Below are 288,358 nucleotides of genomic sequence, written 5' to 3' on the forward strand. Positions count from 1 at the left end.
TATGACAAAACCCACTGAAAAAAATAAATAAATTAATTTTTTAAAAAAAGAATTAAAAAAAAAAAAAAAAGATGCTTTTTCTTAGATCTCTGTCTCCTCCTAAGACTCCCTGGAAAAGACCTTGATGCTGGGAAAGATTGAAGGCAAAAGGAGAAGGGGGCAGCAGAGGGTGAGATGGTTGGGTGGCATCACTTACTCAATGGAAATGAATTTGAGCAAACTCTGGGAGACACTGAAGGACAGGGGGAGCTGGCATGCTGCAGTCCGTGGGGTCGCAAAAAGCTGGACATGACTTAGTGACTGAACAACTCCTCCCAGGAATTTAAGTCACTTTATCTTCTTTGCTGCTGATTGTTCTACAGCCAAACCCATCGAAATTAAGAAATAGCAGTCTTCCATTTTAAAAAATGAACAATTTAGACTGTCCAGCCTATTAAATGACACCTGACAATTACCTAGTGAAGAGTTTTCTGTAATTAGCTTTTATCGGAAGTGTGTGCCTTGCCAGCCTCCTTGGCGATTTTAACAGGCCTCAGGCAGGCACAGTTATCAATTAGCACTTCTCCACCGATGCCTCTTTGAGCATCGGCGTTTGTGTAATCAGGAGCATCTCAGCCTTTAGGTGGCAGACACCATAGACACCCACCCCATGGGTGATCTAACTAAGGAGCAAAATGAAGGCATCTGAGCTTGGGCTGCCATATAAAACCACGCAAGCGGTTACCACTTCCCGTTTCCCGAGAGTCCTGTGCAGGGGTCTCTGTGGAGGTCTCTGTGACTTTAGAAATCTCCACTCTCCTTGCTGCCTGGATTTGGCCGTGCACTGAGAACGTCCGTGCTAAAAGCCTGGTTTTGGAGAAGGCTCTTGGAGGTTTACTCAGAATGATTCTCCATCTTTCCACGCAGCCTCTCTCCTCTCCCTGCAGATATTCAATCCTACCTTTTGCCAGAAGAGAAGTAATGTCAGCCCAACTGGACTTGAATCTGTATCCCGAGGACACGTTTTAACTTTCTAAATGTCTGAGATGTTTCTTCTGTGTTCTGGTCTTTCCTCTATCTGAATTCTCATTTGCAGCGATTCCTCAGAAACGGTCCCTGGCTCTATGTTTCAGCCCACTGCCATTACTAGTACTTGGTTGTATTGCCAGATACCTGATTGTGTCTTCACTGGCCTTCCTGCTGCCAGATCCCTCATAGCTACCCCCTGAGGATGATACTGCTCTTTTTAAAAAAATTCTGTCTGACCTTCAAGTAAATTCATCAGCAGTTTTGCAAAGCCAACAAGATGAAGCTGAATCTGTTTGTTCTGTCTGTAGATTGAGTTGAATACCTTTCCTATTTTCCTGGAGTATTCTGGATGAGACAGCCATCGCAGCAGACAGAACATAACCGCATACAACCCTGCCTGGCTTTTCCAGGTGAAGCTTATATATTCTTACAGAACAAAAGTAGCCCAACGGCCAAGCGACGTGCAAGCGACGTGCATGCGCAGTGCTACAAGTGAGCTCAGCTGTTACACAACCGTGCAAAGTCATTATTTACAGAACATGGGGCAGGAGGGCCTGCCTGGCACCAGCTTGTTAATTCCCTCACGGATATGTAAATAAGCACTGTTATATAGAAAGTGAAAGTGAAGTCGCTCAGTCGTGTCCGACTCTTTGCGACCCCATGGACTGTAGCCTACCAGGCTCCTCCCTCCATGGGATTCTCCAAGGCAAGAATACTGGAGTGGGTTGCCGTTTCCTTCTCCAGGAGACCTTCCTGACTCAGGGATCTAACCTGGGTCTCCCGCATTGCAGGCGGATGCTTTAACCTCTGAGCCAGCAGGGAAGCCCAAGGAGATAATAAATACGGTTAACCCCTTTGACACATGACTGTCTTACTCAGAGTCAGGTTAAACTTTCTTGTGAGAAGTATGAGATATTAAAATATTGGTGGCAGATGGTCATTTTTTAAAGTTCATCTTTTTTACACAAGTTAAAATGTTATATTACCCTTAGAGCCATTACAAATGAGTGGTTCCATTCCCCGTGTTGTGTGGTACATCCTTGTAGCCTGTCTTACACCCGATAGTTGTACCTCTCACTCCCCCACCCCATATGGCCCTTCCGCCTCCCCCACATAACCACTAATTCTCTATATCTGTGAGGCTGCCTCTTTTTTTTTTTTCACTCGTTTGTTGTATTTTTTAGGTTCCACATAGAAGTGATATATGGTATTTGTCTTTCTATGTATGACTGACTTTACTTAGCATAATGCCCTCCAAGTCCATCCATGTTGCTAGAAATGGGAACAGTTAACTCTATTTTATGGCTAAGTAGTATTCCTTTGAAAATATATGACATCTTCTTTATCCATTCATCTGTTTGTGTCCAGCTCTTTGAGAACCCGTGGACTATAGTCTGTGGGTCTCCTCTGTCCATGGGGTTCTTCAGGCAAGAATACTGGAGTGGGTTGCCATTTCCTTCTCAAGGGGATCTTCCCAACCCAGGGATCAAACCAGCACCTCCTGTGTCTCCTACATTGCGTGCGGATCTTTACTGCTGAGCCACAAGGGAAGCCCAGTTCGTGATGCTGAGGTTGCTTTCATACCTTGGCAATTGTAAATAATGCTGCTATCAAGGTTGAGGTGCATGTATCTTTTTGAATTAATGTGTTTTTTTTTTCCTGTGTGTGTGTGTGTGTGTATATATATATATATATATATATCAGATTGTTATTTTTAAGACACTTGTTTGACTAGTTCTTCCAACAACATTTACAGGGAGATAATTTAATGCGTTCTTGTTGTGGAAAAATTATCTGATTCTTAGCATTTTTATAGTTACCACATAAGGAGAGTTTACTAAGTGTATCTGTCAAGAGTATTGAGTTGAGGTCAATCATGATTATGATTTGTGACTTACAGCATAAGTGAGTAATTTTTAGATGATATACAAATTCTAATTATAATGCATTATCAAGGTTAGCATCAGTGACAAGCTATCTAAATTGCATTAGGAAGAAAATCTTGCTTCCTAATAATTTTTCTGATCATACACTCATCCACTGCATACTCATTCACCACATGTTTTCCAAATGCAGCCTTTAAGTATGGCTTTAGACTTTGAACCCCTTACCAACTTACTCATCACCTTACATTCTTTGGCTTCCCTGGTGCCTCAGTGGTGAAGAATTTGCCTGCAGTGTGGGTAGACATGGGTTTGATTCCTGGGTTGGGAGGATCCCATGGAGAAGGGATGGCTTCCCACTCCAGTTTTCTTGCCTGGAAAATCCCATGGGCAGAGGAGCCTTGTAGGCTACAGTCCATGAGGTCGCAAAGAATCAGACATGACTGAGTGACTCACTCTTCATTTTCTTACATTCTTCAAGTAGGAGATACTACTAGTTATCACTCCTATTATTGCTGCTTTGCTATTTGATTTTTTTCCTCCTCCTTTAAAGACATGCTTATGAAGGGCTAGAGGCATTGGTCAGACTTCAGCAGTGACTGAGTTACTTGTTTGTGGGATAAGAGAATACTACCTTTGCTTATTTTCTGGGTTTTGTTAGGTTCCCAGAAGAGAATTGATACAGTAACTAAGGAGACCTATGAGAGTCTAGGAAATTTGTCTTAAATGTCACTCCAAGCCACTGTAGCTTAACTTCCCAGTTACTTTTCCAAGGTAGAATCCTTCCCGTGAGCACACTTTTGTTTAACCATTTCAGCCCAGTCCACATCTTGGTCTGAAGCTTCAAGTACAGTCAGCCTAGTTGTCAGAACCTATCATTCTAGCTGACTGTGGATCTTCACTCTGGTGGCATTCACTGACTCAAGTATACTGTGTTGCAGTTTACCAGTTTCTTTTACGCTAACAATTGAGTGTCTGCAGCATTCAAGCCCTGTCCAGCCAGCAGCAAGAACTCTGTCTTTCTGTGCGTGGGGTTACCAGTCACACCTTCACTCTCCTGCCCTTGCATTTTCTTCTTTGTTTTTAATTTCTTACTGGAGTATGAAAAATGAAAGTTCTAGTTGCTCTGACTAGAAAGTTGTGTCCGACTCTTTGCCACCCCATGAACTGTAGCCTGCCAGGCTCCTCTGTCCGTTGGATTTCTCAGGCGAGAGTACTGAAGTGGGTTGCTATTTCCTATTAATGTCAAAATAAGAAGATAATATGTAGGCCCTGTTACTCTAGCTTTTATAAAACACGAGGTTGTATCAGATGAGTTTGAAAGTCATGTTTTGAGTTGTGATTCTAATGCCTTAATAAATATAGGACAGATGCTGGCTGTCTGAGAACAGCCTATTTCCTTGGAAAAAATCTTTTAAAAATGTTTCTCTCATTGGTGTCAATAGATATATAAGGTTTGTATTGTGATTTGCTTCTTTTTCACAATTGTTTTTTCATTTATATATTTACAGGTATAACTATAATTTTCCATGTTGTATAGAAGTTGATTGTATAAATACAATTTATTTCTTCATTCTGCTGTTATTCATTTGGCCTGGAGTATTTCATTCATTCATTTTTTTTACATTACATTTCATTTAGCTTTGAACACTTGTTCATTTACATTATGATTGCTAATATACTTGCAATATTCTCTTTGGAATCTAATTCCTTTAAGAGGAAACAGAGAGCTGAAAGATAATGATGTTCTTATGCACTGATTTTTATTTCCCTGTGAAATAACTGAAATTTACATATTTGAGGACAGAATTATGCAGATATTTGGGAGAGTTGTGGTAATATGAAAACCCTTTACATGCTGTTCTCGAAGTTGTTATTACCTTTACCAGAGAAAGAAACGTTGTTTAATTAATCACAAAGTATGGTTGAATATTCTTTGGGTTCTCCCTTAAGATAAATACGCAGCTGACATTTTCTCATATGATTCTTTCTGCAGTGAAAGTAAGCTGTTCCATGGACTGGGTGATGGTCTCTGTTAGCCTGTGTGCATACAGAAATTGGTATATATTTGCTGATGAATTATATCTGGGATCGGGTTGACCCATGACTCGGGTACAAACATATGTGTATGATTTTATATACCCTGTCTATGAATGTGGGGTCAGGATAAAGGTAAGAATAATGCTTATCTGTTAAAAAAATAACTTCTAGATATTTTTTTCAGAATTTTCTGCCTGGTGCTAAAATTATTGTCCTTTTTTTTTTTTTTTTTTTTCTTCTTTAAGACCAAATTTTGCTTCCTTTTATAGTAAGGTAGAGGACTATGTAGTTCCTTAGTTACTGAATATTGATCCTCTCTAGCCACAAGATCTTATAGCACAGATTTCCAGACAGGTCAGTGAACTGATTTTAAGTCTTTTGGGGCTATTTTTGTATTTCACTAAAGCTTAAGAGACGGTTTAAACTCCATTCATTGTTCCTAATATGGGAGGTCACTAGCTCTGGGAAGATCTTTCATATTCAACAATAGATAGCCATGCTCTGTGAGGATGTGTGTGTATATGGGGACTAGAATAAAATGTGGAATAAAATCTCTAAATTATTTTGCAAGGCACAAATCTTAAAACTGTGTTGTTATCCTGGGGTATTACCTTTTCATCGATTCCCAGATGTAAACAGCTTACAGTTAATGCTACAGAAGTATTTGGGGCCAATGCCTAATTACAACGGTCACCTATGAAATAGATGTCGTCTTTATCTTACACATGAGGGACCTAGAGCTTTGGGAGGCGTTTTAACAATTTGCCCAGGGACGCAGAGCCTGTCGGTGGCTAGCTGATAATGCCAAACATAGAAGAGTCCCTTTCAAAGCTTATGTTTGAAGCCACTCTGTTATTTGATTTCCACATTGTCTTTTTCAGAAGAACTAGTGAAAACCTTTTTGTTAATGAATGATAGTTTGCTTGCTCCTATGCACTATTCAGACTTTTTCCAGGTGCTTTGAATCTGCTCTCACAGATAACCCTTCCCTCTGGTCCCCGTGGGTTGTCGGATTTTGTGTGGGCCTGAAAGTCAGTAGCCACTGCTGCGATCTTGGATATTTTTCTACGTCCTATTCACGTGTAGGTTTGCCTCCTGTTACTAGAAATGTCTGCTTAACCTTTGTGCTCTTCTAGGTTGTTTCAGAGGAGGCGCTCCTTTTGCAAACAGAGCTATACTTTAACCCTAGGCATACACGTTACGGCCCTCAGAAAACCCCTCTGGAGTGTTCTGCCTCTCGCTGAGTCCAGTGGATCAGATCCTTGGATGTTAGTTTCTCCCTTACTTACCAGACGCTTCTGCAGAGGCATAGGTTGTAGAGGCTATGACAAGACTCACCTATAAGCATAAGGCCAAACACCAAATTAGCACTTAAAATATTCTGAGTATGTTTAAAAATTTTTTTAATGTAATATTAATTTTAGAATAAAAACTTGAAACAAATCTTGTGTACCTAGATTATTCTACAGTAACTGAACTGCAAAGCAAATCATTAGTCACCTTAGTAAATGGAAGAATCAAGCACAATATTATCTTTCTTTTTTTTTTTTTTTAATTTTTATTTTTATTTTTTTATTCTTTGAATCAGCCATGGATTTACATGTATTCCCAATCCCGATCCCCCCTCCCATCTCCCTCTCCACCCGATTCCTCTGGGTCTTCCCAGTGCACCAGGCCGGAGCACTTGTCTCATGCATCCCACCTGGGCTGGTGATCTGTTTCACCATAGATAGTATACATGCTGTTCTTTCGAAACATCCCACCCTCACCTTCTCCCCCAGAGTTCAAAAGTCTGTTCTGTATTTCTGTGTCTCTTTTTCTGTTTTGCATATAGGGTTATCGTTACCATCTTTCTAAATTCCATATATATGTGTTAGTATGCTGTAATGTTCTTTATCTTTCTGGCTTACTTCACTCTGTATAATGGGCTCCAGCTTCATCCATCTCATTAGAACTGGTTCAAATGAATTCTTTTTAATGGCTGAGTAATATTCCAACAATATTATCTTTCAATGTGTTCTTCTTCATAATATTTTTTTCTGATATATTTTATGGTCCAATTCCATGATAGGAGAGTAAATGACTAAAAAGTTTAGAGAAAACCAATTTTTCATTTTAATACTAACCCGTGAACATATATGAAAGGAAAGTCTTGTCAGACTGTATTTGAATGTACTTTGCAATTTTGTGGAACTGAGAGATTGAATCCCAAAAGGATATAGTATATCCTGACACACTTTCACCATGTCTCTGAAATAGTTACATTGAGTGCCATACATCTGAGTGACAAATCTTAGAAACCACCTGTAAACCACAAGGAAAATTATCCTTGTTTTGTTGTTGTCCAGTCGCTCAGCCGTGTCCGACTCTTTGTGACCCCATGGACGGCAGCACACCAGGCTTCCCTGTCCTTCACTATCTCCTGGAGTCCACCCAAACCCATGTCCACTGAGTCGGTGATGCCATCCAACCATTTCATCCTCTGTCACCCTCATCTCCTCCTGCCTTCAATCTTTCCCAGCATCAGGGTCTATTCCAGTGAGTTGGCTCTTTGCATCAGGTGCCAAAGGATCAGAGCTTCAGCTTCAGCATCGTCCTTCCAGTGAATGGTCAGGGTTGATTTCCTTCAGGATTGACTGGTTTCATCTCCTTGCAGTCCAAGGGACTCTACAGAGTCTTCTCCAGCACCACAGTTCAAAAGCATCAATTCTTCAGCACTCAGCCTTCCTTTATGGTCCAACTCTCACATTCATACATGACTACTGGAAAAACCATAGCTTTGACTACATGGATCTTTGTCACCAAAGTGATATCTCTGCTTTTTAAAATGCTGTCTAGGTTTCTCATAACTTTTCTTCCAAGGAGCAAGTGTCTTTTAATTTCATAACTGCAGTCACCATCTGCAGTGATTTTTGGAGCCTGAGAAAAAAATCTGTTAACTATTTTCACTTTTCCCCCTTCTATTTGCCATGAAGTAATGGGACCAGATGCCATGATCTTAATTTTTTGAATGTTGAGTTTTAAGCCAGCTTTTTCACTCTCCACTTCTACCCTCATCTAGAGGCCCTTTAGTTCCTCTTCACTTTCTACCATTAGAGTGATGTCATCTGCATATCTGAGGTTGTTGATATTCCTCCCAGCAATCTTGATTGCAGCTTGTGATTCATTCAGCCTGGCATTTCACATGATGTACTCTGCATATAAGTTAAGAAAAAAGCAGGGTGACAATATACAACCTTGATGTACTCCTTTCCCAATTTTGAACCGGTCCATTGTTCCATGTCTGGTTGTAACTATTGCTTCTTGACTGGCATACAGGTTTCTCAGGAGACCGGTAAGGTGGTCTGAGATTCCCATCTCTTTAAGAAATTTCCAGTTTGCTGAGATCCACACAGTCAAAGGCTTTACTGTAGTCACTGAAGCAGAAGTAGATTTTTTTTTTTTAGAATTCCCTTGCTTTCTCTATGATCCAACAGATGTTATCGATTTGATTTCTGGTTCCTCTGCCTTTTCTAAATCCAGCTTGTACATCTGGAAGTTCTCAGTTCACATACTGTTGATGCCTAGCTTGAAGGATTTTGAGCATTACTTTGCTAGCATGAGAAATGAATGCAATTATACAGTTGTCTGAACATTCTTTGGCATTGCCCTTCTTTGGGATTGAATTGAAAACTGACCTTTTCCAGTCCTGTGGCCACTGATGAGTTTTCCTAATTTGCTGACATACCGAGTGCATCATCTGTTATGATTTTAAATAGCTCAACTGGAATTCCATTACCTCTACTGGCTTTGTTTGCAGTAATGCTTCCTAAGTCCCACTTGACCTCACACTCATGGCTCTAGGTGAGTGACCACACCATCATGGTTATGCAGGTCATGAAGACCTGTTTTATATAGTTCTTCTGTGTATTCTTGCCACCTCTTCTTAATCTCTAATGCTTTTGTTAGGTCCTTGCTGTTTCTGTCCTTTCTTGTGCCCATTTTGCATGAAATGTTCTCTTGGTATCTCCAATTTTCTTGAAGAGATTTCTAGTTTTTCCCATCCTATTGTTGTTTAATATATGGAAATAGCTGACAAGGGCTTCTTGGATGGCTTAGTGGTAAAGAATCTTCTGGCCAAGCAGGAGATGCAGGTTGAATCCCTGGGTTGGGAAGATCCCTTAGAGAAGGAAATGGCAACCCACTCCAGTATTATTTCCTAGGAAATCTCATGGACAGAGGAGTCTCATGGGCTATAGTCCATGCGGTCACAAAGAGTTGAGCATGACTTAGTGGCTAAACAACAATAGCTGACATGAAAAAAGAATTGAGCTTAGAGAAAATGTGCAATATATTTTAACATCATCAGCGTCCCTTTTTTAGAAGTGATGGAGAATTGGTATTTTTTATTGTGGTAATATGTATGTAAGATGAAATTTTAGGGTATAGTGGCATTAAATACAATCACATTGTTGAACACTGTAGATTTTCCCTTTAACTTACCTTCACATGGAAAAACCAAAGCTAAGGGATTTAGTGATATTATGGGAAGTAGCTGACCCCTAAATAGAAAATAAGATTTGATTTTGTATACACACACACACTTTTATTCCTCTATGTTGGCCAATGCTTAGAATAATGTAAAAATGTTTAACCTAATCCCATGGGGCTGTTGCTTCTCCATATGCTACCAGATTAATAGTGATGACTAAAGCATTTCTATTTTGATCACAATTATTATACTGTTTGTGCCTATCATTCTTTAAACAATGAAGACTAGGCTAACAAAGGTATATGATTAGGTTTTTGGTGCATGAATTTTACTGCTGTACACACACACACCACCTTCACCACCAATACACTGGGTCAGATTAAGCTTTTGACAACTTTTATTGTTCTCAGGATCCATTTATCTAAGTCTGTTTTACTGGGGACTTTGATACTCGACTAAGGCAAGCATTACAAATCATCTATTTCCTAGAGGGTACAGACCCTATGCTGCACCCATAAATCACCACATTGAAAATGATCACGATATTAAACAGTGGTGAACAATACTTTGGCCCCTGGTTCAGATTCGGGAAGAGCTGGTACCAAGCATGCCAGCCCTATCCGCTTTTTGTTTGTCTTCTCTGTAGGAAGTCAGTGTGGCCGATGCCAGTTTCTACAGAAAATGAAATAAGATTGGATCCCAGCCCCTTCATTGCTGACTTTAAGGCAACACCAGAAGAGTTAGGATTATTAAATTCTAGTCAGACTGATTCCATACTTTACTTGAAATTGGTACCATGAATTGCATTGGGAAAATCAATGGTTTTACAGAAAACAAAACTGGTGTAAACCTTTCCTTCGATATCTGATCGCTAAAACCCCTAATTCAGTGAAAGTCCTGTTTCAGTGAAGTTATATTTTTTAGACAATTCTGGGATGTGTTATTAATTTAATATTAACTATTAGATAATTCTATTACCCATTTAAAATTTTTAGTTTTATAGAGTAGATTCAGCAATAGGTCTTCAGTGATAATAATAGGATTTAACTGATATAAACTTCCAATAAATATTTTCTAAATCTATTTCTTAAAATAAAAAAATAGAAATATACATGTGAATGTGCCAGAGCCTAAAATTTATCATATTAATTCCCTGGAAGATACTGTAGCTTGTGGGGGCTTTCTTTTTATTAATAAAGTTGAGTCCTAAAAGTATTTTTTTATTAAAGAAGGAAATTAGATTTGTAGTCTAGAATTTAAGTAACCACCTCCTTAACTGAAATTGAAGGTCTTATTTTCCTTTTTTTCTGATATGACTCTTCCACACTTGAAGTAATTGAAGTGGGCAACATGGAATCATCCTGTCACTTTACAGCAATTTACTAAAATAGATGAATGTTTGTCACCACTTATAACGCTGTCTTCTTTTTCCTAAAAGAGAGAGTCTACCAATATAATAACAAAGATCACTCTGATTTCAAGGAGAGTTCTTATATCAGTTATAAGGATTGAAATGTGCCATTTGTTATTCACTTGCACTTTAAAAATTTGTGTTTTTTTCAATCTGAGTTGATTTGCAATGTTGTGTTTCTTTCTCCTGTACCACAATGAGAATCAGTTATCTATATACGTACATCCTCTGTTTTTTAGATTCTTTTCCCACATGGATCATTACAGTATTGAGCATGGTTTCCTGTGTGTCTACTGCTTATTGAATGTACATTTTGGATGTGATATCCTTTTGAAAATAGATTTTGCCAAGGTATTTTTCATTTGGATTTCTTTTAAAGTGCTGCTATCTTATTGCCAACAAAGTGTTGTGTGTAGTTGTTTACATGATGGGAATCTATCTTTGGCATATGTGTGTGTGTGTATTTTGTCTGCATCTTCTGCATTGGCAGGCGGATTCTTTACCACTGAGCCACCTGGGAAGCCACACACACACACACACACACACACACACACCCCTATACACACACACACACACACACACACACACACACACACACACACCTATATGCACACACACATGTATACACACACCCCTATACACACATATGTATACACACACATACACACACACGCCTATACACACACACCCCTGTACACACATATGTATACACACACATATATACACACATATGCACACGCACACACCTGTACACACACACACACACATACACACACATATACACACACACCCCTATACACACACACACACACACACCCCTTTACACACACATATGTATACACACACACACACCCCTATACACACATATGTATACACACACACACACACCCCTATACACACATATGTATACACACACACACACACCCTATACACATATATGTGTACACACACACACACCCCTATACACACACATACACACACACACCCCTATACACACATGTATACACACACACACACACACCCACCCCTATACACACACATATATCTACACACACACAATGAAGAGGTAATCCTTTAGTAAGACTTAAGTGTGTCCGGCAATGTTACAAGCATGTTGCAACAATTTATTTAATCTTAATAGCCCTAAGACTTAAATATTACTATTCTAATTTTACAGATAAGAAAATAGGCATTAAATAATTTGCTTGAATCATGCAACTGGCCTCAAAGTTAGTGATCTGTTACCAATCTTGCAGAAAAAGGTTTCAGCTCTTCAGCCACTGTGTATGATGGTCACTGTGGGCTTGTCACTTGTGTTAAAGTGCATTCCTATCTTGTCTAATTATTGAATTCTTATCATGAAAGGATGTTGAATTTTTTCAAATCTAACCGCTTCTGTCTAGTTTAATATTGGATATTATATGGATATAAGATAGAAGTTTTCCTTCCACCTGGAAACTGATTCAGACCCCTAATTTTTTCAGATAGAAAAACCATGAAAGTTATAAGCATACTCACCAGTTCATTCAGTCCTTTTGTTAATCTTGGTGAAGCCATCCGGCTTCTCATTAGAATACCAGGACATATCTAAATTTTAGGAATTCTATGTAATTTCTAGGATATCTATATTAGTAACATTTGCCATACAGTATAACCTGAGATTTATCACTCATTTGACAACACTTCCCATGTAATTACACATACCAATGAACCTAATCAGGGGCCCTCTGAAGCACCCCAAAGTTAGCTAAAAGTCAAAAGTGCTTCATTAGAATTTGATTTAAGAAGATTTGTCAATAAATGTCAAAGGGGCTTAGAACACTCAGTTAGATAGGGTCGAAGGTCATTGTGAATCTTATTTTATTTGGAAATGAATCTTATTTTATTTGGAAATGACCTATCTATTCAATAAACTTTCAACACTTGGTTTAGCACAACCCTAGAAATTCAAGTTGCCCAAATGTGGAGAGACTATTTTAGACAGGCATTCCTAAAGCATAACAGACATTCCCAAAGCAAAATTATTCTTAACAGAGTTTATTTAAAATCTCTCTTATTTACATTTTCTTTCCTTAGAAGTTTCTTCACTCCAGTTACTTTCCTTGCTGAAAAACTTGTAACAGATGTGTTATATTAAACCTATGCATAATGCTTAATATTAATGACTCTTAGACACGTCTATATTCGTTAGATCAACAAACAAACATTAATACTAGGTATTTAATACTTAATATTTCCCAGTTCACAAGAACCTGAAATTCATTTAGGTTAATTTCTTTTGGCAGGTTGATTCTTTGCCACTGAGCCACCTGGGAAGCCTTTCATTGTCTTAAAATTATACTAAATAATGTCACTTCTAGAAAGGCACGGTTTCCAAGCAATGACTTAAAAACTTGCAGAATTATAAATTAGAAGCAAACACATTTAACATATTCCAAAATTTAGAGACCTTAGATGGTTAACTGATTGTTTTCCTCAATGAGAGTTTACAGAGGGGTTAAGATAACATAAAGGTACTGTCTCCAGAAGAGCATAATTTTAGTAAGTATGTGCACACCTCAGCATGGGTGGGTATAGGGGTAAAACCAACAATGCAAGTGCTGCTATTAAGCAACTGGATTAAGACAAATAAGCCTTGAGAAATATATCAATTTCCAAAGAGTCTGCTATGGTCCCTTGTAAATGAACAACTAGACTGTTGACTTTACTCACATAAAAATTTATTTTTTCATTTCAAAAATTAGCAACTTGAATTTTGAACTTGTTTACTTATTATGATATTTTAGCACCAAACTCTAGCCAGCCTCCTCGAAAACACTTCTTGTTGTAGTTAGGGGAAGTTGTACCCCAGGGGAGGAAATCTCAATGAATCTTCTTTGGGAAGCAGTTTCCTGTAGTCCTTCTCTCTAAGAAATTGAAGAAGTTTCTCATTTTCATCATTTATTGAGCATGCACATGAAGGGCTTAGTTGCTAAGACCTCTGTGTGCATTCTGTCTCTAATTCTGATAACTGTTCTCTGAGGTGGGCACTAGGATCTGAAATTCACAAATGAGATAACTGAGCTCCTGTTGTTCATGTAACTTCCCTTCGGGGCTCTTTCTACAGCTCCGAATTTAAACAAGTGTGTTGAAAGGAACCGATTTGGGGAGGTTTGCTTCCTCATAACTCTTCCTTTCCCTCCTTCATGGCACTTTCTGCCCCTTCTTTTTTCTTCAGTATTCTATTCGCAGTGGCCCTGGTTAATATGAGGCAGGGAGGTCACAGCTTTTCCAACCACTGTTTTCGCATTTCTTTATGATTCCCGTTTGGTCTTCGCTATGTTCAGTCCCTTCCTTCAGTCCCAGGCAGTTTCTTCAGAACCCCTGCTCCGGCCTCTATTGGCAGCTGTCGACTTGAAAAATATTCACAGCCTGAAAGCTGAGTTATGTCCTATTTGATGGGAATTTTTAGGACTTCAAGCCCGGGAGGCAGCATCTCAAGTAACCCTGAGAGAACCGCTCCAAAGAGGCAGGCGGGGAGGGGAAGCCACGTTACGCAGAAGTTTTGCAGCGAAGGGCAGGTAGTCTGCATGCCAGAAGATGGTTGTTAATTAAAGGAGAGCCAGATGCCTCAAGTCAAGGCATTTAGCGCTTTTCCACGTGTGAGAAGAGGCGAGTCTGGGCTCACTGAAACCATCCCTTCGGTGCGCCCCTCCCCTCTCTGGGCCACCAGCCTGTGCTCTCCCGGCCTGAGCACCCTCGGGCCTCACCAGCTCGCCATCAGCGCGGCTCAGCCTCCGTGACACCCTTGGTTTACTGCCGTGGCAGGAAGCACTCTGCCCCTCACAGCCCGGCCGCAGAGCTCCGTACAGAGCGCTTTCCCGGTGCTGGGCTGCTGCTCGCTTTATAGTCGGCGTCCCAGGGCCACAAGCCGCTTCCCAAGCTGGCCCTCGGTGATGGCATCGGGCCCGCTTGCTCCTGCCCGTGACCAGCTCCCCACTTGGCTCCGGAATCTAGAACTAGGACCTCGCCTAGGTGGCTGTGAGCTTCCTCTTTCTCGCAGACCTCCCTGCCCAACCTGGGAATCAGGGACACCACCCCAGTCCCGCACCGTCCCGTTGGGTGCTGGGGCCTCCTTAGGGGTCGTGTTTGGGATCCTCCCTTCCTCCCTCTCTCTTTGCTCTAATCTTCCCATCACCGATGTCAGGACATTTATTCATTTAGGGTGACAATTTGCCTTCTAAACAGGGACACTTCTGAGAGCAAAAGAAGGTGAAAGTAAGGCCCCACAGGGAGAAGAGGCAGGCCGGTGACCTCGCTAGACCCAGAGCCTGAGTTCTGCACACAGCTCGACCGGTCCCCGCGTGATGTTGGGAAAGCTGGCTGACATTTCTACGCCATTTTTCGGTTGTTTAGTCACTCAGTCATGCCTGACTTTTTGCAACCCCGTGGACTGTAGCCCTCCAGGCTCCTCCATCCATGGGGATTCTCCAGGTGAGAACACTGGGGTGGGTTGCCATTTCCTCCTCCAGGGGATATTCTGCCCGACCCAGGGATAGAACCCACACCTCAAGCCCCCTTCTATGCCATCCTTTTCTATAAAATTGGGTTAACGGTAACCTAGAAGACCCAGGTATTGTGAAAAAGAAAGGAGTGAATCCATGTGAAGCACTGAAAACAGTGTCTGCTACCTAGTTATCATTAAATGCATTTAAACTACAATTGGCATTCATTTTTACATCTATGTGTGTGAACTAATTAACCATTTTAAGCCTGCGTGAACTGAGTGTGATAATGAACACGACCGCCCTCCCCACTACAGACACTGAAGCTGCTCGGCAGCATTTTGAGGGGCCTCCGAAGAGCTCTAGTCCTTTCTGTCTCAACACAGAAAGAATTCAGTGAGTGCAAAGTGACAGATAAGTGATTTATTAGAATAGGGCATGTATGAGGTTTAAAGCAGGTGAGTGACAGGGAGCTGCACCCTGAGAACTTTAATGGGCTACAATTTTACCACCAAGGGACAAATGGGGAGGGGAAAAGAGCCTCTTTCTTCCTCCTTCTTGAGTCGATGTCACACTTCCATCATCGGCTCCCCCTCCAGGCTGGGCCAGGGAGTTTTCTTGTCCCTATGTGGTCAGGCTACGACAGTCATGGCACTGTGGAGAAATTATTTCAGGTCTTGGTATAATGAGCCTCTGTCACTTTGAAACGCCACCGTTCTATAAATTATTGTTTTTTTCTGTGTGCAGAGAGCTTGTCCTCGGGATCCTAACTTACCGAGCTCGCTGGGCAGGATGTGGGTCTCAGGCCACCACTGTTTTACTGTTTGAGGGCACGTCTTAGGCTTCTGTTTCACGCTTTTGTTGCCAAGCAAGCCTGCTTGGTTCTGTGGTTAAGCAAACCTACTTTCTTGAGTAATCATTACCTTACGGGTCTCCCTTATTTTTTCTATTTGCAATCCCCTCGGGGAGTTAAGTATTGAATCACCTACCCCATCAACACTACTCCTATAATCTGATTTTGCCTCTTGTTCAGTCACTGTCATGTCCAACTCTGAGATCCCATGGACTGCAGCATGCCAGGCTTCCCTGTCCTTCACTATCTCCCAGAGTTTGCTCAAATTCATGCCCGCTGAGTCGGTGATGTCTCTTCTTACTATGCAAACAACTGTCCTACCGCCAGTCCTCAAACCTTCCCACCCATCTGCCCATGTTTCTGCTGGTGTTTCTGGTTCTAATAATGTATTAAGCAACATCTCACAGCTGGAAGACAGTTAGGACCAGTGTCCTAATCAACACTTACCCTTCAGGAAAGCACAGTGAAATCCAAGGGGCCACAGACCCAGATGTGGTTTGCACACTCTGCAGGCCACCAACAAAATATTGGCAAAATATTGACTCCTCTAAAGTGTGGTGTAAGGCAAAGTCTTGCATCAAGCCTGAGCTAAAAGAGGCTGCTGTTTTCCGGGAAGGGTACCATAAGCGATCTTTACTGAGTGTCTCCTGCTTGTAATGAGAGAAAATAATTTGACCCAGGTCTGAAGCCTCCAAGGTAAATACTATAGATGCCCTCTCGTTGTGTCCATGTGCTTGTTCTCTGCGTCTGTGTCTCTATTACTGTTTTGCAAAGCGATAGCTAGTGAGAACCTACTTATAGCCCAGGGAACTCAGTGCTCTGTGGTGAAGGAAATCCAAAAAGCGGGGGCATATGTATACAAATAGCTGATTCTCTGTGCTGTGCCTAGAACCTAACACAGCATTGTAAGCAACTATCCTCCAACAAAAGTTAATAAAAAAAGAGATTCCCTCTCCACAGGAAGTCCACTTTTTTTTATTGTCTGTCAAAGTTGCCACCCAGTGGGGTGCTCAGAATGTCTTCAGGGTCTTTTGTTCGGTTGCTAAACATTTAACTGTGAGGATGCCTTCCCCTTAGAGTGTGACTGTTACTGTGATGCCATAGTAAAAAAGTGCTGCACATAATTATGCAGCTATTTCTTTGGGAAAATGTATGCATGGACACACAAACATATAGACACACATGCTTTGTGTGTGTTTGTGATCAGTTGTGTCCACCTCTTTGCGACTCCATGGAATGCAACCCACCAGGTTCCTCTGTCCATGGGAGTTTTCAAGCAAGAATACTGGAGTGGGTTTTCATTTCCTCCTCCAGGGGCATCTTCCTGACCCAGGGATCAAGCCCACGTCTCCCGAACCTCCTGCATCGGCAGGCGGATTCTTTACCACTGTGCCACGTGGGAAGCCACACTGCATATGTTTCAGCAAGTCAAATATTCTATCTAAAGTATATACTTATTTTCCAATGGAGATTTTTTAATGCAATGTTTTTTGAATGAATTTAATGAAATGTTTTAATGCAATGGACTTTTCAATGTTAATATGAAATTAAAATTATGTCCATTTTACAGTTGTGAAAACTGAGATTCCCACTATGGGGTCATACAACTAGTAAGCAGTCAAATTTGGATTTGCACCTGGCTTCCCCATGGTACTTAAACTCTATCCATTGTGCTTTATTCCATATATTGCTACATAAAGCAATGACTTTAAAAGTGTTGAACATTAAAGTGGATATCTCAAGTAGAATCTGAACTCACTTAGGAGCTATTTAAGTTTGAGAAAGTTATGTAAGCTGTCTATGCCTCAGTTTTCTCATTTTTAAAATGGGGATAATAGTGTTGCAACATGAAGCTGTTGACGGGATTAAATACGTTAATAAAGTCACAGAAACTAGAAGAGCTTGGCAGAGAGCGGTGAACATTCAATAAATGCCACCTGTTATTATTCTAGAATGTGACTAATGTTAGCCTCCTCCCATGAGAGATCACTGCTCAGTGAGAGCGTTTCATATGTGGATGTCCTGGACTGAAGAAAGGCAGGACCACATAATATACGCACGCGCATAAAAGAGAGTAAGGACAGTCTGCAGCGCTCCAGAGTGGGGCGCTGCACCCAGGCCTAGTATAACGGTCTGACGATGCCTACTACCTCAACATCAAATGGGATAAACAAGGCGAAACCTCTGCCCCGTTGGTGGAGAGTTGCTTTGATTTCTAGACAAAATGGAACCCTTTGGTTGAACTGAAAACAGAAAGCCGTTATTAGTTAGCAATAAAAGGGAAAACAGAAACACTTTGGGTTTCTTTTCTCTGACAGCCACCAAGACCCCAGATGGCCTCCCAAGAAGTTGATCGGACAGAGCCGGGGGCAGCCTGCGCTGGCGATGCCCCAGGAAGCCAGGGGGGCGCCGCGGGGGAGGACAGCTCTGCCTACCGGCCCCTCGGCAGGTCACAGAACCACCCGGAGGTGCTGCAGGTTCTCGGGGTGAGTCAGCCTCAGGTAACACATTTCTGTAAGGTGGAAGGCGACAACTATCACACGGGGAACCTCGGTTATGTCTCTGTGGGGATTTCTGAGCTACTCATCGCTGGATCGACAATGTGCTTTAAGGGAAGACGGGGGCATCCTTTAAACCTGAGGAGTGGAAACGCAGAGGCATAATCTCACAGTGGGAGACATCCTATCACTGCTGGAGAATGGAGGTCACCGTACTGTGGCTCCAAGGCAGGCGGGGAGGCTAGTTTCACAGTCTGTCGCCTCCTTCACGCTGTGGTTTGCCGGGGGGCTCTGTGAGGATGCACACGGTGGGCTGGGCAGAGAGGGCGATGAAGTGTTGCCATCGGATCAGTGGGCATCGCAGGAACAGAAGCCTTCCAGAACAGACCTCGCCCAGTTAATCTGGCTTCAGTTTTGGACCATTTCAAGCTCTGATATCTCCTTTTTGAGGAAAATTAAAGTGATCTCTTCTCCAGATACCATATGATATCACTTACGTGTGGGATCTAAAACATGACACAAATGAGCTTATTTAAGAGACAGCAGCAGACACAGACAGATTTGTGACTGACAGAGGGGCGGGAGCTGGGGAGGGATGAACTGGGAGCTGGGATGAGCAGATGCAAACTATTATGCTAATACATATGTAGGAGGGGTAAACAGGGTCCTACAGCAGAGCACGGGGTCTGTGTTCAATATCCTGTAGTAAACCATGATGGGAAAGAGGAAATAAAATAAACAAGGCGATCTCTGCCCAGTGTGGGCCAGCACGTGACCATTGACGCTTTCTCTTTTTCCCTCCTTTCGCAGGCTGTCCAGATCCTGAATGCAGCAGTAATTCTGGCTCTGGGTGGCATCACTCATTCCTTAAAAAACTCTTTCCCACCCTCCGGTTACTTCTTTTTCTCGATTGTTTACACAGGTTATTCCATATGGGGGGCTATATTTGTGAGTATTCAAATTCCACTGACTGCATATCATTTCTTAGCTACCACTACTAGAAATGTACTTTGACAGCTTTTCCCTCAGATTTTAGGAGTGGCTTGGTAAATGTGAGATTTTTGAGGCAAAGAATAGATCGGAGTTTTGAGAAAGCCATGAACGTGTAGAGAATTTCATTGATCAAAATTAGATTCATAGAAATAATAGTAGATCAAAATGCTAATTTAAACATTAGGAGATATGTCCATATAGACATAGATGTATAAAAGTTTTTTTGGAACACCTAGTCCAATAAATCAAACACATTATCTGAAGCTTGGGTAAGAATATGAGAATGATATTAAATATACATGCATGTGTAAATAAATATTATTTACATTTAATGTAAACACAAGCATAAAGATAATTATATTACATTGAATGTATTGTTGTATGTAAAACCAGGCATACCCATATAACCTGTAAAAGGCCAGATACAAAACAAAATGAAAGTCTTACACATTTATGCAAAATTTAAACTCATTTAAAATTGTACTTGTATAAATAATGAGCAAAATCAAGTGTAATTTTGTGTTCTAGAATGTGAATTTGAGAAGTTTTGTACAACTGCTGCTAGTTATCTGATAATTAAGACTTCATGTTCCTTTCTCTGCTTCACTTCCTATTTTCACACAGTTTCTTGTTTCGGGAATTTTAGCTGTCTTTGCTGGGAAAAAACCCACAAAAACACTGGTAAGTGGCCGTTCGGCCTCTTTCTCTGTGCTCACAGGGGCAGGAACAAGTCATCCGTTAGCAGTGGGAGAGCAGAGGCTGGGGAACCCGGCCGAGACCCTGAGTCTTGGGGTGGAGCCTCTTGGGTTACCTAGGCTACCATCGGGTGTGTGAACCCCTCTCAGTGGCTGCTTGTGTAGATAACTGTGGCCGCAGGAATCAGCGTGAGCTGCCTGTGTGAAGCAACGACTTCTTCTCTTGCAGCTGGAGAGCAGCTTTGGGATGCACATTGCCAGCGCCACCATGGCTGTAGTCGGGACTGTTTTTTTGTCCATGAATTTATTTGCTAACAAGCCATTACTCAAGGGCTGTCAGTCTTCCGAGCCACCTGACTTGTGCATTTACATGGAAGCCTCTTCAACCGTATGTCTTTTAAAATTATGTATAATTATGAAGAATTTCAACAATCCAAAGTATAGAGGAGCTAACTAATGTATCAGGCACCATGCTGCCTGGATGTGAATCTTGGTTCTGCCGCTTAGTAGCTTTGACTTGAAGGAGCAAATAAGATAACCTCTTTGTGTTTCAATTTTACCGTCACTGAAATGAGGATAGTAATAGATTAAATTATTACATGTATTATATGTAAAGATTATATGAATTAATATTTGATGAGCAATTAACACAATGCATACTGTATTAGATTATTATTACATACTGCTGCTACTGCTGGTGGGCTTTCCAGGTGGTACCTGCGGTAAAGAACCCACCAGTCAATTCAGGAGATGTGAGATGCAGGTTTGACCCCTGGGTCGGGAAGCCCCTGGGGGAGGGCATGGCAACTCACTCCAGCCTTCTTGCCTAGAGAATCCCATGAACAGAGGAGCCTGGCGGGCTACCGTTCATAGGGTTGCAAAGATTCAGACAGGACTGAAACGACTTAGCATGCGTGCACACAGTACTACTGACACTGTTACATTCCCCAGAGAGATTACATTTTTAAAGTTTTATTTCACAGTTTTCCTAATGGAACTAACTTGGGAGATTTACAATTTTCTCTGTGGTCTGGAATTTTCAAACAGTGACTCACTGAAGCTTTGAACGGCTTTACTTTTGAATTTATTTGAATGTGGTATTTTAAAAGGGAAATTTTTTCAATAGCCTTTCCAAAGTATTTTTTTGGTTTGTGTTTACGTGTTCTCCCTCTTCTACAGTCAAGTGAGAAATTAATATTTTCCTCCAAATTTTTACTTTCCCATGATTTGTGAACTGTTTTTCACTGACTTAATCTTCCTGTTTGCTGATAATACTCATGGAAGTCTGAGTCCTAACTTTCTCCATTATATTTTTAATAATCTAAGTTTGTATTTGTATGGGTTTGATTTTGTGGGTATGTGTGGATTTTGGAAGTATTTTCTCTCCAGAGGGATTAGCGTTTGTTTCTTCTAGGTGCCTCAGTGACAGTAGAAGGATCACTAGTCCAGTAATTTTGTGTTTCACTTTTCAACTTACTATTTTAGTTTGTAGGAATACTGTAAATGCCTAAACCTCTAGGAAGTACAATTAAAGAACTGATGAAAGGGTCCCTTTTGTCCCTTTTCCTAAGCTGCCCATACATCTCCTGGGTTTACTACTATTCCAGTTGGTAGATGTTAATGGTAATGTCTGCACTTTTTGCCTCTAGAGCTGTTTCACATGGGTTGATACAGAAGTACGATATGTCTCTCTTTCCAGGAAGAAGGTTTACATGCTTTTAGATGGACCTTGTGTCTCATGTAGAGTGTTGGGTGTGGCAGTGTATTAAATCTGACTTGTGATTCACTTTGGCCTGTTTTATGGAGGGTAGGTGTCATAGTCCGGTTTCCTGCTGGCCTCTCCTTTTCCTCTGAACGTTTCCACTGGATTTAATATGCGGCATCACATCCCCCACGGTCTCGTGTCACTGATGCTGGTCCTGGCCTTGCTGGAACTGTGCATAGCCTGCTCTGTTGCAGTCCTGTGGCTCAAAGCAAATTGCTGTCATTTAAGAAAGGTGGGTTTGTTTAAATGACTTACAGTTCACATGATCTGCACCCTCCCTCTAGGGTTTGAGATTGTCCCTGACTTCTGGAACTGGAGAGAAACTGTCATATGATAATGACTTGTGGGGTTCCTGGAGTTATAGCTCGTACAAATGTTAGACTTGGCATGAAGGTTGGAAAAGAATTCTAACCTAAAAATTTAAGAGGAAGCAGTGTATTTCATCTTTCAGAGCATACATTTTTTTAACTTAATTTTTACTTTTTATATAATGTTTAAAGATGACGTTCATTTTATAGTTATTGCAAAATATTGGCTCTATTCCCTGAGCTGTATAATTCATCCTTGAGCCTCTATTACACCCAAGAGTTTGTACGTCCCACCCCCTCACCTCTATCTAAGCTGTCCTTCCCTCCCCACTGACAACCACTAGTTTGTTCTCTACACCTGTGAGTCTGCTTCTTGGTTTCTTATTTTCACGTGTTTGTTGTATTTCCTAGATTCCACGTATGTGATATCATGCAGCATTATCCGTCTCTGTCTGACTTATCTCACTTAGCATGATGTCCTCCAATTCCATCCATGTGGCTGCAAAATGGCAAAATTTTATTCCTTTCTATGGTTGAGTAGTATTCCAGTGAATATATCTATACCGTACATAAGTATCTGTGGGTGTGAATATAGCCATATGAATATCGCTGCATGTTCTTTCTCCATTCATCTGTTGATGGACACTTACGTAGCTTCCACATCTTGGCAATTGTAAATGATGCTGCTGTCAGCATCAGAGTGCATGTACCTCTTTGAATTAGCATTTTGGGTTTGGGGGCTGTATGCGCAGGACTGGAACTGCTGAGTCATGGTGGGTCTGTTTTTATTTCTTTGAGAAACCTCCATACTGTTTTCCACCAGTTTACCTTCCCAGCAACAGTGTAGGGTGTAGGAGGGTTCCCCTTTCTCCACATCCTCATCCACATTTGTTACTTGCAGACTTTTTGATAATAGTCATTCTGACAGGCGTGAGGTGATATCTCATTGTGGTTATGATTTGCATGTCCCTGATGATTAGTGATGTTGAGTATCTTTCCACGTGCCTCTTGGTCATTTGTATTTCCTGTTTGGAAAAACGTCCACATAGTTCTTCTGCCCATTTCTTAGTGTTGTTTTTTTTTTCTTTTGATGTTGAGTTGTATGAGCTATTTATACATGTTGGATATTAATTCCTTATTGGTCATATCATTTCTAAATAGGAGCATATGTGTTTCACATGGATAGAATTAAATTATTACTTTTTAAACTTGTTACTTTCCAGTTATATTTCCAGGAAAAACCACAAATTCTTTCTGGATTTTAGCTATCTTAATTGTAAAATGAAAATGTTCTTGTCCATTTTTTTTCCTAAAACGTTTTATTTTGCGTTGGCATATAGCCAGTTAACAATGTGATAGTCTCAGGTGAATAGTGAAAGGACTCAGCCAACATATACTATTTTTGTTCATTTCTAATGCTTGCTGTAAGGACTATGTATATAATATTTGAACACAGTGATAATCAGTGAATGAGTATTGTTGGCATTGATCATGATGATAATATGAAGGAATGGAAGGAGAGGGCCGTGTTGCTCCTGTTCCTGGAATTTGATGTTGTTTTACTTTCCAGGCAATTTCCTCCTTTCCTGATCCTGAGGAATCAAGAATGCCTCCTAATGAAAGCAAGGAAATTCAGTCTTAAATCTCCAGTGAGTCGTGCTCCATCCAGGAACTCAAGAGAACACGAGCCTGTGAACCATGTCTCTGCTATCGTGGTGCCCGTCGTGAGAAACTTGGACATTCAACTCAGTCCTTTCTGTCCTGACAATAAACTCCCTCAAAAGTCCTGGGAATGGCAGGACAACTGTGCTTCTCTAGGCATCCTTTCTTTTGTAACTGCTATGATGACCACGCTAAAATTGTTCCCAGAAATCAGTTCTCTTTCTTCTTCCTGCCCGCTTCATTGTCTTCTAAGGTTTAAAAAAGGCACGGAGAATACTTCCTATTTCCTATATTCTATATTCCTATATAGAATATTTCCTATATTCTATAGGAATAGAATTCTTCCTATTCCTATATTTCCTATTTTCTAATTCTTTCTAAACTCCAACTTCCAACCACCCAGTGAGAAGGAAAAATGAGTAAGATGTTTTTCCATTACAGAAAAATGCTTCTTGACTTTAGTTGACACCAACATTGCAAAAACTGTCCCAAAAAATCACCAAAATAACATTAAGATAAATTTTTACTATATTTGAGGTAGAAGGGTCAAGTCTTGAAGTCCTTTTTTTTTTTTTCAATGAGCTGCTGAAATTCACACATGTCTGGATACAAAAATGATGCCTTAGATGGGGGTCTTTGAGAGCAAAATCAATATTTGTCCTTCAAAGGACAGTGAGAATCTGTAATGCAGAGAAGAAAGAATTAAGGCTTTAGAATCTTACAAACCTGAGTGCAAATTCTGATGCTGTGTGAACTTAATCTCTCTCATCTATTTTTTTCTCATCTGTAAAATAGGTATTACAGTACCAACTATCTTATTCATTGTTATGCAGATTAAGTAAAAATAAAGCAGATGTGAAAGTAGAATCACAGCTATTTGATAACGATGCTGGTGGTGGGGGTGGTCTTTTTGTGCTGTGAAGGCTGAGGTGGATGGTGGTCAGATAGGCGTCATTAATGATGGCAGAAACCCTCACACTTCCATTGTGGCTCCTCCCATTCCCTCCAGTGACATCCATGACCATCTTCTCAGGTAGCAATTTGGTGTTCTTTTTGATATCTCTGGCTCCAGATTTGTATATCTACTGCTGACGGACTTATATTTCTGCTTTATAAATTAATTTTCCTCCCTTGAGAGGGAACTGAGCCATCCACAGTGTCCATGAAGTCACACCTATAAGGTTCTTTTAGCTCCCTGTTTGCCATATGTGCAAAGATTTTTCTGTAGTCTTCTCTACTAACAAATCTTGCCTCTCCAGATAATACATATATGTAAAATATACATAATTTGTGAAGAAATGCATACATACACATTAAATATAATTTGTTTCTTTTTTCAATCCATTGAACAATTATCCGGAAAGTGCCTACTATGTGTCATGTGCTCTACATACAATAGCCAGTGAGCCACAGTCTCTGTTCTCTAGTTGCTCTTTGTGGGAGATACAGACCCACAGGAACATACCATTATAACGTGGAGCCCTAAGTGCTGTGATAGGAAGAGCGTAGGAATCTTTGGAAGCTCATAGAAAGAGTTTCTAATCCAGGTTAAAGAGATGAAAATGACAATTTTGGGGAGTAGACATTTCTCCTAAACTGAGATTTTTTTTTTTCAGAAACATTAAAAATTTTATTTACTTATTTGGCTGTGCTGGGTATTCGTTTCAACATGTGAAATCTTTAGTTGTGGCATAGGAAGTTTTGGCTCATGGGATCTACTTCCCTGACAAGGGATCAAACCCAGGTCCCCTGAATTGGGAGGGTGGAGTCTTGGCCACTGGACCTCCAGGGAGGTCCCCTAAACTGAGATCCTAAAGACGACTGGGAGTTCGCATGATGAAGGGAAAAAGAAAGAAGCTGGACATATGCAAAAGCCTCTAAGCAGGAGAGAATTGGGGATATTCGGGCAAGAAACCAGAGGCTTTAGTGTGTCTGACTTTGATGCGTGAGGGGCAGATGGCAAGAGCTCAGTTTGGAGAGAGAAGTGTGTGCCTTTCAGGAGACGAGACAGACAGCAAGCAAGGTACCGTGCATGCCCCTGCACACAGCACCATCTGAGGGAAGGCCAGCCCCCCACGCACCTCTCCAGGCGGACCCGTGGGCGCACTGCTGCCTTCACCCCGGGGAAGGAATGAGCTTGCCCCTTCCTCAGGGCGAGTGCAGGCAGGGGCCTTTGTTCTCTCCCCCCTCTGCGGCAGCGGGCCCCAGGAAAGCCTTCCTGAATGAGAAACAGAGCAGCTGAAACCGATGCGTTGCTGTTGAACTGGCTCGCGTGGCCTTGAGAGTGCTGCCTTTCCACTTGCAGTGAGATGAACACAACTTTGTTGGCTTGGAGCAGGCTGTGGTGAAACTGTTCACATCCTGTGTGTGTGTGCTTGGTCACTCACCTGTGTCCACCTCCTGGCGAGCCAGTGGACCGCAGCCCGCCAGGCTCCTCTGTCCGTGGCTTCTCCAGCCAAGAACACTGGAGTGGGTGTCACTCCCTCCTCCAGGGGGTCTTCCTGACCCAGGGGTTGAAGATCCTGCACTGCAGGTGGGTTCCTTCCTGCCCAGGGCCAAGTTCCACCCACCAACCCTAGAAAGCCAGTTGCTACATACTTACCAACACAACAATGAACAAAGACGGACAGGTCATGTGCTTACTTGGAATTTAGGAATATCATTGCAGTTGCAATGCAGAGTGATTTGGAATGAGTAAAGAGAAGAAGGTTGGTGAGGAGTCTGATACAGTGAACCGAACCATTGGTGAATAGACCAGTGGAAGGAAAGGTATTTACAGTAACATTCGTATTATCATTTTTCATTAATTCTACTTTTCCTATTATAAAGTTCTAAAATATTTTACAACTTTGATTTAAAAATCATAGACCGATTTGGTGGGACTTGAAATATTACTGTTATTAATATATTAAATGGTATCATTTATATTTTGCTCTTCAGGTCTTATTTTATTCTTTTTGATTATATAATGTTTTCCTTTATCTTGTTCATCTTTACATCTTGCTCTTACTGATGTCTACAAATGAAAGCAATTTCATTTCTTTCTTAAAGGTCAGTATAGGCCCTGCCTGGTGGCTCAGTGGTAAAGAATCCACCTGCCAGTGTAGGAGACGCTGTTTGGTCCCTGGTCCGGGACGACCCCACATGCCACAGAGCAACTAAGCCCACGTTTCACAACTACTGAGCCTGTGAGCCACAAACAGTGGGGCCACAAGCCACAACTACTGAAGCGCAAGTGCCCACGCTCTGCAACAAGAGACGCCTCTGCAATGACTGATCCACGCCGCAGCTGGAGAATAGTCCTCTCACCGCAGCTGGAGAAACACACTTGCAGTAACAAAGACCCAGCGGAGCCAAAAATAAATAAAAATATAAATTATAAAAAAGATCAATATCTGCACTCACACTTTTTTCTCTCATTGAATTGGCGTGGATAACTTCTGTGACATTGAAAAGAGGAAGAAATTTGCTCTTTGACCTCTATCCTTGTTTGCTCTTGAGCATATGTGCACGTGCGTGTGTGTGTGTCTGTGTGTGTGTGTGTGTGTGTGTCTGTGTGTGTGTGTGTGTGTCTGTGTGTGTCTGTGTCTGTGTGTGTGTGTGTCTGTGTGTGTGTGTGTGTCTGTGTGTGTGTGTGTGTGTCTGTGTGTCTGTGTGTGTCTGTGTGTGTGCGTGTCTGTGTGTGTCTGTGTCTGTGTGTGTGTGTCTGTGTGTGTCTGTGTGTGTGTGTCTGTGTGTGTGTGTGTCTGTGTGTGTGTGTGCATGTCTGTGTGTGTGCATGTCTGTGTGTGTGTCTGTGTCTGTGTGTGTGCGTGTCTGTGTGTGTGTCTGTGTCTGTGTCTGTGTGTCTGTGTGTGTGTGTGTGTGTGTGTGTGTCTGTGTGTCTGTGTGTGTGTGTCAGAGAGAGAGAGAGAGACTGGGATGCCTTTGGGAGTGTCAGAAAACACCCTGAAGCGATGGCAATTCTCAATCCGCAGTAGGTAAGTTCGTGCATATTTAAGTGACCTGAGCATTCAGTTTGAGAAAACCATTGTCCAGATGGGATCTGAAAGCAAATTTCTTTGGAGTTTGGGAAAATAAACCGAGTGTATATCAGAGAGAAGAAATTTTGCTTTGTCAAGGAGGAAGCCGGATGATGAGTGAGTGAAGAGAGTGGACAGACGTGCCTCCAGAAGGAGGAAACACATGCGGTGGGAGGAATGTTAGCACTGTTATCTCCTCCTTCAGGCGGAGGCATGGTTAAAACTCATCTTGATAATTTTGCCCCCACCAAAAAAAGGCACTTTGGTATATGTTTCAATGTTTAGTGTTGTGAAAGATCGAGGAGTGTGTTTACACAAAGACCCAAAGTGAGGGCACAGAAGATGATAAGCGTCTCAACAGTGGGAAGGAGCTGGTGAAAACTGGGGTATGAAACCAGTTGAAACTCACAAGATGCATCTCAGTTACTGGTTTGCATTTTGCAAGTTTCTGTTGAAAATTCTCACAAAATAGCCTTGTGTCCAAACACCAAAGATCATCCTCAATCTCTTTCCTCTCTAAGTCTCAAGTTTAGTTTCTGATTATTCTCTGGAAACATAATGAAGTATTACATACTGCTCCCAGAAAGCACCATAAGGAGACATTTATTTAAGGTCTTTTCTAGCAGATATGGTGTGACTTCGCTAAGGGAGACGTGAGAGAATGAAAAATCCTGAGGCTCTATTTAAACTGAAAATAGAGCTACCTTGTGATCTAGCAGTCCCACTCCTGGGCATATATCTGGAGAAAATAATAATTTGATAAGATACATGCACCCCAGTGTTCATTTCAGCACTATTTACAATCTCCAGAACGTGGAAGCAGCCTAAACATTCATCAACAGATGACGTGATAAAGAAGCTGTGGTACACATATACAATGGAATATTAAGTGAAGTCACTCAGTCGTGTCCGACTCTTTGCGACCCCGTGGACTGTAGCCCACCAGGCACCTCCGTCCATACTGGAGCGGGTTGCCATTTCCTTCTCCAGGGGATCTTCCTGATCCAGGGATCGAACCCAGGTCTCCCACATTGCAGGCAGATGCTTTAACCTCTGAGCCACCGGGGATTCAGCCGTAAAAAAGAATGAAAGAACGCCACCTGCAGCAACATGAATGAATCTAGAGAAAGAGGGAAATCAGAAGCACTCATATTTGCAAACAGTGCTTCAGCCTTAGATTACCTGTGAAGCCCAGTCCTCTGAGGATAACTGGAGGACTTCTGACATAGGAAAGGCTGACCTGGGTCACAAACAGAGAAAACACCAGGAGAGAAGCGTAGTCTCTTCTTGCCCTGCGGTTCTCTCTCAGCTTCGCAATTCCAACTAAACCCTCTCAGTTTGGGGTTCTGTAAATCCTGTCTCAGAAAGAATTATCCTCCAAGAGTCTCAAATCTCCCCAACTCACACTCATCCCAATTCAGTAACCCATTCAATTTTGCTCTTTATGATAACAAGAAAAGCCCCGTTGATCTTAATCAGCCAGGAAACTTATCTTTCTGACCAATGTCTTAAGTATGAAGATAGCTATCCAAGTCATGAGTCACCCATCTTGGCTGACCATCCGAAGACTCTGAGAGGGAGCCCACCAAGGCTCACGGTAACATCGTCCTTCATCCCTGGAGAGCTCTGTTAACGAAGAAATGGAGACGGAAAGCAGGAGCAGGACAGAGCTTGCCCTCCCCACTCCACAAGAGCCCACCAGGTAGGCGCAAGCTGCTATTTTATTTTTTTTTTTTCTATTCCCAGTCACTTAATGAACCAGAGATAGTCACAGTGCTGGGGAGATGCCAGATCGTGAACTTGGGCGTGGACCCACTGGGTTTAATTGAAATACCAAGTATAAAGAAGTTGTTTGCTATACTCTCCCAGTAGTTCTCTCTGGTCGATGGGAGAAGAAGGTTTTTATTTAGCCTGTAAGCTGGGAACAGCTGAAGTTTTCTAACAAAAGAGACTCATATTCTAGGCTTGACGTAGGGGCTTTGTACCCTCTTGCCTGTGTGCCTGACGTGTGTGAATCTCTGTGAATCTCAAGCTGCGAGGTCCTGCCCCACTGTTTAGAGGGAAATGTTCGCAGGTTGAAATCTGGTGGAGATGTGCATAGTTTACTTTCCCTTTGGATACAGAAGATGAGCACATACGATGTGTGTTAGTCACTCAGTCTGTCCGACTCTTTGTGACCCCATGGACTGTAGCCCGCCAGGCTCCTCTGTCCATGGAATTCTCCAGGCAAGAATACTGCAGTGGGTTGCCATGTCCTTCTCCAGGGGATCTTCCCGACCCAAGTATCAAACCCAGGTCTCCTGCATTGCAGGCAGATTCTTTACCATCTGAGCCACCAGGGAAGCCCCAACACATATTAAAACTTTCTTTTTAGAGGTTTTAGGAGAAACTGAAGACAGAGCTTCAGAAATCAGTAACAGATTGAAAGTCATTGCAAAATATTAAGTATACTCCAATGCTTAGGAAGACATAGTATTGCCAGTGAGCCTCCTCTAAGGATGAAAATAGGAACAGAGATCAACACACCTTTCAAAGTCATTCCTTTATGCACATGAAATTGAGTATGTCATTGACAACATCCTTTCAGATACATTTCTATGTTTAAAAGACTGAGAGATGTGATAGTTTTTACTTTTACTCACCAACATAGATTAATGAGAAAGAACCTGGTAATAACTCTGGATTAAGAATAAGAAGGGGCTTCCCTGCTTCCCTGGTGGCTCAGAGGGTAAAACATCCACTTGCAATCAGGAGACCCGGGTTTGATCTCTGGGTCGAGAAGATCACCTGGAGAGGGGAATGACGACCCACTCCGATGTTCTTGCCTAGAGAATTCCATGGACAGAGGAGCCTGGTGGGCTACATTACAGTCCTTGGGGTTGCAAAGAATTGGACATGATTGAGTGATCAAGTACACACAAGCACAAGAATAAGAAGACTTGGTATGGTTTTTGTTCCATCTAACCATGATCAGATAGTGATCCTGGCCACTAACTTGGACCCTCTGAGCCTCCGAGTTTCCTGTACTTTACAGTGAAGATTTTAATTACAGACTTATTTTGAAAAATAAGCGAAATTCCCTTTTCTGTCAGTTGAGATCTTTGCATAGAGACTTAGAGAATTTTCTCACAGCTGCATTTCTGTTCAAACTTCACAGTGCATCTGAAATTGAACTTGCAGAAATATCTCTCCATGAAAGCGTCTTACTGGAAAAGCCTGCCCCACCCGCACCACGCCAAACATGGCTGACTGTTTTGAAGAGAGAGCTGGAATTCCTGGGGGTGAGTGAGCCTCCTCTAACCTCAACTAGAGTAGAGACTGGCTCTAAGAAAGAGTATTTGGTGGCATCAACATAGCTTCCCTACTCAGACTCATGGAGGGAAAAACATAGTAGAAAATTATTGACACTCACCACACACTGTTGGGCAGAGTCCTAACAGTGGCTCAGTTGGCAAAGAATCTGCCTGCAGTGCAGGAGACCCAGGTTCAGTCCCTGGATTGGGAAGATTCCCTGGAGAGGGAAATGGCAACCCACTCCAGTATTCTTACCTGGGAAATCTCACCAGGAGATCCTGGTGGACTGCAGTCCGTGGGGTTACTAGGGTCAGACACAACTTAGCAACTGATCCACCACCTCCAGGCACCCTATTGGGTAGAAATAAGCATTTCCTCATGAAGACTAGGGTTAGACTAGCAAATAGGATCTGCCAACTCTGGTCAGTTGCCGAAGGATCAATATCATCCTGTGAATGATTTATAATCTTTGTCTTCTCATAGATAGAAAGAGCCATTATTGATGTCCACCATGAGTATGTAAATAAAGGCGTAGGAGATGGCTATGCTTGCATGGCCTCATGGCTATTCTTGCATGAGGTCATGCCAGTATAAACGCTTAGAGTGGCCAGATGATACTGGAAAATACTGCACTTGGATCCTTTTGAGGACTGCCTAAGACACCAAAGCAATTTCTCACATTTGGCCTCAATTATAAGGAAATTGATGTAATCTTAGAAAAAAACCTTCTGATTCCACAAAATCTATGCATTTTTCTACAGGTAACACAAATTCTGATTGGTTTGATATACCTTTATTTTGGAATAATTGTGAGCTCCGAGATCAATGATTCAGAGTTTATGGAATACTTTTTTTCATCATTTAAAGCCGGCTACCCATTCTGGGGAGCCCTATTTGTGAGTATATGTCTACAGTTGTCTGAAATAATACTGCACATGGCTTTTCTTTTATCCAGATCAGATCTAACAATTGTTTATTCTAGTGTTGAGAATATATGAGTGTATTCTAATATGTATATGAATATATATAAAATAGATGCATATTTACAGTTTACAAAGCATTTTGAGTTAAATTAGCTAATACATGTTTATGTATTGCTCAAGGGGCATTTAGCTAGTAAGAATCCAACCTAAACTTTCAGAATCCAATTTGAGAAAAATTTTCGTAACACCATTCATCAGTAAAGCTATCTTAGCAAAGATGGGGGGAGAGATTGTTGAAACGAGGAGAACAAGGCTGACATTTGATGAACTTCTACTGAGCCCTAGAAACTCTTTTAGGTACTTTCTCATTGTATCTCTTTTAGTCATTGTACTAGTTAGAAACTAGATGGCCGAATGAGCTCATAAAAATATTTAGTTTTTATTGAAGTATAACTGATGTTTAATAAACAGCACCTATTTAAGGTGTATAATTTGATAAATTTTGACATGACACATGAGACCCTTTCCACATCAATATAATGAAAGTACTCATCACTGCCAAAAATTTCCTGTTCCCCTGGTAACCCCTCCCTCCCTCAACCCCATCCTCCTATCCTTGAGCGATCACTTGTTTTCTGTTGCAATAGATTAGTTTTCATTTTCTGGAGTTTTATACAAATGGAATGATAACACCATCTTCTCTCTAATGCCTGGCTTCTTGCACTCAGCATTCTTGTTTTTGATTAATCCATGTTGTTTTTTGCATCAACATTTTCATTCACGAGGATACATTTTAACCCTAAAAATACTGCATTGGCTTGGCCCTCTGCTAAATACGTAGGTCTCAGGTCACTTGCTCAAAACTCTCCTTAAGCTTTTGTTATATTTAATTTGAAACTTCCTTACTGTCTTTTCATTCCAATCATTTAGTTTATTAGGTCTCTCAACTCACCATACAGTCTGAATCTATGAAATGTTTTGAATGTGTGCTCCTGGTTGATAATTTCACTAAACCCTTCACCACTGGTATTTTCATAATGGCTATATGTCCACAAGATATATGTCAGACTCCGGAGACAGACACATGTTTCTTGCCCAGAGGAACTGACACTGTAACACACAAGATGCTCATACGAGCAAATGATCACAATAAAATGAGAGCAGTGTTATGACAGAGTCATGGCCCAGGGACTGCTGGACTTCATAGCACTTAGCGGTGACCATGGACTCTCGGGGTTAGCATTACCTGGCAGCCTGGCAGAAATGCAGAGTCTCAGACCGCATCTAGGACTTACTGAGTGACAATTTGCATTTTAACAAGATAATTCACATGGACATTTAATTTTGAGAAGTTTTCTATAGGAAATTAGAAAAAATAAAATAATAAAACTAAAAAATAAAATGGATTAAAGGACATCTTTATAGAATGCCCACAACTTTACCTTCTATTTGGAAGGGGAGGATGAAAGGGACACAGAGAAGAACAGAGACCCACTGCGCTTTTTTCCCCTCCTTCCTTTTGAACAGTTTGCTATTTCTGGAATTTTGTCAATCGTGTCTGAAAAGAAACAGTCAGTATATCTGGTGAGTTGCATTCTGTCTTTATCCTTGAGAAGGTAAGAAAAATTTAATCTTAAGAGTTTTGAAGGAGACATGTTGTTATCTCTTATGAGTGAATGTGGATATGTGATTTTCTTCCAATTTACTTTTGTCTTGGATATAGTCACTAAACGTGTAATCATTAAAATACCAATTGTATCACTTAAAAACAATGAATGTATTACGTTGACCTTGTTGAAAAAATACCCTCACACCAGCTATGTCCTCAAACTATAGTCCTGTGATCCAACAAATGATTCATTTCCAATTAAGGAGTCTATCTGATGAGAGACTATGAGTATAGTCTATATAGTCAAAGCTATGGTTTTCCCAGTAGTCGTGTACAGATGTTAGAGTTGGATCCTAAAGAAGGCTGAGCTCTGAAGAACTGATGCTTTTAAACTGTGGTGTTGGAGAAGACTCTTGAGAGTCCGCTGGACAGCTCAGAGATCAAACCAGTCCATCCTAAAGGAAATCAACCCTGAATAATTCATTGGAAGGACTGATGCTGAAGCTGAAGCTCTGGCCACCTGATGCAAAGAGTCCACTCATTAAACAAGACCCTAGTGCTGGGAAGGATTGAAGGCAGGAGGAGAAGGGGACAACAGAGGACAAGATGGTTAGACTCAGTGGACATGAGTCTGAGCACACTCTGGGAGACAGTGAAAGACAGGGGAGCCTGGGGGGCTGCAGTCCATGGGGTCACAAAGAGGTGGGCACAGCTCAGTGACCGAACAGCGGCAACGGCAACGTGAGCATTCACGTGGGTCTTCCTGCTCGCAGTCTCAGAGGGACCGCTGGAGGTCCTTATTACACAAGTACATTTTCTACATGTCCCTTGTAATCTATATTTTGAATAAATGGACTTCCCTGGTGGCTCAGATGGTACAGAGTCTGCCTACAATGCAGGAGACCAGGGTTCAATCCCCGGGTCAGGAATATCTCCTGGAGAAGGAAATGGCAACCCACTCCAGTGTTCTTGCCTGGAAAATCCCATGGACGGGGGAGCCTGGCAGGCTACAGTCCATGGGGTCGCAAAGAGTCGGACACGACTGAACGACTTCACTTTCTTTTCACTTTGCATAAGTGCGGAGTTTATTGGATGTATCCAGCCCTGAAATGCAGGTGGGTTTGCTGAACACTGCGGCAGGTGCGGGACCGAGTCTAAATGTTCCTCTTTGTTGTTAGATCCGAGGATGCCAGGGAGCAAACGCGGTCAGCAGCGTCACCGCGGGAGCAGGCGTCGTCATTCTCATCAGTAACCTTGAGCAGAGCACCACTTACCTCTACAGCTGCGAGGAGGTCTACGTGAACGACTACTGCTCTCTGGCCTGCTTCTCCGCTGTGGGTACTTCTCGTGGGATGGCTGAGATTCTGGTCCTGACCCAAGTGGGACGCCTTCTTTTCCTTTCTGTGAACACCACCCTTCTGTCACCGCATCATATAAGGCAGTGTTCCGGAGGCTCGTGCCCAGGGTCATGCCAGCCTCTTTCCCCCACCTCGACCTGAATCCCGCAAGGGTGGTGCCAGGGACTTTGAGTAACCACCTCCTGGTTTTCGCACGTGTCATTCTGCAGGAACTGGCCATGTGCTGAGTGGGGGTGGGTGATGAGCCGGGGCTGCTGTAAGGGAATGCGCTTTCCTATCCTGTAACTCCACCTGTCCTTTGGGTTGTTGTTGGCTGTTGCTCAACAGGAAGTTGTGGCGATGATCCTGTTTCTCACCGTCCTGGGCTTTGGCAGCGCTGTGTCACACATAGTTTATGGAATTGGTGAAGTAGTTGAAGGAAATCAGGTAGGTGGACCGCCTGATGTTAAATCCTAAATGGTAAAGAACTTGAGCTTTGTTGCTTAAAAGTATGGCCTGGGTTTCCTGCAACATTGTTTCCAGTTTCAACATTCCATTTCTCCAAGTTTCAGTATTTTGGTTTCCAAATCTCATGTTTTGAATGAATTAATTTATTTTAACCTCACTCATTATTAGAGAAACGCAAATCAAAACCACAATGAGGTATCGTCTCCCACCAGTCAGAATGACCATCATCAAAAAATCAACAAACAATAAATGCTGGAGAGGGTGTGAAGAAACGGGAATCAAATCTCATGTTTCGAATCAAATTTTCCACTCACAAACCTCATAGTATTAATATAATTCGTTTGGCTGAAGTTTAGGAAAGTAAGGTCTTCATCATTTTAAGAAATGTAGGTGCTTCAAAGTATAAGCATATGTTGAGCATAAGAGATGAATATACAGGTAGTACATGATAGAAACACTTAAATATCTGGGCTCTTAAAAATTTGTTCCTGCTCTCTTTTTTCTTGGATTTCATCTTCCCACTTGCTCTGAAGTCTGTATTTTGTTTCCTCTCTGAGTCATGACTACCAGCTGTGCTTCCACTTGTCTTACCCATTTTTATACCTGTGACGTATGAAAGAGAGTTAGATGCATATACATTTACTCAGATCTTCCAGGTAAAACACACTCTCTCCATCTTTCCACTTGCCTGAAGCATTCAAGTCTGCCTGCCTTTTCTGATCGCTTTCCTTCAGAAATAAATAAGATAAGAGATGTACTAAATTTCCGATACAGAATCATCTCAACAACTTCTCGTTGACTGACAATTTCTTTTGAACCCACTTGGCCAGCCACGCTGGTTTGCTGGAGATGGAAGTGTTGTTGCTGGTTTTGCTCAGTCGTGTCTGACTCTCTGCGACCCCGTGGACTGCAGCACGCCAGGGTTCCCTGTCCTTCAGCATCTCCTGGAGCTTGCTCAGACTCATGTCCATTGAGTCAGTGATGCCATCCAACCATCTCATCCTCTGTCATCCCCTTCCCCTCCTGCCTTCGATCTTTCCCAGTATCAGGGTCTTTCCAATGAGTCGGCTCTTCACATCAGATGGCTAAAGTATCACAGTGTAATGGCAGGCTGTGAGATACAAAAAGAGATGAGATATGCTTCTTACGTAAGTATTCTAGGGACAGAAAATTCTTGGTGATTGATAATGTTTTTTTTTCCTTCACCTCATCAGATTCCAGAAGATCGTCTTTATGAAGAGGTAAATATATATGCACCGATTTATAGTCAGTTGGAAGAAAGAGAGGAGACAGCTTCTCCTGCTGATTCATAAGACTTGTGTGTCTGGAACATCCTGATTCACAGCAAAGAGCTTAGAAAGCCATGATCTCTGTGTAAGAGGCTACTGGCAAAATTTCAATTCTTTCTATGACTTGACAAGTTTATATCATGGTTTATTCTCCAGACGGCAATATTCTATTTTTGTTGTTTCTGTTCACTTAAACCCATCCCCCCTCCATTTGTAGATAAGATAGACTTCTATATTTCTTGCTTTCTGTTACTGTCTCACACCCATCCCTTCTGGGATATCCACCTGTAATAAGTAAGCATAACTGCAAATAGGGAAAACAAGAGGAATACTGGCTGAGAGCTGAGTTAAGGTTAACAGTTTGATAATATTTGCTCTTAGCCTTTTTCAGAGCTGCAGATGTGAGTGATCTGTGACCCCTTTTGGACTGTAAGAACCATGAGGGCAAAGTCCATTCAGCAAACTCATACTGAGAACCAACTAAGTGAAACTGATCTCACAGTATTTCATCCGTGGTGGGTGCTCAGTGTGGGTGTATGGAGTGTAGGGGTGGAGATTCAGAGAGGGCATACCACCAGGTCGAGTCAGAAGTAGCACAGGAAAGGAGAAATTGTGGAGATGATGACAAGACCAAAAGGACATAAATTAAGAATAGAGTCAGAAAGACTCTGTTAGACAGACGTGTGAATAGAGATTCTTTAGGCATGTATTAAGCATTTTGGTGGATACATATCAAATTAGCAATAGATATTTCCTCATTGGGTTTGGTCTTATATGAACAAAGCAACATAGTGTGGTAGAAGGATTGCTGATCTTATAAAGCGCATTGGAATACCAGGCCTATTGGTTATTTGTTGAGTGAGCTGTGGCAAATCATTTAACGTTTTACTTAATCAGGGTTTTTTCATCTGTGACATTAAGATAGTAGGAATAATTTACCCGTCAGCTCTAAAAGTGTGTGTAGAAACACATGCAAACACAGGGTAAATTAGCATACGTGCTGCCAAAGCAAGCACCACAAGATAAACTAAAAGTGCTCTAAGAAAGAAATGATTGTGAAATCAATTCGTTCATATTCAGCCCTGAATATTCATCCATGTTCACATACAGCAGTCTCCAATCTTAGTAGTCTCTAATGATATAAAATTTAAGTCCATTTTGTCTCGAAGGTCCCACTTCCTGGCCCCACTTCAACTTTCTCTTTAATATGCACTGTGCTTGACCACCTCACGCCAGCATCCTGCGTTGAAATGTCCTTTCTTCCTTTCTGTTTTTGCTTGAATTTCTTCTTTCTGTAAAGCCTATCTTAAATCCCATCTGATTCTTTAAGTTTTTCTAGTTGATTGCCTTTCTCTCTAGCTGATAAGTTTTTCTAATCAAATACACACACACACACACACACACACACACACACACACCTTACACTCTGTATAATTTTCCACAGGCAAATGTTTCATGTCCCCTCAATGATAATATATTTTTTCAGAGACACAAAATCTCATAAAAATCCATATTTTGCCTGAATCAGTAGCACATTCACTGATAGAATATTGCTCAAAATTGTTTGCAGACTGATGAATAAGCAGTAGGGAGTTTTGTTAAGTTACTCACTATGCCTGGTGAGATGTAAACCATAAAGGAAAAATCACTTAAAGAAGAATTTGAAATGAAAGAAGAATCAATTAAGACCTGAGCTAAAATGAAGTCAGTGGAAATGAAGAGAAATGATAGTTTCCAAAAAAATGGAGAAAGAGTTATTGGTCTTCCCACTAATGAGCTGAATTAAAGAATGAAACCAGAGAGGCAACCGGTTGCTTAACATATTATGCGTTTGAATCTAAGATCAAAGAACATCGGGTAAGGTTGAAAGACGTAGGAAGTTAGAAATACAAATTGACATGTGAGGAGTACAGACAGACCCAGATTAAGTTCAGGTTTAGACTGTCATTTTTAGGAGATTGAAGAGAAACACAGTTTAAGATTGCCTGGTAGTATTCAGGGCAGAGTGCTGGTAAGGATGGATTTTGGTGACAGAGGTTTAGTACTGTTGTAAGAGAGATCAGTATTAAATGAAGAAAATCAACACTCTAAGAGAACTATATTGAGATAAAAGTAAAGCCAAGTTAACCTTTACATGCCTGTAACCAGTCGGGACAAACACATCACCAGGAGGTGGGGAAAGGAGAGAAAATACCTAGGATAGAAAATAAGAGAATTAGGCAGAAAAATGCATTGTGAAGCTGCAGCCAACAGGTAGCCCAAAGTAGACAGAGGTTAGACAAAGAATAAGTAACCATCAGAGACAGTATCTGCTGACTTGAGGAAGACAAAAATCAATAGGGATAGATCCAGGTAAGAGGTAGAGATGGGACAGAGAAAATAGTAATAGTGAATGAATGAAAAAGATGCAGAGAAACTCAAAACAGGGCTATGGTGAGGCATTAAATAGTAAAACATTTGCAGAAATATTTAGAGAGAGATAATGGGGGTATGTGTGATGTAAGAATGAGAGATGAGATTGTGAATAGAAGATGGTAAAGAAAGACTAAGCTCTCCAATTGAGTTTGTTTCTTTTGACATTTTTATTTTTAAGAGAAGGAAAAAATAGTTCACACCTTTAGCCTAAATCTTAATAGAAGAGTCCTGTGAAGAGACTGAAGAAATCAGCTGGGGGTATTATTCACAAATTCATTAATGAAATAATTAACTACATTTTATTTATTTGGATTGCCAAAATTAAAAATTGATAAGTAGATGTTAATTTCCCCAGGCCATGAAAGAGATCACATGACCATACAACCAATGGTGAAGTCAGTTTTTATGCTTATCTGAACTTAGGAGCCTAGATTTTCTATTTTCATTTTTTTCTGAAAATAAAATTTTATTTCCCCAAACTTGACAGCAGCTTAAAAATATACTCTTTTACTGCATAGCTTGCCAAACTCATTCACCGTTCTTAATCATTCATAGATATAATCACACACTTTCAAGGAAAAGATGTTGACATCCACACCTGGCCCACCAGGACCTCTAGCAGTGTCTCTGGTCTGTCTTTGTATTGTGTGATATTTTACTCTGCTCTTTCCTCCACTCAGTTAGGATTTTAACCACATACTGACTATGTATTTCTATATATATCACACATTTTTTTTTTGGTCTTAAGATCATTCTGATAGTTGTTCTTTATCTTCCTGCCTTTTATCATGTGCCTACTTTAGGCAGATACTGAGAACGCAACTGGAATGCTCTTCACATATTTAGTGTCTCAATTTATCTTTTTTAAAACGTCAACTTAAAGGTTATTTTCTCCATTGAGATTGTCTAATGCACATGCATTCATCCAACCTACTTCATAATCACTTTACCCCATGATGCAATGTATTATTATGTATTATCAGTGTACTTTTGATCTGCTTGATGTATCCTTAATCACTGGTATTTGTTCAATAAATCAGAATCATTTAACTTGATTTATCTGTGTGTGTGTGTGTGTGTGTGTGTGTGTGTGTGTGTGTGTGTGTATGTACAGTGGGGAGGAGATTGATCAGGGATAATTGGGAATCAAAACATCAGTTCAGTGATGCTAAGGACCAAGAACAGTTTCCAGAGTCCGAATTTTAAATAATGCTTTGTAAAATGGGATAATCTGTAAACAACCCCACAGACAGAAAATGGACTAAAACAACAATCATTGGCCTTCTTGCCAATAAATGGTGGGATCAAGTTGAAAGGAACCTGAACTGTGAGTTGCATTTTACAAGTTAGTCCTGACTCCGATTTGTTTTGCTATGGGTCAGTCTTTTCCCTTTGAGGATCTCAGTTTTTCCACCTGACAATGAGCAGTTTGGACCAAAAAGCCCCAGCTGAACTTCCTGCTTCCATATTCCCTGCTTTTAGACAGTTTGGATGGCTGGTGATCATAATTACTAAGCTTGTGACTCGGACAGCAGCCACAATCAGAGCTGTTTAACACTATTTGATGTATGATCCAGCAAGACATCTGGGACAGCAACATTCATTCTAAGCTCCTGGGACAAAAGCTAATCACAGCTCTCTCTTAAAAAATTGTCTCAGGAAAAAAATTCTCCCCAGGACTTCCCTGGTGGTCCAGAGGTTAAAATACCCCGCTCCCAGGGTAGGGACTGGGTTCGGTCCCTACTAAGACAGCTAGACCCCATAGGCTGCAACTAAAGATCCTGCATGCATGCTGAGACCCAGCGCAGCCAAATAATAAATAAATATTACAAGTTTTTTTCACAAATAATTCTCATTCTGTAAGGCACAGCTCTACTTATGAAACACTGATTAAACAGAGTACCGTGTTCATACTTTCAGCTTGATTCAGACCATCGAGGTAAATTTGTATGTACCAGAGTGCGAGAGGTCGTTGGTAGTCACCACCTGTGAGACATGAGTACATCCCTCCCCTGGAAAAACCTCTGCTCACTCCACAAATCGTCAAGAGGGCTCAGCTTAAATCTCCCAAACAACTTCTGTCTGGGAATCCCTGCACAGAGTTATGTTGAACAACACGGAGGGGCAGAGACTGTTTAGAATGTGAACGCTGCATGAAATATGCTGTCTTATGCTGCGCTAAGTCACCTGTCTTTGAGACCCCGGGGACTGTAGCCCACCAGGCTCCTCTGTCCATGGGACTCTCCAGGCAAGAGTACTGGAGTGGGTTTCCATTTCCTTCTCCAGGGTATCTTTCCAACCCAGGGATCGAACCCAGGTTTCCTGCATTGCAAGTGGATTCTTTACCACGGAGCCACCAAGGAAGCCCATAGACTATTTCTAGGCAAACTGAAAAGCAAGAAATATATAAGATAATATTGTTTTAGTCCTAAAAAGGCAATGTAGTGGATGGGAAAAGGCTGTAGGGAAATACTATCAGATTTGAGAAACCACCAAAAACATCTCTTCTCTTCAGCAGTGAGAAATGTTTTAAAATGTATTATCAAAAAAATAAAAATGAAACATATTATCAGCCTATTAGGAATGAACTGCCAGGAAAACACAGTGCAAAATCCCCCATCGGCAACAAACACAAGGAACAGAGAGATCACCAAGGGCATTTCTTGACTCTAACGCTCAGCTGTGCTAAAAGGCGCCCAGAAAGAACAGCTCACTTCCGGTTCTCATTCACGGGGCCCCGATAACACTGCTTCCGGTAGGATTGCCCAGCTCTTCTGCAAGGTCTTGGTCACGGGTATAGATTTAATCTAGCAATTGGTGTATGTCAGAAAGTTGTTTCTTACAGGGTGTAGTAGTGTTCAATGTTTGTTTGTTTTTTGTTTCCAAGAGACAAGTGCCCCAGCATGCTTCAGTCAAACCCTTTATCATTTGTAAATGCTTGGTATTTTATCTAACAGGATTCTAAAAGTATGGCAACAGACCAGAATAAGGGCTGATTTCCTGCTGGACTCAAGACATTTCACTAGGACACAGAACAGAAGATACAAATAAGCTATGAATCCAGCCTTTCAGGATGTCATATTCAAATATATATAAGGTTTCACCTGGCAAATCGGAGCTGCTATTAGAACATAGGAGAAGAGTACCTCTAGCATGGGAAGGCACCATGGGAAATCAACAATTAAATTAAAAAGTTGAACTGGAATTCTGAATTCTATAGGAGAGTAAGAAGGAGTAAAGCTAAAATTAATTGAAGTTCTGTTATGTCTTGACTTCTGCTAGAAGCATAACTTGTGTTACTTCATTGTAACCCATACTTTTGAGATAAGCAATTACCTGTTTTTTAAAGCTGCAAGATTCTTTGCACAACAAGGATAAAAATACGTGGCCCATGTTTGCTTAGTCAGTAGATCACAGAACTAGGTTTTAGATCCGGGCCAGTTTATCTTTAGTATCCGTGTTATTTCCACCGTACTTCACCGTCTCTCTTAGTTACCGGAGATGTGTAATAAATGAGTCCTGTCTTCCAAATGACTGGGCGTTTGCTCCTGATGTAGAAAACAGGGAGGGCTGGCGTGACATCAGCGTAACGGCGGCATAAGACAGCCCTCCTTGGTCCCCCTTTTAGCAACAGATGCTGGATCCATCCATGAACAAAAATGCCTCTCTGGCAGTTGTGGGATTCAGCGCCACACACCAACGGACCCAGGAGGGGTCTCAGCCCCCACCCACCGTGCACCAGATGCTGGGAAGACGAAGCTTTGGGCCGGTGTGGAACCGGCCGGGGCCTGCTAACCCTCCGCAGCCCCTCTCAGCCCCAGCAGGGGAAAACCAAGAGAGTGCTGCCTGGGGAAGACACCCATGGATGGAAGAGACTTTGCAGAAGTCCAGCCTTCCCAAGTAGAGAGTCCGGCTTGCCACTAGAGAATTTAAAAATGAATTGGTCGCATTGAAGAGGGCAAGAGAAATTTAGCTAGCGGCGCCCCTCCCCGGAAGTGGCCAAGCTTGGGGATGACGTCACCGGGAAGCAGGGGGAGCAGTGAGTGAGCTCCCAGCGACCACCGCTCCGGGGGACGCTGCTGGAGAAAACCTGTTTCTCCCCGCGGCTGCCTGAGTGTGAAGGCGGGGCGTCCCTGGTTGGGAGAAGGAGGAAATCAGGAAAGAGATGAGAATGTCAAAGAGCATTAGAGGGACGTGGTTCGGGCGGGTTGCTTCTAGGACTCCAGCAGGAAGCCCCCGCCCCGGGAGACCCTCCCCTGAGGTTCCCCGCCTGGCCCGCGGGTACCCCCAAGGCGCTCCGTTGCTACCTTCCCCAACTCTGGGGCGCGTTCTTTGCGCACACTTCTGTGTGCAGTAGGAAGGCTGCCCCAGCAACCTCCTCACAAAACAGGCCAGGGTCTGTGGGCGAGGGAGAAGCCCCGAGCTTGAACGCAGCGCCACCGTCTGAAAAACCCGCGAGAGGAGTTCCAGCCAGGTCGGTGCGCGGTGGGACCCACAGCAGACACACACGCTTAAGGATTCAGCCGCGAAGAGTGCGCAGTGCGGATTAGGTGTGTCCACACAGGACTGGAGAGAATCCCAGACAGGAGCAGAACCAGCAAAACCAGCTCCCTCTGAGGACAGGTTCCTCTGGTGGCTCAGAGGGCACAGAATCGGCCGACACGGCGGGAGACGTGGTTTGGTCCCTGGGTCAGGGAGATCCCCTGGAGAAGGGAATGGCTACCCGCTCCAGTCTCCTTGCCTGCAGAATCCCATGGGCAGAGGAGCCTGGCGGGCTACAGTCCATGGGTCACAAGGAGCTGGGCACGACTGAGTGACTAACGCTTTCACTTTCACACTGCTGGTTCAAACGTGAAAACAGCAACACAGGCACCAAGAAGAATTGAGGAAATACGTTACCATCAGAAGATAAGAATTCTCTAGTAGCTGGATTGAAAGGCATGAAATTTTGTGATTTAGCTGATAAAGAATTCAAAATAGCTGTTTTGAGGAAATTCAGTGAGCTGTGAAAAAATATTTTAAAAATTTAATGAAATCAGGAAACAATTTGTGAACAAAGAGACATTGAGTGAAGAGATAGAAATCATAACAAAGATCCTACCAGAAACTGGAACTGAAGATTGCTTTTTCTTCCAGTTTTATTGTGATATAATTGACATAAGCACTGTATAAGATTAAGGTGTACAGCATAATTATTTGACTTGAGTTCATCATGAAATGATTACCTGGATAAGTTTGGTGAATATCCATCATCTTGTATAGATAAAAAATTAAATAGAAAAAAAATTTTTCCTTGTGATGAAAACCCTAAGGATTTTCTCTCTTAACTTAAACTTTCATATATGACAGCAGTATTAATTATATTTACCCTGTTGTGTATTATATCGTTGGTACTTATTTATTTTATAACTGGAACTTTGTGCCTTTTGACTACCTTCATATCTTCTTTCTTTTTTTTTTTTTTAATTTAATTTAATTTTGGCTGCGCTGGGTCTTTGTTGCAGCTCCCAAGCTTCCCACAGTTGTGGCATGTAGGCTCTGGTGCCCTATAGCATGTATGATCTTAGTTTCTCAACTAAGAACCCACATCCCCTGCATTGGAAGGTGAATTCTTAACCACTGGACCAGCTGGGACATCCCTTCTTCTTTCTACTGATTAATTAATATACTCTTTCATCAGGAAGAAGGAAATTTAGAAAGGACCAGGGTGCTAGGGTGGAAGCAGATATCGGTCACCAGAGATGACGCTGCGAAACTAAAACAGGGGTTTTGTATGTGTGGAAGTAAAACTATAAGCTATCAGTTCAATATTGTCTTTCCTCCATGCTTTTGTGAAAGCATTCAACTATGTTTGTGGATCTACAGTGCTATAACTAATGTCTGGCCCAATTTTGCATCTTAGAGAGTGGAGTCAGTCACTAAATATAAAAATTTTATTCGTGGTTACTGTTAAATATTGGTTCTATATAGTCCCAATGGTGGTGTTGAAGATCATCCCATTTCCTGTGTAAGAGAAGGTGACCTCATAGATTATTACAGAAAGAAGATCTTCCATCCAAAACAACATTATCTTTCTTGCCTCACTTCTTTTTCCAGTCATAATGTAGTAAGATACAGAATCTCTTGTAATAAATATGTACTCTTTTTTACGTGGCTTCTTTCAGCGAACAAATTTATTTTGATGGTCATCATGTTTTTGTGTGTACAGAGTAGTTTTTCACTGTACAGATGTACCACAATTTGTGTATCCATTTGGCTACTGAAGGGCATTTGGACTGTCTCCAAGTTTGGGCTATGACATATTATGAACATTCATATTCAAATCTTTTTGTGGACACAAACTTTAATTTCTCTTAGGTAAATTTCCTTCTGGGCTTCCCCAGTAGCTCAGGGGTAAAGAATCACCTGCAATGGAGGATATGCGGGTTCGATCCCTGGATCAGGAAGATCGTCTGGAGAAGGAAATGGCAACCCACTCCAACATTCTTGCTTGGGAAATCCCACTGACAGACAAGACTGGCGGGCTGTGGTCCATAGGGTCACAAAAGAGTTGGACATGACTTAGCAACTAAACAACAACAAATTTCCTTCCACTTAAAGTGAAAAGGCTGAGTTATAGGGAAGATGTTTGACATTTAAGAAACTGCCCAGTGGTTTCCATAGTGACTGTATCATTTATCATTTCCACCAATGGTGTGTGAAAGATCCCATTTCCCAACATCAGTGTCAGCACTTGGTATGGCCAGTCTTTTACATTTTACCATGCTGATAGATGTTAAGTACTACCTCATTGTGATTTTAACTTGTATTTACTCTGTGACGAATGCTTTTGAACTTCTTTTCATGTCATCATTTGGTGATGCCTCCGTTCAAATCTTTTGACTTCTTTTAAAGTGAGTTGTTTTCTGATTACGGAGCTTTGAGAGGTCTTTATGTATTCTGCATACAAGTCCTTTATCTTAAATTTGATTTGAAACTCCAACCTTTGCATCTTTTTATTCTAGAGCAACATCTTCCAAAGAACAGACCCTTTAAAATTAAAGTTCAATTGCATTTTAAAAAGTGAGTCATGCTTGAACTTCTCCCAATTCATCAGAAAAAGCAAGAAAGAGCTTCTTCTTCAGGGAGTAAGAAAACCTCTGCCAGTTTACAGGCTACAGGGGAATCTAGGAACTCAAATTTCTCAGACATATTCATGAAAATATCCCCATTTCAAGTCTCAGGATTCCATTGTTTTATTTTTTATTACAATCCTTGACAGTAAAATAAGAGACTCATTAGAGGTGTGTATCTGATATCCTCTATACTTGTATTATCTTTAAAATTTAAATTTTGAGCTTGATACTAAATTCTTCTCTAGTTTCCTGGAATGTGAGATCACTTTTCTTCCATGAGCGTGAATCATCTTAATCTTATTGATAACTGTCTGCCTCTTCCATCCCCTCCTCCACCACCCCCCAGACAGATAACCCCCTCTTAGAATAACTGGCATGCGTTTGATGAGCAACACTGGGAATTAAGGAGAGAAAGGGAAGGAGATGACAAGATTCATAAACATATAAACTTCAGGGTTAGAATCACGCTTAGATGACTTGGGATTTTCCCCCTATTATACTCTTGAGAGTCCTTGGACTGCAAGAAGATCCAACCAGTCCATGCTAAAGGAAGTCAGTCCTGAATATTCATTGGAAGGACTGATGCTGAAGCTGAAACTCCAATACTTTGGCCACCTGATCAAAGGGCCAACCCATTAGAAAAGACCCTGATGCTTTGAAATATTGAAGGCAAAAGGAGAAGATGGCGGCAGAGGATGAGATGGTTGGATGGCATCATCGACTCAATGGACATGAGTTTGAGCAAATCCAGGAGGTGGTAGAGGACAAGGAAGCCTGATGTGCTAGAGTCCATGGGGTTGCAAAGAGTTGAACACAACTTAGCGACTGAACAACAACTTTCTCCAATACAAAGATTTTGTATAAGTTTGATGTTATTTTCTTTCTAAATTTTTGTATTAATATATCAGTAAGAGTCAGAATCACTTGTCTCCATGTGACCAAGGCTTTGATATGAACAGCCCTAAATGTAATACTTCAGAAAACAGCTTGGGAGCCCAATCAAGATCTAAAAGCAAGGTCTTGCTGTTAATTTGTCCTTAGCTTCGGAATGGAGATTGATGACTATCTTAAGAAAGTACTGGTTGGTTCATGACAGTTTCTTTACTGTTGCCCTCTGGTAGGCTGGTTTGGATGACTCACAGGAAATAATGGCCACACAGACCTGAAGATAATTGTCACATTACTCTTCAGATCTGACCAGACTTTTCAGTGGAAGTGGTTTAGAGACTTATGGCCAAGAGGACCCATTTGGTGCAATTCTGGAATGACGCAAAGGTAGGAAGAACTCATGTTCTATTTCCAGCTTCTAGAAAGAGTTCTACATTGGGTTCTCAGTGAATGATATGCAGGAAGAGCATCTAGTACAGGCTGAGGTGGGAGTGAACTTGGGATGAGTAAGGATTCTTGTGATTGGGCTTTCAAAGGCCAGATTCTAGTCTCTGTGGAAGGTGAATATTCAGGCTGTAGAATGGTGGCCTTCTTAACATCTGTCTCAAAAGGAAAACACTAACTTCCAGAATGCATGGAATAGCAAAGTCACATGGCACTGGTAGGAACACAGGGAAGGGGAAAGATTAAAGGCTATTAATTCAATAAACCTATTTTCAACGGTAATGTAACCCTATTAAAGTGGACTCAGAAGGCCATTTTGGCATGCGTGGCACTTACTGGATTTTCCAGGTGGCTCAGTGGTAAAGAATCCACCTGTGAAAGCAGGAGATGGGGGTTCCACCCCTGGGTCAGAAAGAGCCCCTGGAGGAGATAATGGCAACACACTCTAGTATTCTTGCCTGGGAAATTCCATGGACAGAGGATCCTGGCGGGCTGCAGTCCATGGGGTCTCCAAAGTGTCCGACATGACTGAGTACACACATGCGTGACTGAGAGGATAACTCAGGCACTTTAACTTACCCCCTCACCAAGCTGCTTCATGGTACCCATTCTTTCAAAGGTCATTTTTCAAGTCTAAAATAAAGGAGTAGGAGAGTGAATCCGTTCTTTGTAAAACACTTGCATTTTACAGCACTGAAGATTGTGTCAAGACACCAGAAGGAACAACAATATGATTTTGCTGGATTTTCTCCAGAAATATATCATGCAGGTAAGCTGAATGGACAAGGTGAAGGTCTTCCTGAAGGGGGAGTCCCAAATACTGGGGGTGAGTGAACTTGACCTACAAGCACAATATTTTGGGAGATAGCCATTTCCAGAGAGAAGAAGGGATATCCCTTCTGGTGCCTGAGGTGTGATTAACCTGAGGTCAGGTTAATCACCAAGCCTCACAGTACCTAGAAATAACTTAAAAAAAAAAAATCAGAAGTGCCATCATCTAAAAGGAAAATGAATTTCTCTAGAGAGAGAGGGAGAAGAAAACTATCATGAAACCTCTTTAAACAGCCTTAAACTAGAGGAAAAGTGATAGATTCCCAGGGTGCTTTCCTGGGAACCCTTTAAAATAATCAGGAGATGGGAAACAGCTACGTGTAAAGATCACAGATTTGTCTTCCTACCAACCCTCATGCTTCATACCCTGAGCATCTTCTTTTTCTCTCCCCAGGTGGCTCAGATCTTCACTGGTCTGATGAAAGCATGCCTGTTTGTGACAGGTCTGTGTTTTTTTCATCCTCTGACACTTATGTTCACTGGTGCTATCCCTTTATCATGCTCCCAGGATACCCTGTGTGGGATCCTTATTTTAAGTATGTTGGAATAGCTCCACTTTCTCAATGGTAGAATTTTTCAAATCTTCCCTTCAGCCCTGTCTCTCAGGCACCAATCATGTACAGTTGCTGGCTCCTCGGGTTAAGAGGATTCTTCCGTCTCCGTTTCTTCACACCTAGGGCTCTGTCTGTTGCTGCTGGAAGAAAAATGACACTGGACCCGGTAAGTATTCCCCACTCCTGAAAGCAAAATTAGAAGCGCTCCATCTCAAGGCAGAAGTCATTACGTTTTTTGTTTTTTTTTTAACTGGAGCATAGTTGATTTACACTGCTGTGTTGATTTCAGACATACGGCAAAATATATTCATTCTTTTTTCAGGTTGTTTTTCCATATAGGTTATTACAGAATAATGAGTAGTGTTCCCTGTGCTATCCAGTATGTCCTTGTTGGTTATCTCTTTTATATGTAGTAGTGTGTTTATGTTAATCCCAAGCCCCTAATTTACCCTCCCCACCATATTTCCCCTTTCGTAACCATAAGCTTGTTTTTCAAAATATGTGAGTCTGTTTATTTTGTAAATAAATTATAAAAATTTAATTTAAAAAAATTTAATTTTTTAAATTTAAATCTAATTAAAAAAATTAGATTCCACATGAGTGACATCATATGATGTTTGTCTTTGTCTGACTTACCTCACTTAGTATGAGCCCCTTTTGATTCTCTGAATCATCTGGGCTCCAGGAGGTCACTGAAAATTCTTCCATCAGGAAACTGATGTTGGACCTCCTTTTCCTATTCCTATGGCCTGAGACTCCAGCCCTGGTATTTTTTGTGAATATAAAATCCATTATTTTGGCAATACTCCTTTGTTCTCAGACCTTGGAAAGTAATTTGAGAATGAATCTTCAACCCCCTCAAAGTAAGTAAATGTGTTTTTGTTCTCAAGAAGGAGGAAAGACATGAGACAGAGAAATGTAATGGGCACTTATTGTCTTCCAGATCAAAAGCAGCATGGGCGTGAACATCATTATAGCAGGCCCAGGGACACTCATCCTAACTGCAGAACTGGCTGCCGTGTCCGCCCCTGGAACACAGTGCCTCGTTCTGTTAAGTGTTTCTGAACAGCTTTTATTTTCTGCTTACTTTCCCCCTAAATTTATATTATATTATATACATGTATATTAGCCTGAGGTGATTGTCCTTCAACTGATCCTACCCAGTGATCACAAAGAGATCTGGGACTTTGATCTTCTGGGGAGAATGCTCATCCCCTTTCTGACGGACCTACTAGAATGGTTACCTTGTGTTCTAACAGTCTTCTCTGAACATGTTTATGTTAGGAAATGAGTCCTTAGGATATTTCTTCAAAGACTATAGTTTCACGTTAAGATGGACAGGTACTATTGTGGTTAAATTAGCTCCTTGTTCTTGGTGGGTGGGGGTGGAGGAGAGGGGAGTTGGAACACCAAGCCAAGATGGTTAGAGCTTCTTGTATATATGCATATAAGGCGAGGACAGTGATATAACTTTCACAGACCTGGTTCTTTGCTCTTTGCTCAGTCGCTCAGTTGCTCAGTCCGACTCTTTGCAATCCCATGGACTATAGCCTTCCAGGCTACTCTGTCCATGAGATTTTCCAGACAAGAATATCGGAGTGAGTTACCACCTACTCCAGAGTCTTTGTTCTTTAGATGATGACAAAGTATAAATTCACATAGGAAGGTTATTATTAATATAAGGAAACTAACTTGAAATAGACAATAAACTAACAAGAAATAGAAATAGACAGCTAACAGAACTAGACAACATAGAGAATTTATAAGCCAAGAAAACTATGGAAATATATCTGATTTGATCTCAATTACTCTGAAGATATTAAGTTCAAGAGTAAAATTCCTCTGAACCATCCTAGGATTTTCTTTTAATTCTTTTTTAGTTTGGTATGAGAAAGAACTTATCTATTTCTGTAATGGAGAATGGGTCAGATTGAAGTCAGTATCTAAGGCTGATGGAGGTATTCACCTATCATAACATTTTTCTTTCCCTCCCTTTTTTCTTTTATTTCTTCGTAGAATCTGCTCCTCTTTAGAAGGTATTTGAGATTGTGATAATAGTCCCCTCCCTGCTGGAAGCCTGCATCGCCCACTCTCTCTCTATGTTTGGGTGCAAAGTGACCTGTTTTGTCAGGGAAATTTTTGGGACCTGATTGGGGTTCAAATGAGTTGAGTCTGTGTTTTTGTTTCTCTCACTGTCTATATCTAATGTAGTGTCCTGGATGTGATCCTATGGTATAAAAAGGACACTAGGTAAAAAATTATTTGTAATATGTGGGCTTTAATTAATGGTAATGAATCAGTATTGGTTTCGTACTGATGGTGAGTCTGTGTTTTTGTTTCCTCTCACTGTCTCTATCTTCCACTTCAGACTAATGAGCAGGTTCAGTTCAGTTCAGTTGCTCTGTCGTGTCCGACTCTTTGCGACCCCATGAACCACAGCACGCCAGGCCTCCCTGTCCATCACCAACTCCCGGAGTTTACTCAAACTCATGTCCATTGAGTCAGTGATGCCATCCAACCATCTCATCCTCTGTCGTCCCCTTCTCCTCCCGCCTTCAATCTTTCCCAGCATCAGGGTCTTTTCCAATGAGTCAACTTTTCACATCAGGTGGCCAAAGTATTGGAGTTTCAGCCTCAGCAACAGTCCTTCCAATGAACACCCAGGACTGATCTCCTTCAGGATGGACTGGTTGGATCTCCTTGCAGTCGAATGGACTCTCAAGAGTCTTGTCCAACACCGCAGTTCAAAAGCATCAATTCTTCTGTGCTCAGCTTTCTTCACAGTCCAACTGTCACATCCATACATGACCACTGGAAAAATCATAGCCTTGACTAGACGGACCTTTGTTGGCAAAGTAATGTCTCTGCTTTTTAATATGCTATCTAGGTTGGTCATAACTTTCCTTCCAAGGAGTAAGCGTCTTTTAATATCATGGCTGCAATCACCATCTGCAGTGATTTTGGAGCCCCCAAAAATAAAGTCAGGAAGCAAAGTGAGGAAAAGATTGCTAGGTACGTGAGTTCTTCCTGAAACTGGAGGAGACAGCAGAACACAAAAATAGAACTATGTCCGATGTTTCCAGAGCCTCTTAGCTGCTGTTGTGTATTGGTTTTTGTCTAGCAAGGCGCCTACATCCCTGAAGGAAGGGATATTCATCTCTTAGGTCCCAGAATACAGAAAAGAGGTAGGGGTTCCCAGGATAACTGGGGATCCTTTTGGCTGAGGACATATGTGTCTAATGACATATATTGTTCTCAATTTCCACAGGTGGTGATTATCCAGTCAACGAATGGCAATGTGCTAACAGTAATAGACAATAGACCCTTACGAGCATGTTTATGAGAAGCTGAAGTTTCAGTAGAATAGTCCTTGATTTTTTAAAAAAATATTCCTCATTTTGTATCCCTGTGTGAATAATAATTTGCCCATCTGAAAGTGTCTAGTCTGTGCACGGGAACAGAGTTACACAAACTTGAGTAAAATATGTTTCTCCTTCTATTGACACTGATTGTGATTTTGAATTTCATCCTCCTATCATCCGCAACTGATCCTATGGCTTATTTTAACTTTTAAAGGAATGATGACACACACAGAGAAATGAATAAGTCATGGGTGTAACAGCTGACACATTTCAAAATGCTTGGGAAGTGAACATCCTCGAGAGACCAGCACCTATTTCAATGAATAGAAAATTACCAAATTCCAGAAGATGGTGCTTGCCCCTTCCACTCACTGAGATCTCCCAGGGTAAATGTTATCTTGACTTTTGACACCATTATGAATTTTGTCTGTTTTTAAATTTTGTAAAAGGGAATCTTATGATGTGTATACCTTTGGGTCTGACACCTTTATTTTAATATATTTGTGAATGTCATTCATGCTGTTCAAACAAGCATGAGGTAATGTCTGTTTGTTTATATCACTGAAAAATATTCTTTTGTAAGAATTCAAGTTTACCTATTTAGGTATTGATGAATATTTGAGATGCTTCTATTTGGGACTAGTGTTACCATGGAAATTTTATACATATACTTTGATACATACATGTGTAAAATTTCCCTGGGTGTGTATATAGTAGTGGAATTGCTAATTCATTTTCAAAGTGTTTGTGCATGCCTTCCAGCGGTGCCTAAGAGTTCCATTATTGTATATCCTCACCAAGACTTGGTATTGTGTGATTTCTCATTTTAGTCATTAAACTGTAGTTGTAGAATACTGTATCCTTTTAATAGTATTTACTTTTATAACATCTTTAAGTTCAGTTCAATCACTCAGTCGTGTCTGACTCTTTGCGACCCTGTGGACTGCAGCACACCAGGCCTCCCTGTCCATCACCAACGCCCAGAGTTTATTCAAGCTCGTGTCCATTGAGTTGGTGATGCCATCCATCCATCTCATTCCCTGTCATCACCTTCTCCTCCTGCCTTCAATTTTTCCCAGCATCAGGGGCTTTTAAATGAGTCAGCATCAAGTCTTCACATCAGGTGGCCACAGTACTGGAGTTTCAGCTTCAGCATCAGTCCTTCCAATGAATATTCAGGACTGATCTCCTTTAGGATGGACTGGTTGGATTTCCTTGCAGTCCAATAGACTCTCAAGAGCCTTCTCCAACATTGCATTTCAAAAGCATCAATTCTTCAGCGCTCAGCTTTCTTTATAGTCCAACTCTCATATCCATACATGACCACTGAAAAAACCATAGCCTTGACTAGACAAGACATTTCTTGGCAAAGTAATGTCTCTGCTTTTTAATATGCTGTCTAGGTTGGTCATAACTTTCCTTCCGAGGAGTAAACGTCTTTTAATTTCATGGCTGCAGTCACCATCTGCAGTGATTTTGGAGCCACCCCCCCAAAAAAAAGTCTGCCACTGTTTCCACTGTTTCCCCATCTATTTCCCATGAAGTGATGGGACCAGATGCCATAATTTTAGTTTTCTGAATGTTGAACTTTAAGCCAACTGTTTCACTCTCCTCTTTCACTTTCATCAAGAGGCTCTTTAGTTCTTCTTCACTTTCTGCCATAAGGGTGGTATCATCTGCATATCTGAGGTTATTGATATTTCTCCCGGCAATCTTGATTCCAGCTTGTGCTTCCTCCAGCCCAGTGTTTCTCATGATGTACTCTGCATAGAAGTTAAATTAGCAGGGTGACAACATACAGCCTTGAGGTACTCCTTTTCCTATTTGGGACCAGTCTGTTGTTCCATGTTCAGTTCTAACTGTTGCTTCCTGACCTGCATACAGGTTTCTCAAGAGGCAGGTCAGGTGGTCTGGTATTCCCATCTCTTTTAGAATTTTCCACAGTTTATTGTGATCCACACAGTCGAAGGCTTTGGCGTAGTCAATAAAGCAGAAGTAGATGTTTTTCTGGAACTCTCTTGCTTTTTCAATGATCCAGCAGATGTTGGCAATTTGATCTCTGGTTCCTCTGCCTTTTCTAAAACCAGCTTGAACATCTGGAAGTTCACAGTTCATGTATTGTTGAAGCCTGGCTTGGAGAATTTTGAGCATTACTTTACTAGTGTGTGAGATGAGTGCAATTGTGCAGTAGTTGGAGCATTCTTTGACATTGCTTCTTAGGGATTGGAGTGAAAACTGACCTTTTCCAGTCCTGTGGACACTGCTGAGTTTTCTAGATTTGCTGGCATATTGAGTGCAGCACTTTCACAGCATCATCTTTCAGGCTTTGAAATAGCTCAACTGGAATTCCATCACCTCCACTAGCTTTGTTCGTAGTGATGCTTCCTAAGGCCCACTTGACTTCACATTCCAGAATGTCTGGCTCTAGGTGAGTGATCACAGCATCGTGATTATCTGGGTCATGAAGATCTTTTTTGTACAGTTCTTCTGTGTATTCTTGCCACCTCTTCTTAATCTCTTCTGCTTCTGTTAGGTCCCTACCATTTCTGTCTTTTATTGAGCCCAACTTTGCATGAAATGTTCCCTTGGTATCTCTAATTTTCTTGAAGAGATCTCTAGTCTTTCCCATTCTATTGTTTTCCTCTATTTCTTTGCACTGATTGCTGAGGAAGGCTTTCTTCTCTCTCCTTGCTATTCTTTGGAACTCTGCATTCAAATGGGTATATCTTTACTTTTATCCTTTGCTTTTTTGCTTCCCTTTTTTTCACAGCTATTTTTAAGGCCTCCTCAGACAGCCGTTTTGCTTTTTTGCATTTCTTTTTCTTGGGGATGGACTTGATTCCTGTCTCCTGTACAATGTCACCAACCTCTGTTCATCAGGCACTCTATCAGATCTAGTCCCTTAAATCTATTTCTCACTTCTACTATATAGTCATAAGGGATTTGTATGACCGCAATCAAATCCCTGAATGATCTAGTGGTTTTCTCCACTTTCTTCAATTTAAATCTGAATTTGCCAATAAGGAGCTCATGATCTGAGACACAGTCAGCTCCTTGTCTTGTTTTTGCTGACTGTATAGAACTTCTCCATTTGGCTGCAAAGAATATAATCAGTCTGATTTTGGTGTTGATCATCTGGTGATGTCCATGTGTAGAGTCTTCTCTTGTGTTGTTGGAAGAGGGTGTTTGCTATGACCAGTGCGTTCTCTTGGCAAAACTCTATTAGCCTTTGTCCTGCTTCATTCCATACTCCAAGGCCAAATTTGCCTGTTACTCCAGGTGTTTCTTGACTTCCTACTTTTGCATTCCAGTCCCCTATAATGAAAAGGACATCTTTTTTGGGTGTTAGTTCTAGAAGGTCTGGTAGGTCTTCATAGAACTGTTCAACTTCAGCTTCTTCAGCATTACTGGTTAGGGCATAGATGTGGATTACCATGATATTGAATGGTTTGCCTTGGAAATGAACAGAGATCATTCTGTCGTTTTTGAGATTGCATCCAAGTACTGAATTTCAGACTCTTGTTGACCATGATGGCTACTCCATTTCTTCTAAGGGATTCCTGCCCACAGTAGTAGATATAATGGTCATCTGAGTTAAATTCACCCATTCCAGTCCATCTTAGCTCGCTGATTCCTAGAATGTTGATGTTCACTCTTGCAATCTCCTGTTTGACCACTTCCAACTTGCCCTGATTCATGAACCTAACATTCCAGGTTCCTATGCAATATTGCTCTTTACAGCATCAGACCTGGCTTCTATCACCAGTCACATCCACGACTGGGTGTTGTTTTTGCTTTGGCTGCATCCCTTCATTCTTTCTGGAGTTATTTTTACACTGATCTCCAGTAGCATATTGGGCACCTACCCACCTGGGGGTTTCATCTTTCAGTGTCATATCTTTTTGCCTTTTCATACTGTTCATGGGGTTCTCAAGGCAGGAATACTGAAGAGGTTTGCCATTCCCTTCTCCAGTGGACCACATTCTGTCAGACCTCTCCACCATGACCCGTCCGTCTTGGGTGGCCCCACACGGCATGGCTTAGTTTCACTGAGTTAGACAAGGCTGTGGTCCATGTGGTCAGATTGGCTAGTTGTCTGTGACTGTGGTTTCAGTCTGTCTGCCCTTTGATGCCCTCTCTCAGCACCTCCCGTCTTACTTGGCTTTCTCCTACCTTGGATGTGGGGTGTCTCTTCACGGCTGCTCCAGCAAAGCGCAGCCGCCGCCCCTGACCTTGGACGTGGGGTAGTTCCTCTCAGCCGCCGCCCCTGACCTTGGATGTGGGGTAGCTCCTCTCCAAGTTCATATAACAGAATTGATTTTCTCTCCACAGTGGAATCAGGACAACTTATTTCTACTTTGAGACAGCAGGAGAGCTATGTCTCTGAAGCCTTAAGGCTCTTCTAAAGAGTTCACGTGATTGGGTCAAGCTCATCCAGGAAAATGCCATTTTTGATCAACTCAAAGGCAACTGATGAGTAACCTACTCACAGGAGGGACAGCCCATCCCCTACACAGGTCCAACCGGAACTCAAGAGGAGGGAATCATACAGGGGCATGGGTCACCTGGGGTTATCTTAGAATTCTGCCAACCACGATGCGTAAAGAAAGGCTATTTTTCTCCATCCTTGTTACCTCAAAGGGCATCCCCTCTTGGTCCAGATTGGAGAATACTTCACGGCGCAGAGGTCCCGGAGACTGCCAGATGTTACTCCGTCATCCGATGCGAGGACCCTTCCCTGGGCCTCTGAAGAAAGTCGGGGTTTCAGACTCCTCTGTCAGTGCGGGCACACCTCTCTTACCTCGAGACCTGCTCAGATCCTCCTGACTGCTAAGCAGAAAGAAGGTGAGACAGGGAGGGTTAGGAAATGGGAGCGGAGAGAGCACAGGTGCTAGGATGAGTAGGGGAAGTATTACTTAAAGAATTAGGGGTTCCACAGTGAGAAATGGACATTAAACCCCCAAGACATGTTCATTAACTTCCTTACCCAAAAGCCCAGGTGTAGACCTGGGCTCCCCAAAGTCAAATGGCAAATCAGTAATTGTCCAGTGAGCTCATTTTCTGTTCCTTTTCTACACCCTTCTGTTCATCTTTACTTCCTTTTGGGGCTTCCATGCGCACCTCAACCTTCAACCCCATAGCGTTTCATAGAACAGAGATCGACTAATCATGTCAACTTTGTTAGTGAACTTTTGCATTTTAAGACCCTAGAAGGTAGTGTTTCTCAGCAGTTTCTATTGATTTTGTGATTTTGCTAAGTGAGGCATTTCGTTTTCATAAAGTGGAGCATGTGCACGTGGGGACAGACTCTTTTGTAACGCTCTTGTCACGATATCTGTGCCTGTGTCTCCTTCTGCTCCTAGAGTCATTTCACAGTAGGAAACGTTGCTCCCACTAAGCCCCCTGGGGACAGAGCTGGGGCGTGTGCACCCCAAGGAGCAGTGGCTCTGGGGCATGTGGTGCCTGGTCCTTATCTCGTTCTGGGCCTCCCAGCCTCCCTCCCTCCCCCTCAAACACTCCAGTTCACACGGAGTTTGTGGAGGAGGGACCAGCGTGTTCCTTGGTTTCCGATGATCCCTACCGTCCTGGGTCAGGGGGTTTTCGCAGCGCTGCCGTCACGGCAAGCAGGTCAGTGATTTGGGTGTGCTGCTGCCGTCAGCATGAACACCCTGGTTTGGAAGAAGCGCCCTGTTTTCCAGCGATGCTCTGCTTCACCCGGTGTGTTGGGCATCATCGTCCACGTGTAAGATGGGCCCACCTGGAAGCCCACAGCAGCAGCGGCCGCATCTCATGCCAAAGGCATCACCCGAGGTTCTTCTTCGCTCTAGCCTGATCTAAGGAATACTTGAGAAACTCAACTAAACAGACCTCGAGACTGAATTCAGAGAATAAAGCATTGACTCTAATAATGACGAGACTGTGTAGGTAGGAAAGAGAAGCCCTGAGGTTGTTTGGTTGACTCACCTATGGCATTTCTGTTGATTCCACAGGTTGTGTTCATTCTGCCAGCAAATCCTCACACAGCAGAGACAGCATCTCCTGCACCTTTGACAAGAGGTTTGATGCCACAGATCAACAGAAAAGTGTTCCAGAAAACCTATCCCCACAGCAATGGAAGAACTACACTTGGAGAGTCCCAGGATCTTGTAATCATATATATATATATGAATTGTGTTCTTATTTTCTCCAAGAACTCAACAACTGATTTAACTAGCTCTTTATAAACAATAGGAGACATTAAAAAGATAACCATGCATTTAATGAGTCAATGTCACTCCCTCTTTTCTCAGACATATATGTATATTTTTCTTGTAATATATTTATATCCATTCATCTTGGTTCCTTAGGTTGGCTCCTTGGTTCCTTAGGATCCTTAGGTTGTTTCCCTACATTAGCTTTTTGAATTATGCTTTAATACACATGGAAATGCAGATGTCTCTTTGAGATATTGTGTTCCTTTTCTTTGAACATATATAGATCATTCTTGAACAACACAGGATGCTTTGAACTGTGGTGCTGGAGAAGATTCTTGGGAGTCCCTTGGACAGAAAGGAGATCAAAGCATACAATTCTAAAGGAAATCAACCCTGAATATTCATTGGAAGGACTGATGCTGAAGCTGAAGCTCTAATACTTTGGCCACCTGATGTGAAGAGCCACCTCGCTGGAAAAAACCCTAATACTCGGGGAAATTGAGGGCAGAAGGAGAAGGGGACGACAGAGGATGAGATGTCTGGATGGCATCACCGACTCAGTGGACATGCATTTGAGCAAGCTCCTAGAGACAGTGGAGGACAGAGGGCCTGGCGTGCTGCAGTCCACGGGGTGCAAAGGGTCTGACAGGACTTACCGGCTGAAGAATAGCCATGTGAAAAGGATGAGAAAACTCACACCACTTAGAACAGTGCCTAGCTGGCATTTCACCGCGCTCTCCAGTCGTCCTTCTCTCCCCTTCTTCTATCTTTGCCGCCTTGCTTCCTAGACGGCAAAGCTAGTCCCGTGCTTCCACCACCTGACTCCTTTATTTTCTCCAAAGAACTCAGCCCTCTCCACCACGCCCTACCCAGCCCCACCAGCAGCCCCACTCAAGTGAGTTTCTGGAAAACTCCTGCAAGGCGTAGTAGCAGAGGCAAGCAGTACAGTGACCCCCTTCACACGGACCTTCACATCGCCGACTTTACGAGGTGAGAATGTGTGTTCACACGCCCAATCCTGTTGGTTTACGAGGCTCAGACCTGAATGTAGACCATCACAGGGAGGCTGCCGCAGCCGTTCAGATTGCAGTCCAGCGCTGCTGCCTCATCTGAGACGGGAAGAGAGACCCACACCGCCCTGGATCATTTTTCTCAAGAGGGTAGATGTGGAACTGAATCCAGCAGGGAGCCAGGACCCGTGCCGTCAGGGTCAGGCGTGAACACGCTTGCCGCTCGCCCCGTCTCCTACCGCTGCCCACCCTGCAGCTCTGCCGTCGGCCCTCCTCCCCCGCCTCCGTCAGTGCCTCTTCCCGCCTGTTCGCTCGAGGCCAGCCTCCGTGTGCCACTGTTCTTACTGTACTATTGTAATTTCCAAGGTACTCTATGGTAAGGTTAAAATGTTATTTTTTGTGTTTGTTTTTCATGTATTATTTGTGTGGAAAGTATTATAAATTCATTACCATACAGTACTATAAATCAGGGGCTTCCCTGATAGCTCAGCTGGTAAAGAATCCACCTGCAATGCAGGAGACCCCGGTTCGATGGGTTGGGAAGATCCCCTGGAGAAGGGAAGCGCTACCCACTCCAGTAGAATCCCGTGGACTGTATATGTCGGAAAGTGTGCATCTTAGTTCTTTTCATCTTCTTGTTTAGGCGCTAAGTCATGTCCACCAGGCTCCTCTGTCCATGGATTTCCCAGGCAATAATCCTGGAGTGGGCTGCCATCTCCTTCTCCAGGGGTCTTCCCGACAGAGGGACTGACCTGTGTCTCCTGCTTGGCAGGTGGCTTCTCTACCACTGAGCCACTGAGGAAGCCGCTTTCAAACTTAGATAACAATAAGTGTTCCATCTGCTTTCTGACAGCTGCACGTACACATTTGTGTGCATGCACACGGGCATACACGCACACACACACACACACACACAAATTACCACCACAAACGAGGGTGCAGGTGGAACAATACAGTAATCTAAGCCCCACCCGTTGAGTTTTGCAACCTACAGGGTCCAGGGTACTTTTTACAACTGCCCAGCAGATGGCAGCAAAGGAAGGGCCGTTTTCTCTGATCCGGCCTCGGAAGGCACGGTGAAGCTGGTGACTCATGGTCCATCTGAGGGGAAGGGGATTTAAGTAGGAAGGACGCTCTGCCCAGTTTCATCTGAGGCCCAGAGACAGTAGATAACACAGCGTCATACCAAACACAGGCGGTGGGATGGCTGTGCCCCGGGAACAGGCCATTTTCAGATTAGACTTTTCTGGAGCAGTATTTTATTATCAGTATTTAGAATTGCTTACACATGGATGATGAAGGGTAGATGACAGTTGAGCTACTGTTTAAAAGCTTATCCAGACTGTGTTCTTCCTTATGGCCTGCACCTGGGGAGGCCACTTCCATCACCCCGTTCTTGCCACTGACAATCACTCCCAATTTACAACATGAAATGCATTCACCCAGGAAAAAACTACAAAAGAATAGCCAGGTGGTTTTCTCAACTCGCCCAGAAAATAAATTTGAAGACTGAGAAGGAACCAAGAGAATGTCATAAGAAACAGACTGTTCTCTGAAAGGGCTTCCCAGGTGGAGCTAGCGGTAAAGGACCCGCCTGCCAAAGCAGGAGAGACAGGAGACCAGGGTTCGCTCTCTGGGTCGGGAAGATCCCCTGGAGGAGGTCATGGCAACCCACTCCACTGTTCTTGCCTGCAGAATCCAGGGACAGAGGAGGCTGGAGGGCTACAGTCCAGGGCCGCAGAGTCAGACACCACTGAAGCGACTTAGCACTCACACACATATCATCTGAAAACTTTGCTGCAGAATTCCATTGGAAGAAACGTACTGGAGTTCTGTGGGGCTTTACCCCTCCTCAAGGCTGGGCTCCGTGAGACAGGCAGCCGCGGGATCACGTGGGGGTCTAGCATAGATTGTCACCGTGGACGTGAGTCTAGCGCACTGGGAGGAACCAAAACAGGCCACGGCTGGGGCTTCTGACTCTGATGGCCAACGTCTGTTCCGATCGCTGCAGGACCCATCGCCACAGCCTTAGAGGTTTGAAACAGCACAAGAAACTGGCTGTGGCTGACAGGCTTCTCTGCTTCTAGATCTCACAAGGCTGCAGACAAGGTGTTGGCAGGGTTTCGATCTCAACTGAGGCTTGGCTGGAGAAGGATTCACTCTCAAGCTTCCCCTGTTGTTGACAGAATCCAGTTCCTTGTAGCTGTAGGACCAAGGGCCCCGTGTTCCCGCTGGCGGTCTATGCAGGCTGTTGGCTAAGGCCGCCCTCAACACCTAAAGGCGTCCCCAGCTCCCTGCTACATGGAGGTCCCCAGCACGGCTGCCTGCTTCCTCAGAGCCGGCCGTGGAGAGGAAGAGACCCCGGGGGCTTCCCTTGCGGGTCAGGGGTTAAGAAACTGCCTACTAATGCAGGTGACTGGGTCGGGACCCGGGTCTGGGAAGGTTCCAGACGCCACAGGGCAACTAAGGCCGTGTGCCACAACTGCTGAGCCCGCAAGCCGCGAGGACCGCACCAGGAGACGCCGGCACAGCGAGAGGCCAGAGATGAGTGGGGGGCCCCAGCTGCCGCAACGAGCGGAGCACAGCCAGGAAGACACGGCGCACTCGAAAATAAACTAAAACATAAAGATGGCTGTGAAACTATTAATTCAGTGACTAATAATAATAAATAATAATAACTAAATAATTAAAAATAAAAATAGAGAAGCCAGAAAGACAGGTGCTACGGTCCTCTGTAATAAAATAAGGCACCCCCGCGCACACACCTCCTGACCCCTTGGCCATTCTCTACTTATTCAGAGCGAGTCACAGGTCTCGCTGTCCATAGTCGGGGGGAAGCTTTCCCCAAAGGGCCCGAGCGCCAGGAGGCAGGGGCCATCAGAGCCACCCCAGGGCTGTCTGCCTCCACTTAGCAGGAGAGGAAGGTCGTCCTGGGATAGCCTCCTGCCACAGGTAAGCCACGGGAGAGAGGCAACGCCTGGGTGGTCTTCGACTTTGCCCCAAGAGGACATCAGGAGGAGAAGACCTGGAAGAGACAGAGGCTGGAAAACGCCGATGGACACTCAGGGTGGGACGTGGGAGGAGTTGCGAGCGCTGAGTAAGTGGATTAGAATAAAAGGATGCACAGCCAAGGAATCCCAGCCGCCGAGCCACAAAGCCATCAGCTCTACCAGCTGGACGGCAAGCTAGGGAAGCGGCAGTCCAGGGGACTCTTCCTGCCCCTCAGCTGTCCTCGTCCTGCCCTGCACGCTGCAAGGACCGGAAAGCCCTCTCAGCAAGCTAGAGACGATGGTTAAAAACAGAACCACTCTCTCCTCCCCATGATGGGAGCTGTCTCAAGCAGCTCCAACTTCCCTGTAAATGCCCGACTTTCTGTTCTTGCATAAGACAGTGCATTTAAATGCTGAAGTGACGAGAATTCTCCACTTGCTGACAGTAACTTATCTTAGATTTTACAGAAAGCTGAGGAGAACCGCACTGAGGGGTTTACGAAGGACAGTTGTGGGGAAAGAATGAGGTTGTTTTCTTTGGATTCTGTGAGCCCAGCTTATTCAGCTACAAGTTGCAAAGATTCTGAAAACCCAAATAGGAGAAAAAGCAGCATATTATTTTTCTGTTCTTCATATTGCCTATATTCATGCTTTAGGAATTCAGCCATTAAATTCCTTAACACTGTGTGATACTCCTTAAAAATAAAATGGGAATTTTATTTATTTAAAAATAAAATGGGTAAAAGTGTTCTACCCCTAAATTCCATACTTAAAGAGCCATAATTGTAAACCAGTTGTAATATTATTTACTTACTTTAAGTAACCCATTTTTTTTCTATTTAATACATACATTTAAAAATAAACCAAATACCACCATGGTACATTTTTATGCAGTATTTTTTTTTTTTACAATAAAAGGTAACCACAAATAAATGTAATTTAAATGAAAAAATCATTATAGTTTAAGTAAATAAATATCTGTAACAATACACTTAGTTGACAAATGACAAGAATAAATGTGATTATAATTGGTTAGAGGTGAAGTGATTTTGTCTGCATATTACTTACTTAAAATGAAGGTGACATTTCATAACAATGTCTTTAAAAATTTGCCCACTTTTCCCTGGTGGCTCAGATGGTAAAAAAATCAGCCTGCAGTGCAGGAGACCCTTAACCAATACTGAAAATCTCAAATCACGTGTGGAATCAGAAGCTTCAAAACATCTTAATCCCGTTATCTCATAAGATTTGACATGTGTGTCAGAGAGTCAAATAAATATCATTACAGGGCACCCAAAATAAAGAAATAAATAAAGCTGAGTTTGTGTGTTTATACATGCACCCAGAGAGGAAACAAACCAGAGAGGAAATTCATTACTCAGTGAAGGGAAAGTCAGGAGTTTGTCAACTGGGTGTAAGAAGGACATTTCATACTGTTTATGCAGAGTAAGAAGACTGAAAACTAAAACTATGGGTGGGAAATGTGAGTTGCTTAGAAGAAGTCCTGTTGTGCATAGCTGATAATCATTTATCAGCTTTAGGAGGTTGAATCAGTTGTAATGAGACATATTCAGCTTTATTTCCTACAGATATTTACCTTTTATACACAAAATTAATTGCTGGCCAAAATGATAGGAACACTGACAAACAAATTTTGGGTTTTAAAATACCATTAAAATCTGACATTATACAGGTGTTGTATATTTAAAAATGAAAGATACAATTCTTCCAAGTGTATTTTAATAATTATCTGCAAAGTGATGGTAAAATGGCCCCATATCTATTCAATGCTACTAGCTTGTTTAAGAAAATACTTAGGAAGTAGACTTATTAAGTCTTCAATGTTTCATTTCATAATTTTTCAAACATTTTCAGCTAAATCTTCAAAGGCAGGTGATTTTGTCAGTTTCGGTCCATTGATGCACCCTGTCATTCTCAGTTTGGACTGCTATAAAAAAAAATACCTCAGACAGTGTGGTATTAACAACAGGTGTAGGTTTCCCACTCTCTGGATGCTGGGAGGTGCGAGGTCAAGATGCCAGCAGATTTGGTGTCTGGAGAGAGCGCTCTTCTTGGTTTGCAGCCACCTTCTTGTGTCCTCCGATGGCAGAGAGAGAGAGAGTTCGGTCTCTTCCTGTTTATAAGGACACTAATCGCTTCATCTAAAACTGATGGCCTTCCAAAGCTTCCACCTCCTAATACCATGTAAATTGGGGGAGCACAAGCATTCAGTCTGTAGAACACAGTCTAGCACAGAAAAGGCACTCAAAAAAACCAGTTGCACAAAAAGCAAGGTCCATTGTTTTTCCATTTGGAAATTTCTTGGAAGGATTGCTGTGTCCCTACACCTCTTCAGGAAGGTTTTCTGTGAAGTTCCATGGCCTGACAGAGCTGCTGAGAGCGGTGTGAAAAGAGACCCCGCCTTCCGCAGTGCCCCTGCTCTGTCTGGGCGCGCGTGTGCCAACGGCGCGGGCGCTCAGCCTGGTCACCGTTGGAGGCAGTCTCACTCTTTGTCCGATTTTGCACCAGTGGACAGTCAGTCCCAGTGGCTGTGTTGATCCAGGCCATTACCAAATAACAATTTGTTCACATCTCACTTGGAAGGAAAGTTTTCACAAAGGACTGAGTTCAGCTGTCCCAGTCAAGATATACACGCTCAGTTCAGTTCAGTCGCTCAGTCGTGTCCGACTCTATGTGACCCCAGGAATCACAGCACGCCAGGCCTCCCTGTCCATCACCAACTCACGGAGTTTACTCAGACTCCTGTCCATCGAGTTGGTGATGCCATCCAGCCATCTCATCCACTGTCGTCCCCTTCTCCTCCTGCCTCCAATCCCTCCCAGCATCAGGGTCTTTTCCAAAGAGTCAGCTCTTCGCATGAGGGGGCCAAAGTTTCAGCTTCAGCATCAGTCCTTCCAATGAACACCCAGGACTGATCTCCTTCAGGATGGACTGGTTGGATCTCCTTGCAACCCAAGGGACTCTCAAGAGTCTTCTCCAACACCACATTCCAAAAGCATCAATTTTTCGGCACTCAGCTTTCTTCACAGTCCAACTCTCGCATCCATACATGACCACTGGAAAAACCATAGCCTTGACCAGACAGACCTTTGTTGGCAAAGTAATGTCTCTGCTTTTTAATATGCTATCTAGGTTGGTCATAACTTTCCTTCCAAGGAGTAAGTGTCTTTTAATTTCATGGCTGCAGTAACCATCTGCACTGATTTTGGAGCCCCCCAAAATAAAGTCTGACACTGTTTCCACTGTCTCCCCATCTATTTCCTATGAGGTGATATTACCAGATACCATGATCTTAGTTTTCTGAATCTTAAGCTTTAAGCCAACTTTTTCACTCTCCTCTTTCACTTTCATCAAGAGGCTTTTTAGTTCCTCTTCACTCTCTGCCATAAGGGTGGTGTCATCTGCATATGTGAGGTGATTGATATTCCTCCCGTCAATCTTGATTCCAGCTTGTGCTTCCTCCAGCCCAGCATTTCTCATGATGTACTCTGCATAGAAGTTAAATAAGCAGGGTGACAATATACAGCCTTGACGTACTCCTTTTCCTATTTGGGACCAGTCTGTTGTTCCATGTTCAGTTCTAACTGTTGCTTCCTGACCTGCATACAGGTTTCTCAAGAGGCAGGTCAGGTGGTCTGGTATTCCCATCTCTTTCAGAATTTTCCACAGTTTATTGTGATCCACACAGTCGAAGGCTTTGACATAGTCAAGAAAGCAGAAATAGATGTTTTTCTGGAACTCTCTTGCTTTTTCAATGATCCAGCAGATGTTGACAATTTGATCTCTGGTTCCTCTGCCTTTTCTAAAACCAGCTTGAACATCTGGAAGTTCTCGGTTCACGTATTGCTGAAGCCTGACTTGGGGAATTTTGAGCATTACTTTACTAGCGTGTGAAATGAGTGCAATTGTGTGGTAGTTTGAGTATTCTTTCGGATTGCCTTTGTTAGGTATTGGAATGAAAACTGACCTTTCCCAGTCCTGTGAACACTGCTGAGTTTTCCAAATTTGCTGGCATATTGAGTGCAGCACTTTCACAGCATCATCTTTTAAGATTTGAAATAGCTCAACTGGAATTCCATCACCTCCACTAGCTTTGTTCGTAGTGATGCTTTCTAAGGCCCACTTGACTTCACATTCCAGGATGTCTGGCTCTAGGTCAGTGATCACACCATTGTGATTATCTGGGTCATGAAGATCTTTTTTGTACAGTTCTTCTGTGTATTCTTGCCACCTCTTCTTAATATCTTCTGCTTCTGTTAGGTCCATACCATTTTGGTCCTTTATCAAACCCATCTTTGCCTGAAATGTTCCCTTGATATCTCTAATTTTCTGAAGAGATCTCTAGTCTTTCCCATTCTGTTGTTTTCCTGTATTTCTTTGCAATGATCGCTGAGAAGGCTTTCTTATCTCTCCTGGCTATTCTTTGGAACTCTGCATTCAAATGGGAATATCTTTCCTTTTCTCCTTTGCTTTTCACTTCTCTTCTTTTCAGAGCTATTTTTAAGGCCTCCTCAGACAGCCATTTTGCCTTTTTACATTTCTTTTCCATGGGGACTGTCTTGATCCCTATCTCCGGTACAATGTCACGGACCTCGGTCCATAGTTCATCAAGCTCTCTGTCTATCAGATCTAGTCCCTTAAATCTATTTCTCACTTCCACTGTATAGTCATAAGGGATTTGATTTGGGTCATACCTGAATGGTCTAGTGGTTTTCCCTACTTTCTTCAGTTTAAGTCTGAATTTGGCAATAAGGAACTCATGATCTGAGACACAGTCAGCTCCCGGTCTTATTTTTGCTGACTGTATAGAGTTTCTCCATCTTTGGCTGCAAAGAATATAATCAATCTGATTTCGGTGTTGACCATCTGGTGATGTCCATGTGTAGAGTCTTCTCTTGTGTTGTTGGAAGAGAGTGTTTGCTATGACCAGTGCATTCTCTTGGCAAAACTCTATTAGCCTTTGCCCTGCTTCTTTCTGTACTCCAAGGCCAAATTTGCCTATTACTCCGGGTGTTTCTTGATTTCCTACTTTTGCATTCCAGCCCCCTATAATGAAAAGGACATCTCTTTTGGGTGTTAGTTCTAAAAGGCCCTGTAGGTCTTCATAGAACCATTCAACTTCAGCTTCCTCAGCGTTACTGGTTGGGGCAGAGGCTTGGATTACCGTGATATTGAATGGTTTGCCTTGGAAATGAACAGAGATCATTCTGTAGATAACCAACAAAGACCTACTGTATAGCACAGGGAGCTCTACTCAATATTCTATGATAACCTAAATGAGAAAGGAATCTGGAAAAGAACAGATACGTGCGCACGCGTAACTGAATCACTTTGCCGTACACCTGAAACTAACCAACACTGTTAATCAACTAGACGTCAACATAAAGAAATTACAAAAAAGAAATACAGCGCCTAATGAAAATATATATTTAAAAAAAAGAAAAGAGGATCGGGAAAGCAAGTTCCCAGCAGTGAGAGCCCAGCAGACTAGTTAGAGTCTGGCCCCTGAGCCCTGATCACCTGAATTCAGATTTAGACTCCACAAACTACCACACGGCTGGCAGTAAGTTACATATCTGATATAACTTAGGCTAACAGTCAGGAGACGAAAATCTCCCAATGTGAGGCTGGGGTAAAGATCCTTTAACTTTCCTTCTGCCGTCATGATGTGAGATTCTAAGAAGCAGCAGAGAAAAACCTATGCGTAGAGTCAACATCTGGGCTTCCCAGGTGCTGTGACTGGTAAAGAGCCCGCCTGCCAATGCAGGAGATGTAAGAGACTCAAGTTCAGTCCCTGGGTGGGGAAGATCCCCTGGATGAGGCACGGCAACCCACTCCAGTATTCTTGCCTGGAGAATCCCACGGACAGAGGAACCTACTGGGCTACAGTCCATGGGGTCGCAGAGTGTCAGACAAGACTGAAACGACTTAGCACACATCCAGAGACAGTAAGCGAAGTCAGACTCCAAAGAGGTCAGTGAACTATGCCCTGGGGAATCACTCCTGGACAGTAGGCTCTGCATTCCCTATTTCTAGAGAGAAAAAGAATCTCAGTCTCCTCCGTTCAAGGTCAGTAGACATCTGAGATACATGTCACCTGTATTAGGTTCACTGCCGGTTAGAGGGAGGGGGTGAGTGGGAAATTGCTAAATGCCTAGGCAGTCAGTTCAGTCGCTCAGTCGTGCCCAACCCTAGACTGCACCTTTAGAGCAAACTTAACACCAGGAGGTGCTTGCCAGGGCAGAGCACCAGGAAGTGGTGAAAGGACTGAGTATGTCCCAATCAACACACAAGAGAATCAGAGAGTAAAAGTTAAAAAGAAAAAAATTCCCCATGGAGACCAGAGATCAATCTAGGGATAAAATACACTTTTCTATAGAGGAGGTGGGACAAGATACTGGACAAGGAATCAGATTTTTCTCAATGTTACTCTACGTCAGACTCGATGCTGGGCACTTTATATGTGACTTTGCAGGACTTCCCTGGTAGTCCAAAGCTTAGGGGTCTACCTACCGATGCAGTGGACCCAGGTTCGATTCCTGGTCGGGGAAGATTCCACATGCCACGGAGCCGCTAAGCCTGTGAGTCACAGGTACTACTCTTGAGCCCACGGGCCACGACCAGAGACACCACTACAACGAGAACCCCCAGCACTGCCACCAGCAGCAGCCTGCGCTCACAGCAGAGACTCGGCGCGGTCAAGGACGAAAAATAAACAGATGAACACGGCTTTATGAACGACAATCGTACAAACTCTGGAGACGTTGTATCTCATTTAATATATGGGGAAACTGACGAGATAGCCAACTGATATTCCTATAAACTCCTACTTAGATTCAGAAGGAGGATGAGAGTATCCCAGATGACTGAGATTCTTCTTTGGCAAATCATTCAAAGCAGATCACAGACCTGGAGAAAAGCCTGGGCCGTGAGGGTTTTCTTTGATGAGGGAGACATTGGTCATGCGGATGAAGACGATGCTGACAAAATGGCAGACTGTTGCCAAGGTGTCGGCCTGGGCCTTCTGCTAAGACTTGTCCTGCTTCTTCACCGGCTTGACCCGTGATCTGGGGTGAGTTCCCTCAGCAGTATCACCTCATTTGGAGTGGTTTTTTTTTTTTTTTAATGGACTAAAGTGATTAAAAAAGTGGACTAAAATTTCCCCCAAGCATTTTACAAGTTTCCTACAACCCTCCTGGCTGAGACCTGTTCCTCTCTCAGGGGACAGCCTTGTCAGCCCTGGGGAAGTTAAAAAGCATGAAGCACGTCCTCCTGTCAGCTGTTGTCACTGGCTGTATGTCCCAGAGTCATCCTAACCCCTCTCCTCCTGTTCTCCAAGCAGCTTTCAAAATTAATATCATTATTATCACAAGTTATGGAATGCCTACATTCTGTAAACTCTTTCTGTCCTTTCCCTCTAATTTTCCCAACAGCCATAGAGTGGAGTTAATATTGTCTACCCACATTATTATTGTCTACCTTCCCAGGTGGCTCAGTGGTAAAGAATCCGCCTGCAATGCAGGAGAAACAGGTTCAATTCCTGGGTTGGGAAGATCCCCTGAAGAAAGAAATGGCAACCCACTCCAGTATTATTGTCTGGGAAATCCCATGGACAGAGGAGCTTGGTGGGCTACAGTTCATGGAGATGCAAAAGAGTTGGACATGATTTAATGGCTAAACAACAACCCTCGTTTCAGTTCAGTTCAGTCACTCAGTCGCGTCTGACTCTTTGCGACCCCATGGACTGCAGTACGCCAGGCCTCCCTGTCCATCACCAACTCCCGCACTTTACTCAAACTCAAGTCCATCGAGTCGGTGATGCCATCCAACCATCTCATCCTCTGTCGTCCCCTTCTCCTCCCACCTTCAATCTTTCCCAGCATCAGGGTCTTTTCAAATGAGTCAGCTCTTCACAGCAGGTGGCCAAAGTTTAGCAGATAAGAAAACTCAGGCTAAAAGGAATTAGCTGAATGTACCCAAGGAAAATGGAGATGGATTCTAACTGGTGTGTTCATCTCACATATCTTCACAAGCTCTTTCTCTTATGTGTTACTTCCCCTTTGTGTTATTTCCCAGACCTTGAAATTCAGAAAGAGGAAGAAGTATTTTTCACACATCAATTGTCTGTAAATAGAGCAAATTGTTTCTCATGTAATCGGAAGTACTGCTATTCTGAAGAAGGGATGGGAAGTGTCAGAAGTGGGAGGGCAGAGGAGCAAGGTCGCTGCGGCGGAACAGCAGTGGGAGGTTCTGGCTGAGCCCCGCTGAGCAGAGCTGCCCCACCAGCCGCAGCACACAGGCCCGAGCTGCAGGGACAGGTAGGCACCTTGGCTTGGGCTTCCCAGGTGGCTTGGGTGGTAAAGAATCCGCCTGCAATGCAGGAGACCCGGGTTCCTGGTCGGGAAGCTCCTCTGGAGAAGGGAATGGCAATCCACTCCAGTATTCTTGCCTGGAGAGTTCAATGGACAGATGAGCTGAAGGCTGCAGTCCATGGGTTTGCAATGAGTTGGACACAACTGAGCAACTAACACTTTCACTTTTTCTTTTGACTTGGATCATGAATTTGCAGGGCCAGGGCCGTCCTTTAAACGGGCAGCCAGGAATAGGATTCTCATTCTGTCTCTGACGCCCTGCCTGGCTTGCTAAGACTTCCCAGGTTTTTGTTTATTTACTTTCCAAATCAGAGGCTGGAGTGAAATGATCCTTAGGTTTCCTTCAAGATGTTGAGGGATGGTTTTCTATAATTCTCTGCGTTTCCTGGTGTGTCAGTCTTATACAGAACACGGTCTCAATAAACCCTGTGCAGTTAGATTGAATCCCGAGCACGGAGCCCCACTGCTTTGTTCTAATTCTGTAAGAGAGAAAACTGCTCTTTGCAGAGCAGGTGGCCTCCAACCGGTGACTTGTCTTCAAAGTTTGGGCTTTAGAAGTGTTTTGCAAAGTTGGGAGCTACCACAACTTTATCTCCCCTTGATGAATGTGGATGGAAAAAGGAGCTCTCTCAGACAGTGGAGCTTGGAGACGATGGCATCAGTCTGGAGCCTTCTTGCAAAGTCATAAAGAATCTTGGTGATACAGAATTCTTCCTAAAAACCAGCCATATGTGTCAAAATTGAAGTAGTGTGGCCTTAAACTCCTTAAAAACACTCTTAAATGTTACTCTCAGAAGGTAATTGAATAGACGTGGCACCACAGAGGGGCAAAGATATTCACTGTAGCATTGCTCATAATGGTAATTGTTCACAATGGGCTTCCCAGGAGGTTCAGCTGGTAAAGAATCGGCCTGCAATGCGGGAGACCTGGGTTCGATCCCTGTGTTGGGAAGATCCCCTGGAGAAGGGCATGGCAACCCACTCCAGTATTCTGGCCTGGAGAATTCCACGGACCAGAGGAGCCTGGGAGGCTGCTATCCATGGGGTCGCAAAGAGTCGGACATGACTGAGCGACTAAGCACAGCACAGTACTGGAGTTTCAGCTTCAGCATCAGTCCTTCCAATGAACACCCAGGACTGATCTCCTTTAGGATGGACTGGTTGGATCTCCTTGCAGTCCAAGGGACTCTCAAGAGTCTTCTCCAACACCACAGTTCAAAAGCATCCATTCTTCGGTGCTCAGCTTTCTTTACAGTCCAACTCTCACATCCATACATGACCACTGGAAAAACCATAGCCTTGACTAGATGGATGTTTGTTGGCAAAGTAATGTCTCTGTTTTTTAATATTCTGTCTAGGTTTGCCATCTCCTTTTTTCCAAGGAGTAAGAGTCTTTTAATTTCATGGCTGCAGTCACCATCTGCAGTGATTTTGGAGCCCAAGAAAATAAAGTCTGTCACTGTTTCCACTGTTTCCCCATCTATTTGCCATGAAGTGATGGGACTGAACAGGAACTGTGTTTGAGCGTCTCCTGTGGAGGTCCGGGTCAGCAGTGGCCTGCCGCAGGGGCAGGGGCTCTGGGTGCCGCAGACCTGGGTGTGGCATAAGCCCTCTTGGAGGAGGTCGCCATTAACCCCACCACAGAGCTGCCAGAACTTAGACAAGACTCGGAAGCAGACTCCTGGAGGCACAGACAGAACCGTGTGCACCAGGACCCAGGAGAAAGGGGCAGTGACCCCACAAGGGACTGACCCGGACTTGCCCGTGAGCGTCCAGGAGCCTCCAGCAGCTGTACCTGAAACTAACACAACATTATAAACCAACTCAACACCTGTATAAAACTAAAAATTTTAAGCAGTAAAAGAAAATAAACATACATAGTATATGAGAATACAGTGAGGTAGAGGGTACCAACTAGGATTCCAGTCCTAGTTTCAGGCTTAGAACCAAGCACAGGCTATAGCCCTTGGGTACGAGAACTGACAAATATAGGAAGGAATCCAGAACTACAAATACTTTTTAAAAAATCTTTATGTTGAAGGTCAATTTTTTTAATTTCTTTTGAATTTTATTTTTAAATTTCTTATTGTATTAAGAGCACAGAACATGAGCTCTTTGTATGAGAATTTTAAATGTACAATACAGTATTGTTATCTATAGGCAAGATGTACAGCAGATCTCCAGAGCTTATCTTGCATAACTGAAACGTTATACATATTTTATATCAACTCCTCATTTCCTGGAAACCACCACTCCATTCTAGTCCTGGCTTTTATGAGTCTGACTATTTTAGATACCATATATAAGTTGAATCATGCAGTTTTTGTCCAATGTGACTGGCTTACTACACTTAGCCTTCCCTAAGAACAGTCTTAAGAAAAGGAAATTCTGCACTATGTGACAATATGAATGAAGCCTGAGAGACTGGCTCCTAAGAGTGGCCCCAGCAGACAATCATGGGGCTTGATTCGAAGGATGACCTGAAAGAAAGAGAATGTTGTGCTGAGAACAGGTCTGGGAGCACCCCAGGGGCCAGCCGTGCTGCCGAGCCGGTGGACGGCAGGCAGCTCTCTCCTTGAGTCCACGCTGAAGCTGCCAGTTAGGATGAAAGAAAGCGAACAACAAGGATGACTGTGGTACTGAGAGAAAAATCACAGGTCAGATGGCCTTGGTGCACTTTCCAGTTATGCGAATACAAGCTGGTACTAATTACGTTGGCTATGGGATGGCAGGCTAGGTACTTGCATGACAATTTCACTTAATGAAAACCACTTGATCTTATTATCCCTAAGTTTCTAAACGTGTAAAGTGGATTTAATAACACCTAAGTTGTTATAAGGATCACAACTACTACGGCCCAGTGCCTAGAATTCAGCGGGAGTTAAAGAAGCTCTCACACTGACAATTATTAAACTAACAAAGACAAGGGGCTTGTTCCCGGTGCTGCTCCCCAGGCGTGTCTGACTCTTTTCGGCCCCCTGGACTCTGTACAGCTCACCGGGCTCCTCTGTTCGCGGGGTTTCCTTCTGGCAAGAACAGCTGGACTGGGTGCCATTTTCCCTTCCAGGGGGTCATCCCCACCCAGCGATTGAATAGGCAGATTTCCTACCATCAGCACCACCGGGGAAGCCCCCGTTCTAGGTGAGATAAGTCATTTGCTGAAAGGGATGTGGAATAGGATTGATCAACATCTTAAAGGAAAGAAAATAAGACTTCGCCGGAAGACTGGGAAGAATAGATGTAGCATAAAATTACAGTACGGGAGGCACTTCCCTGGTGGTTAGGACTGTGCTTCCACTGCAGAGGGCCCGGATCCGACCCCTGCCTGCTGCGAGGTCTGGCCATACCCTACCGGGCGATATGGTTGGGAACGTCCCACGGTGAAGCCGAGGTGCAGAGGGGTAAGGAAGAGGGGTGAGAGTAGGGCTGGCTGGAAGGAGAGTGAAGTGGGTACGAAGCAAGCTCCTTGTGAGCTGTTTCGACTCTTCAAAATGTTTCCCGCTTTCTCCCGGCGACACGCCTCCTGGCCACAGTGAAAGCACTGCAGCGGGCTTGCTACTGCTCCCCGTCCTCAGTTCTGCTCCTAAAGGAGAGGTCACCTCTTGGACAATTGGGAAAAATCTTAAGCTCCCGGAAAGTCTGGTTTCCTGTCTTTAAGTCAAACCTTGGGTCCCAACTGGGTTCACTTCTTCTTCCAGCATCACCAGCACCATGCCATCACCGCTCAAGCTCATGACCACCCGAGCCTTTAATGCCTTCACTCTGAAGGGCGTCGTTATTTCCGAAAGAGAGAAGCCTGGACAGGTCTACCAGAAAGAAGATAACCTGCCAAAAGGTCTGCCAAAAGAAGCCACAGTTCTTGGAGTAAGTCCATCTCCTTACAAGGGGAACCCTGGGGAAAATATTATGAATGTTTTCAGACCACAATCTACAATGGACCTGGGAGAATCTTTCTTTTCTTCCCCTGACTCCAGGCTTATTGGGACATGAAATGGAGCTCCATCTTCCTCAGGCCCTTCTGTAGACCAACTGAAACAATTAGATCTTTTCCACCAGAAATCTACACAATAAAGCCTCTTGTAATTTATCTTTAGTATAGTAGAGACTTAGGATTTAACCATTTGATTTTACTCAGTATGATTCAACTTGATTTTATTTTGAGCATATTTCTTAAACATTTTGAAATGAGAGAATCTAGAGTGATCTCACTGTTCATTTTCTCCCTGTTTACTGGAGTAACTATGAGACACCCAGGTGTCCTAGGTCACCATCCTTCATATTCAGGACTTAATTCCCACATGCTCCTTAATATTCCCTCTAGAGACCTAACTCCCACTCATCCCCAGATTTGGAACTCTGCCAAAAGTCGGAATCGGGGTTAGTTGACAGCATTATGGTGCTTCCCAGGCGGCGCTAGCGGTAAAGAAGACACCTGCCGGTGCAGGAGATGCCAGACACGCAGGTTCGATCCTTGGGTCAGGAAGATTCTCTGGAGAAGGAAATGGCAGCCCACTCCAGTATTCTTGACTGGAAGGTTTCATGGACAGAGGAACCTGGCGGGCTACAGTCCATGGGGTTGCGAAAGAGTCGGACACAACCAAGTGACTGAGCACACACGGCTCACACGCAGCACAGCAGCATTACATTCTTTATCTCTCAATTTTTTTTTTTCTCAAAGCCTCTTCTGAGGGCTTGTGCAAACAGAAATCTTGTTCCCAAGGGCCCAGTTTCCACCAACACACTCACTGCCAGGCATGGAAATGAAGGCAGCATCTTCCTTGCTTCTCATGGAGACTTCTACATCAATCTTTTCCTCTCATTTCTAAAAACTTCTACTCTAGAATCTCATGTCATCCTCGTAGGTTATTCACTCCAACGTTTAACAAAAGACAATGCAATTGTCCTTTGCATTTATTAATTGAAAAATCCTAATTTCAGTTTCTCACCTTAAAAAGATATTTTTGAAATGTTATTTGTGTTTTGAACACTGGAAGAGAACAATTATTTCAAGCAATTATAGACAGTCATGAACTTCAAAATGTATTTGTTAAAGGTAATTCTAATCTTAGGAATAATTAAGAATTGATAGAATAAAATTTTAAGAAGATTGAGTTTAGTTTAAAAGACCTAAGAATAATCAGTGTTTTAGAAAATAACAGTAAGTGATATACTGAAAAGTTTGAAACATGATCATCTTTAGGATAACTGTCTGATGAATGTGTTGCTTGAAAATAAAACCAATTAATGTTTATTATTATACTATCATTTACCAATATTCACTCTCTTAATTTACTTCTTTCAAATAGCTGGTTCCGAGCTGACTTGCCTTTCTCCTTCTTGTTACCAATTAATGTTTATTATTATACTATCATTTACCAATATTCACTCTCTTAATTTACTTCTTTCAAATAGCTGGTTCCGAGCTGACTTGCCTTTCTCCTTCTTGTTACCAATTAATGTTTATTATTATACTATCATTTACCAATATTCACTCTCTTAATTTACTTCTTTCAAATAGCTGGTTCCGAGCTGACTTGCCTTTCTCCTTCTTGTTTTGCCCATGCAGCCTGTAATCTAGCCTACAGGTAGCCTAGAATCACAAACACATTTCACCATTTGCTTCAGCAATCAGTAAGAGATATCAATGAGAGATTATATCAATAAGAGATATGATTTTCATTCACACATTCACCTATCATTTATTGAGCACCTTCAATGTGCCAGCTACTATTTTACACACATGAGTTAATCAGTGAACTATACACTTAACAGTTTGTTTTTTTTAAGCCCCATTCCCGTATTCCTTGAAGGAATTGGAGAGACAAAGACAAATTTCAGTGATTTCCCACTTCTTTCACTCTCCCAGGTAACTCACTCTTCCTCTTTAAGATTTTGACTGTTCAGTCCCTGTCACTCCATACAGTAGAGTTTCTATCATAAGCCATTGCTATTTCAATATTTGTGTTTGTGATCCTTCCCAGTGCCGTGCCCTCTTAGTTCCTTGACCTCTTCTCCCCAAGGATCTTGTCCAACCTTCCTTAGACAAACATTTCCTGAGTCCTATCCTGTACCTTATCAACACTAACAGCAGGAAACCAACTGAGAAGGTAACAGGCGGGAGAGCTACGGCCCCCAAACGGAGGAAATAGGCTGCAAGAATCAGACGATTTTTTATCTCTCTTAAGCAGCAGGAGGAAACAAACTACATATGTATGATTTTTTTCCCTTCTCTATACAAATTTAAAAGGAGGTTTCTTTTAAAATTCTGTGTTGCCATGATGACACCTGGTTCCACCTGAACTTCAGGTTTCTGGAACCTTGAGCTAGCCAATGCGGTTTTTCTTATGGAAATGTTTTTCTTAAGCTATGTTAATGAACTATGTGTTTACCTTAGACTGCCTTTCTTCAAGTCTTCCTAAGACTCAGAACGGATTAGGGCTCAACAAACCAGTATGTTTTACTCATGGAAATGTTCTCTTAAGCTATGTTAATGAGACTGTGTATTTTCTTGGAAACCTTCCTTTCTTCAAGATTCATGTCAATTGTCTTATGGCCTGGGATGACCCTGCTGGTGCCAGTGTTATCTCAGAATGCATGTTGTGGGTGAGCGGCCTGGTGCCACTCTCTGAGGTTTGAGACATTTCCTTTCTCTAATTATCAACCTGCTAATAGGTATATAACTTCTTGCTAAAAACTAGCAGGGGGCACCCTTTCTGTCCCCTTCTGATGTCTATGACAGAAGCTTTCTCTATCACTTTTATACTTTAATAAATCTTAATCACACAAAAGCTCTGGAAATGGATCGAATTCCTCGCCTTTGGAGGCCAAGAATCCCAGCATCTTTCATGGCTCAGCAACAACCTTTCGCAATCATTGTCTATTTTTCAAGAATCTCATACTCCAGCTACAAATTCTAATCTCTCAAGGTCATTCCCTCCGACTTCCACTGACTCTTTGTTTAACCTTGCTGAAACTTATTGATAATAACCCTTCTTCACAGAGCCTTCCTCTCCCAGGCACAACCCCCATAGTCCACTCTCTTGTGATGCCCTCAACAACCTCATCCTCATATCCTTATAGCACACTCTCCAGAAAAAAAATCTATGACATTGATTTAACTCTAATGCTGCCCATTTGCCTAATCTGTACTTGAATTCATGCGACTAACCATGCCTGAAAACATACACACACTCACATGCACACATACACATCACTTCTTATTTATGACCATAAGTCCAAACGGACTGTCAAAGCTGCCTAAAATATGCATGGTATTTCTTTCATCCGTTCACTTTCCTCTGACCCCAGAAAACCACTTCATACATTCTTTCCCTCCCCCGCCCCCAAAACCTCTAGAGTCTTCCTTTTCCACTGATTACCTTGCTTCCTAAAATGCTAAGAAAATTGAGCCCATCCGGTGAGAACGTCCGTAAGCTGCTACACGTCTGTAATTATCCACATCTGTGCCCATACATTCTTTATCTCCTCCCCATTGCTAAAAATAAAATAAATGCCCACCTTCTAATTAATATATTCTTCCCTGGGTGCGGTAGACTCCAACCCTTATCATTTGTCCAGTAATTCTCTGAAAATTTTCTTAATCATTTCCACGAGGGCAGAATCTTACTGCAATTTCTCCCCATCTTGAAAACAAACAAACAAAAAGCAGAAACAAATACTTTTAACTTCACACACCCTCCAGCTAATGCCGCATTCTCCCCTTACCTTCCCAGGAGCACTTCCTAATGGTGGGAAGTCAGTGTCTCTAATTACTCTTGGATGATATTCTCTCTTGAGCCACATCTGGTGGTATCTGTCCCCTTTGCTCCATGCTGCTAACCCAATTCCCAGGTCTTTTGTGTTGATTTTCTCAAACTAATAGAAAGGTTTGTTGTAGCTGATCACTCTCTCCTACTTGAAATACTGTATTTATTCTCGGGTGGGCTTCCCTGATAGCTCAGCTGGTAAAGAATCTGCCTGCAATGTGGGAGAACTGGGTTTGATCCCTGGGTCAGGAAGATCCCTCAGAGAAGGGAAAGGCTACCTGCTCCAGTATTCTGGCCTGGAGAATTCCGTGGACTATATAGTCCATGGGGTCACTAAGAGTCAGACACAACTGAGCGACTTTCATTTTCCTTCTATTCTTGGACATCAATTCTTACGGTTTTCCTCCTTTCTCCTGGATTGTGCCTTTTATGTTTCTATTTTGCTGATCCTAAATTTGGGGTTCTCCACTGTTCAGTCCTTGACTCCACTCTTTCCATATCTGTTACAACGGGGAACTCACCTGGTAATAGGGATTTAAATATTATCTTCACTTGCAACTTGGAACAAAAAGGCTATATCTGTTGCCAGGATCTCTTCTTCCAACTTAAGACTCACATATCCAAAAACCTATGTACATCTCCACTTGGATATCTACTCAACACCTCTCCCTAGTCTGCCCCAGGCTGAAATCCTGATATTCCAGCCCCAAGCCCACTCCTCATACAGTATTGCCAATTTTAAATCCGTGTTGACTCCATCACTTCAGATACTCAAGCCGAGACCCTTGGAGGCACCCTTCATCCCTGTTTCATAATCCACATTCACACCATTGGCAAGTCCCATAGGTTTAATCTCCACAACACATCTAGAACCAAATGACGGAACTTCTCTCCACCTCTGTTATCCATATCTTCCTCCAGGCTGGCATCATCTCACATGTGAATTATGGAAATACCCTCTTTATAGATGTCCCTGCTCTGTTCCCTTATGATCTACTCTCAACTCAGCAGACAGAATGATCTTTCAAAAATGTGAATTGGATCATGCACTATCCTTGCTCAAAATTGCCCAGTGGGCTTGCCTTTTTACTAAGAATGATGGCAAAGTTGGTAAAAAGAGCCTACAAGGCCACACACAGCTTGTATCACACCCTTAGTACTTCTGAGGGTTCATTTCCTAATACTCTGCTCCTAACTCATTTTGCTTTCCAAGGAATTCATCAGTAAAGGACATAATACACATCTGGTGACAGTGATTTTCACTTGCTTTATTACCCTGGTATCTGGGATAGTCAATAAATATTAAAACAGTGAGTTTTAAAACAGTGTTTAATAAATATTAAACAGTGAGTAAAGTGAGTAAAGCTCAATATCAGATGAATAGGGCTAAAAACCTGGTTCTTCCATTTGGCCATTGGCATGGGTTTTTACAAGTTATTTTAATTCTGGTGCCTGATTTTTCTTATCTATAAGTGAGACAAGATGAATAGCTAAAATGTAGAAAGTGTTCAATAAATACAGACTATTATCACCACCATTGGTGTCATTAAAAAGTATTAATAATTATTAAAATCCAATGATGAATAAGATGAATTATGGCACTAAAGACTTTCTGCTCTACTTTACTTCAATTGAAATTGAGCCCTTTATTAACATTCCCATGATAAATTTGCTTTCTATAGCCATCTAACTGGAGTATTGTGTAGAAAATTTTTCCCTATCTATTTGCCCTAGACCAAACCAAACCAAATAAAAACCTGTAAACTACCTTTTGCAAAATAAAGTTAAAAATGCATATATCACTCGCTGATTTGCTAGGTTAATAATTCTATCAAAAGTAAAAGAGGTTAGTTATATATGACTTTCTCTAATAGAATGCCTATTGGCACCTTGTAACACTCCCCCACTCCTTTTTAATTACAGATGATGACGGATACTCTGTACTCTCTAGAATTCGCACATTGTGCATGCAATGATAGCTCTCATCTGTTTACAGTGTCCTCTGGAAGTTTTTACAGTTTTCCCTCTTATTTCTTTCAGACCATCCAGATCCTGTGTTTCCTGGTGATTTCAAGTTTGGGGGTCATTTTGGTTTCTGTTCCCAATTCTTCCCAGCTCAGCCCAGCGATTTCCACCATTCTGATGTCTGGGTACCCATTTTTAGGAGCTCTGTGTGTGAGTAGAATGGGGTCTCCAAGAGGGGATATGCTTTATAAATGCCAACTGGGTGCTAAGTCATGGAATGACTCAATTCCAAGAAACAGGAGAAGGCTGAGTTCCCCCACCTTCCCTCTGTTACTATCGCACATCATGTGTCTCTAATTCAGGAAAAGCAGCAGAAGGGCTTAGTCCATCCTGTGTGAGCCTGCCAGGGAGTGACTGGCTGGGGCAGGAGGCAATATGGTAACACAGTGGGCATGCGGGTACAGCATTTCTTACCTGGCTTCATGACATACTTCCAGAAAGTGACAGGTCTTCCATATCCTTCTTTGGCCCTTTGGTGAGGCCATTGGAATCCCTCCAGTTTAAGAGTAATCCACCTGTCAGCAGAAAGTGAAAAGCTCATTTTTTCTTAAATAAAATGAGCACTGCTGGTAGATGCCACAGATCTACAAAGGATTAAACTAACAATGGTAAGATTCACGGGAACCAAGAACACTCTTGCTACATTGTCAGAGGCAATCCTGAGCATCTGGTAGAAAGTTTTTTGAGCCCTTCCATGTAGCGGCTCATGGAAAAGGGCCCAGGAGATCCTTTTCCTTGGAGATTATCCAGGACCTCCTCACATCTCCCAGAAAAGGCCACTTCTTCTCCATGCAGCATCCTGACAGAGGAGAAAAAGTCACGTTCTGGGCAGACAGACTTACCACGGCGCCTCCTCTGTATGGATACAGTCCTCATGTGGACAAACCGTGCATTGAGGCAGGGGAGCCCTGCTTCTGCCCCCAGAGCACTGTTTGTCCTTGACTCCGCTATCTAACCCACAGTCTGGGCTCCTGCATTCTCTAATGAAAGCTAGAATTAACTCATGCTTGACTGTCTTTGCTTGTGACCACCCGATCCCAAGTTTAAACCACAGCTTAACCCATGTTTCAGCTTCTCAAAACATTATCCCTCCACCAAGTGGACCCTTAATACCACTGGGATCAAATGTGGACTTACGGGGCTTTAAAATACTCTTAACATAAAAGACTCTTCACATCTGACCCTTCCCATTTTCCTCAACTCCCAGCCTAACTCAGGTTATTGCCACCAATGGCTTGATGCCCATGTGTTTCTGCACTTTGTGCATTAGAGCCTGTCTCCTTCGTGCTTTGGGTGGCTGCTCCTATCCTTCTAAGCCCTCAAGTCATGGTCTTTCTCAGCCTCCTCTCTTCCTACCTCATAATCTAGCAACACTCTCCTCCGTCCATGTGTGCCCCCTTCCCAGACCTCCTCAGCTCCCAGTGATTTCCATGAGCATAAATTCAGCTCCTCTGTGCATCTGCCTATTCTTCAAAGTCAATGGAGGCATCCTGGGGGTGAAAATCAGGGGTCTCTCTCCATATGGGTCCCAGGGAATTTACATTGTGTATTGATTGAGTTGGGGCTTCCCAGGTGGCTCAGTGGTAAAGAATCTGCCTGCTAGCGCAGGAAACACAAGAGGCGAGGGTTTGATTCCTGGTCAGGAAGATCCCCCGGAGAAGGAAATGGCAACTCACTCCAGTATTCTTGTTTGGAAAGCTCCACGGGCAGATGAGCCTGGCGGCTTACGGCCCATGGGGTTGCAAAGAGTTGGACATGACTGAGTAACTCAGCATGTGTACACACACACACACACACACTGATTGACTGAGAGTAACACACACATTGATTGACTGAGAGTAACATGGTGGTCACATTTCTCTAAGTCAACTGAACTGATCATTTCTCTCTTTTCTGAGCAGTTTGCCATTACTGGAACCCTCTCAATTGTCTCTGGAAAAAAATCAAGTAAGCCTTTTGTAAGTATGAGAACCATGGATTCTTAGCTGACTGGAATAAAAGGAACTTTGGAGTTAACTCTTCAGAGGGAATTTGGGCTCTTCCCTCCTAGATGTGTGCTCTTTGCCCTACAAAATAGTTCTCCAGTGTCATATTCTAAGCTTGGAGGAGGTTTACCTCATTTGCTTAAATGGTAGAAAATCTTGAATATACCATGGGCTGTTTATGACTTGCTATCTTGGCCCTGAAGGGGACAGACGACCATCTCGCTAGAGCCTAGAGATCCTTCCTAGGACAGGGAGATCCTAGGACAAGGTCAGGAGGACGCGAGGGGAGGCAGGCACTGAGGTCTTTGATCCTCGCCATAGCAAGCTCCCCTCCCCACAGCCACACACCCACAAAGACGACCTAGGGCGAAGCCACATCCTGACTAAGGAAGATCCACAGTCTGGTTAGCTATGGATGAGGGCACGCCAGACGGTGTATGAGGCCAGTATAAGCTCCTGAAGCTTGAAGCTGAACGTCTTAACCCCAGAACCAATGGACTGAGGAGTTCACAGCACGGGGTGGGGGCAGAGCTCTGGAACTGGGGTCAGGAGACCTCTACTTCCATCCCAGCTCTGTCGCTGACACTTCCGTGTGCTTCAGAAAGTTCCTTCCTTCTCCAGCTCACAGTTTTCTCATCTACAGAATGTGGAAGAGAAACATGTGGCTCTCAGAGGTGGTTTCCCAAGTGTCCTGAATTCACTGAAAAGGCAAACCACAGCTGGGATGACCTAAGATGCTGTGGCCTCCCCATGTGGGACCCAAGACGATATGTGGGCTCCAGTGCCTGCACTTGGCAACTCTGGGCAAAGACTCTGCCATTCAGTCTGCGCTCCCTTCAGGGACTCAGCACACAAAGCCCTGCAGCTACGGGGCCAGAAATAAGAGGACAGGGCAACCGTGCTCCCCAATAGCCAGTATCCCACTGTGATGTTAAAAAAGAAAAGAGCGTGTGCTGGGAGCCTGACACCAAGCCTGGCTCATCTTTGTGGAGGAATCATATCCTGTGAAAGCCCTTTTCCCCAAGATGTAGAATGTGCCCCAGGAGAGGGTGTGACAGATGTGGTTCTCATTGGTCTGATCCGCCTCCAGATGGGTATTCCAACTTCTCCAGCTGGTTTCTGCCTTTTCTCTGAAGCTGCTTCTTGATGGGAAGAGAGTCATAGACTGGTCCTCCCAGGAGGGACCAAAGGCCATATTCCAGAAGCCCTGAGAGCAAAAGAATGATGCTAAAGCTGCTGAGGAAGTCAAGGGGACCCTGGCAGCTGCCTGAGTAGGTCCTCCTCCGTCTCGAAGGCCCTGCAGAGTCAAGGAGCCAGACCTCTTCCCCTAAGAAAGAATTGTTCATACGTTTTCTCATTCAACAAACTTTTACTGATTATATCAGGTGACAAGCCAGGTAGTGAGAAGGGCCTACAGGGTAAATAAAACACACACAGGTCGGAGGAACACAGACGCAGGGAAGCCCCGCTGCAGCGCCGTGGATGGGGGTGAACAGCGCCGCGCGCCGCGTCCGTGACGAGGTCCCGATGCACAGTTTCTCTTCCAGGCCACGAGCAGCCTCATCTCCAGCGCAGTGAGCTCTCTGGCTGCTGGAGCGGGCCTCATCCTGCTTGCTAACAGCCTGGTAGCTCTGAGGACGGCCTCTCAGCAGTGTGACTCCGGAAGGGATTCCCTAGCCTCACTGCCTTATTCGAGGTACTATTATTCGATATACGAAGTCAAGGACTGTCTCCTGACCAGTGTCGGCCTAACAGTAAGTAGTTTCGGACTGCACTTCCTGTCATGTGAAATCTCAGTGTCCCTGCTTTGCATACATTTCTGACTTTTCAGCAGTCTGCAGCCCGGTTGGTTTGAATGTCTGGAAGCAAACAGGAAAGACAAAAAATTATGGTTGAAAGAGGTTGGTCAGCAGGCTGCAAAATACAGGCGAAGCACTGTGCAAGGTCAAAACAGGGAATCAAGAAGGGCTGTGCGTGGCGATCCGTTTGGTCATCCTTCTTAAATAATAAATACCCTATTCTCGATAGCTCCAGCCCTCAAAGTGCCCCCTTTGTCAAACAGGCATTCCCACCGCCCCCCCCCCCAACATGGACAGAAACATTTCCTTTTAATTTGAACTTGATTTGATTTGGGATTAATGCACCATACGGTAAGGTGGTATGGAACTTGAACCTTAAGCCCAAGCACCTAACTACTAGACTGGCCCAGCAGGGCTGCAGACAATGAGAGACGGTTTACCCAGGGATTTGACTCTTAGCAGAAACACCAGCATCCCTGGGCACCATCTTCTTGCCACTTTTCCCCCAAACTTGATGGTCACCACCTGATGATTATGACCATCTTGGCTTAGTCAGTCCTCTACATGCAGGCTCAGAGTTTGGAAACCATGAACTCTGGCCCTTTAAGGAGAAAGACCACTCCCTTTGTGACTCCCCCTTGTCTGAGCTGAGGAAACAAAGGCAACCTCTCTCATTCCCTTGGATCTGTCTCTTGAATCACAGAGAATGTGTGCGCACTTCTGAACTCACAGCCTTCTGTAAGGTTGCCTGTGGGACCCAGAGGTTGCCAAAAGCATCTGCTTTGATCCAGGAGCTTGAGGAAGCAGAAGGGCACAGAGACTCATCTGGTTGGAAATCAGCTTGAGGAAGTCCAGCAGATAGTACCACCCTGGTGCAGGGGAGAAATCAGGCAAAGCATGGAGTATGGGAGCAGCGTTCTCCCCCCGTTGGGTAATCAGAGCTTAATTCAGCGAAAACTCAGCTCAAACTGCCTCCCACTCTCAGGTAACTAGAGCCAAAGAGAACTTGCAACATCAGAGAAGCTGCAACTCGGCAGACTGGGCAGACTTCAAAGGTCCACTCTTTCTTCATTAACATAAAGATTACCTGGGGAAAGTAACAAATTTAAAGTTAAAAATATATGTCGAGAGATGGAAGAAGGAAAGAAGGGAGGGTGGCAGGAAGCTTACATCCTAGACACTAAGAAGGAGATTAAAGCCGGAGCAGAGATCAGAAGACCATGGTGGCCAGGACAGGAACATAGGTGTTGGAGGTTGGGCTCATGGAATTTTAATTCCCATGATAGGATTTGAGGTTCTTTAGGCACAGTGGATGCAGGAAGCTCACACTGAGTGCCCTGCAAAATGTTAGGAGCTGAGACTAAATATTTAGCCTATTTAAGAAATAAGATAAGGAAAAAAACTCTGTCCTGCATTTCAAGAAGCTTCCAGAAACTCTTCCATAAAGGTTTATAGGATGAAATCATCTCACCAAGCCTTGAGTAGGTGGGGTACCCAAATCCAAAATTACATATAAAATAGAGGAACCTTGGATAAAATGACTAACTTAAAATTGTCCCTGGATCTGTGAAACTCCTAAGGTACTATCAGAATCAAACCCAACTCCCATCAAGACTTACTGTTGTTCAGTCGCTAACGCACGTCCAACTCTTTGCGACCTCGTGGACTGCAGCACACCAGGCCCCTCTGCTCTCCACGGTCTCCTGGAGTCAGTGACGCCGTCTAACCGCCTCACGCTCTGCCGCCCCCTTCTTGTGCTGTCAATCCCTCCCAGCAGCAGGGTCTTTCCCAGCGAGTCAGCTCTTTGTATCAGGTGGCCAAAGTGTTGGAGCTTTAGCTTCAACAACAGTCCTCCCAATGAATGTTCATGCTTGATTTCCTTTAGGATGGACTCTTTGCAATCTAAGGGACTCTCAAGAGTCTTCTCCATCAACAGAGATGTCCAGAAGTCCAAATTATGAGACCCCCACATACCAAAGAATCCTCCAATCATCACCACCCACACACTGAAGTTATCTAAGAATGAAAATATTTTGAAAAACATAAGGGAAAAAATGAGGGATAGCAGAAAATGGGACAAATATGAAATTTAGTTACCTGAGAGTTGGAGATTACATCATAATTTGAAAAAATGCTATAATGAAACTACATTTTAAATGATTAAAGATATTAAAAAAGGAATTAAAACCAAAATGAAAGAATATGGCAATGAACAACAATAAAAAAAGTGGATTTGAAAAAGAGCCAAATAGTATGATTAGAAATGAAAATTACAATATTTGAAATTAAGAACTTAGCATCAGTTAAATAGGAGCTACAACATATATGTCTGATTAAACCACATAGAACAGAACACACTAAGATAAAAATTTAGAAAATATAAATAAGAAGTTAAAAGACAGGGAAGACAGTGAAGGGAGAAGGTTCAACACATCTCACAGGAGCTTCGTGGGACAGCGCGGTAGACAGGGAGGATGCAAGAGAAATAAGCGAGAATTTTGCAGAATGTAAGAAAGATATGAGATTTCAGACTGAGGACTGCACTGAGATTGTTGCAGGATGAATAAAAACAAGCCCACACCTAGAAACAGCATGGCAATCAAAAGCACCCAAGAAAAAAAAAGAAAACAATAGGAGCAACTAAAGGTAAATGAGCGAACTCCCAGGTGGCTTAGCGGGTAAAGAATCTGCCTGCAACGTGGGAGACCTGGGTTCAGTCCCTGGGTTGGGAAGATCCCCTGGAGAAGGCAACGGCTCCCCACTCCAGTATTCTGGCCTGGAGAATTCCATGGACTGCATGGGGTTGCCAGGAGTCAAACACAACTGAGCGACTTTCACACACGCACAGGTGAATGAAGGATGACTCTCATCTCTGAGTGTGGAATACCGAGGTCTTGAGTGGAAATCCTTGCTATTCATTTCCCTGCTTTGGTTCAGAGATCCGAAAGAAAAAGCAGGAAAGAGGAGGACATGGTCCTCACTGTCTCTTCTTCTCTCCACTATTAGAGTCTTCTCTCGCAGGCTTGTCTCCTGAACAAGAGCTGGGGCACCAACCATCCCTGTGTTGATTTACAGGGTGTCCTGGTGGTGATGCTTACCTTCACGGTGCTGGAGCTCTTAGCAGCTGCATACGCTTCTGTCTTTTGGTGGAAAAGGTCTACTCCAACAGCCCTGCATTCGTCCGGTCACGAGTAAGAAGGACTGGGGGACTGGAGCTGACATATGCACATTACGGCGGATGAAACAGATAACCAATAAGAACCTGCTGCATAACACACGGACTCTACGCAACGCTCTGGGGTGGCAGAGAGGGAGCGCACGCACATGGAGGGCTGACTCACTCTGCTGTGTTGCCGAACAGCAGAGACTAACGTAATGTGGCGAAGCAACTAAACTCCAATAGACAATAAAATAAAAAGAAGAGGAAATGTGTGATCTTGAGCTAGTGTGAACTGGCTGGCTTTGTAGGCCCTGCTTCTGTAGTGTTTTCATACTCACATTGCTTAAATTTTAAACATCAGAGATTCCAAGAACATTTCAATTAAAAAGTACTTCTAAAATAATATGGCTCTATTTCTGTCAATTAAATATGCCTCTGAACCCTGTCTCATTTAACGACTTTATTCTTTAAATATCTAAACTCAAAGATCATAAGTAACCTCAAGGCTCTCTCCCATCTAAGTTCTAGACCAAACAAGAAATTAGACATATAGAAATACAATTAACTTTGTTACTGTACTGCAGTGAACAATGTGAACTACCCAATAACGAGGTTCCTAACGTTGTCCCCTGGTCTAGGCCTTAGGCCTTAGTCCTTATCCTAGAGGGGAATGTGCAACAGAAACTCACAGGGTGCTTTCCAAATGACATGTACAGAGGTGGTCACAGAAGTGATACACACAATAGCCCTCCAGAGGAAACTATCCACATGCCAAAGAGTAGGAGAGACAAATAAAAACTGTGGTGTAGTCAAACAATGGACGGGCTTCCCTGGTGGCTCAGACGGTAAAGAATCTGCTTGCAATGCAGGAGACCCGGGTTCAGGTCCTGGGTCAGGAAGATCCGCTGGAGGAGGGCACGGCACCCCACTCCAGTGTTCTTGCCTGGAGAATCCCACGGACGGAGGAGCCTGGCGGGCTGCAGTCCCGAGGGTCACAAAGGACACAACTGAGCGACTTACACACACAGACAATGGAGTGTGATACACCAATGATCGACCAATGATACACCAATGATCGACCAATGATACACGAATTACACACCAATGATCGACCAATGATACACCAATGATCGACCAATGATACACAAATTACACACCAATGATCGACCAATGATACACCAATGATACACCAGTGATCGACCAATGATACACCAATGATCTACCAATGACACAAGTGAGCAAACAATTACATGCCCTACGGATGAATCCACAATGTGTGATTCCCTGTATATAGTTTAAATACAAACACAACTAATTCAGAGTGTTAGGACAGTGGTTACCTTTGCAGTTAATAATGGAAGGGGACCCAGAGGGCCTATGCATCCCTGCAGATACTCTTTTTCTTGATCTGGATACCAGTACTCTGCCTATATGATTTGTGTGCTCTTGTTTGCAGGTAACAGTTGAAAAAAAACCTTTTTTTCAAAAGTTACTTTTGAGTTCTTGTGCCAGTTTAGTTATTGAGCCATCACTCACGTCTTCTCCATGGTCAGATTCCTCAAAAAAAACCGTCTTCCAAAAACCCTGGAGTCTTCCTTGACTCTTTAATATTCTTCCACTTCCCCATATTTAACCTATCATTAAAAACTTCTAGGCCCTGCTTCAAAACATCCAGAGTCTGGTTGCTTCTCACCATTTCATGAGCATGCATCATTTTCCACTGGCATTATCACAGTGATAAACCAAGTGGGCACCCACACCACATAGCAGATGGTGGGGTTGTTTGTAAGTGTAATATCAGGTCATGTCATTCCTCTGCTCAAAGCAACTGCATTTCATTAAAAATAGAAGCCAGCATCCTTAAATGCCCTTAGTATCTGAGTTCTCACTTCTTCTCCCACCTCTCTGATTGCTTGCCTCCCTGCTCACTATGCTACTGACGTGGGCTTTTGCTGTCTCGTGGCATATTCTTTCTTCAGGAACTTTACATTTGCAGGCACCTCGATTTGGAATGCTTTTCTTACAATCATTTACATTGCTTGCTTTCTTACCTCTTTCAGGCCTTTCTTCAAACCGCTCACTCACAATGAAACTTCCCCCCACCAATCTACGTAAAATTATATCTCTCTTTCTGCCTTCATTTGCTTTCTTTTTCTCCACAGCACTTACCACCAGCTGACTTCCTATGGATTTTATTTGTTTGTTAATTGTATTCTCACTAGTCTGTTAACTACAGTAGAGTACTCACTTCCTACTCCCTACTTGACTGTTTTCAAGCGTGTGTGTGTGTGTGTGTGTGTGTGTGAATATTTTACATTGGGACTGGAGAAACTTTGAGATTTCTTTTTACCCAATAAGCCAAGCAATGCAATAAAATTATATGTTATCCAAGATCTATTACTTATTTGCTTACTTTTTACTGTTAATAGAAAGTTTCTTCAGACTGTCTAGAGGATTATATTCAGCATTATCTAGGATAATATTGCAAACTGATGGGACGATTGGTAAGGACATTTCACCTTTCATTTCTAACTCATCCAACCCCTTACCCCTAGTCTGGTTGTCTTTCAAAACTGGAGTGACCCATCCACTCAGTTTCTAAAGTCAGAAATTTGGGAATCTTTCTTTGGCTCCTTACTTTTTGCTTCATAACCACATTCAGTTTGGGAAATCAATTAGCAAGAATCACTAACAGGAAGGTCTAATAAACTCACGGCAAGAAAAGGTGTGAAAGGTTTCAACCAAGCCCAAGAAGACACTGCGGACATTTATCACACATACTAGAAGACCAAGGTCTCAGTCATGATTTTTAAAAAATGCAGCTTCCTCAGAAACTTAATCCTAAATTACTGGTTGAGTCACACGTACTCAGATCCTTATCACAAACTCTCTGATCCTTCTGATCTTAACCAACTCTGGTGAGAGTCTCCTTGCTGGTCTGATGAAGCAAGTTAGCAGCCTCACTGAGTAGGCAAGGAGCTGAAGGCATCCTCTGATCTCCAGCCCTGGGAGATGCTACAATGTACAGAACAACTTTCTATAGCAAAGAATCTTCAGGCCCCAAATGCCAGCAATGCCAAGGTTAAGAAACCCTGCTATACTTGGTTGCCACAAACTAGGAAATACTCAAGATAATATTTGAACATTATGGCAGGTTTTGTGAAACTATTTGCTTTATGGTTTAATTGTTAAAATCACGACAAATATAAGCATAGCAAGGATTAACGTGGAAAACAGGGCTTTGCTGGTGACTCAGTGGTAAAGAATCCACCTGCCAATGCAGGAGACAAGACTTCAATCCCTGATCCGGGAAGATCCCACAGGCCACGTGGAGCAACTAAGCCCAACAGCCGCCAACTACCGAGCCTGTTCGCCCTAGAGCTGGTGCTCCACAAGAAGAGACGCACTGCAGTGAGAAGCCCATTCACCGCAGCTACAGAGAACGCCTATTCATCGCAACAGAGAAAAGACGGCTCGGCAGTGAAGACCCAGCACAGCCAAAAATAAAGTAAGTAAATGAATAAACATTTCTTAAAAGTTAAAAAAAAAAAAGCCTTCCCTGGTGTCTCGGATGGTAAAGAATCCGCCTGCAATGCGGAAACCTGGGTTCGATCCCTGGGTTGGGAAAATCCCCTGGTGGAGGGCATGGCAACCCACCTCAGTAGTCTTGCCGGGAGAATCTCCATGGACAGAGGAGCTTGGAGGGCTACAGTCCACGGGGGTCACAAAGAGCTGGACACGGCTGAGCAACTAAGCGTAACACTAGATTCAGACGCCCTTTCTCCCCCACAACCCACCTGCTCTTCACTACAATGGTGATAGTACCAACACTTACAAGAATGTGCTATGCAGATTATCTCATTTAATTCTCACAACAGCCCTATGCTGGGCTTCCCCGGTGGCTCAGATGGTAAAGAATCCGCCTGCAATACAGGAGACCTGGTTTAGATCCCTGGGTTGGGAAGATCCCCTGGAGAAGGGAATGGCTACCCACTCCAGTATTCTGGCCTGGAGAATTCCACGGACAGAGGAGCCTGAAAGGCTACAGACCATGGGGTTGCAAAGAGTTGGACATGACTGAGAGACTTTCACACACACGTGCATGCACACACACACACACACAAACATGGAAAGCAAAATTCCATATGGAATTTTATATTGTTTTAATTGTATTTGCATAGCTTAAACCAGGAAGACTCTGACTTGACTTCATCTTACCTGTCTTTTTGAAAGCTAAAATTACACTCTATGAAAGTGCAAATACATCTGGTCCAATACCTTTATGTACTGATTTTTACGCTAGAAAGAAAGATGGATAAACAGTAGTGAGACAATTAGTCAACTACAAGTGGGAAACTCCTTCTGAAAGAGGGCGGCAGCATGGTTGCCGCAGATTTTGGAGACAGACAGGCAGAGTCTGTGTCCTTTCCCGTCCCTTGGTATGTGCCCTTGAACCATTTAACCTCTCTGTCCCCCATTTTCAGTATGGTAGAAATGTTAAAAGAATCAATGTGAATACATGTCAAAACAAAACACCTTCCACAGTGCCAGGAACATCGTGGATATTTCATCGTTTAGTTCCTTCCTAGCTCATGAACATAGGCACTGGGACTTGTTGGTACACCACCTATTTATTTTGTGTTGACCCTCTGTTTACAAAGTGGACAAGAAAGCAAGTCTTCCAGATTAACTGGATCCTTCACCAGGAAGACAGAAGAAGATGCTCTAGAATTCTAGGACTCTGTGACTCAATGACTGTGATTCTGTGGTTCTAGTGCTGAGTAATCGCTAAGGGCTCATTGCCGAGGACTCCTTGTGTGACTGATGGCAGACCATGACTTTGGCTGCAATGTTTATTCACCCACTTTTTTTCATAGAGTTTTGCCATTGAATCATGGAATCATCATCTGAGGTCAAAAAATCAACCCACGTCATCAATGTACAAGCAAATGAAACTGTATTGACTGCACTTCCCTATGGACCTCATAGTTCTCTGCTGGAATTCCTGAAGGGAGAGCCAAAAGTCTTGGGGGTAAGTCTTCTCCCACTCATGGGTCTTCCTGGAAAGGAGACCATAAGTTATTTCTCCAAGTATGTTTGCAGAGATGCTTTTTCAGAGAAGACATTGATCCCCCCAGTTTTCCCTCATCTGTCATCTAAAATGCATCCTTCTTTTTATACTCTTTTTAAAAAGAGATATTCTGTGTATTTGTTCATTTTCGTTGCCATTTGGCTGCTTTGGGTCTTAGTTTTGGCAGGCGGGTCTCTGTTGTGGCGCATGGACTCTTTAGTCATGGCTCGTGGGCTCGGTAGTTGTGGCCTGTGGGCTTCGTTGCTCCTCGGCATGTGGGATCTCCACTCCCTGACCAGGGACTGGACCTGCGTCCCCTGCATTGCAAGGCAGATTCTTAGCCACTGAACTACCAGGGCAGTCCCTGCAGCCTTCTAAGTCACGAGCGTGTACATATAATTGGATATTCAGTAGAGGAGCCAACACATAGCCTACAAGACCATTTCCCTACCTCTCACAAAGTATTTATTTATTTTTAACTGAGAGATAATTGCTTTACAATATTGTGTCAGCCTCTGCCATACATCCTGCAATGCAGAAGACCTGGGTTTGATCCCTGGGTTGGGAAGATCCCCCTGGAGAAGGGAAAGGCTCCCCACTCCAGTGTTCTGGCCTGGAGAATTCCATGGGGCGTGTATAGTCTATGGGGTTGGAAAGAGTCGGACACGACTGCACGGCTTTCACTTTCACTGCCGTACATCAACACAAATCAGCCGTATGTGCACATATGTCCCCTCCCTCCTGAAGCCCCCTCCCACCTCCTAACCCCTCCCACTCCTCTAGGTTGTCGCAAACCGTCCCTATGTTTTGATCAACAAGGGAAATAAAGTTCTGTTTAGAAACATGCAGGGTTTGCTCATGTCTCAGAAATGCTTCTGAGGGCTTATTTAACTCTGAGAAATAGAACGTTCAACTGTCACGAATAAAACCACTAATGCCGAGGAAATCCCTGGCCTGTTTCAGGAGGACCCAGTGATCATCTTTGAATCCCAGCAAGGGGGATGGAGGAAACTCGTGCCACTTGTCTAAATGTCTCATTAAAGAAGCGACCTTGGGCTGTGGGAGCACCTCTCTTGGAGCTAAAAGCCTTTAGAGGTGAAGTTAAACATCGCCTTTGTGTTGTTACAGGCACTGGGAGCTCTTTGAAAACCACCCTCAAAGCTCATAGGGAACTGCAGTGTTGACACGCACATACACAATCTGTCATAAATAGACTAGAGTAAATCTGTGTGCACAGCCTCCATCCTCAGTACAAGAATCCGAACACTACGGGGACAGTTGTGACCCAGGCCACAGAGGTGTGGCCTGGGGGAACCCAGACGCCAGAAGGGAAGCGGAGACACTCGGCGCTGAGGAAAGCCCCGGGGCCCCCAGGACCACCTCGCTCCCCTCTCCCTAACCCTAGCGGGCTGAGGCCCATGGGGTCACTCTCGGCTCTGGACAGGCCTTTGCATCAAGAGGTGGGACATAACCTCACCCCAACCTCTCTGCTCCAGCTCAGGGAACTTCATAAACTTTCAGAGCGCTGGACTGAGGCTGTAATTCTCAAATCAGAAAGAAAAGAAAGTGAAAGTGAAGTCGCTCAGTCGTGTCCCACTGTTTGCGGCCCCATGGACTATAGCCCATCAGGCTCCTCCGTCCATGGGATTTTCCAGGCAAGAGTACTGGATTGGTTGCCATATTTCTCAAAGGCTGTATTTAATGTGGAAAATGTGTGTGTGTGTTGGGGTGAGGATGGTAACAGGAGGCTGGTTCTACAGAAGGGGAGAGAGTGTCAGGGTGAGTAGTTTGGAATCGGCATCCCCGAGAAGCTTGCCGTCTAGGGCAGGGGTCCGTAGCAGCCCATGGTCTGCGAGGGACGGCCGGCAGAGCAGGCGGTGAGGCCCGGGCGGGCGGGCGAGGCTTCACCTGTGTTTCCAGCAGCCCCTGCTGCTTGGCATCACCTGTCAGATCAGAGTGCGAAGGCGGCTGTGGACCGCGCCTGTGAGGGATCGAGGTTTCGCGCCTCTTTGGAGAAGCATCCCCAAACCGTCCTCCCCAGCCCTCCCGTCTGTGGAAGAGCTGTCTTCCACGAAAGGGTCCCTGGTGCCGAAAAGGCGGGGGGCCGCAGGTCCAGAGGGAGAGCCAGACGCATGCTCAAACCTGTGAGATGCAAGACGGCCTGATAACCCCAGAGACGGTCAACAGGAAGGGTGAGCATGAAGGATTCAGACACGGACACCGGTGAGCCAGGGCAGGGAGGCCGCTGGGCCTCCTGAAAACCTGAGTGGTCGGTAAACAGGAGGCGAAGGCACGCAGGCAGGGGGCGACATTCTAGGGGCGATGCCTACGCGCCTGGGAGGCTCCAGAGAGCCCGGGCCGCGCGGCCTCACCGGCCCATTCTTCTCTTCACAGGCTGCCCAGGTCCTGCTCGCCCTGATCACTGCCGGCATCGGAGCTATATTTGCGTTCAATTACTTCAACTTCGCCCAAAGGTTCCCCCTGGTTTTCTTGACAGGATATCCATTTTGGGGAGCATTTATTGTGAGTATTGTTAGGAGCTTTGGAGCAATTACCATAAAGACTGGTTTGAATTGACTCCGGTCCTGAGATAATGAATCCCATGCAGGTGGTCCCCAAGGAGGCCACCCCTTGATAGGGGTGATAGACCCTTGATAGACCACCCCAAGATAGTGAATCCCCTCCATGGCAAGAGAACTGATTCCATTCTGGTCACTGCAATACCACCATCCTCATGGCGATAACCGCTCCTAGGTGTGCAATGTTGAAAAGTTTCCCGGCCCTCGTGTGTATAGTAAGTCATTTGCTCCTTACTGCCGATCCGGGAGGTTAGATGGGTATATATCCTACTTTTCCCTTTGTAAATAAGAAAATGGAATTTGGGAGTAGGTAGTAAATTTAAACCTATCTGGCTAGCACTCACAATCACAGCCTCTCAAAGCTTAAGGAGAATTTTAATACATTATTATGGTTCAACTGCTTCATTATGCCTGGAGATAGTTTTATGAACGTCATTCATCCAATCAATAAAAGAATCATATATATAATTCCTAGTGCAGAGCTACATCTGTTCAATCCCCACAGCCTTGGTTCCTAATCTTATGCCATCATATTTAAGGGTAGACTCATTAGAGCTTCCGCCATCAAAACCTACAGTCCCAAGAGGGCAAGAATGCTGTCTGTTATCGTTGTTGTTACATTCTCAGACCTCAGAATCATGCTTGCTGCATAGCAGGCGTGAATGAATGAATCGCTCAGTGCACAGATGGATGAAATAATGAAGAAATGAGACAACTGTCTCTATTAAAACCCTGTTCTCTTTTGATAAGCATAAATATTCCACACCTTTTCTGAGACACCTACTAGTACTGCTAGTTTTCGTTTCCCAAATGCCAATAACATAAGACGGAACGTGATTTTCAAAGTGCACATACAGAAAACCAGACGGACCGACTCCTCACTCCCCCGTCACGAGAGGACATTCCCGTAGGATACTGTGTGATCGGCATGCGCGAATGACAGTGAGGGTCAGGCACATTACTTTTTAAAGCTCCACTCTTCACGGAAAAGATATTTACTGAGTACCCGTACATCTGCAGGAGGGCCCTAGGCGCTCAGGGCACAGGTAGACTAGGCCCTCTTTGAGAGAAGTGATGAACTGCTCTTAGAAATAGACAGGGTTCGGCATCTAATAGGCAGGTTATAAATGAAAAAGTGAAAGTAACTCCACAGGTATGTTATTACGCTTGTGCTACGCACACGGAGGAGTTCCAGGTATCAGGTGAAGATTTAATGGAAAACTCACCTGTGCTGGGAGGCCAGGGAAGTGCTTTGCACACGGGTGTTCACTGCGTAAAGTAGAAAGAAAGCTCACTCTCGGCAACAGTGAAGCATGAGCTGAGGCCTTGATGTGGGGAAGAGCAGCAGGAAGAAGACAATGAGTCTGTTGCAGTGGCATAAAATGAGGCCAAAAATGTAGACTGGAACCAGGTCGTGCCAACCCTTGTGGCCGTAAACAGAATGTGGAGCTTTAATGCTAGAGCAAGGTTAGTAAGATCTGAAGACTTGTTATCTCTAAAATATTATGTCCCCTGAGTGGGTAATGAGCCCAAGGATGCTAAGAGCAGATCTGGGAGAATCAGCGGGGCGGGGGGGGGAGGCTGCAAGATTCCAGGAATGGAGAGGTGGTACCTTGAACTCTCTAGAGGGCACCAGCAAAGATGAAGGTGGACAGCTTCGAGAATGACCTGGAAGTAGAACGAGCCTGATGGTGACCCAAGGTGGGAGGTGAAGCTGAAGGAGGTGTCAGAGGTAACATTCTGATCCTACATGTCTTCTCAAGGTCCTTGACTCCAAGGCCCAATATCCCCAAAGTGGAAAACCAATTCCCATCACAGAGGTTCTCATTATTGGAACATTAAAAAAAATATGGACCCCCACCTTGGGGGATAGGGGTCTCATTTTTCCTGTGTGGTACTAAGCTCTCTGGGCTTCCCGGGAGCTCAGTGGTCAAGAATCCACCTGCAATGCAGAAGCTGTTGTTCAGCCGCCCTGTCGTGTCCGACTCTTTGTGACCCTGTGGACTGCAGCATGCCAGGCCTCCCTGTCCCTCACTATCTCAGGCAGTTTTCCCAAGTTCAAATCCATTGCATCGGTGATGCCATCCAGCCATCTCATCCTCTGATGCCCTCTTCTCCAAGAGATGTGTGTCCAATCCCTGGGTTGGGAAGAGCCCCTGGAGAAGGAAATGCAACCCACCCAATATTCTGGCCTGGAGAGTCCCATGGAGAGAGGAGCCTGGCAGGCTACAGTCCATGGGGTCGCAAAGAGTCGGACACGACTGAGTGACTAAACAACAGCTAGGCTCTTTGCTTCATATAAATGAGTGGGTCAGATAACACTAGATTCCAGGCCCTGTACTTACTCCGAGCAGACAGGGTTGCCTTCACTATTCCAGGCCCAGCGCCCAAGACTGTGTTTCTTTTGGAGCCCAGCGGGGTGGTACATTTTGGGCCCTAAAGCAGCGCCTGCCTCACCCACCTGACGCTGGCAAAGAGCCCTTGTTGATGCCGAGCACGGCCAGCACAGGATTTCCTCTTAAGTCAGCACCCACTGTCCTTCCCTGGTGGGAGAGACCAGATACGGAAGGTCTGGGAGGGTCACAGACGTGTCAGTTATGGTGTACTCTCCAAGGGAAGTCATGCTGTAGGGCAGTCAAACACACCATCACCTGTTAACCTCTCTCTTTTCTCCCTAACAGTTTACTGTTACAGGGTACCTCACAGGCGCCAACAGTAATGACAAGTGCATGGTAAGTCACTTTGTCACTTCTGTGCGGTTTAAAACTGCCTACTTCTTTTAGACCATCTTTGGGTGGAAAGCCTTGGGTAACAAAGGACCTTCCAGGAAAATCTTTGCCCGTCAAATGTGCAGCTCAGGTCACTGCTATTTGGCAGTCAGCATGAGCCCCGCGGCCTTCCACTGGGTGCCATTGCCTTGGTCAAGTCAACCAAAGGAGTTGCTTATTAAAGACCATTTTTACATCCCTCTAACTGAACAGTGCTTAACTGGGAGTAAGTTTGTGCCTCCCCCAGCTCTGCCCCCAGAGGTATTAGACAAAGCCTGAAGACACTATTGTTTTTTCCTGGCTGCCAAGCGCAGCATGCAGGATCTTAGTTCCTGACCAGGGATGGAACCCACGCCCCCTGCAGTGGAAGCCCGGAGGCTTAGCCACTGGACCACTGGGGAAGCCCCACGCTGAAGACATTTTTGATTGTCACAACCGGGGGCTGGTGGGGTGAGGAGTACTGTTGTTATCTAGTGGGTAGAGACCAGGGATGTTTCTAAACATTTTAAAATATGAGCGATAGTAAAAGAAAACAAAAAACTGTATCCAAATATTTATTGTGTCAAGGTGTATAAACCCTACTGTAACCCACGTCAACCCCAGGATCCCAGTTATCACCCCCCACCCCAACAACAGGCTCCCCAGGTGGTGCAGGGGATGTGGGTTAGAGCGCTGGGTCGGGAAGATCCCCTGGAGGAGGAAATGGCAACCCGCTCCAGTATTCTTGCCTGGAGAATCCCATGGACAGAGGAGCCTCGCAGGCAGTCCATGGGGTCACAGAAGAGTCAGACATAACTGAGTGACTGAGCGCGTGCGCGTACACACACACACACACACACACACCCCAGCAACGGCAGACTCTTCTCTTTGGGGTCTGCCCAAGGTCTGCAGGGAAGAGTCTGGTGCTGATGCCGGGTTACTCCAGGGCTGAATCCAGGCCACCATTCATCGCTGTGTCAAGTCTGAAGGGTTATTTTGAAGATTTAATAAAATACCACATATAAGACAAAATGATAGTTAAATGTTTACATGCCCTTCTAAGCAGTCTGATTTTTTTAAGGCCCTGGAGAAGTAGGCGTTCTCTCAAAGCCATTTTGACTCTTTCTTTATGGTCTTCTGCCAATATCCTCCAGAGATAGCAACAAACCACAGGGGAGTTCTAGGGGGGACGAAGGCCTCCGTCTCCCTCTGCCCGTGGAAATACACACGGACGATGCAGAGGAAGCCTCAGCTGTCTTTCTTCTCTGCACTGGCTTCCTTTTGGAGCTGAGGAATATACCAAGGATAAGGCAGACCTACCCACGGCTCACGGAGATGGAGGCAGACCATTACATCACGGGGATAGCAGTGCTAACCTTGGCAGTGTGGGATCTGGCTCCATCAGAGCTCTTTCTCCGAATTCGAAATCATGTGATCCCTGAATCCTGCTCATCTGTGACGTGGGGACTAACGGGGGTTTGCCTACATCGTGAAACTGTCACGGGGATGAGAGGAGACCACGGCTGGGTACCCTCTCCGTAAACTGTAAAGCAGAATACACCCGAGGGGTTGTTGCGTCAGAGATGTTAGTCCATGAAACGTCCTCTGGGAGCCAAAACAGAGCCTTGAAGGGACCAAAAGACTGAGGACTGAACGAGATGGTGTATCCATGCGCCCCTAGGTATTTTCTGCCAGAATCCCTGTTGGCAGAAAAAGATCTATGTTTGGGGCAAACATTAAAATCATAGGTATACTTCCAAGTTATGGCACAGAGTCACAAGTCCTCCTGGATAGGACAGGGTGTGTAAATGTATAAATGTATCACTGCACTTCCCACCCCAACAGACGTAGCACAATCAAGTATAGTAATCATCCACGGAAATGAGATAGGAGACTTTTCTTTGTTTTTCTTTTAAAAGAGGAATATCCATGCTGGGGTTGGTAATGAATGACACCTGTCTTCCTTCAAAGGAACTCAAGAGTTATATAACTAAACAAAACGAAATAAAAAAAAAAAAAGGAAGTAAAGGGAATAGGAAATTGGTGGGGCTATCTGAACTTTTAATAGCTTGCAGGTTCAAAAAGTGAGAGCAAAAGGAAGGAAACCATTAAATCTCAGTCCACATTCATTGCCATCTGCAAATACGTTATTGATTTGGTTGCTTATGGTTTGACTCCTCTAGGGGGTGATGTAAGCCACAGGAAGGCAGGACCTCATCTTTTGTGTTTACCTTTGTGTCTCCAGGGCTTAATGCAGCACCTGACATGCAGCTGACCCACATGAAATATTTATTAAAAAAACAAGCAGATATGCCCTAAAGTTAGGTGACACCTCTCTCACTTGTAAAAGCAGAAATGGAAATTACAAGAGATTTGTTGATGTGTATAGGGTCCTAGTTTGCTAGGACTGAAAAATCAGTTCTAATTACAAGGCCAATATTCTCTCTAACACACAATTTTGCTTGTAGATTATGAAAGATGACACATTAGGATAGAAAGAACGTTTTCTTTAGCATTAACCACAGAGCACCCCAGGGGCTTCCTAGATGGCACAGTGGTGAAGAATCCGCCTGCCACTGCAGGAGACACAGAGATGCAGGTTCAATCCCTGGGTCGGGAAGATGCCCTGGAGTAGGAAATAGCAACCCATTCCAGGAACCTTGCCTGGAGAATCCCATGGACAGAGGAGTCTGGTGGGCTACAGTCCACGGGGCTGCAAAGAGTCGGACCCAGCCGAATATGCACACAACTGCAGCTCGCCCCTGCTAACCGGATGGCTTCCTTAGCTCCCAGGCTTATTCTAAAACTTGGTCTGGCTTATGACTTTGATGAATTCAGGATAGTGATGGAGCAATTCCTCCCTGAGGGGTATCTGGAAAAATAAAAGCACAAAGACATTCCTGCAAAGTGTTCATTTACTTTGTTGTTATTTTTTGAACTATTTTCCAGGGACAAGGTGCCATGAGCCTGAATCTCATCAGTTCCATGGTCGCGGTGGCTGGAATCTTTCTCACCATCATCAGCTACAGATACCAACACAGATACTGCCAGGGGCCTTCCCTTGAAGGAATATGTGTGATAAGTAGAGTCCTTTACAATGTAAGCGGCCTCATTCTGGGCAACGAACCTGTATCGTCTTGTGTGGACAATGTTCATGATGCATTGACCCATTACTTTTGACTCCTCTAGTCGAGGTTGCCTCAGCATTTGAGCTCACTGTTGAGAAGAGCCAGTGTGACTGAACCGCCATGGAGTCTGGATTTGACTCAGGGTTTTGTCACTTGTATCTACTTCCTTGGGGGCTCAGACAGGAAAGCGTCTGCCTACAATGCGGGAGACCTGGGTTCGATCCCTGGGTCGGGAAGATCCCCTGGAGAAGGAAATGGCAACCCACTCCAGTACTCTTGCCTGGAAAATCCCATGGATGGAGGAGCCTGGGGCAGGCTACAGTCCATGGGGTCGCAAAGAGTCGGACACGACTGAGCGACTTCACTTTTCTTTCTTTCTTTCCTTTGTCACTTAAAAGCTTGCAACCCTAGCCTAGTATTTTGTCTTCTCCGAGCCTCCATTTTCCTCATTTGAAAAATGAAGACATTAAGACTGCCCACCTCACTGGTGTGCTGTGACAATTACTTACACTGGAGCGTGACGAGGCACGGTGTAAGGGGCCAATAGGTTTTAGCTCTTCCTATTGGTATTGATGGGGGTTGGATTCAATTCTACCTTATCAGTCTTCTTAAGGAGTAGAATGATCTAAAAAGTTTGCTCAGTTAATGCTAAATATAGTTGGAGAAGGTGTCTAAGACATTTAATAAAGTGTTTTTTAATAATTTTAGAACATAAATCATTATATATAGAGTTTTACTCATTACAAGAGACAAACCATATCTTTACCAGAAAATATATGGGTTATTTTAAGTATTAATCTGATAAGTATTCAATGACATTATTTTTATGCATGTCAGCAATTCCAAAAGTCCTTTCTTTCTACTCTCTAAGCAAATCCTGGGCTTTCATTCAATCCCAATAAATCGAATATTGAAGGCTTTTGTCCTTGAATGTTAATGAGATTTGACTTGGGTGGATAGAAGTGAAGTGGGATCATGGGAAATTATCTCCCTCAATAAAGAAGGAAAACAGCTATCAGTTACTGAATATGAGGTCTTGTTTAATCCTCATGATTACCCATTAAAGTGAGCCTAGTGTACTCTGATATGTTCTGAAACAAATTACAGAATTAGACTCATAAAAGGTTACTAAGGAAAGTCAGAAAACAATGTAAGAGACAAAATCCTAATTGGACCAAGAACGTGATGCTCCATTATTAGCCTTATCCCTTTTCCTAGTAGACAGGAGGCCACCACTGTACATTACGTTAGTATATACCAGGAAGAAATTGTCTTCTGAGGTTAAATCCCCAGATGAACAGAACTCTGTTCCTGCCCGGCACAGATGTGCATCAGAGCATTAGTTAGCTCCTGCATTCAGAATCCAGGAGACTCTGTTCCAAGACCTCCTATGTACATCACTTCACAATTCCTTGTTGAACACGACCCAAATGTCAAAAACAAACTAAAAATATCCAGGAACAGTGGGCTTTACACATCTCCTGGACTGACTTCTGCCCCAAACACCAATCCACTGTCTACACTGCAGCTAAAGTCGTCACTTAAAAATGCACAGCTGGACAGAATTACTCAATGGCTTCCTGTTAAACACAGAATTTAGACCCAAATCTTAAAAGATTTATAAGACTCTAACACATCTATCTGGCCTAACTTTCTAGCATTATTCCAGGCCGTCATCCTCGCTACATGCTCCCCCCGCCACCTTCTAGAATTCTTTAAGGGGTCTAGACCACTTTTTCTTTCTTCAAATGTTCCCCAGCCCAGCACCTATCTTTTCCCACCACCCGCTGAACTCCTCCTCATTCTGTAATCTCAAACCTCATGTCTTTAAGAGGGTGCTTCCTGATCACACCTCTGCCCATCCCAGGGCAGGTCTCCCATTATATCAATAGTAGTACCTAGCTCCCATGTTTTTTCATAGCACTTATCATAATTTAGTGAGGCAAATAATTGCCTAATTATTTGTCACTGTCTGCCTCCCTTACAATGACGGAAGTTCCACAAAGATCAAGGTCAGACCATCTTGTTCACCAGCTGAAGCTGGTAAATTCACAGTGAAAGTCACTCAGTCATGTCCAACTCTTTGCAACCCCATGGACTATACAGTCCATGGAATTCTCCAAGCCAGAATACTGGAGTTGGTGGCCTTTCTGCTGCATATATTGTGGTTTTCTCAAAAAAGTAAATAAACAAATAAAAGGAGAATATTTAAACTTTTGGCTGTGTTGCAGGGAAATCAAAATTTAGACAGACTCTTGTCCAGGGTTAAGTGTAAAAGCAGACCCAACCGCAGCCATCTCTTCTTGTTTCCAAAGGCTAAACTTTTTGGACACCATGCTATTCCCTGCTACTTCTCCCTACTTTAAGGTAACTAAACATCACCTTAAAGCAGAGTGTGCAAAATGGCAATCTATAGGCTACGCCAAACACAAAGTATGTTCCATGTGGTTCACAGAAGTGAACAAATAACTGGAAAGTTTCACACTAACAGTGTGCATATACAACTGCCTTAGGGATGAGAAGACTGCGAGGCATCAAGGTCCCCACATTCCCACATGGCAACTATTGCCTGGACCTGAGTAACGGATACTAAGGGATATACCTCTCCTCTCCTTTCTCCCCTCCTGTTTCACCCATTTGAGATGGCTGTCCGGTGCCTCTATAGGCACTGGAGTTCACTATCCCTGCTTATCAGAAAGACACACACAGGATGAAAACCGTTCAATCACTGATGGCTCCAGACACATCTAAAACATGGGCTTTCCCATGCTTGGTCATACTGTGTAACTGGTCCTTGGTTTATATCTTTAAAATGACTTTCATTCCAAATGCCGTATATTTATCTCCATTATTTACAGGGAATTTTGTCGGTCTTACTGATCATTAGCATAGCAGAGCTCAGCATTGCTGTGACGATCGCCTCCTTTAGAAGCAACTGCTGGGCAAATTCAAACGAGGTGCGTTCAGTGATGTTTGTGAGTATGGATTCCTACTGGGACACGTCAAGGTGACCTCCAGCCTGTTAAGTGAGCAGAGCTGTAGTCTCCGGTGCTGAATTACAATTTCTAAGTTTAGGAAGATCAAGGAGGGACAGACTTAAAACTGACGGCTCACTCCGCACGTGGAGACACACCATGTTGCTTTTTACGCCTCTATCTGCCATCCATAGTCTCCCTGTTCAGACTTAACTCCGTACCTCCCTGTCGAAGAAAATGAAAAACAAGACTAATGGGGATTCATATTATTGTAACATGGGGAGCTGATACCTGGGCCATAAAGCTCTGTGAAACAACCCCCTCAACAGAGAGGAAGAAAGCTATTTAAGTGATACCAATAGTATTCATAATAATCACTATAGCTTACATTTATTGAATGTTCACTATGTTAGTTATTGTTACAATCACCTAACACAACTTAATCTTAATTAAATTATTAAAGAATCTTTATTTTACATATGAGATAAATTAATAATCTAATTGAGGTCTCCTCATATGTGATGAGGCACTTTTGCTGTTTAAAAGATTCTCTTTGTCTTTCAACAGATTAATTAAAAGTTGCCTTGGTGTGTGTCCCTTTGAATTTATCCTGCTTGAAGTTCATTGAGCTTCTTAGATTTGTAGATGAATATTTTTCACCAGATTTGGTAAATTTTCAGTCATTATTTCTCTGAATGTTATTTTTGCCTCTTTCCCCTTTTCTTCTGAGATCTCCACGATACATGTGTTGGTCTGCTTGCTCATAGCTCACAGGTCCCATAGGCTCTGTTCACTTCTCTTAACCATTTCTTCTTTCTGTCCCTCAGACCCAATAATTTCAATTGTCCTATCTTCAAGTTCATTGATTATTTCTTCTGACTGCTCAGATCAACTTCTGAACCCCTCTGGTGTGCATTTTTATTAAGTTTCTCAGCTCTAGAAAGTATTTTGGTTCTGTTTTGTAATTTGTATCTTATCTATGTCTTCATTTTGTTCATATATCATTTTGCTATGTTTGCACATGATTTCCTTCAGCTCTTCTAGGGTCTTTAACAGAGTTGTTTTAAAGTGTTTGTCTAGTATATCTGAAGTCTGGACTTCCTCAGGTACAGTTTCTGCTCATTTGTTTTGTTGGCTCAGTCAGTAAGGAGTCCATCCACCTGCAATGCAGGAGACCCGGGTTTGATCCCTGGGTTGGGAAGATCCCCTGCAGAAGGAGCTGGCAGCCCACTCCGGTATTCTTGCCTGAGAATCCCATGGGCAGAGGAGCTTGGCAGGCTACAGTCCCCAGGGTTGCAAGTCAGACAAGACTTAGTGACTAAACAACCCCCACCCCTGAATAAACCGTATTTTTCTGTTTCTTTGTAGACCTTGAGGTTTATTTTGTCGAAAACCGGACACCTGAATCTTATAATGTATGAACCCTTGGAATCAGACCCTCCCTTTTCCTCTGGGTTTTCTCAGGGAGAGGGCTTGTTTGCTTTTATTGTTGTAGAGCATCTCTGTGCCAGAGAATAGCCTGAGGCTGAAAGCTTAAGAGCGTCTCAGGACTTTTCTCGGCATGTGTCTTTTCCTGGGTCTGTATGGTGGGCTTTAGCATTCTCACATATACATAATTGTTTCTGAACATCAAATCAAAACAAAAATAGTTGAAGATAGGGGTAACTTCCCGCAAAGCTGCCTCAGCCGATACGGACTGAAACAACAGCATCCAGCCTCTGCACTTGCACCTCAGTGATGAGAAGCACTGATCTACAATCAAAACACGGAAACCGGGTATTTGGGAGACAAGGGCCTGATTGCCCATCCTGACTCCAGCAGGTCACACCAGGAACATGGGTGGTCATCGCCCAGTTTCCCACCAGGGGCTGGGAGTGGGAGATGAGTGGTCGCTGCTGTTCTGAATGCTGAAACTGGCTGACGTAACTTGCCAGTTTAGCAGCCGAGAGGTCCTTTGGAAGCTGCAAGTGTTCAGACTCCAGAATTTCAAAATAGTTAGTTCAGTTTCTGCTAGTATGATTATTGCGTAGATGAATAGACAGATTCCAGGGGTTTCCTATTCTGCCTTCTTCCCTGTGATTTCTCTAGAGTAATTCTTAAAATCAAGTAGGGTACATCGTCTTTGTTCTTTTTCAAAATACTTTTTGGCTGTTCTAGGTGTTCAAGATTTCCATATATGTTTTAGAAACTATCAGTTCCTACAAAAATCTTCCTGGGATTTTGATTGGAGCTCTGTTGAACCTATAAATGATCTGGAGAAAATTGCTTACTCATAATATTCAGTCTTCTTATCAATGTCTATGATATGTTTACATTTTCTTATATCTCCTTCCATTTGTCTGAGCAATAGTTTGTAGTTTTCACTGCATATTTTGTTAAATTCACCCCTAAGTATTTCATGTCTTTTCTTGCTATTGTACATGGCACTTAAAAATTTTACTTGCCAGATGTCCATTCCTAGAAAGAGAAATGGAGTTATTTTTATATATTGGTATGTTATGACCTTATAAAACTTATTAACTCTAGTAGCTTGTTTATTGATTTCCTAGACTTTTCTAGATAGACATCTATTTTTCCAGTAAAGACACTTTTATTTACAAATGTGTTCCTTATTTTCCTTGACTTACTGAACTGTGTAGAGCCTCCTGGACATTTTTTTTTTGAATGCTGAGCATACCCAACCTTTCCTTGTTTCCAATCTTAGGGTAAAAAAATGTCACAGTTTATCCTTAAATATGATGTTACCCTATAGGGTACTCATGGACTAAATTTATCCTAGTTTGCAGAGAATCTTTTATTATAAATAAGTATAAATGTAAAGTTTCAACTCACATGTAACATTTTTATTATATTATCTGAGCCCAAATACCTGGTGCATTGCTTTTTTCTTGATACAAGTACAGAAGATTATAAAACTCTGTGGGACACTCTAGGAGCAATATTAAAACAAGTTGCTCACACTGAATAACTATCCAATTTAATTCTACCAACAGAGCTTTGTAATTGCACAGCAATATGCAAGCTGCAATAGAAGATGTAAATATATTATATAATATGTACCCTGATCTCAAGAAGAGGAAAAGGAAGTGAACTCTTAATATTTACTGTGCCCACCACTGTGCCCACCATGGTACCTAAAAACATTATTTCTTACAGTCTTCAGTTGCAACCACTCTGAAGTAAGGTATAACTGAAGTGGTTCTTACAAGGAAGCATAGGTTAGAGTGGTTAAATAGGAAAGCATGGGACCTGTAATTCTACTTCAGCGTACGAATCCAAGTTCACAAGTTAACAGCTCTTGACACCAGTTGGATCACTTAAAAGCTCTCTGAAACTAACTCTTTAAGTCATAAAACAAGGATAATAACCTCATACAGATGTCATAACAACTAGCTGACATGACTTTGGAGCCTGGCTTAGCACCTGGTAAACTTACTAAAATCATAGCACTTAAATAAAGTGAGATAAGCTATAACTCATGGCTCCAAACTGCTCTCTTAACAAATGAATGAATTATAATGAAATGGAGCTTTGGGAATAAGTAAAAATTCAAACATCTCCCTTAAAGTACCAGTTATCTTCACATAAACGCCCTCCAACAAGGATGACATATAGCTGTGGAAACAAATTAGAACAGTGGGGAATGCTAATGTGAGAATGTGGACAGTCACATTCTGAGCCTGTCATCCATCCACTGGGTCACCACAATTAGGTCATTTAATCACTTAGGGGTCCAGCTGCTTCATCATGTAAAACTGTAGTCTCTTCTGACTCTGTTCAGTTCAGTTCAGTCGCTCAGTCGTGTCTGACTCTTTGCAACCCCATGGACTGCAGCACACCAGGCCTCCCTGTCCATCACCAGCTCCCGGAGTCCACCCAAACCCATGTCCATTGTGTCGGTGATGCCATCCAGCCATCTCATCCTCTGTCGTCCCCTTCTCCTCCTGCTCCCAATCCCTCCCAGCATCAGGGTCTTTTCCAATGAGTCAGCTCTTCACATCAGGTGACCAAAGTACTGGAGTTTCAGCTTCAACATCAGTCCTCCCAATGAACATCCAGGACTGATCTCCTTTAGGATGGACTGGTTGGATCTCCTTGCAGTCCAAGGGACTCTCAAGAGTCTTCTCCAACACCACAGTTCAAAAGCATCAATTCTTCGGCACCTAGCTTTCTTCTCAGTCCAACTCTCACATCCATACATGACCACTGGAAAAACCATAGCCTTGACTAGATGGACCTTTGTTGGCAGAGTAATGTCTCTGCTTTTTAATATGCTATCTAGGTTGGTCATAACTTTACTTCCAAGGAGTAAGCGTCTTTTAATTTCATGGCTGCAATCACCATCTGCAGTGATTTTGGAGCCCAAAAAGATAAAGTCAGCCACTATTTCCAGTGTTTCCCCATCTATTTCCCATGAAGTGATGGGACCAGATGCCATGATCTTAGTTTTCTAAATGTTAAGCTTTAAGCCAACTTTTTCACTCTCCTCTTTCACTTTCATCAAGAGGCTTTTTAGTTCCTCTTCACTTTCTGCCATAAGGGTGGTGTCATCTGCCATAAGGGAGGTTATTGATATTTCTCCTGGCAATCTTGATTCCAGCTTGTGCTTCTTCCAGCCCAGCATTTCTCATGATGTACTCTGCATATAAGTTAAATAAGCAGGGTGACAACATACAGCCTTGACGTACTCCTTTTCCTATTTGGAACCAGTCTGTTGTTCTATGTCCAGTTATAACTGTTGCTTCCTGATCTGCATATAGGTTTCTCAAGAGGCAGGTCAGGTGGTCTGGTATTCCCATCTCTTTCAGAATTTTCCACAGTTTTTTTGTGATCCACACCATCAAAGGCTTTGGCATAGTCAATAAAGCAGAAATAGGTGTTTTTCTGGAACTCTCTTGCTTTTTCGATGATCCAGCAGTTGTTGGCAGTTTGATCTCTGGTTCCTCTGCCTTTTCTAAAACCAGCTTGAACATCTGGAAGTTCACTAGACTTCTATTTAAAAAACAAACAAACAAACAAACATATAAAGAAAACAGACAGGGTGACTCAAACAGCAGAATTTTATTTCTTGGAGGTCTGCAGGCTGGTAAGTCCAAGATCAAGGCTCCAGCAGGTTCAGAGTCCAGTAAGAGCCCATTCCCTGGTTTATGTCTTCTCACTGTGTCTTCATATGGCAGAAGGAGCCAGTGGGCCTCTGAAGTCTCTGTTATAAGGTCATTAACCCCATTCATGACGGCATGGTTCTCATGATATAATTTATCACCCAAAGGCCACACCTCCAAATATAATCACATTGGAGATTAATGAAAATTAATTAATTTCCATCCTTCAGTTCAGTTGCTCAGCTGTGTCTGACACTTTGTGACCCCATGGACTGCAGCACTCCAGGCTTCCCTGTCCATCACCAACTCCCAGAGCTTACTCAAACTCATAGTCAGTGATGCCATCCAGCCATCTCATCCTCTGTTGTCCCCTTCTCCTCCTACCTTCAACCTTCCCCAGCATCAGAGGCTTTTCAAATGAGTCAGTTCTTTGCATCAGGTGGCCAAAGTATTGGAGTTTCAGCTTCAACATCAGTATTTCCAATGAATATTCGGGACTGATTTCCTTTAGAATGGGCTGTTAGGATCTCCTTACAATCCAAGGGACTCTCAAGAGTATTCTCCAACACCACAGTTCAAAAGCATCAATTCTTCGGTGCTCAGGTTTCTTGGTAGTTCAACTATCCATACATGACTACTGGAAAAGCCATAGCTTTGACTAGACGGACCTCTGTTGGCAAAGTACTGTCTCTGCTTTTTAATATGCTGTCTAGGTTGGTCATAACTTTTCTTCCAAAGAGCAAGCGTCTTTTAATTTCATCACTGCAGTCACCATCTGCAGTGATTTTGGAGCCCAAGAAAATAAAGTCTCTCACTGTTTCCACTGTTTCCCCATCTGTCATTAATTTCTATCGTTGCCCCCTCCAAAATTCATGTCCTTCTCATATGAAAAATACATCCTTTCTATCCTAGTAGCCCCCAAAAGTTCTTTCTTGTTACCGCATCAACTTTAAAGTCTAAGTCCAAAGTCTCAGCTAAAACATCATCTAAATTAAATACAGGTGAGAGTTAAGATATGGCTTAACCTGAGGCAAATTCCCTCTAGCTGGGAACCTGTGAAACCAGTTTATGAAACCAAGCTTCCAAAATACAGCAAAGGAATGGGCATGGGATACGCATTCCCATTCCTAAAGGGAGAAACGGGAAAGAAGGACAGATAGGTCTCAAGGAAATCTCAAACCTGACACTGCAAACAAAACGACTTAAACCTTAAGGCGAAAGAAAGGTCTTCCTAGGTGATGCTCTGTCTCCCAAGCTCACTGGGAGGACCTTAGCCCCACAGCTGAGCAGGAAGACCCCGTGGCCACTTCCCCCTGGGCGCTGTGGCTCGCTTGGGCTGGGGCCCCATGCCTGTGGCTGCCGGCTTGGGGTCCTGCGCCGGTGGCTCTGTGTTTTGAAACCGAGGGGGCGGTAGCCACGTCCCTGTGGGTCTGCTGGGCACAGTGCCTGCAGCAGCTCTCAGTCTTGGCCCCATCTCAAGGCACGAGGTGAGGGCCTCTCGACTCTGCCTGAACCTGCGAGTTGGTCCATCCTTTGGAAACGTTCGTCAGGGACCCTTGCGCTCAGGGTCTGTGGCGGGAGTAGCAGCCCTGGTGATCTCGGATGACTTTGGGGGTCATTCTTCCTTTGTCTTGGAGAATCGCTTCTGGCTACTGGTGAGAAAGCTGATCCACAGTACTTTGCTTATCAAATCAGTCACTTAGTCTACTCTCTTATTTTTGGCTGGCTGGCTGGGTCTTTGTTGCAGCTCATGGGCTTCCTTAGCTGCAGTGCGTGGGCTCTCTAGATGTGCCGTGTGGGCTTCAGAGCACACAGGCTCAGCTGCTCTGTGGCATGCAGGATCTTAGTTCCCTGACCGGGGATCAAACCTGTGTCCTCGGTATTGGAAAGTGGGTTCTTGACCACTGGACCACAAGGGAAGTCCCCACTTGATCTACCCTTAAATGTTCTCATTTTTTTGCAATACAGATGGACTGAGAATTTTCCAAACCACAGAGTTCCACTTCCTTTTGGCTTAACAATTCCATCTTTAAATCATTTTTCTCTTCTCACAGTTTACTATAAGTCATGAGTAGAAGCCAAGCCTCACCTCCAACACTTCACCTAGAAGTTCAGTTCAGTTCAGTCGCTCAGTCGTGTCCGACTCTTTGCGACCCCATGAATCGCAGCACGCCAGGCCTCCCTGTCCATCACCAACTTCCGTATTGGAGTTTCAGCTTCAGCATCAGTCCATCCAATGAACACCCAGGACTTGTCTCCTTCAGGATGGACTGGTTGGATCTCCTTGCAGTCCAATGGACTCTCAAGAGTCTTCTCCAACACCTCAGTTCAAAAGCATCAATTTTTTGGCACTCAGCTTTCTTCTCAGTCCAACTCTCTCATCCATACATGACCACTGGAAAAACCATAGCCTTGACCAGATGGACCTTTGTTGGCAAAGTAATGTCTCTGCTTTTTAATATGCTATCTAGGTTGGCCATAACTTTCCTTCCAAGGAGTAAGCGTCTTTTAATTTCATGGTGCAGTCACCATCCACAGTGATTTTGGAGCCCCCCAAAATAAAGTCTGACACTGTTTCTACTGTCTCCCCATCTATTTCCCATGAGGTGATGGGACCAGATGCCATGATCTTAGTTTTCTGAATGTTGAGCTTTAAGCCAACTTTTTCACTCTCCTCTTTCACTTTCATCAAGAGGCTTTTCAGTTCCTCTTCACTCTCTGCCATAAGGGTGGTGTCATCCACATATCTGAGGTTATTGATATTTCTCCTGGAAATCTTGATTCCAGTTTGTGCTTCCTCCAGCCCAGTGTTTCTCATGGTGTACTCTGCATATAAGTTAAATAAGCAGGGTGACTATATACAGCCTTGATGTACTCCTTTTCCTATTTGGAACCAGTCTGTTGTTCCATGTCCAGTTCTAACTGTTAAACTTCATTGCTTGCAAGTTCTATCTTCCACAGAATACTAGAATGTAAACACAGTTCAGCCAAGTTCTTAGCCACATTATACTAAGATCACCACCTCCTGGTTTCCAATAACATTTTCCTCATTTCTGTCTGAGACCTCATCAGAATGACCTTTATCATCCATATTTCTACCCACACTTCATTCAGGATTACTAAGGTGTTCTCTGAGACTGAAGTTTGCTCCCCAGCTCTCCTTTTTTTCTTCCTGGGCTGTCACTGGAATTGCCCCTAATGGTTCATTCACAATAATATAAGCCTTTTCTAGCATGCCCCTCAAAGCTTTTCCCACTTCTACTCATTACCTGGTTCCAAATCTGCTTCTGCGTCTTTGGGTATTGGTTACAGCAGCGATCCCACTTGTTCGTAACAGACTTTGTCCTAGTCCAGCTGGGATGCTGTGGTGAAGGTGTGTGTGCACACACGTGTGCTCCGCACTCGTTCCATGTCCGACTGCGATTCTATGGACTGCAGCCCACCAGGCTCCTCTGTCCATGGAACTTTCCAGGCAAGAATTCTGGACCAGGTTGCCATTCCCTCCTCCAGGGGCTCTTCCCAACCCAGGGATCAAACCTGATCTCGTGCGGCTCCTGATTGGGCAGGTGGATTCTTTACCACCGAGCCACTTGGGAAGCCCCGTACGAAAGGCTGGGTAGCTTAAATGACAAAAATGTATTTCTCACAGTTCTGGGAGCTGGGAAGACCAAGATCAGGGTGCTAGCAGATTCTGGGTCTAGTGAGGACCTGCTGCTTGGTTCACAGATGGCAGTCTTCTCATGGAAGAAAGGACAAATCACAGGGCTCTTGGGCGTCCCTTTTACAAGGGCACAAATCTCATTTATGAGGGCTTCACAGTCATGGTCTAACCACCTGCCACAGATTCTAACTTGCAACACCACACACTGGAAATGAGGTTTCAGTGTCCGGTTCTGAAAGGACGCATTTGGCCCACAGGACCTACGCACCGTCTAGCAACATCTCCCTGCTCACCCCCTGCCATCACACTTGCTACACCCCTGCCTTATGTTTTCGTATTCACTCTTCCCTCTCCCTGGACTTTGGTTCTGTTCCTTTCTTCCTTCATCTTACCTTTACACCCAAGGAATTTCTGTTCATCCATCAGGACACAGACCAAATATCTCTTCTTCAGTGAATTCTTTGCTGGCTCTCTCAGAATTAGGTCCTCTTCTACATTCTCATGAAGCACACAGTACCTAGTTCTATAATAGCATTTGACAAACTGTATTGTTATCCATTTATATCTTGACCTATCTATAATCCTGAGCACAGTTATAGGGAAAAACCCACTTTGACTATGTTTGATCTCAAGCATCCAGTTCATCTATAGTAGGTGATAAGTAAATCATTATAAACCTGAATACATGAATATTGAGTAGATAATTTAAAATATCTTAGAAAGTGAAAGTGTTAGTTGCTCAATCCCACTTCTTTGCGGCCTCATGTATTGTAGCCTGCCAGGCTCCTCTGTCCATGAGATTCTCCAGGCAAGAACACTCGAGTGGGTTGCCATGTCCTTCTCCAAGGGATCGAACCCTGGTCTCCTTCACCACAGGCAGATTCTTTACCATCTGAGCCAAATCCTAAGTATGGGAAGACTATTCCAGACAATCTCAATAAACTCTTCAACAGATGAGATAATAGAGGCTGAAGACTTGTCCATAAAAAAAAAAAAAACAGTGAGTTGGGACTTCCCTGGTGGTCCAGTGGTTAAGCTTTACTTCAGGAGGCATGAGTTCTATCCCTGGTCAGGGAACTAAGATCCCATACAGGCCGTGTGGCATGGCCAAAAAATAAATTAAAAAAAGGTAAACATAAATAAACAAAACTGATGAGTTGATGGTAAAAGCAGTCCTGGGTTTGTTTTCTGATTCCTCGTGTAGATTTTACTTCCTATCTACTATCTTAAGGCAGAGAGAAAAAATAATTTGGGACTACAAGAAGAAAATAATGTCAAAGATGATTCTGTTCTATTGTTTCCCTTGCCCTTTGGTTTTATAGATTGTGTTTTTCTTGCCTTCGGATGTTACTCAAGAGAGTGAACTATCTGTTCCTGATGAAAATGCTGTCATACAATTTGAGCTACAAGAAGAGTCTACAAGTGATGACTCAACGGCAAACATAAAACCTGTTTTCTTTGGAGGCTATTCATTCTTCAAGTTAAGAGTCACAAAAAATCAGTTTACCTTCCAACATGCAGGCAGGAGAGGCAGCAATAGTTTCAACACATCTTCTCTGTTTATGGCAGATGAACAACAGAAATACATCCCTCAAACTTTAAGCCTTTATGGGGAAGAAGTGGAGGTGAAACATTTGCCTCCTGTCCTAGAGAAAAAGCCCTCAGAAACCATGATGAATTCTGAACCACTGAATGATGAAGACCTACGAGCTGCTATCACACAATCCCCAGAAGAGAAAACTCCATTGTTGCAGGGCCAAGCCTCCAAACCCCAACTTTCTCCATCTTATTCTGTAAAAAGTGTCCATGATTTACCACCCCAAGACTTGCCATCCCAAGCTTCGAGAGCTGAAACTTCGCCAGAACAAGACTTGCTATCTGAAGCGTCAACATCTCATGTCACAGAGTCCCATGGAACCACATCCCAAGACAAGCAATCCCAGGGCATACCACCACAAAACACACAGTCCCATGACATGCTATCTGACTACCTACCGTCCCCAGACATGCCTGCCCAAGACCTCCCTTTCCAAAGACAAGCCCTGCCATTACAAGCCATACCATTTGGAGCCACCTCGTTCCTGTCTGTGCGGTCCTCTGATATGCAACACCTAGATCAACGGTCTCTGGATTTTCAACTACAGAATGTCCAATCTCAAGAACAGAGAGCTGTGCATTTATTATATCAAGACATTAAATCGGAAGTCATGTTAATGACTGAAGAATGGAAACCTGAGGAGGGACTTCAGAGCAGGAGACCATCAAAGCAGCATTCCCAACTACAGCAAAGCAAAGGCTGTCCGTGTGCAAAACAGAAGCCCCTTGACATGGACACTCAAGACCAACCGTCTCCAAGGAGGAGCTCCCTAGACAAGCACATCAAAAGCTGGCTGTCTCCAAAAAAGCAATATCTAGATAAGGAAATTCAAGTTAGTCAAACCATACTGCAACTCCCAGATCAGCAAGCTGAGAACCTGCGAATCCAAGAGGAGAAACCCCCAAGACAGCTATACCAAGATATGCAAATCCAGGAATACCATGATTGGCAGTCTCCAGACAGGAAAGTCCAAACCTGGCAATCTTTAGGCCAACAATCCCAAGAATGGAGAACTCAAGACTGGAAAAGTAGAGAATGGGAAAAACGAGAACGGCAACTTGAAATGCAGCATTCCCAAAATTGGGACTTCCAGACCTGGCAAACCCAAGATCTACAAGTGAAAGAATCCCGAAAGCAGAGATCTCTATTCCAAGAAACCCAGACTCTGTATGCCACTATTCCATCTGATCCAGATGAACAATCCCAAGATGTTCTACGAGAGAGTCAGCACCAAGATAAAGACCAACAAGACCTTCAATCCACAGGAATACAAAAAGAAGTTATGGAAACAGATGCTGTGCAAACAATGGACATCAAATCAGAGGAGCTGAGTTGTGGAAAAAGCCAGACTCCAAGTGACGTGCAATCAGAAGATGCGAAGTCAGATTTTAACTGTTTCTCCTACCAAAGCTCAGTACAGGAACTTCAGTCCACAGGAAGTCAAAAACAAGATGTGGAAACAGATGCTGTGCAAACAAGGGACATCAAATCAGAGGATATGAGTTGCAGAATAAGTCAAAGCCCAACTGACCTGCAATCAGAAGACATAAAACCAGATTCTAACTGTTCTTCCTACCAAAGCTCAGTACAAGACACGTATCATGCCTATATGTCTGATAAAAATTCAGGACAAGATGTGAAACAAGACACATCAAGTTGCTCAGCTGTAAGCAAAGGAGACCCGCCTTTAGCGTCTGCCTCCTGTGACTCAAAAGAAAGACAGCAATCTGAAGACTCGGGCTAATGTGCAGACTCTCCCACACACTGCACCACTCCTAGTTTTGGAACCAAATTAGGGAAAAACAATCTTCAACCTATGTTCTCAGGTGTGGTTACTACCTTATTTACTCACCAGAAAACAAAGGGCATGCAAAACACTCAAAGGATGTGTCCTTAATTATAATAAAATGACAACAAATATTAATACTATATCAGAACTTTCTGGGGGTGAAGAAATAATTCACATTTAAACTCTGTTATCAAGGTTAGTGTCTCGGTTTATGATCACTAATTCCTTTTACAGCTTAATATTTAACGGACTTGCTCTTCCATGGTGCTAACACGTTTTGCCTTCTCTTTGTGTATTATAGAAGCTCAGTAAGTCACCAGGAAGAAGTCTGCACGGCTCTCCAAGGGCTCAAGGACCGAAAGAGTTGGCAAGGAATAAAAATCAATCCCACCACGATTCTGTCTGGCTGTTTCCAATCGCCCAACTTACTCCCCCCTCCAAATCTAAACATGTGTTGAGGATATGGACTTTGTTCAATTAACGAGATCGGATGTGGCAGTGAGTACAGAACGTGGTGAAGAGAGAGAGAATAAAACTTACCTAGAGACAGGGAAGTAGGAGGCCGGGAAGGGGAGAGATGCAGAAGTCACAGTAGAAATTATGACAGACTCATGAAGCGAGTGAAACTCTACTGCCCTTCATATGCCTCCGGTCACCACTTCTAATTTCATAAACTCATGACATACAGCTTCACCCTCAGTGGGCAAAGGAAACTGTGGGACCACAAGCCATCAGTTACCCTCCCTCCTCCAAGCCTGGTTACATCTGCAATCTTCTTTCTCCTTGAACTGTGTTTGATACTTTTGGGGTTATTCACCAGCCTTTTTCCCCCTGCTAAAATTTACCACCCTTGTTGACTTCTGCATTTTTTTTTCCTTTTTCTATTTCAAGAAGTTTAAAATAGTATTTCAGGAATATCTCTTCAACTTCCTTCTTTTTTGAAATCACGGACACTCTCATAGTTCTCTTGTATTCTTATGACTACCCCAAGATTGCGCTATATCTATGTCTTCTACAGGATTCTGCTCAAAGGATCTTTCTAGTAGGGATTCAGTAAATTATGTTTAAAAACATAAGCATGAGCTTGGGGCCTTCACTTAGAGGCGAGTGAAATTACATGCAGTCGGGCAGTGACACAGCTGGAGAGACTGGCCGTGTGCTTGTTTTTGCCTGGGAATACTCATTTTTTTAGTCCATTAACAAATAGATCCACCAAAAAAAAAAAAAAAAAAAAACAAAACCTTTTAAATACAGGATAATAAAAATTGAACATTAACATTCTTCTTCAATTTTGTGTAAGCTCTGCAGTAGAGAAAAATATACGAACTTCGAACAGCTGTAAAAACTGTGTCTTAGGAAGAAAACAGAGTTTCTACATTGATACAAAAAAAAAAAAAAAAGGCATTTTTCTAATTCAACCCAGTCCTCCTCGGGCAGGTGGAGGGTGCAGAGTTGCCACTGGCCACCCAGAGAAACGCCAGCTCTTCCTCTCCCCGCCGACCCACCGGGGTCTGGGCAGGCTGGGCTGCTGCTGAAGAATCTTAGGGTAAAAGCAAGATGAAAATACCCCTCAGGAAAAGGCGTGCTTCCCCCTCTGCCAGCTGCTGGAGTGGTCAAGTGTTCCCCTTGCTTCCCCTTTCTGAGATACTGACGCCATCCCATCAGTGAATCTGGGTGTAGGGCTGACAGAACCAATGTGTATAGGAGCCAATAAAGGGGTATCACTTGTGAAGCAGCTGTTTATAAAGACAAGGTGCAAAAGGAGGAAGGGAACCAGAGCGTTTATGATTCACTCAAAGGCAATCCAAGGGTTTTCTTACTCTCTTATTTTAAACATAATATGTTTCTCCTAGAATCATTACTGGGTTTTTTGGGGGGGTAATATTGGGAAGACCCGATTTTCTGATGCTACTACCTTATACCTACAGTTGCCAAGAAACCGTGGGAAAAACGAGCTGGTTATCCAGAAGTGCACTTTAATTTGCTAGACTGAACATCCCACAGCTAGGAGGTGGGAAGGTGACTGTCACCAGTGGAATGCTGATGAAGTGATGCTCCCCACTTCCAGGCTTGACCCCCAAATGGCCTGCATTATTCTCACAATCTCTTCTTTCTCTCTTGTCCTGGTCAGATGGAGAGAATCTAGGGCCCAGAAGATGCCAAGATCTGTAGAGAACTGAGCATTGTCCATAAATAGCTGCACAGATTAAACCCATTGCTAAACATTCAGTTGGACTGTGACCTAGGAGGGAAACCTTTTATGGTACTAGGCTGAGGAAAGACAGAATTATTTGTCACAGAAGTTATTCTGAATAAGAGTTGCTAAGGCAACAACAACAAAAAACAACATATTTCAAATCTTGCTCAAAATGGAAAAAACTACTATCCTCTTGTATTACCCATCCCCTGGAGAAGGGAGAGGCTTCCCACCCCAGTATTCTTGGGCTTCCCTGGTGCTTCAGACGGTAAAGAAACTGCCTGCAACGCGGGAGACCTGGGTTCCATCCCTGGGCTGGGAAGACCCCCTGGAGGAGGGCATGGCAACCCACTGCAGTGTTCCTACCTGGAGAGTCCCCAAGGACAGAGATGCTTGGTGGGCCACGGTCCACGGGGTCACAAAGAGTCAGACACGACTGAGGGATGAAGCACGGCACAGCACGTGTAACAAATGACCACAAACACAGCTGTTTGAAACAACACAAATTTATCCTCTCAGTCTCCATAGGTCAGAAGTCAGGTTATGTTCCTGGCTCCAATACTTGGGCCACCTGGTGCAAAGAGCCGATTCATTGGACAAGACTCTGATAACGGGAAAGATTGAAGGCGGGAGGAGAAGCCAGCAGCAGCAGATCAGATTAGACAGCACCATCGACTCTATCAGTGTGAATCTGAGCAAATTCCGGGAGACAGAGAAGGACAGAGGAGCCTGGCATGCTGCGGTCCACGGGGTGGTGAAGAGGCGGACACGACCTAGCGACTGAAGAGCAGCACGGATTACTTGCTCAGGGTCTCTGGCCAGATCTGTGGTTCTGAGGCTTGGGGTTTTCTTCCAAGCTCATTTGTCAGTGGAAGAAGCCAGGGACTCGCAGCTGTAGGCATGAGTCCCTGTCTCCTTGCTGTCTGCCTGCCAGGGCCACTCTCTGCTCCTAAAAGACACTTGCATTTCTTCTCATGTGGCTCCTTCCACCTTCAAGCCAGCAGTGGTCTGTCAAGTCCTTCTCAAATTTCTACTTCTGCTTTTAAGATGTCCTGTGATTACACTGAACCCATTCAAATAATCCAGGCCAATCTCCCTATTGTAGAGTAAGCTCAGTAACTGTGTGAAGTTCCTTCTGTCACTTAAGGTAACATATTCATGGGTGTGATATTTCATTGTATTCATAGTCCTGGAAATTAGGCCATGGGATTTTCTTGGGGGCCATAATTCTTTCTATCACACCCTTGATGGGTGATAAGGGGAGAAGGAAAATGATTCAACATATTTTGATGTAAGATTTTTCCCTCTAATACATTAACTTGCCTTGTCACAGTAGAAGTAGCCTCTTTTTTTATGGCTTCAATAATCACAGTTATTTATTTACATGGTTTAAAAAATCAACTAGCCATACAAAATTATCTTGAGTCACAAGTAGGCCCATTTGGAACTCAAAATATTTCGAGTTCAGCCTGAACCAGACAAATATCATGTTCTATGAATATCTTGATTTGAAAAAGTGGAAAAACACTGGTCTTCTCACAATGGAAGATCAAGATTTAACTTTTTTCCAAACCCCAACCAACACATACACGAACATCTCCCATCCCCAGTGCTCTCTAAAAAGCTCACAGTTTTGGTCAGAGAATTTGTTGTTTACATCTTTATGACAATATATGCCATCAGAGCTGAACTATTTACTATTTTTTAAATTTGAACAGTGATTTTTTTTCCCCTGGAATTATGGTTTTTCTTTTTCTTCTCGCTTTTCAACCCCAAACTCTCCACTAGTTTTTCTAAGTTCTCTTAACGCAATGACTCACATCACAAATTGTATCAGTTTCATCATTTTGAAGAAATTTCTACTGGAGATGTTCCGGCTGCTCACTCTCCATCACCGGTACCCAGCTGTCATCTCGGGATTGCTTTGTCATCATCTTGGGATTTTTTTTTCATGACCCTCTTTCACTTCATATCTCATTTATTTCTCTCTCTTGCTGTCCTCCTTTGTTAAGAAAGCAAAAACAAGAAACAAAATCACATATTCCAGTAACTTTTCCCCCCCTTTCTCCATATATAACATATTTACTGATTTTCCTGTTATGACGAACATTTTTTCTAGATGACTTTGTAACACAAGCAAAAATGAATACACACACATACTTTACATTTCATACTTCAGTATGCATTTTTTACAATTCAAGCCCTGTAAAGTTTTTCTTTTTTTTACATTTTAAAGTAATTATAGACTCATTCAAAATTCTTTGAAGCTGCAAAGATAAGAGTGTGGCATACCCTTCACTTGTATCATCCAACTGGTTACATCTTAGGTAGATGAGACATAAGATCAAACCCAGGAAACTGACACTGGTACTCTACAGTTACTTGAACCGATCAGTTTTTGTCATCTTTTATCCTGCATTCATTTGTGTGTGTGAGTGCTTAGTTGTAGTTCAGTTCAGTTCAGTCACTCAGTCATGTCTGACTCTGCGGCCCCATGGACTGCAGCACACCAGGCCTCCCTGTCCATCATCAACTCCCAGAGCTTGCTTAAACTCATTTCCATCATGTAGATGGATGCCATCCAACCATCTCATCCTCTGTCATCCCCTTCTCCTCCCGCCTTCGATCTTGCCCAGCATCAGGGGCTTTTCCAACGAGCCAGTTCTTCCCATCAAGTGGCCAAAGTATTGGAGTTTCAGCTTCAGCACCAGTCCTTCCAATGAACACCCAGGACTGATTTCCTTTAGGATGGACTGGTTGGATCTCCTTGCAGTCCAAGGGACTCTCAAGAGTCTTCTCCAACACCACAGTTCAAAAGCATCAATTCTTCGGGGCTCAGCTTTCTTTATAGTCCAACTCTCACATCCATATATGACCACTGGAAAAACCATAACTTTTACTAGATGGACCTTTGTTGGCAAAGTAATGTCTCTGCTTTTTCATATGCTGCCTAGGTTGATTATAACTTTTCTTCCAAGGAGCAAGAGTCTTTTCATTTCATGTGCAGTCTTTTCATTTCAATCAGTGCAGTCACCATCTGCACTGATTTTGGAGCCCAAGAAAATAAAGTCTCTCACTGTTTCCGTTATTTCTCTTCTATTTGCCATGAAGTTATGGGACCAGATGCCATGATCTTAGTTTTCTGAATGCTGAATTTTAAGTCAGTCTTTTCACTCTTTTCTTTCACCTTCATCAAGAGGCTCTTTAGTTTCTCTTCGCTTTCTGCCATTAGGATGGTGTCATCTGCATATCTGAGGTTATTGTATTTCTCCCGGCAATCTTGATTCCAGCTTGTGCTTCCTCCAGCCTGGCATTTCTCCTGATGTACTCTGCATATAGTTTAAGTAAGCAGGGTGACAGTACACAGCCTTGACGCACTCCTTTTCCAATTTTCAGCCAGTCTGTTGTTCTAACTGTTGCTTCTTGACCTGGATACAGTGCTCTCAGGAGGCAGGTAAGGTGGTCTGGTATTCCCATCTCTTGAAGAATTTTCCACAGTTTGTTGTGATTCACACAGTCAAAGGCTTTGGTATAGTCAATGAAGATGAGGTAGATGTTTTTCTGGAATTCTCTTGCTTTTTCTATGATCCAGTATATGTTGGCAATTTGATCTCTGTCCTTTGTCCCTTCTAAATCCAGCTTGTACATCTGGAAATTCTCAATTTGTGTACTGTTGAAGCCTCGCTTGCAGGATTTTGAGCATTACCTTGATAGCATGTACAATGAGTACAACTGTATGGGAGTTTGAACATTCTTTGGCATTGTCCTTTCTTGGGATTGGAATGAAAACTGACCTTTTCCAGTCCTGTGGCCACTGCTGAGTTTTCCAAATTTGCTGGCGTATTGAGTGCAGCACTTTCACAGCATCATCTTTCAGGATTTGAAAGAGCTCAGCTTGAATTTCTTCACCTCCTCTAGCTTTGTCCATAGTTCATTCTCTTTAATTGCTGAGTAGGATTCTACATATGGTTGTATGGTTGTACCAGATTTTGTTTAACCATTCATCTACTGAAGGACATTTGGGTTGTTTATAACATAGTTTTCTCTTAAGCATAAAGCTGTTAGAAACATTGATGTGCTGATTTCTGTGTGAAAACAGTTTCATTTCTCTGGGGTAAATGTACAAGAGTACAATTTCTGGATTACATGGTAAGTACATGTAAAGTTTTGTAAGACCCTTCCAAACTCTTTTCCAGAGTGGCTTTACATTTTTACATTCCCACCAGCATTTTTACATTCCCACCAGCAGTGTATGAGAGATCCTATTTCTCTGCATCGTCACAAGCGTTTGGTATTATCAATTTTCTATTTTAACCATTCCACTAAATTTGTAGTTATATCTCATTGTAGGTTTAATTTATATTTTCCTTAATAACTAATAACTAATGAACATGCCAGCTGCCTTTTCAGAAATAGCACATGGGTGATAAATTTGGAGATTGTGCCTGTCTGAAAATGTTGTAATTTATAGCCTCTCAACAGTTGCATGGTTTGGTTGGCGTATAAAATTCTAGTTTAGAACAATTACTCTTCTGAATTTTTAAAGGCTGATTGTCTTCTCATTTCCAGTATTGTTACTGAAAAACCCAAATACTAATATTTCTAGTCTTTTATATGTGACTTGACTTTTTTTCCTCTTGGAATCTTCAAGGGTGTTTCATTTGTAGCAACTGTTCTAAATTTAGTCATATGGGTCTGTTTTCATCAATATTTCTGCATATTAAAATGTAAGTTTTTAAATTATTTTATACCCCTGGTTTTTCTCTTTCTGTAACTGCTATTGAAACTCCTGAATTAGACTTCTTATTATATTCTTTCTTCTATTTTCTGTTTTCTTGCTCTTCTTTTCTGCATTATGGTTAATTTTCTCTACTTCTTATCAAAACTGTCTACTGAGGTTTTCTTTCTGACTTTCATTTCTATTTTCAAGAGATCTATCAATATTTGTTCTCTACTTCCTTTTTGAACAGCCAGTAACAGCAATTCTTAGAGGCAAGTGCTAAGACTAGGTGCGGGGGCAAAAAGAACAGGCCAGCTCAAGGGCAAGAAATTACCTGGTCAAGAAGAGGCTATACAAGCTATTATCAAGTGGGATGGATTAGAGTCTGGAACTCTCTGCAAACTCATCGATAACTTCTGTCTACGTTAACTCCTGAATGGTCAGATCTCATTAGATTGCTGCTCTCTTGCTCTCTGTCCAACTCCTGCCTAACCTGGCCCTGCCTCACAGAAGCCAATCTACAAACCAATCTACAAACGACCCAGATACTGAAACCAACAGAGGAGTCATTTTAAAGCACTTTACAGTAGCAATACTGGAAGTAAGAAGACAATCAAACTTTAAACATTCAGAAAAGTAACTGTTCTAAACTAGAAATGGAAAAAAAAAAACAAAAAACTTCTGGACTAATTCCATGTGACGTTTCCAATGTTCTTATAAAAACACATAGGACATTTAGTTGATGAATAAACCAAACTTAACTTTGGAAATAAAGCAAATGTAACATAAAATCCAGCATCTGCCCACCATGATTAAAGTGGTAATAATAACAGAAATAACACTTACTGCTATTGTTTTAATTACAATTTATATAACACCCATTACATGCCAGATGCTTTATAGTTCATTCTCAATTATCCTGAAAGCGAAAGTCGCTCAGTTGTGTCTGACTCTTTGCAACCCCATGGACTATATAGTCCATGGAATTCTCCAGGCCAGAATACTGGAGTGGGGAACCTTTCCCTTCTCCAGGGGATCTTCCCAACCCAGGAATCAAACCAGGGTCTCCTGCATTGCAGGCAGATTCTTTACCAACTGAGCTATCAAAGCAACAATTAGTATTCCCATTTTTAACAAGGAATGAAATATTTTAATGAACATGTGAGTTAATACGGATATGTAAGTTAATATATCACTTGGCCAAGACTCCATAACTAGTAAATAAAAGGGCCTGGAATTAATTCTAAATTTCTATGCTCTAAGGATTGAGTTTTCCACTCAATATATCTCCAGAATTAACTTGCATAAATTAAAGCATAATACAGCTCAGCTGCCACATTTGTCAGATAGCTACTACTGCAATGTTCCAATCTTCACGCTTAGAGCAGTGGGGAGGGGAGAAAGAGAGACTGGAAAGGGTCCAGAGGAAAGCTAGAACTTGAGTGATAAGGATGAAATGGCACAGTATAAAGTATCTGGAATAGAGTTTGCTTACCTTCGAGAACACTAACTCAGCATCAAAGGATTTTCATAGAGAATGATCACCTTTAGGAGTCTATGTCCATGGAAAATTGAATGAAAGAAGGTAAATTCAGAGAAAGGAACTTTTAAGGTGTTCTAACTGGCAAATGGCTAGATACTGCCATATCAGCGATTTCAAAGTAGGCAGACGTAATTTAAACAGAGGATGCCAACACAGAAGGTATAAAAAACACAGTTCTTCCGTCCTCTTCATCCATGCACTAAGAGAGCACTTCCTCCTCTGAAGATACTGCCGTCCATTTTTCTACCCCTTGAATCTGGGCTGTCCATGCCATCTGATGCCAGTGATCAATGGGACATGAACACACATGATTCAGGAGACTTTCGAAAACCATTAGAGATGCGAGGGTCCGCCACCTGCCAGACAAGTGACTGCGTGCACGTGTGCCAAGTCACTTGTGTCCGACTCTTTGTGACCCCATGGACTGTAGTCCGCCAGGCTTCTCTGTTCAAGGGATTCTCCAGGCAGGAATACTGGGGTGGATTGACATGCCCTCCTCCAGGGGCCCTTCCCAACCTGGGAATTGCACCACCATCTCTTTTGTTTCCTGAATTGGCAGGCGGGTTCCTTACCACAAGAGCCACCTGGGAAGCCCAGATATGTGACGGAAGTCATACTAAATCATCTAGCTATGGTCCTTCCACTAGCTAACCACAGATGCATGAGAAAGCCTGACAGAGAAGAGCTGAGCTGGACTGGATCAGCAGAATCACCCAACAGAACCCAAAGAACTGTGAGCAATACCAAGTGGCGGCTGTTTGACGCCACTGAGTCTTGAAGCGGTTTGTTCACAGCTAAGCTAGTAAAGGTCTGTCTGGTCAAAGCTATGGTTTTTCCAGTGGTCATGTACAGATGTGAGAGTTGGACCATAAAGAGAGCTGAGTGCCAAAGAATTGATGCTTTTGAACTGTGGTGTTGGAGAAGACTCTTGAGAGTCCCTTGGACTGCAAGGAGATCCAACCAGTCCATCCTACAGGAAATCAACCCTGAATATTCATAGGAAGGACTGATGATGAAGCTGAAACTCCAATACTTTGGCCACCGGATGTGAAGAGCTGACTCATTGGAAAAGACCCTGATGCTGGGAAAGATTGAAGGCAGGAGGAGAAGGGGACAACAGGAAGAGAGAGTTGGATGGCATCACCGACTTGATGGACATGAGTTTGAGCAAGCTCTGGGAGTTGGTGATAGACAAGGAAGCTTAGTGTATTGCAGTCTATGGGGTCCCAAAGAGTCAGACACAACTAAGCAACTGAACTGAACTGAACTGAAGCTAATAAAGTCAGCTGGCAAAAAACAAAAGTGACAGGCTAAGTAGACACGACGTCTGCTTCAAGATGTAGCTAATTAATTCTGTGGCCTGAGAGGTTTTGTTTTCTACCTGTCTGAAGATAGAGAACTAGAATAAATGTCCATAAAATTCATTTATTTGAGAATTGAAATGTCTTTATAGACCATTTAGTCCAACCGAATCAGTGCACAGATAAGGAGGCTGAAACCAAGAGGGGGCTATGGCTTGCCCAAGATCACAGTGAGTTCCTGACTGATTCAGGTCTACTGGTCAGACCCTCTGAACCCCAGATCTGGGCCTCTTACTCACTAACCTTCCTGAGATCTTGACCAGTCCTGAGATTCCATGACTATGACTCAGCAGTTCTATAATTCCAAGACAAACCACAACAATGGCAGTGCTTCAGACAGCCTTGGTACAGAAGAACATGATCTAGGCTGAAGCATCAACTAAATCATTTTTTTTGTTTCACTTCAAAATCTCAACTACACCATCATGGATTCAAGAGCTGCACACAGCCCTGTGTTTCTAGTGTTTCCTCCAGACATCACTATGCCCGAGTTTCAGTCAGGGCATGTTACAGGCACAACCTATGACTCTAGCATGCCCTTTCCAAAATTACTTGCTACAAGAATGAAAATCTTAGGGGTGAGTAAGATTTTCCCCCTTGTAAATTCTACAGAGGGTATATTAGAGGCTTAATGTTTGTTAGCCCCCAAATTTGTATTTGAAATCCTAATCGTAAAGTGACGGTATTTGGACATGGGGTTTTCGGGAGGTCATTAGTTTACGATGGTGGAGCCTGCATGAATGGGGGATTAGAGACCTTGTGAGAGGCCAGAAAGCTAGCTAGCTTTCTTTCAACAACAGCACTCTGCGACCTGGCAGAGAACCTCCTTCAGAACCCAACCGTGCCGGAAATCTGACCTCAGACTTTGGGTCTTCAGAACTATGAGAAATAAATTTCTGCTGTTTGTAAGCCACTCAGTCTATGGTACTTTGTTAAAGAAGCCTGAACTAAGATAGTGAGTAAGAAGAGAAGGGGGAAACAAACAAACAAACAAAAATATATATATGGTAGAATGATGTTGATTAAATTTATTTTATTGAAGTGTAGTTTATTTACAAAGTTGTGTTAATTTCTGCTGTGCAGCAAAGTGATTCAGCTATATACACATTCTTTTCTATTATGATTTATCACAGGGTACTGAATATGGTTTCCTATGCTATAGAGTAGGACCTTGTTGTCTATTCACACTAGATAGAACAGCTCGCACCTGCGAACCCTGAACTCCCAATCCAACCCTGTCCCCCACCTCCCCTCCCCTCTGGAAACCACAAGTCTGTTCTCTGGGTCTCTGAGTCTGTTTCTGTTTCATCGATAAGTTCGTTTATGTCATATTTTAGATTCCACATCTAAATGATATCATATGGTATTTGTCTTTCTCTTTCTGACTTACTTCTTTTAGTGATAAGCTCTAGGCCCATCAATGTTGCTGCAAATGAGATTATTTCATTCCATTTATAGCTAAGTAATATTCCACTGTGTATGTAAACCATGGTGGTGGTGGTTTAGTCACTCAGTCATGTTTGACTCTTGAGATCCCTAGGACTGTAGACCACCAGGCTCCTCTGTCCATGGGCTTCTCCAGGCAAAAATAATTGAGTGGGTTGCCATTTTCTTCTCCAGAGGATCTTACTGATCCAGGGATTGAACCTGGGTCTCCTGCATTGCAGGCAAATTCTTTACCAACTGAGCTACAAGGGAAGACCTATATCTTCTCTATTTATCTCTTGATAAAACATTTAGCTTGCTTCTATGTCTTGCCTACTGAAAACAGTGCTGCCATGAACATTGCAAGGGCTTCCCTCGTATCTCAGCTAGTAAAGGCTCTGCATGCAATGCAGGAGACTACAGTTCGATTCCTGGGTTGCGAAGATCCACTAGAAAAGGGATGGGCTACTCATTCCAGTATTTTTGGGCTTCCCTGGTGGCTCAGCTGGTAAAGAATCCACCTGCAATGTGGGAGACCTGGGTTCAATCCCTGGGTTGGGAAGATCCCCTGGAGAAGGGAATGGCTACCCACTCCAGTCTTCTGGCCTGGAGAATCCCATGGAGTGTATAGTCCACTGGGTTGCAGAGTTGGACACGACTGAGTGACTTTCACTTTTCATGAAGACTGCAGTGCATGTATCTTTTTAAATTATAATTTTGTATGGATATATGCTCAGGAATGGGATTTCTGGATCATATGACAATACCATTTTTAGTTTTTTAAGGAACCTCCAGTTTTCCACTCCCATCAACAGTGTAGGATGGTTTCCTTTTATCCACAGCCTCTCCAGCATATATTTTTTTTTTGTAGTTTTATTTATTTATTTTTTTTAATTTTTATTAGTTGGAGGCTAATTACTTCACAACATTTCAGTGGGTTTTGTCATACATTGATATGAATCAGCCATAGATTTACACGTATTCCCCATCCCGATCCCCCCTCCCACCTCCCTCTCCACCCGATTCCTCTGGGTCTTCCCAGTGCACCAGGCCCGAGCACTTGTCTCATGCATCCCACCTGGGCTCCAGCATATATTTTTGCATATATTTTTAATGATGGTCATTGTGGCCAGTGTGAGGTGGTACCTCCTTGTAGCTTTTCATTTCTTAATAATTAGTAATGTTGAGCATCTTTTCACGTGCCTGTTGACGATCTGTATGTCTTCTTTGGAGAAATACCTATTCATATTCTATATTGGGCTGTTTGTTTTTTTGTTGTTGAGTTGTATGAGCTATTTGTATGTTTTGAAAATTAAGCCTTTGTTAGCTGCATCACTTGCAAATATTTTCTCCCATTCTTTACATTGTCTTTTTGTTTTCTTTATGGTTGGTGACACCATGTTTCAAGGTAGGAGCCGGTTCCAAAGTTTATGTTCGTTAAATTCAGGAGATATGTATCACTTCTATAGCAATCATGTGTAAGATTTTATGGAAAGGAAAACATTAAATGAATAAGCCAAGATCCCTGGACTCTTAGAAGTCACATAGTAAAAATCCCCAAACTGACTACCTGTACGATTTTTTTCCAGTCAAGTTCAGAAAAAAGAAAGGAAGGGGAAAATTGAACAGAAGCGAACAGACTGAATTCTATACCCCAGGTTGTTCAGTTCTACAGTTTCATATTTTCCCAATGAAAAATCAAAATTCAGTTTGACAACAATGACTTGGTATTTGTGTATGTGGAAACTTTTTGCGGAAAATCTCCTGAATACTGTAAGTCTTCATCTACCCACTTCATCAACATTAATTATCAACTATTTAGCAATCTTCTTTTCAGACAATGTGGGGATTCAGGTATGTTTGAGGCTATGAAAGTGAAAGTGTTAGTAGCTCAGTAGTGTCCAACTCTTTGTGACTCCGTAGACTATAGCCCACCAGGCTCCTCTGTCCATGGAATTCTCTGGGAAAGAATACTGGAGTGGCCATTCCCTTCTTCAGGAGATCTTCCCTATCTAGGGATTTAACCCAGGTCTCCTGCACTGCAGGCAGATTCTTTACTGTCTGAACCAGTAGGGAAGCTGTTTGAAGCTATAATATTGCCCAAATCTTAGAAAATATCCTTTCAATACCCAGACCTCTAAGAATAGAAAATAGAAATAAATCAATTTTTTTCAGGAAAAATAAAGAGATTAGTACATGAATACGGCCCACTGACATGAGGAACGGGCCCAGCAGTCTGAACTGCTCTAGCATCTATTCAGATACAATGACACCCAAAGCTCTGCTGAAGAGTGAACATTATTTTTGAAATACATGTTATTAAACTACACGCAAGAAACTACGGTTAACATTATACGGCCTATAGAAACAAACACAATCTCGTTTCTTTCACTGAAGAAAGAAAATAATTTAAAACTAATAGAATGAAAATGTTAATAACTACATTTCAATGTAGCATTTACTAAAAGTCATAAATGGTGTTGGTGTGAGGCAGGAGAACCCAGAGGGGCAACAGTCACTTCCAGCTAAGGGGATGAGACAACATCATGGCAAATCTGAACACAGAAGAAGTGATGCAGCTTTAGAAAGCAGAGAGGAGGGAGGTAGAATATTCTAGACGGAGAAAGCACAATGGACACAGCTCTCATGAACGGCACAGGGAGAGCTGGGAGAAGAAAGCTAGGCTTAAAGGCTGTGAGAGGATTAGAGAAGGCCAAGCTAGGAAACAACCAGGATGGATAGGTAAGGTGTGGCGCCTCCGCACAGTGGACTGTTACTCAGCAGCAGCCACGGCCTCAGGCCACGGGGGACGAGGGGGACCCAGAGCACGCGCCGCTGAGCCAAGGGGGCGGCTGGCAGAGGCCACCTGCCGTCACGTGATGCCAACCATACGACGCGCTGCAAAAGCAAAGCTCCAGAGGCGAAACCGCCAGTGGTGCCAGGGAACGAGGAGGGAGGGAGGATGAGGAGGTGGAGACGGAGGATTCCTAGGGCAGGAAAAGCTGTTTTGAACAATAGCATAAGGGTGGATACGTGACATTATACATTCCCCAAAGCCCTGGAACACAACACACAGAGTGAAGCCCAGTGTAGACCGTGATCTCTGGTTGACAGTCACGTGTCGGTGCTTGTTCGTCAGTTTTAACAAAAGCACCGTCTCGTGGGAGATGTTGATATTTGGGTAGGAGGAGAAGGAAGGGGATAGGGCGATACATGGAAACTCCATGCATTTTCCACTCAATTTTTCTGTGATTCTAAAACTACTTTTAAAAATAAAGCTTACTATTCTAAATAAAATGGTAACAATGGTAAATTTTATATGTACACTTTACCATGGTGTTAAAAAATTACAAAAAAAAAAAAAAAAAATACTAAGTGGTGAGGAGAAGTAACCAGGAAAGTAATTTGGAGACCTAATTTCCAGGAACCCTATAAACCATCCTTAAGATTTTATAACATAGATAAGTATTAATATTTTCCAGTCTGTAAAATCAATAAAATAACCTAAGGAGCTTTATAAAATATATACCAAGTCTCCAGACCTTGTTCTAGAACTGAGTGAGTGAGTGAGTGAAGTTGCTCAGTCGTGTCCGACTCTTTGCGACCCCGTGGACTGTAGCCTACCAGGCTCCTTCGTCCATGGGATTCTCCAGGCAAGAATACTGGAGTGGGTTGCCATTTCCTTCTCCAGGGGATCTTCCTGACCCACTGAGGGGGTGGGGGCCGGAGAACATTTTCAACACTTCTCTGAATGAATTTGATGACCACTATGTTTCAAATAATACTGAGAAAAAGTAATGGGATTGGGCTTCTCTTTTACACTGTTAAACAAGGAAAATGGATGCTGGTGCAGAAAGACCAGCGAGAAAACAATTGTAATAGTTTAGACGGATGGTAGCAGCCACTGAGCTGAACTTGCTCCCCAAGTATCAAGCTTTCCCACGGCAGGAGCAGCAACTGCCCGGGAACATTTAGGCCTTAAGCAGAAGAGGATGTGTGTCTGCTGGAAGACCTCACGGCAAGGAAGGAAGGGAGAAGGGGATCAACTTCCCAACTGCAGATGGAGAAAGACCGAGAACATGCGCACAGATGCACACACACGGGAGGGACTCAGGGTGCGTGAAAGAGGTGCCCCAACACTGGTGACGACAGAAGAAAAGGAAAGCGCAAAAGCCTTTGAGGACAGAGGCAAGAGGAGAGCTTGGTTACTTTCTGGATGCAGGGAGTCAAGGGACATTCAAAGAGCAGAAGATGGCCTTAAGACTAAGCCTCAGAAAAAGATGATGCTAACAGCGAGAAAGAGAGGGCAGAAAGAAGACGAGCTTTAAAGGGAGCAAAGGGAACTTGGTTCTGGCATATGGAATGCAAGGTGGTAGTGGGACACTCCCGTGGTGGTGGTTGACGAGAGCCAAACACGTGAGTCTGGAGGTGAGGATGGCGCCATTTACAATGTCCCTTTTCAAACAGTAGTTGCTATGGAAGTAAGGAGCTTAGTGTTTAGAAGGTGGACTGGGAAAATGAAGACAGAAGACGCAGACTCATATACTATATACCTTCTAACCATTGCATCATTCTCACCAACCAAAGCACTACTTGGTATTGTAGGGCATCACAAACGTGGTGCGGAGAGAAAAAACAGAAAAATGTAGAAAAGATAGGGGGTGCTCTGGGCCCCGGGAGATGACTGGGCCCACAGATGACGGTACCTCAGAGGACTGTGGTCATTAGCAGAAGGGTTTTCTGACTGTCCACTACTTGAGGCCAGGCTGGTATGGTGATTTATTATTTTTTTATTGGAGTATAATTAGCTTCCCAGGTGACTCAGTGGTAAAGAATCTGCCTGCCAATGCAGGAGACATGGGGTGCGGGGTTGATCTCCTGCAGCAGGAAATGGCATTTTACTCCAGTACTCTTGCCTGGAAAATCCCATGGACAGAGGAACCTAGTGGGCTACAGTCCATAGAGTCACAAATAGTCAGACAAAACTGAGCGACTAAGCACGCATGCATAATTGCTTTACAATGATGTGTTAATTTCTGCCGTGCAGCATAGCATCATGAATCAGCCGTATGTGCACATTTATCCCCTCCCTCTTGAGTCTTCCTCCTTTTCCACTCACGGAGGTCATCACAGAGCAGCTAAGCACTCTGTGCTATGGTGATCTAGAATTTAGTGTTTTTCAAACTCTACCACTTATATGACAAAGACTCTGAGGTTTCTCCCCCAGGTTTACTGAGACATAGTTGACATATAACATTGTGTAAATTTAAGGTGTACGATGTGATGACCTGATACACATACATATTGCAAAATGTTTATACAGTAAGGTTGGTCATCACTGCTGCGCCTCATACAATTGCTGTTTTCATTGCAGGAGTTGTGCTGAGAACTTTAAAGCTTGGCTCTCCTAGCAGCTTTTAAGTCCACAATGCTGTCTTGCTAACCACCGTCACTACGCTGGACCCTCGATCCCCAGAACTTAAAACCAAACATTTGTTCCCTTTGACAAACATCTCCCCACTTCCCCTGCCCCCCAGTCCCTAGCAATCACCATCCTACTCTCCGTTCCTGTGAGTTTGATGTTTCTTTTTTTAGAATAATTTCGTTTATTTTTGGCTGCGCTGGATCTTCACTGCTGTGAGGGCTTCTCTCCGGCTGCGGCGAGCAGGGGCCGCTCTGCAGTCGGCGAGCAGGGTTCAGTAGCTGTGGCTTCCCGGCTCTAGAGCACAGAATCAATAGTTGTAGCGCACAGGCTTAGGTCGTCCTCGGCATGTGGGATCTTCCCGGACCTGGGATCGAACCCGCGTCTCCTTCATTGGCAGGTGGATTCTTTACCATGGCGCCACCAGGGAAGTCCTGAGTTTGAAGTTTTTAGATTCAGCTTATAAAGGACATAATATGGTATTTGCCTTTTCTTTTGACTTACTTCACTTAGCATAATGCCCACAAAATCCATCCACATTGTTGTAAACAGCAGGATTTCCTTTCGTGATTGAATAATATTCCTGCAAGTGTGTGTGTGTGTCTTTATCCACCCATCTGCCAAAGAACCTTTAGGCTGTTTCTCTGTCTTGCCTATTGTAAATAATGTTGCAATTAACTTGAGAGTATAGATAGCTCTTCGAGATAGTGACTGCATTTCCTCTGGATATATACCCAGAAGTGGAATTTCCGGATCACACAGCAGTACTATTTTTCACTTTTTGAGAAATCTCCATACTGTCTGCCGTAGTGATACATTCCCACCAATAGTGCTCAAGGGTCCCCTTTTCTCAACATCCTCTCTAGCATTTGTTCCCTTGTCTTTTTTATAACCGCCATCCTAATAGGTGTGAAGTGATATCTATTTGTGGTCTTTATTTGCTTTTCCCTGATGCTTGGAGAGTTTAAGACACAGACTTCTCAGTCTCACCTGGAGAGTCTTTTTCGTAAGTACAGGATATGACCTGAGAGTCTGTATTTCTAATTCCCAGGTGATCCTAATGTTACCAATCCATGGACTACATTTTCAGGAGCAGTGAATTATATCATTTTACCTCTCATCAATCATTAGACAGAGGGATCAAGAAAATATCTGTAGAAGCTTCTACTGTCATCATAAAGAAGCATCTACTATACTTCTCTTATTTATAAACGGGGGTGATTCCCAAATCCTTTTAAGCAGAAGGAGATCTTCTAAATTTTCAAACAGGAAACCCACCGCTCTGATTTCATCTCACCAGGATGTTCTCCTCTATTTGCAGGCTGTCCAGATCCTGCTTGGAGTGATGACCTTTTCTTTTGGAATTGTTCTCCTTTTCACCCTGGAAGATCCATACCCAAGGTTTCCCTTTATATTTATTTCAGGATATCCATTCTGGAGCTCCATTTTGGTGAGTATAAGTCAGTCAAATTCAATCTGAAGTCATGCCAACAGGGATATTAAGGAATTCTTAGTAATGAAATGAGCTACACTGAGTTGTATGATATGGTCTGAAAAATTAAAATAAAATTCAACTCTGTTGAAATGATTTCCCCATTAATTCATCAGTTACTTACATTCCATCATTGGGTCTTGAGGTTCCTTTGGGAATATTTGCTTGGGTGTTGACATTATTCGTCCATTCATCCATTCAAAATGAATTACTATTGTAAGTCAGATATGGAAGACCCCTGGAGTAGGAAATGGCAACCCATTTCAGTATTCTTGCCCAGAAAATCCCACGGACAGAGGAGCCTGGTGGGCTACAGTCCATGAGGTCACAGAGCGTCGGACATGACTGAACACAGCACGCGTCAGATACATAGAGGAAGGCGATTAGGATCCAAAGATTACTGATATATGGGCCCTCACCATGGAAAACAGCACGGATTCCCTGGTGGCTCCGACGGTAAAGCGTCTGCCTGCAGTGTGGGAGACCCAGCTTTGATCCCTGGGTCGGAAAGAGCCCCTGGAGAAGGAAATGGCACCCCACTCCAGTATTCTTGCCTGGGAAATCCCATGGACGGAGGAGCCTGGGGGGCTACAGTCCATAGGGTCACAAAAAGCTGGACATGACTGAGCAACTTCACTTTCACTATGGAAAACAGCATAGAGGTTTCACAAAAAATTATTAAAAATAGATTTATGACCCTGAAATTCCACCTCTAGGAAGATACCCAAAGGAAATAAAATCACTTGGCCAAAAGCACATGTGCACTTCTATGTTCATAGCAGCAATGATTACAACTGGCAAGTCATGGGTACAACCTAAGTGTCCATCCATGGACAAACGAAGAAGCTGTGGATACCACACGCAGTCTTGTTCATCAGAAAACGAGGATATTCTGCCACCCGTGACAACGCGAATGAACTCTGAGGGCATTGTGCCAACTGAAATGTCAGACAGAGACAGACAAGCACCAGGTGATCCTGCTTATATGTGGACTCCAGGAAAGAGATCAAGGGATGGGCAGAGGTGAGCAGGGAGCTGAATGAATCTGCTCTAAAGGCACACACTTCCAGTGTGAGATTTATAAACACCAGAAATGCAACGCACAACATTCTGACCGTAGTCAACACTGCCACGTGATTCACGGGGAAAATTTTAAGAGAGTAGATCCTGAGAGTTCTCGTCACAAGGAAATTTTTTTTTCTTTTTTGCTTTCTCTTTTCCTTTATTTGATACTTATACGAGATTATGAGTGGATGTTAACTAAACTTATTGGGGTAATCTTTTCATGATACATATAAGTCAAATCATTAAGTTGTATATCCTAAACTTATACAGTGCTATAATTCAATTATTTCTCAATAAAACTGGGTGGGGGAGGGGGGCAAAGAAAAAGAATAATGCATGAGTCCCTTTAAAGGGCTCTCACACATAGCAAGAAAGAAAACACGCAAACGGGTCGTTTCAAAGTAGTTGACAAATGATATCACAGAGGCACAGAAAGTGCTTAAATAAGCAGAGATGAAAGATCAATTTACTCTTTAGAGAAGTGGAAAAGCAGCTAGGACTTCTCAGATGTACCTTTGAGCTGCACAGAAGCATTTAATCACATTCAATAAGCATTATTTTAGCACCTATTCTAGCATCAGAAAACCAGCAGCATGCGGGGATTCTGAAAAAAGCAGTCCCTGGTCTCAAGGTCTCAGCTGAGTAGTGAGTGCCAGTCACTCGGTCGTGTCCCACTCTCTGCAACCCCATGGACTGTAGCCCGCCAGGCTCCTCTGTCCATGGGAGTCTCCAGGCAAGAACACTGGAGTGGGGCTGCCATTTCCTTCTCCAGGGGATCATCCCCGCCCAGGGATCGAACCTGGGTCTCCTGCGTCTCCCGCCTTGGCAGGCCGCTGAGTAGAGTGTCGGACAATTATCGTCTCGTGTGATGCGTGATGATAAAGGACACAGAAGCTGACTCTGCAGAACAGAGGGCAGGTTCTCCAGAGACATCTGCAGCTTGACTGACTGTTGAAGGATGAGTGGCTAACCTGGTGGGAAGGAAAGGAGTGGGGGGTGGTCGGGTGTTAAGGGGCAGCGCTGCCTTGCTGCATACCAAGGGGGAATCACGAGCAAAGGCTTCAGGCACAGGAGGACATCTTCTCCTCTGAGAGCCGAATCCAGCCCAGAGAGTGGAGGGACGGAGCTGAAGAAGCTCCAGCCCACGTGACTAGAAATTTTAAAACGGAAATGTTGTGATCAGATTGGATTTTAAAATGGATATGTTGTGATCAGATTGGATCTTAAAATGGATATGTTGTGATCAGATTGGATCTTAAAATGGGTATGTTGTAATCAGATTGGATCTTAAAATGGATATGTTGTAATCAGATTGGAAGTTTCCACCAGACAATAACAATACATACCATGACTCACCTCCATGAAAATTACCAGGATTTTCCCAGAATTTCCAGCGTAGTAGCTGTAACTCCATCTATGTTCTCATCCAAGAGAACACATCGGACTGCAAACGGTTATGAAGGAGGTTTCTTGTAAGAATGGTGGAATCCAATCTCATTGGCTGTAAACTGATTTGACACCAGTCTCTCGTGGTGTCAGAGCTGAGTCCACAATAGCTATGAAAGGAAGACAGATGAGAAAACAAAAGCCCAGGAAGGTTAAAAAATTTCTCATGTTCAAGTAGGTAGGACCAAAGCAAAATTTCTAGTCCCGGATTTCACCCACTATACACTGGGGACAACCATAGATGGCACCGGCCCTTCTCACTGCCTTGAGGACTGTGTGAACTAGGAAGGAGGGATACAAAAGAAACGGATAGCGTCTGTTAGCCACGAGAATTCTTTAAATCAGTTCAATGTGTCCGTCACTGAGATACGTTTTCTTTTTAACAGTTTGTTAATTCTGGAGCCTTTCTAGTTGCACTGGAAAGAAAAACCACAGAAACCCTGGTGAGTTACATATCCCCTTCTCTAAAGAATTTTACCTTTGAAATAAATCGTTCCAGCCTTGAAAATGAATCTGGAAAATCATTAAGCCACTATAATTCCACAAAGTGCCAAGTACTGACACCAATCAGTGATGTTTACTTCTTTTTTCACAGAAACACTAGTGCCATCTCTAGGGCATCTAGTTAAATTCTTAGACACTGAGGCTTAATAAATGACTTGCCCACGTTACTCAGTCATATGGGGTTTCAGTGTTCCGGTAACTTCCTCATCCATTTTCTGTAATTCAAGCTTGTAAGCAGAATCTCAAAATAAATAATACAGTGTTAATGAATGCAAACTTTTAATTTACAAGTAAGTTATAAAGTAGAGTATTTTTACTTTTCCCAAAGAAGCAAGGACATGAGATATTAATTCATAGGCCAATAAATTATTTTCAGCAAAGGACGTCACCTGTGGGCTTGTAGTTTTAGAAGGAAATAAAAATTGCAAAGAAATACAAGGTTTCATTAAACAATCATAAAATGAGAATGTCAATAGGCCATGACTTTTACCAGAGCATCAAAAGGCGAGGTGCCGTGGCTGCCCCATGACTGTTAACCCCTCTTTGTCAATGTGCTGCTTCCCGCAATTAAATGGGGGGCAACTTAGGTACGGCTTTGGGGGGATGGAAGGGCTATGGCCAGTTCACTGGACCCCCTCCTTTCTGTGGACGAGGACCTGAAGCCCGCAGAGGTCAAGTGAAGGCGCCTGAGGTCGCGGGCCGCCCTGGGGCACCTCAAGGCCGTGATAACTCCCTGCTTTGCCGCCCGCGGCTCTGTCCCTGCTGCGCCCGGCTGTTCCCCGTCTCTCTCTTTCAGGTGACGCTGAGCCGAGTAATGAACGTGCTGAGCGCCGTGGCAGCGGCCGCTGGCATCATCCTCCTCGTCATTGGCTACCTTATAGATCAAGACTTCTTCTGCGGCTATGCTGGAGAAGTTAGTGAGTGCCAGGCGGTTACCACCCTCTTCATTGTGAGTGTGCTGCACTTTTAGGGTGAGGAGACGTGGGTTTACTCAGGAAGGCTTATTAGCACCCGATTAGCATCAGCTAAAAAACACTGTTTTTTATTCACAAACATCTTACCGAAATCACAGTACCTGATAGACCGTTACATTAGGCACTGTAAAATGGAGAAATGAACACATTATAACCCCCACCTTTAGGAGTTCACAGATAAGGAGGTGAAACATGCCCAGTAAATATAATCCAAAAGATAAAGTGATATATTAAAAGTGTACATATAAAAAAAAAAGTGTACATATAGCAATATGGTAATAGTTCAGTCCTAGGTGTACGTATAGTCACATATGGAATATTTTTATGGTATTGGTTTTAATACTTAGATTGGACTTTTGCTAAAACATGGTAGATAGAAAACAGGCATTTATTTCTGCTCTTTCCAAAATACCACTGAAGTTAGTGTAAATAAATGGAAAAAAAAATATGAATCTACATGGAGAAAAAAATAGTGAGACCACAAAATTGCTGAGAAAGCTGGAAAAGGGAGATCCTAATAAGAGTGAGATATTTCACATGGCACGTTCTAAGAAACACTGAGTGTCTGTATGTACGAGGGCCACAGAAAGCCAGGCAAAAGAGAAGAAAATAGAGAGACTAGTTCTGGTCATTGTTAATTGAGCTATGTGAATCAAGCCTCCTCTGAAAACAAAGAAAAATGCTACGTTAAAAAACAAACAAACAAAAAAAACACCACTTCAAAAACACAGAAGAGCTGAAGAGTGAACTGGAGCTCCTAGATCAATTTTTACACAAAAGCCCAACCTAAAAACCTATCAGTGAGATGCCAAAGACCAACACGGCGGCTTCTCCTCAAGGCCATTTGCCAATGTCGTCTAGATGGAATCTGGTTCCCAGCCTAAGCGTAGGGCAGGAGAAAGAGGCCACAGCCCAGAGCCCACTCCCCGTAGGAAGACTTAGAAAAGATCTCCACATTGAGATTAAGGATCTGGGTCCTTGATAGATTACTGTACTCTTCAGGTAAGGGCAAAAAGACATACAAAATCCTCTGCCCCATAACAGCAGAGAGAACTTACTGAACCGAGTGAAGCAAGAAAGAAATCTCCTTGAGAAACTGTGGCCCTATACCCGATCCCCTGACAACCTCCTCCCACCCTCCACCCCAACCAGGACGTGAACCTTTGGTTAAAACAAACTGGGTGACTCCTGCAGTGTTGGCGGGAATGTAAACTGGTGTAGCCACCATGGAAAACCTGGTGGCTCAAAGGTAAAGAATCCGCCTCCAAAGCAGGAGACACAAGAGACGCAGGTTTGATCCCTGTGTCGGGAAGATCCCCTGGAGAAGGAAATGGCAATCCACTCCAGTATTCTTGCCTGGGAAATCCCACGGACGGAGGAGCCTGAGGGGCTACAACCCATGGAGTTGCACAGAGACACGACTTAGTGACTAAACACCAACAACTACGGAAAACAGTGTGGAGGCTCCTCAAGAACTGAAAGTAAGGTTTCCATGTGACACAGCAATCCCACTCTAGGCATTTATCTGTAAAGAACTATGGTTCAGAAAGATACATGCACCACAATGTTCACAGCAGCACTGTTTAGTCAAGGCATGCTGTTTTTCCAAGCAGTCGGCTCTTCACATCAGGTGGCCAAAGTATTGGAGTTTCAGCTTCAGCATCAGTCCTTCCAATGAATATTCATGGTTGATTTTCTTTAGGATGGACTGGTTGGATCTCCTTGCAGTCTAAGGGACTCTCAAGAGTCTTCTCCAACATCACAGTTCAAAACCATCAATTCTTCGATGCTCAGCCTTCTTTATGGTCTAACTCTCACATTTGTACATGACTACTAGGAAAACCAGAGCTTTGACTATACGGACCTTGTCTGCAAAGTGATGTCTCTGCTTTTTAATACGCTGTCTAGGTTTGTCATAGCTCTTCTTCCAAGAAGCAAGCATCTTCTAATTTCATGGCTACAGTCACTGTCCACAGTGATTTTGGAGCCCAAGAAAATAAAATCTGCTACTGTTTCCATTTTTTGCCCATTTATTTGCCATGAAGTGCTGGGGCCAGATGCCATGATCTTCATTTTATGAATGTTGAGTTTTTTTTTTTAATTATTTTTTTTTTATTTTTTTTATTAGTTGGAGGCCAATCACTTCACAACATTTCAGTGGGTTTTGTCATACATTGATATGAATCAGCCATGGATTTACACGTATTCCCCATCCAGCTTTTTCACTTTCTTTTTTCACCTTCATCAAGAGGTTCGTTAGTTCCTCTTTGCTTTCTGCCATTAAGATGATATCATCTGCATGTCTGAGGTTGTTGATATTTCTCCTGGCAATCTTGATTCCAGCTTAGGATTCATCCAGCCCAGCATTTCTCATGCAAGTACATTAAATAAGCAGGGTGACAATATACAGCCTTGATGAACTCCTTTCCCGATTTTGAACCAGGCCATTGTTCTATGTCCAGTTCTAACTGTTGTTTCTTGACCTGCATACAGGTTTCTCAGGAGGCAGGTAAGGTGGTCTGACAGTCCCGTCTCTTTAAGAATTTTCTCGTTTGCCGTGCCACACAGTCACAGGCTTTAGTGCAGTTGTACTGCTGATCCTGTTCGTGACACCAACAGCCTTGCTGTTCATGCTGTCCGCACTGTTGGCTGAACCCGGGGCAGGCAAAGCATGAGCTAAGAGGCTGGAAGAAGACGCCAGGGGCCACAGGAACTGCAGGCACGTTTATTCTCTCCTGGCTGGCACGACAGCCACAACGCGGCCTCTCTCCCGGCTGCCGCTGCAGCCCCCCTCTCGTGGCTGACCGACGACGCAGCCGTGACACAGCCACGCTGCTGCCTTGCAGCTGGGGCCCGCGCGTCCCTACAGCAGAAGGTAGCGCGCGGCCAAGCGGGCCCCGCGTGGCTCGCGTGGGCCGGACTGTCAGTGATCTCAGCTGCTACCTAACTAGTATTCACAAAACGTGGGGTGAGAGACTCTTCTTGGCTAATTTGCTCTCTCCCCACACTCGTCAGAGAAGCAGAAGTAGACGTCTTGCTTTTTCTATGATTCAACAGATGCTGGCACTCTGAACTCTGGTTCTCTGCCTTTTCTAATGTACACATGGAAGTTCTCGGTTCACACACTGTTGAAGCCGAGCATGAAGGATTTTGAACTCTACCTTGCTAGTACGTGAAATGAGCGCAACTGTGTGGCAGTTTGAACATTCTTTGGGATTGGAATGAAAACTGACCTTTTCCAGTCCTTTGACAACTGCTGAGTTTTCCAAATTTGCTGGCATATTGAATGCAGCACTTTAAGAGCATCATTTTTTAGGATTTTGAATATATATACACACACACATATATATATCATTGTTGCTTCATCACCAAGTCATATCCAGCTCTTCTGTGACCCATGTGCTGTAGTCTGCCAGGCTCCTCTGTCCATGTGATTTCTCAGGCAAGAATACTGAAGTGGGTCGTTATTTCCCTTTCCAGGGATCTTCCTGACCTAGGAGTCAAACCCACGTTTCCTACATTTCCTGCATTGGCAGGCGCCTGCCAATGCAGGAGATGTGGGTTTGATCTCTGGAGGAGGAAATAGCAACCCGCTCCAGTATTCCTGCCTGAAAAGTCCCGTGAACAGAGAAGCCTGGAGTGTTACAGTCCATGGGATCCCGAAGAGTCAGGCACAGCTGAGCATGCACGCCCTTATACACATGTATAAAACATCTCTATCCACTCATCTGCTATGGACATTTAAATTGCTTCTGTGTCTCGCCTATTGGAAACAGTGCTGCAGTGGACATTGGGGTGCATTTTGAACTCCAGTTTTATTGGTTGACACGCCCAGGACTGGGATCCCTGGATCACACGGTAACTCTGATTTTAGTTTCTTAAGGAGCGTTCACACTGTTCTCCGCAGTGGATGCAACAATTTACATTCTCACCAACAGAAAACCACTGTGTCTTGATTATGGCAGTTTTGTAATGAGTTCTAAAAAGGGGAAGTGCAAATTCTCAAGCTTGTTTTTCTTTTTCTGAATTGTTCTAGATGCTGTGGGCCTCTGCATTTCCACACGAATTTAGGCTCATCCAGTCAATTTTGGGGAAAAGAAAAGCCAATTGGAATTTTTATAGGTACTACATTGAATCTGTAGACCAGTATTGACATCTTAATATTCAAAGTTGTTTGATCCATGAACCTCTTCATTTGATTAGTTCTTTAATTTCTTTATCAATGTCTTACAGTTTTCAGTATACAAGCCTGCACTTCCTTTGTTAAATTTATTCCTATCTTATTCTTTTTTTTATGCTATTACAAAATTAGGGTTTCCCAGGTGGCACAAGTGGAAAAGAACCTACCTGCCAATGCAGGAGACTTAAGAGACATGAGTTCAATCTCTGGGTCAGGAAGGTCCCCTGGAGGAGGGCATGGCAACCCACTCTCATATTCTTGCCTGGAGAATTCCATGGGCAGAGGAGCCTGGCAGGTCATGGCCCATGGGTCACAAAGAGTTGGACACGACTGAAGTGATTTAGCACACATACATGCACAAATGGAATTGCTTTCTAAATTCTATCTTTGCAATATTCATTGCTACTGTGTGGAAATACAGTTGATCTTTATATTAACAGACTATCTACTCTCACTCTAACTTATTATTTGTAATAGTTCTTGGAGGATTCCTTAGGATATTTTATATACAAGAACATCAGTTCACTTCAGTTCAGTCGCTCAGTCGTGTCCGATTCTTTGTGACCCCATGAACCTCAGCATGCCACGCCTCCCTGTCCATCACCAACTCCCGGAGTCCACCCAGACCCATGTCCATTGAGTTGGTGATGCCATCCAACCATCTCATCCTCTGTCATCCCCTTCTCCTCCTGCCCTCAATCTTTTCCAGCATCAGGGTCTTTTCCAATGAGTCAGCTCTTCGCATCAGATGGTCAAAGTATTGGAGTTTCAGCTTCAGCATCAGTCCTTCCAATGAATACTCAGGACTGGTTTCCTTTAGGAAGTACTGGTTGGATCTCCTTGCAGTCCAAGGGACTCTCAAGAGTCTTCTCCAATATCACAGTTCAAAAGCATCAATTCTTCACTGCTCAGCTTTCTTTGTAGTCCAACTCTCACATCCATACATGACCACTGGAAAAACCACAGCCTTGACTAGATGGACCTTGTTGACAAAGTAGTGTCTCTGCTTTTTAATATGCTGTCTAGGTTGGTCATAACTTTCCTTCCAAGGAGTGTCTTTTAATTTCATGGCTGCAATCACAATCTGCAGTGATTTTGGAGCCCAGAAAAGTAAAGTCAGCCACTGTTTCCACTGTTTCCTCATCTATTTGCCATGAAGTGATGGAACCAGATGCCATGATCTTAGTTTTCTGAATGTTGAGCTTTAAGCCAACTTTTTCACTCTGTTCTTTCACTTTCATCAAAAGGCTCTTTAGTTCTTCTTCACTTTCTGCCAGAAGGGTGTGTCATCATATGCAAATTCAGATAGTTTTCCTTCTCTTCCAATATGAATGCTTTTCTTTCTTTTTCTGTTCAACTGCCCTGGCTAGAACATCCAGCACAATGTTGAAGCGAAGCTGCAAGAGCAGACAGACATCCTTATTTTTCTCCTGTATTTTGGGAGAAAACATCTAGTCTTTCACCCTTAAGTAGCACATTGACTGAGAACTTTTTTCTGATTGAAGACATTCTCTCCTCTTTCTATTGTGTTGAATATTTTTATAATGGGTGATAAATTAGTTACATGCTTTTTCTCAATTTACCTATTGAGATGATCGTGTGGTTTTTGTCCTTTGTTCTATTGATATGGTATATTGCATTGATTTTTTTATCCTAAATAAACCTTAGATTCTTGAGGTAAATTCCACTTGGTAATTGTGCATAATCCTTTTTAAATGTTGTTGGATTCAGTTTCCTAGTATCTCGTTAAAAGATTTTTGCACCTGTATTTATAAGAGATATTGGTCTATAGTTGTCCTTTTTTGGTGATGCCTTTGATTCTGTGTCTGGTTAAAACTGGCCTTACAGAATGAGCTGGGAAATATTCTCTGTTCTTATATCTTGGGGGAGAATGTGTAAAGCAATGGTATTGTCAGCAAACATTTGGAAGAATTCACCAACAAAGTCTCCTGGCCTTGGGCTTTTCTTTTAGAAGTTATATAATTACTTGTTATAGATATATTCAGATGTTCTAGCTCTTCTTGGGTTAACTTCAGTAGTTTGTGTCTTTTTAGGAGCTTGTCTCTCACCGTTGGCATTAGTGAATGAAGAAATATGCCAGTAATAATTTTCAAAGAAGATTATCTTGGTGGTCCATGTGTGTAGGACTGTCTACCAATAATCTAGAACTCTGAACTAGCACAGAGGGGAGGAAAGGGCCAAGAAGATGAGCACATCACCACCAACAGTGTCTGTCACTCTGAGCCGGGCGGGGCGGGGGGTAGTTCTGTTTCCATCGTCTTGAGTGGAAGCAGTTTGCCTGGTAATTCTGAGGCACTTGCACCCCGTCTGCGAGCTGTCCTGTCTTTCGGACCGTTTACTTCTGGAGCAATGCTAGACGAGTAGAGCCTCAGGTCAGGAAAGGTGCGGGGGGCAGTGGTGGAGTTAGCAAGGTCTTACCGAACAAGGCTCAAGTGTATTCTTTCTCTGATGAAGTTTCTGAAATAACCAAGCTCCTGCCCAAGGTGGCAAAGAATGACAAATAGCTGTCAAGGGAAAGTGGTCTATATCAGAGGGAAAAACTGACAAATTTATTATATCATCCGTGTTCTCAGAATGGGAGTCAAATCCATTGAAATATTGATTGAAATATAGCACAATTAATTTCTAAGGACTCAGTCAATGATTAACCGGGAAGTAAGAAGGTTGAGGAACAGTGACAGCCTTGGAAAATCCACCCCTCCCTGCTGACATAAGGAATCAGCTGCCTCTGACAGGTGGAATTTGTCAAAAAGAATCTCTCCCACAGCAAATTTCTTATACATAAATAAAACTCTGGGAAGACCCAGAGGAATCGGGTGGAGAGGGAGGTGGGAGGGGGGATCGGGATGGGGAATACGTGTAAATCTATGGCTGATTCATATCAATGTATGACAAAACCCACTGGAAAAAAAAAATAATAATAATAAAAAAAAAAAAAAAAAAACAAAAAAAAAAAAAAAAAAAAAAAAAAAAAAAAAAAAAAAAAAAAAAAAAAAAAAAAAAAAAAAAAAAAAAGGAAAAACAAAGAATAAGCCAGTAAGCTATAGGTAACTGAGTCAAAAAAAAAAAAAAAAACTAAAAAAAATCTTCTAATATTTTAAGGAGGAATCCAAGGTAGTTGTTTCTAGGAGGGATATTGCTCAAAGAGATCTTGTGTTCATTAGTCTCTGTGGCTGGATAAGGATGACAAAGCCTGAAGATGGCTCCTGCTCTGTGGCCTGTCCTTACACATGCAGAGAGACACAGATAGAAGCAGGTGGGCAGACAGGACGGCTAGTGGCAAAGCTTGGGAGGACCTTCACCGAGAAAAAAGGGAACAGGAACAAATCTGGAGAGATAATGAAAAAGGACTCTGGGAGACCAGCGTCCTTGACAAATAAATAAACCCTGCTCGATGAAAAGTGCTACACTTACCTCGCCAACAAGGACGGTCAAACCCTGGACAGGAAGCCCACGGGAGTCCAGGGACTAGTGACCAGATGAGTCACAGGACCGTAATGGGGAGGGGTCTGGCCTGGCACCTTCAAAGAGTACTAGCAAGATCCATGACAATTAAAAGCTTGATTTGTTGCATTTGTTAAGCGGAGGAGAGCACAGAGTCTCAGATCAACAGGCGAAAACGGAAAAGGGTGTCAACAGGGTTTCATCAGCTGGAGTCAGCCGTGAGGCGGTTTTAGGGACAGGACAGGAAGCAGACTTGCAAAGCAGAAGAGTTGCAGGGACAGACGACAACCTTATTCTGGGAAAACATGAACTAACATAAAATTACCATTAAAACAGTTCTCCAGGGGTTTATCTTGAGTAAAATAATAAGGCTCTGAAAAGCCTTATGTTAAAATCTTGAATTTAGACAGTAGTCTTTCACACCAGACTGTGGTACACTTTAACTATTTGTTGAGTTGTTTTTCCAAATCAAGTTTCCTTTTCACTTCTCAATTCTCAGCAATCATAACTAAAACTAAAAAATAAATAAATAAATAAAGATTCTGAAAATTACAAAAAGGAAAAAGTAGAAGCAACTGAATGGACAGCTAACTTTCCAAAAGCATCAATAAAAGAAGACAACAGAACAATATCTTCAATATGCTGAATAAAATAACTGCCAACCTATTAATCTATCATTATCCATTAAAATATCTTACTTGAAGGTGAAATAAAGAATTTTTAGAGATACAAATATTGAGTTTGCCTCCTGTACACCCCCATTAAAGGAATAACAAAAGATGAATTCCAAATAGAAGGAAAATGATAGCACAATAAGATGCAACAAAAATAAAGAACAAAGGATAGAATAAACATGTGGACACACACAGGTGAATACTGCTTGTTTAATGCAATAATAATAATAATAATATACACTGGAGTTAAAGTATTTAAAATACCAGACAACATTAACATACAAGCAGAAATGGGAGCAAATCATACTTCTGCTGTTTGTGTCTGCTGCGGGCTTTAGTTTTACAGGGTTCCCTGCTGGCTCAGACAGTGAAGAATCTGCCTCCAGTGCAGGAGACCTGGGTTCAGTCCATGGTGGGGAAGATCCCCTGGAAAAGGGGATGGCTACCCACTCCAGTATTCTTGCCTGGAGAATTCCATGGACAGAGGAGTCTGGTGGGCTACAGTTCATGGGGCCGCAAACAGTCAGACACGACCGAGTGACTAACACTTTAGCTTCACCAGAGAAGAGGGTAAAGGTTTGAAGAACTTTAGACTTTGGGATGTTTTAATGCTTGAAAGTGAAAAGTGAAAGTGTTAGTCGCTCAGTTTGACTGTCCGACTCTAGAACTCCACGGACTGTAGCCTGCCAGGCTTCTCTATCCGTGGAATTCTCCAGCCAAGAATACTGGAGTGGGCAGCCACTCTCTTCTCCAAAGGGATCTTCCCCACCTGGGATCAAACCAGGTCTCCTGCATCGCAGGCGGATTCCTTACGTTCTGAGCCACCAGGGAAGCTCTGTAGCTACACGGTGCACCTTAATGCCGCAGAGAGGGATTCCTTCTACTTTATTCTTTTCTAGGATTGTTTCAGCTGTCCTATGTCCCGTGCCACTCCACAGAAATTATAGAGTAAGCTTGTGCCTGTTTATTGATTTTGTATCTTGCAGCTTCATGGAATTTGTTTATTAGTTTTAGTAATTTTTGGTGGAGTATTTATCAATAAACAAAAGTCAAGTGCATTCTAGGCACTAATAACAAACTATTAGAAAGAAAACTAATGAAACAATCCCATTTGAAATTACATCAAAAAAGATAAGATATACAGGAATAAACTTGACCAAGGAAGTGAAAGATTGGCATACTGAAAAATATGATATTTAATAAAGAAAATAAAGAAGACACAAAGAAATGAAAAGATACCCTCTGCTCATGGATTAAAGGAATTAATATTGTTAAAATGTCCATACTACCCAAAGCAATCAACAGCCAATGCAATCCCTACCAAAACTCCAATGGCATTTTTCATAAATATAGAGGAAAAAAAAATTATATGGAGCCACAATAGACCACAAATAGCTAAAGTAATCTTGAGAAATAAAAAACAGAAGATATCACACTTCCTGATTTCAAAGCATATTACAAAGCTACAGTCATCAAAACAGTACAGTATTGGCCTAAAAACAGAAAGATGGATCAGTGGAACAGAATAGAGAATTCAGAAATAAACCCATACATCAATCAATTTATGACAAAGGAGCCAAGAATATAAAATGAGGAAACGATAATCTCTCCAATAAATGGTATTGGGAAAAACCAGGTAGTCACACGCAAAAGAATAAAACCAGGCCACTATCTTTTACACCATACACAAAAATAAACTCAAATAGATTAAAGATTTGAATGTGAGACCTAAAACCATAAAACTCCTAGAGGAAAACATAGGAGGTAAGCTCCTTGACATTGGTCTTGGCAATGATTTTTTAAATTTGACACCAAAAGCAAAGGTGACAAAAGCAAAAATAAACAAGTAGAACTACTAATATCAACCTAAAAAGCTTCTGCATGGTAAAGGAAACCATCAAGAAGATAAAAAGTCAACCTATAGAATAGGAGAAAATATTTGCAAATAATATATCTGAGTCTAATATCCAAAATAAAATTTAAAAACCATACAAATCAACAGCAAAATAAATCCAACTAAAAAATGGACAGAGGGTCTGAATCGAAATTTTTATGAAGGATACAAAAGACCAATAGATACAAGAAAAGATGCTCAACATCATGAATCATTAGGAAAATGTGAATCAAAACCACAATGAAATATCATCTCATACCTGTCAGAATGGTTATTATCAAAAAGGCAAGAAATAACAAATGTTGGCTAGAATGTAAAGAAAAGGGAACCCTTGTGTACTGTTAGTAGAAAAGTAAATTAGTGCCATCACTATGGAAAACAGTATGGAGGCTGCTAAAAAAATTAGAAATAGAACTGTAATATGATCTAGCAAATCTATTCTGGTATTTATCCAAAGCAAGCTGCAACACTAATTTGAAATATGTGTACCTTCCATGTTCACTGCAATAAGATTTACAATTGCCAAGACTTGGGAACAAACTAACTGTCCACTGATGGATGAATGGATAAAGAAAATAGGAGATACACATGCACACACACACACAGAGGAACATTATTCAGTTATAGAAAAGAAATCTGACCGTTTGCAACAAAATGGATAGACCTTGAAGAAATTATGCTAAGTGACATAAGTCAGATATTGAAAGATAAATATTGTATGATATCACTTATATATGGAATCTTAAAAATCCAAATTTATAGGAACAGAGTAGAATGGTGGTTACCAGGGGCTGGGCAGTGGGTGATTTGAGGAGATCTTAGTCAAAGGGTTTAAACTTCCGTTTACAAGACGAATAAGTTTTGAAGACCTAACACATGGCATAGTGTCACCGTTAACACTACTGTATCACATACTTCAGTGTCATTAGGAGATTAGATTGTAAATGTCCTCATCACAAAAAAGAAAAGATAATTACATGCCGTGATAGAAGTGTTGACTGATGAACACTATGGCGGTAATTATACTGTAATATAAAATGTATTATATCAACATGCTGTACACCTTCAGTTATACGATGTTATAGTCACATATCTCAATTTTTCAAAAAAGTAAGTGAAAATGCCAGGCATAGAATGGGAGATAATCTCCTCAATACATGTATCTGACAGAGGATCCACATCCAGAATATATAAGCATTCCCGAAAATCAACAATAAAAAGACCAAAAGAAAAAAAAAAAGTAAGACTTGCACAAGCACTTCACAAAGAAAGGCATACCAATAGCTAGTGAGCATATATCTGTTCAACATTATTAATTACTAAAAAATGCAAATTAAAATCACAAGTAAGATACCACTGCACATGCACCAGAATGACTTAAAAGAACTGGCAAAATCGAGTGCTGGCCGGAATATGAAGAAACTAGAATTCAACCACCTTGGAAAACCACTTGATAGCTTTTAACAAAATTAAACATAGACCTATTTATATGTCAGCAATACCCAACAATGTTCTTGGGAAATCTATTCGTAGCAATTAAAAACTTGAAGCAATTCAAATGTCTATCGGCAACAGAGAGGCTCAACAAACTGTGACTATTCAAACATTGGAATACTGATGCATGCAGCAACATGGCTGAAATGCAATCCACTATACTGAACAAATTCAGACACAAAATTAACAGGTAAATTTAACCAACAGTGTTAGAAATCAGGAGTGGTTTCCTCTGAAGGGGGTAGGGGAATTGACTAGCAAAGGACACTAGAGAACTTACTGTGTGATGAAGTGTATGATTCTGATCTAGAAATCAAAAAAGAGCAAAGAAAACACATTTACATTAAAACTCTGCAATGGTTAAAAAAAACTGGAAGAATATTTTTAAAGCAGATAACAGTGACGTTTTACGTTTTTATACACAAAGAGAAAATAAAAGTGACAAAAAAGTCAAGAACACAATGGAAAAAATAGACAAAAGTTTATGAGGAAGGAACAAACATGCAAATGTAGCAGCCAAAGACACCCAGAGGGATGCTCAAATTCACAGCAGGGAAATGCCAAGTAAACTAACAATGGACTAGGATTTATATACACTCAATTGGCAAAAACCAGAGTTATAAAAGTTATCACTCACAAGGAAATGGTGAAACGGATGCTTTTGTGTACTTAAGTAGCAGAAATATGAAATGTTCCTAAGATTCTGGGAAGCAAGGAGACATTCACTTATATGAAAGGTGCCTTAACCCAGAGAGCAGTCCCCACGGCACTGAGTCCCCTATACATAAGGATATGGGCACAAGGATGTTTATGGCAGCATTTTTCAGAATGGTAAACACAAAGAAAAAGACAAAAACCAAACAAACAAAAAGCAGAAAAGAGCAGAAGAGGAGAAAGAAGAAATAAACTATTTCCAGTCACTAAAGAATAAGAGAATTATAACCACACCAAGAGATACTGTGCTCAGTTATGTCAGACTCTTGGCAACCCCATGGACTGTAGCCCACCAGGCTCCACTGTCCGTGGGATTTTCCAGGCGAGAATACCAGAGTGGCTTGCTGTATGTGACTTGAGAATAGTTTTTCAACCTCTAGTCAAAGCACGCAGACACAGACAGTTGTAGGACAGAGTGTCAACCGTACTAATCTATCAAAACACAAGTTGTGACCAGTCCCTGGGCTACTAACAGGTGGGTGTCCCTCCCGGCACTCTTAGTGGCCAGAATACAAAATATTTTAAAGGTCTTCAGTGGTAACAAAAAGAACACAAGAAGTTACTGTTAGTGTTACATTAAAAAGTGTCTTTTTCTGCATGTTCCTCTTTTTCTTAGCCTGTAGGTTTTTTTCCCCTCTTTTTCTTTCCTTTTCTATTTTTGCTCCTTTTTCGTTTCTTAACCCTCTTTCTTTCTCTTTCAACAGGCCACTTTTAAAATATTTCTCTGTGTTGCATGTTTATGAAGTGGAGTCATATAATTTAGCATATAATTAGAAAGTAGATGCATAATTACCTCTTGCATAACTTCCTCTAGAAAAACAATAATGCTGTTCTATACGGGGCTCTGCTGTGCCTGCCGTGTTAAAATGCCCACATTTCCTCATAACCCTCCAGCAGTGTGCTTCCTAAGCATTAGACACACTTCAGACATGGAAGTCTCATTTCTGGCCTTACCACTGCTGCCCCCATCAGCGCCGGAAATTAACTATTACCTGAGTATTACTGTGCTAACACCGTAACCCTTCATATGTTTTTCTTCTGTTATAGGGAATTTTGGTTATGTTGATGGCCTTCAGCATCATTGAATTTCTCATTTCCCTGTCTTTCTCCATTATGAGGGGACCCACCGAGTGTGGTGACTGTGAGGAATGGGACGAAAAAGAACTGTGAGAATAAAGGCGTGATATAAAATGTGACTGAGAGGCAAATTATGCTTGTGAGGAGAAGCCAGCAGGAACACAGACTCTTAAGGCCGGTAATTCCTGGAAGCAAAGGGGAGTGACTCAAAGGAGTTGCTTGGTGGGGGCAGGGCAGGGGAGGGGGTCTGGGACCCTTTTGGCTGATAAAATACATCCTGCCTCTTTGCAAGACGGCTCCTCCTCTCCCCAAATCACACCATCGCGGTTGGCCTTTGTTAGTGGTCCGTTTACTGAACAAAAGGATGGCAAGGCGGGGCTGGTTGAGAAACGAACCAGAGCCAGGGTGAACTGGGTCCGAGGTGCCTCCCGCTGACTTCTCCAGGAGACTCCACCTAGCGGCTCCTGCTCCACTGCTGTGTGGAAAGACAAGCCGGCTGCAAGAATGGCTGGTCCACAGTCTACACTGATGTCAGCCACTTGTAGCAACTGGCAGGTAATGGCAGAAGCCACTACAATGTTCCAGGCACCACGCCAAGTGTTCCAGCTGTATTGCTTATTTAACCTCACACACACACAAAATCTAAAAGGCAGGTTTTATTATTACACTCATTTTGCAGACCCCATGACGCTGAAGCATACAGAGGGTAAGTCAAGTTCCCAAGGTCACAAAGTTTGGAATGGCAAAGTCATGTATCAACAGATAATCCAGCTCCAGAGCCCGAAGTCTTCCTCTCCAGGCCAACACACTGACATCTTTTAGATCCTTGGTCTCAGAACCCCTTGACACTCTGAAAAAATATTTGACTGATCATTACAGATTAATACAGGTAATATTTTTACTAAAATAACTCTATTTTAAAAAATAAGAATTAGTGTGGAGAGTAACCTTGATATACAGCTTTGTAAACCTTTTTTTAGGTTACATGAGATTCTTTTATTTTTAGCTTTATTGAGTTATAGTTTATTCACCAAAAAACTGCACACATTCAATGTGTGCATATGCCCTGTACCATAACCAAGCCGCTAAGCCTGCCCATCACTTCCAAAGTGTTCCTTCTGTCCTTTTGTGGATTTTAGTTTTAGTTTTTAGTGAAAATGCTTAATATGAGGTCTATCCTCTTAGCCTATTTTCAAGTGCACAATACCATATTATTAACTATAAATACTCTGCTGGACAACAGATCTCTAAAACTTACTCATCTTGTATAACTGTATATCCATTGAAAAACAAATCGCCATTTAATTTGACTGCACATTCAAGGGGAACTTTCAAAAATCCCAATGCACTGCATACCACCACGTACCAATTAAATCAGAATGTGGTAAGAGTCGGACATCAGTATTTTTTCAAGGTTACCAGGTAATTGCAATGCAGAGCAAAACGTGGAGACCACTGCTTCGCTCTTAATGGAAGACAGAGTCTCTTAGCTGCTTTTGCATTCACCCTGCTGTAGTGTCTCATGTCCGGCAGCCTGTGGAGAATGCTGTTGTAAGTCCATGCAGAGGGGAAATAAGGCCTTAATACTATGATGAAAATTGTTCTGAGGTCGTAGACCTCCTACGACAGTCTCAAGAAACTCCTGGAGGTTCCCAGACTGCCCTTTGAGGACAGCTGCCTGGGAAGGGTTAGGGCTCTCACCTCCGTCATCGCTCGCTTGTCACTGACGCCTTGAAAGAGGTGTAACTGGCCCACATCTCAGACTGAGGCTCAGAGTGGCTAACTTCTCTCAGACCACAAAAGGGAGCATAATTTAGTTCAGCATTTGAATCAAAATCCCTAACATTAAATCCTGTTATCCTCTGCTTCTTTAGGCATGGGGAAAACAGCATGCCTCAAGAACAAACAAGCAGGTTTTCATTTCTGCTCTAAGCTGGAAGGAGAAAGGCATAGTTGAGGGCAGAGGGCGGGGGAGTGGGGTTCCGATGAAAAGTAGATGGTAGCCGATGGGTAGGGTTCTGATGGGTAGGGTTTAAACTATATTTGAGGAGAGGCCTGTCTCCTGGGTCCTGCATCTCCCGCACTGCAGGCGGATTCTTTATCGCCGAGCCAGCAGGGAAACCCTCAGGCCTCACAGTCACCCACAACTCAGACCCTGGGGTGTTGCCGGCTGCTGAGCATGTCAGCAGATACTCGTCGACCCGCAGCCAGAACCTTAAACAGACAGGGGTCGCACGTGTCCACCCCCTTCACTCCGCAATGTCAGTGAGAGGTGGCCGCGTGGCTTCTAAATGTGCGGGCTTGATGGCAGCGAGTTCTCTGTTCAAACGCCAGCCTGTCCCACTGAGGAGCTGCCCCAACGGTGGGGAGATGGCACTTTTTCTATGTTGCCCCCAATCAGCCTCTCCAGAATGACTTTTACTTGGCTTTAATCATCTGATTCCAGATCACCTTAAAGAAAAGAGAGGGAGAAATAGAGGAGAGAGAGAGAGAGCAAGAGCGAGGGTATGAACTGACCCCAGGTTCAGCGGCAGAGCTGCGGTGTTTCGGCCTTTAGACCCAGCCAACGACTGCCCAGCTACAGCCCTGGGTCTCTGATGAGATAAATCAATAGATAGGAAAATGTAAAAGTCAGGGAAAATCCAAACTCTGAGCAAAAATGCTGTATACTGTAGGGCAAGGGGCACGGTATCTTCGGACAAAGCTGTCTTGGCTTCGCGTTCCATACTGATTTGATTTGATTTGACCCATCTTCCATCTCACTCTCCTGGCCATCATGTTCCTCCACCCCCTCAGCTGATCTGGCTCTGGGTCGGCAGTCGCATAGCTCCAGCCCCTGCTGCAGAGAGACGGGACTCAGGGGGACTAGACAGACGGAGGGGAAGGGCAAGCATGTAGGTAACGGTGTTGTTTCAATGACACCCCCAAACGTGGAACTCTCCCCTAGAGCTTCTGGACACACGTTCAATATTTTTAGGCCATTTCTACTAAATTCAACGTGAGACACACGAGGTCCCACCAGAACTCTATGTATGGGCAAGTGAGGGTGAGGAGGGCACACACACCACCTCCACTGCAAGGGCCGAGCGATCCTCAAGTCGCTCTGCACGGACGCCTCCTTCCCACCTACCCCCTCCTAAAAGCAAACGGGGAAAGGTAAGAGTGCTAACAGCCCTTCTTGGGAGAACTTCTAGAGCCCTTCTTGCCCTTGGGGACCTACCATCCACACCTGCTTACAGGGCGGGGGTACAAAGTTCTTCTAATTAAGGCAGCGTAAAGTACGCCTGGCCGTCCCCTGGGGTCTTTTTCAAGAAGTGAAACCTCCTGGTACGGCAGGAACTCTTTTGTATATCCTTTGGCTCTCATGCCCGTGTATTAAACTCGAGCCGTCGGGGCAGAGCCCGAGGCAGCAGAAGCCCTGACTTCCTGTCACCTGGTATCTCTCCGCGATCCCAGGCCTGGCCCCTCTCACCCTGGGCCCCGTGTCCTGGGGAAACGAGCTGGCGAGGTGAACTCGGCGGCCAGAACCCACACATCATCCCTCGAGCCTTGAGACCTCGGAGACTCAGGTAAGGGATCCCTTTGCCCTGTGTAAGTGACTCTGAGGCAGTGATGGTCCGCGAGACCGGAGGCTCAGCTTTGACTCTGGGGCGTCCCTGCTCGGGTTTTCTGGTAGTGTCATTATCCGAGGAGGGGTGATACCAAGACCCGCAGTCCACCTCTGTCTTAACTGCTCTCTCTCTCAAGAATGGCCTGGGCCAATCAACTCTGGGTCATTCTACAAAAGCAGCAGATTGCAGTATGTAGATTAAAGCATGGTTACCACCCGCTGGGCTCCAACCGGAGCTCCACCATCGACAGCTTACTAAACCTCGATATTGCTCGGTTTCCTTATCTATAAAGTGGGGGCAGTAGTAATACCCCCTGTATTATGAAGAATAAACGAGCTAAAATCCCGACGCTCTTAGAACGGCCCTGTACCAAGTAAGAAAACCAGTCACGGCTATTATGAAAATAACATGCCTCTCACTTTAAATGCTTTTGTCTCCAGAGATACGCACTAAATGTGTATAGCCTTAGGTGTTGGTAAGCCTCTCGGGCTACAAGTTTCTGGACGGGCTTGGTGGACAGCACAAAACCCTGCCTCAAATCCAGCTGCTGGTGGGGCGGGGGGTGTGAGGAGGATCTAGTGAAGGCCGATAGAGATGACTTAACCCTGTCACGGTTCTTTGCTGAAACCAGCAACACTCCCCATAAAACAGTCTCAGCTCACTGGTCAACAGGTGAGGGGAAATGGTCGCCTTTTGGTCTGACACCTGAGTATGTGCAAAGCTGCCCAGGGAGGAAAGTCAGTTTCCTATTTGTTAGCTCATAGTGTGTAGAAAAGATCTTTCCTGTAGCTCAGATGGTAAAAGAGTTGGCCTGCAATGCAGGAGACCTGGGTTTGATCCCTGGGTTGGGAAGATCCCCTGGAGAGGGAAATGACAACCCACTCCAGTATTCTTGCCTGGAGAATCCATGGATGGAGGAGTCTGGCGGGCTACAGTCCATGGGGTCACAAAGAGTGGGTCACGACTGAGTGACTGACACTGCTCTAGCTAGTGTGTAGAAAAGAGGTTCTTATGTAATCCTAGTACAGGCATTCCCAGAAGGAATTTACACTCCATTAGAGGGATTAACAGTATGACATGGGAAAGATGACTTTTGTTGACAAGTAAGGAATGCAAAGAGCTGGGGGTGTAAAGAATTCCTGCCCAGGAAGAGCCTTCTGTGTGTGTGCTCAGTCGTGTCTGACTCTTTCGGGGCCCCCCTGAGCTGTCGCCCGCCAGGCTCCTCTGTCCACGGGATTCTCCAGGCAAGAACACCGGAGTGGGTTGCCATGCCCTCCTCCAGGGGCTCTTCCCGACCCAGAGACTGAACCCAGGTCTCTTGTGTCTCCTGAATTGGCAGGCGGTTTTTTTTATCACTAGTGCCGCCTGGGAGGCAGGAGATGTGTCCAGGCCAGTGGCTTTGTGGGCAGGGGAGGGATGTGCGCTTAAGAAACCATGTTGAGACCACCAGTGTTTCTGAAAACCAAGAGGTGGGCTATGCTTCTTAAGCCCAAACTCTTAGAATAAAGCAAAGTTTGAAACTGTAAAAAGAAAAAGTCATGTAGAGTCTGTGAGCAGCCACGTGGAGGGTTTCCCCAGCAAGCAATGATGGATCAGAGATGAGTCTGAGTTCAGGAAGAAGTATAACTTCAGCAGGGATTTAGAGAGCCTGATCTAGGAGCCTCGCAGAGGATGGATTAGGAAAGAGAGAGATGAAAGTCAAAAAAGTAAGGTTTTTGTGCTAGACCAGGAGAGGAAACGAGAATCTCACTCATGGGGTGACACTGGCAGTAGAAAAAAAAAAAGAAAAAAGAAAGTCCACCTGCAAACTAAGATCCCTTACAGAGGTAGAAACGGCAGGACTTGGCCACTGGTTCCATGTGGAGATGAAAGAACTGGGGAGGAATGTGGCTGCAGCTTTCCAAGCTGGGGTGGCAGGGACACGGACGTGCAGCTGTCTGAGGGCTGGTGCCTGGCTCGACGGCACAGTGTTTATCTCTTGGAGCTGTCTCGCCCCTGGCTCGTGGCATGCAGGACCACAGTGACATGCAGGATCACAGTGGCACGCAGGATTGTAGTTCCCAGACCAGGGATGGAACCCGTGGCCCCTGCAGTGGAAACGCAGGGTCTTAAACCACTGGGCCTCTAGGGAAATCCCTGCAGCACAGTCCTTGAAAAGGGCAGTTCCAGCTGAGTGGCTCCAGCAGGAACTAGCCGCCGAGTGTGGAGGAGTAAGTGGGTGGTGAGGAAGTGGAGGGAGACAGGAGGCGCTTGAGATGCAGGGGGCGCAGGACTGGGGGGCTGGGAAGGGGCCTTGGGGTGGAGGGACACTGCAGCACCTGCTGGCCGTAGCAGAGGTTCTTCCTTCTGTTCTAAGTGCTGTGGACACCGCGGGGGAGGAGAGGGCGGGACGGACACAGGCGGCGGCACCGACATGTACACGCGGCCGCGTGTGAAGCAGAGCAGACAGCTAGCGCAAGGCTGCCGCATGCCCCAGGGAACGGGGGTTCAAGAGGGCGGGGGGTGTGTATGTGGCTGGTTCCTGCTGCCGGATGGCGGAGACCACCACGGCGCTGTAAAACTATTACCCTTCCATTTAAAAAGATTTAAAACTTCACTGTCACTGGAACCTGCGTTTTTTTTTTTTATTCTTTGAGCATCTTAAGTTGAAATTATCCCATGTTCCCAAAGTAAGACTTTGGCTGGAGAGATCAGATCACCAAGGTAACAAGCAACAGAGCCGGGCACTAGAAACGGCAGAGCTCTTCCCGCCTTATACTCCACACACAGAACAGGGGCCAGAGATGCGAGGGCAGATCTCTGAAGAACTAACACCTCAGCGAAAGGAGGCGGGCTGGGGGCACAGGCAGAGGGAAGGGCAGTGAGACCACGCTTCCTCAGAGATAGGCACGCCGGCGGCCGTGAGGGTGAAATGCAAAACTGTTTCCCGTGGCAAAGGAGGAAGTTGAGGTGAGAAGGGCCGTGCGGCTTTGAGCTTCTGAGTAAATGACGGGATTATTGGACCCAAAAGTCATGATTCAAACCAAAACCCATAAAGGCTGTGAGACCGTCTTCAGTAGATGGACACGAAAACAAGGTGGGTGCCGTTTACAAACCCAAAAAGATTTGCAGAAGTTGCTCTAATAAAACAGGGCAGGGTCTGATCAACGGAGTCCTGCTTTTAGTATAGTTCAGTGAAAATAAAATCCTCTTATGACCACATTTTGACCAGTGTGATCAGTAACCGCTACCAAGTGTACCCACTAGTCTCTGAGCCTAACTGTGTGTTGGAAAACATGCTGGTGGGGACAAAAAGTCACTGTGAACAATGACAGAAAAAAATATATAGGGTAAGTCTGCAGGAATCTACAATATTCTGATGAGAGTGTGGTCTAGTTTCATATATTCCCATAGAAAAAAATGAATAAAATCTTTCATTACTCAGTCCAAATAACCTGCTATAAATATATATATTTTATATATATAAAATATCTATATATTTAAAATATCTATATATACACCAGAGAAACCTATATATATATATAGGTTTTATATATATATATATATGTGTGTGTGTGTGTATATATATATATATGGCTTCTGCGGTGTATATATAGATATTTCCATGAAAAAATGAGATAGCATAGAGAAACAAGTATGTCTGTGTTTATAAATTACCATTTTACAGTAATACTTGTGTTGAAGATTTTGTAGAAATACACTTGCCATAGTGAGGCATCATTTTAACAGAAATAAAACGTTCCCCTCCAAAGGTCATTACTGCCATTGGTCATTGCTGACACAGCCCTAGCAGGACTTGTTTACATAAAAGGTTTATGTCACCAATGATATAGGCATAACCTTAAGCAGCTGAGAAATAAGGAGAAATTAAGACAACAGTAGTCCAGTCATCTCCTTCTGTCCATTAATTGATGACCTTGGCTCTGGAGAGAAGCAAGGTAACCCCGGCTCATTCCATACTTGTTATTGTTGTTTAGTTGCTAAGTCGTGTCTGATTCTTTTGTGACCTCATGGACCCGCCAGGCTCCTCTGTCCATGAGATTTCCCAGGCAAGAGCCCTGGAGTGGGTTGCCATTTCCTTCTCCAGGGGACCGTCCCGACGCAGGATCAAACTCACACTTCCTGTTGGCAGGCAGGTTCTTTACTGCTGAGCCACCAGGAAGGCCCGTCCATGATTTACCGTGGGGAATTAACTCAGTCCTCAGAACCCCCATTTCCATGCCTGCAGAAAGACAGAAGGCCCAAGTAGCAGGACAGGCGTGGGGGAGCTGGAGCCAGGCACACTGCCCCTGGACGGAGCGGGCGCGCAGTGAGCTCCTCTGTGTGGTCCAGCCTGCAGCCCAGAGAGACGGCCCCAACCTCAGGGCCCTGGGTTTGGCTCTGTCACTAACTGCAAGGTCTGCTTTTCTTTTACAAATATGTCCGTCATGTATTACTCATGGGGATAAAGTCCTAGAAATATAATTATGGGATTATGCCAACATGTTTTTTGGCTGCACCACACACAGCTTGGGGGATCTTAGTTCCCCAAAGGATCGACCCTGCACCCCCGCAGTGGAAGTGCAGAGTCGTAGCTGCTGGACCAGCAGGGAAATCCCCAGTGCAGGGCCTCCGACAAGGCATGTCCCATCCCTGGGCCACAGTTTCCTCATTTGTCAAGTGAACAGAATGGTTTCTGAGGTTCTGACTGGCGCTAAACACCCCGCCTGGTGACCAGAAATGACTTTGTAAACCCCCTTGGCGGTCTGTGTTAATGTATGGCCTTTGGTTGGAGGTCCTGTGGGGAGGTTTGTGGTGAAAGCAGGTCCCTGAGACCACCTGGCATTTGGCAACCCAGAGCTGGGGCAAACATCAGGTCTGCAGCACCCACAGGCTCTCCTCTCTTCTTCAGCCGTGGCTCAGACAGATGTTCCACTTTCAACTGATTTATAGTCACCCAAATCGTACATTTATATGAATAGAAGGAAAAGATTCATAAAGGAAAGGCTAAATTCCTGTTCCCCATGGGAGACAAAGCAGCCTGCTATCATAGATACTCTGTTGGCTAGGTCTTAGCCCTCATTTTCTAACATTTTTATTGGAGTGTAGTTGCTTTAAAATGTTGTGTTAGTCTGTGCTGTCCATCCAAGTCAGTCAGCTGTTAGATGCACATACATCCCCCTCGTTTTTGGATTTCCTTCCCGTTTACATCAGAGAGCGCTGAGCCGGGCTCCCCGTGCCACGCAGCAGGTTGTCACAGTCAGCTGCTTCACGCGCGGGCGTGTACGGACGTCAGCCCCCATCTCCCAACGTGTCCCTCCGCCCTTCCCCACCATGGTGACTCGTATGTTCGCTCTCTATAATTATGCCTCTCTGTCTGCCAGGCCCTCATTTTAAATCTCTGATGGCCGTGTGACTTTGAACAAGTTACTAACTTCTGTGTGTCCTTGCCACCACTTCCACACACGAGAGGCAATGCTTCACCCCGTCCACCCTGAGGCTCAGACGAGCTGCCAGGCCCAGAATGCCGCTGTCACGGGGAAGTGGGCACAGACGGGGCCTGGGAGGCTCCCGACACCTGTCCTCAGCAGGCCGGCAGGTGCCCAGAGATAAGCAAGCAGGATGCACGGCCTCGGCCTCCAAGGCCGCTTACGCGACTCAGTCAATGAGGACAACACGAACTCCGTGTCCCTAAAGGAGGATTTCCAGGGCCCAGGAAAGGCTCTGTGGAATTCATGCCAGTAAATTACACACAGAAATGAATACCGAAGGGGATCACACGATGAAGAAGGCAGAATGGTCTTAAAATGTCAGAACTGGAAGAGACATTTCTGTTCAGAATCCAGAGATCAAACCACATTTACTTTCTCCCTGTGTATGGGGCATTTTCACTTACGTTAACTTACTTATTTATCACAACCTGCCTGTGAAAGGTGTATTGGTCTCATTTTTCAGATGGAAAAAAATAGAAGCCAGCGCTCCTAAAGGAAATCATGTTACGAACAGGAACAAGAACAAAAGAAGCGAATGCTTCAGACATGGCTGCTTTACCTGCATTTACTTCTTCAATTACCGTCACGAAGAAACTTCTAAATCCAGGCACACTTTCATTACTTTTAAACGTACTCACTTACTTGTCCGACTGTCCCCAGGTCTCGGGTGCAGCACGGGGCCCCTCCATCTTCACTGTAGCATGCGGGGTCTCCGGTGGCATCGTGCAAACTCTTAGTTGCAGCATGTGGCTCATCCCAGATGGGACCCGGGCCCCCTGCAGTGGGAGAGCGAAATTTAGCCACTAGACCTCTGGGGAAGTCCCAGGCATGCTTTGAATAGTAAAGAAGAAACGCAAGGGATTTATGTTCTAGGAAGGAGAGACAAACGATAAACAAGCAAGCAAATGCAGTAATTACTCACGATGAGTGACCACAAAGCAAAGAAAGGCAGGTGCTGCGGGAGACTCAGGAGGCCGCACTGTGGGCTGAGCCTCGGGGACGGCTTCTTCGAGATGCCGAGGTCTGAGCTGCCCCGGCTGAGGCACACACGCCATTGGGCCATTTAAGTCTTACAGCAACCGCATGAGACAGGAATTATCACTGTCCCTGTTTTATGGCTGAAGAACTTGAGGCCCAGAGAATTTGAAGAACTGGCCCAAAGTTTCACAGCAAACAGGGAAATCATGATCTGAACCTAGGCAGTCTGATGTGTGGCTCAGGAGGCCACCGTCTTACACAGAACCTTCGGGAGCCTCCCTGAGGTGAGGTACTCAAGACTGCAGTTAGTCGGAGCAGGGGAAACTGTACCGGCCCCTCTTCACCATCCTCCGCCACGGTGACCGGCCCATCACCATGGACAAAAGCAGATAAGCAAAGGAACAAGGACAAGCCCGTGAAAAATACACTTTCTAATATTAAAGCACAAGGAAAGCATCCAAGGCTGACAGACACACAGAACTCATGAATTAGTGAGCATAACCTTCTCCACAGAGAAAATCCACGTCCTTTCTGTGGCTGTCGAGAATACTGGCAGGGATCCCCAAGCCAGATGCCTGTACATTCAAAGGACAGTCACAACCTAAAAGTTGAGAATTTTCTTTTATTTGGCAGAAATTTTTAGGACTTAAGTCCAGGAGGCAGCATCTCAAGGAATCCTGAAAGAGCTGCCCTGCGGAGCTGAGGGAAGGCAGAAGTTTTGAAACAAAGGGCAGGTAGCCTGAACATCAAGATGTTACTGTTAACTAAAGGAAATCAGACATTCCAAGTTAGGGAATTTAGCGATTTTCTATGTATGGGAAGATGTGAGAGTCTGGGCTCATGGAAATCATCCCTTTCATATTGTTGTTCAGTCGCTCAGTCGTGTCTGATCCCACGGACTGCAGCACACCAGGCCTCCCTGTCCTTCACCATTTCCTGGAGCTTGCTCAAACTCATGACCGTTGAATCCATGATGCTGTCCAACCATCTCATCCTCTGTCGTCCCTTTCTCCTCCTGCCTTCACTCTTTCCCAGCATCAGGGTCTTTCCAATGAGTCAGCTCTTCGCATCAGGTGGTCAAAGTATTGGAGTTTCAGCTTTAGCATCAGTCCTTCCAATGAACATTCAGGACTGGCTTCCTTTAGGATGGACTGGCTGGATCTCCTTGCTGTCCAAGGGACTCTCAAGAGTCTTCCCCAACACCACAGTTCAAAAGCATCAATTCTTCAGTGCTCAGCTTTCTTTATAGTCCAACTCTCACATCCATACATGACCACTGGAAAAACCATAGCCTTGACTAGATGGACCTTTGTTGGCAAAGTAATGTCTCTGCTTTTTAGTATGCTGTCTAGGTTGGTCATAACTTTTCTTCCAAGGAGCAAGCATCTTTTAATGGGTGCCCTTAGGGCTCAGAAACTCACACTGCAGGGCCAGAGTCACTGATGACTCTGATATCCTCGATTACTGATCCGGCAGGAAATACTCCACTTCTCATACCTTGTCTGAGATGCTCCCCCAGACCCTGTCTCAGAATGTGGAAGGAGGCCTTGCCTCAGATCCAAAGCCAGTAGGAAGAGGCCCTGACTGCTTTCAGTGACACCTGTGCAGAGAACCCAGAGGAAACCATTCAGATTCACGACAAGACAGAAGTCGGCTAACAGTCCTGCTTCCTCCCGTTTTATTATTTGTCTCCAGGGGTCTGAGGGCGACATGGCGACACCCAGGAATTCAGTGGTCGGAGCTTTCCCAGCGGAAGGTCCCCCTGCCATGCATGCTGCTCAGAAAGGGATTCCCAGGAGGGCGCCTGCGGTGGTGGGCCCCACACAGAGCTTCTTCATGAGGGAAGCGAAGGCTCTGGGGGTAAGTCAGTCACCCCGCACTCCACATCCTAGGGACTCTCTGGCCTCCAGAAGCAGCTACTGCGGGCTAGGCACAGGATTCAACCTGACTTGAAGGTATTTGATCCAACATGAGGTGTTCTTTATGTCTGACACAGGGGTTCAAACCAGGGATGCACAGAGATTACTGTGGTGATCTTGTGCTCCCCTGCCGTGATCCTGAGATTTGCACAGTTAGGGGCCTCCATCCCAATTCATCACGAGTACCCCAGTACACCTGCCGTGGAAATGCTGGGGTGGGGAAAATGAATCTGAAGACGACAAAGGTCTTGGGCCCTTTAACGCTTGCCCTGGACACGTCACACAGCCCGTCCGCTCAGGAGCCAGGGCTTCCAGGCCCCACTCCTGCTTCCTGACTCAACGACAATTTCCGTTCCACCATCAGCGCCCCTCTCCTCCCCGCAGGCTGTCCAGATTATGAACGGGCTGTTCCACATTGCCCTGGGAAGCCTCATGCTGATCCACAAGGACGTCTACATGCCCATCTGTGTAACCTTGTGGTACCCTCTCTGGGGAGGCATCATGGTGAGTAAAACCTAGTAGCCTTTTTGGGGAGTGATGCAGACAAAAATGTTCAAAGAAGCTCCATGGGAATATACCAGATCACATATGTGTTGAGGAAAGCACAGCGGTGGGGAACAGGTTGTCTGGTTGAAGGGATTTAGAGGAAAAAGAGGCTGAGTTGAGCCTGAGTCTCGTGGTTGAGTCAGTGGTCATGCTTCACGGGAACTCAGAGAACGCGGCCCTAAGTGGACGTCCACAGCGAGGGAAGACCGCACAAAGCCCGACCTCTCCAAACTCAACGGCTGGGGTGGAGCTGGGTGGTCCTAGACCGTACGGGTTGGTGTTTCGGAAAGCAAGAGTGGGCGGGGGCATTGCAGCTCCTCCCACCTGGCCCTTCCTCCCGACGATTCTCTTTCGTTCCTGTCTCATGTGGTGGAACAGTCCCATGCCGAAAAAGCCCCTCACCTTTCAGCGGAGCAGTAATCCTCATGGTTGCTTCACGTGCAGCTTTCCAGGTCTGCAGCCCCGTGCGGATGAGGTGTGAGGCAGTGATGTCTTTATCCCCGGTACCCTTTCATAGATGAGCTGTGAAGACAGGTTCAGGACTGAAATTTTCAGGGCAAGGAGAGATCGATTAGAGTCAGAGTTTCCTCCATTTTACAGCTTGAGGAGCAGAAGAGGAAGACGAGAAATAATGATCACTTCCTGTAGCAGCCCACATTTTAATGAAGCGCCTGCTACATGCAGGCCAAGTACTTCTTCTATGTCAGTTCACTCACCATTGCCATCAGTCATTTAAAACACCCTGAACTCCAAAGAACAATTCCCCAAATTTACAAAAAAAAAAAAAAAGAAAGCCAAAACTTTTAAATTCACAGTGTGAGTACTAATTGACATGGAAATGTGAGTTCTGCCTGTGGTTTTACTAAATGCCTAGTCACAGATCCCCAGCTGGTTGAATGAAAAGCATGGATTTAATGTGGTTGAGCCTGAATAGTGGAGAAATATGTGCTGAAAAATGAATGAATCCATTAAAAAGGGCTGGATAGTGCAGGGAAAGTGGCTGAAAGGGTGGACAGCTTTTTCACAATCGCTTCTCCACGTTAAAAGGTGACCTTCCTCTCTGCCCCTCTCCCCACTGCTTCTCCCATCCCTCCCCACCCCTCCCTGCCCACCACCTCTCTTTACAGTACATCATTTCTGGATCACTGCTGGCCGCAGCGGAGAAAAACTCCACACAGAGCATGGCAAGTAATCGAATGTCCTCTTTTCCCACACGTCAGAGCGGTGTCTACTTTCTCAGCTGGAAACAAGGACCCTGGAAGGCCCTTGTAGTTACAGTAGCGCTGTGACCCCTCAACCCCCAGAAGTGAAAGATCCTCTATGATGCTACTGTGATCAGTTCATAAAAAACATGAAAATGGGATGTCCATGGAAACAGAATCAGAGGCAGATCGGTGAAGAGCAGGCTTATGGTCTCAGGAATGAGATGCTGCAAGAGACTGAGATCTCTTTGAAAGTCACGCCACTCCTCTCAGATCAGCATGGAGGGAAATGGTCTAATCAAGGCTGTGACTGACTCAAGCCTTTGTTAACCTTGAGCTGTAGCCTTGGGCAAGCCAGCTTCCCCCATGTACCTCTAAGTTTTCACCTGTAAGATGGAGATAACAGTCCTTGCTACCGTATGAAATTATCCTGAGGATAAAACAGAGTGACATGTATGCAGGATAAAATATATGAAGGTGCTTCAGAGTCTATAAGGCGCTAGAGCGGTCTTGTTCACATAACCCTCAGGACACATTTACACCCAGGTAGACCCCCTGATTCTCTACAGGTCAGGAGTTTACCAGCAGGCTTCCTTCTTCAACTTTTCTACACTTACTAAGGTCCTACTAATTTAAGTCACTTCCAAAGTCCATGAGAGACTGAGGAGACTGGGATGGCTCCCCTCTAGAGGTGGTCTGACAAACTCACTTTGCGGGGAAAAAAGCAACTGTTTGTGAAGATGAAGCTGTATTTAAGATAGAGCCGGTTGTACTGACTTGCCATCTGTAGGTCATACAACCAGGGATAAAGTCTGTGTGTTGTGAGATAATCATCAGTAACACCACATCATTATGGTGCTTGTTGCACGAATCTTCCTTTCATCATCCCTGCAAGGCGGCGTGTCACACTGACAGCCTCTAACCTGGTGCTACCCAGAGACGTCAGCCCCAAGTGTATTTGTTTAGAGAGATGGCTGACTGGGGCTGACTGCAACCTGTGTCCACAGGCAAGGAGAAGGTGTATTACTTACTATTCGTGTGTTTCCACTTGATGATACAGACCTAGAGCGGCCAACCTGCTCGCTCCCTGCCTATGGCCACAAAGCTTCCTGCTTCACTGCAACATACTCTGAATACTACTTACTTCATTTACTCAACAGTTGTGCACTGAACGCCTACTAGGATTCCGGGGCGGGGCGGGGGGCACTGGCAGCTAAAGAAGTACAAGGATCACTTCTAGAACATTTTCTTGACGAACTGATTGGATGGGTGGCAGAAACGAGGTGGGGAGGACCGCGACAAGGTGCAGACAGGACGGTGTTTGTTTTGCAGTGAAGAGACTACAACAGCCAAGAGAAACAGGACTTGGCAGGATTTAGATGTGGTGCCTTATGAGTCAGGAGAATAAGATCTGGAACTCTGTCCTAGCTTATATTGTCCAATTGGAAACTAGACTCAATTAATAAATATCTGTGTCTCTTATTTCAGCTCACAGGGAGAGTGATAATGAACTCTTTGAGCCTCTTTGCTGCTATTTCTGGAATAATTTTTTTGATCATGGACATATTTAATATGACAATTTCCCATTTTTTTAAAATGGAGAATCTGAACCTTATTAAGACTCAGATGCCATATATTAACATAAACAACTGTGAACGAGCTAACCCTGATGAGAATAACTCTCAGTCCATGGAATATTGTGCCAGGATACGGTTTGTGTTCTTGGTAAGTATGAAACTGGATTTATTTTCAGGAAGGAAGCATGGCATTTTCCTTATGATCATCAGCTCCAGATCCAGACTGTGTCTGCACTTATTGCCTATATGGTTTTGAGCCAGAATTCTGACCACACCACACGGTCTCATTTTCTTCCTCTGTAAAATGGGAGGCGGTAACAGTATTTATAGAACTGTTTTGAGGGATGAGTTAACACAGAAAAGCACTTCGAACAGTGTCTGGTACACAGAAAGTGCTATTTAAGCCTTTGCTTTAACATTTATTAGTATTATTAATGGAACTAACATTTATTATTTTTATTATTAAGATGAACACTGAAGAACCTAAGTTGTAATGAATGTCATTTGCCTCAAGGGCTTCCCAGGTGGCTCAGTAGTAAGGAATCCACCTGCCAATGCAGGAGACCCGGGTTCGATCCCTGGTCTGGAAGATCCCCTGGAGAAGGAAATGGCAACCCACTCCAATACTCTTGCCTGGAAAACCCCATGGACGGAGGAGCCCGGCGGGTTACAGTCCATGAGGTCATAAAAGAGTCGGACATGCCTTTAGCAACTGAAACTTCACTTCACTTGAAGGGAAAAGAAATACATCTCCCAGGTGTGGAGAGATTTCCTTGATGTGATACTATACCACCTAAAGCTGGATACAGTTTCATGTGGAACTCACATTAAACTGTTCTTGCCTACATGGAATTGACTCTTCAACTAATTATTACTGCCTTACTTTGGGTCAACAACATACACTCTCTGTTAAGTGCAGGAGTTTACTAAGGGTTAGGGTTATGCAAATACCAGCATTTCTCCCAGTTAGTCACTATTTCCCTAAAGAATCGACCATTTCATCATTTACTTTTAGTCATCGGTCATTTACTGTGCATTAACCATGTTCTCGTGGCTTCATTAGCACATTTTCACCCTAATTTTTCTGTTTTTCAGAGCAATTTCGCAGTGATGATGATCTTTGCCTTCCTCCAGAAACTTGTGACAGCTGGCACTGTTGAGAATGAGTGGAAAAAAATATGCTCCAGACCCAAAGCTGTAAGTATAAGCTGTGCTATTCACAACCTCCCTTAGGAAAGTCTCACCTGCAAAAAATCATTTATGGAGAGCATAATCTGATGAGTCTGGGGGCATCATGAAAAATGATTCTGGCATATTTCTGGGAAGCAGAAAATACCAGTAATATTCAGTGTATTTGTTCTGAGAAACGGCTGACTGGGGCTGATTGCAACCTGTGTCCACAGGGAAGGAGAAGGTGTATTACTATTCGTGTGTTTCCATTTGATGGTACAAACCTAGAGCGGCCAATCTGTTCTCTCCCTGCCTATAGCCACAAAGTATCCTGCTTCACTGTGACATAATGTGAATATTACTTACTTCATTTACTCAACAGTTGTGCTCTGAACGTCTACTAGGATTCCCACGGCGGGGCGGGGGGCGGGGGCATGGCAGTTAAAGGAAGTACAAGGGTCCCATGCTACGTGCATCCTCTTCCTAACCGTGGACTCTGCTGGACTTGAGTCATGCCTCTTGACTTCAGGTTTCCATACTTAATGTATAAAAGCAGGATGGCTTCAGGCTGATTAAAGCCACTAGTTCTTCCAAACCCAATTTCTCAGTACTCCCTTCTCCCCTCTTCTTTCTATCTAATCTCTCGTCCAAAACAATAGGTTCAAAGAGGCCCAACGGTTGAGATATGAATATCCCAGGGATAGATCAACTATCAACTGCTTTAGAACCATAGGATGTCAGCTTTGCAATAGAATTTAGAAAGCATTGTTAATGCCTTCATTTTGCAAGTGAGGAAAACAGGATTAGAGACAGCAAGTTAATACTTTCCTGAGGTTATCTCCAATAAAGGCCAGTCAAAACTGAAATACAAATTCCTCTATTATTGCAGTGTTCTTTCCCAAACACTGTGAGATCATTCCAGGTAAGGTGGCAAGTGTTTGCTGGCCTTGAGGATAAGCCTTGATTAGTGGTTTGGTGACGATCTGAACACCTGGGAAACCAATCCTGGTATGCAGAAGCATCTAGAAAACAGCATAAAAACCAGGAGATATTGATATTTGTGCAGATTGTTGAGAACTGTGCCAGTGATCAAAGTCAAGAAATGTTTGCTAAATTTTGTGTTCCAGAACATCGTTCTCCTGTCAGCTGAAGAAAAAAAGGAACAGGCGATCGAAATAAAAGAAGAAGTGGTTGAGCAGACTGAAGTGGCTGAGCAGATTGAAATGTCTTCCCTACCAAAGAATGAAGAAGACATTGAGATTATTCCAGTCCAAGAAGAAGAGGAAGAAGAAGCAGAAATGAACTTCCCGGAGCCCCCCCAGGATCAGGGAGACTCGCCAATAGAAAACGATAGTGTCCCTTAAACGGTCTCTCTTCTTTGCTGTCGTCTTTTCTTTTAGCATTAGTGTTCACAGCTTCCCAGAGACTTATTTACCCGCATTTCTGAAGGCACTCTGCACGTGGCCACCAAGCCTTTCTCTGGTCTTTGCGTGGAGGGACCACAGACAGCTCCCTTCTCCCCATCCTCATTCAGAGTATGAACGCGGGCCACTGTGGCAGACTAGCATCGTGTTTCTCGCTTAGGACAGCCTTCTTACGTTAAAAAGGGAGAAGTCTGAGTGCGGGCTGCAGAACGCGGCTTGTCACTGGCCTGACTCCTGGGTAGGTGTAGCAGCAGCAGAGTATCACAGCAGCAGCAGCGGCAGCAGAAGTTTGTTTCTCCATTGCTTCTCTCTGCAATAGGCAGACTGTGTATCAGGTGAAAAATGTGAGTGACTGCTCCGTGCCATCCTGAAGCTATCTTTGATTCCTTCCACACCTATATATAGATATATATATAGATATATATATACAGGTGGAATCTCTTTTGCACCACTGTTTTCAGGAAAGTAAAAGATAATGATAATGAAGTACAGTAAAGAACCTATTCCATCTGTCTTTCTGTGGGCTCACACTGTGCCTCTGCATCTCACTGGAGGAGCTCTATGGGGCCAGTCCTCAGCCCTGTCTCTGTACAAACAGCACTGCTTGTATCTGGATCTGTCTCCTTCCCTCTTAACTTTTCTTAACTCCTCCTCTAGGCTCTTGGCTGCTCTATCTACATATTTTTCACCTTTAGGCAAGAGAAGAAAGAATGATAGAAAAAAATGCCATAATGAACACCCAAATCGCAAAGGATAATCAATGCTTGTATTTGACAGTGTTTTCCAGTTCACAAAATATTTTATCAAGTAAGTGTAATTGATCTTCCATGATCAAGGAAAAAAATTTCTATCTCTGTTTTACAATGCTCACACAGTAAGTAAATAAATCAATGTAACTTTTCAATAGTAACAGCAAGTAATTTTGAGTCTTATTTCGTACCCAGATCATCTTATTCAAATGCTAGAATGCTTGAAACAATGAAATTGCCTATCCAGTGTCTATGTAAGAGCCAAGTCAAGAGGTTTGCCAAGCACCTGCTCTCCGACCAGCATGAAAGAGGTGTTGAGAAAGACACAAAAGAGTCAGAAATCATGTTTTACCCCTTGGGGACAAAAAAACATTCACAATCTTCAAAAACTCATTAACATACAATTAGCTGCCAGATTATAAAATGCAGATACTAAGTGCTAGAGAAACTCTGAGGAAGAAGATCATGCTTGAAAATAACATAATTACTTATAATGCCAAATCTCAGGGACTGTTACCCCTACCTCTAGATTCTTATTCATATTCAGAGAGGTTACTACCCTACACAGAGAGAGCGTTAACCTAGGAAGATGTCACTAAAATCTATCAACTGCGTTTGAGCATTTGCTGCATGGAAAATGCTGCCAGACCCTGACGGGTATACAGACGATGCAGTTTCCACTCTCAGTGACATTTCCACTTTGTTGCTGCTGCTGCTAAGTCACTTCCGTCGTGTCCGACTCTGTGCGACCCCATAGACGGCAGCCCACCAGGCTCCCCCATCCCTGGGATTCTCCAGGTAAGAACACTGGAGTGGGTTGCCATTTCCTTCTCCAGCGCGTGCAAGGGAAAAGTGAAAGTGAAGTCGCTCAGTCGTGTCCGACTCTCCTCAACCCCATGGACTGCAGCCCACCAGGCTCCTCTGTCCATGGGATTTTCCAGGCAAGAGTACTGGAGTGGGGTGCCATTGCCTTCTCCGTTCCACTTTGTTAGGGACCACGAATTAAAGATATTTCTGGTGATTAGAGAAAAAAAAGTAGGTGGGGCATTTCTCTAAAGTTCTTGAAAATGGTTTAAATTAATAAAACTCTCTGCGTGTGCTCAGCTGCAGCAGGTGATTCCAACATGGTATTTCCCTGAGCTTTTTTTTCTTGTAACATTCTGGTCACAGGAGCCTCCACCACTCTCAAGTTCAGATTCATGGAACCCTAGTCTGGGTTTGAACCGTGAGATGTCAAGACATTGACTATTCGTGTCAATATATTCTAACACACACACACACACACTCCCAAGGAAAGTTCTCCTGGAGTAGGTCATTAATAACACATTCCTTTCTGTGTTCACTCCAGAATGTGACTGGACTACATGGTGGTGGACTAGGACCAGTCCCTGCCTTGGACTAGGGGACAGGGAAGAGGGTGCAGCTGTGACCAACTCAAGGCAAAAACTGGTGAGAAAACCTTCAGAAAAGATAAGATCTTGGGACTTCCCTGGCTGTCCAGTGGTTAAGACACTGCACTTCCAATGCAGGAGGCATGGGTTTCATCCTTCATTGGGAAACTAAGATCCTACATGCCATGCTGCATGGCCAAAAAAAAAAAAAAAAAAAAAAAAAGACACAAAATCTTATTTCTATCTCATTTTCTCAACTTCTGAAATATATATGAGGATCCTTCTCCAAACACATGGCTTCCTTAAGTATTTTAGTTTCTTTTATTCATTTTTTAAGATAGGGCTTCCCTCATAGCTCAGTCGGTAAACAATCTACCTGCAATGCAGGACACCCAGGTTCAATTCCTGGGTTGAGAAAATGCCCTGGAGAAGGAAATGGTAACCCACTCCAGTATTCTTGCCTGGAGAATCCCATGGACAGAAGAGCCTGGCAGGATATGGTCGATGGGGTCGCAAGAGTCGGACTTGACTTAGTAACTAAATCAATTCATTTTTATATATTCAACTAGTTTTTACTGAGCCTACAGTAACTCCTTATCACAAGACACTACTGATGTCTACTCTTAGAAAATGAAAATCCTTGCTGTGACTTTCTCTCCAGTTATTTCTTTGGCAATTTGTCCATAGCAGGGTGACTGACCACCCCACTCTGCTCAGGACTGAGAGATTTCTTGGGATACAGGAAGTTCAGTGCTAAAATCCAGACTGTCTGAGGCAAACCAGGATGAATGGTTGATCACCCTAGTTCAAGACAATACATGATTTTACCCACGTGCAATCACTGCATAAAAATATAATATTTTTATACTTAAATTTATATCATAAATATGTTTCTTTTGTTGTTGTTATTTAGTCAGTCAGTTGTGTCTGACTCTTTGTGACCCCGTGGACTGCAGCATGCTATGGTTCCCTGTCAAATGCATGTCCATTGAGTCAGTGATGCCATCCAACCATCTCATCCTCTGTCGTCCCCTTCTCCTCCTGTCCTCAATCTTTCCCAGCATCAGGGTCTTTTCCAATGAGTCAGCTCTTTGCATCAGGTATCCGAAGTATTGGTGCTTCAGTGAAGCCTCAGTCCTTCCAATGAATATTCAGGATTGACTTCCTTTAGGATTGACTGGTTGGATCTCCTTGCTGTTCAAGGGACTCTCAAGAGTCTTCTCCAACACCACAGTTCAAAAGCATCAATTCTTCGGTGCTCAGCTTTCTTTATGGTCCAGCTCTTACATCCATATATGACTACTGGAAAAAAACATAGCTTTGACTATATGGACCTTTGCTGGCAAAGTGATGTCTCTACTTTTTAATCCACTGTCTACGTTTGTCATAGCCTTTCTTCCAAGGAGCAAGCATCTTGATTTCATGGCTGTAGTCACTGTCTGCAGTGATTTTAGAGCCCAAGAAAATAAAATCTGTCATTGTTTCCATTGTTTCCCCATCTATTTGCCATGAAGTGATGGGACCAGATGCCATGTCTTCGATTTTTGAATGTTGAATTTTAAGCCAGCTTTTTCACTCTCCTCTTTCACTTTCACCAAGAGGCTCTTTACTTCTTCTTTTTTTGCCATTAAGGTGGTGTCATCTGCATATCTAAGGTTATTGATATTTCTCCTGGCAATCTTGATTCCAGCTTGGGATTCATCCAGCCTGGCATTTATTATGATGTACTCTGCATATAAGTTAAATGAGCAGGGTGCCAATATACAGCCTTGATGTACTTCTTTCCCGATTTGGAACCAGTCTGTTGCTCCATTCCAGTTCTAACCGTTGCTTCTTCACCTGCATACAGGTTTCTCAGGAGGCAGGTAAGGTGGTTTGGTATTCCCATCTCTTTAAGAATTGTCCACAGTTTGTTGTGATCCACACAGTCAAAGGCTTTAGTATAGTCAATGAAGCAAAAGTAGGTATTTCTTTACTGTTACATAATTTTTTATTAGTATATAATTTTCTGAAGTATTATTTTTAGTTGCAACTTAGTACTTCACTGAATCAATATAGGATAATTAACCATTCCTCTATAATTGGGTACTTAAGGTATTTCCTTGTTTTTTTGGTTTTTTTGCAAATCACTTTTATAGCTGCAGAAACCATGAGCAAGAAAAAAACATATTTCCTGTTCTCATTATTCAAAATGTGGTTTCACATGTCAGGCCTTGTCAAAGGCCACTAGCAGGAAGCACTGGCACTTGTTAAAAGCCAGGGAATTAGTTTTTATCACACTTTGAGAAGAGAAAAATCCAATACTCAGAAACGGCAGCTTGGATTTGATTTGTTTTTTAAACTCTTGGTACACAACCTAAAACACCAATCAGAAATCTTCATAAGTCTGTAAACCTGAGAGCTTATACGTTCTCAGCTAAAGAGAACCAAGCAATATAAACTGAATATGGTAGAATCATTGGGTGGCAAAGTCGCAGCTAAGCTAGGAGTTTCCCATGGAGGCATGTTTGCCCCCGCTCACCTCTTCCCCTATGACTTACTGTAAGAAAGTTATTCTTACCTAGTATGCATTCTGCTGTAAGGGAGAACAAAAATCCTAAAGTAAGACGTGAACTAATCATTGGGGAATCATTGATTTAATTATCCAAAAGCACTTACTGATGCCAGCCTATCAGCAAGCAAAAACAAGCAGAGTCTCCTCCCTGTAGAGCTTACTATCTGGTTAGACAGAGATTAGTAATATACTCACAAGGCACTTACTATGGGTATGACATCCTGTTAAGAACAGAGTGGTTTACTTCAAGATAAGAAAAGTCCTCTGCCCTCAAAAATAAGAAAAGCTCCCTGCCTTCAAAAATAAGAAAAGCCCCCACCCCCAAAGCTCCCTGCCCTCAAAAATAAGAAAAACCCCTGCCCTTTAGTGCCTAACTGGAGATGATAAAAACCATATGTATTAAAAGATAATCAGTACAGATACAAGAAAATTCAGTGGGAGAAGAATCCTTCAACCAATTGGTGGATAAACTGGGCAGTCACGTACAAAACAGAGTAAAAGTGGACACTTAGCTCATGTCACTTACAAAAATTAACTCAAAATGGATTGAGGCCTAAATGTAAGAGCTAAAACTATAGAGCTCTTAGAAGAAAACAGATATAAAATTCATAACCTTGGATTAGGCAATGGTTTCTTAGACAGTAAAAGCATAAACAAATTAAAAGAACAGATGATCAAAACTAAAAACTTTTGTGCTGCAAAGGACGCTATACAAAAAATGAAAACAACCCACAGAAGGGGATAAAATATTTGCAAATTATATATCTGATAAGGGTCTAGTATCCAGAATGTGAAAAGATAGCTTACAATTCAACAATAAAAAGGACAAATAGCCCAATTAAAAATTGGGCAAAGGATGTGACTATATATTTGTCCAAAGAAAATATGCAAATGGTCAATAAGCATATGAAAATATGCTCCTCACCAGTCACTAGGGAAATGCAAATCAAAACCACAATGAAGGCACTTCCTTGGTGGTGCAGTGGTTAACACCCCACCTTCCTAAGCAGGGCGTGTGGGTTCCATCCCTGGTTAGGAGAGCTGGGCTCCCACATGACATGCTGCCAAAAAACCAAAACATAAAACAAGCAATGTTGTAACAAACTCAATAAAGACTTTAAAAATGGCCCATAGCAAAATATCTTTAAAAAACAAAAAACTACAATGAGATATGACTTCACACCCACGTGGATGGTGATAATCAAAAAGAAAGTAATGAGTTTAGTGAGGATCTGGAGTAATTAGACCCTCCTACACTGCTAGTGGTAATGTAAAAGGGTGTAGCTGCTTTGAAAAACTGTTTGGCAGTTCCTCAAAAAGCTAACCATATGAGTTACTATAAGGCCCAACTAAGATCATGGCATCTGGTCCCATCACTTCATGGCAAATAGATGGGGAAACAGTGGCAACAGTGACAGACTTTATTTTCTTGGGCTCTAAAATCACTGCAGATGGTGACTACAGCCAAAAGACTCTTGCTCCTTGGAAGAAAAGCTATAACAAACATAGACAGCATATTAAAAAGCAGAGACTCCTTTGCTGACAAAGGTCCATATAGTCAAAGCTACGGTTTTTCCAGCAGTCACATATGGATGTGAGAGTTGGACCATAAAGAAAACTGAGCACCAAAGAATTGATGCTTTTGAACTGTAGTATTGGAGAAGACACTTGAGAGTCCCTTGGACTGCAAGGAGATCCAACCAGTCCATCCTAAAGGAAATCGGTCCTGAATATTCATTGGAAGGACTGATGCTGAAGCTGAAGCTTCAATAACTGGCCACCTGATGCAAAGAGCTGACTCATTGGAAGACCCTGATGCTGGGAAAGATTGAAGGCAGGAGGAGAAGGGGAGGACAGAGGATGACTGGCTGGACGGCATCACCGACTCGATGGACATGAGTTTGAGTAAGCTCCGGGAGTTGGTGACGAACAGGGAGGCCTGGCGTGCTGCAGTCCATGGGGTCGCAAAGTCAGACAGGACTGAGCGACTGAACTGAACTGACACAGTCCAGTAGTCTCCTACTATGTATACACTTAAGAGAAATGAAAACACAGGATGACACAGAAACTTTAATACAAATGTGCACAGGAGCATAATTCACAATGAGCAAGAAGTGAAAAACAATCTGAATGTCTATCAACTGATAAACAGACAGAGAAAAAGTGGTATATGCATAAAATGGAACATTATTCAGCCACGAAAGGAACGAGGTACTGGTACATGTTATAACACAGATGGGCCTTAAAAATTTCATGTTAAGTACAAGAAATTAGATACAAGAAACCATACACTATATGATTCCATTTATATAAAATGCCCATAATAGGCAAATACATAAAAACAAAAAGTAGAAAGAGGCTGGGGATGGGGGACAAGAGACATGGAATGAATGTCAATTAATCAATTAGGTTTCCTTTGTGTGTGCTCAGTCAGTCATGTCTGATTCGTTGTGACTCCATGAACTGTGCAGCCCGCCAGGCTCCTCTGTCCACGGGATTTTTCTCAGGCAAGAATACTGGAGTGGGTTGTCGTTTCCTCCTCCAGGGGATCTTCCTGACTCAGGGACTGAACTCTCGTCCCCGGCATTGGCTGGTAAATTCTTTACTGTTTGAGCTACAGGGAAGTCCTTATACAATGGTGTAAAGTTTTGTGAATATATTGTTAAAAATCTATAAAAGGTATGTGAATTATATTCCAATAAAAATAATTTAAAAAGAGAGAGTAAGTGATCTAAGACAGCTGCTGCTGCTAAGTCACATCAGTTGTGTCCGACTCTGTGCGACCCCATAGACAGCTCCACTGTCCCTGGGATTCTCCAGGCAAGAACACTGGAGTGGGTTGACATTGCCTTCTCCAGCGCGTGAAAGTGAAAAGTGAAAGGGAAGTCACTCAGTCGTGTCCGACTCTTAGCGACCCCATGGACTGCAGCTTACCAGGCTCCTCCGTCCATGGGATTTTCCAGGCAAGAGTACTGGAGTGGGCTGCCATTGCCTTCTCCACCTAAGACAGCTAGGAAGGGCTAAGCAACAGTAAGATGCTCTAGTACCTAGCAGAAAATAAATGCTCCATAATATTACAGGAATGAGCCAATGAAGGCTAATATATTACAAGGAAACCTCATGAAATAGGAGAGATTTGAGCTGGGTCCTAGAGAGTAAGTAGAAATTATATAATAAAAAAGGAAAAATCATTCCAGGTAGGAGGGAAAAATACCTATGCAGGATGAAACAGAAACATTCTAGTTGTGTTCAGAGCCAGTAACGATAACCCAGACAGTTCACAGTAAAACAGGGTGTGATCAGACTTAAGGTAGTAGAAAGAGGCTGAAACCACACTTGTGTTCAGAGCCAGTAACAATAACCCAGATGGACCACAGTAAACCAGGGTGTGATCAGACTTAAGGTAACAGACAGAGGCTGAAACCACACTATGCAGGGGTCTTACATGCCCATGGCATCTGGACCTTAATCCGTAAGCATGAGAGAATCACTGGAGGTGAACTCAGTAGGGAAGAAAGAAACTAGAATTAATGGTTTAGAGAGTACGTGAGACAGTAGGAGTAAACGAGGAACTAGGCTGAATTAAAAATTAGAAATAAGGGGTATTACATTTTAGAGATATTTGAGGGTAGAAAAGATTTAATAAAGTGAAGGAATTTATTAGATAAAAAGAGTGAGAAAGAGGAAGAAATCGCAGACACCGCTCAGCTCTGAGTCTGAATGATGGGGAGCGGGAAGGGCTTTAGATGGTCGTGATGCTGAGCGAGAGACACGGGAAGCTGAGAAAGCAGAAGCTCGGGAGTCGGATGAGGCGCTCAAACTGGACCAGTTCTGTAAGCGACATTATAGACTGAAGATTCATTACGACATGCATTGCAAATCGCTGGAAATGCAAGGTGGCAAGTCGGACAAGAGAACAGGGTTGAACACACACGGCATCGCATGACAGGTTCACCTAAAGCTGATCTCACGGGAATGGATGAGAGTTCCAAGGGAAGGGGACACCTTGTAAGGAATGGCATACCTGGCTGAGAAAGTGAAATTAATGAAGATGAACTTGAGGACATCAAAGAAACTAAGAGAGGGGCTCAAGTTTTGGAAGCTCAGGAAGGACAAGCATCTCACAGGGCCAGGAGGAAGCAGAGCAATGCTGTTGAGAAAGCTTGAAGAATGGGGATTGAATACAGCCCACTGGATTTAGCCATCAGGTTGTTACCGGCGGTATCAGGGGAAACAATTTTAGAAAAGTATTAAGGAGAGAGGAAAGACAGCAATTCACTGAAAAAAAAAAAATGAATGTGACATGAAAACATTTAAACTGTGAGAATAAAACTCTGCTTTGGGCATGTCTGGTTACAGAAGGAAGGAGACAGATGACAGACGGTCTGACTGAGAAGCAGGGCAGGGAATTACTCAGAATGCTTGTTCTCTAGTCACTAGGTTGTGTCCCGCTCTTTAGCGAACCTACGGACTGTAGCCCGTCCGGCTACTCTGTCCATGATATTTTCCAGGCAAGAATACTGAAGTGGGTTGCCATTTCCTCCTCCGGGGGATCTTCCCGACGTAGGGATCCTACCTGAGTCTTCTGCATGTTCTGCATTGGCAGGCACTTTTTTTTTTTTTTAAACCAGAGCCACCAGGGAAACCCATTCAAAAGAGTGGGTGATGTAAAACCTGCAGACATAGACAGGTACGGGGCGATCCCTGGGTTGGGAAGATCCTCTGAAGGAGGGCATGGCCACTCACTCCAGTGTTCTTGCCTGGGGAATCCCATGGATGGAGAAGCCTAGCAAGCTACAGTCCGTGGGGCCACAGACAGCTAGATATGACTGAAGGGACTCAGCACGCACGCACGTTAACAAACTCGAATATTTACTGCACTTGGGACTGTCTCTAAGTGATGAGGATATAAGTAGTGAACAACACAGACAAAAATTCCTCCCTCTGTGGAGCTGACATCTTTCAGATGCATTCATCAGCTGTCACATTTGTTTTCACTGAAGAGTTAGGTGTCAGGTGCTTCAGCTCCAACTTACTGACATTCTCATAACTTACTGACGATCGGCTGTAGCTTTTATAATTTTCTATTTTTCAAAAAACAGTATTTCCTCAGCTTTGACAGGAACAACCACAACAGCCAATATAGTAGACACAAATTTGTGGGCTGCAGCATCAGACAGACGCAGTATTACTCCAGGGACCGAGGGGATCAAGGAAGGGAGAAGTCACTGGCCCCCTAAAATGTCAAGAAGTACTCACAGCATAATTATTGGGCACCAGTTTTCATCAGCTTCTGCAGGGGAAGAGCTGCCCAGAGATCTATCAACAATGCTCTGTGCTTTTATCTGTATAGGAAACGAAACTTGTTAAAGTTACACTTTTGCATTTTGCAGGAAACAGCTGCAGTGAATGTATGCTTAAGACAGAACAATCCAAGTCATGAGATGGTAGAAAACTTTATTAAAACTGATTCAGAGAAGTCAGACCACATACATTTTATTAAGAAAACTTGAATTTTGTTAAACTTTCATGTGATTCTAATGTGCAGTAACCTGAGGACCACTATTCTAAATTCTTTCTATGGAATCAAATAAGATTTAAAAAAAAATTAGGTAACAAGTTACAACTTTAAATATTGGGTTGGCCCAAAAATTTGTTCAGGCTTTTCCCTAAGTTGTTACAGAAAACCCCAAGTGAACTTCTGGGCCAACCCAATAGCTTCTTAAATATACTTTATATGGAAAAAACACTTCAGAATTTTGCAGACATGACAGGGAAAAAATAAACAACATAAAACCACCCAATCGCACTTTATTCTCCTGACATTCCCTCAAAGCTCATCTTTATTCTCTGCCTGGCACTCACTTATCACAACTGGATGCTTCCATCGTTTATTTGAGTGTTTGCTTCTCCTGCCTAGAAGACAAGTTCCTGAGGCCTACTGTTACTGCTAAGTCACTTCAGTCGTGTCTGACTCTGTGCAACCCCATCCCTGGGATTCCCCAGGCAAGAACACTGGAGTGGGCTGCCATTTCCTTCTCCAATGCATAAAAGTGAAAAGTGAAAGTGAAGTTGCTCAGTCGTGTCCAACTCTTCGAGACCCCATGGACTGCAGCCCACCAGGCTCCTCCGTCCATGGGATTTTCCAGGCAAGAGCACTGGGGTGGGGTGCCCGTGCCTTCTCCGAGGTGTAGGGCTTGCCTATTGTGCTTACCACTAAAACTGCAGCATCCGAAAGAGTCTGACACGGAGCGGGGCCCCAAACAACACGTGTTAAAGGGTGACGACTAAAAATCAGTTCTGTTTACGGCCACTTGCAACCAAACTGATCAACAGACATATTCTTTTCCCTACATAACCTTTATGATGGGTTTTGTGTACGTACCTTTAGCTTTCCATGTTCTCATTTTCATGGCTGCGTAAGAGTCCATCATGAGAAAGCCCAAATCATCCATTTACCCTGTTTGTGAACTCTCTACCGAGTTGACTCTAACTGTATATGTCTACCTGTGAGTGTGATCAGTCGCTCGGTCGCATCCAGCTCTCTGCGACCCGCCAGGCTCCTCTGTCCATGGGATTCTCCAGGCAAGGAAACTGGGCTCGGTTGCCACTGCCTCCTCAAGGGGATCGTCCCCGCCAGGGATCGAGCCTGGGTCTCCTGCACTGGCAGGCGGGTTCTTAACTGAGCCACCCGGGAAGCCCATGTGTGTCCACCCACCTGTCTGCTTGTCTTTGCATTTATCAGTTAAAACAGGAGCATTCAGTTTTATTTGTCTTTCATCCCTTTATTAAGTTTACATTAGAGGTCAGTGAAATGTTGAATCAAAGGGATTTCAATAATTTGTTTTCATGTGTGGTGATTTTTTCTATATATTAATATTTTTAGTTAAGATATGCAGTCCCCTTAAAAGACAGGTGTGCCCTGTTCACTAAATTTAGACTAATTTTAATAAATTACCACTCTCTCTTTCACACCCTCCTCAATTCATTAAACAGAACATTGTACCATCTTGATAACTTCTTGTTGCGAGTGAATAGAACAGCATTCTCATATACTAACTGAATTTCTTTTTATTTTCTTTCACATTTTCTGCCCACTAAAATGTGATTTACCTTTGTTGACACTGTTACTAACTTAATAGTATCAAGTGTTCAGAACACAGGAGAATGCAGGACACACCGAAACCCGACAATTTGGAGCAAAGTTGCCTTCCTCCTCCTCCTTTCCTTCCTTCTTGTTTTCCTTCTCTGCCTTTCTCTGGTTCGGCGTTTTCTGGAGGGAGCACCTTTAAAGAGGCGGATGCTACAACTTCTGAAGAAATGAAAAAGTGAATCCCTCTGAAGAGATAGTCTCATAAAGACACATAAAGCAGAGCTGGTGAAGACACAGTGAAGTGAGATGAAGTCAGAGAAGATGCAACGGTTACAGAGAAGATGGTGAGAGTATTGTTGGAGGAAACCCAGAGGATGAAGAGGCAACACCAACAACAGTCTACGGCATCATGCAGAGGAGGACGCCAGACACGGGGAGTGACCTTGCTGAGCCAAGCTACTTTCCATAACAGGGGAAATGAGAGTTGCTTTTTTGGTGATCATAGACGGATATTCAATCGTGCATAAAATTAGGGGTCCACAAAAGATTTCACAGGCAATCTGAGATTAAGATAGAAGCAAAAGGGGGACTTCCGTGGCAGTCCAGTGGTTAAGACTTGATGCTTCCACTGCAAGGGGCAAGGTTCAGTCCCTGGTGGAGGAAGATCCCCCAGGCCACGTGGCGGGGCAAAAGCAGGCAAAATCAGGGACTAGATGAGGTGTCCAGAGGCAAATGACTCCCATCCTGCGTATGTCTGGATAATAAATCACTGAAGGCCACATTTCCACCAGCAGCGTGGGAACGAGGACAGAGACCAGGGACACAGAAACGGTAAGAAAGCAATGCTCTGTTCTAAGACTTCTCAGTACAAGGCAATCTCCATGTGGAACCATGCCTACCCAACAGAGGACTGAAACAACAGGAAAGTGATTGAAATTAATACAAGAAATAGATTGGTTTAAGGAAGAGGAAGAGAAACTAATTTTTGTTAAATATACACCATCTGTCAGGCATTGGGGTAAAAGCATTACACCCAATAAGTTTCTTTAAAAAGGAACCAAAGCGTTTGCTAGGTTCTCATTAGTTATGTGCTTTATACAGAGGATCAACAGTATATATGTATCAATCTCACTCTCCCAACTCATCCTACCCGTTTCCCCCTGTGGAGTCCACGCGTTTGTTCTCTAAGTCTGTGTGTCTATCTCTGTTCTGCAAATAAGATCATTTTTCTAGATTTCACATATATGCATTAACATAAGATAATTGTTTCTTCTGACTTTGTTCTGTATTACAGTCTCTAGTCCATTCACATCTCTACAGATGATTCCATTTCATTGCTTTTATGGCTGGGCAATATTCCATCGTATATAGGTACCACGTCCCTATCCAGCCCCCTGGGGATGGACACTTAGATGGCGTCCCCACATCCTGGCTGTTGTAAATAGTGCTGCTATGAACACTAAGGTGCAGGTGTTGTTTTGAATTATGTCCTTCTCTGGGTACATGCCCAACAGTGAGATTGCTGGGTCATATGGTACTCTATTTTTAGTTTTTTAAGGAATCTATACTGTTCTCCATCAGCTCCCCTGGTGGCTCAGATGATAAAGGATCTGCCTGCAATACAAGACCCGGGTTCAATCCCTGGGTTAGGAAGATCCCAGAGTTGGGAAGATCCCTGAGAGAAGGAAATGGCCACCCACACAAGTATTTTTGCCTGGAGAATTCCATGGCCAGAGGAACACAGTTCATGGGGTTGCAAAGAGTTGGGCATAACTGACAACACACACACACACGTACTCTTCTCCACAGTGGCTGTGGGAATTTGCATTCCCACCAAGAGTGCAAGAGGGTACCCTTTTCTCCACAACCTCGCCAACACGTACTGTTTGTGGATGTCTTTAATGATGGTGAGTTGTTTGTGAGGTACAGGGAAGCAATCTAAATGTCCATCAACAGGGGGGCGGGGAGCCTGGCATGCTGCAGCCCACGGTGCCATGAGGACTCAGACAAGGCTTGGGAACTGAACAGCAACAACAAATTGTCTTTCACCTCAAGCCAGCTGAGGTGATGTGATTCCATTTTACAGATTAGAAAGAAAATGGAGTGTAGAGTATTGTCTCCTCCCAGAATTACACAGCTCAGTGAGAGGGGGTGAGAGTAAACTCCAGCTTAACCACAGATCCCTCGTCCTTTCTGCTACGGTCTCTTTTAAGACTAAAAAGGAACATCTCTGTCTTCCATCTAAAGATACACCATCTTATATCAATTCTATGATCCACTATTTTTTTACATTATAACATCTCTGAAATCTCAGGGTGCCATAGGTTAAGGGTGCTTGTTTTCTTCTATGAGTTTCAAGTCTTCCATTTAAGTCTTTAGTCTATGTTGAGTTTAGTTTGATATGAAAGAGTGAAGAAGTAATCTGATCCTTTATTTGCAGTTGTACAGTCTTCCTACTGCTATTTACTGAAGAGCCCGTCCTCTGCCCCACTGTTCACTGTTACCTCCTTCAGTGAAGACTGACTGTAAGCATGGGCTTCCTTCTGGGCTCTCTGCTCTGCCCAACTGATCTGTGTGTCTGGTTACGGACCACACCATACTGTTTTGATTACCGTAGCTTTTTAGCAAAGTTTGAAGTCAGGGTGCATGATACCTCCTGCTCTGGTCTCCTTTCTCAAGTTTCAGGGTATTTTTGTCCTTTGATACAAATTTTAGAATTTATTTGTTCTAGTTCTGTGAAAAATGCCATTGGTATTTTAACAGGAATTCAGGCTGCTACTCATAAACTGAAGCCTGCTGCTTAGCCCCAGAGAGCCCACAGGTCCTGTCATCTCAGAGGAAGTCCTGCTCAAAGGGAGCTTCGAGGGTGGCATCTTCTGTGAAGCCTTTCCCCATTCGGCATTTTACGTTCTTCTTCAAGGACTATCATAACTTGTATTTCTTTGACTTTTATTCGCTGATTCTTTGATCAGGATATGAGCTTTTTGAAGGTTAAAAACCATTTTTTTACTCATCTCAACATCCCCATTTCCTGCTAAATTAATACTTATTTTAATTGGTAAAACCATTATGGAAAGCAGTCTAGATGTTTCTGAAACTAAAAATGCAGCCACTGTATGACCCAACAATTCCATTCCTGGGCATATGTATGGACAAAGCTACTGTTCATAAAGATACATGCAACCCAGTGCTCAAACCAACACTGTTTACAATAGCCTGGATATGGAAGCAATGTAAACGTCCACTGGCAGAGGAATGGATGAAGAAGACGTGGTACACATACACAACAGAATATTACTTAGCCATGAAACAGAATGAAGCAATGACATCTGCGGCAATGTGGACGGATCTAGAGACTGGCAAATACTGAATGGAGTAAGTCAGAGAGAAAGAGAAAAAGTATGATATTGCTTCTGTGTGGACTCTGAAAAAAATGGTGCAGATTAACTCATTTAGAAAACAGAACAGAGTCCACAGATTGAAAAAAAAAAAAATTATGGTTCCCAGTGAGGGAAAGGGGAGAAAGAGGGATAAACTGGGAGATTGGAATCGCTATATACACACTACTACATATAAAACAGGTAACCAATAAGGACCTGGGGCTTCCCAGGTAGCTCAGTGGTTATCTGCCTGCCAATTCAGGAGAGGCAGGTTCCACCCCTGGGTCAGGAAGATCGCCTGGAGAAGGAAATGCAACTCACTGCAGAATTCTTGCCTGGGAAATCCCGTGGACAGAGGAGCCTTGCGGGGGTCACAAAAGAGCCGGTCATGACTTAACCACCAAGTAACAACAAAATAAGGACCTACTGTATAGCACAGGGAACTCCACTCAATACTCCGTAATGACCTATATGGGAAAAGAATCTTAAAAAGAGTGAACACGTGTATAACTTATTCACTGTGCTGTTCAGCAGAGACACAACACTGTAAATCACCTATATTCCAGTAAAAACTGAAGGATAAAAATACAGTGTTTACATAACTAAGTCAGACTTTATTCTTTACGAGCTCCATGGAATGGTCTCTGACACAGTTTCCATCGGCGACAGTGACTGCTCCGGGCACATGAGTCAGAATGAAAGTGTTTCTTTACATTCTACACTACTTTCTTTCAAATAGTCCAGAGATCGGTACCAAGCACTTCAGCTTTTATTCTTCTGGCTCCAAACTTTGCTCCAATCACCACTTTCAGGAAACCGTCTTCTCTGCATCTTCTGGATTCCTGTCCCCAGGCCAACCAGGAAGGCCCACTGAGTCTTGCACGGGTCCCACAACCTCCCCAAGGACAGTGCACCCGCCTCCCAGCCTCTCGGTAATGATTCTGGCGCCGTGCTGGGATCTGCCCTGTCCCTTCGCCCACGCCTCGGAACCCAAGCCGTGATGATTCTCTGCCCACATCTAAGCAAATGAGGAAAGTTTTTGAGTCTTTCCCACACACCAAACACCATACTAAGTGTTTCACATACATACCTGCATGTGGCCCTCACAGTAACCCTTTCTTTTGCCTAGATGCTGCTATTTCCCTATTTCAAACACAAGTTGACCAAAGAACAGAGGTTAACTAATCCACCCAGGGTCTTGTGTAGCAAGAGGCAGAGTAGAAATCTGAACCAGCGTGTCGATTCCATCACGCTGTTAACCTCTATGGGCTTTGCCTCCCCTTCTCTTCTTCAAACACCATCTTTGATCCTTACATTTACAACCTCACATCTGCCTAGGTTTGTTCTGTGGTTGTTTGCTTTTTTGTTGTTGTTTTAAATTTTGAAATGATTTTACATTCACATAGAAGTTGCTAACATGGTACAAAATCTCCTGGGTGCCCTTCTTCCAGTTTCCCTGATGTCTATATCTTACATAATCATAATAGTCACCAAAACCACAATTCTGCCATCCCCCAAAATACTCCCCTGATAATACAGGACGCTTCTATGACTGCAACGAAACCCCCTCGGATTACCCCTTCAGAGTTGCAGCCCCGTATCTGACCTCTGGCAATCACCATCATGTATTTCGTCACTTTAAGAATAGCCGAGGGACTTCCCCGGTGGTCCAGTTTAAGCCTCTGTGACCCTAGTGCAGGGGGTCCCTCATCAGCGAACTAAAGACCCTGTGTGGAGGAAGGAAGGATGGAAGAAAGGAGCGGAAGAGGGAGGGAAGGAGGAAGGAAAAGAAAAGAAAGAATATCAACAGATAGAATTGTACAGTGTGTGCCTTCTCAGATTGGCTTTTCTCACTCAACCTAACACCCGTGCGATCCATCACTGTATGTGTCAATCATTTGTTACTTTCTATTGCTGTGTAGTATTCCACTGAGTAAGTATATTGTTTGTCTACTTACCACTATGGTTTTTTCCCAGCATTCTCTGCTTCTACTAGAATAATCTAGTGATTCTTAAAATATGGTGGGAGGCCTTTCTTAAACTGGATACGATTGCTAAAAATGCAGAATTATGGACCGCATTTAAGACCCATTCTATCTGCATGTCTGTGAGTAAGGCCCAGGGTTACAATATCTATAGTTCAAATACTTCAACATAGCATAATTCTGGTTACGTTTTAATTGCATTAAGTTCAAACCAATGTAGCGACCATTTAAATTAGGAATGGTGATGGTTAACTGGCCTTCTAATTATAAACCATGCTCCAGAGGCAATTAGTATCAGACCCTTGGCTAATGAGGATAAGAACAGTCAGAATTTGTCTTGAAAATGAGTGGCTTATCACGTAGCGTGGTCATATTAGAACTGGAACCCACTGGTGACATTGAATGTATTAATATTCTAGGAACATCCTCTACCCTTGCATGTATAGGATGTAAGTATTTGCAATGTCTGTAGCCTTTACCCTTATGTTCTGAACTAATGCCAGGTCTTCTGCCCATCCATCAACTTGGAAGACTGATGACAAGACCTTATCTTGGAAGGCTTGGCTTGCCTGCCCAGTTGAAGCTTTCACACACAACAGCAGGAAGAGGAGCAACTGAAGGACACAGAACCTCGGGCTGCGTGAGCACCTCCTGTCCCGGTCACGCGTCACCGCCTAGGGCAGCACTCAGCACCAAGGTGGGCCTCTGTAAGCATCCAGTGGATTTTAAAATGTGCTCTGTTCTTTTGTACTTTCCTTGTGCTGACTAGGGTCACAAAACCAGTTAGTCCTTAATTCAATGTCTTCAGTAAACAAACCTTTTTTTTTTCTCCTCCTTTTACAAATTGTGCTTTTGGTATCTAATCTGAGAATTCTCCACTAACCCTAGATTTTTAAGGTCTGTGCCTATGTTTTGAAACAAATTTACAGTAAATTTATTTTTATAGTAATATGTTGTACACATTTACAGTTTTACATTAAAGTCTGTGACTAATTTTCAGTTAAATTTCTATGTAAGGTGTGAGACTTAGGTTTAAGTCCTTTAGTTTTTATTTATGGTGCCACCTGACTTCCCTCGTGGCTCAGACGGTAAAGAATCTGCCTGCAACGTGGGAGACCTGGCTTCGATCCTTTGGTCGGGAAGATCCCGTGGAGGAGAAATGGCAACCCACTCCAGTATTCTTGCCTGGGAAACCTCATGGGCAGAGGAGCCTGGCAGGATTCAGTCCGTGGGTTGCAGAGTCGGATACGACTGAGTGACTAAGACCTTCACTTTCACGGTGCCACTTGCTCCAGCACCTTGTTTAAAAGGCTACCTTTCCTCCGCTGAGTTGCTCTTGCACCTTCATGAAAACTTAGGTATATTTGTGCGCTTCTGCATCTGGGTTTGGAGAAGGCAAATGGTAACCCACTCCAGTGCTCTTGCCTGGAAAATCCCATGGATGGAGGAGCCTGGTAGGCTGCAGTCCAAGGGGTCACTAAGAGTAGGACCTGACTGAGCGCCTTCACTTTCACTTTTCACTTTCATGCACTGGAGAAGGCAATGGCAACCCACTCCAGTGTTCTTGCCTGGAGAATCCCGGGGACGGCGGAGCCTGGTGGGCTGCCGTCTATGGGGTCGCACAGAGTTGGACACGACTGAAGCGACTTAGCAGCAGCAGCAGCAGCATCTGGGTTCTCTGTTCTATTCCGATTGATCTATCTATCCCTCTCCAATACCACATTGTCTCAATCATTGTACATACATGAGAAAAGTGAAGTCACTCTGTCATGTCCAACTCTTTGCAACCCCACGTACTGTAGCCTGTCAGGATCCCCTGTTCATGGAATTCTCCAGGAAAGAATACTGGAGTAGGTAGCCATTCCCTTCTCCAAGGGGATCTTCCCAATCCAGGGATCAAACTGGGTCTCCTGCATCGCAGGCAGATTCTTTACCACCTGAGCCACCAGGGAAGTCCTGTAGCTACATCAGTTCAGTTCAGGCGCTCGGTCATGTCCAACTCTTTGCAACCCCATGAACTGCAGCACACCAGGCCTCCCTGTCCATCGCGAACTCCTGGAGCTTGCTCAAACTCATGTCCATCAAGTCAGTGATGCCACCCAACCATCTCATCTTCTGCTGTCCCCTTCTCTTCCTGCCTTCAATCTTCCCCAGCATCAGGGTCTTTTCTAACGAGTCAGTTCTTCACATTAGGTGGCCAAGTTATTGGAGCTTCAGCATCAGTCATTCCAATGAATATTCAGGACTGATTTCCTGTAACTGCATAGTGAACCCAAACACTGCATAGAGGGCATCCTTCTACTTTATTCTCTTCTAGGATTGTTTCAGCTGTTCTTTATCCTGTGCCATTCCACAGAAATTTTAGAGTAAGTCTGTGCCTGTTTAACAAAAACCTCATTGGGATTTTGGTAGGAATTTTATTAAACCTTTCTGTCAATTTGGGTAGAAGTAACATCCTTACCATATCGTGTTTCTTTTCAAAACACTTTCTCCTCAACTTCCACAACAGTACACCCTTCTTGTTGTCTCTCTTTTGCTGCTAACTTTATCCTGTCTCTCAGCTTCACCTTCCTCTGCCTAGACATTAAGTATTCGACACTTTCTCTAGGTTCAAGTCACTTGACCTGCAGACACATAGTGTAGGAGCAATACTATGAGATCGCCAACTCTCTGTCACTTTCCAGAGCCACACAGTGCCGGGGAGGAGAGAAGGCACACGTTTCCCCTGCCTCTCCAAGATTCCAAGGCAACTTCTTGGTACCTCAGAAAAAGAATTAAAAGTGCCCTTGCTCAAAACAGGCAAGAACTTTAAAGGGGAATTTAAAAAAAAAAAGAGGCCCAGATTAGCCATGAAGGACATCTGGTGGTGAGATCTGTCAGCCTCCCGTCAGGGTTGCGTCTCTGGGCCACACAGGCCACTAGAGGGCACGCACAGCGCAGGCGCAGCTGCGCGCAGCATCCCCGCCGCGGGGACAGCGCCGCCAGGGCGCCGTTCCTGCTGGAGGGCCCGCTGCCTCCGTCTGCAGACCCACTGAGCCCAGCCCCCTGCAGGGGCCCTGCTTCCAGACGGAGCCTGGCTCCTGCGGACACAGCCCCTAACTAGGACCTCAGTCAGACTGCTTACCACGCTACGGCGCACTTTCCCCACGTTCAAAGCGGCAGTTAAATTTATTACAGGGTTTTCATGAGAATAAACAACGGAGGTGAATGTAAGACCAAATAGTGTCCGATAAACAGCATGGGACGTTATTTCTAAACTAATTCATGTGTGGGTGCGTGTGTGTGTCTGTGTGTGTGTCTGTGTGTGTGTGAAGTCGTTCAGGGCTGTCTGGCTTTTTGTGACCCCATGGACTGTAGCCCGCCAGGCTCCTCTGTCTATGGGATTCTCCAGGCAAGAACACTGGAGAGGGTTGCCATTCCCTTCTCTAGTATCAAATATACTACCATCCTTTGACCACTAGAGACTGAGGTTTAGAATTGGCCTTCATTCCACATACTTTCTAGGAGCCCAAGGCATCTCTTGCCTCCTCCTCTCCTTATTCTTAGCCAGTTTATATATCACTAGGCCTTGGTTTCTTTACTGAGACCTCAGCCCCAAGAGACCAATTCCTCACCATATCCCTTCTCAGGAAACTGGATCTGGCTCCCTGCACCTCTGGTTACAAGATGGAGTCTGTCTGGCAAACATGGAGCCATCATGCCTGAACAGGCTGGTGCCCCTCTAACCACAGAACACAGACCAGTGCTGGAACCCTCTTAAAAAAACAGACAAAAATCAGGGGGGGGGGGGGGGGGGGGGGGGGGGGGGGGGGGGGGGGGGGGGGGGGGGGGGGGGGGGGGAAACGGTAAAGCATTTAGTGATTCTCACCTCACTGGATAGGGTACAGACCTTTCTAGTTATTTTCAAACCTGTGTATGTAGCTGCATGTGGTGTGGTCACCTGGATTGTGCCTTGCAGGTCCAACATTACAATGTGTGATGTATGAAGGTTGGTTTATTAGCTGCAACCCCTCCTCCACTAAAAATATGAAAAACTGAGAAAACGTAAGCATTAAAATGTAAGGTTTCCCTGGTGACTCAGATGGTAAAGAATATGCCTGCAATGTAGCTGATCTGGGTTCAATCCCTGGGTCAGGAAGATCCCATGGAGAAGGGAATGGCTACCCACTCTAGTATTCATGCCCAGAAAATTCCATGGGCAGAGGAACCTGGTGGGCTAGGGTCCATGGGTCACAGAGAGCTGGACAAGGTTTAGCAACTAACACTTTCACTTCTTTATCACTTTCAAGCATTATTTATAACTTACTCCTCAATGATAAAATCTGTTGAGAATATCTGAAACAAGGAGTGAACTGTTCGTGTTTCCCCAAGAACACAAACGTGCACACAGCACTGCCATTAATCCAATTTAAATGAAACAAATTAAGCGAAAGGGGGAAAAAAGGTCATTAAAATGTGAAACTTTATAGAGTGGCATACACAATGTTCATTCCAAGCTTGAGTATAGACTTTTAACATGGAAACTTCTTCATTTGTAACTTTGTTATTATAAATATAATCTAAACAAATATAACTTGGAAAATAGAAAACAATCACAAATTTAAAAATGCTAACAGGAAATTAATATAATTATATTACACACAACTTTGTGTCCTTTCATAACTGTAGCTAAAAAAAAATTACAAAGGAAGAACAAACCAAATTTCATGCCTACTGACTCCAACAAAAGAATTGGACTTGAATTGTTGTATTTTTAATTTTATTTTCCCAGTATGTCATTTTTTTCACATTTTACAAAAGCATTGGCCCACAACGGATCGGTAAGATTTTTAATGGTCTTTCTTCACCGACAGCCTGTGAAACACAGGACTGTGTCCTGGGCCAGTGATCCTGACACATGACTCAGTGCTGACCCAGGCAAGGGCCTCACACCTGCAGGAAGCAAGCTCATGGACCACACCTCTTGGAATGCTACCTGAAATCTGGACTCTTGATTTGTTTCTTAGGAATACAGCTCCACAGTTAGGCCAGTTCCCCCAGATTTGAAACTTTCTGAAAGAATGATTTCCTTATCAGGAAAGCTATCTAGAGAAGTATTTTTCATTGTATTTGAATTGTAATAACAGATCTGATGGCTGTACAACAGAGTATTAGTAAGTTTACACACACAGTAAAAATTCATTGCCTAAAAGAACAAATCATATGCTTCCATAATATTTTCCCAGTATAAATTCACTCAGCTGTTAACTGAATTTATATGGGAATTTATATGGGAATTTGCTCAACTGTCAGCTGAATTTATATGTGAAAAATATTATGGAAGCATACGATTATCATCTAAGCCACCGAGGAAGTTTACTTAGTTACTTATATGCAAATCCTAGAAGATTGGGATGTGCTTATTTTAATAAATGGACCAGAAATTTATCTGCTACAAGGTATCTTTAGACAGCAACGGAACAAGAGAAAACAGGAAACAGCTGGCCACTTTAGGGTCCCCAGAAAGCTACCTCAGGTGGCCTGCACTGCTCAGATGCTACCCCAGAGAGGCAGCAAATTCTATAAAACTGCACGGGCATTCTCTTACAGGGGCCATACCACTCTTCTGATTGTTTTAGTTTTTGAGGAATCAAGTAGGCACAGATCAATGTACTTCTCTTTTTAATTACCTGATTACATAATTACCTTGGCTGCACCAGGTCTCAATTGCAGTGCTGGGATTCGGCAGTGACAGCACGGGGATCAGTTACCCTGTGGCGTGTAGGATCTTGGTTCCCTGACAAGGGATCAAACCCACATCCCCTGCATTGCAAGGCAGATTCTTAACCACTGGACCATGAGGGAAGTCCTAGATTAACGTACTTCTAAAATGAAAATTCAGTGACAATAACGCCAGTGAAATATATATAATCACAATAGTGATCTGGCAAGAAAAATTAAATGCAACCACCATCTACTGGTTTGAGAAATGGAGCCAGAGTTGACTGAGAAATTAATATGACTGATGTAAATGACATGAGAATACTTGAAATCCTGCTGAATATTCATTGCAAAAAGTAAGTGTATTATGTTTTTGATAAAAAAGAAAGTATCTCTTTTTAAAAAGGCATGTTAGTCTTTGATTTGAGAATAAATATTCACAAAATATAACTCAGCAGTTCATGCATTAGCATCTTATTTTCCTTCTAGAGAACAAAGGGATGTGATAAAGAAAGCAGTACATAAGAGAAATTTGTATTATGACAGCAACCCAAGGCAGTAAGTACCCTTAAGACACAGAACCTACTCAGAGAATTCCATCCAAAAAATGTTGAAAGGAAAATACTTGGAAGCACCCAGTTGTGGATATGACTGGTGGAGGAAGTCAAGTCTGATGCTGTAAAGAACAATATTGCATAGGAACCTGGAATGTTAGGTCCATGAATCAAGGTAAATTAGAGATGGTCAAACAGGAGATGGCAAGAGTGAACATCGACATTTTAGAAATCAGTGAACTAAAATGGACCAGAATGGGCAAATTTAATTCAGATGACTATTATAACTACACCTGTGGGCAAGAATCCCTTAGAAGAAATGGAGTAGCGATCATGGTCAACAAGAGTCCAAAATGCAGTACTTGGATGCAATCTCAAAAACAACAGAATGATCTCTGTTCATTTCCAAGGCAAATCATTTAATATCACAGTAATCCAAGTCTATGCCCCAACCATTAATGCAGAAGAAGCTGAAGTTGAATGGTTCTATGAAGACTTACAGGCCTTCTAGAATTAACACACAAAAAAAGATGTCCTCTTCATCATAGAGGACTGCAATACAAAAGTAGGAAGTCAAGAGATCCCTGGAGTAACATGAAAGTTTGGCTTGGAGTACAGAATGAAGCAAGGCAAAGGCTAACAGACTTTTGCCAAGAGAATGCACTGGTCATAACAAACAGCCTCTTCCAACAACAAAAGAGAAGACTCTACACACGGACATCACTAGATGGTCAATACCGAAATCAGACTGATTACATTCTTTGCAATCAAAGATGGAGAAGCTCTATACAGTCAGCAAAAACAAGACCAGAAGCTGACTGTGGCTCAGATCATGAACTTTATCTTGTAAAATTCGGTCTTAAATTGAAGAAGTAGGGAAAACCAATATACCATTCAGGTATGAGTTAAATAAAATCATTTATGATTATACAGTGGAAGTGACAAACAGATTCACGGAATTAGAGCTGATAGAGTGCCTGAAGAATTATGGATGGAAGTTGGTAAAACTGTACAGGAGGATGTGATCAAAACCATCCCCGAGAAAAAGAAATGCAAAAAGGCAAAACGGTTGTCTGAGGAGGCCTTACAAAGATCCAAAAAAGAGAGAGAAGCAAAAGGGAAAGGAGAAAAGGAAAGCCATATCCAACTGAATGCAGTGTTTCAAAGAATAGCAAGGAGCGATAAGAAAGTCTTCCCAAGAGATCAGTGCAAAGAAATAGAGAAAAACAATAGAATGGGAATGACTAGAGATCTCTTCAAGAAAATTAGAGCTACCAAGGGAACATTTCATGCAAAGAGGGTAGAATGAAAGACTGAAACAGTATGGACCTAACAGAAGCAGAAGATATTAAGATGTGGCAAGAATACACAGAAGATCTATACGAAAAAGATCTTTATGACCCAGATAACCATAATGGCAGGATGACTCATGTAGAGCCAGACATTGCGGAGTGTGAGGTCAACTTGTCCTTAGAAAGCATCACCACGAACAAACCTAGTGGAGGTGATGGAATTCCAGTTGAGCTATTTTAAATCCTAAAAGATGATGCTGTGAAAGTCAGTCAGGTAGTCACTTCAGTCACTCAGTCGTGTATGACACTTTGTGATCCCATGAACTGCAGCATGCCAGGCCTCCCTGTCCATCACCAACTCTTAGAGTTTACTCAAACTCATGCCCATTGAGTTGGTGATGCCACTCAACCATCTCATCCTCTATCGTCCCCTTCTCCTCCTGCCTTCAACCTTTCCCAGCATCAGGGGCTTTTCAAATCAGTTGGCCAAATTCTAATCAGTTCTTCTAATCAGGTGGCCAAAGTATTGGAGGTTCAGCTTCAAATCAGTCCTTCCAATTAATATTCAGGACTGGTTTCCTTTAGGATGGACTGGTTGGATTTCCTTGCAGTCCAAGGGACTCTCAAGAGTCTTCTCCAACACCACAGTTCAAAAGCATCAATTCTTCGGCACTCAGCTTTCTTTATATCCCAACTCTCACATCCTTACATGACTACTGGAAAAACCATAGCCTTGACTAGATGGACCTTTGTTGGCAAAGTACTGTCTCTGCTTTTTAAAATGCTATCTAGGTAGGTCATAACTTTTCTTCCACGGAGTAAGCGTCTGTTAATTTCATGGCTGCAGTCACCATCTACAGTGATTTTGGAGCCCCCCAAAAATAAAGTCAGCCACTGTTTTCACTATTTCTCCATCTATTTGCCATGAAGTGATGGGATGGATGTCCTGATCTTTGTTTTCTGAATGTTGAGCTTTAAGCCAACTGCACTCAATATGCCAGCAAATTTGGAAAACTTGGCAGCTACCAAAGGACTGGAAAAGGTCAATTTTCATTCCATCCCAAAGAAAGACATTGACAAAGAATGTTCAAACTACTGCACAATTGCACTCATCTCACATGCCAGCAAAAAAAAAAAAAAAATGCTCAAAATTATCCAAGCTAGGCTTCAACAGTACATGAACTGTAAACTTCCAGATGTTCAAGCTGGATTTAGAAAAAGCTGAGGAACCAGAGATCAAATTGCCACCATCCGCTGGATCACAGAAAAAGCAAGAGAGTTCCAGAAAAACATCTACTTCTGCTTTACTGACTACGCCAAAACCTTTGACTGTGTGGATCAAAACAAACTGAAGGAAATCCTTAAAGACAGGGGAATAGCAGACTACCTTATTTGCCTCCTGAGAAATTTGTATGCAGGTCAAGAAGCAACAGTTAGAAGCAGACAACGGACTGCTTCAAAATCAGCAAAGGAGTATGTCAAGGCTATATATCGTCACCCTGATTATTTAACTTATATGCAGAATACATCATGAGAAATGCTGCGCTGGATGAAGCACAAGCTGGAATCAAGATTGCTGGAAGATATATCAATAAACTCAGATATGCAGATGACATCTGCCTTATGGCAGAAAATGAAGAAGAACTAAAGAGCCTCTTGATGAAAGTGAAAGAGGAGAGTGAAAAAGTTGGCTTAAACCTCAACATTCAGAAAACTAAGGTCATGGCCTCTGCTCCCATCACTTCATGGCAAATAGATGGAGAAACAGTGGAAACAGTGGCTGACTTTATTTTTCTTGGCTCCAAAATCACTGCAGATGGTGGCTGCAGCCATGAAATTAAAAGATGCTTACTCCTTGGAAGGAAAGTTATGACCTACCTAGATAGCATTTTAAAAAGCAGAGACAGTACTTTGCCAACAAAGGTCCATCTAGTCAAGGCTGTGGTTTTTCCAGTAGTCACGTATGGATGTGAGAGTTGAACTATAAAGAAAGCTGAGTGCCAAAGAATTGATGCTTTTGAACTGTGGTGCTGGAGAAGACTCTTGAGAGTCCCCTGGACTGCAAGGAGATCCAACCAGTCCATCTTAAAGGAGATCAGTCTGGGGTGTTCATTGGAAGGACTGATGTTGAAGTTGAAACTCCAATACTTTGGCCACCTGATGGGAAGAGCTGACTCATGGAAAAGATCCTGATGTTGGGAAACATTGAAGGCAGGAGGAGAAGGGGATGACAGAGGACGAGATGGTTGGATGGCATCACCGACTCAATGGACATGGGTTTGGGTAAACTCCGGGAGTTGGTGATGGACAGGGAGGCCTGGCATGCTGCGCTTCATAGGGTGGCAGAGTCAGACAGACTGAGTGACTGAACTGAACTGAAAATACCCTCAATGACATACTGACCAATACAAAATGTAAAGGTTTTAGGAAAGCCTGCAATATGTTTTTCTTTTAAATGAGGAGACTTTAGAGTCACTAAGTAAGAAAGCTAGCAATGGGGCTAAAGGCAAAGTTATTGAGTTTATAATCGATTTTCAGGCTATACAATAATCATAAATGATCTTAGCAGCTTTAAGACATACCTTTTGAGGTTTGGCAAAGAGTACTAGTTAGGCAATTTCTTGTAAAAGAAAAGTCAGTTTCTCTTTCTGAATGTTTTGCTCACTGGCTGTATATTTCACTAAATATTTACACCCCAAACCTTAATTTTAAGTTCCAAAATGCCAAGATAAACTTTCCTGGATTGTATCACAGTTCATAACATTCAAGAGTTGCAGGCCATCTGCTCTCCAGGTATTTTAATGCGTCAGTAAGTCCTAATGGTTGCATAACTGGATTATTTGTACTTGTCAGTTAATTCAAGATGACTGCTCTTTTTCTTTCCACTTCCTCATCCACCTTTCCAGAACTTCTCTATTTTCGAGCTGCTACCCCCTACTTCTCTACGTGGTGGGGGTTAGTCGCTCAGGCGTGTCCGACTCTTGCGACCCCATGGACTGTAGTCCGCCAGGCTCCTCTGTCCATGTGATTCTCCAGACAAGAATACTGGAGTGGGTCACCATTTCCTTCTCCAACTTCTTTACGTGTCTCTTCATAAGCACTGTTTTAACTACTGCCCACACGCAATAGAGAGCTGATGCCAGGAAAAACCTAAAAGCTAAACTCACCTCAGCTGGTCGACCAAAAAGTCATCCTGGTGTCTCGCTAAATATTCTCTCAATTTAATTTCCTTCTTTGGCTACTTACGTTTCATGAGTCAATGACTCAGCTACTCACCTTTTGCAACATGTTTGTGGCCAAAATTATTCTTTGAGAAGAGAGCAGGTGAAAGACGGGCTTTTCCTCAGAGATTCTGGTTGCTTTGCAGCGGATGTACATACGAGAAACACACCAGAATGGAGACGATCACAAACGGAGGTGTGGAGAAGCCGTCACTAGAAGGGAAGCCGTCACTGGAGGAGAGGCCCTCACTGGAGGAGAAGCCCTCACTGGAGGAGAAGCTCTCACTAGAGGTACCCAGAGGCAGTTCACAAGACAGCACGTGGCCGGCCAGGCGCCAGGGAGCCTGCGCATGCGCCGCCCCCTCTCCCGTGCCCCGCTCTCGCGCAGGCGCAGGAAGGTCCGGGAGCGCGGGATCGCGAGGCTGCCGTTGGAGCCCTGAGCTGCCTGCGGAGCCTGAGGGCCGGCTAGGTCCCCGGCCCCTTGATCTTTCCAGGATGACGGCTCGGTGGGGTCTGGGGACCTGGCCCTGAGGGCGCGGCTAGCAGAGACCCGCCCCCAGAGCCGGGCCTGGGCACTGGCGGGAGGACCCAGTCTGGACAACTGCTCCGGAGCAGGGTGACCTGCCTGCCGGCGCTGGGACCCCCGCCTTAGCCAGGGCCTGGGCCAGGGAGGGCGAAAGGACCGTGAGCAAGTAAAATGAGGGGTAATGATGTCTCTTTGCTTTTGAGCTTTGTTAAGTGTTAAAAGCCCCAAGGAGGCACACAGACAGAATTCAGTGCCTCCTCACGCCCACCCCCTGTTCTTGTCTCCTTCCCACTGTCTGCAGGGGCTGGGACTCGCCCCCCACCCCCCCACCCGCACAACCAGTCTCTTTTTTTTCCTTTTAACTGTAGTTGGTTTATAATATTGTGTTGAGTTTCATGTGAACAAGATACTGCGCTTTGTTCCCTTTGCTGTATGTAAAGTGAATCCTCCTTTATCTATTTCGTGTTTAGTGGCGTCTGTCTGTCAATCCTGCACTCCTCACTTAACCTTCTTGCTCCCTTTTCCCCTTTGGTAACCGTGAGTTTCCCCCCCGCCCCCATGTCTGTGAGTTTGTTTTGTAAGTAAGTTGATTTGTACTGTTTTTTTTAAGATTCCCCTGAGAAGTGATACATGTGTCTTTCAATATCTGACTTGCTTAACTTAGACCGATAATCCCTAGGGCTTCCATGTTGCTAAAGATGCATTTTATTATTTTTTTATGGCTGAGTAATATTCCATTGCATATATATACATATATGTGTATATATACGTGTGTGTATAACATCTTCTTTATCCATTTCTTTGTTGATGACATTTAGATTGTTTCCATGTCTTGGCTACTGTAAATAGTGCTGCTATGAACATCTTTATGAATTAGTTTTTTCTCCAGATATAGGCCAAGGAATGGGGTTGCTGGGTCATATGATACCTCTGTTCTTAGTTTTTTAAGGGAAGTTCAGACTGTTCTCCATAGTGGCTGCACCAGTTTACATTCCCACCAACAGTGTAATAGGGCTCCATCTGGAGCTGGGTTTCTGCACATTCTCTCCAACATTTATTATCTGTAGATTTTTTGATGATGGTCATTCTGCCTGGAAGGAGGTGATTAATATCTCATTGTAGCTTATTTAGTAAAGTCTGAGTCTCTTGATCACAGTGCAGGACTGGCCTTGGCAGACAGGAATGAATTCCTGGACTTCAGGGAGCTCACACTGACCTTGGGAACCAGTCCTGAAAATCACAAGTTAAGATTACACGGTGATAGGAAGTATGCACAGAATGTTAGGGAATCAAGGAGAGGAATATCTTAACAGACTCAGGAAGCAGAGGAGGCTTCCTGGAGAATATTGCTGCTGCCACTGTTAGGGCTCAAACTAAGGGAGTGGCCAGGATGAGGCTGAGAAGATGGGCAGAGAGCAATTCATGAAGGGCTTTATGAGCCCTGCCAAAGAATTTGAACTTTATCCTGAAGACCGTTAGGAGTTGCAGCCCTGCTAAAGGCATTGAAGATGGAGCAATGGTTTCTCCACATGAGCTCTCTGTAATTGTTCCAGAATTTCTGTGTAGCACTAATTTAAGGGGTGAGGATGGGGTTGAGAATAATGGCTAGGGGCTTTCCTGTAGCTGCTTTTGGCTTAGTGATGGATCACCAGAAAATAAAAATAAATAAATCATTAATTTTCTTTTTATATTCTACTTTTAGTTTTTAACTGGGTTGTAGAGTAACCACATGTAGAATTTTTTCTTTAATTTCTAGCCATCATGTATTGTAGGAATACATTGCAGCATTTCTTACTCTCTTCCTTCGGTCAGTTAAGCTGAGGATTTTTAACACATAATTTTTTTCTTGGTATTTTAGTGAATACTTCATTTGCAGTGGTTTTGGTGGGGGCCTGATGGCAGTTATAATGATGCTAAATGTTCTACTTCCCAAGTCACTCATGGTGCTTCCACTATAAACTGTGAAAAGACTTTTTTCTATACATACAAAAAGACTTACTATTTTTATTATCTTTCTTTTATCTAAAATGGGGCAAATAATAGCAGTCTAAATGTGACTTTTCTTCACTACTCTATACATGAATTCTGTAATTCTTTGTCTTTAATTTAAGCATGATAGAGTGATTGATCTTCGTTGCTTATAGGCCTATACTCTTTCTTTAACATTTCTCAAAAGTGACGTTTTAATATATAAAGCTTAGTAGCTACAATTCAGTTATTAAAATATTTTCTCTATTTGCTCTCACAGTTCTTGTATTCTTACCTAACTTTTTCTGTTTCTGTACTTTATACAATTAAGAGACATTCAGGAAGTCAAATTTAGAAACCAGAATTTCATTAAAATAATCAATTCAGGAGATTTTAAGGGTGCAGGGAATGACCGATCATTTAGCCAAACTCTTCTCTCATTTCTGGAAGGTCCAAGGAAAGTTTTGAGATCATCTGTTAGGTGATCACCTGAGTGGCTAAGTGACATAACTCATGTTTTTGGCCTAAGTATGCCATGTTAGAAGATATTAAGCAGTGTTATTCCAGATCCTCAAGTGGGTAAAATCTCAGAAGGAGATGCATTTAGCCAAGTTTTTAATGTTCATATAAGTAAGAAAGTGATTTAAGCACAATGGGAAGCTGCAGGAATAACAGAGCGTTTAGGATTGTGGAAGCAACTTTAATAAGTTGTCTGATGGAAGAAAAATGCATCTTATAGAAATAAGAACTAGGTAGCAAATATATGTCAGGGGAAAAAAGTCACAAGCCCATGATGAATTTAAGTCCAAGACTTTGGTTTTAAAAATGCAAACATGGCATTATGAGTTACATTGAATTGATTATGAATTGCAAATGAACTATTAAAAGCTTTACTAAGATCCTCTAGTACTAGTCCTATTCCCTGCTATGGCTGCTGCTAAGCCACTTCAGTCGTGTCTGACTCTGTGCAACCCCATAGATGGCACCCCACCAGGCTCCCCGGTCCCTGGGATTCTCCAGACAAGAACACTGGAGTGGGCTGCCATGTCCTTCTCCAATGCATGAAAGTAAGAAGTGAAAGTGAAGTCGCTCAGTCACGTCCGGCTCTCAGCAACCCCATGAACTGCAGCCCACCAGACTCCTCTGTCCATGGGAGTCTCCAGGCAAGAGTATGGAGTGGGTTGCCATTGCCTTCTCCGGTCCTATTCCCTAGGTTTTCTTTATACTTCATAATCCAGAGACGCTGTTCACTACTTAGAGAAAATATGTGTAATATTGTATATATCAAAATATTTTAGTCAAAGGGAGGCTTTTCAGTTCTGGAGACCTAACTCAAAACAGGTGAATGCAAATTCCTTCTAAAAAAGCAAGGAGAGAAGAAAATGATTGCTTCAGAGTTTGGGAAAGTAATTGCAAAACAGTAAGAAAAGAAGTGACCTTAAGTATTTTCTTTTGAGCAAAGCTTGTATTTGTGTTTTGTACTGTTTTGTAGAAGTTTGCTAATAGAGATATCACCAGAGACTAGAGACATAATCATCTAGAGGAAATGCTGGTAGCATGGCTGTATGTGCATGTTGTACAAAAGTCTCTGAAGCAGATTCTCTTGTTTTAGCGGTAAGTAAGACTTACTTTAACTAAATTCAAGATCATGCACTATTTCTATTTGGTAATGGTAAAGAATCTGCCTGCAATGCAGAAGACCAAAATCTCAAGGATTTTGAGATCTAGTAGAGGATTTTCTCCCAGTCAAATCTAAAGAACCTTTGAAAATGATGTTGTTCTCCCAAATCTGATGCAGAGGAAACCCTGAAGTCTGAATCTAAATGCATAAGATTGTTATCCCCTCAAAGTGGGTTTTCTATGCAAAAATTTTTCTCTAAAACACATCTTTAATATTAATCAGTTGCATTTATGTGCTTCATAGATCACTTGCTTTACAAAGAATAAAGAACTGAAACTACTAAACTTAAAACATTAAATAGCTTCCTATTAATATTAGGAATATTAGCTTCCTTTAATATTAATCAGTTGCATTATGTGTTTCATAGATCACATGCTTTGCAAAAAACTGAAACTACCAAACTTAAAGCATTAAATAGCTTCCTATTAAAGTTTATATAGTGAAAGTTTATATGAAAGTGAAAATAATGTATCCTCTGAAATTTTTAAAGAGTGATTAAAACTGTGATTTAGTATTTGAAATATTAAGTTTACATATAAATTCAGAAATCTACTGGTACATATTTACTGGGATTATAATTGCCTTTTTACAAACTGAAGTTGAGTAATAATTCTCCCTGACCCTAAACTATCCCCTATCCAACAGAAAGACCTTGGGCAAGTAAGTCTACTTTGGGTATTCTTTGTATCTCTGTGTTGACTCTACCTCATCTCAGCATGCTTGTGAAAAAGATCCATATCAAGTGTGCCTTGAATGAAGTACCCTCAGTATTCTCCTGACATGTCATTACTTGATAGAGAGGATAGCCAGCAGTAGAGTTAGATTGTCAACTTTCTTATGGGAGAATTCACCAGAATTCCTATTGAACAGTCTGATGCTCCAAGTATGGTTCATTCCTGTTGGGTAAACCTCAGTACTTCCTGGTTAGGGCCCTCTTTTTAGACTAACCAATCCAGGAATTTCATGGTTATGTGCATTTCTATTTTACTACCATCTTTTGTAAAAACTTTGTATTTTTTTTTATAGTTAACACTTATTGGAATTGTTATAAATTACATGGTTTCAATACTAATAGCATTCTCTTCCCATAGGCTATCCAGATTATGATTGGCATCTTTTGTGTTTTCATGTGGTATCTCCTATTGATTTTGTATATGGGACAAATTAAAGGAGTCTTTGGCACATATGAACCTATAACTTACAAAACAGGATGTTCTTTATGGGGAATTGTTGTGAGTAGAATATATTTTTTAATTTAATCATTCAGTAAATAATACTCATGCCACTAGTAGAATATAGGAAGAGTTTCTAAAGTTTTCAGGAGAGTTAAGTAGCTAAATCCCATATTGATAACTCAAAGTCAGATCCCTTTTTTTAAACAAATATTATTGAGCACCTTTAACTTACAGTGCTGTTATAAGAGACACTGATATAGGACTGAATACACAATGACAACACAGGCTGGATTGTCCTGAGATACGTTAACATATCTATACAAGAATTGCAAGCATAAGCTCCATCAGTCTGGTTAGTTTTCATCCTAGGGTCTTTGCCTTAGGGTCCTCACACAATGAGTCTATATTCACACGTTGTTAAAATTTTTCATCACCTGCAGTCTTCTGTGGTTTCTTATAGCCATAAAGTAATAGGAAAGTCTGGAGAGTGTGACATCCTGGAAGTCAAGTAAACAAAGAATAGGGAAAGACCAATTGTATTAATTCTGTTATGTTGTCAAATCAGAGGAGGGCTGAGAATTGACCATTGAATTTAGCAATATGAAGGCCAATGGTAAGCTTGACAAATAGTTTCAGTGGAAAGTGGGGCAAAAGCCTCACTGGAATTGGTGTAAAAAATAATGAAAGGAGAGGAATTAGAGACAGCAAATACAGACAGTTGAAGGGTTTGGTGTAATGTGGTGTAGAGTAATGAGGTTGTTGGAAACTTGAGTCAGGAGAGGGTTAGCCCATTTGTTTCAGTAAGTTGTTACGTGTCTTTTGTTGATGGGACTGAACCAGAAGAAAGTTGATGATAAGTGATGGGGAAGATTATTAGAATCATGGACTTATACGCAAGAAATGAATGCATTTTAATGCACAAACAGGAGCATGGATAGTTCTCCTCTAGCAGTGCTTCTCAGCTAGAGGTGATGGTTCCCCTCAGAGGACATTTGGTGGTAACATTTTTAGTTTTCATGGCTAACGGGTATACATCCAGTGGGCAAGTCAAGGATGCTGCTGAACATCCTATACTGCAAGGGACAGCCCCCAACAAAGGATTATCCACCTTTAATGCAAATAGTGTCAAGGCAGGTAACAGGAAGGAAGGTAGAGGAATAGAGAAAAAGGACAATTTTCAGGCCATTGGGTATTGGGAGCTTGTGGAACTTTCCTTCTGATGGCCTCAACTGTTTCAGTAATTTAGAAAGCAGGATCATGCTCTGAGAGCGTGAGTGGTGAATGGATTGGTTGGTTGAGGTGAGAAAAGAGAATGAGGAAATGGTCACCTAGGAAAAATGAGAGTGTGCATGGATTATGGAAAAGTAGTGTGACTTTCATGCAGCATTAAAGACTCAAGCTTTTGGAACATGATTACATAGTGTGATGCATCAAGATAGTTATGTACATCTGTCTCAGGTCATGTTCAGCCACATGGGTGTAGGCATGTAAGAAGAAGGAGAACTATGTTTAATCAAGATTTTGGCCTATCCATATAACTGTAATCAAGAAAGGTGCAGAGGAGTTGAGAATGTAAAAAAGCGAGCGTTTTTAATAGCTGGTCATAGAATTTAAACTGGTAAAGGAGAGAATATAACAAAGAAGTAAGGGGCTCAGATTATATATCCACATGGGGTCAGTGGATTTTTAGAACTGTAAAACTGCAGGGCATGAGTTGATGGACAAAGTGGGATAATTAACATGGAGATTTGAAAGGTTACTATTCCCAGGTGGCGCTAGTGGTAAAGAATCCACCTGCCAATGTAAGAGATGCGGGTTGGATCACTGGGTTGGGAAGATCCCCTGGAGGAGGGCATGGCAACTCACTCCAGTATTCTTGGATTCTCCTGGAGAATCACTATGGACAAAGGAGCCTAGCAGGCTGCAGTCCATGGGGTCGCAAAGAGCTGGACATGACTGAGTGACTAAGCATGCAGAAAGAAAAGAGTGACCAAGGTGGGGGATCAGACTTGAACCAGAAGGGACGGTGGGTGATAGCATCTGATGACGTCTGATTCAAAGCTGGAGGAGAGAGCATGGTTGGAAGGAACAAGGGAACCACTGACCCATGCTTAGAACCAATGGTCGGAGGGCAGTAGGAGATCAGACGCCACATTTGATGGGGCTGTAAAGGAGCGAGACGCCTTTAGGGAGCCTCTGCCTTTGTATGCTGGCTTACAGATGTCAAAGCATTGCCTTGGAAAGCAATAGGAGAAAAACAGTGAGTTGTGCAGGTAAAATCCAGATAAAGGATTGCTGGCCTTCAGTGTTTCTAATCATCATGCTATAAAAATATCATAGTTGTCACCTATATTAAGTTATCTAAAATTTCAATTAAGTGCAGTTTAATTCAAAACTTCTCATTTAGGTCATAAACTTTGAAAGGCCTTTTGTAAGGCACATAGTTTGGTAATCTAGTTAGCACTAGTTTAAAATTCACAATGTGTTTTCACTTTGTACTCTGAACTAGTTGTTACCTGCACTTTGTCTTCTTGGAAATCTCAATTTTGCTACAGAATGACGTGCTGTGTATGTACACTTAAGTGAACCTCCAGTAGTTAGTAAACATCAAGTGTGGCCTTCCTGTATATGGGGTATAGTATGAATACTGTTTTTCTACAAATTAGCCTTTAACTTGGATCTTGTCAAAGTCATTAAAACAGATAAGACAAAAGGAATATTTCAAAGGGATTGTGCCACCCACTTTCAAACAATAAGGCATAGCTTTACACTTCTGGGAAATAGAGTAGCATGGTATGAAATAATAAAACTTTTTATAAAGTAAAGGCAAAAATAGGAATAACATCTGTTACCTTAATAATGGCTACAATCTCAGTTAAGAGATATATTTTGTACAAACAGAAGTTGGAATATAGATTCATGGATTACTTTTTCACATCTGGAAATATACATAGTAATCATAATCAGTAATAGCATCTCAGTCAGAAGTATAGCATTAGAAGTAAAAATTGAATGAGTTTAGAAAGCATGTGCAGATACAAGCAAACTTGGTCCCTGATTCAGGACTGCTTAAGTCATCTTTGGCATATTCTACATCCCACTGTCTGAATTATGCACACTGTCCCCTATATGTTTCTATTATTAGTGATCCTACTGTTATCTTCATTACTATAGATGTAAACTTGTCCTAACCCCTTCTACTGAAACTTCTTTATATTATTCTACTCTGACTATTCTAAAAATAATTGACTTAGAAGAGGGAATTGTTTAAAATATATTTTAAGTTGATGAGCATTATCAATGAGTATTTATAAATATATGTTTTTATATTCAGTTTATCATTTCAGGAATCACCATAATAAGAGTAACAAGGCATCCATCTCAACGCCAGGTAAGTTAAAATGTTTAGTATACTCTAGAAATCACTTGTCACAAAGCTAAGTAGGTTTTAATGAAAACATAGTGGGCCTCTAAACAATAAAGGAATCTACCCTATCTGTAAAATAAGTGAAGGAGTTAAATGAAAATCTAGGAGCATATAATTTAATGTAGACAGGTATGCTATATTAGAGTCATATTATATAAAAGTTTCTAAGTTTAAGTATAGAGGTCTTTTGTTTTTTTGGTTTGGTGTTATACCTTTTTTTAACCTTATATGAATTTTACTGTTAGAAAAAAATTTAATAGAACTCAGTGAGTTTATGAATAGACATAATACTGTTGTAAAACTTCATTTTCCTAACTCTCATTTGGGAACACAACTGTACCTTGTAACAAAATAGAAAATCTGTTCAGAATAAAGATCCATCTATATTATAGATAGAAAGATATTGGGAAGGAAAATAATCTTAGAATCTCAGAGCTAAAAGATACCTTAGAGATGAACTAGTCTACTCTTGTGGTTGTAGAGATAAAAAACTAATATCCAAAGATGTTGATGGATTTCCCTAGAGAATTAAAACCCTGGATTAAAATTCATTGAATCCTATTCATCCTGTTTCTACAAGCAGTCATTTTTCATCTTTTTTCTCTTTGATGTGGAACTCCTTTTGTTCAAATCATTTATTATAAGGCTTTCTTCCAAATGACTCAGAAGATTGTAAAAGATAATATTTTTGAGCCCAAATGGAAGATTTATGCTTACTGGTATGAAGATGTTTTGATATTTACTCCAAATTAATCAGGTTTCATATAAACCAGAGAAGGGTTTCACTCTGATGGCAAGTATAACAACACTTGTAAAGCTTCAGAAGCTAGATCAAAGTTTTAACTAGCTATTTCTTTTTTCAGTAATACAAACTATTTAACAAAATCATTTATTCTGAGTATAATAAATTTACTCTATATCTTCTTTTTAGCTTACCTGTGCTATGCTTATGAACATCTTATGCATAATTGTCGCCATTATTTCAACGATTCTAACAGTAGTTGAGTTGTCTTCTTTTGAGTCTGTGTCATACAGGAATTATGGACAAGCGGTAAGTGACCAATTCTGTGGGAACATCTTAATTTCAAAATTATTCTTTTCAGAGGTTTTAAAACATTAGGAGGTAAAATAAAGCTTTCATTCATCCCCATGAAATTCTTTGATTTAGTAGTAAGCTTTGACTGAAAGTTTTAATTAAAAAATTACTCAACATAATTTTTTGTAAATACTAACAGAATGTTTGAATTCCTGACATGCCCAATGAAAACTAAGTAAAAATTTTAAGACTTAAGTGATACACACACACACACACACACACACAGAGACACGTTAGGATGATTCTCTTAAAGAAAAGCATAACCCAAGGCTTAAAACCTATCCCAAAATCAGCAGAAGAATTCTGATATTGATGCATATGGTTGGAATTGTATAAAGTTACTCATTTCTAGACTAATCTAGATATTTTCATTTATAGCCTGTTTTTTGTATCTCACATGAATTTTACTCTAGGCCCTCAAATAACAAATGTGCATGAATCTGCATTGCTTCCATTTAATTAACTGTCTAATCACATACTTTGTACTAGAAAAATAACCGTATTTCTAAGATAGTAACATTCTCCAATAAATGTGAATATCTTTACTGACACTGTAATAGATTTATTTCAGTTGTGTTGACTTTAGATTCAGAATCACAGAATATTAGTGCTGCAAAAGACTTTAGTAATAATTATAGAAATATTCCATTTAAAATGAGAACAGATTGGAGTGGAGGTCCTCTTTGTTACTTAACAATGGAGTAAAACAAATAACAATTTGGAAATTTTATTTTAAGATAATCTGAGTAGAAGGATCATTACGGGTGAGGGATAAACTTCCTCCTCCCCTGTATACCCTTTGTCCATACCTGCAGTATATGATAAAGGAAGACTGGAGGAATCAGATGAAAGAATCTAAACGTGGAATACAAAAGTCTAGAAGACAACAAGATAGTGAGAGGAGACACAGTAATACCTCCAAATAGATTGTCAGTCATGAATGATGTATTGATTTAAATAAGCTGCATTAGATTTCCCCTGTAAACTATAAGAAAATTTCCATTGGCCCTGGAAATCCAAATCTAGCAATCTTTCATTCTAACCTCAGGGGCAGAGAAGAGGGAGGGATAGAATTTAAGTATAGAATTGTTTCAAGTTATTTCAACTTACCCCTCTTACTCATAAGCTTATAATCTTAGTTTAAGATATGGCATAATTGCCAAGACTTAGAGAATCCACCTTCAATACTGGAGACCTGGGTTTGATCCCTGGGTTGGGAAGATCCCCTAGAGAAGTGAACAGCTACCCACTCCAGTATTCTGGCCTGGAGAATTCCATGGACTGTATACTGCATTGGGTTACAAAGAGTCGGACACTATTAAGCGACTTTCACTCACTCACTCACTCGCTACCTTTTGCAAACAGTATTACAAATTGTTGTATACTGAATTTATCTGACATAAATTCAGTACTAATGATCAGTTTCACAATCTCCCAAACATAAAAGTTTCAACTTTATTTGCTGTGATTAATTACACAAAATGAACTTATATACAGTATCTTTTCCTAGAGGCATTATAGAATTATATACCTACATTTTCTATATTTTTTTACCTTTTCATACTGTTCATGGGGTTCTCAAGGCAAAAATACTGAAGTGGTTTGCCATTCCCTTCGCCAGTGGACCACATTCTGTCAGACCCCTCCACCATGACCCGTCCGTCTTGGGTGGCCCCACACGGCATGGCTTAGTTTCACTGAGTTAGACAAGGCTGTGGTCCTGTGATCAGATTGGCTAGTTGTCTGTGACTGTGGTTTCAGTCTGTCTGCCCTCTGATGCCCTCTCTCAGCGCATACCGTCTTACTTGGGTTTCTCTTACCTTGGACGTGGGGTATCTCTTCACGGCTGCTCCAGCAAAGCGCAGCCGCTGCTCCTGACCTTGGACGTGGGGTAGCTCCTCTCGGCCGCCGCCCCTGACCTTGGACGTGGGGTAGCTCCTCTCGGCCACCGCCCCGACCTTGAACGTGGGGTAGCTCCTCTCGGCCGCCGCCCCTGACCTTGGACGTGGGGTAGCTCCTCTCGGCCACCGCCCCGACCTTGAACGTGGGGTAGCTCCTCTCGGCCGCCGCCCCTGACCTTGGACGTGGGGTAGCTCCTCTCGGCCACTGCCCCTGACCTTGGACGTGGGGTAGCTCCTCTCGGCCACCGCCCCGACCTTGAACGTGGGGTAGCTCCTCTCGGCCGCCGCCCCTGACCTTGGACGTGGGGTAGCTCCTCTCGGCCGCCGCCCCTGACCTTGGACGTGGGGTAGCTCCTCTCGGCCGCCGCCCCTGACCTTGGACGTGGGGTAGCTCCTCTTGGCCAGTGCTGTGCCGTCGCAGCCGCCGCTCCACAACACCCAGTTGTGGATGTGACTGGTGATAGAAACAAGTTCCGATGCTGTGAAGAGCAATATTGCATAGGAACCTGGAATGTTAGGTCCATGAATCAAGGCAAATTGGAAGTGGTCAAACAGGAGATGGCAAGAGTGAATGTCGACATACTAGGAATCAGCGAACTAAGATGGCCTGGAATGGGTAAACTTAACTCTGATGACCATTATATCTACTACTGTGGGCTGGAATTCCTTAGAAGAAATGGAGTAGCCATTGTAGTCAACAAAAAGTCCAAAATGCAGTACTTAGATACAATCTCAAAAACGACAGAATGATTTCTGTTTGTTTCCAAGGCAAACCATTCAGTATCATGGTAATCCAAGTCTATGCTCCAACCAGTAACTCTGAAGAAGCTGAATTTGAATGGTTTTCTGAAGACCTACAAGACCTTTTAGAATTAACACCCAAAAAAAATGTCCTTTTCATTATAGGGGACTGGAATGCAAAAGTAGGAAGTCAACAAACACCTGGAGTAACAGGCAAATTTGGCCTTGGAGTACAGAATGAAGCAGGGCAAAGGCTAACAGACTTTTGCCAAGAGAATGCACTGGTCATAGGAAACACCCTCTTCCAACAACACAAGAGAAGACTCTACATATGGACATCACCAGATGGTTGACACCAAAATCAGATTGATTATATTCTTTGCAGCCAAAGATGGAGAAGCTCTATACAGTCAGCATAAACAAGACCGGGAGCTGACTGTGGCCCAGATCATGAACTCCTTATTGCCAAATTCAGACTTAAATTGAAGAAAGCAGGGAAAACCACTAGACCATTCAGGTATGACCTAAATCAAATCCCTTATGACCATACAGTGGAAGTGAGAAATAGATTTAAGGGACTAGATCTGATAGACAGAGTGCCTGATGAACTATGGATGGAGGTTCGTGACATTGTACAAGAGACAAGAATCAAGACCATCCCCAAGAAAAAGAAATGCAAAAAAGCAAAATGGCTGCCTGAGGAGGCCTTACAAATAGCTGTGAAACGAAGAGAAGCGAAAAGCAAAGGAGAAAAGGAAAGATATTCCCATTTGAATGCAGAGTTCCAAAGAATAGCCAGGAGAGATAAGAAAGACTTCCTCAGTGATCAATGCAAAGAAATAGAGGAAAACAACAGAATGGGAAAGACTAGAGATCTCTTCAAGAAAGGCAGAGATACCAAGGGAACATTTCATGCATAGATGGGCTCAATAAAGGACAGAAATGGTAGGGACCTAACAGAAGCAGAAGAGATTAAGAAGAGGTGGCAAGAATACACAGAAGAACTGTACAAAAAAGATCTTCACGACCCAGATAATCATGATGGTGTGATCACTCATACTCACCTAGAGCCAGACATTCTGGACTGTGAAGTCAAGTGGGCCTTAAGAAGCATCACTATGAACAAAGCTAGTGGAGGTGATGGAATTCCAGTTGAGCTATTTCAAAGCCTGAAAGATGATGCTGTAAAAGTGCTGCACTCAATATGCCAGCAAATTTGGAAAACTCAACAGTGGCCACAGGACTGGAAAAGGTCAGTTTTCATTCCAATCCCAAAGAAGGGCAATCCCAAAGAATGCTCAAACTAACGCACAATTGCACTCATCTCACACGCTAGTAAAATAATGCTTAAAATTCTCCAAGCCAGGCTTCAGCAATACATGAACCGTGAACTTCCAGATGTTCAAGCTGGTTTTAGAAAAGGCAGAGGAGCCAGAGGTCAAATTGCCAACATCCGATGTATCATCGAAAAAGCAAGAGAGTTCCAGAAAAACATCTATTTCTGCTTTATTGACTGTACCAAAGCCTTTGACTGTGTGGATCACAGTAAACTGGAAAATTCTGAAGGAGATGGGAATACCAGAGCACCTGACCTGCCTCTTGAGAAACCTGTGTGCAGGTCAGGAAGCAACAGTTAGAACTGGACATGGAACAACAGACTGGTTCCAAATAGGAAAAGCAGTACGTCAAGGCTGTATATTGTCACCCTGCTTATTTAACATATGCAGAGTACATCATGAGAAATGGTGGGCTGGATGAAGTTCAAGCTGGAATTAAAATTGCTGGGAGAAATATCAATAACCTCAGATATCCAGATGACACCACCCTTATGGCAGAAATTGAAGAGGAACTAAAGAGCCCCTTGATGACAGTGAAAGAGGAGAGTGAAAAAGTTGGCTTAAAACTCAATATTCAGAAAACTAAGATCATGGCATCTGGTCCTATCACTTCATGGCAAATAGATGGGGAAACATTGGAAACAGTGTCAGACTTTATTTTTTTAGGCTCCAAAATCACTGCAGATGGTGATTGCAGTCATGAAATTAAAAGACACTTACTCCTTGGAAGGAAAGTCATGACCAACCTAGACAGCATATTAAAAAGCAGACACGTTACTTTGTCAACAAAGGTCCATCTAGTCAAGGCTATGGTTTTTCCAGTAGTCATGTATGGATGTGAGATTTGGACTATAAAGAAATCTGAGCACTGAAGAATTGATGCTTTTGAACTGTGGTGTTGGAGAAGACTCTTGAGAGTCCCTTGGGCTGCAAGGAGATCCAACCAGTCCATCCTAAAGGAGATCAGCCCTGAGTGTTCATTGGAAGGACTGATGTTGAAGTTGAAATTCCAGTACTTTGGCCACCTGATGGGAAGAACTGACTCATTTGAAAAGACCCTGATGCTGGGAAAGATTGAGGGCAGGAGGAGAAGGGGACGACAGAGGATGAGATGGCTGGATGGCACCACCGACTCAATGGACATGAGTTTGGGTGGACTCCGTGAGGTGGTGATGGACAGGGAGGCCTCGCGTGCTGCGATTCATGGGGCTGCAAAGAGTCGGACACAACTGAGCGACTGAACTGAACTGAACATTTTCTAAGGCAGCCAGTGTTTCACAAGATTTTCTAAATGCCAGCTTTTCTAACATAAACCAGTGGCTTGACTAAATTCACAAACTCAACAAGTCATCAGTGTTCTCATGTAGGTTCAGCTGTCCTCAAAAGTTCATGCTGTGGTACATATACACCATGGAATATTACTCAGCCATTAAAAAGAATTCATTTGAACCAGTTCTAATGAGATGGATGAAACTGGAGCCCATTATACAGAGTGAAGTAAGCCAGAAAGATAAAGAACATTACAGCATACTAACACATATATATGGAATTTAGAAAGATGGTAACGACAACCCTTTATGCAAAACAGAAAAAGAGACACAGAAGTACAGAACAGACTTTTGAACTCTGTGGGAGAAGGTGAGGGTGGGATGTTGCAAAAGAACAGCATGTATATTATCTATGGTGAAACAGGTCACCAGCCCAGGTTGGATGCATGAGACAAGTGCTTGGGCCTGGTGCACTGAGAAGACCCAGAGGAATCGGGTGGAGAGGGAGGTGGGAGGGGGGATCGGGATGGGGAATACGTGTAAATCTATTGCTGATTCATGTCAATGTATGACAAAACCCACTGAAAAAATAAATTAATTAATTAATTAATTAAAAAAAAAAGTTCATGCCTCTGAAAAATACTTCTCGTACAATAAATCCAAAACCAATAAACTGCCTTTATTCAGACACTACCTTTCATACTCACTGTGTGTAACCCCTTGAACAAGTTTAACTTCCCTGTTCCTTGATGTATGTATAAGTGGAGAAAATGCTATCACATATCTGTTAGTTAACTGCTCTGTCTTCCCCAGATGCCAAGCCTGTTGTTTTAACATTCTAATGACTTTTCTACTTGGATTTGTTTCTGTTGCCATTATCTCAACTCAGCATACATAAAATAGAAAATATTTGCCTCCTCAAAAATACTGTATTGCAAGACTCCCTTATTTCGATATCCTAGTCTCAAAGCCTTAAACTAAACCTCACCCTTAGCTTTACACTGTCTTCTCAGTTACCAACTACTGTGTATCATTTACTCAAATTTTTATGAATTAAGAATCACTTAGTGGAGACAAGAAATACAACCCAAATTGACTTCCAGAAAAGGGGCACTTACTAACTTAAGCTGAATTAAATAATACATTAAGAAGTCAGTCATGCTTCCTATTATTTTTCTCAGATACACAACTTTCCACTTGTAGGAGAAGACTTTGTCTGAAATTAAGGAGTGAGGGCAAAATTACTTTTTACAGTCTTGTCAGCTAAAAGATTGCAAGTACTTTCCCACTAAAATGCTATAACTATGTTTCTGTCAGTAAAATTAAATGAGAATTCTTTACTTTGCTATTTCAACCCCACTACAGCCTTTTCTTTATTTTCCTGTTAATATCAACTTGAATGAACACTTTACTCCTGTTTAACTTGTTTTATAATTTTCTCAAAAAATGTTAAGTTCATTCTTGCATTTAGTTTTTTGCTCACATTATCAAACTGTAGATCATATGATATATAGTTTGGGTTTATTTTTTAATGTCTCCATTTCTTAATTATTTTTGTCCCAATTTATGTTATTAAAATATTATTTTATTAAATATATATAATTAAGATATATTAAATATATCTTAAACAAAATAGGTTACAGAAAAACAAGTAAATTAAAGCTGCCTGGACTATTGTTTTCCTCCTTCATTTTTCTTAGTCCTTACTTCAAATGTCCTACCTCTTTATGAAGCTTTCCTAGATGTGAATGACTTTAAGATGAGTCTCCTATCCCCTGTGATTACTGATCAAGTTTTTCATCCATTTTGACATCTTTAACCTTTTCATATATAACCTTATATTATCCTTATGTATTTTCTACAGGAATATAAACTGAAAAATCAGGAATTTTGTCATTTCATTCTTACCATATAATGGCTATCACCCAATAATTTCTTGCATATAAAAGGTATTAAATAAAGCCAGAAAAAGAGAAGGGGGAAGGTGAAGGAATTGAAGGAGAGAGAATTGTGATGTTATTTCATCTAGATCAGTATTTCATTCTTGTCTTTTCACAGTCAGCACAAGCACTACATTTATTTTCAGGCTTAGTACCAAATCATTCATCCTCATATGTAGTTTAAAGTATCTTTCCAGTAGCAACAAAAGGGATCTGCTGTATTTATCTCAGAAGTCACAATCACCTTATACTTCTAAGTGAAATGTTCTCTTTTTGAATTTACTCATTCTTCTATCTATGGGAAAGACTGAAGGCAGGAAGAGAAGGGAATGACAGAGGATAAGATGGTTGTATGGCATCACTGACTCGATGGACATGAGTTTGAGCAAGGTCTGGGAGTTAGTGATGGACAGGGAAGCCTGGCATGCTGCAGTCCATGGGGTCACAAAGAGTCAGACACGACTGAGCAGCTGAACTGAACTGAACTGATTCTTCTGTCTGATACTTTAGCAATTTCTATGTGAGATTTTTACACATGTAAATTTAAGTATTTGTAATAATAGCTGTTTTAATAATGAGAACTGCTTGATGTTCAATAAAATTTCTTGGTAGTCTTCTTATCATTGGAGACATGAGCCAAATCTTGTTGACTGATGAGTTTGGCTAGTGAGCTATACCAGAGACTGTAGTGAAAGAATGAGAATGAAGAGTTGCAAGAATTGAGATAAGACTGCTGAGTGATGAAGATCAAGAATTAAAGCTGTAGATGACTAATTGGGGGAATGAAAGCTAGGAAAGTGAAGCAGAAGGCACAGGAGTAGGAATGCCTAGGGAAATCAGACAGTGAAAGGAGCTGATTTATTCTTCTGTTTCCCTTCTTTTCCTTGACTGTCATATTAGGAGCTTCTTCTATGAACATATCTGCTCTCACTAACGATAATAATGCAAGTAAAGTCACTGCATCCACTAGGCTTTTCTATGACTTGAGCAAAGCACCAATCTTCTTGTGCTTCCTCTCTGTTTCTTCAGGTTGCCCAGATTCTTAGCTAAGAGAACCACATAAGGACTGAGCACTTTTCTGGTGCTATGACTTGGCTCAAGACTGGATCTCACTGCAGATCTCTGCCATCCCTACACATTTAAACCTAGTTTTCAAGATCTTCTAGGTATCTTAAAACTTTAAACTTGAAGGAGACAAGATGGCAGAGAAGGAACTTGAGCTCACCTCCTCTCAAAAGCACACCAAAATCACAGAATCACTGCTGAACAACTATGGATAAAAAAAAGACTAGTGCCTACTAAAGAAGACACTCTGCCTCCAAAGACATGCAGAAGAGACCCCGGCTAGACAGTAGGAGGGGCATACTCATGATGTAATCAGATCTCACACCTCCACAGTGAGCGGCCCACAGACTGGAGAATATATCACAAGTTTTCCATGGGAGTCAGAGCTCTAAGCCTCACATCAGGCTAACCAGCCTAGGGGTCGCATCAGGAGGAGGAACCCCCAGAGTATTTGGCTTTCAAGCCCAGCAGGGCTGCTTACAGGAGCTTCACAGGACTGGGGAGAACAGATTCCACTCTTGGGGGGAACATGCAAGGCCTTGCAAGCACCAGGACCCAGGACAAAAGCAAGGACTTCATAGAAACCTGGGTCAGACCTACCTGCTGGTCTTAGCAGGTCTCCTAGGGAAACACGGAGTAGCTGTTCCCTCTGAGGTCATAAAAGTGGGTGGCAGACATCTCGGACTACTCATCTGTATGAACTCTCCTTGAGGCAGACATCTGGCTTGGGTCTTTAGCACCAAGGCCTGGCCCCACTGAACAGCCTGTAGGCTCCAGTGCTGGCACACCTCTGGCCAAATAGCTAAGTAGACTGACACACAACTCCAGGCTTCCTAAAGACATTCTGAGCCCATAGCCCTTTGACACAGCCCTACACAGAGGGCCAAAACTTAGCTCCACCAACCAGTGGGTAGACACCGACTCATCCTGCCAGGAAGGCTGCATGAGCCTATAAACAAGCTTAACCCACCAAAAGGCAGACACCAGGAGCAAGGAAACCGATCCCACAGCCTATAGAAATGAGTCCACAAACAGATCAGAAACTATCTTGGGGCCAGCTGGTCCCTTGCCCTTGGATGATGAGAGAGGAATGTCCTTCTGGGATACAGAAACTACCCCCTACAGAGGATCTCCAAGATTGAGGAATGTAACCTACCACATTCATAAAAATAAAAGAAGTTTAAACAAAATGAGACAGCAAAGGAACATGATCCAGATGAAAAACAAAACCTCAGAAGAACAACTAAGTGAAGTGGAGATGGGCAGTCTACCCAAGAAAGAGTTCAAAATAATGATTGTAAAAATGATCAAGAGCTCAGGAAAAGAAGGATGCACAGAGGGAAAAGTTTTTAACAAAGAGTTAGAAAATATAGAGAACAACCAAAAATGGTTGAAGAATACAATAATTGAAATGAAAAATAGAAGAAATCAAAAGCAAAATAAATGAGGCAAAAGAATGGATCAGTGAGCTGGCAGACAGAGTAGTAGAAATCGGTGCCATAGAAAAGAAGAAAATGAAAAAAAACGAGGACAGGTTAACATGCCTCTGAGACGACATCAAATGCACCAACATTTGCACTGTAGGGGCCCCGTCGAAGAAAGAAAGAGCCTGAGAAAATACTTGAAGATATAATAGCTGAAAACTTCCATAAACTGGGAAAGAGAACTGTCACCCAAGACCAGGAAGGGCAGAGTCCCAAGGAGGAACATGCCAAGATACATAGTAATCAAACTGACAAAAAGTAAAGATAAAAAGAAGATATTAAAAGCAACAAATTATACACAAGGGAATCCCCATAAAACTATCAACTGAGCAGGACATGATTTATTTAAAGTGGTGAAAGGGGAAAGCCTACAACCAGGAACACTCTACCCAGCAAGCCTCATGTTAAGATTTTAGGATGGAGATATCAAAAACTTTACAGAAAACCAAAACTAAAAGAATTCAACACCACCAAGCCAGTTTTACAGCAAATGCTCAAGGAATCTGTCCAGGCAGAAAAGAAAAGGCCACAACTGGAAACAAGAAAATTACAAAATGGGAAAGTTCATGGTAAAGTCAAACAGATAGTTAAGGTAGGAAACAATCCACACCCAAATATGATATCAAAACCAGTAACTGTAAGAGGAAGAAAGTATTAATACAAATGAAGGATATTTAGTGTGCATTGGGAATAAAGAGATCAGCAACTTCAACCATGTATAATGTAAACAGATTAAATGACCCAACCAAAAGCAATAGACTGGTTGAATGGATAAAAAACAAGATCCATATATAAGCTGTCTATAAGAGACCCACTGACCTAGAGACACATACAGACTGAAAGTGAGAGGATGAAAAAGGGGATTCCATGCAAATGGATATCAAAAGAAAGCTGGAGTAGCCATACTTATATCAGTCAAAATAGACTTTAAAATAAAGACTATTCTAAGAGACAAAGAAGGGCACTACAAAATGATCAAGGCATCAATCCAAGAAGATGTAATTGTAAATATATGTGCACCCGACATAGAGCACCTCACTATGTAAGGCAAATGTGAACAGACATAAAAGGAGAAATTAACTGTAACACAATAATAATGGGAGACTTAACACCCTACTTTCATCAGTGGACAGATCATCTAGACAGAAAACCAATAAGGAAACATAGGCTTTAAAAATAACACATTAGGCCAGATGGACTTAACTGGTATTTATACAGTATTCCATCCAAAGGCAGGAGAATACACATTCTTTTCAAGTGCACATGGAATGTTCTTCTGGAGAGATCATATGCTGGGCTACAAAGCAAGCCTCGGTAAATTTAAGAAAACTGAAATCATGTCAGTCAAGCATCTATTCCAGCTATGAGGTTAGAAACAAGCTACGAGAAGAAATGGAAGCAGACATGGGACAGTGGACTGGTTAGTTTGGCAGGGACTGTGACAAGGCTGTGTGTTGCTGCCCGGCTTATCTAACTTAGACACAGAGCACATCATGTGAGATGTCAGGCTGAATGAATCCCAAGCTGGGATCAGGATTGCTGGCAGAAATATCAGCAGCCTCAGATATGCAGATGTTACCACTCTAATGGCAGAAAGTGGAGATAAACTAAAGAGCTTCCTGATGAAGGTGAAAGAGGAGAGTGAAAAAGCTGACTCAGAACTCAGCATTCAAAAAACTAAGATCATGGCATCCAGTCCCATCACTTCATGGCAAATAGAAGGGGGAAAAGTGGAAGCAGTGACAGACTTGATTTTCTTGGTCTCCAAAATCACTGCAGATGGTGACTGCAGCCATGAAATTAAAAGGCGCTTGCTGTTGGGAAGGAAAGCTATGACAAACCTAGGCAGTATATTAAAAAGCAGAGACATTACTTTGCTGACAAAGATCTGTATAGTTAAAGCTCTGGGTTTTCCAGTAGTCAGGTACAGATGTGAGAGTTGGACTGTAAAGAACTTGAGAGTCCGTTGGACTGCACGGCAATCCAACCCGTCAATCCTAAAAGAAATCACCCCTGAACATTCATTGGAAGGACTGATGCTAAAGGTGAAGATCCAATACTTTGGCCACCTGATGCAAAGAGCCTACTCTTTGGGAAGGGACCTTGTAGCTGGGAAAGATTGAAGGTACAAGGAGAAGGGGATGTCAGAGGATGAGATGGGTAGATAGCATCACAGAACTCAGTGGACATAAATTTGAGCAAACTCTGGGAGATAGTGAAGGATGGGAGCGTGGCATGCTGCAGTCCTTGGGGTCACAAAGAGTCGGACATGACTTAAAGACTGAACGACAACAAGAAAAAAACAAACACAAACGTGGCAACTAAACAATAATAAACTAAACAATCACTGAAGAAATAAAAATACCTAAGAGATAAATGAAAACAAAATCATGATAATCCATAAAACCTATGGGACAAAGCAAAAGTAGTTAAAGAGGGAAGCTCATAGTGATGCAAGATTGCCTCAGGAAATGAGAAAAATCTCAAACAACTGACCTTACGCCTAAAGCAACTAGAGAAAGAAGAACAAATAAAAACCAAAGGTGGTAGAAGGGAGGAAGTCACAGACATCAGAGCGGAAGTAAATGAAGTAGAGACTAAGAAGGCAAGAGAAAAGATCCATGAAATGCAAAACTAGTTCTTTGAAAATATAAGCAAAATAATTGATAAAACTTTAGCCAGACACAACAAGAAAAAAAGGGAGAGGGCCCAAATCAATAAAATTAGAAAAAAAGAGAAGTTACAACTGATACCACAGGCACACAGAGGCCCAAAAGAGATGACTACAGGCGGCTATATGCCAATAAAATGGACAACCAAGAGGAAATGGACAAATTCCTAGAAAGGCACAATCTCCCAAGACTGAAAGAAAAATAGAAGATATGAACAGACCAGTTAAAAGAACTGAAATTGATTCTGTGATTTAAAAACTTCCATTAAACAAGTCCAAGACCAGACGACTTCACAGGTGAATTCTAATATTTAGAGAAGAGTTAACACCTAGTCCTCTGAAACTACTACAAAAATTGCAGGGGAAGGAACTTTTTCAAACTCCTTCTATGAGGCCATCATCACCCTGATACCAAAACCAAAGATACCACAGAAAAGAAAATTACAGGCCAGTATGACTGATGAAAATAGATGCAAAAATCCTCAACAAACTACTAGCAAACCAAATCCAACAATACGTTAAGCAGATCATACACCATGATCAAGTGAAATTTGTCCCAGGCATGCAAGGATTTTTGAATATCTGCAAATCAGTGTGAGACAGTACATTTAAAAATTGAAGAGTAAAAATTGTATGATCATCTCAAAGATGCAAATGAACTTATTTAAAAAATAGAAATAGACTTACAGACATCAAAAACAAACCTAGAGTACCAAAGGGAGGAGTGCAGGATAAACTAGGAGTTTGGGACTGACATATGTGCACTACTGTATATAAAGTAGGTAACCAACAGGGACCTACTGTGTAGCATGGGTAACTGTGCTCAATATTTATAATAACCAGAAGGGAAAAGAATATATACATATGTACACCACTTCCCAGGTGGTGCTAGTGGTCAAGAATCCGCCTGCCACTGCAGGAGATGCAAAACAGAGGCTCCATCCCTGGGGCAGGAAGCTCCCCTGGGGGAGGAGATGGCCGCCGGCTCCAGTACACTTGCCTGGGAGAGTCCAGGGACAGAGGAGCCTGGCGCGCTGCAGTCCATGGAGTCGCAGGGTCAGACGCCGCTGAGCACACACGTGTGCGTACATGTGTTCATTTGTGTGTGTGGTTGAATCACCACTGTACTCCTGAGACTGCCACAACGTTGTGAACTAACTAGACTTCAACCAAAATTTTCTCTAAGTTTTAAAAAAGATAATAATGCAAAATGTCTCTCTATTTTCTGATTTCAGAAACTTGGGAGAGAGATTTCACGTGTTTTACTGAGCTTCTACACATTGGAATTGTGTATTGCATTCACATACACAATCTTCGGCTGTGTTGGTTTGGTAAGTGTTTTATCTAACTCGCTGGAAAAATTAGAGATGTAATTTCTAGTAAGTACACTTTATGAGGAGATAAAGTGTTCTGATATAATGTTTGGTACTAATAAAAATAAAATATATTTATTTCACTTTCTATTTTTTTCTGTTTATAAAATTAGAAAAATAATACATGAAACAATAGTAAAGCAAAAATAAAACAAGATCAATCCAGTCAATCCTAAAGGAAATCAGTTCTGAATACTCATTGGAAGGACTGATGCTGAATCTGAAGCTCCAGTACACCAATACTCTGGCCACCTGTTGCAAAGAGGTGACTCATTGGGAAAGACCCTGATGCTAGGAAAGATCAAGGGCAGGAAGAGAAGGGGGTAACAGAGGAGGAGTTGGTTGGAGGGCATCACTAACTCAGTGGACATGAGTTTGAGCAATGGTGGTGAAGGACAGGGAAGTCTGGCATGCTACAGTCCATGGGGTCACAAAGAGTCAGACATGACTTAGTGACTAAACAACAACACAACAAATTGAAAAGTGTTTATTTAAAAAAACTTACTAAACCTTGGGTAAGAGCAGTGGATGTCTGTGACAGTTTAACTTGGGACTTCTCCAATTCCTTCCAACTTGCCGCCTCAACTCCAGGTTCCACTTTACAGAAATTTACCTGGGTGAGTCAGACTGTGGGGACCAGCAGTCTCACTGCTGCAGAGGACTGGTTTTATTTGGAGTAGAGCAAAGAAATTTTTATGACTAGTGAGTGAGTAAAGTCGCTCAGTCATGTCCAACTCTTTGCGACCCCATAGACTGTAGCCCACCAGGTTCCTCTGTCCATGGGATTTTCTAGGCAAGAGTACTGGAATGGGTTGCCATTTCCTTCTCCAGGGGATCTTCCTGACCCAGGGATCAAACCCAGGTCTCCTGCATTGCAGGCAGATGCTTTAACCTCTGAGCCAGGGTACTATTAAAACAATGGTGATCTCAGTTGCAAACAATCTGGAAAAGCCAATCTAACACCTGGCCTAACTAAGATTACAATACTATTGGGGCAAGAAATTGACAACCAGCCAGACCAGAAGATGCACAATTCAGTTCAGTTGCTCAGTTGTGTCTGACTTTTTGAGACCCCATGGACTGCAGCATGCCAGGCCTCCCTATCCATCACCAACTCCCAGAGTTTACTCAAACTCATGTCCATTGAGTTGGTGATGCCATCCAACCATCTCATCCTCTGTCATCCCCTTCTCCTCCCACCTTCAATCTTTCCCAGCATCAGGGTCTTTTCAAATGAGTCAGTTCTTTTCATCAGGTGGCCAAATTATTGAAGTTTCAGCTTCAGCATCAGTCCTCCAGTGAATATTCAGGACTGACATCCTTTCTGAAATGAAAAACCCAAGGGCAAATCTGAGTCAACAGAAGACAAAATCTGCAAACATGATAGAACAGTATATATAGATCATCCAGTCTGAAGAACTGAAAAAAAAAGAAAAATAAACAGCTTCAGAGATTTGTGGGGGACCCCATCCACTGCACTCACATATGCATAATGAGAATACTAGAAAGGAGGGAATGAGGAAAAAAATTGAAAAATAATGGCCCAAAATTTCCCACATTTGAGGAAAAATATTATTCTGTCCATCTAAGACACAGGTTCAGTCCCTGGGTTGGGAAGATCCCCTGGAGAAGGAAATGGCAATCCACTCCAATATTCTTGCCTGGAGAACCCCATGGACAGAGAAGCCTGGCGGGATATAGTTCATAGGATCACAGAGTCAAACACAACTGAAGCAACTTAGCATGCATCATGCATTCATCTAAGAGGCTCAGTGATCTCAGAATAAACACAAAGAGATGCACTCCTAGATGCTTCAGATATAAACTAATTGAAGAAAGTCTTAAAAGCAGCAAGAAAAAATGACTTCATGGGCAGTGTAAGTGTTATCCATAATAAGATTAACCACTAACTCATCAAAAACAATGGAGGCCTTAAAGTAGTAGGAACGCATATTACAGTGCTGGAAGAAAAAAACAGCCAAGGATGAATTCTATATCCTTTAAAACTATCCTTCAAAAATGACTGTGAAATAAAGATATACAGATGAACAATGACTGTGAATGTGTGGCTAGCAGAACTTCTTTACAAGAAGCATCAAAGGAAGCTCTTTAGACTGAAAGGAAATAATACCAGGTGGAACTCAAATACACATTAAGAAACAGCATCAGTAAAGGTAATTATGCAGATAACTATTTAAAAAATAGTCTAAATGTGTCATTTGTTCTTTCTTAACTAACTTAAAAGACAATTGCATAAATCACATTGAGCTCACCCAGTTAGTCCAAGATCTCCTATTTTAAGTTCATGTTTATGATCAACATTAATTCCATTTGTCCCAGCTACTCAGTTTTACTTAATAACATGAAAGCAACCATGGACAGTGTTTAAATGAATAGACATGGCTTTGTTTCAATCAAACTTTATAAACAGGTAATGGGTCAGATTTGGTTCATGTGCTGTAGTTTGCCAACTGTTGTGTCTATAGATATATTTTTTTTCCTTATATGAAATTTTAAAAGAGATAAGGTTATAAAAGCAAGAATTATAACACTCTGTCATTGGTTACACAACATGTGCTCATGTCTGACACTTTGCCACCCCATGGACTGTAGCCCTCCAGGCTTATCTATCCATGGAATTTTCCAGGCAAGAATATTGAAGTGGGTTGTCATTCCTTCTTCATGTCACATATGTAGATGTAATACATGTGGCAATAATAGCACAAAGGAAGGGGAAGGAATATAGCCACATTAGAACAAAGTTTCTGTATTTTACTGGAATTAAATTAGCATTCATCTGAAGGAAATTGTGATAAGGTAAAATGCATACTGTAACCCCTGACCAATGACTAAGAAAATTCCCAAAATATTCTAAAGTAAAATTAACAAAGAAATTAAAATAATACATAGAAAGTATTTTATTTAGAAAAACAAGTAAAGGAGGAATATAAAAGACATGCGACATGTAGAGAACACACAGCAAGCAGTCAGACATAAATCCAGCCATTTCAATAATAATGTTAAAATAAAACTACAATGAGATATTAAGTACCTAATAGAATGACTAAATTTCAGAGTACGATTTTAAGTGATGGTAATGGCTGTGTATGGGGGAAGGCAATGGCACCCACTCCAGTGTTCTTGCCTGGAGAATCCCAGGGACGGGGGAGCCTGGTGGGCTGCCGTCTACGGGGTCGCACAGAGTCAGACACGACTGAAACGACGCAGCAGCAGCAGCAGCAATGACTGTGTATAAATGAAATTTCTCACTCCTAGTTGGAGTATAAATTACTGCAACAACTTTGTAAATCTTCAGGGCATTATTTACTGAAGGTTAAGCTATGCATACCCTACCAGTAACTTATTATGTGCCCAACAGAAATGTGTGTACACATGAAGCAAGATAAACTTCTAGGGAAAAAAATAAACATATGTATCAGTATTATTCATAATGGTCCTGAAGTGGAAATGCATTCAGTGAGTGGTGAATATATTGAGAATAAAGTTCTACATGGTGATTAAAATGAGGAATAACTACACTTAACAACATAGATCAATCCTATATAATAATCTTGACTATTAAAAAGTAAGTTCAAAAGAATGCATACTTTTTTATTCTACTCACAGAATATTTGAAATCAGGCAAAACTAAAGCTAAATTATGTTTAGAGGGAGGGCTGGAAGCTATTGGTAAAATTAGAAAGAAAAGAAAGGATGGATTGCCTGTAAGTGAAAATGGCATTACTTTTAGAGGAAAGGAATGCGTAATAATTGGGAATGTCGTTACATTCCCATTTGGAGTGCTGGCATTTGTTGATGTTGTAGAAGACCATGAATATTTTATTTTAAAAGTCTGGGAGTATACCAAAAGTTATATGTGATTCAGTAGCAATTAAGAGAGTGGGTTGAGATAGAGATGAAACCAAAAGAGGACAAATGGCACTTTAACATTTTGTTCTATAAACATCACTATTGCTTGTATTTTTAAAAAACTAAGTATTTACTACATGTATGATTTTAGGAGTCATAATGTGATTTTTAAGATGTTAATTTTTTTTTCAGTGTCGCAAAAATGAAGATGATCATACGGCTGTCACAGAGGAAGTTGAGGATGCTTTATAGAAACCTTAGAAATGTGAGAATTCTCCTGATGCTCTTACCTGACGTGGGCCCTAATGATATATCTGTGTGACAAAGCTGCTGCAAAGTCCACAGGTTTTGTGCAAAAGAAAATATGAAACAAGCTGAATTTTCCTTTTCAGTATTCAAGAAAATTCTTTGCACATATTTTTGTAGGCTCCAATTGGAAAGCTTTTCCCCCAGTTAAATATAATATTATGACAAGGAAAAAATTATTTTCTAGGTACACTGAATAGCTGTCAACTCTTCCTAACGGAGCTTTTGTAAGAAACCGTTAAAAAGATTTGCGATTGTCTCTAGAGTACAAGCTACACAGACTTGGAGCATGATATTGTATAACTCTCAGGAAAATTTTAAATAACTTAAGATTCTGATTCTATGAGTGAAGGGTACATTTCAGTCTGAATTCTTCTACCCGAGCTAGCTGCCTGAACAAAGTACAAATCAAAAGGCATCCAATTCAGTCCCTTCACTGACGGCTCCTCTCCTCATTAAAATTCCTTTCTGCCCTAAAAGTCTCTGCTGTCTTTTTTCCCCTTTTGTTCCCCCTTGCTTCTTATTTCTTTTCATTGCTTGGATCACCTGTTCAATTGCTTTTCAAAGCAACAGGCTGCTCTTCCATACTAAGGAAAATTTCCCAAGGATCTGTTGTGACTTCAGAGTCATCCTTCCTTCAAATATGGAAAAGAACTTCAGAAAGCCTTGCTCAGCAATATTAATCATGCCAGTGAGTATATGTAGCTCTCTTTTAAATGTGCTACTGTTTTTTATTTGTTTGTTTTCTACCTTGTCTCTCAAGAAGTTTCATCAATTGTTATTTAATAATACAAATGAAGATTTTGTTGTTCTAAGAATTTTAGTGCTTATCTTACACACATTAATTGAGTGATTACAGTGTACCAACAAATACATTAAACTTTGTAGTAACAAAAATTAATGAGGCACCTCATCACAAAGAGTTTTTATTTTAAGGAAGGAAACAAACAGTTAACAAATCAATACGGTAGTGTGACACTTTATTAACATAATTATGAGAAAAACAAAAGAAAAAAGATAATGATTCTTTTATTGGGAAATAAGAAGGAATAAAGTTCAAGAATATGACCTCTGAGCGGGGGAGTAATCATAGTTTACCAAGCAGATTGAAAGGTGACAGACATTTGAAGTGAAAAGATTAGCTCATGCAAAAAAAGAAGATGTGTGAAAAAGATCACAGCATATTCTAATAGCTAAAATAAATATGTATCATTAAAACATAATGACAGGGAGAAATAGGTCGAGAGTAAAAGTTGGAAAAGTAGGGAGAGACCAGATGATAGAGTCAAATCATCAAAGACCTATGACTAAAGTGTTGAAATACATCTTGCAGATAGTGCAAAATGACTGAAGAGCTTTTAAGGAGGAAACAATAAGCTTGACGTTACACCTGAGAAAAAAGTAATAAATGGAGGGAAATGCGTTAAAGAGGAAAGCTTTGATAAGAACAAGTAGACTGTGGGTGAGAGTAATGGATAATTAATGCAATGACTCAAACAAGCAGAGAAAAAAGGACACGTTTTAGTTTTGTTGACTGATTAAAAATAAGGTATTAAGGGGAAAAATAAGTCTAAAATGACCCTCAGTTTTTGCATACAAAATGCAGAAGACACAGCAGGATTGCATAAAGTGGTAAGTTCCATTTTGGATAGTTGAATTTGAGATTGATACGAGATATTAAAGTGGTGATGTCTCTTGGGCAGTTGAAAATACACAATTGGAGGCTGGGGAAAAGGTTAGCTGTATAGAAGGAGAATGATTTGATGACAGTTTCAAATATGGAAATAGGAGGGTTTCCATTTCCAGCAGTTAAAAACTAAGTTCTTGAAGTCCAAGCCTCCTGCAAAGAATGAATAGAAGCAAGTCAAAATTTTAAAGCACCGTCCGTGTGAAGGTGCGGGAAGTTTAGGCCTTAAGGGAGCGGGGACGAAGGGGCCAGGACTCCAGGACTGAAACCGAGACGGCACAGACGTTTAGCACAGCTGCCCCTGCAGATGCAGTTTCTGAACTGCAAACAACAGGTAAGTGTTAAGAAACTTAAGGGCTTCTCATGTTCTTAAAGAGTTATGAAGGTAATTGGAATTCATGCCCACCAGAAGCTCATAGACACCCAGGACTTCTGTTATGATCCTTATAAAAGCTGTATCCTATTTATGGCTGAGTAATATTCGGTTGTATATTAGCTCATATATATGGAATCTAGAAGAATAGTACTGATAAACCTATTTACAGAGAAGAAATGGAGACTCAGGTGTAGAGAACTGTCTGATGGACACAGCGGAGGAAGGAGTGGGTAGGACAAACTGAGAAAGTCGCGTTGACATATATGCACCATCATGTGTGAAACAGAGCACTAGCAGGAAGCTGCTGTGTCAAACGGGGGGCCCAGTCTGGTGCTCTGTGATTAGAGGGGTGGGCTGGTGGGAGAGCGGGAGACTCAAGAGGGAGGGAAGACCTATACAGTGAGACTGATTCCCACTGATGTACGGCAGAGATCGCCCCAACATTGTAAAGCAATTATTCTCCAATTTAGAAAAACAGTTAAATTTGAAAAAAAAAAAAGAACTATATCCTAACAGTAAAGGTGAACAAAAATGAGCCATCCCTCTCATAGACTGATGCTCAGTTCAATTGCAGATTGTATGAAAATAAGCTTCCCCAAATCTAACATTTGACCAAAGCAAGTATAAATCATTTCAAGAGGAAGATAGCATTATCCAAAGCATCAAGTTATCACTACAGTTTTTCATACCCAATGTCTGGAATCCAATCAAAGTAAAACAAGAATTAATTGAACTCCAGTAAAAAAAATACAGACCCACAATAGACCAAATAACAGAACTATAAAACTTTAAATGACAGGATTTCAGCAGAGAAATGAAAATTGTAAAAAAAAAAAAAAATCAAATGGAAATGAGAAATAGCACTACAGCTGAAGTTAATATATAAATATATGAATGTAACAGCAAGTAGACATAACTGACAAGAAATTAGTAAGCTGGAAGAAAAAGAAAAAGGAAAAATAAAACTGAAGCATTGATAAATGTTGGAAAATGCAATAATGGACAAGGTAAGAGACATGATAACTGGTGAAAGGTCCAATGCCGTGTATTTGGAAGTTCAGAAGGAGAGTAGAGATAAGAGAAAACAAGTAATATTTAAATAAATTATATCTTGGAATTTTCCCATTTATTTTTAAAAATGACTAGCTATAGATTCAAGAAGAGCTACAATCCTAAGCTAAGTAAATATAAAGAAACCCACATCTAAGTACAATATAGTAAAACTGCATAAAACCAGCCACAAAGAGAAAAGTCATAAAAGTAGACAAGGTAAAAAGACATTTTAGGTTCAAAGAACAATGATAAAAAGAATGATGGCTGACTTGTTAACCAAAACCAATAAAAGCCAAAAGCCTTCAACGTTGAGCTAAAATTTCAGTAAGTGTTCTTTAGACAAATGGGTAATGATCTCAGATGGAAACCTGAAGAAGCAGAAAAGGAAAAGATGTACAAATTTAAAAGGATAAATTTCTGAGTAAATATAGTGACCATAAAAATGGTCATTGCTAGGCATACTAAACTACCTTTAAAGAGAGTGAAATAGCACAAGGCAGGTGATAAATGTTGTTAAAGTATCTAAGGTCTTGCCTTGTCTGTAAAGCAGACAATTTACAACAGCCCCTAATAAATTGAGGTTGCCTGTTCTAACCTCTAAGGCAAACACTGAAAGAATAATAAAAGCTATAATAACTAAATAAAATGAAATTTTATTTCATTAAAAATGAAATAAAAATACGTGAAAAATTCAAAAGAAGGCAAGAAAAGAAAAAGAGAGGTAAACTAAGTAGTTTTAGAGAAAATATTAAAGCGAGAAAAACAAAGATGTAAAGGAAATTCAGTCAAAAGAGTCCATCTATTAGGAAGTTATAATTCTATATTTGTATGTGAATAATATTAAAATACATAAAGCAAGTTGAACTAAAGTAATCATCCATGATTATACTGGAAAAATTTTAGCAACTTTTCTCAATAATTGATGGACTAAGCAGACAAAAACCATTAAAATGTTGAAGATTTTAGTAAAAAATAGCACTACTCACACACCTGAATGGCAAAAAAATTTAGCAGTGATAATACCAAGTCTTTGGAATCATGTGTAGAATCTGTAATTTACATACCCTGCTGATAGAATTATATAAATTGCTTAAACCACTTTGGATACCAATTTGAGAATATCCAATATGGAAACTTCATTCCTAGATTCAAAGTATAAAAGTTAATATATATGCTCTTAACAAAAGATAAGAATATTCATAGAATAGTCCTAGAATCTGTATTCCAAACCCCAACTGGAAAAATAATCTAAAATTCCAAATCCAAATGTTCATCAGTGGTAGAATAATCTCACGAAGTAAATTTAGTGTTGAGCAAAAGTATCAAGCATGAAGTATTACATGCTTTATGATTCAATTTGTTTAAGGATTAAAAACCAACAAAATACCTATTGGAAGTCAAGATTGTAGTAACTTTTCAGAAGAAAAGATGGAAATTAAACAACATAATTCTAAATAATGCCCAGGTTAAAGAGGATGTCTCAAGGGAATTTTTAAAAATGTTTCACAGCAACGCACTCCAGGATTCTTGCCTGGAGAATCCCGTGGACAGAGGAGCATAGCGGGCTACAGTCCATGGGGTCACAAAGAGTCAGACACGACTGAAGTGACTTAGCATGCATGCAAACAACATGGGAATGAAAATGCAACATACCAAATTTATTGTGATACAGCTAAAACAGTGAAATTTATAGCATTTAATGTTTACATTAGAAAATAGGAAACGCCTTAAATCAATCTAACGTTTGAACTCAAGAAACTTTAAAAAAAAAAGGAACCAAAAGCAAGCAGAAGGAAACAGAAAAATTAAATCAATAAAACTGAAAACAGGAAACTAGAAAAATCAAAACCAGAAAAAAAAACCTAATTCTGGAAAAGATTGATGATGAAACTGACTAAACTTTATGAAGACTAAGGAAGGGAAGAAACACATTACTAACAGAAGGTATGAAATGAGAGCTATCACTAAAAAGCCCACAGACATGAAAAGGATGGGAAGGGGTCCCAAAGAAAGCAAACTCGGGCAAATACGTGTTTGCCTACACTTTGCAGATTTGGACAAAAATTTCCTGATCACAGTGGCCTATGACTGCTCCATGGCCATCTGGCAGCCCCTGGACCCTGTCACCGTGAAGTCCAGCTCTGTAGACTGTGGGTTCTGGTGTTTGGATTCATGAAAGCCCTGCATTCCTTGACACAGAGATGAATGGTATTGCAGCCGTCCTCCTTTACAGACTTGAAAATCCCCCATTTTTTCTGTAAAATCAAGCAGATGACATGTTTCTCCATCACATGGTGATATATTTGGACGCTGCAGTGCTCCTGGGTGCTGATCTCGCAGTTGGGATCCTTTACCCATACTCTAAGATAGTTTCCACCATGTGTAGAATATCATCAGTTCAAGGGGAATATAAAGCATTTTCCACCTGTGGTGAGCGGAAAGGATGGTAAGGGAACACTACAAACAACTCTATGCATAAATTTGACAGTTTACTTGAATGGATCAATTCCTTGACAAGTGCAAGCTGCCACAACTTGCTAAAATGAAATAGAACTTTTGAATATTATTATAGATATTTTTCAAATCTGATTTATATTTTAAAACTACCTGCAAATAATTTTTCAAGCCTACGTGGTTCCACTGGAGAATTCTATGGACTATTTTAAGAAAAAGTAATACCAATTCTACATAATCTTTTCCTGAAAATAGAACAGGCAAAACACTGTTACCATGATGGTAAAATAGTAAAAAAGCAATACCAAAAGAAGAAAATTACAGACCATATCCTTCATTAGAATGCAAAAAAAAAATTCTTAACAAAATGCCATTAGCAAATATAGTAACTTGAATGGATCCCAAGAGCATTACTCTGAGTGAAAGCCAATCTCAAAAAGGTCAAGTACTGTATCATTCCACATTTTTTTTGTTTGTTTTTGGACTTCCCTGGTGGCTCAGATGGTAAAGAATTGGCTTGCAATGCAGAAGACCTGGGTTTGATCCCTGGGTTGGGAGGATCCCCTGGAGGAGGGCATGGCAACCACTCCAGTATTCTTGCCTGGAGAACCCCCATGGACAGAGGAGCCTGGCGGGCTACAGTCCATGGGGTCGCAGAGAGTCAGACCTGACTAAGCACAGCACAGCACATGCAGTTAGCCCTTGGAGAATACAGCTGTGAACTGCATAGGTCCACTTACACACAGACTCTGCATGAACTGTGGTTCGCTGAATTCATGGATGTAGAGCCACAAACAGTCAACTGTGGGATTTGAACATCTGTGGATTTTGGTGTCCCTGGTGAGTCCTGGAACCAAGCCCTGATGTCGCTCAAGGGTCCCCTGTATAAATATCCTTGAATGGCAGACACGGAGATAGCGGGAAACAGATTGCTGATTGAGGGTGGTGGAGCTGGGTGTGGCTGCAAAGGAGCAGGTGAGGGCCATCTTTGTGGTAATGGGATAGCTCTGGGTCTTGATTGCTGTAGATATCACATGACTCTGCAGGCATTCCCCCACTTTCTAAAAGTTCACTTTATGTTCACTTTTATGAAAGACCTACATTAGAACCTGTTTTCACCTAATTGAAAGAAATCTGAAGAGTGTTTTCAATTTTATGAAAGAAAAAAAAAAAGGCAGAAAGCAAAAATAGCATCCAGTGTTTATTTTGCAGCAAGCACTTCAAGCAGCAAGAGAGGTACTGCCAAGCTCCCTCTCCAGAACTCAGCATCTCAGCATCAAGTCACCATAGCTTTGAATTGTGTCTCTGAGCATTTGTGCTTTATCTAGATTTATTTTGTGTATCTGTTAGTAAGATGTATCCTAAGGTAATTGAGTCTTCACTTCAGCTTACAAAAGGTTTCATGGGAACACTCTACTTTCAGGTGACAGAGGAAATCTGTACATATGTGATAAAATGGCATAGGACTACACACACATAGTACCAACATGAAATACCTAGTTTGAATATTGTACTGTACTACATAAGACGTAACCACTGGGGATACTGGGTAAAGACGACGTGGGACCTCTCTGCACTGTGTAAGCCTTGTCGAAGTTAAAACCAGAAAAGATCTGGGTTGTGATACCACAGAGCCAGTGAGTGATTCTTTAGTAAACTGGGTGAAGGATACATGGATTTTCAATTTGCTTAATTCATCTAACTGTATACTTGATATGGATAGCCTCTGGTATATTTATTTCAGCCCAGTTATTTTTTAAGGGCTTCCCTGGCAACTCAGACAGTAAAGAATCTGCCTGCAATGCAGGAGGCCCGAGTTTGATCCTTCGGTTGGGAAGATCCCCTGAAGAAGGAAGAGGCAACCCACTCCAGTATTGTTGCCTGGAGAATTCTACGGACAGAGGAGCCCAGCGGGCTACAGTCCATGGGGTCACAAAGAGCTGGACCTGACTGAGCGACTAACAATTTCAATTGGTTTTAAAAGTATGAGGATGGATGAAACCAAACAGGATGAAAGTATTGAGTGAATAGTTAAAGAGTACTAAGGGAAGAACTCTGAAAAAAACTAACTTTAAGATCATGGCCAGAAAGAAGATGCAGCAGAATCTGGGAAGTGGTCATAGGGGGAAGAAAAGAAAATTAAGGAATTATAGTATCATGAAACCAAAGGAGTCCCAATATAGGGATTCAAGTTAGTCAAATAAGTCAGTAATGGAAAGGGCAAGTAATAAAGTCTCAGTACTTACATCTTGGGCCAAATTGTAGGAAGTTAAAAATACCTAACAGGACACGAAAATGTAGACACTAGAGCATATGCTAATTTATATGATTTATGCTCTTAGGTTAGGCGAAAGTTAAGTTTGCATACAGGCCAAGAGAAAGAAGATAAAACTGGTTAAGTGGTACATTGCACAACGATCACAAATTCTTCACATCCCCATTTGCATGCTCCTCTGGAATGTGACTTTGAAGTTCCTGAATATATTAAACATTATTAATAGATCTCAAGGCAAAAATAGACAGCAATGAAATTAATAGCAATAATGGATTATCCAGACAGAAAGTCAGTAAGGAAATAATAATGCACTTGAACTGTACTTTAGAACAATTGAACCTAACATATATACAGAAGATCATATCCAACAGCAGCAGAATACATCTTCATCTCAAGGGAGCATAGAACATTTTCCAGGATAGATCATATACTGGGTCAAAAAAAAACTAGTCTTCACAAACTTAAGAAGATTGAAACATACCAAATATCTTTTCTAATCACAATGGTATAAAACTACAAAGAAGTTGAGGAAAGCTGGAAATTTTACACAAAATGAAAAAAATGCTTCTGAACAAAGTGTCAAGAAATCAAAAGGGAAATAAATATTTTGAGATAAATAGAAGTGTAAATGCAACATGTTAAGATGGATGCAGTGAAAGCTGTTGTAAGAGGGAAGTTTATAGAAATGAATGCCTACATTAAAAAGATCTCAAGTACACATCTAATCTTACAACTCAGGGACAGAAAAAGAACAAACTAAACCTAAAGTTAATAAAAAGAATATAGTAAAGATTAGAGCAGAAGTAAATAAGAGGCTAGAAAGACAGTAGAAAAGATGAACAAGACTAAGAGTTAGATTTTGGAAAATAAAAACTGACAATTTTTCTTAGTCTTAGCTAAACTAAGAAAAAATAGAAGCTTCAAATTAATAAAATTATAAAAAGAGACATTACAGCTGATGCCAATTATAAAAGATGATAAGAGAATACTGTGAACAATCACATGCCAACAAATTAGATAGCTTAGAAGAAATGGATAAAGTCCCGGAAACCTACAACTTACTAAGACTGAACCATGAAGTAATAGAAAATCTGAGCAGACCAGTAACAGGCAAGGATGTTGAATCAATAATCGAAAATCTCCCAACAAACAAAATCTCAGGGCCAGATAGCTCAGACAGTAAAGAATCTGCCTGCAGTGCAGGAGACCCAGGTTCGATCCCTGGGTCAGAAAGATCCTCTGGAGAAGGGAATGCCAACCCACCCCAGGATTCTTGCCTGGAGAATCCCATGGACAGAGGAGCCTGGCAGGACACAGTCCATGGGGCCGCACAGAGTCAGACAGGACTGAGTGAGGAACACTGCTGCTGCTGCTGCTGCCAAGTCGCTCCAGTCGTGTCCGACTCCGCGACCCCATGGAGGGCAGCCCACCAGGCTCCCCCGTCCCTGCTACTACCCAGCAATTAATTTCCATGTCAGCTGTTTTTAAGGCCCATGCCACAGACTCACACTTAACAAAAAATCCAAAGGCAATACCAGGGTCCAAAAGAGAGAGCATATCTTTTCTCCAAAGGAGTATGGGGGTTAGGAATTTATGAGAAAAATTCTGCTTCCTGGCAACATTAGAACTGAAGGAAGGGCTGAGGGTTGGACTTTCAGCAGCAGGAGGGGATTAGGAACCAGATGATAAAAGAGGCCTACTTTTAGGTGGTCCATGTATGTCTGAGTCAAACCACAGTTCCCCCAGATAATCATTCTTTCTAATCCTAGGTTCTCACGGGAATAGACTAATAGTAGTCCCAATTCTGAAATTCATTCATATAAAAGCACAAATAAAGAATACTAGGCTATCCATTCCAGTATTCTTGGGCTTCCCTTGTGGCTCAGCTGGTAAAGAATCTGCCTGCAATGTGGGAGACCTGGGCTTGATCCCTGGGTTGGGAAGATCCCCTGGAGAAGGCAAAAGCTACCCACTCCAGTATTCTGGCCTGGAGAATTCCATGGACTATATATAGTCCATGGGGTTACAAAGAGTCGGACATGACGGAGCAACTGTCACTTTCACTTCAAAGCACAAGTGATTGATAGAAGATAGGATGTAAAAACAGAGTTCACATTTTGTGAAGAAATAAAATGAGTTTTAGTCTAGAAGAACAGGATATCACACTCACCAAGTTAGGCCTAAGACTTTTCAGTTTTACTCAAAACAAATGTGTCAGATAACAGGGATAGTCATCAATAAAGATTATAGTATCTTGAATATGAAAAAACTTCCCAGAGAGACAATTCTATAGAAGAAACCAATAAGGGAAAAGAAAACACACAGATAATTTGACCCTAGTGCCTCAGTTTTATTAATCAACCAAAAGTTTAAGAACTCAAACTATCTGAACTGACATTAAGCCCATACATTTTAAGAAAACAAAATGTTTTCAGTCATTAAATATTATGAGCCAGCCCCTGAAATTGAGTGGAAAAGGAAAATAATGTTACACACACACACACACACACACACACACAAGTTCTAATGTCTGATAATGGTATCTCCCTACTTACTAGACTTAGTCAAATTCATTCAAAAATAGAGATTTAATTAAAATGAGTTCATATTCAATGGCTACTTGACCTGCTCTGACTGAAGGAAGAAGGTATGGCATATTTGTAGAATGGAAAGTAGTTTGATAAATGAACCACAGTGTCTGTGGAGAGAAGGTAGCAAGTGAGGCTGTACAGTCGACAAGGGGAAAATAAAATATGATTTGAATGACATGCTAAGGCACTGGAATTCCAGTCAGTCCATGATGGAGTACTGTGGAAACACAGACTTTTGGTTAGTTCTTGAAGTGGCAATGTGAAGAATGTAACTGAGGTGGCCGTTGTACTAAAAATGGGATATCTAGGTTAGACAGTTGCTGCAATTTTCTAGAGGAGAGATGATGCATATTACAGCTAGAATATGGGAGATGAAGACAAGGAGTGAAAAGTTCGTGATGTATATGAAAGAAAAAATCAGAGAAGAATTTGGAGACTGGTTATATTTGCAAGTGATACCAGTGCTGGGGCTTGGGAGTTAGCTGGAATAGAGGGGAAAGAAAAGGTTTATCATAGGCAGATGATGCATTTAGATGGGATTTTTTTTTTTTAATCTGAGGTGCTTTTGGAAAATCTATGTAGAAGCATTTATTAGGAAGTTGGAAATATGAGACTAGGAATTCAGTAGAGAATTCTAAAATGGTAATTTAGCTTTGGAAGTTATTTATAGGATTATGGTGCACTCCATATATGCAAATGGCATTTCTAATGAAGAAAGCCCAGATTCAGCAATCAAATGTCCATGAGAAGCCAGGTATGAAAGGTTACAAAGTAAGGACCAGATGGCCTCTTAGAGAATCCAGGCCTCATCGAATGGCCTTAAAATCAGAGACAAAGGGTCTTTTCTAGTTATGATTTTTGACAAGAGTAAAAATGGAAGCGATCCTAGGGAAGAATTTCATTTAAGGCCAAAATATAAGGCCATGGAAAGGAGTCCACAAAGCGTGTGCAGAGAACTAGGAGAGTCAAGTGCTGAAACTAAAGGAGCAGACAGACAGTGGTGACAAAGCAAGCTGTTTCAGCCGTAATTACTTAAAGCAGCTTTAATCACTTATTTTTAGTTTCTATAATTTCCAATAACATACTACCCAAACAGACATGTACCAAATTTGACTAAAACATTTAAGTATTCCTATGTTATCATACATATAATCAATTTTTATTGCTTGTGCTCATGTATCATCTATTTAGATATCCACCCTTGTTTTAGATCCTGGTTGTAAACAAGACAGACAAGATCCCTGCTCTAATGGAGTCAAGGAGAAGATAAATGATACATATGTTTGTTTGTTTGTTTTAATGACTTTGCAGGAGAATTTTAGGAAGCATGGCGTTAGAAAATGCTTTTTAGGAAATGACTAGGATAATGGGAAGAGAGATGGTGTGGATAGCTGGCACTGTTTTAGATAGAAAATAAGTGCTTATCTAAGAAGGTGGTTTTTCAAGCCATTTTCCAAGTCAGAAGACAAGCACTCCAAGCAGAGGCAATAGAATAAAATCCTGAGAAAGGAAAGAGATTGGCTGGTCTGAGAGGATAGCATGTCTAGAACTCATTGATTAAAAAGGAAGGTGATTAAGGACAAAGTTGGAAAGACAGGCAGAGCCAGCTCACATGGTGCCTTTTGGGCCTTGTTAAGATTTCATGTAAATGCAGACAGAAGACATCAAGAAGAGATGAACTGAAAGAAGGAAGAGGCTTATAGGAGAGTGAAAAGATCTAGAGTGCCTCTATCCAACAAAAAATAACATGAGCTACATGTGTAATTTAAAATTTTCTAGTAGCCACACTAAGAAAGTGAACAGAAATAGGTGAAATTAGGTTTAATAATATATTTCATTAACCATACATTTCAAAAGTATTTAGATATTTTACACTCTTTTTCATCATATCCAGTCTTCAAAAATTTTGTGTGTATTTTAACATGTCAGCTCAGACGAACTACATTTCAAAGGCTTAATTGCCACATGTGGCTACTGAAGGGCAGTGTGGGTCTTGCAGTTTCAGTAGAATTCACAGAAAATGTATTCATCATTCACCCTACCTAAGGACTCTTGGTTCCAGAAAGTGAGCAAATGCTTAGAAAAGTCTTGCCCTCAAAAGAAAGGAAGGTTTTCAGGAAAAGGAGATACAGAATGTTTCCTGTGAAGAGGTTAGAGATATACAGATTTCTGTGCCCAATAAAATGCAGATTCCAGGAGACAGTCAAAAAGACTTCCCACTCCATCCTCACTTCATTTGATGACTTCAGGTCTTCCCTCTCTTCTGGATCACTCTCTCAAATATATAAAGGATGTTGTTTCTCCTGTTTAAAACAAAAACCTCCTGACCACTTTCTTTTCTTTGAAAACATTTCTTTCCTTTGTTTAAAAATGAAACTCAAAAAAACTTTCCATTTTGACTATTCCCAAACTATCTCCTCTCACCCATTCTCTCTTGAATCCATTCCAGTTAGGGTTTGGCCTCTACTTTGCAGATATGCAGATGACAACACCCTTATGGCAGAAAGTGAAGAAGAACTAAATAAACAGCCTCTTGATGAAAGTGAAAGAGTAGAGTGAAAAAGTTGGCTTGAAGCTCAACATTCAGAAAACTAAGGTCATGGCATCCAGTCCCATCACTTCATGGCAAATAGATGGGGAAACACTGGAAACAGTGGCTGACTTTATTTTTCTGGGCTCCAAAATCAGTGCAGATGGTGATTGCAGCAATGAAATTAAAAGATGCTTACTCCTTGGAAGGAAAGTTATGACCAACCTAGACAGCATATTAAAAAGCATGTATGGATTGAATGTTTGACTATAAAGAAAGCTGAGCGCCGAAGAATTGATGCTTTTGAACTGTGGTGTTGGAGAAGACTCTTGAGAGTCCCTTGGACTGCAAGGAGATCCAACCAGTCCATCCTAAAGATCAATCCTGGGTGTTCACTGGAAGGACTGATGCTGAGGCTGAAACTCCAATACTTTGGCCACCTGATGCGAAGAGCTGACTCATTGGAAAAGACCCTGATGCTGGGAGGGGTTGAGGGCAGGAGGAGAAGGGGACGACAGAGGATGAGATGGTTGGATGGCATCACCGACTCAATGGACATGGGTTTGAGCATGCTCCAAGAATTGGTGATGGACAGGGAGGCCCGCAGTCCATGGGGTCACAAAGAGTTGGACACGACTGAGTGACTGAACTGAACTGATGGTACCCAGTATCATGTCATCATGGAGATGGCTCTCAAGCTAGAATTCTAATATATTAGTTGTTGGGACCTGTTTACAGCATATTTTAAACTTGTATAACCTGATTTCAGTTCTCAGAGTAACTTAGTGTGAACACGGGAGGTACACAGAAAATACATTATCTCATTGTACAGAAAAACAACCGAAGGAAAAAGATAAATATTTTGCTGAAGCACCCATGCCTCTAATAAAACCTAGAACTCAGCTTTGCTGAGCAGTTCTCTTCCCGGTACAACTTGTGAAAATTAAAAGCAGAAAGACCGTTGCTAGTACAAACCTAGCAGAAGAAGGAGAGGAGACCGTGTGTTTGATGGAGATGTCTCTGCTGAAGCAGCCAGGGAATAATCAGGCCTGGCCCAGACTGTGATGCTCACAAACGCAGAGCGTGATGCCAACACAGGCAGCAAAGGGTTTGTCTCTGTTAACCGCCTACGTGCGTGCTTAGTCACTTCAGTCGTGTCCGACTCTCTGCGACCCCATGGACCATGGCCCGCCAGGCTCCATGGGATTCTCCAGGCAGGAGGTCTGGAGTGGGCTGCCATTCCCTTCTCCTCTGCCGCTCCATCCCGTCCTTAACCGTGTCCCGGGAACCTGCAGACTCCACCTCCCGGCGAAGCCGCCCCGCACGCGTCCCGGGGGCCCCTCGCGCCCGCCACAACTGCTGCGTTGGAGCCGCGCGAGGGGGATGCGGGGCCCGGTCGGGGAGGCAGGACCGGCTCGGCCAGTGCTGCCGCCCGGGCCTCTGGGTCCGGAACGAAGGGCACCGCCGGCGAGATCGCGCCCCCCTGGCTCGCCCTGTGATTCAGTGAGCAGGGACCCACGGTTGGTGTAGACCATGCCGAGGGCGGGCATTCCCGACGCAAGGTCTTCTTGAGTTTCCGTTTTGTGCCGGTTGGTCTTATTTGCACCCCCTGCGCAATTCTAGAGGGGTTTTGCTGCTGAGGAATCACCCTCTGAGAGAATAAAGGATATGGGTAAGGACAAGATTTGGACTCAAATTTGGCTCTTTCTGCTATACTTTTCTGCCTCTTTCGGTTTCAGGCTTCAGGAGGCCAGCTAAGAGAACTCAGACCTTAAGAGTTCGTGTAAATGGAAGGAAAAGTTTGTTAGTGAATTTAAAGACAAAGTCTTATATTTCTGATATGGCTATAAAATAAAGAGGTTGACGGGGAGAAAAGGCGCCAGACATTGGAGATTCGGGAGATTAGACTGTGAGGGTAGATTGCCACGTGAGAAAAATTAGAGGACAGGTGATGAAAAAAAAAAAAAGACAATTTGGTTGCAAGAAAAAAAACCATCTCTTACTAGCAATAGCAAAACGAAGGTACATGTGTACATTTATTGTATTGTATGAACAGATATGATTACATAATCTAAAGGCAAGAAGTTAGCCAGGTGCCGTGAGAAACTCAGCAAGACAAAAAATCCAGCTTTTTTGACCCTGTAAATGTGGGGATGTGGGTAATACTTAGAGGGGCTGACGGACGGGAGCAGCCACCGTAAACTGGTTTTCACAGTCCCCTGGCGGCTCACACTGTAAAGAATCTGCCAGCAATGCAGGAGGTGAGGGTTCAGTCCCTGGGTGGGCAAGATCCCCTGGAGAAGGGAATGGCAGCTCACTCCAGTATTCTTGCCTGGAGAATTCCATGGACAGAGGAGCCTGGTGGGCTACAGTCCGTGGGGTTGCAAAGAGTTGGACACAACTAAGCAACTAACACACACAGAGAGAGTCCTATTTAAGGTTGTTAAATGAACAAAAGTATTTGAGAACTAATTACTGGATTTTTCAAGATAGTGATATTGGTGGTTTGATGAAAAACATCTCTCAGGAAATTATGAAACAGTGAAAAATGAGCAGCTGTAGGATTAAACTTCCCTCAATTTTAAGCATCTTACTCAAGGACATAATTAGTATTTATTTGCCTCCGTATTTTCCTATAAAAAAGAAGCATTTATCTTCTCATTTCTCTCTTGTATCCTTAGTGAAAAATGCCACAAGATCTTGTGTGGATAAGAGAGGAAGCAAGAATGTTGGGGGTAAGAACTAATACTTGAGCAAATAAATGACTAAAATGTTGCAATTTCTTTTTTAAAATTTATTTATTTTTTAATTGAAGGATAATTGCTTTATAGAATTTTGTTTTCTGTCAAACATCAGTATGAATCTAAATATAAAATAGGTATCTAAATATAAAAAGGAGAGGTCTTTAACCACCTCCATTATGAACTCCCCAAATGAAAGAGAGGTAGTGAAAGTGTCCTGAAATGATTATGTAATAATATCTGCATTCTCCACACGCCACCTGAAAATATCCACCATATTAAAGTTAAACAGAGCAAAAATTATGAATCTATCAACTATATTTAAATAACCCCAAACCACTGCAACCTAGTCATACTCCCAAGAAGTATACTCTGAGTCTGGAACTAGGTATAAAAATCCCTTGTTGGCATCTATAAATTATTTTGAGCTGAGCTGATGATGACAGTGGTCCCAAATGAAATGGTCAGATTGTGGGAATAATATTCAGGAAAATCTGCAGACTGTACAGCATTGTGGACAGTGATCATAATGGCACTATATTCTTGAAATCATCCTACAGACGTGGCACTGTTACCCCAATCAACTCATCAAATCTAGCAGGTTACATCCTTTTTCATTAGCCACCCACATTTTTGGATGATGGAACCAGATTAGGAATTAAACCAACAGGATTAAAGCTTGGTCCAGGAATGTTTCTGACTCCTCAATTCTATTATTGTCTTCCCTTATTTAAGATCTACCTGACCTCAACAAGAATTGTACTAAGAGCCTTGTATAAAGCAGACAATGAACCCAAGTTTCCACTCCTCATTCCCAATTTTCTGATGTTGAGATCTAGATTCCTAACCCCCTTTTCTGCTAATCCAATATGGTTACTGAGAAGGAATAAAGTGTTTCTGAGAATATATATGTTACTGGTCACGTTACTATCCTTCTGATGAGATCTACCATTACCTAAGAGTTTAGATCTCATTTAATTCTACTTTCCAGTTTTGGACAAGGTGAAGTAGATAGACTTTTCTCTATTCCTGCCACTAGTTACAGCTAAAACTTTGGACAAAGAAGACTGAAAGATTTTCAGAAGGCAGAAGAGCTAGGGACCTTGAAATCCAAAGAATGACATGGTGGTGAGTTTCCTGGGGCATTTTATTTGTTTGTTTTTCTTCACATCTCCAGAACTGAGTGCTCAAGAAGCCTGTAACCCAAAAACACCATTAAGCACAGACAAAAAAAAAACAAGGAAAGCCTATTTTCTCAGCCATGTTGTTGTTCAGTTGCTAAGCTGGGTCTGACTGTTTGCAACCCCATGGACTGCAGCACGCCAGGCTCAACTGTCCTCCACTATCTCCCGGAGTTTGCTCAGATTCATGTCCATTGAGTCAGTGATGCCATCTAATCATCTCATCCTCTGCTACTCCCTTCTCCTTTTGCCTTCAGTCTTTCCCAGCGTCAGGGTCTTTTCTAGTGAGTCATCTCTTCACATCAGGTGGCCAAAATATTGGACCTTCAACTTCAGCATCAGTCCTTCCAATGAATATTCAGGGGTGATTTCCTTTAAGATTGAATGGTTTGATCTCCTTGCAGTCTCAAGAGTCTTCTCCAACACCACAGTTCAAAAGCATCAATTCTTCAGTGCTCAGTCTTCTTTATGGTCCAATCCCATCTGTACATGACTACTAGAAAAACCGTAACTTTGATTGTATGGACCTTTATTTGCAAAGTGGTGTCCACGGTACAACTGAAAATCACTCATCCAAAAAATAACCAGGAAAATCTCAACCTGCATGAGAAAAGACGATGAATAGATGCCCATACCAGAATTACACTGTTGTTAGAATTATCTGATAAGAATTTTTAAGTGGCTGTTAGAAAAATGTAACAACAAGCAATTATGAACATACTTAAAACAAGTTTATAGATAAAAATTCAAAGAAAAGAAATAGAAGAAATAGAGAAAACCAAATGGAAATTTTATAACTGAAAAATGCAATAACTGGAAAAAAACTCACTGGACGAGTTCAATGAGGGTATGGACAGGACAGAGAAAAGAACCAGTGAACTTTAAGTATAACAATAAAAATTATTCCGTGTGAGAGGAGATCCAGATGGCAGAGCAGAAGCACGTGCAGCTCTTGGCCCCCAACAACCACATCAAAAATACATCTACGTGTGGAGCACTTCTCACTGAAAGCAAACTGAAACTGGCAGAAAAACTCTTATATAGCCAAGGCTATAGGAAGAACCACACAAAGTCAGGTTTAAAGGGAGGAGAAGAGGTCAGGTCAGGATCCATGTCTCTAGGAGGCCGACACAGACAGAGGGGATCACACAGGCTCAGAGATCCTCTCTGGGAAATGAACAACTGAAACCACATATCAGGCACTCCAAACCAGGAGCCCAACACAGGGAGGGCAAGTTTCCTTAACATGTTTGAAAACTAGCTCCAGACTGACAGTAGAGCTATGAAAAACTTCTACTCATAAAGGGTGTTCACACGCTTACTTAATCACAAAACAAGGCAGACCAAGCAGACAGAAGCTGCCTGGAACCCTGACTGGCACCCCAGAACTACCCCAGTGTACATACTGATCTAAGCCAAGCACCTCACTCTGACCCCTATTGCACTGCTCCGCACCAGGGCAAAGGCCGCTGCTGCCAAGGAGAGAGCACAGTTGTGGGAGGATCACACCCAGGATGATGAACCATCATACCCAAGGATGGTTCAATATCTGCAAATCAACCGATATGATACACCACAATTTTAAAAAGGATAAAAATCACATGATCAATTCAATATACAGAAGAAGCATTTAACAACATTCAACACCCATTCATGATTAAAAAATATTTATCAAAATGGGTATAAAGGGAACATAGCAACATAAAGCCATTTTTGACAAACCCACAGCTAACATCATACGTGATGGTGGAAAGCTAAAAGCTTATCCTCTAAAATCAGGAATAAGACATGGATGTCCATTTTTACCACTTCTATTTAACATGGTATTAGCCACAGAAATCAGTCAAGAAAAAGAAAGAAAATGCACCCAAGTTGGAAAGGAAGAAGTAAAACTGTCACTATTTGCAGATGACATGATCTCTATAGAGAAAACACTAAATCTGCTCCCAAAAACTATTAAAAATACTAAATGGTTTCAGTAAAGTTGCAGGATACAAGATTAATATACAGAAATCTAATTCTTTTTTTTGTGTTAATAATGAACTATCAAAAATAGAAAGGAAGAAAATTACATCAAAAAGAATATCTAGGAATAAACTTAACCAAGAAGGTAAAAGACCTATACTCTGAAAACTATAAAATGTTGATAAAAGAAATTGAAAATGATACAGAGAAATGGAAAGATATAAAATGCTCTTGAATTTGTAATTTTAAAACTCCTAAAAAAGAAATTGCCAGGCATATATATTTCACCAAAGAATTCTGCCTAATAATTTAAGAATGCTTAACACCAGTTCTTCATAATCTTTTTCAGAAAACAGAAGAGGAGGGAACACTTCTTGAATTACTTGAATAGGCCAATATTACTCTGATGCTATAACCAAAGACAGTACACAAGAAGAAGCCAATAGTTTTATTTGTAATAGCCCTCAATGTCGAAATTATCGAAGTGGAAATCACCTCAATAGGTGAATAACTGAATAAACTATAGTCATCCATATCATGGATAAAAGAAAATGCATTGAGACCCACACCGACTAAGATGGATTTCAAGGGCATAGAGCTAAATGAAAAAAGTCAGTCTCAAAAGTTACATGCTGAATTATTCAATTTATATAACATTCTCAGAATGACCCAAGTGTAGAGATGGAAAACACACTAGTGACTTCCAGACATTGAGGAAGTTGGAAGGAGAGTGATTATTGAGCTGTGGGATGAAGGATGCCTTTGTAGTAATTTGGAAGTTCTGTTTCTTGAGCATGGTGGCGGGAGACAGAAGCAATGGCACAGAACTGTAAGCTCCATCTCCGCGTCCTGGAGGTGTGATACGGTTATGCGGCCGCTGGGAGCGTCCAGGTTCAGGGCACAGGGTCTCTCTGTAATATTTTTGCAATCTATAATTATTTGGATATGAAAGGTTTTTTGTTTTTTTTTTTTTATCCTTCGATCTTCTAAACTCGGACTTTAGAAAACGTCAGTGTATTCCAGCTTCAGCAAGGAGCTAAAACTCTGTGCCACTGCAGTAGCGGGCAAAGTCCTGGCGAATGCAGCGCCCCCTTGCCGCTTCCTTCCACGGCAGCCTGCCGGAAGTGCCGCTGAATGCTTAGTTTCCAGCTGCGCCTGAGTACTCTCCAGGAGGGGGGTATCGCAGCAACTAGCCGCTTCTTAGCTCTGCTCATCATCACATAACCAGAACAGAAGCCTACTGCAGACTTCAAGCTGAAGTTATCCTGCTTAAAAGGATATGTTTTTTGAGGAAAAGGATATCAGTTTACCCAGACATTCTGGAAATATGAGTTGCACAGACTTTGCTGGCTATCTAGCGTTTAAGCCTCTGTGTATCTCCATGCAGGTTTGATCCCTGGTCGGAGAACTAAGATCCTTTGTGCCACACAGGTGTGGCCAAAAAAAGAAAGAAAGAAAGAAAGAAATTAAATTACTTAAAAAGTATGAGATATAGTAAGGCAAGAGATTTTCTGTTCTGAATGCCAGTGTAACTCCTTTAGTTTTTTTAAGCTGAATTCCTATGTTTGGTGGACGCCCAGGAGCAGGGAGGGGTGCCTTATTCAGCCGTGGCAGAAGCGGGCACGGCTGAGAAACATCTGTTAGAAAACCAGCTGAAAGGCCCTACAGTGAGGCGTTAGGGGGCTCTGCACAGCAAGCTTAGAACTGTCCTTCTCCTGTGGCTCTGAAGCTGCCGTACGTAGCCTGACTTCAGTGGGCAGAAATCCTCCACAATCCCCACACCAGTAACAGGCCCCCGGAAGAGCTGTAGAAAACCAGGTAACTCAAGGGTTCACTCTCTTTCTTTAGCCCTTATTTATACAGGACCCAGGACTCTGATATAAACCCCTGTCGCACGTGGCATGACGGGTGGGCAAAACAGAAGGAGTCAAAGCCCAAGTCCCAGTTTGGGACCATGAGCGAAAGGCAGGGCTAGTGGCCTGCAAAACCGAGGAGCCGCCTCTGCAGGCGACGGTCGCTGACCACGTGCGGGGACGGAGGCTGTTGAGATCAGCGTGTTCAGGGCTCCAAGGCTCGTGCCCTACAGTCTCTTGAATGCAGCAGATAAACAGGCTTTTAATAGTTTTATTGGACATGTATATAGCCACTGTATCTGCACACTGCTCTGAAATATTAACAAACCCTCCTCATCTGAATGAAATGTTGAAAACCCTAAAATTATGTTAGGTTGTCACTTTCCCTGTCCACCTCGGCGTTCTCTTGATGTGTGTCCCTTTCAAAGCTTGGACTGGAATAGAAGTAAGTAATTAATGGTGTTCTTTTCTCTCAGGCCGTGCAAATAATGACTGGTCTGTTTGTTCACTCCCTGGGACTGCTCTGGACATATTTGTTAATCTCACAAATTATAGCATTTCAAAGAGTATATATTCCTGTTGCAGTGCTGTCAGGATTTCCGTTTTGGGCAGCTGGTTTTGTGAGTAAATAATCTACTCCTTTATTGTTCTTTATTAATTTATTCATTTGATGATTGTTTCTGAGCTGTGTCGCATACCAGAGACAGTATGCGACACTAAAAATGCACAACCACTGTTTTCAAGGAATTTATTCTTATATCTAGTTGAAAGGCATATACCAATATGGAAAAAAACTTAGATCATACCAGTAAAATTCTTCTATAATAAGAGACTGTTTTGTTAAAGATCCGCTTTTTACACACTCTTCAATAGGGGGAAATAGTGGTAAGATGCACAAGGGACATTTTGGGAAAATAGGAAATGGTAGGAAAATAGGAAATTGTTCCACCGCTCACAGGGCATTTATTTTTTCCAGTGGGGCAAACAAGATGTGAGAACATTATTGCCATGGAAATAGTGGAATATATAGAATTTGTACAGGGAAATAAAAATGAAATCTTTTGTTTTACTGTCCAAGAAGCATTTGGTAGAATTGAACAGAAGTTTCCAAAGTAAATTTTATTATGTCTGATAGTATGGTGAGTGATATGCTATTATCCCCACAAAATGCTGAATGATAATAGTAATACATTTGAAATTTGGTCACTCAACCAATATATACTAATACTATGTATCAGGTATCTGTTCTAGGTGTATGAAATGCATCAGTAAACAAAGCAAAGATCCCAGCCCTTTCACAGCTTTTTTCTACCCAGGAGTCAAATGTTAGAAGATAATGGAGCTATAGAAGGAAAGAAAGAAAATGTTGGGTAGGGTGAGACAAAACGTTCATCAGGTCTTATGGAAAAACCCAAATGAACTTTCTGGCCAACCCACTATAATAATCGATTATCAACAATAACTTTTTCAATGAGGCCTACCTGAACCATTCAGTTTGAAACAATAACCCATTTCCCTTTGGTACCGGCAATTCCATTTTGTCTCACCCTACCCAGCTTCTTTCTTTCTTTTTGCTTCCATAGTTTTACTCACTTCACTTTTCACTTTCACACCCAGGTCAGATAAAAAAAATTCCAGCACTTTAGAAATTCCTCTCATGTCCCTTCCGATCAATAACCTCTCCCTCCTATCTTAACCATTAGCCTGACTTCTAATATCGTACATTACTCTTACATGCTTTTAAACTTTATGTAAGTAGAATCAGACAGTATGTATTATTTTGTATTTGGCTGCTTTGCTCAGCTTAGGATTGTGAGATCCATCCTTGTTATTGATATAGCTGTGATATAGCTGTAGTCCATTCATGATTATTGCTGATTAATATTTCATTGTATTCATCTACTGTAGTTTGTATAATCTAATGAATGGACACTTAGGTCGCTTCCAGTTTGAAGTATTACAGAGCTTCCAGTGTGGGCTATCAGTAGCTTTCTTGTCCATGCCTTTAGCCGCACATGTGCAGGTATCACTTTTAGGTATATATACAAAAGCAAAATTGCAACATCTTAGGTTTACACACATACTCAGCTTTAGTATTTAATGCTAAACCTCTCCCAGGTAGTTTTACCGATTTGCGTCCTTTTTAGGAGGCAGTAAATTACTGTCATTCTGTATCCTCTGTGGGCTTCCTCATAGAGTCTCAGGGTTTCCCTCTATGACTCCATGCTAAGGAATCCACCTGCAGTGCAGGAGACGCAGGGGATGTGGGTTTGGTCCCTGGGTCAGGAAGATCCCCTGGAGGAGGAAATGGCAACCCACTCCAGTGTCCTTGCCTGGAAATCTCCGAGGACAAAGGCACCTGGCAGGCTACAGTCCATGGGGTCACACTGAGTGGACGCGATTGAGCTCCAGAGCACACAAGCGCGCGTGCCCTCCGCGGTGCTTTGAATTGCCAGGTTTCCTCATGTTATCCATTCTGGTTAGTGCTTCTAAACTTGGAGTTTTAGCTTGCCTTGCTAACTAATAAGGTAGAGAAGTTTTTTGCTTATTGTCTATTTTGACATCCTCTTTTAAAAGCACCTATACAAGTTTCTTCACATTTTTTAATTGGGTTTTCTCTCTGTCTTGTACTTATTTGCTGTAATTCTTCATATATTCTGGACACAAACTCTTTATCAGTTTATGCACCCTAATTGTCATTTCCACTCTATGGCTTAAGGATGTCTTTCAATTAAATAATTTATTAATTTCAGTGCTACCCACTACGATAATTTTCCCTCTATAGGTAGTACTTTTTATACCTAATTTAATAAATTTTTTCTGCTTTTAGATTTGGAAGTTATTTTTATATTATGTACTAGAATCTAAACTGTTTTACCTTTTTACATTTGGATTTCCAGTGTACCTTGAATTTATTTTTATGATATACATTAGGGATCAAATTATATTTTTATAGAATATGAATTTTCAAAAGTGTCATTTATTGGGAAGAAGATTCTTTTGCTTCTATAAATCAAATGTCCACATAGGGTTGAATCCATTTCTGAACCTATTTTTCTATAATTGTGATGATATCACAGTGTCTTCACTACAGTGTCTTTAAATAAGTTTTAATATCAGTACAGGTGGTCATGTTCTTCTTCAAGATTAACTTGGCTATCCTTGTATCACCTTACCATATAAATTTTGGAGTCAGTTTGTAATTTACACACACACCAAATAAACCTGAAGGGATCGTGATTGGTATTTCACAGGAGGCTATGTTTCATGGTCTCTACCATCTGGGAACTAGTTGAAGTTGAACTCTGAAGAGTGAATCAGAAGACATGGAATCTATTGAAAGTGCTTTTCACTTGTTTGTTTGACCTCATTTTTAAAATGAATTACACTGTTTAAGTTCTATTTTCACTCATTCAGTAAGGAAACATACTGGACAGCCACTATCTGTAAGAACTGTTCTAGGGACTTGAATAAAACAATGAATAAGATGATACACACCTAAGTTGAAGTAAGATAAAAAGTACCTCTACTTTCGTAGATGAAAAGTGAAAATGAAAGTTGCTCAGTAGTGTCCAACTCTTTGAGACCCCATGGACTGTATACAGCCCACGGAATTCTCCAGGCCAAAATACTGGAGTGGATGGCCTTTCCCTTCTCCAGGAGATCTTCCCAACTCAGGGATTGAACCCAGATCTCTCACATTGCGGGAGGATTCTTTACCAGATGAGCCACAAAGGAAGCCCAAGAATACTGGAGAGGGTAGCCTATCCCTTCTCCAGGAAATCTTCCCGACCCAGGAATTAAACAGGGGTCTCCTGCATCGCAGGCAGACTCTTTACCAACTGAGCTATCAAGGATACCACCATAATGGCAGAAAGTGAAAAGGAACTAAAAAGCCTCTTGAGAATGATGAAAGAGGAGAGTGAAAAAGCTGGCTTGAAACTCAACATTCAAAGTACTAAGATCATGGCATCTAGTCCCATCACTTCATGGCAAATAGATGGGGAAAAAGTGGAAACAGTGGCAGATTTTATTTTCCTGGGCTCCAAAATCACTGTGGATGATGACTGAAGCCATGAAATTAAAAGATGCTTGCTCCTTGAAAAGACAGCTCTGACAAACCTAGACAACATACTAAAAAGCAGAGATATCACTTTGCTGACAAAGGTCCATAACTCAAAGCTATGGCTTTTCCAGTGGTCACGTATGGATGTGAGAGTTGGACCGTAAAGAAGGCAGAGCACCAAAGAATTGATGCTTTCGAACTGTGGTGTTGGAGAAGACTCTTTTGAGAGTTCCTTGGACTACAAGGAGATTAAACCACTCAATCCTAGAGGAAATCAACCCTGAATATTCACTGGAAGGACTGATGCTGAAGCTGAAACTCTCAATACTTTGGCCACCTGATGTGAAGAGATGACTCATTGGAAAAGACCCTGATGCTGGGAAAGATTGAAGGCGGGAGGAGAAGGGGATGACAGAGGATGAGATGGCTGGATGGCATCACCGACTCAATGGACATGAGTTTGAGCAAGCTCTGGGAGACAGTGAGGGACAGAGGAGCCTGGTGTGCTGTATTTCATGGGGTCGCAAAGAGTTGGTCATAACTTAGCAAAAAACCAACAACAACAACACTTTCATAGATCTCACTCTCTCAGTTAAGGAGACAAAAGTTAACAAGAAAGCAATTATTTTAAGATCTCTAAATGTTAGTGTTAGAAAGAAAATAAACAGCATACTTTCTGCAAGATAACAGTTGATCTTAGAGCAGTCTTATAGGAGTGATAATCCTCTTTATGTTCCAGGCATACTGGTCTTTGTTCTATTCCCTAAACCAGTAAAGATTTCTCCTCTGTAAGTGTTTTTATTTCCTCTCCCTGGAAAACTCCTCTAGTCTTCAAGACTTCAGGTTACTCTTATCTCAGCTTTGATGTCTCTCTTTCAAGAGACCTTCTTAGGCCCATCTGTTTAAGGTGTCCCCCAACTATTCTCCCACATATCACTAGTCCTTACCTGACAAATGTACTAACAGAGGAAACAGAAATGCCATAAATCAATTTGAGTCCCATATAATCAAGGTTTCCCTGTTGCCATACCGCATCCCATTAACTGGTCTGCATGCCATAAGCCCTCCTTCAGAGCCCCACTAAACTGGGAATCAACACCTTTGAAGCAGTTGATTATCTACCTGTAAATCAGTTGGCATTCACTATTGCTTATATACCCTTTTGATGCCTTAATTTCTCATTTATCAGAAATAGAGCTACAAGAGAGAATGAGCATACATGCTTCAGTCCTTCAGAAGAAGCCTCGGCAACATGTGATAAATAGCTACAATAATTTCCTTTATGAGTTTGATTTTGCCGGAGATTAAAAAAGAAAACACTGCTCTAGTGGTTGTTTTCTTTTTTGATGACTTTGTTGTATGTTTTGGTTTTCTGGGAGACACTTTGGAATGAGCACCTCAAATGGAGGAAGCCCAGGATGCTGAGAAGAGAGTGTTCTCTTGCTGTGTGTAGGATGGCTAAGATGAGTAGCTGAAAGACAAAGGTAGCACCCATTTCAAAATACTAGAAAGAATCCTGAGGAAGGTATGTGGACATAGAAATGTAAGAGAAGGAAATAAAAATTAAGACTATCTACCATTTGTCCAAATGTGGGGGCTTATTATAAGGTACTTATTTCAGTGCAGGGTTTTGTAAAGAAAAACGGGCTACCATAATATTTATGGGAATATAGAAACTGGAATAAGAATTGGAGCCTTTGTAAATGTGGAAGCTCCTGCAGACAAGATGTGGAAACAAAGGTTAGAGGATCATAAAAAAAGATCACTAACTGCTCCTGCCTAAGGCCCCTCTGGTGGCTCAGACAGTAAAGACTCTGCCTGCAGTGCAGAAGAACCGGGTTTGATCCCTGGTCAAGAAGATCCCCTGGAGAAGGAAATGGCAACCCATTCCAGTATTCTTGCCTGGAGAATTCCATGCACAGAGGAGCCTGGTGGGCTGCAGTCTATGTGATCACAGAGTCAGACAGCTGAGCAACTAACACTCACTTTCACAAGGCACCAGCACGAATGGACAAGTTGAAAGTGAAAGGCGCTCAGTCGTGTCCGACTCTTTGCGGCCCCGTGGACTGTACAGTCCGGGGAATTCTCCAGGCCAGAATACTGGAGTGGGTAGCCATTCCCTTCTCCACAGGATCTTCCCAGCCCAGGGACTGAACCCAGATCTCCCGCATTGCAGATGGATTCTCTAGCATCTGAGCCACCAGGGAAGCCTGAGAATACTGGAGTGGGTAGCCTATCCCTTCTCCAGCGGATCTTCCCCACCCAGGAATCGAGCCAGGGTCTATTGCATTGCAGGCAGAGTGTATGTAATTAAATCTTGAAGCTCTGGATTCTAGGCCACCAGAATGGGGTTGCAAAGGGAAGATCATGAATCGATCTAGAAATTGCTTTCTCTGGACGATAACATGAAAATATACAGAGGAGAGGGAGAAAAAAGAGGCATGGCTGCCATGTCTGATCACTATGATCTTCTGAGAGTTACAGTTTCTGCTTCCCTTCTACCTTCCAAATATTGCTTGAGATTTTCTCTTACACTATTGTAACTGAAAATAACAGAAATTAATTCTAGAAAACGTAGTTCTGAGTCATAGGTGAAAACTGTAGGACCAAGTTGACTACAAATAATTCGGCAAATTACTTCATATGTAACTGTTACAATAACCACTTAGTAACACAAGTTAGAAAATATTATTCTCACTTAACCAATGAAAAAGGAAAAACTTAATGACAAGCCACATAATTTCTCTTGAGTGTCATAGAAAGCACAGTTCAGAGAATTCAAACTCATATCCTTCTGACCCCAAAATGCTCTTTAGTACTGACATGTTGGGCTTCCCAGGTAAAGAATCCAGCTGCCAATGCAGGAGACACGGGAGATGTGGATTTGATGCCTGGGGCAGGAAGATCCCATGGAGTAGGAGCTGGCAACCCCCTCCAGTATTCTTGCTGGAGAATTCCGTGGACAGAGGAGCCAGGCAGACTAGAGTCCGTGGTCAGACCCGACTGAGTGACTGAGTGCACATGCATGCACTGGCTTGTTAGTGGTGCCATTTTGGGGAGACAGAATATTCCTTTTCCTTCACTACTAACTGAACAGTTATTCTTTCAATGCTGTTGAAAGTTTCCATGCATACATTAAAGTTGCACCAGTGTAAAAAATAAATTTCTGATGCACCATAACTGCCATCTTTCTAACAAGTTTTAGGATTGATGGAAGGTCACAGAACAAGCTACTCATTGAAGACATTATGTAATTCTTACATTTAAATATATATAATGAATTAAATACTTTCTAAATGTGATGTTTTCTATTAATAACATATTTCAGCATTATATTTAAGGTACTTGCATGTGATATCACTAAGGTATAGCATTTTTAGTAGTAACTTCATCAAATAGATGCATTTTCTTGTAATTCACCTCATGGGCTCAATAAACTGTGATTGAAAAAAAATCCAAGTAAAATTTGACAGTCTTTTTACACATAAAGTCACCTCAAGGGGTCCATGATTTTCTCAATGGTCCCACAAAAGAGTGAATATGATGCTGTTCATGTTATGGCATTCCAGAGTTCTCTTGCTTTTTAAGTTGATTACATGGAGATGTAATGACAAGGTATTAATAAATGTGATTTTTGTTTCCAGTTTTTGCTGTCAGGAATCTTTACAGTATTGCTTGAGAGGAAGCGTTCAAGGTCTTTGGTAAGTCAGAATGTTTGTAGCAACTCTAAAGATGATTTTATTTGACAAGATGAGAGTCCATAAGGAAGTAGCATTGTCTCTGAATCACTGGAAACCTACCCAAATTTTTGGAGGATAGATTAAGATATAAGAACTTTAATTTTCTACTGAATCTTTATCAAAATGAAAAGGATATACTGCAATTACTGAAATCTTTGTTACATTTCATTAGCCATAAAAATAAGTCAAGATGTATGAAGTTAATCATGGAATTAAATTTCTATTAGGATAAATCATTTAATGTAAATTAAAATGTTGCTTATCACACTTGAATTTGGATTTCTCGAAATGATCCAGTGTCTGTTATTACCTGTTCCTTTCTTCTTTTTCATATTTCTAGGAACATTTGATTGTATGATGGAAAATATGTTTGAGATATTGTAAATAGTCTGGAATATGTTGATTTTTTTTAGTGTTTAGTTTTATGTTGACGGGTAGTAAGATGGAAAGATAAGAAGTTGGAGTAACTATAAATATTAGTGCTGGCAGGTTGACTTCTGGGATGGCAGCACAAGCAACGCTATGATGTCATTCTTCCATTCTGCCCACCGCCCACCTCCACCACCCAGTCACAGGCTGTGATCTGAGCCACGGCTCAGCTTTCACCCTCCCACCTGGAACCACGTGCCTCCAAGTTAAGGTCCCTGAGTCTCCCCAAAACAAGGAAAATGTCAACAAAAAAAGAAAAAAAGACCCTAAAATTAGTAGTTTCAAAGTGCATGCATGTACCTGCAAAGTCACTTCAGTTGTGTCCAACTCTTTGTGACCCTATGGACTGAGCCTACCTAGCTCCTCTGTCCATGGGATTCTCCAGGCAAGAATCCTGGAGTGGGTTGCCATGCCTTCCTCCAGGGACTCTTCCCAATCCAGGGATCAAACCCGCGTCTCTTATATCTCCTGCATTGGCAGGCGGGTTCTTTACCACCAGCGCCACCTGGGGTGGACATTAACCAAACTCAAAGTAAAAACTGAAAATTGTCTATCCAGGTGACACTATTGAGTGTCAAGAAACAGAGATCTGTGATGTTTTAACCTGGAGATACTCCCACTTCCGCCTCAATCCCCAGCTCATTGCACAGTAGCCGGGAAAAGCCTAGTCCTGCAGCCAGCTGAGAGGACGGACATCCTCTGATGCTCTCTTAAAATCATCGTTCTCTGGGCACAGTCGATATTTTCTTAATTTACAACATTCTGAAAAATCTCTGTCCCCAGGCTGCTGTGGCTATTCGTGTAGATACAAAGTGAAAACAAAGTCCTATCACTAGGAAAGTACTGAAATAATATCAGTGTACTGACTACAGTGCAGTTGCATAAAGCTGTGAGTTCAGTTGCAGTGAACCAAAGCTTGGTCAGAAATTTAAAAGAAAATCTTTGATAACTAGAAAACCACAGGGAGCTTTGAGAGGCCTCGGCATGTTCTTAGTGATCAAAAATACTGTATACACGTGGAAGACTATGCATGTCTAAGAGGAAAGACTTGGGAAAGGAGAAATACCCATTCTGGCTGGCTCTGAAACCCTGGGCAAGCAAAAAGTGGAAGCTAAGACTGTGTTCTAAACTTATTGAAATTTTAAAGTGTGTATTTTCACACAGGTTCCCCTTGGTAAAGGCACTAAATTATACTGAGCCAGGAGTAACCCCTAGGAAGTCAGTTTGGTTTGTTTTGTTCTGCAGTATAGCTGATTTACAATGTTGTGTTAATTTCAGGTATGCAGTAAAGTGAATCAATTATACATATACATGTAAGGATTTTTTAAAGGAACTTCTTCAAAAAATAGAGAATTCAGAGACCCCAAATCAAAACTTTAGGAAATGAATTTAGGAAAGTCACTAAACAAATAAGCAAGAACAAGAAAGCAACAACCAAAAATACAGCAAAAATAATGAATTCTGGATGAGAAAGGAAGAATCTAATGCCAAATTTGTTACAATATATGATGTTAAATGTCCATTTAAAATAGAAAGCATGCAAAGACTCTGAAATATATTTCACATATTCAAGGAGAAAAAAGCAACCAACAGACAATGTCCCTAATGAGGCACAGACTTTGGACCTTATAGTCAGTGATATTAAATCATCTGTTAAAAACATGTTCAAAGAACTAAAGAAAATGATGTTTAAAGAAGTAAAAGAAAGGATAAAAGTGATGTCTCACCAAATAGATATCAATAATGAGAAACTGTTTAAAAAAAAACAGATACTCTGTAATTAAAAAGGGCAAGCACTAAATAAATGAAGAATTCACTACAGGAAATAAAGAACAGACTAGAGCTGGCAGAAAAAAGAATCAGAAAACTTGAAGATAGGTCAATAGAGATTATTTAATAAGAGGGGCATAAAGATGGAAAATGAAGAAAAATGAACACGACCTCAGGAAACCACCAGACGCCAGCCACGTGTGTGCTCAGTCGCTCTGTCAGGTTCAGCTCTTTGTGGCTTCACGGACTGTATCCACCAGCTCCTCTGTCCATAGAATTCTCCTAGCGAGAATACTGAGGTGGGTTGCCGTTTCCTACTCCAGGGGATCTTCCCGACTCAGGAATCAAACCCGCATCTCTTGCACTGGCAAGTGAAGTCTTTACCACTGAGACACCTGGGAAGCTCACTATCAAGCATACGAATGTATGTGTATAATAGAGATTCCCGCAAAGAGAAGAGAAAGTAAAAGGGACAGAAAGCATATTTGAAGAAATACTGGCAAAGAACTTTCCAACTTGATGAAAAAATAATAATCTAAATGTTAAAGATGATCAATAGACTCCAAGTGGAATAAGCTTGAAAAAATCCACATATAGACTTACCAAAATTGAACTGATGAGACTCAAGAATAAAGAGAAAAATCTCAAAAGCAGCAAATGAAAAAATGATTTATAGTGTACCAGAGATCCTCAATAATATTATAGCTGGCTTTATCAGAAATCATAGAAAGCTGAGGTAGTAGGAAGACATTTTCAATGTTTGGGGGAGTGGGGGAAATGTCAAAAAATCTTTATCCAGGCAAACTATCCTTCTAAAATGAAGGAGACAGTAGCTTCCTACCACCACTTCTTTTCCCTTCATCTCTTCCTTTTTCAATCTTCTCACTGACACTCAGGGGGATGCTCACCATAATTTGGCGGGCGGTTAACATGATCTGCATCAAAGAAAGGAGACCTTGAAGATTCCTGAGCATTTGCAGGATGATGGCACTTCTGAGTTGCTTGCCTTTAGGTGAGGACTTCTGACCTTTCATAAAGATCCCCAGGCCTTTCCACTGCCTTCCTTCTGGATGCTGTCACTGAAGGATGAATCTGGGACCACTTCGGAGGACTGACTTTTGGAACCTCTGACGCTGCCTCCCTCTTCTTTGTTTTCTGAAGTCTCCAACGTATGAATGTGGAATTGAGAGAGGTCATCTTCCTGGAGACAGTTTACACATGAAAGAACATTGTGGATCAATAATATCAGACAAGGTAAGAGTTTGTTGCAGCTTTTGCTGGCCTCTGGCACCCCAGGCGCTTCACACACACACCTCACTTGTGGCCACTGTACCCAAAGCCGTCTGGAGTGAGTACCCATCATGAGGCCAAGACCTGGCTCCACCCAACTGTCTTCACGCTCCAGCGCTGGACACCTCACACCAAACAGTAAGACAGGAACAGAGCCCTGCCTGTCAGCAGACAGGCTGCCTAAAGCTGTACGAAGCTCACAGACACCTCAAAACACACACCTGTTGTGGCCCTGCCTATCAGAGGGAAAAGACTCAGCACCACCCACCAGACTGCAGACGCCAGTCCCTCCCACTCGGAAGACGACACAAGCTCTGGACCAATCTTACCCAAGAGGGAACAGACAACAGAAGCAAGGGGAACTGTGACCACAGACAGTAATTCAGACAAAATGAGAGGACAGAGAAATATGTTGCAGATGGAGTTGCAAGGTAAAAACCCACAAGAGCAAATAAATGAAGAGGAAATAGGCAATCTACCTGAAAAAGAATTCAGAGTAATATTAGTAAAGATGATCCAAGATCTCAAAAATACAATGGAGGTACAGATTGAGATGATATAAGAAATGTTTAACAGGGACCTGGAAGAACTAAAGAACAAACAGTGATGTACAGCACAATAACTGAAATGAAAAATACACTAGAGGGAATCAATAGCAGAATAACTTAGGTAAAAATAATGGATAAGTGAGCTGCAAGACATAATGGTGGAGCAGAATAAAATGAAAAGAAATGAGGACAGTCTCAGAGACCTCTGGGACAACATTAACTGCACCAACATTAGAATTATAGGGGTCCCAGAAGGAGAAGAGAAAGAGAAGTGGTCTGAGAAAACACTCGAAGTGGTTATAGTCAAAAACTTCCCTCACATGGGAAAGGAAATAGTCAACCCAGGAAGTGCAGAAGAGTCCTGGAATTGCAGAGAGTCCCATATAGAATAAACCCAAGGGGAAACATGTCGAGGCAAATATTAATCAAACAAACAAAAATTAAATACAAAGAAAAATATTAAAAGCAGCCAAGGAAAAGCAACAAATACCATACAAGGGATTCCCCATAGGTCATCAAATGATTTTTCAGCAGAAACTCTGCAGACCAGAGGGGATGGCATGATATATTTAAAGTGATGAAAGGGGAAAATCTACAACCAAGATTACTCTACCCAGCAAGGATCTCATTAATATTCAATGGAGAAATCAAAAGCTTTACAGATAAGCAAAAGCTAAGAGAATTCAGCACCACCAATCCAGCTTTCCAACAAATGCTAAAGGAACGTCTCTAGGTGGGAAACATGAGAGAAGGAAAAGACCTACAAGAACAAACCAAAACAATTAAGAAAATTCTAATAGGAACATACATACTGATAATTTCCTGAAATGGATTAAATGTCCCAACCAAAAGACAGATTGGCTCAGTGGATACAAGAATAAGACCCGTTTATATGATGTCTGCAAGAGACCCACTTCAGACCTAGGGACACATACAGAGTGAAAATGAGGGAATGGAAAAAGATATTGCATTGCATTTCAGTGCAAATGGAAATCATAAACATCAGAGCAAAAATAAATGAAATAGAGACTAAGAGAGCAATGGAAAAGATCAATGAAATGAAAAGCTGGTTCTTTGAAAAGATAAACAACATTGATAAACATTTAGCCAGATGCAAGAAAAAAAGTGGAGATGGCCCAAATCAATAAAATTAGAAAGGAAAAAGGAGAAGCTTAACAACTGACACCACAGAAATACAAAGGATCGTAAGCAACTGTATGCCCACAAAATGGACAACCTTGGAGAAATGGACAAATTCTTAGAAAAGTACAACCTTCTAAAGACTGAATCAGGAAGAAAAAGAAAATATGAGCAGACCAATCAGAAGTAATGGAATTGAAACTGATTAAAAATCTTCCAACAAACAAAAGTCCAGGACCACATGGGTTCACAGGCAAATTCTATCAAATACTTACAGAAGAGCTTACACCTATCCTTCTCAAACTCTTCAAAAAGATTACAGAGGAAGAACACTCCCAAATTCATTCTACGAAGCCACCATCAGCCTGCTACCAAAACCAAAGATATCACACAAAAAAGAAAATTACAGGGTAATATCATTGATGAACACAAATGCAAAAACACTCAACAAAACACTAGCAAACTGAATCCAACAGCACATTGAAAGGATAATACACCATCAAGTGGGATTCATCCTAAGGAGTGCAAGGATTTTCAAGATACATATATCAATCAATGTGATACACCATATTAAGTTGAAAAATAAAAACCATATGATCATCTTAATGAAGATGAAGAAAATGCTTTTGACACAATTCAATACTCATTTATGATAAAAAACAAAAAAACTCTCCAGACAAGTGGGCAAAGAGGGAACCTACCTCAACATAATAAAGACCAAATATGACAAACCCATGGCAAGCATCATTCTCTATGGTGAAAAGCTGAAAGCATTTCCTGTAAGATCAGAAATAAGACAAGGGTGCCTGTCCACTCTTGCCACTGTTTTATTCAGCATAGTTTTGGAAGTCCTAGCTATGGCAGTCAGAGGAGAAAAAGAAATAAAAGTAATCCAATTGGAAAAGAAATAAAACTGTCACTCTCTGCAGATGACATGATACTATACATAGAAAATCCTAAGGAGGCCACCAGAAAACTACTAGAGCTAATCAATGAATTTAGTAAAGTTAAAATTTAGTAATTCTGCGGGATATAAAATTAATACACAGAAACCTCTTGCATTCCTATACACTGTAAACAAAAAATCAGAAAGAGAAATTAGGAAGACAATCCCATTTACCACTGCAACAAGAAGAATAAAATGACTGAATAGACCTACCTAAGAAGGCAAAAAACTCATACTCAGAAAACTATAAGATAGTGATGAAAGAAATCAAATATGATTGGGATTGGAAAAATCAATATTATGAAAATGACTATACCACCCAGAGCAATCTACAAATTAAGTGCAGTCCCTATCAAATAACCAGTGGCCATACAGCAAGCTACCATTGGCTCTCTATTCTACATATGGTAATGTGAGTTTCCATGTCACTCTCTCCATACATCTCACCCTCTCCTCCCCTCTCCCCACGTCCATAAGCCTCTTTTCTGTGGCTCAGGAAACTCAAACAGGGGCTCTGTGTCAACCTAGAGAGGCGGGGTGGGGAGGGAGGTGGGAGGGAGGTTCAAAAGGGAGGGAATGTATGTGTACCTATGGCTCATTCATGTTGAGGTTTGACAGAAAACAACAAAATTCTGTAAAGCAATTATCCTTCAATTACAAAATAAATTCTAAAAAAAATAACCAATGGCACTTTTCATAGAATTAGAACAAAAAAGTTTAGCTTGTGTGGAAACAAAAAAGACCCCGAGCAGCCAAAGCAATCTTGATAAAGATGAAAAGAGCTGGAGGATTTAGGCTCCCTGACTTCAGGCTATACTACAAAGCTACGGTAATCAAGGCAGCATGGCACTGGCACAAAAATAGAAATACAGATCAATGTAACAGGACAGAAAGCCCAGCAATAAGCCCCCACACACAGCCACCTAATCTGTGACAAAGAAGTCAAGAATATACGATGGAGAAAAAACAGCCTCTTCAATACAAAGTGCTGGGAAAACTGCACAGCTACATGTAAAAAATGAAATTAGAACACTACCTAACACCATATGCAAAAATAACTCAAAATGGATTGAAGACCTGAATGTAAGACCAGACACTCTAAAACTCTTAGAGGAAAGCATGGGCAGGACACTCTTTGACATAAATCCCAGCAAGATCCTTTTTGACCCACCTCCTGGAGTAATGAAAATAAAAACAAAAATAAACAAAGGGGGCCTAATTAAACTTTACAGCCTTTACACAGCCAAGAAAACTATAAACATTACTTAAAAGACAATGCTCAGAATGGGAAAAAATATTTGCAAACAAAGGATTAATCTTCAAAATATACAAGCAGTTCATGCAGTTCAATAGCAAAAAATAACAAACATCCTAGTCAAAAAAAAAAAAAAAAATGGGTGGAAGACCTAAACAGACATTTCTTCAAAGAAGACATACAGGTAGCCAACAAACACATGAAAAGATTGACCAACATTGCTCATTATGAGAGAAATGGAAATCAAAACTACAATGAGGTATCATCTCACACCAGTCAGAATGGCCATCATCAAAAAGTCTACAGACAATAAATGCTGGAGAAGATATGAAGAAAAGGGAACCCTCTTGTTCCCAAGAATTCCTCTTGGGAAGGTAAACTGATACAACCACTGTGGAAAACAGTATGGAGGTTCTTTTAAAAAAGACTAAAAATAAAACTGTCATATGTCCCAGCAACCCCACCACTGGGCATATACCTTGAGAAAACCATAATTCAAAAAGACCACATGTACCTCAATGTTCATTGCAGCATTATTTACAATGGCCAAGACGTGGAAGCAACCTAAATGTCCATTGACAGATGACTGGATAAAGAAGATGTGGAACATATATACAGTGGGATATTATTCAGTCATAAAAAGAGCAAAATTGGGTCATTTGTAGTGATATGGATGAACCTAGAGTCTGTCACCCAGAGTGAAGTAAGTCAGAGAAACACAAATATTGTATATTAATGCATATACATGGAATTTAAAAAAATGGTACTGATGAACCTATTTGCAGGACAGGAATAGTACCCACATTAAAGGACAGACGTCCAAACAGTGGAGGAAGGAGGGTGGGACGGATTAAGAGAGTAGCATTGACATATATACACGACCACATGTAAAATCGCTAGTGGGAACCTGCCGTATAGGCCAGGGAACTCAGCTCAGCGCTCTGCGATGACTCAGAGGGGTGGGATGGGAGGTGGACAGAGGCCCCAGAGGGAGGGGATGTGTGTATACACGTAACTGAGTCACGTTGTCTTACAGCAGAAACTAACACAACATCTTAAAGAAAATATAGTCCAATTTTTAAAAATCAAGATTGAATTATATTTCTATACTATAATTTACTAAGCAATGATTTTGAATGTCTAAATTATAAAAGTGAAATAATGAATATATTATTTCAATGTGATTGTCTTTTTAAAAGCAGATTTTTTTTTTTCCCAAAAGAATAAACTGAGATCACTGTATAACCATGGACAGCAACATAGATAAACATATGATCTATCTGGTGAAATAAGTTTCAGAATCCATTAGTTTATCCTGCTCATTATCTAGTTTATGTAACATAAAAATAAATCCTACTGATGCAAATTAGAACAATAAAATAAGAATAAGATAATGTCTCCTATAGCCATATCACATCTTAGCACCTCTCTGACATCATATATGAACAAAATGTAGTTATGCAGCAACATTTTACATAGATACTGTCTTGAGTACATAGTCTGAGAAGAATATGGCCTGAAACCAGAGTAGGCTGGCCGAGCAATTTAATTTCCCACTATTTTTCAAGATAAAACCCTAAATCTCTTATCTAGATAGCATATGTCTCTTTAACAATTTCCCTCAGCTCCCCTTTTTTTGCACTATAAAATGAACCATGGCAAACTCCTGGAATATTAACTCTCTGGTAATCTGACCCTGGGAGGCACTCTGGATTTGCTTATAGAGTTAACCTCTTTCTAATATTCTATTCACATTTCACATGCACTTGTTTGTCTTCCTCATTAGCCTGAAGCTCCTTGAGTTCAGAGACCGTATCTTTTCTACCTCTTTATTCACAAAGAGCACAGTTTGCATGGTACAGATAAGACATTCAGTAGTTATTGGTCTTTGAAGGAATAAATATATAAATACTACAAAATCTGCCTGCAATGTAGGAGCCCCTGGTTTGGCTCCTGGCTTGGGCAGGCCCCGTGGAGAAGGGAGAGGCTCCCACTCCAGCATTCTCGGGCTTCCCTGGTGGCTCAGGCAGTAAGGAATCCGCCTGCGATGCGGGAGGCCTGGGTTTGACCCCTGGGTGGGAAAGATGGCCTGGAGAAGGGAAAGGCTACCCTCTCCAGTTTTCTTGCCTGGAGAATTCCATGGACAGAGGATCCTGGCAGGCTCTAGTCCATGGGGCTGCAAAAAGTCAGACAGGACTGAGTGACTTTCACTTTCACATCAAAAGTTCAGTCTTTTTAATGGCTGAGTAATATTCCATTGTGTACATGTACCACAGCTTCCTTATCTATTCGTCTGCTGATAAAGACCAATACAGTATACTAACACATATATATGGAATTTAGAAAGATGGTAGCGATAACTCTATATGCAAAACAGAAAAAGAGACACAGATGTACAAAACAGACTTTTGGACTCTGTGGGAGAAGGTGAGGGTAGGATGTTTTGAGAGAACAGCATCGAAACATGTATATTATCAAGGGTGAAACAGATCACCAGCCCAGGTTGGATGCATGAGACAAGTGCTCGGGCCTGGTGCACTGGGAAGACCCGGGATGGGGTGGAGAGGGAGGAGGGAGGGGGGATCGGGATGGGGAATACGTGTAAATCCATGGCTGATTCATGTCAATGTATGGCAAAAACCACTACAATATTGTAAAGTAATTAGCCTCCAACTAATAAAAATAAATGGGAAAAAAAAGTTCAGTCTTACTGATATTCTGAAAAATCTGCAGTTTTGACTGTCCTTTTAATGACCTTACCATTGAAAGATCAGAATTTATATAAATCTTCTCCTTGAACATACTTAACTTCCAATGACCTAGTGATTCCTTTATCTATTTCAGATGACCTATTCTATAGTACTGAACATCTTGAGTGCCTGCAGTGCAGTGATCGGTCTGCTTTTACTATGTCTTGAATTTTTAATCTTTGCTTTAGCTAAAAGTGCTGCTTGGCCACACGTAAGTACCAGGTTTCTATGAGAATTTCATCACAAATTTACAACTACTTTTTTTTTATTTTTAAAAATTTATTTTTAATTGAAGGATAATTGCTTGACAGTATTGTGTTGGTTTCTACCAAACATCAACATGAAATCAGCCATAGGTTTACCTATATCCCCTCCCACCTCCCTCCCCATCCCACCCTTTTTTTAAATATAAATTTATTTATTTCAATTGGAGGCTAATTACTTTACAACATTGTATTGGTTTTGCCATACATTGACTTGACTCCTCCATGAGTGTACATGTGTTCCCCATCCTGAACCCCGCTCCCATCTCCCTCCCCATCCCATCCCTCTGGGTCATCGCAGTGCGCCAGCCCCGAGCACCCTGTCTCATGCATCAAACCTGGACTGGCAATTCGTTTCACGCATGATAATATACATGTTTCGCTGCCATTATCCCAAATCATCCCACCCTCGCCCTCTCCCACAGAGTCCAAAAGACTGTTCTATACATCTGTGTCTCTTTTGCTGTCTCACATACAGGGTTATTGTTACCATCTTTCTAAATTCCATATACATGCGTTAGTATACTGTATTGGTTTAGGAATACAGGCTATAGTTTGAGCTGTGTTTATAGTAGGCGCATATGCAGAAGAGTAATGATGAAAGTCACCTCCATATCTTGCATAGTGCTTACTTTGGTAAATCGCTCATCTACCAAAATCTTCTGCATATGCACCTACGATAAACACAGCTCAACCTGTAGCCTGTATTCCTAAACCTGCTGTTGCTATTTAGTCACTCAGTCGTATCTGACTCTTTTGTGCCCTGTGAACTGTAGCCTCCCCAGGCTCCTCTGTCCATGGGATTTCCCAGGCAAGAATACTTGAGTGGGTTGCCATTTTCTTCTCCAGGGGATCTTCCCAACCCAGGGATTGAACCTGCATCTTCTGAACTGGCAAGTGGATAATTTACCACTGAGCCATCAGGGATACTCACATTCCTAAACCTCAGATCACCCAAAACCTCAAGTAACCACATGGAATGTATCATAAACATTAATAGATATATTTCGAGTGACTTAGCATTATATTGAATTCCAGCCCCGCCTTGTAACAAAGATAGTTTTATGATAAGTAGTTCATAAGCTACCTGCATCTCAGGTACCTGCTACCTGCATCTCTGAGGCCAACTTTCTGAGGCCTCAGAAGATCAAGGTAATTATAGCAAGATTTGATCTTCAGTGAAGGAAATAACATCCTATGTACTTTCAATATCCAAGGATTTATGTTCAGTATCAGGGCTGTATATATTTTGTCAGTATAGTCTATAGGCAGAATAAAGCTGAATTCTGTAGATGCAAGTAGTCTGGAATACGGGTGTACTCGGTGCTGTATGCACATGGCTGTGGACGTGTGTGCGTTGCCTGCTTGTGTCTGTCGGCCAGCAGGTCTGTGTGAGTCTGTTTAAGTGTGGTTGTGTTTGCAGTTCAGTATCCGTGTATATCTGTTTCAAAGCATGTGGGACGTTAGGCAGACATACATGCTCTTATCTGTATAGGTTTGTTGCTATGCAGAGGAGAAGCTAAGAGGGGAAAGAAGATGGAAGTCAGTCCTAAGCAAATTGTGTAGGAACTGAAGCCTTCTCTGTAGATTCCCTCTTCTGCTCTATCCCATCTACCCAGGGCATGACAGAGGCCAAAACAGCTGGGCCTTTAACCAAGACCTGGAAACCAACTTTTCTGAATAGAGCCCATTGGATATTGCCTGTTTTTTCAGCACGCTCTCCTTCCTTCAAAATCCCAAACTCTTGAGTAATTAACTAGTTCCAAAGCTTATGTTAGTTTGCGTTTTGCTGAATTTTTCTTATTTCTACATAATGAAAACGGCTACAGTAATCGGCATAGCAGACTTCCTCAGGGAATGACTTATGTCTGATTCACTTTAAGAAACAACTTTAAGAAATGTTAAACTACTGGCTGAGGGCCACAGGGCTGGTCCCTTGCTGAACTTGTCAGGATGGCCATCCTGATGAACTAATCAGGATGGCCTAAATTCCAAATTATTTCACTACATGAAATTGAACCTTAGAGAAATCAATTAAATGGCACATCAAAGAACTGTCTTATTGGTGTACAGGATGTTAATATTTTATGATGCTTACCCTGAAGGAAAACTTAAAGTGAAATTGTAAATAAATGTAAACCTCTAGATATTGCTTCAGACTATTTTTGCATAACAGGAATGTTTGTTTTACTGGATTGGAGTACAATCACAATCTTAACTGTTTCATTTTTCCAATTCATCTCTTGAACCTCCATTGTTCATATTAGCAATAAATCTGAGATCTCGTTGAGGTCCAATCCCTGTTTATGCTCTCAAGTTATTCAAGAACATGGGAGCCTTAAGTTCAATATTGACTCTATACTTCTAGTTGATACAATCCTGGAACATCTTAGGGGTCCCCCAGCATACCTGTAATTTCCACTGTCATGGCTTCAGTTCAGTTCAGTTGCTCAGTCGTGTCTGACTCTTTGCAATCCCATGGACTGCAGCACGCCAGGTTTCCCTGTCCATCACCAACTCCCAGAGCTTGCTCAAAACATGTCCATCGAGTCGGTGACGCCATCCAGCCATTTCATCCTCTGTCATCCCCTTCTCCTCCTGCCTTCAATCTTTCCCACCATCAGGGACTTTTCCAATGAGTCAGTTCTTCACATCAAGTAGCCAAAATATTACAGCTTCAGCTTCAACATCAGTGCTTCCAATGACCATTCAGGACTGATTTCTTTTAGGATTGACTGGTTGGATCGCCTTGTTGTCCAAGGAACTCGTAAGAGTCTTCTCCAACACCACAGTTCTTCAGCACTCAGCTCTCCTTATAGTCCAACTCTCACATCCATACATGACCACTGGAAAAACCATACCTTTGACTATATGGACCTTTGTCAATAAAGTAATGTCTCTGCTTTTCAATATGCTGTCTAGTTTGTCATAGCTTTTCTTCCTAGGAGCAAGTGTCTTTAAATTTCACAGCTGTAGTCACCAACTGCAGTGATTTTAGAGCCCAAGAAAATGAAATCTGTCACTTGTTTCCCCATCTATTTGCCATGAAGTGATGGGACCAGAAGCCATGAATCTTAGTTTTTTGAATGTTGAGTTTTAAGCCAGCTTTTTCACTCTCCTATTTCACTTTCATCAAGATGCCCTTTAGTTCCTCTTCACTTTCTGCTATAAGGGTGGTGTCATGTGCATATCTGAGGTTATTAATATTTCTCCCAGCAATCTTGATTCCAGCTCATGCTGAATCCAGCCCAGCATTTCGCATGATGTACCCTGCATATAAGTTAAATAAGGAGGGTGACAATATTCAGCCTTGAATATTGTCCTTTCCAGATTTGGAACCAGTCTGTTGTGCCAGGTCTGGTTCTAACTGTTGCATCTTGACCTGCCTACAGATTTCTCAGGAGGCAAGTAAGGTGGTCTGGTATTCCCATCTCTTCAAGGATTTTCCAAAGTTTATTGTGATCCACACAGTCAAAGGCTTTGACATAGTCAAGAAAGCAGAAATAGATGTTTTTCTGGAACTCTCTTGCTTTTTTGATGATCCAGCAGATGTTGGCAATTTGATCTCTAGTTCCTCTGCCTTTTCTAAAACCAGCTTGAACATCTGGAAGTTCACAATTCATGTATTGTTGAAGCCTGACTTGGAGAATTTTGAGCATTACTTCACTAGTGTGTGAGATGAGTGCAATTGTGTGGTAGTTTGAGCATTCTTTGACATTGCTTCTTAGGGATTGGAGTGAAAACTGAACTTTTCCAGTCCTGTGGACACTGCTGAGTTTTCTACATTTGCTGGCATATTGAGTGCAGCACTTTCACAGCATCATCTTTCAGGATTTGAAATAGCTCAACTGGAATTCCATCACCTCCACTAGCTTTGCTCGTAGTGATGCTTCCTAAGGCCCACTTGACTTCACATTCCAGGATGTCTGGCTCTAGGTGAGTGATCACACCATCGTGGTTATCTGTGTCATGAAGATCTTTTTTGTATAGTTCTTCTGTGTATTCTTGCCACCTCTTCTTAATTTCTTCTGCTTCTGTTAGGTCCATACCATTTTTGTCCTTTATTGTGTCCATCTTTGCATGAAATGTTCCTTGGTATCTCTAATTTTCTTGAAGAGATCTCTAGTCTTTCCCATTCTATTGTTTTCCTCTATTTCTTTGCACTGATCACTGAGGAAGGCTTTCTTATCTCTCCTGGCTATTCTTTGGAACTCTGCATTCAAGTGGGTATATCTTCCCTTTTCTCCTTTGCCTTTCGCTTCTCTCCTTTTCACAGCTATTTGTAAGGCCTCCTCAGACAGCCATTTTGCCTTTTATACTGTATTTCTTTTTCTTGGGGATAGTCTTGATCTCTGTCTCTTGTACAATGTCACAAACCTCTGTCCACAGTTCTTCAGGCACTCTATCAGATCTAATCCCTTGAATCTATTTGTCACTTCCACTGTATAATTGTAAGGGACTTGATTTAGGTAATACCTGAATGGTTTAGTGGTTTTCCCTACCTTCTTCAATTTAAGTCTGAATTTTACAATAAGGAGTTCATGATCTGAGCCACACTCAGCTCCTGGTCTTGTTTTTGCTGACTGTATAGAGCTTCTCCATCTTTGGCTGCAAAGAATATAATCAATCTGATTTCAGTATTGACCATCTGGTGATGTCCATGAGTCGAGTCTTCTCTTGTGTTGTTGGGTGATGGTGTTTGCTGTGACCAGTGTGTTGTCTTGCAAGACTCTCTTAGCTTTTCCCCTGCTTCATTTTGTTCTCCAAGGGCAAACTTCCCTGTTACTCCAGGGATCTCTTGACTTCCTAGTTTTGCATTCCAGTCCCCTATAATGAAAATGACATCTTTTCTTGGTTATATTTCTAGAAGATCTTGTAGGTCTTCATAGAACCGTTCAACTTCAACTTCTTCAGCTTTACTGGTCAGGGTATTGGTTTGGATTACCATGATATTGAAAGGTTTGCCTTGGAAACAAACAGAGATCATTCTGTCATTTTTGAGCTTGCACCCGAGTACTGCATTTTGGACTCTCTTGTTGACTATGAGGGCTACTCCATTTCTTCTAAGGGATTCTGGCCCACAGTAAGTAGATATAATGATCATCTGAGTTAAATTTGCCCATTCTGGTTCATTTTAGTTCACTGATTCCTAAAACTTCACTGTTCACTCTTGTCATCTTCTGTTTGACCACTTTCAATTTATCTTCATCTGAAGTCATGGTTTCAGATACTATTAAATGGTGCCAATATTGAAAACTGATCCCCATAACCCATGGTGGCCTTGTCACAAGGGTCCTTCAGGTTTTGGTTTTCAGAATTACAGATTCTGTATTCTTGTTTCCAACCCAAATATCTTGCAAGGATATGGGTCTATTCCACCTACCCCCAACACATAAGTCCTTGTGTTGAGCCTAAGTCACCAGTCCAAACCTCCTCTTTCTTCACTGTGACTTCCTCCTTATGACCCTTTTCTAACAACAGGCCTGATTTTAAACATCTCTCCATTAAAAAAATTTCTGTAACACTAAACCTCAAATGTCTCAATTCCATCTTCTTCAGAAGTACATTAGCCTCAGTGAAAATGTACTGATAATATACCCAACAACAGAGGAAAACACAATGATTCTTCTTATTCATTTGGTGAAATCTGTTACCTTAAAATCATCCTCAGAGGAGGAGCCAAGATGGCAGAGGAATAGGATAGGGAGACCACTCTCTCCCCTACAAATTCATCGAAAGAACAACTGAACGCTGAGCAAACTTCACAAAACAACTTCTGATCGCTAGCTGAGGACATCAGGCGCCCAGAAAAGCAGCCCATTGTCTTCGAAAGGAGGTAGGACATAATATAAAAGATAAAAAGAGACACAGAAGAGCTAGGGACAGAGACCCGTCCCGGGAAGGGAGTCTTAATAGAGGAACGTTCCAAACACCAGGAAACCCTCGCACTGGCGGGTCTGGGGGAAGTTTTCGAATCTTGGGGGGCAACCTAACTGGGAGGAAAAATAAATAAAACCCACAGATTATGTGCCTAAAAACAACTCCCAGCAGAAAAGTACCCCAGATGCCTGCATCCGCCACCAGCAAGTGGGGGCAGAACGGAGAGGCGCGGGCGGCATTGCTTAGGGTAAGGACCGGGCCTGAGTGCCCTGAGGGCAATCGGAGGGAGCTTTTGTGAGATAGCAACTTAAACTGTGGGATAGCAAAAGAGAGAGAGAAAATTAACCGGCCGGAACACACTGCCAGCCGTTCACAGAACAAACGGACCGAGCAAGTCCAGAGGAGCTAGCCGGCTGCGGACCGGCCCAGCCCAGCTGGAGGCAGGAGGCAGGGGGGAGGGGAAAGGGGCAGGCTCGGCCCCAGAGACGGCATCCCCTACCACACTGCAAACAGGCCTCCAGTTTCTAACCAAAGACTTCCTGAGATTCTGGATGGTCGACATCCGCCGGGAGGGTCGCAGCTAAACACAAGGCAGATGCACCCGACTGGCGCAGGCGGGAACTGAGGCTGGGGCCATGGAGGGGAGAAGGCGCCCCGCACCCAGGGAGAGTGTGCCCGTCAAGCTCCTGGCCGCCTGAGCTGCTCTGGCAGGGAAGGCACAAAACGCAGGCGCAACCGAGTCCGCGCTTTTGTGGAGTACCCGAAAACGGGAACGGCACGCAATGCAGGGCCCGCTCCATATAGAGCAGCCGGGAGCCTGAGCAGTGTAGACGGGGAAAGCAGCGCCCCTCCCTCCCCACAGCGCGACGGAACTAGCAACCTGAACAAGAGATCACCTCCACCCGCCCGTGTCAGGGCGGAAATGAGGCACTGAAGAGACCGACAAACAGAAGCCAAATAAACAAAGGGAACCGCCTCAGAAGGGACCGGTGCAACAGATTAAAATCCCTGTAGGTAACACCGACTACACCAGAAGGGGCCTATAGATATCGAGAAGTGTAAGCTGGAATGAGGAGCTATTTGAAACTGAACCAAACCCACACTGACCGCAACAGCACCAGAGAAATTCCTAGATATATTTTTACTTTTTTTTTTTAATTAAAAAAATTTTTTTTCTTTTCTTTTCTTTTTTATTTTTTCTCTTTTATTTTCTTTTAAAATTCCCTATTACTCCTGCATTACTCCTTAACTTTCATTTTCATATATTTTTATGGTTTTTTTAATTAGGAAAAAAAAATTTTTTTCTTTTTTTTTTCTTTTTTTTTCTCTTATTTTCTTTTAAAGTCCTCTATTACTCCTCTACTACTCCTTAATTTTCATTATCATTTCACTATAACCTTGCAAAAAAAAGAGAGAGAAGCCCTATTTTTAAATCGAACTTTATATATATTTCTAAAATTTTTTGTGTTTTTGTTTTTAATATTGTATTTTTAAGAGTCTAACCTCTACTCTAGATTTTTAATCTTTATTTTTCAGTACGTGATATAAATTTTGGATATTTAAGAATCCAATATTCAGTCCCCATTTTTATTCAGGAGTGTGTTGATTACTCTCTCCCACTTTTGACTCTCTGTTTTCTACCTCAGAACACCTCTATTTCCTCCTTTCCCCTTCTCTTCCCAATCAAATTCTGTGAATCTCTGTGGGTGTCTGGGCTACAGAGAACACTTTGGGAACAGAGTACTATGTAGATCTATCTCTATCCTCTTGAGTCCCCCCTTTTCTCCTCCTGCTCATCTCTATCTCCCTCCTCCCTCTCCTGTTTTTCATGTAACTCTGTGAACCTCTCTGGGTGTCCCTCACGGTGGAGAATCTTTTCACCATTAACCTAGAAGTTTTATTATCAGTGCTGTATAGTTGGAGAAGTCTTGAGACTACTGGAAGAATAAAACTGAAATCCAGAGGCAGGAGACTTAAGCCCAAAACCTGAGAACACCAGAAAACTCCTGACTACATGAAACATTAAGTAATAAGAGACCATTCAAAAGCCTCCATACCTACACTGAAACCATCCACCACCCAAGAGCCAATAAGTTTCAGAGAAAGACATACCACACAAATTCTCCAGCCATGCAGGAACATAGCCCTGAATGTCAACATACAGGCTGCCCAAAGTCACATCTAACACACAGACCCATCTCAAAACTCATTACTGGGCACCCCATTGCACTCCAGAGAGAAGAAATCCAGTTCCACGCACCAGAACACCGACACAAGCTTCCCTAACCAGGAAACCTTGACAAGCCAACAGTCCAACCCCACCCACTGGGTGAAACCTCCACAATAAAAAGGAACCACAGACCTCCAGAATACAGAAAGCCCACTCCAGACACAGCAATCTAAACAAGATGAAAAGGCAGAGAAATACCCAACAGGTAAAGGAACATGAAAAATACCCACCAAGTCAAGCAAAAGAGGAGGAGATAGGGAATCTACCAGAAAAAGAATTTAGAATAATGATAATAAAAATGATCCAAAATCTTGAAAACAAAATGGAGTTACAGATAAATAGCCTGGAGACAAAGATTGAGAAGATGCAAGAAATGTTTAGTAAGGACCTAGAAGAAATAAAAAAGAGTCAATTAAAAATGAATAATGCAATAAATGAGATCAAAAACACTCTGGAGGAAACCAAGAGTAGAATAACGGAGACAGAAGATAGGATAAGTGAGGTAGAAGATAAAATGGTGGAAATAAATGAAGCAGAGAGGAAAAAAGAAAAAAAGAATCAAAAGAAATGAGGACAACCTCAGGGACCTCTGGGACAATGTGAAATGCCCCAACATTCAAATCATAGGAGTCCCAGAAGTAGAAGACAAAAAGAAAGGCCATGAGAAAATACTCGAGGAGATAATAGCTGAAAACATCCCTAAAATGGGGAAGGAAATAGCTACCCAAGTCCAAGAAACCCAGAGAGTCCCAAACAGGATAAACCCAAGGCGAAACACCCCAAGACACATTAATCAAATTAACAAAGATCAAACACAAAGAACAAATATTAAAAGCAGCAAGGGAGAAACAACAAATAACACACAAAGGGATTCCCATAAGGGTAACAGCTGATCTATCATTAGAAACCCTTCAGGCCAGAAGGGAATGGCAGGACATACTTAAAGTAATGAAAGAGAATAACCTACAACCTAGATTACTGTACCAGCAAGGATTTCATTCAGATATGAAGGAGAATTCAAAAGCTTTACAGACAAGCAAAAGCTGAGAGAATTCGGCACCACCAAACCAGCTCTTCAACAAATGCTAAAGGATCTTCTCTAGACAGGAAACACAGAAAGGTTGTATAAACATGAACCCAAAACAACAAAGTAAATGGCAACGGGACCATACCTATCAATAATTACCTTAAATGTAAATGGGTTGAATGCCCCAACCAAAAGACAAATACTGGCTGAATGGATACAAAAACAAGACCCCTATATATGCTGTCTACAAGAGACCCACCTCAAAACAAGAGAGACATACAGACTAAAAGTGAAGGGCTGGAAAAAAATATTTCATGCAAACGGAGAACAAAAGAAAGCAGGAGTCGCAATACTCATATCAGATAAAATATACTTTAAAATAAAGGCTGTGCAAAGAGACAAAGGACACTACATAATGATCAAAGGATCAATCCAAGAAGAAGATATAACTATTATAAATATATATGCACCCAACATAGGAGCACCGCAATATGTAAGGCAAACGCTAACGAGTATGAAAGAGGAAATTAATAGTAACACAATAATAGTGGGAGACTTTAATACCCCACTCACAACTATGGATAGATCAACTAAACAGAAAATTAACAAGGAAACACAAACTTTAATTGACACAATGGACCAGCGAGACCTAATTGATATCTATAGGACATTTCACCCCAAAACAATCAACTTCACCTTTTTCTCAAGTGCACACGGAACCTTCTCCAGAATAGATCACATCCTGGGCCATAAATCTGGCCTTGGGAAATTCAAAAAAATTGAAATGATTCCAGTCATCTTTTCTGACCACAGTGCAGTAAGATTAGATCTCAATTACAGGAAAAAAGTTATTAAAAATTCAAACGTATGGAGGCTAAATAACACGCTTCTGAATAATCAACACATCATAGAAGAAATCAAAAAAGAAATAAAAAATGCATAGAAATGAATGAAAATGAAAACACAACAATCCAAAACCTATGGGACACTGTAAAAGCAGTGCTAAGGGGAAGGTTCATAGCATTACAGGCTTACCTCAAGAAACAAGAAAAAAGTCAATAAATAACCTAACTCTGCACCTAAAGCAACTAGAGAAGGAATAAATGAAGAACCCCAGGATTAGTAGAAGGAAAGAAATCTTAAAAATTAGGGCAGAAATAAATGCAAAAGAAACTAAAGAGACCATAGCAAAAATCAACAAAGCTAAAAGCTGGTTTTTTGAAAAAATTAACAAAACTGACAAACCATTAGCAAGACTCATTAAGAAACAAAGGGAGAAGAACCAAATTAACAAAATTAGAAATGAAAATGGAGAGATCACAACAGACAACACTGAAATACAAAGGATCATAAGAGACTACTACCAGCAGCTCTATGCCAATAAACTGGACAACTTGGAAGAAATGGACAAATTCTTAGAAAAGTATAACTTTCCAAAACTGAACCAGAAAGAAATAGAAGATCTTAACAGACCCATCACAAGCAAGGAAATCGAAACTGTAATCAGAAATCTTCCAGCAAACAAAAGCCCAGGACCAGATGGCTTCACAGCTGAATTCTACCAAAAATTTAGAGAAGAGCTAACACCTATCTTACTCAAACTCTTCCAGAAAATTGCAGAAGGTAAACTTCCAAACTCATCCTATGAGGCCACCATGCCCCTAATTCCAAAACCAGACAAAGATGCCACAAAAAAAAAAAACTACAGGCCAATATCACTGATGAACATAGATGCAAAAATCCTTAACAAAATTCTAGCAAACAGAATCCAACAACACATTTAAAAAATCATATATCATGACCAAGTGGGCTTTGTCCCAGGAATGCAAGGATTCCTTAATATCCACAAATCAATCAATGTAATACACCACATTAACAAATTGAAAGATAAAAACCATATGATTATCTCAATAGATGCAGAGAAAGCCTTTGACAAAATTCAACACCCATTCATGATTAAAACTCTCCAGAAAGCAGGAATAGAAGGAACATACCTCAACATAATGAAAGCTATATATGACAAACCCACAGCAAGCATCACCCTCAATGGTGAAAAATTGAAAGCATTTCCCCTGAAATCAGGAACAAGACAAGGGTGCCCACTCTCACCACTACTATTCAACATAGTGTTGGAAGTTTTGGCCACAGCAATCAGAGCAGGAAAAAGAAGTAAAAGGAATCCAGATAGGAAAAGAAGAAGTGAAACTCTCGCTGTTTGCAGATGACATGATCCTCTACATAGAAAACCCTAAAGACTCTACCAGAAAATTACTAGAGCTAATCAATGAATATAGTAAAGTTGCAGGATATAAAATTAACACACAGAAATCCCTTGCATTCCTATACACTAACAATGAGAAGACAGAAAGAGAAATTAAGGAAACAATACCATTCACCATTGCAACAAAAAGAATAAAATACTTAGGAGTATATCTACCTAAAGAAACAAAAGACCTATACATAGAAAACTATAAAACACTGACGAAAGAAATCAAAGAGAACACAAACAGATGGAGAAACATACCGTGTTCATGGATTGGAAGAATCAATATTGTCAAAATGGCTATTCTACCCAAAGCAATCTATAGGTTCAATGCAATCCCTATCAAGCTACCAGTGGTATTTTTCACAGAACTAGAACAAATAATTTCACAATTTGTATGGAAATACAAAAAACCTCGAATAGCCAAAGTAATCTTGAGGAAGAAGAATGGAACTGGAGGAATCAACCTGCCTGACTTCAGACTATACTGCAAAGCCACAGTCATCAAGACAGTATGATACTGGCACAAAGACAGAAATATAGATCAATGGAACAGAATAGAAAGCCCAGAGATAAATCCATGAACCTACGGACACCTTATCTTCAACAAAGGAGGCAAGAATATACAATGGAAAAAAGACAACCTCTTTAACAAGTGGTGCTGGGAAAACTGGTCAACCACTTGTAAAAGAATGAAACTAGAACACCTTTCTAACACCATACACAAAAATAAACTCAAAATGGATTAAAATCTAAATGTAAGACCAGAAACTATAAAACTCCTAGAGGAGAACATAGGCAAAACACTCTCGACATAAATCACAGCAAGATCCTCTATGACCCACCTCCCAGAATATTGGAAATAAAAGCAAAAATAAACAAATGGGACCTAATGAAACTTTAAAAGCTTTTGCACAACAAAGGAAACTAATAAGTAAGGTGAAAAGACAGCCCTCAGATTGGGAGAAAATAATAGCAAACAAAGCAACAGACAAAGGATTAATCTCAAAAATATACAAGCAACTCCTGTAGCTCAATTCCAGAAAAATAAATGACCCAATCAAAAAATGGGCCAAAGAACTAAACAGACATTTCTCCAAAGAAGACATACAGATGGCTAACAAACACATGAAAAGATGCTCAACATCACTCATCATCAGAGAAATGCAAATCAAAACCACAGTGAGGTACCATTACACGCCAGTCAGGATGGCTGCTATCCAAAAGTCTACAAGCAATAAATGCTGGAGAGGGTGTGGAGAAAAGGGAACCCTCTTACACTGTTGGTGGGAATGCAAACTAGTACAGCTGCTATGGAGAACAGTGTGTAGATTTCTTAAGAAACTGGAAATAGAACTGCCATATGACCCAGCAATCCCACTTCTGGGCATACACACTGAGGAAACCAGATCTGAGATACGTGCACCCCAATGTTCATCGCAGCACTGCTTATAATAGCCAAGACATGGAAGCAACCTAGATGCCCGTCAGCAGATGAATGGATAAGGAAGCTGTGGTACATATATACCATGGAATATTACTCAGCCATTAAAAAGAATTCATTTGAATCAGTTCTAATGAGATGGATGAAACTGGAGCCCGTTATACAGAGTGAAGTAAGCCAGAAAGATAAAGACCATTACAGTATACTAACACATATATATGGAATTTAGAAAGATGGTAGCAATAACCCTATATGCAAAACAGAAAAAGAGACACAGGTGTACAGAACAGAATTTTGGACTCTGTGGGAGAAGGCGAGGGTGGGATGTTTTGAGAGAACAGCATCAAAACATGTATACTATCTATGGTGAAACAGATCACTAGCCCAGGTTGGATGCATAAGACAAGTGCTCGGGGTTGGTGCACTGGGAAGACCCAGAGGGATCAGGTGGAGAGGGAGGTGGGAGGGGGGATCGGGATGGGGAATACATGTAAAACCGTGGCTGATTCATGTCAATGTATGACAAAAACCACTACAATATTGTAAAGTAATTACCCTCCAACTAATAAAAATAAATGAAAAAAATCATCCTCAATAATTATCAGTTATACTTAATATATATGTATATATGTTCAGTTCAGTCGCTTAGTCGTGTCCGACTCTGCAACCCCATGAACTGCAGCACACCCAGGCCTCCCTATCCATCACCAACTCCTGGAGCCTACCCAAACTCACATCCATTAAGTCAGTGATGCCATCCAACCATCTCATTCTCTGTCATCCCCTTCTCCTGCCACCTTCAATCCCTCCCAGCATCAGGGTCTTTTCTAGTGAGTTAGCTCTTTGCATCAGGTGGCCAAAGTATTGGAGTTTCAGCTTCAACATCATTCCTTCCAATGAACACCCAGGACTAATTTCCTTTAGGATGGACCAGTTGCATCTCCTTGCAGTCCAAGGGACTCTGAAGAGTCTTCTCCAACACCACAGTTCAAAAGTATCAATTCTTCGGCACTCAGCTTTCTTTATAGTCCAACTCTCACATTCATACATGACTACTGGAAAAACCATAGCCTTGACTAGACATGTATATATGTAACCATGTATTGATATGGATATGGTATATGTGGGATACCGTATATCCCAATTACTGTAAAATCATTTTCATTATGTAGAAATAAGAAAAATTCAGAAAAATGGAAGCTAATATATGCTGTGGAATTAATTAACTAATAACCATAGTATGATATATATATGTAACCATATGTATGTGTAATCATATATAATTATATGTAATTATATATATATATATACATATATATATATATATAAAACCATAATGGTTGAGGGTGGGAGAATATGAGTAGTTTTTCTATTCTCTTTTTCATCTTCTTGAAATTTTATTATACTTTTATTTTTTTAAGTGTTAACATATAAAGATATGTAAGAATGACATTTTCTTCTTGAAAACAGAGAGCTGGTAAAATCCTTTCAAACTATTTGTTCCTATTCACCACTTTGGAGTTGTGTGTGGCATCGACATTGATCCATTGGTTGTATAAAGCAAAACATAGCAGATGATAAAGATGTGGTAGGTATCTCATTTCTCCCCTGGTGAATCAGAAAATGTTGTCTTCTGTTATGAATATTGTTTGAAGAACTAAGGTTTTGATAAGAATTAAGTGTAAATGGTATCATCTCTAAGAAGCAACTATAGGTAACTGAATACACTCTGCTCTAACTGTTGTTTACTACATGGGTTTCTATGCAAATGTAAATAACCTTCTGTAGCAAAGGTGTTTTATATTACAGGATATTTTTATATTCACACCTCATAAGAGAATAAGATAAAAGATATATGGTTTTCTGGCTCAGGTCTGTTTAATTCAGTAGATAGTCCCCTGAAAAACAACAACAACAACAAAAACTTTATAAAGATTGTTATCAGGCATAGGGATATTCAAATGCTGAAGCTCGTAACTTCTCAAAATTTTAGAGAAGTTGAATCTTAAAGCTCAGGACGTTTAGTGTTTTCAGTGGTTCAGAAACCAAGATTTGGGGGTGATAACTGGGAAGTTGGAAAAGATAATAAAACTTTTAAATAAAGCTATGTTCTTACTTCTTCCATACCTACTACTTTACGTCTAAAGGCAAACTTTATCTCCAGTTGACTGCAGCATCACGGAATCAGAGAACTTTCATGGAAGATACATCTGTTCTTTCCTCCCCAGTGGCCAGAGCACAGGTCCAGGCTTAAGGATCAATGGAATCATAAGAACAACTCAGAAGTACAAAGTTAACATTAAAGAGACAGTGATTCGTCCATGTGCCATAGAACAGACACATAGAGAGATTTAGGAAATAACAAGAAAGAATGGAATGACTAGGACCTGGAATCTTGAAGTGAAAGAAGGAAAAGGAGAGTTGAGAAAAAAGGAGGAAAGCAGATCCTAGTCTCAAATATTTCTGGTTCTAGGACGTCATGGATACTTGGATGAAAATACTGATACCTAGTTAATACTTTCCTCTACTTCAAGCATCTGTTGAGAATAGACAATGCTAACTAAATACTGAAGCACAAATATCTGAGATCAAGTCAGCCACTGTTCTGATAGGATAATGGAAATGAGAACAAAATGCCCAAATAATGTGAAGAAAAGAAAGAAAGCCAAGGAAACCTTAGGTCTAAGCTATGAAGCAGTGGGAATAACAGGTAAATCTCCAAGCTAAAAGTTATACCCAACACTATTGATTTTTTTTTCCAAGCAGAAGTGTCACTATATGATAAGTATAATGGTAGAAATTATAGAAATCAGAATATGGGGAAACTTCCACACATGACATCCTTTTGAGGATCTCAAAAACTAGCAACAGGAAGGAAAATTTTACAGAAAATTTACTGAAAGGCAACCAGTGCTCAAGAGGTATTAGGCTTTAAAAACCCAAATTTCTCTGGAGTAACACTCGACTCATATATGCTTAAAAGGAAATGCCTTTTGCAGTACAAATGGAGATGCAGCTCTTGTATCAAGAGAAACTGTAAAATCCAAGGGAATTCTGATGATTCCTTCTCTACTTCTAATTAATTTTATCAGACTGATTCAAAATAAAGATTATTTAAGGAAGGCAATCTGCAGATTAAGATAAACAGAGCATCATTATGGAATGGTAAGTATATTAGGCTAAAATACAATCTCTGTGGGGGTGAGTAGTGGGAAACGGGGGTCAAGAAATTAGATTGGGCTGAATTATTTCAGAAATAAATGTTGTGCTATATGATCAGGTTCTCATGAAAAGAGAAAAAAAAAACATGAACATATGAGAAGTATAGTTTTCTACTGAAATAGATAAACTGATATATAACCACACTGTACAAAGTAATAATGTAATTTAGTCTGAGTAGAAAAATATATGTTCTTAATATTTGCAAATGATGTGAGTGACAAAGGATTAGTCTCCAAAATTTACAAACAGCTCGCATGGCTCAATACCATAAAAACAAACAACATAATCAAAAAATGGGAAGAAGACCTAAATAGACACTTCTCCAAAGAAGACATACAGATAGCCAAGGAGCACATGAAAAGATGTTCAAAATCACTAATTTTTAGAGAAATGCAAATCAAAGCTACAATGAGATACCACCTCACACCAGTCAGAATGGCCACCATCAAAAAATCTACAAACAGTAAGTGCTGGAGAGGGTGTGGAGAAATGAGAACCCTACTATGCTATTGGTGGGAATGTAACGGGTAGAGCCACTGTGGAGAATAATGTGGAGGTTCCTTAAAAAACTAAAAATAGAGCCACCATATGATGCAGCCCTGCCACCCGGGCATGCAGCCACAGAAAACCTTGGTTTGGAAGTGTACATGCAACCCAAGATTCGTTGCAGCACTGTTGACACTAGCCAAGACACGGAAGCAACCTAAATGTCCACAACAGAGAAATGGATAAAGAAAATGTGGTACACACACACAGTGAAATATTATTCAGCCATAAAAAATGAAACAATGCCATTTGTAGTGGACCTAGAGATTATCATACTAAATGAAGTAAGTCAGACAGACAGACAAAAATATATCACTTACACATGGGATCTAAAAAATGGATACAAATGAACTTATCTACAAACAGAAGCAGACTCACAGACTTGGAGAATGAATTTACGGTTCGCAGGAGGGAAGTATGAGTAGAAGGGATAGAGCCCGAGTTTGGGGTTGACGTGCACACACTGCTGTATTTAAGAGAGATAGCCAAGAGGGGCTACTGCATAGCCCAGGAAAACTTGCTCAATATTCTCTAATAACCTAAATGGGAAAAGAATTTGAAAAATAATGGAAACTTTTTTAAAATTTAAGAACGTTCATAATTTTAAAAAGGAAAATATATGTTCTTATATGATCAATCTGTGTTTTGGAATCTGTCTCTCTGCACTGCGTGGTCTTTGGCTTTCAACCTAGAGATGCAAAAGGGAAGGAAGGAAGAAAGGAAGGGAGGGAAGGAAGGAAGGAAACCAAAAATATGGCATTCTTTTAAAATCTCCATGTTGAGAATATTCCAGTTAGCACTGTTTCCAAATTTCTACCCCCAATTCTGTAGTTCTTTATTTTAGAGTATATTAACTATCAATTTACTAACATCTAACTTACCTCAGGTACACGGCAGAAGAGGATCCTTTATCTACACATTAAAGAACCATCGTGACCTCAGTCAAGGAGGCAAGTTTAGTGGCGAATGAAGAACTTCATTTTATTCAAGAGGCTTGTGGGGAAATACATTTTAATTAAATTCATCTCAGTATTTCCTTTCCCCCATTAATAAAAGCTTAAATTGATAAGTATGGTTATTTTTTCTGTGTGGAGAGGTGCTGGGGTAGCACATTTTTTAATCCATTCATCTGTCATTGGACACTTAGACAACCTAAGTCTTGGCTGTTTTTCACATAATTATTTCGTACTCTTTGGCTATGTACTCAGAAGCAGAATTGCTGGATCACAGGGACCCTCCACACTGCTTTTCATAGCTGCTGCACCAGCCTATGTTCCCACCAACAGGGCACAAAACGTTTTTTGTCAATTTTGGAACAGCCATTCTAACAGGTGTGACGTGATAGCTCATTATGGTTTTGATTATCATCAGGTTTTATTTCCCTGATGATCAGTGATGTTGAGCACCTTTTAATGTGCCTTTACCAAGTTTCCAATTAGACTTGGGGGGGCTTTTTACTGTTCCATTTAAGAATTATTTACATACTCTCAATACAAGTCCCTTATTGGATATGAGTGTGTTAGTCTCTCAGTCGTGTCGGGCCTTTTGTGACCCCATGGACAGTAGTCCTCCAGGCTTCTCTGTCCATAGAATTCTCTAGGCAAGAATACTAGAGTGGGTAGCCATTCCCTTCTCCAGGGGATCTTCCCAACCCAGGGATTAAACCTCAGTCTTCTACATTGCAGGCAGATTCTTTACTGTCTGAGCTACCAGGGAAGCTTCCGTTATTCTATGTATGATTTGCAAATATTTTCTTCTGTTATATGAGTTGTCTTTTCACTTTCCTGATGGTTTCCTTTGCTACACAAAAGTTTTTAATTAGATGAAGTCCAATTTATTTTTTTCTTTTGTCACTTCTGAGTTTGGTATCATATCTAATAAGCTGTTGATCAGTTCAAGGTCATCAATATTAACATTTTTTTGGCATTTTGGAATTTCAGCTCTTCCATTTATGTCCTTAACCAATTCTGTTTTAACTTATCATATGTTGTGAGGTAGGAATCTAAATTCATTCTTTTGCATATAAATATTCAGCTACCCCAGCACCATTTTTTGAAAAGCCTATCCTTTTCCCCATTGAATTGCCTAAGTAACCTTGTCAAAAATCAATAGAATGAGTTGTGATAGTCCTCCTCCATTTAAACATTTTTAAAAATTTTACATTGGAATTTAGTTGATTTTCAGTGTTGTGTTAGTTTCAGATGTACAGCAAAGTGATTCGGTTATACATATAGACATATTGTGTGATTTTTGACCACCTGTATGTCTTCTTTGGAGAAATCCCTATTTAGAGCTTCTGCCTATTTTTGATTGCCTATATAATTGACTGCCTATATAAATGATATATATACATTTTAAAATGTATATATAAATATATGGATTGCATGAGCTGTTTGTATATTTTGGAGGTTAATCTCTTGTTGGTTTCTTTATTTGCAAATATTCTCTCCCATTCTGTGGGTTTTCATTTTGTTTATGGTTTCCTTTGCTGTGCAAAAGCTTCTAAGTATAGTCAAGTTTTGTTTATTTTTATCTTTATTTTCATTATTCTAGGAATATTCTCCCTCCTCTTAATTATTGCTTTATAAAATTATCTTTAAAATCATATAAAAGGAGTTACGAACAAAAATATATTTATACTGACTTTTATATTTATCTAATAACCTTTATAAATGATTTTTATTTCCTCAAATGGAGTTAATTTCATGTCTAGAATTTTTTTTTCTGCACGAAGTACTCTCTCTAATATTTATTCTAAGGCAGATCTGCTAGCAATAAATTCTCTGTTTTTATATGCATAGGAATGTCTAATTTCTCCAGTTTCTAAGGGCTACTTTTACTTTTGCTGGATATAAAATTCATTTTTATATTCCCTTTCTTTTAGCACTTTGAAGATATTATTCCATTATCTTCTGATCCCCACGGTTTGTGATGAGAGCAGTTATTTAATCTCATTTTTATATTCCCTTTCTTTCAGCACCATGAAGATATCATTCCAGTATCTTCTGATCTCCAAGATTTATGATGAGAGCAGCTATTTAATCTCGTTTTGGATCTCTTGCACATAACTTGCTTTTCTCTTGCTATTTTCAAGATTCTTTCTTTGATGTAGATGACTTTCATTATTTTTAATCTGATGTGTCTAGATATTAATCTCCTTGAGTTACTCTACTTGGAATTTGTTGAGATTCTTGGCTTAATGTTTTCATCAAAATTGGGAAATTTTGGCTATCATCTTTTCCTCTCTTCTGTATGCCCTTATCTCTCTTTCCCTTCTCAGTTGCCCACTGTGCTTGTATTGGTATTCTGGGTGGAACCCCTAAGAACACTGAGATGCTGTTCATTTTTCTTCATTCTTTTTATTTCTCTTCATCAACCTATATCATCTCAATTAGCCTAGCTTCCAGATTTCTAATTCTTTCTTCCAGCAGGTCAGATCTGCTATCGAGCCCCTCTTGTGAATTTTTCATTGCAGTTATTGTACTTTTCAACTCCAGAGTTTCTATTTGGTCCTATTTTTATCATTTTAGTCTCCTAACTGACATTCTGTACTTCTTGTACATTTCCTTTTATTCTTCAGACATAGTTTTTGTTTTTTGGGTTGTTTTTTTTTTTTTTTTTTTGCTCTTTGAATATATTCCTAATAGCTAATTTAAAGTCTTTGTTAGGTTTGTTATCTGAACTTCCTCAGGGATACTTTTTGTTAATGCCTTTTTTCCTATGTATGGGCTATATTTTCCTAATTTTTTGTGTGTCTCATAATTTTGTTGTTGTTGTTGTTTAAAACTGAACATTCTGAATAATATAATTAGGCAACTTTGGAAGTCAGATCCTGAGAGTTTTCACTAGATTTCTAATATTCCTTGTCGCTGCTTGTTTAGCGGCTTGCTTGGGCTAATTGTAAAGTCTGTATCCTTCCTCTTGTGACAACGGTGAAGTTCCTGCCTGATTAATTTAGCGGTCAGCCAATGGCTGGAATGAGACGTGCTTAAGTGGCTTGAACCTACAAGTTTTCCACCCATTGCTGAAGGGATGTGTAAGCGTGCTGGTTCATTCCTTCAAGATTTTGAGAGTTTAAAACTCTGCCTTAGCTTGTACTTTCTGCTCACACAGAGCCTCAAGGTCAGCAGAAATTAGGGTTTTCCCAGGTCTTTCCTTGGCACACGCACAACCCTGACCGTGTGTGAGACTGACTGATTTCAAGGGATACGTCAGAACTCTACAAAGCGCTTGTTAACACGTTATCCCCTAAATTTTCACTGTAGACTTTTTGTCCAGCATCAATTTTGTTAATATTGCGACTGGTATTGCTTCCTCAGTAACCTGGCAGCTGGTATTCTTAAAAGCCTCCTACTGGATTCCACAGATACCTTGGATTAGGGCTTTGTCATTAAATGAGCTCTGAGTCAAATATATTAAGATAATCCCTGTGATTAGGGCTTTTCCAAGGAGCTGCCATTTCTGGCCCAGGAGTGACAGTTCTCTGGCAGAAAGGCTTTGGGGGGAGTTTTCCCCCTCCAGTAACAGGCTAGGCTGCTGGTTTTCACAGCTACCCTTCTCCTGAGGCGGCGGTTTTAAAGGCTACCAGGAACGAGGTGGTCTTTAAGAAACTACTGTTTTATTAAGTTTAATAATGATATTGTTTAAAAGCAACAAAAACTCTTTACAGTGTGTTTCAGAACACATACTGAACTATTTAAAAGTGAAATGATGAGTTGCCCAGTCTAGGAAAACATGAACGAGAAGGGGGACGATTGATAAAACAAGGTCGCCAAGTGCCATCGCTGAGGCTGAGGGATGACTCCATGCGACCCACAGTATTTTTCCTGCACGTGTGAAATGGTCCATGATAAAATGTTAAGCATAAAACTTTCAAATGCACCTCATCCCATTCACAGGTAAAGCCAAAGTCCTAGGAAGGCCCGGTGCGACCTGGCTTCCGCCCCTCCTCCCCCTCAGCCGCGCCCTGCTCCTTGCGCGCCCGCAGACGCCGCCCTGCTGACGGCCGGGTGCTGGCGTCTTCTCCTCCCGCGTGCCGGCGGGATTCTCGCCTCACCTCCTCTGGGCCTTTCTTTGATGAAATGTCCTCTGGAGGAACGACTTTTCTGACTGCCCTCATTTACAAGTGTGTGTGTGTGTGTGTGTGCGCGCGCGCGCGTGTACCTGACTGTATAACAGGGTGGAATCTGTAAAAACTTCGCTCTTCAAAGCTCTACCGCATGGGCCTGTGCGGATTCAGCAGCATCTCCGCTCCACAAAAGAATAAACCGAGGACCGAATGCCGACAGCGGACCTGATTTGAATCACGTCAAACGCGCCATCTACGAACAGGCATTGCATTTCCGGGCGCCCTAGCGCCGCGCAGCCGACGCCCAGCTGCGGGGGCGCGGGGACCCGGCAGTTAGCGACGGCGTGAGCGCGCGGCCCGTGCCCGCCGCCACCCCAGCCTCGGCCTGGAGCCCGGGGCCCGCTGGAGTCCGCGGGGGTCCCCTCGCGCAGCTCCCCCCGCAGCCAGGCGCAGCCGGGCCGCAACCGCAGAGCCCGGCCGGAGGGGGATGGGGAAGCTGCGCCCTCCAGGTACCCGGCTGCGAGGCCCGCCGGGCACAGCCTGCAGCGTCGCGCCCCTGTGGGCCTGCGCCCGAGTTTCGGGCACCTTGGTCGGTGGGTGGCTGGTGCTGGGAATAAACTTACACGATGCGGGGGGAGTGCCAGGATGTTCCCAGTAACCCCACGGCCAGAGTACTTCCCAAACCACCTACAGCTGGGAAGAACCCAAGTATTCGTTTTGCTACTTTTTGTTTATTCCTGTCAATATCCCCTCTTCAAAGCGCGTTTTCAGTAACTCAGCCATTTTACACACACAGCATCCTCAAAGATACAAACAAGTTGGCTAATTTACAGAATAGAGAGTCTAGTGACTTGGGGATCCCAGGATCATGGGGCAAGGAGCGGCAATAGTAACTCTTGCTTTCCACCTTTCGACCACACTCCCATGTTTTTTGTGGTTTCAGGAGATAGGTGTTCGATTTTGCAATCAAAAATACAGGAACAGAAACTCACATTCTTGATGATAGGAATGGTTGATTTCCAAACACAGCAAGTTAAGAGTTTTCTCTGACTGTGTGCTCTCTTTCTCAGCTGAGTTCATAAGCATTGTTTGGGAGGATCTTTTTTGTTTTTTTTATTTGGAGGATAGTTGCTTTACAATGCTGTGTTTGTTTCTGCTGAAAACGGGAATCAGCTGTGTGTGCATATATGTATACACATATATATACATGTACATATATATGCCCTCCCTCGTGAGCGCCGCTCCACCTGCACCCACCCCTGTGGTGGTCACAGAGCACCAGGCTGGGCTTCCTATGTTATATAGCAGCTTCCCACTAGCTCCGTAAATGTGCCACAGAGAATTGAAAAGTGGTTCTTCTGGGAATTACTTACTGCAAATCAGCTGACCTGCCCATAGACGTTCAGTTTGACACTGGATATAAAAACCAAAGTTTGTTTTCTCTGCCCCAGGCTCTTAGTACATGCCGCAGTCCCAGTCAGCCTCTTCTTTTTTTCTTGAATCCACTTGCTCCAGAGAATGGCTGTTTTTGTCTTTGTGGTAATCTCCTGGGACGCCCAAACTTAATTTAATAAATGCCAGAGAAACTACACTGTAAGGGTGACCTTCCCAAACATAGGTTACATGACCAGTGTAAACAAATCTATGTACTTGTGGTAATGGATTAACAGACAGAATTTTATTTTATTTGTCAGGTTGATTTACCAAGCAATTATCAAATTCCAACAATTTACAAATACGTTGCTAGAGCCAGACACTACAACACTGTGTGAAGCTTTGCAGCAGCAAAGATGTATATAAGAAGATGCTTAAAAATGTGAGTGTAATAATACTTGGTAGTGAAAATCCACGGTCAGGCACGGACAGGGTGTCATGTAGGGAGACGAGAG

General features: G+C 42.2%; 8 protein-coding genes, 2 long non-coding RNA genes and 1 pseudogene across 15 annotated transcripts; 10 read left to right on the forward strand and 1 right to left on the reverse strand.

The window, feature by feature from the left end:
- Window positions 1-1,484: 1,484 nt before the first annotated feature.
- LOC122449397 lies at window positions 1,485-14,595 on the forward strand (annotated as a pseudogene).
- A 3,888-nt stretch (window positions 14,596-18,483) lies between these two features.
- MS4A3 (membrane spanning 4-domains A3) lies at window positions 18,484-24,938 on the forward strand. Its single transcript, XM_043480900.1, has 6 exons — window positions 18,484-18,636; window positions 19,459-19,596; window positions 20,266-20,322; window positions 20,566-20,722; window positions 22,230-22,333; window positions 23,980-24,938. Exons 1-6 carry the CDS (start codon window positions 18,484-18,486, stop codon window positions 24,049-24,051), a joined length of 681 nt encoding a protein of 226 aa, XP_043336835.1. The 3' UTR covers window positions 24,052-24,938.
- Window positions 24,939-29,652: 4,714 nt separating this feature from the next.
- Window positions 29,653-40,483, forward strand: MS4A2 (membrane spanning 4-domains A2). Its single transcript, XM_043482670.1, has 7 exons — window positions 29,653-29,795; window positions 31,251-31,374; window positions 32,149-32,283; window positions 33,838-33,894; window positions 35,098-35,253; window positions 35,605-35,703; window positions 36,939-40,483. Exons 1-7 carry the CDS (start codon window positions 29,734-29,736, stop codon window positions 37,035-37,037), a joined length of 732 nt encoding a protein of 243 aa, XP_043338605.1. The 5' UTR covers window positions 29,653-29,733; the 3' UTR covers window positions 37,038-40,483.
- Window positions 40,484-47,682: 7,199 nt separating this feature from the next.
- LOC122450137 lies at window positions 47,683-58,816 on the forward strand. Of its 2 annotated transcripts, XR_006272069.1 has the most exons (6): window positions 47,683-47,818; window positions 48,567-48,644; window positions 49,101-49,149; window positions 49,384-49,426; window positions 52,837-53,008; window positions 58,613-58,816. It is a non-coding gene; the product is annotated as an uncharacterized LOC122450137 (long non-coding RNA). The 2 variants fall into 2 exon arrangements; XR_006272070.1 differs by lacking the exon at window positions 52,837-53,008.
- A 12,194-nt stretch (window positions 58,817-71,010) lies between these two features.
- On the forward strand, window positions 71,011-88,347 carry LOC122450262 (membrane-spanning 4-domains subfamily A member 7-like). Its single transcript, XM_043482505.1, has 6 exons — window positions 71,011-71,155; window positions 74,908-75,073; window positions 81,016-81,150; window positions 82,902-82,958; window positions 84,533-84,739; window positions 87,860-88,347. The coding sequence occupies exons 2-6, from the start codon at window positions 74,921-74,923 to the stop codon at window positions 87,977-87,979; spliced, it is 672 nt and encodes a 223-aa protein (XP_043338440.1). The 5' UTR covers window positions 71,011-71,155; window positions 74,908-74,920; the 3' UTR covers window positions 87,980-88,347.
- Window positions 88,348-91,387: 3,040 nt separating this feature from the next.
- Window positions 91,388-116,966, forward strand: MS4A14 (membrane spanning 4-domains A14). Its single transcript, XM_043482287.1, has 7 exons — window positions 91,388-91,452; window positions 92,822-92,976; window positions 95,410-95,538; window positions 98,276-98,326; window positions 101,291-101,440; window positions 104,328-104,426; window positions 114,530-116,966. The coding sequence occupies exons 2-7, from the start codon at window positions 92,839-92,841 to the stop codon at window positions 116,546-116,548; spliced, it is 2,586 nt and encodes an 861-aa protein (XP_043338222.1). The 5' UTR covers window positions 91,388-91,452; window positions 92,822-92,838; the 3' UTR covers window positions 116,549-116,966.
- LOC122450122 lies at window positions 99,092-117,355 on the reverse strand. The gene is made up of 3 exons (XR_006272063.1): window positions 117,134-117,355; window positions 99,903-100,041; window positions 99,092-99,324 (listed from the first exon to the last, which is right to left on the reverse strand). It is a non-coding gene; the product is annotated as an uncharacterized LOC122450122 (long non-coding RNA).
- Window positions 117,356-126,740: 9,385 nt separating this feature from the next.
- Window positions 126,741-152,351, forward strand: MS4A5 (membrane spanning 4-domains A5). Its single transcript, XM_043482289.1, has 5 exons — window positions 126,741-126,992; window positions 134,583-134,711; window positions 137,651-137,707; window positions 138,565-138,717; window positions 152,211-152,351. The coding sequence occupies exons 1-5, from the start codon at window positions 126,840-126,842 to the stop codon at window positions 152,331-152,333; spliced, it is 615 nt and encodes a 204-aa protein (XP_043338224.1). The 5' UTR covers window positions 126,741-126,839; the 3' UTR covers window positions 152,334-152,351.
- A 3,229-nt stretch (window positions 152,352-155,580) lies between these two features.
- On the forward strand, window positions 155,581-171,048 carry MS4A1 (membrane spanning 4-domains A1). The gene is made up of 7 exons (XM_043482288.1): window positions 155,581-155,809; window positions 163,996-164,160; window positions 164,604-164,723; window positions 165,893-165,949; window positions 167,456-167,692; window positions 168,640-168,741; window positions 169,842-171,048. Exons 2-7 carry the CDS (start codon window positions 164,011-164,013, stop codon window positions 170,076-170,078), a joined length of 903 nt encoding a protein of 300 aa, XP_043338223.1. The 5' UTR covers window positions 155,581-155,809; window positions 163,996-164,010; the 3' UTR covers window positions 170,079-171,048.
- A 27,390-nt stretch (window positions 171,049-198,438) lies between these two features.
- Window positions 198,439-226,709, forward strand: MS4A13 (membrane spanning 4-domains A13). Of its 3 annotated transcripts, none has more exons than XM_043482292.1 (8): window positions 198,439-198,761; window positions 202,044-202,165; window positions 203,324-203,464; window positions 206,742-206,798; window positions 207,766-207,885; window positions 221,573-221,668; window positions 225,773-225,845; window positions 226,454-226,709. In XM_043482292.1, exons 2-7 carry the CDS (start codon window positions 202,109-202,111, stop codon window positions 225,830-225,832), a joined length of 531 nt encoding a protein of 176 aa, XP_043338227.1. In that variant the 5' UTR covers window positions 198,439-198,761; window positions 202,044-202,108; the 3' UTR covers window positions 225,833-225,845; window positions 226,454-226,709. The 3 variants fall into 3 exon arrangements, with proteins under 3 accessions (XP_043338227.1, XP_043338228.1, XP_043338225.1); XM_043482293.1 differs by having other exon boundaries at window positions 226,460-226,709; XM_043482290.1 differs by lacking the exon at window positions 226,454-226,709 and having other exon boundaries at window positions 198,440-198,761; window positions 225,773-226,365.
- A 13,522-nt stretch (window positions 226,710-240,231) lies between these two features.
- LOC122450201 (membrane-spanning 4-domains subfamily A member 5-like) lies at window positions 240,232-282,466 on the forward strand. Of its 3 annotated transcripts, XR_006272078.1 has the most exons (7): window positions 240,232-240,524; window positions 241,534-241,587; window positions 247,069-247,212; window positions 254,303-254,359; window positions 264,621-264,737; window positions 279,104-279,221; window positions 282,288-282,466. XR_006272078.1 is itself a non-coding variant. In XM_043482423.1 (6 exons), exons 2-6 carry the CDS (start codon window positions 241,540-241,542, stop codon window positions 267,522-267,524), a joined length of 372 nt encoding a protein of 123 aa, XP_043338358.1. In that variant the 5' UTR covers window positions 240,345-240,524; window positions 241,534-241,539; the 3' UTR covers window positions 267,525-267,574. The 3 variants fall into 3 exon arrangements, 1 of the variants encoding a protein (XP_043338358.1); XM_043482423.1 differs by lacking the exons at window positions 279,104-279,221; window positions 282,288-282,466 and adding an exon at window positions 267,519-267,574 and having other exon boundaries at window positions 240,345-240,524; XR_006272077.1 differs by lacking the exons at window positions 241,534-241,587; window positions 247,069-247,212 and having other exon boundaries at window positions 240,345-240,524.
- The last annotated feature ends 5,892 nt before the right edge of the window (window positions 282,467-288,358 follow it).

This window comes from Cervus canadensis, chromosome 11, assembly GCF_019320065.1.
Source record: "Cervus canadensis isolate Bull #8, Minnesota chromosome 11, ASM1932006v1, whole genome shotgun sequence".
Taxonomy (NCBI): domain Eukaryota; kingdom Metazoa; phylum Chordata; class Mammalia; order Artiodactyla; family Cervidae; genus Cervus; species Cervus canadensis.

Excerpts from the sequence above, each read along its gene's own strand:
- LOC122450262 (XM_043482505.1), top strand. The coding sequence starts at position 74,921 with ATGCCATCACCGCTCAAGCTCATGACCACCCGAGCCTTTAATGCCTTC. Across the intron at positions 81,151-82,901 it reads CATTTTTAGGAGCTCTGTGT|TTTGCCATTACTGGAACCCT; the intron begins GTGAGTAGAATG and ends TTTTCTGAGCAG. Across the intron at positions 84,740-87,859 it reads TGACCAGTGTCGGCCTAACA|GGTGTCCTGGTGGTGATGCT; the intron begins GTAAGTAGTTTC and ends GTTGATTTACAG.
- MS4A3 (XM_043480900.1), top strand. The coding sequence starts at position 18,484 with ATGGCCTCCCAAGAAGTTGATCGGACAGAGCCGGGGGCAGCCTGCGCT. Across the intron at positions 18,637-19,458 it reads AGGTGCTGCAGGTTCTCGGG|GCTGTCCAGATCCTGAATGC; the intron begins GTGAGTCAGCCT and ends CTCCTTTCGCAG. Across the intron at positions 22,334-23,979 it reads ATTGCTGTCATTTAAGAAAG|GCAATTTCCTCCTTTCCTGA; the intron begins GTGGGTTTGTTT and ends TTTACTTTCCAG.
- MS4A1 (XM_043482288.1), top strand. The coding sequence starts at position 164,011 with ATGGCGACACCCAGGAATTCAGTGGTCGGAGCTTTCCCAGCGGAAGGT. Across the intron at positions 164,724-165,892 it reads CTCTCTGGGGAGGCATCATG|TACATCATTTCTGGATCACT; the intron begins GTGAGTAAAACC and ends CTCTCTTTACAG. Across the intron at positions 168,742-169,841 it reads TATGCTCCAGACCCAAAGCT|AACATCGTTCTCCTGTCAGC; the intron begins GTAAGTATAAGC and ends TTTGTGTTCCAG.
- MS4A13 (XM_043482292.1), top strand. The coding sequence starts at position 202,109 with ATGGCTGTATGTGCATGTTGTACAAAAGTCTCTGAAGCAGATTCTCTT. Across the intron at positions 203,465-206,741 it reads GTTCTTTATGGGGAATTGTT|TTTATCATTTCAGGAATCAC; the intron begins GTGAGTAGAATA and ends TTTTATATTCAG. Across the intron at positions 206,799-207,765 it reads GGCATCCATCTCAACGCCAG|CTTACCTGTGCTATGCTTAT; the intron begins GTAAGTTAAAAT and ends TCTTCTTTTTAG.
- MS4A14 (XM_043482287.1), top strand. The coding sequence starts at position 92,839 with ATGGAATCATCATCTGAGGTCAAAAAATCAACCCACGTCATCAATGTA. Across the intron at positions 95,539-98,275 it reads CATTTTGGGGAGCATTTATT|TTTACTGTTACAGGGTACCT; the intron begins GTGAGTATTGTT and ends TCTCCCTAACAG. Across the intron at positions 104,427-114,529 it reads GCTGGGCAAATTCAAACGAG|ATTGTGTTTTTCTTGCCTTC; the intron begins GTGCGTTCAGTG and ends TTGGTTTTATAG.
- MS4A2 (XM_043482670.1), top strand. The coding sequence starts at position 29,734 with ATGGAGACGGAAAGCAGGAGCAGGACAGAGCTTGCCCTCCCCACTCCA. Across the intron at positions 32,284-33,837 it reads CATTCTGGGGAGCCCTATTT|TTTGCTATTTCTGGAATTTT; the intron begins GTGAGTATATGT and ends CCTTTTGAACAG. Across the intron at positions 35,254-35,604 it reads CTCTGGCCTGCTTCTCCGCT|GAAGTTGTGGCGATGATCCT; the intron begins GTGGGTACTTCT and ends GTTGCTCAACAG.
- LOC122450201 (XM_043482423.1), top strand. The coding sequence starts at position 241,540 with ATGCCACAAGATCTTGTGTGGATAAGAGAGGAAGCAAGAATGTTGGGG. Across the intron at positions 247,213-254,302 it reads CGTTTTGGGCAGCTGGTTTT|TTTTTGCTGTCAGGAATCTT; the intron begins GTGAGTAAATAA and ends TTTTGTTTCCAG. Across the intron at positions 254,360-264,620 it reads GGAAGCGTTCAAGGTCTTTG|ATGACCTATTCTATAGTACT; the intron begins GTAAGTCAGAAT and ends TATCTATTTCAG.
- MS4A5 (XM_043482289.1), top strand. The coding sequence starts at position 126,840 with ATGGATTCAAGAGCTGCACACAGCCCTGTGTTTCTAGTGTTTCCTCCA. Across the intron at positions 126,993-134,582 it reads CAAGAATGAAAATCTTAGGG|GCTGTCCAGATCCTGCTTGG; the intron begins GTGAGTAAGATT and ends CTCTATTTGCAG. Across the intron at positions 138,718-152,210 it reads CGGTTACCACCCTCTTCATT|GGAATTTTGGTTATGTTGAT; the intron begins GTGAGTGTGCTG and ends CTTCTGTTATAG.